At 42.1% G+C, this 281,322-nt stretch overlaps 20 protein-coding genes, 1 non-coding gene and 1 pseudogene across 36 annotated transcripts in view; 10 read left to right on the forward strand and 12 right to left on the reverse strand.

Moving 5' to 3' along the window:
* Positions 1-5,108, reverse strand: part of paip1 (poly(A) binding protein interacting protein 1) — a 5,615-nt gene extending 507 nt beyond the window's left edge. Inside the window, exons 1-11 of the mRNA XM_088290998.1 lie at positions 4,720-5,108; positions 3,474-3,625; positions 3,203-3,400; positions 2,726-2,838; positions 2,529-2,640; positions 1,536-1,661; positions 1,332-1,438; positions 1,125-1,239; positions 994-1,048; positions 741-825; positions 1-196 (exon numbers count right to left, since the gene is read on the reverse strand). The exon at positions 1-196 is cut by the window's left edge and continues 507 nt beyond it. Coding sequence (XP_088147124.1) covers positions 109-196; positions 741-825; positions 994-1,048; positions 1,125-1,239; positions 1,332-1,438; positions 1,536-1,661; positions 2,529-2,640; positions 2,726-2,838; positions 3,203-3,400; positions 3,474-3,625; positions 4,720-4,930 — 1,362 coding nt within the window. The 5' untranslated portion in view covers positions 4,931-5,108 and the 3' untranslated portion in view covers positions 1-108. The remainder of the gene's footprint in view (positions 197-740; positions 826-993; positions 1,049-1,124; positions 1,240-1,331; positions 1,439-1,535; positions 1,662-2,528; positions 2,641-2,725; positions 2,839-3,202; positions 3,401-3,473; positions 3,626-4,719) is intronic.
* A 3,417-nt stretch (positions 5,109-8,525) lies between these two features.
* LOC148343883 (fibroblast growth factor 10-like) lies at positions 8,526-17,598 on the reverse strand. The gene is made up of 3 exons (XM_088304493.1): positions 16,362-17,598; positions 10,964-11,067; positions 8,526-9,219 (listed from the first exon to the last, which is right to left on the reverse strand). The coding sequence occupies exons 1-3, from the start codon at positions 16,813-16,815 to the stop codon at positions 9,028-9,030; spliced, it is 750 nt and encodes a 249-aa protein (XP_088160619.1). The 5' UTR covers positions 16,816-17,598; the 3' UTR covers positions 8,526-9,027.
* A 7,530-nt stretch (positions 17,599-25,128) lies between these two features.
* On the reverse strand, positions 25,129-50,308 carry adamts12 (ADAM metallopeptidase with thrombospondin type 1 motif, 12). Of its 2 annotated transcripts, none has more exons than XM_088291012.1 (24): positions 50,082-50,308; positions 48,174-48,523; positions 41,204-41,381; positions 39,916-40,106; positions 39,468-39,551; positions 39,172-39,296; positions 38,934-39,083; positions 38,155-38,298; positions 37,750-37,894; positions 36,498-36,590; positions 36,279-36,424; positions 36,038-36,207; positions 34,815-34,948; positions 34,539-34,659; positions 33,432-33,676; positions 33,157-33,298; positions 32,700-32,826; positions 32,411-32,621; positions 31,343-32,338; positions 28,883-29,035; positions 28,643-28,819; positions 28,417-28,563; positions 27,094-27,247; positions 25,129-27,025 (listed from the first exon to the last, which is right to left on the reverse strand). In XM_088291012.1, exons 1-24 carry the CDS (start codon positions 50,191-50,193, stop codon positions 26,910-26,912), a joined length of 4,611 nt encoding a protein of 1,536 aa, XP_088147138.1. In that variant the 5' UTR covers positions 50,194-50,308; the 3' UTR covers positions 25,129-26,909. The 2 variants fall into 2 exon arrangements, with proteins under 2 accessions (XP_088147138.1, XP_088147148.1); XM_088291022.1 differs by having other exon boundaries at positions 48,174-48,431; positions 50,082-50,123.
* A 1,973-nt stretch (positions 50,309-52,281) lies between these two features.
* Positions 52,282-58,260, reverse strand: LOC148343885 (THAP domain-containing protein 6-like). Of its 2 annotated transcripts, none has more exons than XM_088291036.1 (6): positions 58,106-58,260; positions 57,286-57,478; positions 54,561-54,686; positions 53,112-53,322; positions 52,726-52,879; positions 52,282-52,626 (listed from the first exon to the last, which is right to left on the reverse strand). In XM_088291036.1, exons 1-6 carry the CDS (start codon positions 58,183-58,185, stop codon positions 52,419-52,421), a joined length of 972 nt encoding a protein of 323 aa, XP_088147162.1. In that variant the 5' UTR covers positions 58,186-58,260; the 3' UTR covers positions 52,282-52,418. The 2 variants fall into 2 exon arrangements, with proteins under 2 accessions (XP_088147162.1, XP_088147171.1); XM_088291045.1 differs by lacking the exon at positions 58,106-58,260 and adding an exon at positions 57,605-57,995.
* Positions 58,261-58,708: 448 nt separating this feature from the next.
* Positions 58,709-71,304, forward strand: agpat9l (1-acylglycerol-3-phosphate O-acyltransferase 9, like). 4 transcript variants are annotated; one of them, XM_088291093.1, is made up of 16 exons: positions 58,709-58,856; positions 59,598-59,676; positions 60,237-60,444; positions 60,669-60,735; positions 63,537-63,685; positions 64,658-64,803; positions 65,707-65,781; positions 65,871-65,960; positions 66,029-66,122; positions 66,477-66,592; positions 67,547-67,602; positions 67,774-67,859; positions 68,247-68,375; positions 68,489-68,568; positions 69,243-70,404; positions 70,744-71,304. In XM_088291093.1, the coding sequence occupies exons 3-15, from the start codon at positions 60,301-60,303 to the stop codon at positions 69,349-69,351; spliced, it is 1,341 nt and encodes a 446-aa protein (XP_088147219.1). In that variant the 5' UTR covers positions 58,709-58,856; positions 59,598-59,676; positions 60,237-60,300; the 3' UTR covers positions 69,352-70,404; positions 70,744-71,304. The 4 variants fall into 4 exon arrangements, with proteins under 4 accessions (XP_088147219.1, XP_088147212.1, XP_088147203.1 ...); XM_088291086.1 differs by having other exon boundaries at positions 60,279-60,444; XM_088291077.1 differs by lacking the exon at positions 59,598-59,676 and having other exon boundaries at positions 58,710-58,856; positions 60,279-60,444.
* A 679-nt stretch (positions 71,305-71,983) lies between these two features.
* myl7 (myosin, light chain 7, regulatory) lies at positions 71,984-74,551 on the reverse strand. Of its 2 annotated transcripts, XM_088291132.1 has the most exons (8): positions 74,248-74,551; positions 73,763-73,894; positions 73,597-73,698; positions 73,446-73,521; positions 72,577-72,681; positions 72,425-72,503; positions 72,302-72,350; positions 71,984-72,219 (listed from the first exon to the last, which is right to left on the reverse strand). In XM_088291132.1, exons 2-8 carry the CDS (start codon positions 73,763-73,765, stop codon positions 72,115-72,117), a joined length of 519 nt encoding a protein of 172 aa, XP_088147258.1. In that variant the 5' UTR covers positions 73,766-73,894; positions 74,248-74,551; the 3' UTR covers positions 71,984-72,114. The 2 variants fall into 2 exon arrangements, with proteins under 2 accessions (XP_088147258.1, XP_088147250.1); XM_088291124.1 differs by having other exon boundaries at positions 73,763-74,551.
* A 1,100-nt stretch (positions 74,552-75,651) lies between these two features.
* gck (glucokinase (hexokinase 4)) lies at positions 75,652-87,257 on the reverse strand. Of its 2 annotated transcripts, none has more exons than XM_088291064.1 (10): positions 86,951-87,257; positions 81,138-81,300; positions 80,893-81,047; positions 79,590-79,709; positions 79,429-79,524; positions 78,989-79,088; positions 78,717-78,900; positions 77,757-77,912; positions 76,916-77,149; positions 75,652-76,475 (listed from the first exon to the last, which is right to left on the reverse strand). In XM_088291064.1, exons 2-10 carry the CDS (start codon positions 81,244-81,246, stop codon positions 76,328-76,330), a joined length of 1,302 nt encoding a protein of 433 aa, XP_088147190.1. In that variant the 5' UTR covers positions 81,247-81,300; positions 86,951-87,257; the 3' UTR covers positions 75,652-76,327. The 2 variants fall into 2 exon arrangements, with proteins under 2 accessions (XP_088147190.1, XP_088147183.1); XM_088291057.1 differs by lacking the exon at positions 86,951-87,257 and adding an exon at positions 83,086-83,608.
* ykt6 (YKT6 v-SNARE homolog (S. cerevisiae)) lies at positions 85,365-88,698 on the forward strand. The gene is made up of 8 exons (XM_088291114.1): positions 85,365-85,581; positions 85,873-86,025; positions 86,440-86,522; positions 86,612-86,712; positions 86,778-86,882; positions 86,975-87,040; positions 87,556-87,657; positions 87,753-88,698. The coding sequence occupies exons 2-8, from the start codon at positions 85,922-85,924 to the stop codon at positions 87,786-87,788; spliced, it is 597 nt and encodes a 198-aa protein (XP_088147240.1). The 5' UTR covers positions 85,365-85,581; positions 85,873-85,921; the 3' UTR covers positions 87,789-88,698.
* Positions 88,699-89,208: 510 nt separating this feature from the next.
* On the forward strand, positions 89,209-91,893 carry LOC148343890 (uncharacterized). The gene is made up of 5 exons (XM_088291178.1): positions 89,209-89,531; positions 89,915-89,966; positions 90,624-90,695; positions 90,809-90,893; positions 90,958-91,893. The coding sequence occupies exons 1-5, from the start codon at positions 89,439-89,441 to the stop codon at positions 90,992-90,994; spliced, it is 339 nt and encodes a 112-aa protein (XP_088147304.1). The 5' UTR covers positions 89,209-89,438; the 3' UTR covers positions 90,995-91,893.
* A 2,229-nt stretch (positions 91,894-94,122) lies between these two features.
* LOC148343891 (rho guanine nucleotide exchange factor 28-like) lies at positions 94,123-128,350 on the reverse strand. 4 transcript variants are annotated; one of them, XM_088291143.1, is made up of 37 exons: positions 128,215-128,350; positions 126,818-126,927; positions 126,229-126,415; positions 123,701-123,884; positions 123,183-123,384; positions 122,539-122,614; positions 122,030-122,076; positions 120,388-120,454; positions 111,511-111,632; positions 110,980-111,353; positions 109,899-110,031; positions 109,485-109,596; positions 107,643-107,685; positions 105,971-106,060; positions 105,320-105,443; positions 104,492-104,636; positions 104,190-104,245; positions 103,744-103,801; positions 102,561-102,702; positions 102,257-102,378; positions 102,028-102,168; positions 101,658-101,908; positions 101,447-101,572; positions 101,256-101,373; positions 100,335-100,589; positions 100,171-100,247; positions 99,916-100,094; positions 99,577-99,674; positions 99,304-99,495; positions 99,092-99,223; positions 98,870-99,003; positions 98,747-98,794; positions 97,883-97,987; positions 97,634-97,798; positions 97,172-97,423; positions 96,005-96,374; positions 94,123-95,449 (listed from the first exon to the last, which is right to left on the reverse strand). In XM_088291143.1, the coding sequence occupies exons 1-37, from the start codon at positions 128,312-128,314 to the stop codon at positions 95,259-95,261; spliced, it is 5,328 nt and encodes a 1,775-aa protein (XP_088147269.1). In that variant the 5' UTR covers positions 128,315-128,350; the 3' UTR covers positions 94,123-95,258. The 4 variants fall into 4 exon arrangements, with proteins under 4 accessions (XP_088147269.1, XP_088147277.1, XP_088147283.1 ...); XM_088291151.1 differs by lacking the exon at positions 105,971-106,060; XM_088291157.1 differs by lacking the exons at positions 120,388-120,454; positions 122,030-122,076; positions 122,539-122,614; ... (3 more) ...; positions 126,818-126,927; positions 128,215-128,350 and adding exons at positions 108,584-108,661; positions 117,449-117,566.
* Positions 128,351-132,170: 3,820 nt separating this feature from the next.
* Positions 132,171-137,018, reverse strand: utp15 (UTP15 small subunit processome component). The gene is made up of 12 exons (XM_088291190.1): positions 136,845-137,018; positions 136,287-136,416; positions 136,083-136,175; positions 135,809-135,993; positions 135,424-135,602; positions 135,219-135,344; positions 134,897-135,032; positions 134,714-134,798; positions 134,453-134,596; positions 134,169-134,270; positions 133,939-134,072; positions 132,171-132,807 (listed from the first exon to the last, which is right to left on the reverse strand). The coding sequence occupies exons 2-12, from the start codon at positions 136,374-136,376 to the stop codon at positions 132,507-132,509; spliced, it is 1,575 nt and encodes a 524-aa protein (XP_088147316.1). The 5' UTR covers positions 136,377-136,416; positions 136,845-137,018; the 3' UTR covers positions 132,171-132,506.
* Positions 137,019-137,172: 154 nt separating this feature from the next.
* On the forward strand, positions 137,173-139,668 carry LOC148343893 (transcription factor BTF3-like). Of its 2 annotated transcripts, none has more exons than XM_088291205.1 (6): positions 137,173-137,269; positions 137,891-137,959; positions 138,040-138,153; positions 138,239-138,440; positions 138,522-138,578; positions 139,389-139,668. In XM_088291205.1, exons 1-6 carry the CDS (start codon positions 137,252-137,254, stop codon positions 139,433-139,435), a joined length of 507 nt encoding a protein of 168 aa, XP_088147331.1. In that variant the 5' UTR covers positions 137,173-137,251; the 3' UTR covers positions 139,436-139,668. The 2 variants fall into 2 exon arrangements, with proteins under 2 accessions (XP_088147331.1, XP_088147339.1); XM_088291213.1 differs by lacking the exon at positions 137,173-137,269 and adding an exon at positions 137,289-137,451.
* Positions 139,669-141,769: 2,101 nt separating this feature from the next.
* il12b2 (interleukin 12B 2) lies at positions 141,770-145,992 on the forward strand. Its single transcript, XM_088306644.1, has 7 exons — positions 141,770-141,844; positions 141,958-142,033; positions 143,080-143,331; positions 143,426-143,528; positions 144,620-144,810; positions 145,402-145,550; positions 145,652-145,992. The coding sequence occupies exons 1-7, from the start codon at positions 141,842-141,844 to the stop codon at positions 145,772-145,774; spliced, it is 897 nt and encodes a 298-aa protein (XP_088162770.1). The 5' UTR covers positions 141,770-141,841; the 3' UTR covers positions 145,775-145,992.
* A 1,229-nt stretch (positions 145,993-147,221) lies between these two features.
* On the reverse strand, positions 147,222-149,756 carry LOC148343895 (sphingosine 1-phosphate receptor 3-like). The gene is made up of 3 exons (XM_088303677.1): positions 149,446-149,756; positions 149,059-149,272; positions 147,222-147,563 (listed from the first exon to the last, which is right to left on the reverse strand). The coding sequence occupies exons 1-3, from the start codon at positions 149,754-149,756 to the stop codon at positions 147,222-147,224; spliced, it is 867 nt and encodes a 288-aa protein (XP_088159803.1).
* A 2,706-nt stretch (positions 149,757-152,462) lies between these two features.
* Positions 152,463-170,242, forward strand: hic2 (hypermethylated in cancer 2). Of its 2 annotated transcripts, none has more exons than XM_088291227.1 (2): positions 152,463-152,617; positions 165,624-170,242. In XM_088291227.1, exon 2 carries the CDS (start codon positions 165,686-165,688, stop codon positions 167,429-167,431), a length of 1,746 nt encoding a protein of 581 aa, XP_088147353.1. In that variant the 5' UTR covers positions 152,463-152,617; positions 165,624-165,685; the 3' UTR covers positions 167,432-170,242. The 2 variants fall into 2 exon arrangements, with proteins under 2 accessions (XP_088147353.1, XP_088147361.1); XM_088291235.1 differs by having other exon boundaries at positions 152,515-152,609.
* A 25,642-nt stretch (positions 170,243-195,884) lies between these two features.
* On the forward strand, positions 195,885-195,956 carry trnae-uuc (transfer RNA glutamic acid (anticodon UUC)). Its single transcript has one exon. It is a non-coding gene; the product is annotated as a tRNA-Glu (tRNA).
* A 9,738-nt stretch (positions 195,957-205,694) lies between these two features.
* Positions 205,695-238,527, reverse strand: pi4kab (phosphatidylinositol 4-kinase, catalytic, alpha b). Of its 2 annotated transcripts, XM_088291246.1 has the most exons (55): positions 238,152-238,527; positions 236,632-236,748; positions 236,217-236,310; positions 235,171-235,259; positions 233,675-233,747; positions 233,337-233,599; positions 233,190-233,253; positions 232,698-232,846; positions 232,543-232,608; positions 232,347-232,443; positions 232,062-232,253; positions 231,861-231,961; positions 231,451-231,580; positions 230,197-230,326; positions 230,011-230,106; positions 229,739-229,922; positions 229,391-229,494; positions 229,064-229,232; positions 228,910-228,960; positions 224,867-224,975; positions 224,330-224,466; positions 224,117-224,250; positions 223,645-223,727; positions 223,491-223,561; positions 223,294-223,418; positions 223,140-223,221; positions 222,956-223,039; positions 222,480-222,569; positions 222,227-222,346; positions 221,041-221,055; positions 220,858-220,950; positions 219,476-219,632; positions 219,269-219,396; positions 219,033-219,191; positions 218,540-218,691; positions 218,350-218,457; positions 218,155-218,282; positions 217,779-217,937; positions 217,609-217,688; positions 217,291-217,490; positions 216,348-216,438; positions 211,433-211,600; positions 211,303-211,356; positions 210,915-211,035; positions 210,710-210,839; positions 209,648-209,791; positions 209,498-209,568; positions 208,486-208,592; positions 208,294-208,398; positions 208,096-208,221; positions 207,911-208,031; positions 207,354-207,513; positions 207,197-207,286; positions 206,576-206,659; positions 205,695-206,481 (listed from the first exon to the last, which is right to left on the reverse strand). In XM_088291246.1, the coding sequence occupies exons 1-55, from the start codon at positions 238,248-238,250 to the stop codon at positions 206,430-206,432; spliced, it is 6,306 nt and encodes a 2,101-aa protein (XP_088147372.1). In that variant the 5' UTR covers positions 238,251-238,527; the 3' UTR covers positions 205,695-206,429. The 2 variants fall into 2 exon arrangements, with proteins under 2 accessions (XP_088147372.1, XP_088147380.1); XM_088291254.1 differs by lacking the exon at positions 221,041-221,055.
* Positions 212,066-214,630, forward strand: LOC148343899 (multidrug and toxin extrusion protein 1 pseudogene; annotated as a pseudogene).
* serpind1 (serpin peptidase inhibitor, clade D (heparin cofactor), member 1) lies at positions 225,232-228,609 on the forward strand. The gene is made up of 7 exons (XM_088291266.1): positions 225,232-225,312; positions 225,465-225,743; positions 225,818-226,461; positions 226,586-226,734; positions 226,810-226,934; positions 227,586-227,730; positions 227,828-228,609. Exons 2-7 carry the CDS (start codon positions 225,478-225,480, stop codon positions 228,017-228,019), a joined length of 1,521 nt encoding a protein of 506 aa, XP_088147392.1. The 5' UTR covers positions 225,232-225,312; positions 225,465-225,477; the 3' UTR covers positions 228,020-228,609.
* snap29 (synaptosome associated protein 29) lies at positions 238,036-242,081 on the forward strand. Of its 2 annotated transcripts, none has more exons than XM_088291285.1 (6): positions 238,036-238,168; positions 239,201-239,434; positions 239,520-239,716; positions 239,914-239,999; positions 240,091-240,195; positions 240,880-242,081. In XM_088291285.1, the coding sequence occupies exons 2-6, from the start codon at positions 239,201-239,203 to the stop codon at positions 241,038-241,040; spliced, it is 783 nt and encodes a 260-aa protein (XP_088147411.1). In that variant the 5' UTR covers positions 238,036-238,168; the 3' UTR covers positions 241,041-242,081. The 2 variants fall into 2 exon arrangements, with proteins under 2 accessions (XP_088147411.1, XP_088147404.1); XM_088291278.1 differs by lacking the exon at positions 238,036-238,168 and adding an exon at positions 238,451-238,601.
* A 2,155-nt stretch (positions 242,082-244,236) lies between these two features.
* Positions 244,237-260,668, reverse strand: LOC148343902 (somatomedin-B and thrombospondin type-1 domain-containing protein). 2 transcript variants are annotated; one of them, XM_088291305.1, is made up of 5 exons: positions 260,182-260,668; positions 250,749-250,931; positions 250,216-250,306; positions 247,411-247,569; positions 244,237-246,716 (listed from the first exon to the last, which is right to left on the reverse strand). In XM_088291305.1, the coding sequence occupies exons 1-5, from the start codon at positions 260,474-260,476 to the stop codon at positions 246,611-246,613; spliced, it is 834 nt and encodes a 277-aa protein (XP_088147431.1). In that variant the 5' UTR covers positions 260,477-260,668; the 3' UTR covers positions 244,237-246,610. The 2 variants fall into 2 exon arrangements, with proteins under 2 accessions (XP_088147431.1, XP_088147422.1); XM_088291296.1 differs by having other exon boundaries at positions 250,749-250,934; positions 260,182-260,667.
* A 1,390-nt stretch (positions 260,669-262,058) lies between these two features.
* Positions 262,059-280,358, reverse strand: LOC148343903 (tricarboxylate transport protein B, mitochondrial). The gene is made up of 9 exons (XM_088291316.1): positions 279,871-280,358; positions 271,794-271,901; positions 270,063-270,162; positions 266,240-266,378; positions 266,068-266,152; positions 265,853-265,957; positions 264,607-264,722; positions 264,445-264,518; positions 262,059-263,994 (listed from the first exon to the last, which is right to left on the reverse strand). Exons 1-9 carry the CDS (start codon positions 279,980-279,982, stop codon positions 263,880-263,882), a joined length of 954 nt encoding a protein of 317 aa, XP_088147442.1. The 5' UTR covers positions 279,983-280,358; the 3' UTR covers positions 262,059-263,879.
* Positions 280,359-281,322: the final 964 nt, after the last annotated feature.

Raw genomic sequence — 281,322 nt, forward strand, 5'->3', positions numbered from 1 at the left:
TTATTACAACGCTTATCGTTTACGGTCAAATAATATTTGGAGGCTATGAGACAGTAGCTTGTTTTGCTTCACAGCTTTTCAGCAATGTGTTTGGAGTTGCCGCTCATGTCATTGCTGTCGTTTCCTCTCCGACTCTAAACAGAAATTCTCAAAGGCTTCTTCGATCTCGGGATCCATCTCATCGTCAAAGTCGTATCTGTGAACAAAGCAGAAGACATTTTGTTTTCCTCTAAATCATTAGGGACACTTGCGACCTTGATATGAATAGGCTTAAGCACACGATGACAGGCACGCAGGAGTGATCTTGGACCTTTTTGTGTTTTGCACACTACTGCTAAACTGAATCGGTGATCCTTATGAGACAAGGTTGCGATTCAGCAAAAGACAGAAAAGTCATGCTGAACAAGAAATGCCCTGTGGAAGATCACTCTCAAGATGTCATCATAGTAATACAGCGGTTCGACAAGTCTGTTTACGGCAATTTTAAGATACAAGGGTTATAGTCCCGGTCAGCAAACTACAGCCTGCGGGCCACAAAGAGCCCGCACTGTTCCTGAATCAGGCCCGCCAGTGATTTACTACTACTTGCAAATGAAATGAAGAAAAAAAAAATCTCAGTAAAATAATTAAATAGTGTTGGAAAAATATTCAATTGCACTATTGGCTGTGAACGGGACTGAAGAGACGACAGTGTGAAAACAAAGCAATAAAAGAAAAACAAAGGGGATATGAGTACTTACTCATCATTTTCAGTTTCATTATCCCCACCGAAATCATGGAAGTAGTCTTGCCTTTCCATCAGCTCCTGGTATTTCTCAGCATATTCTGTCAAAGCAAAATAGTCCCACTAAGAAGGAGAAAGGCTTTCCTATAACGACTTCTCGCACGGAGCAAACCATAAGTCCAGCAAGACAAGAAACGTAACAACCAAAGCAGTGTGAATCAGGTTCATTCTTTTGGTATAGCTCCTCCACGAATACACTACATTCTTACCTGGGTCTGCTGCCGTAAAAGGAGTTCCGTCTTCTGTGTAAAAAGTGGGCTCATTCTGTTAGAAAAAGTCGAGATAATTAAAAGAAAATTAGGGGGAACAGCATGAGGAGTCCAGTACACGTCACACTCACCATGAAGTAGTTGGGATCGTTGTCGGGCGTAGCATTGCTGGTCGCAGTAGCACACACTCTTCCCCAGTCACTGGACCTCAGCTCAACTAGCTTGAGAAGCATTTGTCGGACATCCCTGAGGCAGGAGGAGCAGACTTTATCATGCTGCTTTGATATTTGGCGCCATCCCCGTTGATAGAACACGTTGAGCTGCTTACAAGCACACACCTACTGCAAGTGGCATCCAGTACAATAGTTTCGATCCTCTGGATCAGCTCTTCCATGAATGGGTTTCCCCTTTCTTTCCAAGCGTCGTCCAACGCGGAACCTGTCAGCTTTAAAAAGTTACAAAAATACATCAATAAATCATACAGTAAAGCAATTGCTAAACTCAAACGTGCAAGATGGAATACGCCATTAAAGCTTCGGAACCTTGAGCAGTTTCACAGCACAGATGATGTTTGCATCCGCAGGACTGGAGAGCAGCGTGTTCAACACGTCTTTCAATGCGAGCAGGAGGATGTGCGCTCGGGTTAAAGCTCCTTTGCTACTCTTTAACTAAACAAACACAGATTCAAACGCCTTCTTAGTTTCACACATTAGGACGCACTTTGTTGGCCGACCAGACGTCACGTCAACCACCTGGCACATATGGAAAAAATAAAACAAATGTTGACATTCACCCCTACGAGCAATTTTGAGAATTCAATGAGCCTTGTGTGCAGGATTTTTCAAATATGGTAGGAGGTCGGCGTACGTGTACACACGTCCTAGACGAGATTCAAACCGTTTGACTGTGAGGCAGATGTGCTAACCTCCTCCCCTGTCACAATGCCAACTGGTTATCAATTCTGTATCTCATATTCTGTTTAGGATCACGGGGACAAGTTTGCATATGCGAGAAAAGTGGAGTGGCAGTCGGACTCACATGCATACCTAAAAATCACTGAGCAGGCATCAACCAGATCGATCAGTTGGGTGCACCACTCTGTGCAATTTTAAATGTCAATTAGTGTGTTCACTTTATAAAACAAATAATAACATTAATAATTATATTCAAAAATAAATAAATAAATAAAATTGACATTTCAAGCAAGCATCATGCAGAAATTAAGAAAAAAAACTGTCGAAGACTAAATCTACACTGCGTCCGCGTAGTAACATTTTAAACACAGGCAGCACGGTTAGTTTCGCTAGTGGTTGGTACATCTGCCTCACAGTTCTGAGGATCTGGGTTTGTTGGCCGATATGTGCCCTGTGATTGCCTCGCACCCCAGTCACCCTGATCCACACCCCAAGCCTGAGGTCAGTTAGGACAGACTTCAACTCGCCTGCAACCGTAATGACGTCAAGCACTTTAAAAAAACGGATTGATGGATGGATTGCTGAGAATACTCTTTAACTGGAGAAATTAGGACTCCTTACCTCCAGATGAAGATAGAGCTCTCCGAGAAAGAGCGCAAATGCGTGGAACTTTTTCTGTGTGTCAGGGTCTCCTTGCACAGCTACATCTCTCTGCTCAAATTCTTTTTGACACCTGCAATACACAATGCTTTTGTTGTTGTGTGGGGGACAACAAAACTGTGAGGTAGCGGGACTAGATCAAAGAAGGGAAATTTTACTTTTGCAAGAGAAGCTGGCGAAAGTTACCACTATGTGGGCTGAGGTTGAGATGATGGGACAGATAGTTACAAAGTCGTGCTCCCGTGTAAGCGAAGTTGGGAATGGCGGTGGACTGCAATGAGAAGGACATGAAACACTTGCGTGAGATACTTTTACAGAGTGAACTTTCCGGAGACCTATTCATGTATTAACATTAATCATTTCCACAGCACAAGGGTGTGCTTCGCACATGATGCATGGAAATAGAGGATTCATATGCGGACGGAAAGGTTTTGTAAAATAATTTATTATTTTATTTATTCTACATAAATGTTTCGGTCTTATAGGTAAGGCTAAAATGAAGGTAAATGAACCATGAATTAATATGAAAGACTACAGAGAAGAAGAATGCATCGCTCATGCTTAGCAATATGCTGGAGACTCCTGTCATAAGATTAAAGACAAAGAGCAGCTAAAGCAGGCACCAACTGCCATACCTCTGTGTAGATCAGCTCCACCAGTTCTGCCAACAACCCCACTGTGGTAACGTACGAATTAAGCACGCTTGTTATGTGTTCAACGTCCGACTCAAACATTCCAGGAGAGGAGCTCAGGTGGCAAAGGAAATCCCGCACCATTTCGGCCAAGGACGGCGCACTGAAAGTGTCATCATTGTCCTCATAGAAAGTCTGATCCTTAACAAGAAAAAGGCAACAAAAGTAAGTCATCAAAAGAAATACAAAAGAATGGCCTCATTATGCTCCTTACATCATTTTGGTAGACAGCAGTCGGGACAAACTCTGGAGCGCTTGCAGAGAGTGTGGATGACTCAACCAAGGAATCCAAATTATTACACCCCATGGACACAGAAGGACTGTTGGTATTTACACTGTGCTGGCCTACGCTCTGTCTTTTACTGTCTGAAAGGAGAAGACAAGAGATTGGAAACTTTTGACCTGAGAAACATGCTTCCAAGCTGCAAATGTTTTGTCGTAGTCGCCTGCCTCCCTTGATTCCTTTCATGCTAAACTGATAGACATTTGATACGTCATTGATTAAGAACAGTGTTTATATAAATGCTTTGACAATTTGGTGATTTATTTCTTCAAGAAGCAATTGTAATAATATTTTCACATTATTATTTTTGTGGGGTGGGAAGGGATGGGTAGAGCCAAGTCGTGATTGAGTAGAGAAGTTTCTTCAGCATGACCACGTTTTTCTCGGCAAGGAACTGTCAGATACTCAGGCTGTAGGTCACGCAGAATCAGCGACACGTCACCCCGCCACAACTTGTTTCTTCTTACTGAATGAACAAAGCAAACACCACAGGATATCTATGTAGGCGTGCTGGTTGATTCCTGACCCAGAGAGAAGGGAAGAACTGTCATTTGCAGTTGGGGTTTTGAAAAATATTTTGTGTGACTCTAGTACTGGAACTTTTCTGACACGCATTTATAGGTTTCACTTTCTGAAATGACTGACAAATATCTTAAAATTTTTCAGGATTTTTAGATACTGCACATCATATGGAAAAGAATCACCGTTTTTTTGTAATGTAGCGGGTTTTGTTATATGTTGGATTGCCAGTGATTTTGCAAAAGTGGTCACCTGACCATAACGTACAATTGCCACAGAGTTCATATCTTTTTGTTTACATGTGATGTTTGCTGAGACAGAGCACCTTTAAATGTGTGTATATTTATATATTGCCAAACGAGTTTTAATTCGAACCAACGTCACCAACTACGACAGATCTTAAAAATGCTAAATGCTAAAGTAGCTCCATCCGGAGGTTATTTTCGGTTTGCGCTCACGATGACACTTCCACATTTGGACGCGGCGAAAGTCGTTTGCCTTTTAGCGAAGAGAATGCTTAAGTTGGATGCGTTGAAATAGAGACGACGCACTTTGGCCTATAGTAACCCGATAAAACAGGTCCATGTTAAGAGCGTGGATTCGAATATGAAAGCTAAAGGCTAGTTAACGTTAGCATGTCTGTCTGTATGCTCTTTACCTCCACTACCACCCGCAGCGCCATTTTCAGTGGCCGTGCTAACGTTGCAGTCCACAGCAGCTTGGTATGTTCGAGGCTGCCTCAAAGGTTCCCTTTGGTTGAAAAATGCTAAGCGACTATCACTGTCCCAACCCGTGCTCGGGAGTTCGGCGTCTACTGGAAGGTTTCGGCTTCTCCCTGCTCCGGGAGCTCTGTTAAAATTCTCGTTCATGACCCGCTTGTTTTTTTTTTCAGCTTTACAACTCAAAAGAAAACATCTACAGACAACGAAGAAAGTCCGTATTCCCGAACAAGTCCTGGTTGTTTTTTTTTTAGCCAATACTTGCTTCGTTTAGCTCATGTTGGCGTTTCGTCCATTATTAACTTTTAGGGCCACTTCCTGACAACAAACCCGCTGTTGTTTTGATATTAGAGGGAGAGATGTCGTCATCTACTGGTGTGGAGTGGAAGCGCAGCATTTGAGAGGACCGCACGGGAGGGGGAATAAAAAGTTCTCAGGCTAGGCTTCTGACCCACCTGAACCCAAAAAAAAAGACCGTGATAAAAAAAAAATTCAAGAATGTATCCATCATCAATGTGAATAATAACCCAAGTGCAATGGAGCCTATCCCAGCTTTCTTCGGGTAGTAGGCGGGCTGCTCACTGGACTGGAGGCCAGCCAATCGCAAGGCACACATAGACAAACAACCATCCACGCTCACACTCATTTTGAGTGTTCAATCAACCTACCACTCATGTTTTTGGCATGGGGCTAGAAACCGCAGTACCTGGAGGAAACCCACGCAGGCTGGGGTGAACATGCAAACTCCACACAGGAAGTGCCAAAGCCGGAACCGAATCCTGCACCTCTGAACATTGAGGCCATCGTGCTAACCAGTCGGATCTTTCAACTGCTTGTCTGCACCGTGGCTAAAGAATTTAAATAACCTGTTGAACAGAATGGCAACAAGCACAAGTCCTTACATTATACACTTTAGAAAATACATTTGTATTGTGTTGTACAATTGCCCAATGGCGACACCACTTACAAACGTTCAGCAAATTCATTTTTCTTGCCGAAAAGCCAATTGTACAAAAAGGTAAAGAAAGTATTTATTATAAAAAAAAGATGTAATATCTGTAATTTCTCAAATAAAAAATTAAACCAATCATTCCCAAATCATGTGAGTATTCATAAAGTGTGAAATTGACCTCTCGGAGACCTCACTGCTATGGTGCTTCCTTTGATTTTAAATTGGTATCTAAGGGAGAAATGAATGTCGAAATAATTATATTACAGCAAATTGAATGACAATGAAGAGTTTTCTACGTGATTTTGTTCATTGGAACGCAATCTCACAAACATGATTGTCCCGCACACTATATTTGGAAGCGCCTCTCCCAACCCAAGCTCATTCGGTAGTGGCCCACTACAAACATGTGTTGCTCCAGACTTCTCAGTGTAAGTATTCATTAGTTGTGTTCAGCCTGCGGCCATTTTCCACTTGTTTCCCAAAGCTGGATCACATTATGCCACAGTGAATTCCCGCGCCAGAATGCGAGGACCTACTTTTGATAAAAGATTAGCGTGCCTATTTTCTCTTATTGCTGTCCCCCATATGCCAGCGTCCCGGAGGAAGTTTGAACACTTTCAAGTGTCTGGGGAGTGCACCAGATGACAAACGACGCTGGTGCTAATGGTGGAGGAGGGGTCGGGCACAAGTGTGTCTGTTGATGGACCTCACTCCCTACAAGGCCACTATTCATTAGCTCCCTTTGGGTTTTTTCCCTGGTGCCTCATTATATAGTATCAAGAGCCATTAGGCACGAATTAAAGAAAATTCAAGGCTACTCTGTGGTTTAATTTCATCCAGGGGGCCAAAGACCTCCATTAGCTTGTGTTAAGCTAAATTACCTTGGATTTCGTAACACTAACTGTCTGATACAGTAAATACCATGCCACTGGAGGATTGCATGGCAGCATTTCTTATTCCATGAGTCACCACAAGAGGAAAATGGAATGTTAAATCCATCTGTCCATTATCCAAGCTACTTATCCTTGGCAATAAAAGAAAAAAGAAATCTGAAAAGTGCTATAGTCGTTCTTTGCTCCTCTAATAAAAACGACTCGGTTGGGACGGGTAATAAGAAATTACACGGGGTCCTCAATTTTTTGGGTGGAACCAACATATGATGTTTTGGGGTGAGGAGCAGTGCGCAGTGACACCGCTCACTAGCGGTGGGTCGACTTGCCTTAAATTATATTCAAGTACAGTTACCGCGCCACTTCACGGCTTCAGTGCCTTGCAGGTTTCTGCAAATGATTTATCAAAAAAAGAATTACAGCTATATCGGCAGCCATATTGTGGAAAACACATTGTTTCAAAGAGATCATTTGACTCTGTGGCTTAGTACATGGCCACGGGCACTCATACAAGGCGCATGATTGGTTCCTTGGATCGAGATCGACCAATGAGAGCATGAATGAATTTATCCCGCGAGATGATTGTCTGCGTTGACCCAGCATGTTCTCTTGTTCTAGCGCACCAGTGTCGTTAATCTACGAACGGCATTTTTGAACAACGTTCGGAAACTCATAACATTATTCAACTGTGCCGTTGAGTTAGTCAGAGTCGAGAAGCATAAGCGTATCGTAAACAGCTGTGTTCAGAAGCTGTGAGCGGACCACACTCAGCAAGCCAAGGATGACGAAACATTGGCAAATAAAATGTTCAAGTGTTTGTTTACAGTTCACCTTAAAACGGGTTACCTTAACTAGAATCAAATTAAATAGAAAGGTCATCGTTGATGTTCTTGCGCAAAGTAAAGGTTAAGCCATGATTACATCCGGTGATTGTGCTTCTTCCGGAAGAAATCATGGCTTAACTTTCGCTTTGCACACTAACATCAACAAGGACCTTTCACTAAAATGCAGCGCGAGATTCTAGTTGAGGCAAGCCAATTTTAGGATTAAAACTGGAAAGGTTAACGTAGTTATAAGTGACAAATATTTAGAAGGTTGGGAACCATGTTAGGGTGTATTAGAAGTGTAAATCCCCCTAAAATTAAAAATTAAAAATGATAATAATAAAAAGAACTCAACCACTACTTCACATTTGATCACTTTTTGGGGTTCCGGTCCCAGCAACCGCAAAAACGAGGGATTGCTTTCTGAGTACTTTTACTCTATCTATCCGGCTGGCTAGCTAGCTAGCTAGCTAGCTGTCAAAGTGGGTTCCAGAATTGTCCCCAAGTGACAACGGTTTAGAAGCACGCACCTGTGCCATGCCAGTGTCCCAAAGCTTTGCCAAAATAGATATTTGTCGAGACAAGTTACAAAGACATGAGTCCCAGAAACTTGTGGCATAAATGTTTTCCCCGCGCTCTTTTGATCTGGCATCAAGGCATCTGTCACTGATTAGTGCACTTGTGCATAATGACTGAGGCAAGTGGGTGGTCAGACGCAGGTCACGTTGCTCCTTCCTCGCATATTCGCGTCGCAGCAACCAGAGCATATTCAAGGCCAGGATGAGTCTTCAACTTTTTTGAAATACATATTTTCAGCAGGTGCTTCAGTGTCGATGTTCACCCTGGTGGTCCTCAGCTCAACGTCAATTCCGCCTGCATCTACCAACCATATCATTGCAGTGTTCTCCCTCCCTTCTGTCTTGTCTTTATGTTTCCGCTCGGTTTGGGAGATAATCAGAGCAATGGTTGCCACATGGATTAGCCAGCCTTCAGACATTAAATGGTTGCCTTGTCGGCCATGCAGATAAGGACTCGCGTAGCGTGACCTCAAATCAAGAGAGAGCGCTGAACACAACAGATGGGATGCAGAGGAGAAAATCTGTATTTTATTTCCACTTGATAGAGATCCTATATATAAAAAAAAGGGAAGAATGCCACGGAATGCTCACATCGAAAGTGTTCCCCTCCAGTTAAATTATCACAAAATAAATAAATCAGTTACAGTGCAGACCAAACACAGGCGTGAAGTAATTGAATGTTTGCTTTGCTGTGTTCTCTAGAAGAGTTTAATTATAAACTGGACATATTAGGTCACCCATTGGTTTGCATCTACACTTGCTTATTAGCTGAGAGACTTATCTTTTTATTAACCATGTAGTTCCCGTTTGGCACAGAAATAAGATAAATATTGCATCCTGTGCCACATCGAACACATACACACGCTCCTCTGTCAAATAAAGTTCATGATCTCAGTTGTTTGTCAGTGTTAGTGCCTTCTTTCGAAAATTTCCTTCAGGATAGGAATGCCTCTATTTGCCAGTGCTACATTTTGTCCTTTTTCCAACGCGTTTGACGACGGGCTCACGCCATGATTGGAAGGAAGTGGGTGGCCGTGTTTTTCCTGCGCGTTCTCTTCCCTCGCACAGGCCTCCCGTGGATGTTCAGACCCACAAACATCTGCCGCTTCTTGTTCTTCCACTCGGCTGACGCGTACGTGTTGTAGCCGTTTTCCTCGATACGCTCCTTCAAGGTGCAGTCAATGCCAAACTCTCTCTAGGAAAAAAAAACATGTGTTCGTGTTATATTCCTTGTGTACGACAGTTTTTATGCGCAGATCTGTAAGGGTTATTCGTGCAACTACTCCCTAATCTACAGGTCAACATACCTCAAGTTGACAATTGGAAACATTTCTGGAAAAAAACATACACCTCTAAAACCAAAACTTGAAACTGCCATCAATCATGTCATTAATCAATTCATTTCTGAATCAGATTTTTTCCGGCATTTATTTTAAAGGAGTAGCCTCTACTTTGTTTTTTAAGAAAAGAAACCAACTCTTTTCTTTTGTCAGAACCAAATGTTCTTCCGATTATCAAATCGATTAATCAACTAATTGCATCAAAATTGATTTCGCAGTGCTAAACAATGATGCAAAATTGATATGTGAAGTGCAAGTATTATTTTTCTCCACTTGGGGTCACCATCTTTACATTCTAAACAGACGTATGCAAAGCTGCCAACCGGTCCGGATTGTCCGGAATTTGATGCGGAAATCTTTGAACAGGACCTCAGTACGGCCATAACATGTGGTGTTTTGGAAATAAAAAAAATATATAATCATGAGTCGCATTTCCCAAAAAGTTTCAAAATAAACAAAAATACTCGTTAGATACTTTGTAATTGAGATCTAAGTTTGACAACGTGCTTCTCCTATTGGCCCCGTGACACTAGCGTCGCTATGGTCGCGACACAGATGCTAGCAGACGTAATCCAAAGTTAGCTGAAAGGTAACGACTTGAGGCTCATCCTGATTGCTGCTCGTTTTAACAGATTCAGATCAGCAGTGAGAAACGAGGGCAGCTGACCAAAGTGAAGCGTCATTAGCAGATATATTATGTCGATTAATACGCAGACATGAACTGTATGCTAACGACAATTTTGTCCATCATAGGCTGACAAACGCTAGCTAATGGTGAGTGATATTTGTAATCATTTGTTTTGATTTGGCAATGCACGTCAATCAATGTATTGTGTTTCTTTCATTTTGTTAACATTGGCTCAGTAAAGCGTCAACTGTGTCAATCTTGACTTCTTCCTGGAGCGTTACAATACATACTAATTAGTGCTGGTAGTCTATTTTATACGAGCTAACATCAATACATTACCTTGTGTTAGCAATCGCAGCGATGTGCTCTTGTGGTACACAAGTTCTTGCTTTGCATTTGACACAGAGCACTTTGAGTCCTTCTTTAAAAAGTGTGAAATGAGCCCAAACTTTGGACCTTCTCTGTCTTTTATGGAGGCTTTCCTCCTGCCTTGCCGTCATTGCGCCCACTTCATTCTATATGGAGTGGTGTGTTGGTTTGGAGTAAAATTGGAGGCCGAGATGTTGCTTAGTTTATTTTCAAAATAGCATCATTCAATTGTTGTGTTACCAAATTAAGACTGAGAATTTCTAATTAAAAGAGCTTAACTTGTTTGTACACTTTTAAGAATTGTGCTAAAATGTTACATTTGACCACATTGACACTGGTCACACGATAGGGAACGAACCCATGTGGTCTGCAAGGAAGTCGACCACTACATCATCAGTGATTCGCCATTATTGCCAGTGGGATAAGTTGTTTTAAAATCTGATTGTATTTGACCTCTGGGTTTGCTTTTTCACTCTTGAGTTTCCTGTCTGCACACTTGACAAAATGTAACTCGATCACAAATTATTAGTATTATTATTTTTTTGATACGCTGAGGATGATATGTCTAAAAGAAGACGGGACCTCTGACCACGGATACTCACCGCTCCGTACAATTCTCCCTTCCTGCTGATTGCCAGATAGTAGTTGCTGTTCAGCCCTTTGATAGCCACCACTCCCACGTCCACCGATGTAATTTCCAGAATACCTAGAAAAGAGTCACAACAACATTTTATTAATATTCCCCATTCAGAATGCTGCCAAGGAAAAATGGGAATCGCTTTTCGGTCCGCAAAGACAAAACTCAGACGGCAGGGGATGCAAATGTGTAAAATGTTTTCCTGCAGCAGATAAGAGAAGAGAACAATGCACATTGTCTGTCACCTGTGTCCTTTGGGATTCTAAATAGCCTTTTTTTTCTTCTTAGTGCACATCCACCAAAGTATGATTATATTTTAGAAATCCCTACGCAAGGGAACACATGGATGGGAGATTTCCGCTTTTACAACTGTAATCAAGATTTACAACCGTGTAACTGATTCCAGCTGCACAATTTGAAAATGAATAGGTGGACACCACTGAGAATCTCCGGCTTGTTTAATTCTGTTTGCTTGGTCAGGTTTCTAAGTCCCTACGCAAATAATTCAAGGTTCTCAACGGCTGTTAATGGGGCTAATTTATACCCCAGGTATGTGGTCTTTGTAAGAGGTCAGAGAGATACAACTTCCCAATGTGTCCTTTGACCACCACGACTACTTATCTCATTCTCTGCTGGCAGTGTGTGTGAAAAAAGCCAGCAATGAGCACGTAGGGACGACTTATTGAGGCACTCATGGGCCTTCAGGGGATAAAAAGCAAGTGTGCCGAACACCAACAATTTTTGCCTAGGTTGACACCAGCTAGTAAAATGGGACAGTTGTGCTCAAAGACCCTGCAAAGTGAATTTAGAGATTTGTTTCTCAATATACTACACATGGTTGAAAGTGATTGCTGAAGACGCGCAAAGGTTTTTTTTTCCCAGGGGGCTTGGCTAAAACTGTGCCTAGTGATGAACTTTGCAGTGCGGCATGACTGGCCCCTCCCCAATTACATAAGAACGCCTTCATTTATAGATGCGGTTTTGTGGCACAACTGTGATGTGCAGTTTTGGTTGTAACATACTGAACAGAACACACAATGTATATATCTATATATATATTTTTTTATCCGACCTCCTTTTTGCGCAGAAGGCAGCAAGGTGGGATATTGCTTTACAGCGACATCCCATAATCACGTACCGTAATTGGTGCATGATGACACCAGCGCCAGCAAATGACGTGATACTTTCAACACAACAGGGGGAGAGAAGGGAGTCAATCTTCACACCCCTGTCCAGCCTCTGTTATGACGCTAATGCTATTTCCAAAGACACAATATTCCTCTCTTCCTAATTCCATGTGAGTGACATTTATCTTTAACGCCCTGGAAAAACGCAGCCTTAACAGGCAATATAAAAAGAGCTTTTGTTTTCACGTAAACCTGTTGTCAATGCATTTTCAACTTTCCTAAAAGTCATTGATGTGTGTGTAATTTTACAAGCCAAATGACAAATAGTATTTATTTTCTGTTAAGACTGTTGTGTAAAGTAGTAATTCACAATCACTGTGGCACTGCACTGAAATGATCTAATTTCACATATTTGGTTCGAAAATTATTATTTACTGCAAATGACCGCGCTCACAAGTTAGTGAGAAATTCTAGCGATTTTTATTACCCTTAAGCAAACGTATAAACTCACAGTGGTTTTATTACACAATGCCAATGTAGGCAAGTCACGAGCCAACACATGATGTACGGTCACTGTGTTACATCAAAACCAAAACTATCACACAGCATCAACCAAAACGCATTCGAGCAAACAATGAAACAACCAAACCAACGAAATACGCTTATCACAAAAAGTGTCTCTCATGCCATTCACGGACCAAGTGCTGCAAAGCATGCTGGGAGTGCTCCAGCCTCCCAACGACGCGACAGTAACTTTGTTGATCTGATTTAAACGTGCTTGCGTGCAATGGCCCAATAATGGCAACACTGATGTGAAGGGCAATGTCAGGACAGTTGTAAAGAATTCTGGTTGGTCTGGTGGTGACTGCGGTTATGGTTGGCGCATCAGGAAACACGCGCCAATCAATGTAATGCGCTCGGGAAGCGGCTGTCAGGAGTTTCCGTGATTTGTTTGATGTCACGACTGCTTCCCTCACTTCACTAATTCCTTGAGCCGCTGCACCCTTCCATGTGGAGACACCCATCACAGGGAAGCGGACGACACCCTTTGATCAACACCACTCTTCTGTCTCATGACTGTTTGTATGGGACGCCTACACCACCTTCCGGATCTGAGGCCGGAAGCCGTGTGGCGGAGTGGACAGTGAAGCACGCAGGTGTGTCCCGAAAGAACAATCCCTCCCTTAAAAGCACGATGGCTTCTCTCCTTGTCCGCGAGGTCGTGACTGTATCAGTTTCTAGTTCAAACAGTGGCACCTCAGGGCGATGAGGTCTGAAGCGGCCAGGCGGCAGTGGGGACTGCGACACAACGGCCATTGAAGATCTGAGAGGAGCTGGTTTCTGTGTAGAGATCAGGTGTCCGGGATGAAGTGAGGATGTAAGACAATCTATGGCCCGGTCTGACTGCTCTGTAAACATGGGAGGGATGAAAAGCGAGAGAACAGAGGAAGACAGTGGAGCCATGACAGTGAGACTGGGGGGGGTGGCGTGAGGATTAGAAAAGGCTGTAATGATCACTGATCAAAGTCATCCACCGGAGGCAGGGGCGAGACAGCTTGTATATACACTGGCTCACACGCACGCGCATAAATGTGCTCATGTACGCACGCTCATGAGGACTTTTAGCAGGTGGATAGATGCTCAGCATTTGTTACCCCGCCGCAATTTGATAAACTGAGCTAAGCTGCTTATTACATCCATCTTCAATAATTTCATCTTGCATCATACACACTATATAAGGAAAGTCAGAATGTGCCAGCGTTTCATTTTCATACCTGTGACATAACCTGATTGGAAGGCCAAAACGGAACGGAAAACATACAAAAAAACTGACTTGTGACCCCCTCCCCCCCAAAAAAAATGTGCATTCCAAAGCTGAGCATTATTAAACGACAAATTTTACTCCATCTCCTGCACTAAATCCTCTTTGATTGTGCATGTGTACCTAATGAAAATGTAGCAACATAGCCCAGGTAACGTGCGGCTTTTTGGATACGCTCAACAACTGCCAATGGTGCGTTGCTTGCGGAATGGAAGTGTTTTTCCAAAGGATATCGAGAAGGCATGCACTTTGCAGCTTGTTTTGCGATCCTTCCCCAATCTTCATTCAGACCAAGAATCTTCACAGCTGGCACAAAATAACATGTCGTTCTCATGCTGAGGTGGAAGTCGCGATCTGTCCTAAGAGCACTTAAAAAGGACCACACTGGGCGTATTTACACAGAGGGGATATCCATCCTCTTGCTCATTTCAATGAAAAGATATACATCTGCCCCCCCACCGCCAAACCTCCATAAGAGCTCCATCTGTTTTTCCCATGCAAAAGGCCACGGCTCTGATTAAAGAAGACAAATGTGTATGAAGAGAGAGAGAGAAAAAAAGAACACTTCTCGCATCTCAGTGCACACATTGCACCTCCACACTCCTACGCACACTTGAGTACAATGACAATAAAGGGATTTCTAATTCGAATTCTAATGCTTGTACCATAAGGAACCAAGTCTGAGAACTTATAGTACAGCAAGTTGCATGTTGTTTGTATAAAAAAAATAGCACTTAGTCATGTAACTTCTAGTGTATATTTTAACCACACGTGCATATTGCAAATAGGTACTTAGCAAGGAAGCTTGCGCTATCCAGTGTCTCATTCGAACCTGAACACATGCTCCCAGCGGGTTGGAAAGCCATGTGGGACAGTTTTGCGCTGGCATCCCCATAAATCTGTGGGAGACTGGATACTGGCTCAGTACGAGAGACACTAAGCTGGGTCCTCGCAGGGCCACAGGCAGCACCCTAAACCAGCACTTGCACAGCCTGAGCACCTTCATAAATCAAAGAGAGGAACCGTCATATTTGAACCGTTGCGACGGGTTTACCTTGCATTTTCATGCTCAGGATGGGCAAGGCTGTTCTAGCACTCATCGAACAAAAACGGGATATTTTGTCGCTTCAAGGGACTGTGTGGAGTCTACAAAAGACATCAGAACTGGGATCATGTCTGGCCCCAGGGAGCAAAGACTGAAGCTGCTGTTGTGTGGTGTCCTTTACCGTGTGAACCTGATACAAGAGCACAAAATCCACACAGTGTCCTCAGACCCCCTCAGGACAGAGCTTTTTGATGGCAGCCCCATTGATGTGGAGGACACACGGCTTTGATGTGACCACAATGATCAGCCGTGCCATTCATGAACTTGCACCTCCAACTCGTCCCCTCGGCTCATTTTCGCCGCACTCCCTGATGCAAAAGCCACGCTAACTCCCTCGGACTTTTGAGAAAGGCGACGCACAGACTCCTGAACGTGAGACGTTCCAGGAAGGGTAAATCAGCTCCCATGTGGACATAAAGTTTCAGACGCCTTTGCACACCGCTAATGTAATAGTCAGTCAACATGCAGGTCAGTTTTACGACTTAAAAGAAACAGCTAACAAATGTGGCAGTCAGCAAATCAGTGTTTAATACGGCAGATAAATAAAGTTGCTTCTGTCGTGACCTTATCAAAACAAAAATCTCCCCTGACGTTGTTGCTTGCTTTGATTGAAAGTGTGGTTAAGAATTCCCGGGGGAGCATTAAAAGGTTCCACACACACACACTCAGAGTTAGGAGGGAGAAAACAGGAGGGGGAAAAACACGCATGTGAGGAGAAGATGTGAGCGGGTACTCGCCGAGCACATGTGTCGTTGTCGGCAGCTTTAAGATCACACACCCACTGGCGCATGTGAGTGGCCGAGCGTCTGATAGGCACGCACGTGTAACTCAGAGTTTCTCCTGAAAGCAAATGTTTCTGACTGGGGAGTGTAATTTGTGCAACATGGACACAGAGAGAGGCAGGAAGATTATAAAAGCATGATTGGAGCTGACATCCATTTCCCCTCCTTGTTGTTTGGTGGTTTTTATCAGCGTTTACTCTGGGCTGTGAAGACTGCCTGATAATGGCCGTCTTATCTGCCTTTGCTCCTTTTAAAGCCATTTGAGAGCTACCAACGCGATGCGGAGTGTTTGGACAGGCCAGATACCGTTGGATGTCTGGTTTGAAGCTAAACGATCGGGAATGCTTCGAGTCGTAGCACCGAATCGGGGTTCCTCGGAGACTGTCGGAACAACAGCGCAAGTGAAGTCCCTGAAGTTATTTTTGCTCATGCTGCAATACATACACAGTAAAAGTCTTAAAAGGATGACAGCAAACTTCACAACGTTTTTTTTTTGTTTTTTTTTGATTCCCATGTTGATTACTTACTGAGCGGGTCATCCTTGCTCTTTGTTCCATTGACCCTTCCGTTCTTGTCGATCCTCAGGAAAAACTTCTGGAAAGAGAACAGCTTCCTCCTCCGTATGTCTCCTTGGAGATGGTTGTAACTGCGCACATGCCTACCCTGTGGTCCCCCAGTCCGACCCGGGGGCCCCCCTGTGGCCCCCGGCTTGTAGACGCCCTCGCTTTCTGAAATGTTCAGCAGAGACCTGTGGCTCCGTGGTCCAGTGATCCTCAGTCTGTCTCTCCTGAGCTGATGGCAGGCTGCTCCAGGGAGAGAGATGACAAGAGCTACCAGGGTGAGCAGGAGAGGCAGAGACCACGAGGAAAACAGTGTGGTTGGCCTCAACCAGTGGCTTGTCCCGGAGGGAGAATGAGCCCCAAAGTCAGTCCTGGAGCAGGACGAGGCAGCCTTACTCCCTCCAGCAGCACATCTGATCATGGTAGTGTGCTGTGTGGAGGACTAGAGGCAGCCTCAGAGCCTGGGACATGCTGCTGGGGGCGCAGATAGGCTGGGTGGGCAGGAAGGGGAGCCCTGCACAGTCCGCGACGAGTCAGATCTTCCCCCGTGCAAAATCCTAATTATGTACCACCTGTATGAAATCCTCTGATTTCCCTCTGTCTTTGCTTTAACTTAAAAGCTGCTCAGTGAGCCTCCGGTCGGTATTCCTCTTAGCTCTCTACTTTTGGGAAATCAGCAAAAAAGGGATCGATTTAATATGTGTTCCAGTCAGAAACTCAGCTTCTTGTTTCTCATTCGGTATACTCTGCAAAACGGTTCTCTTGGTTTCCGTCCTGTGGGTCCTACTTCCAGGCTGGTGCTATAATTAAGCAAAAAGGTTCAAAGATATCCAGGTGGAAGTCTTCCTCATCCGGTGAATTAAAATAATGGGCAGCACGCAGTGTGCTTGCTACCAGCCAGACTCCACATGTGCAGTCAAGCCTTGGTAGAGTTTGTTCTGAGAAACCCCACTCAAAAATTTAAGCGGCATGTCGGCCAATCCGGGCGTGTGTCAGATAATCCATTTAACTTGTATCGTTCTCTCTCTCCTCATCACTGCCTGCTGTCTCTTTTGACCCCCACACTCCAAAAATGACTGCACACCGTCACACAACTGCGATGCACCAAGGCAGTGGTCTCGTAGGGCACATTTGAGCCTTTCTCCTCCTCTTAATTCTTGGATGTGAGAAATCCTGGTGCCATGTCCTCACCTGAAGGCTGATCACCAAAAAATGAGTGTGTTGCACATAGCTGTGCGACAGTTAGTTACTTGAGCCCTCCCTCCCTCACATATGGGAGCAAGCGTTCTGTCTGTGTGTGTGTGTGCGTGCGTGTTTGCCTCCTTGCTCACATGCATGATAGTCTAACTTTTGAGACTGTGGGAGAAGTGCTAGTTTATCTTCAGATGTTGTTTCAAGACAGAGAGAAAAGATCTGCAAGGATCGGATTGGTGTTTCTATTAGCGATTGCTTGGTTTATTACAAGAGTGGAAGTATGTTAATCGGAACAATTTTATCAAATACCGCACTTCAGCCATCATCATTGGATTTGTTGTCATATAATATCATAAATACATTTGAAAAGCACACAAAAACAAGAACAATGTACTAACTCTGACAAATATACAAGCAAGGTTGATGTTAGCTAACATTAGCATAAACTTTATCCTAATGTTAGGTTAAAAAAAAAATAATAATGTGGGAGGGGAACTTTGGGGGAAACCTTAATGGAAAAAAGGCCTACTTTTGTGTGAATTAGTCCTAATTAATTAAATAAGTACTTCAAACAAGAAAGCTTTTGTTCAGTACTGAATTGAGTTAAGTATTATACAGTATACGTAAGATGCGTGGATTTACTGTATCTAATATATACGCATATATACACATATATGCATATATATACATATATATATATGTATATATATATACACATGTATATATACACATGTATATATATGTATATATATATATACACATATATATACGTATATATATATATATATATATACACATATATATATATATATATATGTATATATATATATACACACATGTATATATATATATATATATACACATATATATATGTATATATATATATACACACATATATATATGTATATATATATATACACACATATATATATGTATATATATATATATATATATACACACACATATATATATATATATATTTTTTTTTTTTTACAGTCTGACCATTCCATACGGTACCTGCCGTAAGATGCGCACTACTACACGATGCCCCAAGAACATTTTCGAGAAAGTCCAACCAGATGAATCATGTTAAGTCAGTATGGCTGCTTGCAGTCAAGCGACTTGTTTATCACAGCCATCCGACCACTGTCTTGGCCTCAAGCCACTTTGTTTTTTTTAATGCAATGAAGCTCCCCAATTGCATTGATTCAGACATGTGACTTCCATTCATACTCATCAGCATCTTGCCTGGTCTTTTCTTCCCTCTATTAAATAATTGGAATTATAGCCTTCAAGTCTGGAGTGTTGTGCATAACTTTTGGGATGTATCTTAATGCTACGCTCACACCAAATCTGTTGGGAGCGTTTCCGGCGGCGCAATCGAATTGAAGTCAATGGAGTTTGGGCTGGCGGGCACGCTTGCGTGCGGGCGACGCGAATCATGTGTGTGGAGTGATGGGATGCGTTGTGAATACCTTTGTGATGAAACGCCAGCCAATTAAGCGAAGTGGAACGCTCAAACGGATTTGGTGTGAACGTAGCATTAGTCGTGAAGCAACATGAGTGATAAACTTGAACCGTGGAATGGTAATTGATCAGCTACCAAATTCCCATTTTCTCAAATACCACAATACTTTTAACAAAGTAAAAGCTTTCAAACAAATCAATATTACGCAAGTTCTTTATAAAGTAAAGTGGAACCACCATCCATCCACTTTCGGTAGCACTTCGCCCTCAAAAAAGTCGGCAGGATTTTGATGTTGAAAAAATAATACAATTGATGAGTACCTTAGTCAGTAACATTAATGCTTTGAATGTTTGTTTACATCTTCCGGCCATTGACCTTGCCGACAGTTAATCAAATGGCAAACTGACATTTCCAACCTGTGCTGGCACTCTTATCTAATTTGCACTGACCCTCGTGTCTTTAATGTCGATGTCTGGTCTGTTGCTCACTTTCCCGCCATTAAGTTCCACTTTTTACTGCCCACTTTAATGTCCATCAACGATCTACGGATAGAGTGGCGGCCTGGCCTCAACCGTACATGCCGAGGCTTTATCAGGGGATGCAAACAAAGCAATCTTATCAGCACTTCCTTTGCAGTGTCCCTTTCCACTGTGATAATCGCAATCTTTATGGAGGGAGCGGAGCAGGTAAAATATCAATTTTGGTTGCAGAAAAAAAAAACAAGCATCTTATTTTGTTTGGATTAAATAAACAAACGACAACCGACACACAAATACAATGTATTGATGTCATTATGCTTTCAACTCATTTTCTTTAATTTAAAGCAAATGACCAACACACAATTTATGGAAAACACTCTTGGGTTTCTTGTTCCGAGACAGTCGTGACGTCGTCCACTCGGGGTGCAGGCCTCCCTCGCAAAGACGTTAACATACTCACAAGCTTTGCCGGATTTCTCGAGAGGCCAAGGAGCAAATTCTTCTCCATGTAAGCACATGTGCGTTGTCCTCCTAAAGGCAATATAAATGAGATTTGCGGGTCTGGCGATGGTCTCAACTCAGCTTCTGCATTTAGTGGCTCTTTATAGACGGAGCTCCCCGAGTTGCTGTTCCAAAATTCCCAAAAATTGGCAATAAATGATCGACTGATCCAGGCCTTACAGGCTGCAGCGCTTATGTTATTCTCCAAAATATAATGAAATAATAAGACAATGAAAAGTCAAATACCGGATATTTAAACACCAATGTAGAGATTTGATTTCACAATGTTCCAATGACCATGAGGGTTACACCATACGTTCATGAATAAATATATTAAAAATGTAATAGTTTTACCGACAGCGAGTCTGTGATTCTTCTACACTCCATGCATGGAGTATATTCTGTAACATTTTAGACATAATACAAAATATTCCTCCAAAATCTACCAAGGCCTGCATGCATGCATACACAAGCATGAGCATCCTCCAATACCTACATTTATTTTTTTCATGATATTGCGTACCGTCGGGAGGTCAGAGCGTTTCATACATCAACCAATTGAATTAACATTAATGAAATACATTTAAGTGTAGCGGTACACTCGCTTGACTCGTTAGCGGGCAGTGTGGTATCGGTCCCCACTCAGTGACGACGTTGGTGTGTGTACTGCAATTAGCTGGCGACGAGTTCAGGGTGTAATCCGTCTTTCTGCCCCAAGTAAGCTGGGAGTGGCTCCATCGACCCTGCACAAGACAAGCGCTGTTGATGATGATCACCTGACATGAAATAAATTCACATTCATCTTATAAAATGCACTTGGCTGCAATATTAGGACTACTTCAACAATATAAAACATATAGTAAGTGGTGTATACTATAGTGTATTGTAGAGAGCAGGGGTCATCGAGGGCGTGTATACGTGCATTTGTCAGTTGTCACCATCCTCCAGCACACCTGATTCAAATGATCAGGATTGTTATCATTTGTGTGGCATTAAAAAAGAGACAAGGTGACTACCAGAGGTGGGCACTTGACCCTTTTTTGCCCGTCAGTTGGCGGCCGCTATCTTGGTACGGTTCCGTCCTCGATCCTCCGGCCTAATTCATAAAAATTATTGGCCCCCGACCCATGCATGACGGCGCTGCGGGAGAGATGCTAACGGCAGTGGTTTATTTAGACATCCTTAGCTGGCTAATTTACTATGCAAATCCGCTTCCCTTATTATGGTGTTATTGGTCGCCTTCTTCTTCTTTCTTCTTCTCCACGAACGTGCCAATGCAAGGAAGTATGCACTGTTGGTGATATGGAGATTGACAGAAGGTATGCCCCAGTAGCAGGTGGGAGACGCGTGTTATGTCAGAATATGTCTCTTCATACACAAACAGTTGGTAGTGGCAATTTTGACACGTTTGGAGGCAATTTTTGTCATTAGCCCATTTTGCAAGTTGGTTCAGCACACGCACGAGGTCCGATTCGTGGGCCGGACTAAAACCAACCTCGGGCCTTTGTTAATCAAACATTTTTTAAAAATTTGTCAACCCCCGCCCCTCCCCCCAAAAAACAGGCGTCCGGTTGTGCCGGACCGTGCCGTCCACAGGGCAGACTGCCCAGCTCTGGTGAATACCGTGATTTAAAAGAAACACCTTTATCTCCCAGTACATAACCTCCAAACAATTCCAAACCTGCACATTACAATACAGCAGTTTAAAAATCAATATTTCCCAATAACAAGACAAAAACATGAGAATTTTAACCAAGATGTATCATACTCACCAGAGATACAGACCTCCATTCGTTGCTCCAGCCATTCTTGTGAGCAAGCTGTAGCGTTCACACATGATGCTCGGAAATTGGTCTAAAGCCGTTTCCAGGTTGAGACAAGCCAGACAGCAACAGTCATTGTTGTTTGCGCTATCGTAATGTCCAGTTTTTGTTGAACAGTTTGTCTTGTGCGCGTGTGTGTGCCCAACGCCAGGCCTTGGGCAGATTTCTTTTACATGGCAACACAAAGTAGCTGAAATCTGATTGGACAAAAAAAAATAACTTTTGATAGTAAATTTCTGAACACATTGCCGGCAATGAAATGATGATGAATTGTTGGAAGCAAATTAATACAATGAATCTAAACTGTTCATGTAGAATTGTGTTTGCACCAGCAGAACGCCTTGACGACCCTGACTATCCACCACAGCCTTAATCACAATCTTGCTATTACCTTCAACACCCCTTTTTCTTTAAGGACACTAATCAAAACACTTCTGTGTTCAGCGCAGGTGTTTACCATTCCAAGTATGATTGACATCATGGATCATTTTTGTAAGAAGGGCATTTGGCAATATGGATTGCTAGTGAAAACAATCTCGCTCGCTGGGGAATATGGGATTGACTTCTGTGTGCTGAACATGGCGTACAACACCAGAGTTCAAGCGTGGAAATTCACCTTGTTTTAGTCGTGTGTCTCGACTTTTGCCGAGCCCCCTCCCCTGCATACACGATCATTAAGCAGATGTTTTGCGGGGAGCAGCCCCTTGCGCCGTGTTTCTTCGACTCCCAATCCACATGTGGTCTGCGAGAGAATCAAACGCGCGAGTCACAAACAAGCCAAGTGACCTATGGGAACCATGTGTGAGCGTACCCCGAGGCCCGCTCTGTGTGCCGGGTCACAGGAGGCTGAGGCTTTAATAAAGGAGCGGGTCTGGTACAGGGATGCCAGTCTGAGCGCCTGGGGACATGCAACCTGATGGGGTCCAGATGAGAGCCACCACACTGGACCTTTTGCTCCAAACGTGCACATGTTCCGAACAGATTTGTGTCACATTCTGCTTGGATAGGGCGGAAAGGCTCTTTACAGATCACAGTACAACGTGAAAAGTGGGGTACATACACAGCAATTTTTAATTTGTTAACTGTTTTTTTTTTTTTTTAAACGCCGGAGACCTCACATAGGACAGGAAAATAACCGCCATGTGTGTGCTGTAGTGGCACTTACCCCACACATAACGATATCTCCATCAACAATTGCAATTCCCCTCCTCTAATCCCGATGTCTATCGCACTAAAAAAACCTGACCTGTGAATCTGGACGCCGGAGGGCATCCAGATTGCCAGACAATTAAAAAAAAAGAGAAGTATAAGAAGAAGAAATAGGCTGACTAACTAGCTAGGCTAACTGTTAGCTTACTTGCTAGCTTAACTGCGGTTTTCTCATTCTTAATTTTGTCTTTTTGAATGTGATGATTAAATAGGAAGAAATGTTATACCAGGGGTGTCAAATTTATAGTAGTAAGTAGATAATAGTTATGGTTGCCCTAGGATTGGTCAATAATGAAACAATATACCGGTAAGCAATGTTATATAATTTATACTTATAATTTCAGTAGCGCGACCGAGGGCGCACAATCAGTTGTTCTAAGATAGATGGAAGTACATGTACACTCACACTCGCTGTCAAGCCGGTTGCTATGAGCAGGTGGTCAATGCTAGCTACTCCACCGTTAACAATAACGCCTCCAAAGTAGGTTAAATTTAGGCAGATGAGCATTTTTCAGTGAATAGTTGCTTGTTAGGTAGGCAAATGGTTAGTAGGGAATAGGAGAAACAATAAGATAAGCTTATACGTACTTAGGCCTTATTTATTTTCCTCCGTTGGTCAGCATATTTAAATGTTTAATGCATCCCCAGCCATTGTGTTATGTTGTGTGGGTGTCTGGTAACCGACAAGGTTGCAGTTTCCTGCTTTACAATGATCAATGGATGGTTGTCACGTTATCTGGACAGGCTTACATCACAGCGCCCTGCTGAGTGTCAGTTTCCACAGGACAAAGGAATTTACTTACAGGTCACACACTGGATCAAGTCATCATCAGTGCTTGGCCTTCCTCGGGCTTATGCAGACACTTGCTCTCTCAATGGCAGGATGACGTGGTCATTTTCAATATTATTGCAAAGTTTGCTAATAGACTTATTAAATCAAGATACGCATACACATAATCACATACATAACACATCAGATTCAATGATAACTTTTCCTGTTTCATGTGGTTCAGTTTCAGCACTTCAATTAGTAAAGGTCCATTTACACACACACACACACACACGCACACAAAGCACATTTTGTACCTCACAGTTATGTTATTGTAAAATAAGTTGTCAGCTGACAGGGGAGAGCGAAATGTAACCTATTCAGAAACAGTTCTACAGCGCTGTAAAAATAAATTGTGGTTGACATTGTTATGGCATCATTAAATGTTCCATTTACGACACTGATGTCAGTATACTATATGGCCGCATGGATGCTACAAGCGTGTGGAAATGTTTTACCCAAAATAAGCCCCGTGGCAAGTCTGTCCTCCAATAAAATAAAAGTGCTCGGATGACAGAAACATCAAACTAGAGAAAAGTTTTATTTTCTGGATGTCGCGTCTTCCAACATGCTATGCTATAGTACACAAGACAGTTTTTTTTAAACCACAATTAGCGTAATGGTGACTGGTATTTTGCAACATTTGTTTCAATTTCTTCTATGTGGGTCAACTAAATAACAGTCTTACATGTCTTAAAGTGTCTGTGGTGGAAAAAAAAAAGAGTTGGGGACACCTGTACGTGTTGAAAAAAAATATCGACTTTGACTCAACTTTCATCACATTATATAGTCAACCCTAAAAATCTTTAGTTGTTCAACCCTGATTGCGCAATCAGGGTCAGATGAAGCAACACTTGGTGACATAACACAACAAGAGCTGGTGTTAGGTAATGCCGATGGTTGCCTTTTGCTTCATCACGGTAACAAACACACGCGCACGCACAATCAGTTTGTTTGCAGGTCTCGATGCTCCACATTGACCCAGAATTGTTTTACTACTTTCATTACTGCTGACCAAATCTTGGTGTCTGGTTTAAATGACTGCAGCAGGAGTGCACGAGGTGCTGCTGTGTCATTCCGTATCCTGTAATCTGGCGCAGAGCAACCGGGGAGGCAAAATGTGGGCCAGATGAAACCGATCTGTGAACCTGAGCGCAGTGCTGCTCAGGCTGTTGTTACACACACTGCAGCATATTAGGCAACGATGGCCTCCCAAGTCAAAGACATCACAAAGCACCGGGGGGGTCTTTAATGGTCACATTTATTGCTGTGGAACCACATGCCTGACTTTGGTATGTACAAGATCATACAAATACAGTAGCCATCCTTTGAGGGACCTGAGAGGGATGACCTGCAACGCCTCTTTGTCATTGGTCACTTTCACACCAGAGGAGCACCACAGTTCAACTACATAGTTCTGCAGGTCACTTCACAGAAATACAGTTGAAACGTCTTGCCCCCCTTCCACACACAGTGCCAACGCAACACTAAAAAGCACAATAAGGAATATTATACTAAATGAGCATGTTGTTGATATTAACAGTATAAAAAAGAGGTAAAAATATCATTAAGTACATTCTGCTTGTACCACTTGAAAATAGAACATGTATTTTGCACATATGACAAAGCACTTTTGCTCGACAGTAGGTTCCTAAAAGTAGGCATACATTTATCAGCAAATCAAAGTCAACTGCAGCACACTTGAATTGCGCACTCTTGATGAGAACAGTCAACGTGACCTCATGAAGCAAATTTGAATTTTCCCTCCATTGCGATCGAAACCAGCGAAGGTCCCATTATTGGATGTCCCTAAAAGATTATCCTGAGCAAATATCCAGTGGTGTCAGGTGATTTGTCATTGCAATCGTAAATGGTAAGCCTATTCAATGTTTACACTTGCAAAACATCAAATCCTTGTGTGTTGTCGAAATTCAGTTCAGGAACTTCTGATGGAGATTTGATGAAATGTGGGATGTGTTATGTTGCTCTTCTCGAGTAAACTACACACTATGGGAGCGATACAATTTAGAAATTTGATAAGATGTTAAAAATCATTAGAGTGCACCCCAATTTGGACAATTAAATATGCAAATATTACTCTGTATTCTAAATGAAAATACAGTGGAACCCCTAAAGTCCGTGTACTGGGCAAACTATTGGGAATTTGGAAGCACCAGTCAACTGTTCTGGATTTTCTTTGGCTTTGTTGACGGCACCACATAACATTGATGTCAAATCCTGGGGGTTTGCAATTTCACCCCCAAAAACATTTTATCGTATATTTAAGAATGCCAGTATAACCTGACAGTAGTATATGATTTGTTAAAACTTTTTTAAAAATAAAACCAGCCCTCTCTGGCCCCATTTTGGACCTCTAATTAGATTTTTAAGGAACCACCATGCAAGAGGAAAAACAACCAATCAGAGATTGAGCGCATGTATGAGGATATGTCAAGCTCTGGAACATTGCTGAAACTATGGCGGAATAGCCACCAACAGAAAATAACACTAGCAAACAGAACAGCAGAGGGACCTCAGGCACCTGAGGTCAGAAGTGACAGAATTAGCAACATTTCTGCTCCGTGGGCATATTTCTAACTTCTTAAGAGTTTTCATTTATTGTGCAGTCTAAAAAAAAATCAAATAAAACATGTTTGAGAACTGTGCTCATGAACGTTAGTGGTTGTGGCTTTGTTCAGAGACCTCAGGGCTGGGATGGGGATTTTTTAAGTCAGGCTACATTTTGCTAGCAGTTTTATCACTGCAAATCTCCCACCCAACTCAACTGGTTAATATTTGCATTTCCATTATTTTTCATGGGAAAATGCATTCTAAATGCACTCAAACTTGAGGTCCACCAGAGTTCTATAACTGATTGTGTCGGACTTTAAAGGTTCCAGTGCATGTTAAACATTTCATGTTCCTTGTTGCGGCCCAGTTTCATGTGTAGTCATGACGTCCAGTAAGTAGCTGCAGGGGGGGGGAGGCACAGCAAGAGAGGGTGTACCCCGTCTATGACCTGCAGGTGCTACAGCACTGCCTTTGCACCGACCTGAGAGAGCAGCGGCCCAAAAGCTTCAGCTTGTCACAGAAGCGAGAGGACATTGTGTTCTTCTTGCATACTAGGCCTAACAAAGGAGGAATGACGATCAGGCGCAGTGTCAAGGAGTGGAAAAGCAAGAGTTGTGTAACAAACCTGGAGTGGTCCGGCATTCCTGCATATTGCACTTCCTGAGCGCTTCTGGTTTGGACATCTTCTCGCACAGGTTGTCTGGCATGACACCAGAATCGTCGGCATTCGCACAGATGACGTCACGATGTTGCTGACCTCCTCCGCAGCTCACGGAGCACTGCAAAGTCGTAACATACTTTTTCAACCTGCAGCCTTGTTTTTATGATGGAACGTTTTTATTACAGTTAGAAGTTGAGAAAGCACTCGCCACTCAGTATTGAAGTAAAAGTACAGATATGTAAGTTTTTAAAAAAGTACAGGCTGAAATGTACTTTAAGTACAAATGTAAAAATTAAATTTTTACTGCCAGTTTTAAACAACAGTCGTTGAGATGAAAAAACACAAAGAAAAAAAACTTGCCCACACAAAATGACTCCCCTCTTTTATTTACTTACTTAGTGCTTGAAGCCTACAGGGAAGAAGAAGAAAAAATAAAAAGCCTGTCATGTTGCATGTTGTTGTTTAAGAGCTAGCTCGACTTTTATGCTACCAAAAAAAAATAAAAACAGCTCTGAATGCTTAATTAACATGGTGTAACAAATAAATGATTAATTAGCTCATGATAACTAAAAAAGCTAAAATACACGCGACCTATTTTTTCTGTGTGTAACTGCAGTGGACGTGTACGCTGAATACGTGAAATTCCTCCACAAAAAAAAATTCAAAAATAAAAAAAAATACATGCTACTTCGTCTAGTATCTTTTTTTATGATGACACTTTCCACATGTTGGAACTGCTCAAAAATATCCACTCAAAGCCTCCAGTGGCTGGAATGTGAACCACTGGGGGTTAGCCACCAGTCAGGTTACAAGCTACATGGCTTTTCAGCGTTCCTCACGGCAGGCAGATCACCTCCTTGCTTTTGGAATTTTCATTGCATAACGACACCTTTGGAAATTGCGGTACCCATTTTCGGGGAAAGCACAGCTAGCAAACAAATAGCACGCTGCAGTGATAGAAATGAGCTGAGTAATAATAAGACAAGGTAACCACTGATGCCAATGAAGATACTCAAGGTCAAGGTATGCCATTTTAGCTAGCCCCCCGTTAAAAAAGAAAAAAGAAAATCTGAAAAACAAAAATAGGATGTTGCAATTGAGTCAGGCAAAGTAAAGAGAATTAAGTCCAGTCAGTACATATCACTTTTCAAATGTAGGGAGTAAAAGTAAAAAGTCATCCTCAACGTCAGGAGGGTAGATATTTTGGACAAAAAAAACACTGAAGTAAAGTAACAAAGTATTTGTACTTTACTTCCCACCATTGCTTATAGTCGATCTGTCACTGACCTGCTCCCACTCTTCTGTCCTCCAGTTGGTGCAAGGTTTCAAGCTGCAGGACTCTGTGCTGTTTGGCCTCGGTGTAGCGCCACAACCTTGAGGCACGGGACAGTACACCAACCGCTCACGCATTCCCTCACCGCAGCTCCCAGAGCACTGAGGTAGACGGACATATTCGCGATACTTTGAATTGAGCAGGCAGAATCGAGCATTGATACAACAAACAAACACATACGGGTCCCCACGGTGACACACTCCAGTCCACACAGGCCTTGTGGGGACATGTCAAAGTACTGACAGGTTTGCTGGACACCGCCTGGCAGTGGAAAGGCCTGAGAGGACGCTGATTCTGGGAATCGACACATTGGACTTCCCGGTGCCGCTTTGCCACCACTGCACAGTTCTCTGGACACTGTGGACAAGATCGCAGTTCTTATACACAGATGGGATTTGTGGAAGTCGTGGCGGACGTTACCTTGCTCCAGCTACCACTTTGCCAGGTGGCACACGGCTGAAGATGACAAGTGCGAGCAGGCTCGGGTTTCTTGGTGCTGGCACAGTCCTCGTCCTTCTGTGAACTGCAAGTGACCTTTCTCCATATTGCACCAATTCCACATGTGGTTGAGCACTGCAGTGGGAGAAGTTGTCAACATTGAAATCTTGTCTAGTACATGCTCAGGCAACAGAATTGGTGAATTTAAATTAAAGGTTTCATCCGTCATCCTTTTTTCTCGATAACTCTTATATAGGACAACTGGAGGAGTGGTTCTCAAACTGGGGGTCAGGGACCCTCTGAGGTCCACGAGCCATAACTTGAAGGACCACTATTTTTTTGTAATATTTAAAATAGTAATGCAATATTTTGAGAATAAAAATGTACATTTGAAATGTACCGTATTTTCCGGACCATAGGGCGCTCTTTAAAGTCCCTAATCTTCCCCAAAACAAACAAAGCGCCTTGTAAAGCGACGCGCCCATTATATGGACTAAGCATCACTCGCCACCATCAACCCTTTTACTCATTGGGCTGTTCGGAGTGCATGTTAGCACACCCTGCTGGGCAAAGTCTGAGTCATCTATGCTTCTAATTGACCGTGACTTATACTTTATGTGACTATGGTGTTTGGGTGATGGTGTAGGAGAAAGCTGGACAAAAGGGCAGCTGTCCACAATGTTGTAGTCTTATCATTTATGTTATTGCAAGCAAGAAACATCCCAGGTTTAGACAACAGACTGCAAAAAGCCCAAAGCACAACAGCACATCTCTCTAAACAGCCATGTGATTGTCTGAGTCTGAGTGGCTCCCAAGAAGCCATTGCTGTAATCTTTTTGTGTTATTTTTATTTCTTTTCGGTATATAGATGGCATGAGAGATACATGTTTTGTGTTAATCTTATTTCTTTGTTTCATTGTTTGCTTGTATGCTGAGTTTTTTTTGGTTTTGATTTGAAACCATGACTCTAAGGAGTGTGGTGACCAGTGAAGTCCCTCCCCTGACGTTGTCTACTAGACTATTGCCAAGACACCTTTTATTGGTTAGAGTCATTGTTATTGGCAGTAATTACTAATAGTTTCATGACATCTGTCATTGAAACGGGGTGATACCTCTGGCAACGATACCTTAGGGAATTGAGTCCTGGGGAGCTGGCATCAGCTAGCGCGAGCGCGCAGCTGAGCTAGCGCGAGCGAGCAGCTGAGCTAGCGCGAGCGCGCAGCTGAGCTAGCGCCTTGTAGTGCGGCGCGCCTAGTATATGCATTAAATATGGGAATAGCACCCTCAACTGGTGTTGCGCCCTTTGATGCAGCGCGTCTTATGGCCGTAAAAATACGGTATCTTTTTAAAAAAACAACATTGTCCCTCATTAATCTTTGATTTTAATATTGTACTATGACTTTTATTCCATTACAACTTACTTTTTTCAATCTTAATCTCACAACATTACAACTGTTTTTCTCGGCTCAAAAACAAAAAAAAAAAGCACCATACAGTAACGTGACGTGACGTTTTTATATCCTACGGCATTTAGTGGTGTACATGGTTATATTTCCTTCCGCAGACTTATGCCAATTTTCCATTGCGCGGGATCAGCGCAGCTTGGCTGTTCTCTCTGTTTTGTGGCAGTTGCTTTTCCACAAACCAGCCTCTCATAAAACTTCAGAAACCACGGCGCATTGAACGCATCAGTTAGAACAAGACATGCTAATAAACAACAACACAGGAGAATGAGTTTGTAAAAATTGTATTCAAGAGGAGATTTAGTGCAGGGAGAAAAAGGACCACATGAGCAAATGAGACTAGATTCTAAAACAGCAGCAACAGGCTAAAGTAATGTTTACTTGTGCGTTTATTTACGTTCTTTGAATTGAAACTGCTAGACCAATGGTTTGAGGCGGTACTAGAAACAGTTGAAGAATTTAGCACACACACATTCAGGCCTTTTGTACTGGAAGCGGCTGGCGACCAGCCCAAGGTGTTCCCTCAACTCTTGCTCCAAAACAGTTGGGAGGAGAAGAGCTATTGAAAATGGATGAATTGGGACTTTTGCAGTCTTGAATTAAACTAATATTTTGTTTGAATGTGGGAGGACAAATGACATATTTTAATGGATAATTCTGATTTATTGATGATCTAAAAGCTATAAGTCTACACACCCTAAGCCTTATGCAACAAAAAAAAAACTTGGATCCTTTTTCTGCATACTTTGTTTTTTTTTTTGTGTAAACTGCTGAAGACGCAAATCATATTTTACGACCCTGCAAACAACTTTAGTTTAATATGATAATAAATACTAATAAAACTAAAAATTAATGGATTGCGGTTCAATATGAGAACATGGCAGATGTGTTGTTAAGGGCATGGAACACTGACATTTTCAAATTCTGGCATCGCACTTTACATGGATAACGTACGATGGTCCTAAATTTCGGCACCCACCTCACTCCAGTTTCCTACGAGCCAGACCACGTCCATGCTGACTGCCTCTCCCTGGTCCTGAGTGCGATGGCGAGGTGGTTGATTCTGGCTCTTGGAGCGGTTGCCTTTGGACCGGGTTGAGTTTTTTTGCGCAGTGACGCTTTTCTTGGGGGTCACAGCCGGCTTCTTCGTTTTAATAACCTTTATTGTGGTCAGCGGCCACGATGAAGTGCTGCGCGGTGTGGAGGGAGCTTGTGTTGTGTGGAAGCCGGTTTTGGGTGGAACCGAACGTGACTTCAACATGGGAGTAGTTAGAGCAACGCTGTGCATCCGGGCGCCGTATGGAGTGACGCGAGGAGTGCTGTGATGACTGATCTTGGCAATAGCGTGTGGGGTGAAGGAGGAGGATGTGGATGTGGCGGCTTCTGTGGTTGCGTGCAGGCCAAGCCCACTTGTTTGTAAAGTGGGTGCGATGATTACATGTGGCACCGGTGTGGTTGATTTAAGAGGATTTTTGAACCAAGTAGTACCGACGTCCAGGTCTATGATGCCCTCCTCCTCACGTGTCCTCTCTTCTGTGATGTAATCATAACCGGGAACGCTCATCAGCACATTGGGTGTGCTGCCCTCTTCGCTGTCCATTCCTTCCTCTGCTTCTGTAGTTGCTTTACTTGGGTTTTCCCCTCCTTCGTTTGTCTTTTCCACAACATTGACATCATAATGATCAAGGGATGGGATCTTCGAGGTGAGTGATGCTGTGGTAGTTGTAACTGTGGCCGAGGTACTTGAGGGTGACCAGGTGGGGGAGAAAGGCGTAGTGGGGTATCTCTTGGGCGGGAAAATGCGCCGATATTTTGGAGGTGGCCCGGGTCGTCGCTGAAGACTCGAGCTGGGGCAGCTCTGCAGAGCGCAAAGTGATCTGGTGCGTGGTTTGGTAGCGAGGTCGCAGGTTTTTTGGGGAGCTAATGCACATGTGACATTGCGGGATCGGACACCTCCTCCACATGTCACTGGACACTGGACAGAAGGCACAAGATCGATTATGATACGACAGAATTGACAGTGGAAGGGGAGAGAAGTACGACTCACTTCTTCCCAGAGTCCAACAAGCCAATCCTGTCCGCACGGTACATCTCTATTGCACGGCACAACCGATTTGGGTTTGAGGAGCTGCTTGCACTCCACAGGATGAAGCACCCTCTCCTCACCGGAAACTGTGCGGACACAGAGCACCGTACGCTTTCGCAAACCTTCCGATCCGCAGGCGGCCGTGCACTGCTGCCAGCCTCCGACCCACCACCTAAGGATGAGCGGAAACTCCGTGGTGAAAAGATTGTTGAGGGACGTCACCCCATTAGGAGGATTTGACCATACAAACCTGGCTGGGCAATCCATGTTCTTACACTTGCGATGTCTGTCGTCCGGACGGATCTCTGGGTCACACAGAGACTCATCTACAACGCCTACGTCCATCTCAAAGCAGCGTGCAGGCTGGTGCTGCTCACCTAAGACAGACAGACAGACAGACATGAGGTTATGAGTTCTGATAACACTTGAGCCTATAAAAATAAATCACAATCCTCCTACTAACATGTAAGTAAAGCGGAACGAAAGCAAAGAAGAACATTGCATTATCTGTGGGATGCACGCCTGGATCTAAAATGACATGCACTGCCGAGATAGAACAGATATCAGATCTTGAGCAAGATCTAATATCTAACCATACGACTACTTTTACACGACCCCGTATGTACTCGCGCAATGATACCTGTGCTCTGCTACCTACACACATTACCCGAAGCTAAAACGCCTTGCGTATTAAACCCAGGACTGACCTTGTCCACAGGTGGTGCTACAGTCGGTCCATGCGCCATGTCTCCATCTGTAAATTGGTTTGATGACCTCATTTCCCGTCTCTTTGCTCTTCCTAATGGTGTACTCATACTTGAGGCCAGGGTTCTTCTCCTGAAACAACAACTGGACAATCGCATGGACTATGATGCAAAGAATGAGGAAGGACTTTTGTTACTTTACCATACCATAAAAAGTCATGTCTTGTGTCTATTCATTTCCCTACGCACACGTTTGTCTTGTCATTGGATGAGCGTACCTGGAGCACGACTGGCTCTCTGGTGGGTCCCGGCGCGGTGAGGTTCTCCATGTTCCCTCGACGTTCGTAGTAGAAGGTGGTCCCACCGGCCTGGTACTCCCCGTTCCATTGGATGATGTAGTTGCCGTTGAGAAAGTAATCCTCCGAGCCCTGTCTCCTCAGCGCCAGGAAGTTACCTGCCTCCTCGGTTTCCTTCACCAGGATGTCCCGGGCCCCCTCAGGTATCACCCCCACGTCCACATACCCTGCAAGAGACGGGAGGAGGGGAGTCGGAGTCACGGCGAGGTAATGGATGGCCCACCATGGCTGCTGGTGCACGCACATCCAGACTACCACAGTTTCTCTCTGATCTTTAATAGAGGGTGGGCTCAGTCTGTGGGGCTGGTTGGCATGTGTGTGTTCGGCGTGGGGGGCACTGCCCTGTCTCAGCTTTTTATTGTCTGTGAACGGCGGAGGAACAAGAAATTGTGAGTGGGTCTGTGGAGTTTAATGATGTTTGTGGGAAGGTGTGTGTGTCTTTCTGTTTGTGCAACCGAAGAGGGGGCGGTGGGGGTCTTGCGATGTCTAGGCCTTTTGAAGTGTTACACATCTGGCTGCTTATCTGGGAAAGACACTGTGCCCAACAAGAGAGGAGAGAACATGGACGCGAGGGACATTCTTTATGCTTTAAGGGTCATTTTATCTTCTAAGCAACCTTTGCTCGATGCGGATGGTGAGTTACACTTGTTGGTGAGTTACACAGCCCCACATAAGAGCAAGACAACTAGCTGCACCATCTAAACAGATCACAGGTGTGTTAACTCATGAATCATCTAGCTAAGCTTCAAAGTTATACAATGACTTCTCAGTTGTGTTTTCAACAAAGGTCACTCACAAAGAAATGAGGATGAGACCCGATAGCCTTGTATTTTGCTTTTTGGGGGATTTTTGTGGTGGGAAAAGGGTGCCAGTGATGGCTGTGTTCACTCCCGCAACGGCGCAAATGCCCCTCTTTAACATTCTGGGGGGAAAGTACAACTCGAGAGATTATCCCTTGACCTACATGATTAAATTGATGTGAAGACATCCAGATTCTAGTCCATATGCACAGTTATGCATTGAACTCACCGGAGCCCTCGCCCTCTTCAAATGACTTGTAGACCGTCTTGCAGCTTGTGCCGTCACCCAAACACACACCGCAACGATCCTCAACTGCGTTTGAGTCGATGCCATAGTCACAGCCGACCTCCTTAGGACAAAACACAGGTCAATACGTCACCAAAAGCTCAGTACAAAACAGAGGAAGATGAGTAACACGTCATGAATTGGTCAAAATCAATCTTTTTCACAACTTGCTATACCTCCCCCGTCCATCTCTCTGAGTCTCTTACCCAGCCACACTACCTTGCACACTCCGTTGACGCAGATGTTTCTGGAGTTGTTGTTCATGAAGCACGGCGTTCCGTCTGTCACCGTGTCGAGCATCTTCTCCGAAAAATACTCAGTATCGGGGCGGCAGTGGAGCTCGCAGGGGTTTGCTGCAAACAGAAGGGAAAGCAGGGCAGGTGTATTTACACTCGAGAAGGATGGATGGAAGTATTTTTTATGAACACAGAGGCAAAGGTTTGCAGCAGAGTGAATTAGTGACTGAGGTTCAAGGTTTGAATCTCTGTTGAGGCCTTCCCGTGAGGCATGTTCTCCCCCTTCTGCTCATGAGTGTGAGCAGTTGTTTGTCTGTATGTTGTGATTGACTTGCAACCAGTCCAGGGTGTCCCATGCTTCTCGCCCAAAGTCATCTGTGATAAGCTCCAGCTCACCCGCAACCCTACCGAGGACATTTGCTGTTGAAAATATGATGGCTGGACTGTGGCAAAAATTAACAAGAAAGAGTTAATTCTCTGAGATTATATATGTTTTTCTATATGATTATGTATGTTTTTCCTCTCATCCGAGCAGGAGTCGTTTGGATAAAATCACTTTTGCTATTATTCCACTGAGTTGTGGTCGTGGAGGCTCCTGAAGGTCAAAAGTGTGTTCTGTCCAAAAACCTCTGTAATTTGGTGCTTGATGCTGTGGAGGAAGACTTTTATGTCTATGTCTATTCCAGTGAACATGTAGAATAATGCCATTTTTCAAACACATCCGGCATGTAGTTCAGCAATGAAGGTGATCACGGCCAAAGAGCCCAAGGACAACATTTTCCGTGTCTTATAGGGGGCGTCGCAAACCGCCCTTCTCTGTTTAGAGATGGGTTCTCAACCTTGATGTGCTGGAGTTGGTCTCCCTCACTCCACTTTCAAACCATCTTTTTTCTTTGTCCGTAATATGTACATTTTTGTCTTCAAATCAGTGCTGTCAGCTATGGCAGTGCATTCTGGGACGTGGACTATCCCCAGTGTTGGAAATCAATACTTTCAAAATACATTATGATTATTGCTGTCATCAGCTGTACTTTCTGGGGGGTGCTAAAATTAAATTAAGAGTCCAAACCCAGTTGATATGCCCTTGCTTAAGTACTGGTTAAAGCTGTGGGTATTACATTGTAAATGCTGCCGCCTACTGGAGGACACACACATGGCCTCCACACCAACTTGTAAAACTTGCGTGGGGTCTGTCTGAGTACTCACAAGGATTAGCCACAGGAATCCACTTGTAGAGCTCGTTGTGGTAGGGCACAGTGTCAAACTCGCTGCACAGCATCTCTCGAAAGGTGGGCTTATCCTTCTGGCAGGGTCTTGTGTTACACGTACGATAGCGCTTCCTCTCCCCCGTACAGTACTTCCCCCCAAACTCCGGCCTGAGGGGAGGAGTCCGATTATTTCACAGAGTGCAGACTATAAACAGAGATGTAAAGATGTAAGATCTTACTTGGGGTTGTTACATTCTCTCTCCGCTGACTGAACTCCAGTCCCACAAGTCCTGGAGCAATGAGACCAAGTTGTCCATTGTCCCCAGGCTCCATTCACCGTCTCGGGCAGCTTGCCCACAATCACACACTCTCCAGAGATACACCACTGAAGCGCAAGCACATGACATGAGGGGACAAATACAAGGCAACAGCATCCTGAAGGAGTTTCACACTTTTACCTTCTCTGGTCCACACCGAGTCCCATCAATGGGTGAGTCCAGTTTGGAGCGACAAGAGCCATTCACAGAGCACCAAAGAATCTGACAAACATTCTAAATAAAGACAGAAATCAGCAGCAATCAGAGTCCGTGGTGGCTGGTCTCTACTAGCCTGAACACTATCCTAAAATGCCGGCGGCCATTAGAAACAATAGCGCTACCCTATGTGACTTCAACTATGTTAGCAATGGGACTGTTTGTTTAAGAAGATTTCAGCTGTCTGCCACACAATAATCCGTCCATCCATTATCTGATTTGCTTCTGCTCACGAGGGGCGCGGGCATGCTGAAGCCTATCCCAGCTGTTGTCGGGTAGTAGGCGGGGTACACTCTGAACTGGTAGCCAGTCAATCGAAGGGCACACAAAGACAAACAACCATCCGCCAATTACGAGTGGTACATGAAATTACCATGCATGTCTTTGGAATGTGGGAGGAAACTGGAGTATTCGGAGAAAACCCATGCAGGCACGGGCGGAATATGCAAACTCCACACAGGGAGGCCCCAGCCAGAACCGAACCTCGCACCTCTGAACTGTGAGGCAGATGTGCCAACCAGTCGGCCACCGTGCCGCCCGCACACAAGAATGTTAGCATTTTTCCATCCTCTGATTGGTTGATTGGTTTGATTAGCAAACCATGTATGGAGTGAACAGTAGTATCTTATTTAAATGTTTCATGGTTTGGTTATGTTATTTGACAAATATTGATTCTGAACTGCTCCGGATGATGTACGTGGCACAGTTGCATGCTGTTCTACTTATTTTTGTGTAGTATTGATGATTTTCATAACTGCAAAGTAATAGCAGTGGTATTGAAAGGTGGATCAAATTAGGTAAGTTGACACTGAAAGCCATGTTCAGGGTTTATATTCACTTTTGAGTTGATCTCATTGCGATTACCCAGCTGTTCATTTCGGATCCAGAAGACAAGGACTTTGATGGATTTGTGGCTAAGGACTAATCTAAAAATAACGTGAGTAGATTGTTGAATACTTCAATAAAGTAATAGCGAACTCAGTTTTGCTCCTGCTAGCATGCATGCTTACTTATGTTTTAAAGTGCATTCATGCTAAGCTCAGGTAAGGTTTTGACATGCCTGCGCCAAATAATACAGTGCACCCTTTGTATTTGTTAAATACAGAAATAGCACCAGCAACTGAGACTGAGCCCTTTAATGCAGTGCGCCCTATGGTCGTGAAAATACACTACTTACATCCACCTCGTGGCAGTAGGTGGCGTTGGGCCCGTATTGCAGCTGACACTGGTGGTGCGTTGTGTAGCGAACGCCAAGGCGTGCCAAAGGCGTGGTAAGGTCTCTTTTGGAAGGACGATCATCCAGACAGAAACCCCATCCACGACTGACAAAGAGGACAGCAGGACGGTGAATAAGCTGGAAATGTTACATGACAAAAAATAATAATGTATAATAATGGGTAATTTGAGGAGAGCAAAGGGGTTAACTGTAAACTATATCTCAAATTGACTTGAACTCAGTGGTCGGGACATAGCACAATAATCACTGAAGGACGATGCCAACTGAGTTGACTCTCGGGTTGGACACCTGTCAGCGGCTTCAGAAGAGGACAGGAGAGACGGGTGAATGTGAATGGGGGCTCACTCGAGGAAGCGTGTGATGTAGTCCTTGGAGCAGGACGACCAAGTGAGAGGCGAGCTGTCGTACATCAGCTGTCTGGACATGATGAAGGGGTGCCTCCCGCCAACCTCGCAGTCGTTCCCTTGGCCGTCGTGGTGGATTCCAAAGCTGCGCTCAAGCATATCCAACAACAAAAAAATAATAAAAAAATGTGCTTTATGGGAATTCTTTTCATTTGCTCATACCGTATGCTGTCAGAAGTAAGCTGTTCATTTCACGTTCTATGCTATTTTCTATTCTCTGTCAAATACCTTATGAGGTACAGCAATAGATATATGTGTCTATTACAACTTGGATTCTAGATTCAGACTAGTTTCATTACTAAATACATTTGCATGTACTGTTAATACATGTACAAGTATACAGTGGATATAAAAAGTCCACACACCCCTGTTCAAATGCCAGGGTTTTGCGATATGAAACAGATGAAAATGTTCCACATTGGAAACTCATGTGAAATGGGAGCCAACAAACACCAGCCACCATTCAAATGCATCTAAATTAACCCCAAATGCATTTCAGAGGTTCTAGCATTTTTGGGAAGGACAGCATCATCCAACAAAGAGGAAAAGAAGATTGTATTTGGAGGAGCCTTCAAACAGGGACAGCCATCATACAACGTTATGGTCTCAGAGTACTTCAAATGTTGTTTTTAAAGAATGTAAGCCCTGAATTGCCCCCCCCCCCCCAGACACACACACACACACACACACCCCTACACGCGCAGGCTCGCACACACGCACCTATGGCCCATCTCGTGGGCAATGGTGAAGGCCACCGGCAAGCCCGAGTCCTCGTTGATGTTGCAGCTGCGATGCGGTTGACACATCCCAGAAAGATGAGACAGGCCTAAGGTCTCACAGGGTTGGTTCATTCCAGCGCAGATGTCCTTCCTGGAAGTCCAAACATAAGCCAAGAAACATTTGGAACGTTTGCCTCTTCATTCTCAAACCACATTTTGTGAGCGTGCGTTTTCCTTGCCTGGTGACCAACACAGCCAGGTCATGATGAGCGGGATGTGTGTCACTTTGTGGATTTAAGTTCTTCTGCCAAGCACAGAAGCTGGACAGAGTGGTGTCTGCATGGTGCACGATCTTTAGGCCTTTCTGTGTGATCGGAGTGACCATTACAAAAACACCTCAAATGACTCCCATAAATATCATAAATGTTGCTTGGTATTCTATTCTGATGAGCAGTGTTCTGCTCATATCCCTAAGTGAAATTACAAGCTTAATGGAAAAACAAATACGATAAAAAGAGTCCACCAGTGTCTTTACCTCTTCTCCTTGTAGTAGAATCAGACGAACCAAGAGGACATGGATGGCGTTCCCAATGCTGGCGTCGTGGAAGATACCCGCCACCTTGCCAACATACATTTTATTTGATTGAAAACTTGAATTTTCAATTGATTGTGTATAAACAGTTGAACAGCCCAATTTGGACTGCTTCACTTCAGAGTGTCCTCGCTTTTGTTGCAAGCGGTTTAGATATTACTTGCTGTGCATTGAGTTATTTTGAGGGGACTGTAAAAATAACTTCCACATTTACAGTATATATTACTGTTACAGTATTCAAAGTACACATTGTTGCAAAGGGTCATTTCATCAGATTTTAAATTCAAGGGGTGCACGCACTCACCTTCTTTAAACATACTGTAATGAAAAAAAAATCCCTCCAAAAAACAAGAATAGGAGAAAGGATTGTTGGAAAATAGTTTAGGCTCACCATGTTCATAATGGTGAAGATGTAGGACTCCACGTTGTCGCTGCCGTGATATTCGATGAGCTTGGAATCGGCCACCACCATGGTCTCCACCCAGCGCTCCCTGCTGACCGAGCGCCGGGAGCGGCGCTGCACCGGACCGCGCTCCATCTCCCACTTCTCTCGCTCCCTCTCCAGCCGCACAGAGTCGCCATCTGAGACGTAGATTGGAAAACAGTCAATAGTATCGCAAGTTATGGATGTTTTTCCCTCAGCAGTCATTTTGACATTGAGTTAAGTTTTGGAGATTGAGCTAAAATTGTAACTACAGGTATTGGTCTGTTTGTCATTCTCCATGAACCAGGAAGTAGCCTGCGAACTAAGAGACGGACCACCGTTTTGGTAACAAGTTTAACTACTGCTGCTGCGGCCAATTAAGTGATACTCATGTAAACTGGCATTTAAACAAGGGTGTGTAGACTTTTCCTATCTTCTGTATTTACCAAAAGAATAGGGTTGCAATGGTAAGGTGGGTGGGGGGTAGAACATAATTTGGAAAGAAGCAGCGAGAATGCTCATTTCCTTTCAATTCTCATTTCATGTACTGTGAAGTACAAGTGCCACACAGCAAATAAAAAATACATACCAAGAAAATAAAGTCGCAATGTTTAGAATGGAAAGCTAAAATTGCACTAGGGGAAAAAAAGCATACTTAAGATCATAATAAAATTCTAAACGAGGACAAGAGGTACAGAAAATTGAATTATAAGAAAAATGTTTCACTCCTTAACATAATTTTATTTAAATGGTCATAGTACGGTTTTTACATGATAACTTTGATATTTTCATTTCCTGGTGTGTCAGCAATATGCTTCAGTTTGTAAGGGTTTTTTCTTCCACATAAAATTATGACGTCATTCTTAAAAAAAAAAGAAAATTGGGATAACTACTCCGAAAAACTGAAAAGTTACTTCTGAGAAACAACTTTGTGTTCTTAAAAAAAAAAGACTTGTATCACAATATTACAACATAGTAGTTATTCTTTTCTGTATCAATGCACTACATACACAGAATGTAGTGCGGTGACTCCCAACCAGTGTGCCGTAATTTTTGTATCTACCTGCATTTATGCCACATGTTTTCCATTTTAACTTTGCATACTCACGTTTGTTGCCAGCGGTTTTAACAAAAATGCTGCACACTGACTTGTGACTTTATTGTTGCTGCATATTAATTTTCCCTTTCATTTAATACAGCTCTGTCGATACTGCATAAACAAGTGAAAAGTTTCTTGAGAAATGCCAACAACTACCTGTTACGCCGCACGGGCTGCGTGTCTGTCTGCCCTCGGCGCTGCGTTTTTCCCGGTGCGTCACCATGGCAACCCTGGGGATAATGATGTGCGGCTCTGGGGAACCTGCAGGATCACTTGGAGATTTAGGGAGCGGCTCGATGAAAAAGTGTCCATCGGGCAGGGTGAAGAAGCCTCTCTGTTAGGGGGGGTGGAAAAATGAATATGTAATTAAGGGTTTTTGTTTTTTTTTTTTGGTTACTGTCTTGACACAGTTTGGTTACATGATGCTTGTTTGACAACAAGAAGTTTGACGCTGCCTCGAAGCAATAGCAGGTGAGCGGTCGTTTCATCATTATTCAGCCTATGAGCAATTAGACATCCCGCCCTTTCTCCTTTTTCCCCCCTCAGGTACATTCTGTCTGCAAAAAAGAGACATCTTGCCAAGTATGCCCTGCAAGTCCTTACTGGTGTTCGACGCGTTCCTTTTTTTTTTTTTTTTTTTTTTTTAACACGCGCACACAAAAGTTGATAGACTCGTGCCCTCCAGCACAAACAAAAGTGGTTTGGACTCACAAAAGAAGGTTGGGGATATTTTTCTTCAGGGGTGGACTTGAAACCTCGTTGGAATCTTTTTCACCTCTGGCCCAGGCTGAGGGCGTTCTTCATTAACGTGATTGTGTGTGGACGTTCAAGTGTATGTGCATGTGTGTGGAGTGGAAACAAGCCTGGACTGTTCAGGGATGAACTCCTCCCTGTTTTCAAAGCCACATGCATGGAAGACGGCCAAATAATGCTAAACGAGAGAATATAGTATGATTCAATACAAGAGTTGTAGCAACAATACAAAGAGCGTCATTCTCACTTGATTGACACTGTTAGAATATGCAGTGATGGAAAGCAAAGGAGTACAAACGCTTTGTTCTTATACTTTGGCAGATTTTTAGGAACGTGTATTTTACTTGCATAATTTGAATAATTGCCAGTATGAATAAATATTTATTTGTACATCACAGTCTACTTTTTTTACTTTGGTAAAAGAGTAACAAACTACTGTATCTGTATTATAGTGGTTTAAGTACAATGTGTCGTACAAAGAAGGGTTTGTAATATAATGCTACTTCTTGTATCTGATTGGCCGGTTGCTCCAGTGTGCCAGGAGCCGAAGGCAGCTGTGAAAAATCAGGCCATGTTCCACGTCCTGCTGTTCTGCAGTGCTCCAGTTATGCACAGTTCCAATAATTTTTCTTGACCACTTTTGTAAGAATTGGGACAGGGGGGGGGGGGGAGGGGGGGTGAATCCCCAAACATGTTCATTCAACATTGTGCACAAGATATCATTTTTCTTTTTGAGGAGTGGGGGGTGGTTAGTTCACAGAGTTCATAAGGGGAGACGTAGCCCGTTTGGCCACCTGTTAAACAGAACTTTGAAAAACAGGACAAAGAAACCCCCCCCAAAAAAACATGAGTCAGCATTTTTTGAGGAGTGGCATATGCTCTCTGAATTTTCTGAACTCCTAATTCTATGCAATTTTCATCCTGAGCAGAACAATGACGCTATGATGGACATCTTTGTGGATGTTGCTCAAGCGGCACTTCTTTACAAAGCAAACAAGAAGTACACTCCAAATTTATATGATATTCTTCAAGGCATGATTGATCAACAATTTCTTACAATGAACAGAACAGGTGCACAAGCTCCCTCTAGCGGTATGTGAAAGAATCACTGAATTAAATACAAATAGGATTGATAACATTAAAATTAAAAAGCATGAATCCAATTCAAACGTGTTCTAATGAAGTTTGTGGCTGAGGATTCCTGTTTTTTTTTTTTCACTTTTCAAGTAAAGTATCTTTAAGTACAGTTCACTTACCGCAAGTTAAATACAACTGAACTGTGCTTAAAAAAACAACAAATTGAAATGAAATACAACTAAACTACATTTTTAAAAACAAATGAACAATAAATTTGTATTTAAAACACCTGTTTTTTAAAAAATGGAAGTAGATAATGTTTATTAACCTTTTATGAACAATGCATTTGTAATTTAATTAGTGAAGTAGTTCTGAGATTGGCTAGCAAACAGTCCAGGGAGTAGCCCTGCTTCTCACTCCAAGCCAGCTAGGATGCGGATTGCTTTTCAACAACATTTTCTTATCTTGTCATCACGTTTCAAGATGGTGATCATGCAACTGTCGATTCCTCCGGGATACATGCATTTTTTATTTGATTAAATATTTGCGCGCGCGCCGACGTCACTGTGCGGCCCCGACGGAAAGCATTTTTTGCAAATGAGAACAATTTGTGTTCTATGTTGGTGGCTCCACGATACGGAGTTGCCTTTTATTTAGCGACCCCACCCAAAGTGAGAAGAAATGAAATGGGGAGGAAAATCTTTGGAGAATGGCCTTTGGCTACGAGCGTTGATGGACTCATCCACAAAGCATGTAAGCTGATACATCCCCAGTGAAGTGACGGCCGTTTCCCAGACACTCTGTGCACCACTCGCAGCTGATTTTGCTGCTCTCTCACTGTCTTTTATTTTCAGCACATTCTCACGTTAGCAGATAAAGGTTGCAAGAAAAAACACATGCAAACACCCAATATGCCGCAGGAAAAATAGTGAACGAGGTTCCCTGCGCGTTTCGCTGCTATCATACCTCCGTGTCATCTCCTATATACGTGCTGTGTTTAACTTGCGAAGAGCAAAGCAGGTGGTGGAGTGCAGATGGGCCGGGAAGGAATGCCACAGGGAGGCCCATCCAAACATGCATTGCTCTGCGTGATTCATATGATCCGCAAAGCGAATGTACGTCTGGGCTTGCGTGCGCTTGTATTTACACTACCTGTGCTCCACAAATAACCGTTCTCACACACCAATGGTGGTTGGTAATACTGTCGTACAAATATTTTGGTTTAGTACTTTAAAGACCATGACAAGTGAATTCTGTCATTTGTTTCTATACATTATACGTGTTTGAAGGTAACTGCTTGAGGGCATTCGTTCATATCCGAGTGATTACTTGTATGACTCGGCCCAAGTCTGTTAGCTCGCAAGCTAGCTGGTGGCTAGCACCTCTCGTTGTGACGTGGAAAGCCGCACGACGACCCAGTGGGATCAATTCCAGTGAATAGAGACGTTCAGCGGATATATTCTCACGGTTCAAACACGTAGGGATGTGTAGGCACAAGTGATTCTGAATGGAGTAGCATTTGCATCTCAGCTCACACTAGCTGTATTTAATTTACAGTTTTATGTTGACCAGGTATGGTTTCAGAGCAGGAAGAATGGTGTGACTTTTCCATGATTTGATTAACTCACTTGTAAATAATGTTGTTATTAACAACCTTTCAATCAGGAAGAATTAATGACAACGGCAAAACAGATTCAGGTAGGCAAGATATTCATTTAAGAGACTTGAACGTTGTCAGCTCCAAAATCATTCGGGGCGAATGCATTGTAACAATTTCTAGCATGTAATAATTCTTAATCTACGTTAATCTGATTAAAAAAAAACAAACAAACATGTAAAGTGTATTTTTTATGTGTCGTTAGCCATTTTTATTTATTACTTTGTTACTCAGTACACAATTTTAACAAAGTTAAGGGGAAATATTTTCATGGCATAAAGGTCAAGTCAACGTTCAGTAGCTCTTAGACAACCTGCAACGTGCACAGTAAGGTAATTTTTTTGTAACTTCAAGCTCTGTGTCAGGCAATAACAAGGAAACTATTTGCAGAGAGTTTTGGGGTTGTTGTTGTTGTGCCATGTTATGAAAAAAGCGATTGTATATATCCATCCATCCATATCCTGGAGCTGACTAGAGGTGGAACACCCTGAACTCGTCGGCAGCCAATCAGAGAGAACGCACAGGCAAACAAGCATTCACACTCAATTTCATAGCCATGGTCAATTTGAAGTCTTCAATTAACTTGAGAAACTTATTTTTGCAGATTGTTGGAAGGAAGCTGGAATATCGCGAGAAAATCCGCCCAAGCACGGGTAAAAACCACACAGGAAGGCAAGAGCCCGGATTCAAACCTCCAACCTCGGAATTGTTAGGCGGATGTGCAAACTACTATTTTACTATGCCTGTATTTTATACAACAGACAAAAAAAAAAATTACATTTTACTTGTTGAATAAGTACGTCTACCTTTACCAATTATCAGGACTTCTAATTCATCACAGTGTGTGAGTACTTTTGCAACCTCTCACACACGCTAGTAAATACGCTAATTGAAGGGATGCCACCTATCCATTTCCATAAATATTTGGTCAAATTTATGCGCTGGGGTCTTGATCTGAAAATCTTACGCTAGAAAAGTATGAGGACGGCCTCTGAATCCCTCTAACCTAGAGGAAGTGTGTTTTCTGTATGAGGTACCAGGACCACGGGAGGTTACCATAACATGTGTCTGTGTTGTAAATACAACGGCCATGTGGAACTGCTTTACGGCGCTTTACTGCTTCTGTGGGTTGCAGTGCAACCGGAGTCAAGTCTCAGCTGTTGGTGACCTTTGAGAACGTATTAGTGGGGAAAAGATGGAGGGGTGGGGGGTTGCTCATTACACAATGACCACCTTTCAACTTTCTCCCAAGAGGATCGTTATTATTAATAAGGTGAAGGGATCGCACCGGAGAATTCCTTTCTGCTGGGTCCAAAACTATTCTCATTTGTCTCCGTGTCAAGAGACAAAAAAAAATGGTATAATAGGTCTGAACTTGTTTGAACTTGTTTAGCGGTGTGCCTCAGGGAATGGCCAAGCTGCGATGGAGAAAGTCTTACATGAAAGGAGAATCATGAATTTCAGCGACTTGTGTCTGATTCACACACATGCTCAATAATGGAGATGAGTCTTCTGCTAATGGCAAACAGACAACGTCTGTCTTGACGAGACTTCTACATATAACCATCAAAAAGGTGTCTAGAATCCCTGATTTATTGTCTTAGTATTGATAGCTTTTTTAAAAAAAAAATGGTGTCTAAGGAAAACGACACACATATCGACAATCAGCGTTTAAGTAATTTAGGCTGCAAGTAGGTTCTTCTACTTCGTCTTCTTTTTATTTTTGGGCAGTCTGGATGCCCGTGCTTTGGTACGTCCAACGGACATCCAGTTTGGAAAAGAGGAATTATGATTGTCGGTGGAAATAAGGTTATGTATGTGATTTTGTGCTTGTCATATGTGAGGTACCTGACATTTGAAAAATCAGTCAAGATGTGAAATATCGGGGCGTGCATACCACACTTAAGTCAAAGCAGTGCTACTTTTTGTTTTCTGAGGCCGCAGCTGGAAATGTTTCCACCCCACATCTGCCTATAAAATTTACTCTCTGGGGTTTTTAACAACTGTAAACCTTCTACCACAGCAAAGATTCTGGATAATATATCAGAATGGAGTCTCGGGAGATTAGAGGAGAAAAAAAAAAAACACTGGAATCCCATCTTGAAGATATGAGGTTTGAGTGACACGTATCTGCACATTGGGCTGGACGAACAGGGAGGGTCTAAATTGGGTCAGTTGTAAATTACGCCGCAGCAGGACAGGCTGTCATTAACTTGGCTCGGTAGTCCGATGTAACAAAGGAGGCTCGGCAGGGAAAGGCGACGTATGCCCCGCTAACACACCATCAAAACGTGCCATCCTGTTCCTGTCACAGCCCAGGTAATATTTCTAATTGAGTTGGGGTTCTCAGAGCATGGGTTTTTTTTTCCCCAAAGCCATTGAGAAATACATGCTCATGTTGGTTTTCTGTACATACCCCGTACATATAATGTATCAGGAATGTGGATGTTGACCTGATGTACTGTACTAGACCCCAGCTCACCTCAACCCTCAAAAGGATAAGCCCAAAAGAAAAGTGATGGATGGATGCACGGCCCTACACCCTCCACCTCCTTGTGTCCACCTCAGCTCTCCAAACTTACAAAAATATGCTCTAACCGAAGCCATCCCTGAGGGGACTACAAAGTAAAATGGTCGCACTATGAGGCGTTTTTCAGTGACAGCCCTGAAAGACAGGAAAAACGAGAAGACAGGAAAAGGTTCCATGGTGAGCTGAGGAGGATCAGCAGCAGCCGTCAGCGTGTCTGCGGGACGGCCGCTCTGCAAACAGAGTCGGGAAGTCTTTGAAGGGCAAACGAACAGACAAGACACTGTCAGATGATATTTGGAGCTTTGACCACATTGGAGGGATCTAAGGCCTAACACAAAACATGGGAAACTACCAAGGACGACTCATTTGTATTTCTTTCTTTTCGACGATTGCAGGTGTTCTGGATCTTATCCCAGGTGACAAGTCGCAAGGCAATCGCAGAGAATTGTTGACCTTTGTCAGGAGCAGCCGAGTTAACCGTGTACTTTGAGTTGAACTGATGAGTCAACTACTCAACGCAGTGACTTTACCACCACAGGACAGTTAAAGCTTTAAGTCAATGACATGTTGAAGTCTTTCGCCAGGAACGGGGGTCTTTTGGAGGACAAAGCGGATTGAACACGGGACTGGTTGACTGTCAATCACTAGGCATTCACCGGTGGACAATTTAAAGCAAGGGTAGGGAACTCCGGTTCCTGGAGAGCCATATCCTGCCCGATTTAGAGCTCTCCCAACTCCAAAAACACCTGATTTAAACGATCAGCACATCAACAAGCCCGGTGGAAGCCTGAAACGATCCTGATTATTTGAATCAGGTGTGTTTGGAGTAGGGCGAGGTCTAAACAGGGCAGGATATGGCTCTCCAGGAACCGCAGTTCCCTATCCCTAATTTAGACTCTTCAATTAATCAATCAATTATCTTCAATTGATGGCCATCTTTTTGAGGAATGGGGAAGCAGACCAGAGAGAACATGCAAACGACACACAAGGTTTGAAAGTCAAACCCAGAATATTAGAATTGTGAGTCAGAAGTGCGAACCATTAATGAGAAAAAATAAAGCTGCAAGTCTTTCCAAAACCAGTGTTGGTATTGCAATGTGATTCCTTACCAGTCCGTTACACGTGCTGATGGCAGCAGTTCCTTTGACGCCCGATACCTCCACAGTACCGAGAAGGTGGCAAGACGACCCCGCAGGCACCTGCCGGCGTTCCGTCCGGTTGGCACCGCCGTTGCGCATCTCCAGGACGTAGTCGCTCGAAAGCAGCTGATGGTTTTCCGTTAAATTGAGCATCAAAGCGCGTCCGGTGTAGTTGAGCTTGTAGTAAACCTGCGACACCGCACTGAGGTCTCGCCTGACTCGCCCATCCTTGAAGTGGTGAGACAGAGAGTGGGAGATGAACTCTCCGTCAGCGTTGGTTCTCACCGGATGGATGACGGACCCAGTCGGAGGCGCAGAACCTGTACAGTTAGAAGCAAAGCAAGATAGTACGGTCATGTGGAAGAAAACGATTATTTGTATGGATGGGGAAAAAAAGTGGTGGGGCACCAACAGTGACAGAGAGGATGTGGTATACAAACAACATTCATTCATTAATTCTTAAAACAGTCATTCCGATTGGTTGATTTATTTATTTATTTCGTGGGTTTTCTTTTCTGAACAAAAATGATAAGCCCCCAAAATTACGTTTGCTGTTTTTCAGCTTTGAGATAAACATAACTATTTAAAGGGTGGAAAGCGATAACCAGAGCTGGGCACTTGACCCTTTCTTGCAGGTCAGTCCCCCGCCCTCCGGCCGCGACCTCTGTACCGTTCTGGTCTCGACCCTACGGCCAGATTTATCAAAATTGACGGCCCCTGACCCCGTTCCGGCCCCAGCCTGCCAAAAGAAAAAAAAAAAAAAAAAACGTCCAAGAATGGCGCCGCCGTGGGACGGATGCTCACGGCAGAGGTTTATTTAAACATCCTTCGCTGGCTAATTTACTATTCAAATCCGCTTCCCTTGTGATGGACTTATTCTGGTCTTATTTGTCTCCTTCTTATTCTTTTCCAAGAACATGCCCAATGCAATAAGTACGGCACAGTTGGTGTTATGGAGGTTGTGGTATTGCCCCCCCCCGCTCTTGTAACAGTATTCCCCAGTAGCAGGTGGGAGGCGCGGGTTACAGGATGTGAAAATAAGGATATACAGGCACGCTTGAACGCACCCTGCTGTCTCACGTCTCGTCATACACAAATGTTTGGCCGTGGCGATTTTGATGTGTTCGGAGGCCATTTTTTAGATGAACTTTCGGCTGCCTCTCGAACACATCACATGCATGAGGGACGATTCATGGGCCGGATTAAAATCAACCTCCGGCCTTTGTTAATCCAACCCTTTTTTTAAATGTGTCTCCCCTCCCCCCAGGCCGCAAAAACAGGAGTCCGGCTTTGTCCGGGATGGACTGCCCAGTTCTGGCGCTAACCTTTAATGCGCATTCCATTATTACCTATTGCAGGTGTCTCTGAAACGTAACCTCCAAGTCCCGTGAAGCACAGTGTCTGCGTCGCTTTGGCCCTACAGCTGCTCCTTGTGATTATTCTCATTTTTGCATTTTGACTGCTTGAAGTGTCCTATAAACGTCTGAAAGTGCTGCAGCAACCGTAGCTCTCCTTGCCCACATGCGAGGGCATCACAATACCTTCATCGCACCCCTTTTTTCCACTTAACTCCACTGACTGTTTATCGGCAACTCGCTCGTAAGTTTGTTTTGCAATGTATTCATTCTAACATTGTCTGCTACAATCTAAATAAACTTCCAAGGCGATTGTTGAATGGGTTTAAGACACCTCTATATGGACTCAAAATGTCAGGATTCAATCACTACTGTGTATTCATATAAAAAGATAGCTTCAAGGGAAAACATCTGGATTTGGTGGGGCAGCGTCCTTCTCTGCCCCTCAAGCAGGCAGCACTCACCGAGTGCAAACTTGCTTTGAGATATATTGAGCTGAGGTGTGAATGAGCAGCACACTGACCTTGTCCTGCAAAGAGAGAGAAGTTCAAGTCTTCGTGGCCGCCTGCCAGAAAGAAAACAAAGTGTTGCAGCAGCAGCAGCAGAGGAATCGTGCACTCCTGCAACCATGGCATTATTTCATGGAAGCAAACTCCAAGCTATGGAAAAGCAGTCCACGGGGCCGTCGGAAGTGACTATACAGAGTGTCTCATGACACGGACGGGCTCAGGAGGAGGAGTGCGTCCTGCCTCATTGGGGGAACCGAGCGAGGCTGCACGGAGAAGGAGAAAGCTGAGGCTCTCGTGAGGAGGGCGGGAGAGAGGGAGGGAGGGACGGAGGAGTGTTCTTCTGCGAAAGCCGGTGTCTGCTTTCCTTCTCAAAGGAGCAACGTGGAGAAGGAGCAACAGGCTCCATTGGTTCGTGGGCTCTAACCTTGCCTTAACTTGCAGATGGACGCTCCTCAGACTCACAGCTAGGCACCAGGAAGTCTATTGTTACCACTACCTGTATGGCTCTACACTTGTCAACTACTAATGTGTGTATAGTTGTGCGTGTGTTAGAAGAAGTAAAACGAAATAATATGTGGTTGCAAAAAAATGTGAATACCTGCTGGGAAATGACATGCAGCTGTGTTTCAATTAACCAATCACATTCAAACTCATGTTAAATGGGAGTCAGCACACACCTGCCACCATTTGAAGTGCCTCTGATGAACCTCAAATGAAGTTCAGATGTTTGAATAAGCTTTTATTGACATCATGAAATTGCCACTTAAAATTAACCAGAGACAAAAGTAGTAAAATAAAATATTTTTAAAAAGTCATTCACTTTAAGTTGCTTTTTTTCCCCATTTTATTTGTTAATGGACATCCTGCAGTGCTGAGTTGTTGTATATTTTTATATAACCCATGGATATGATTTTGGCTTTTAATATTATTCCATCCATTATCTGTTCCGCTTCTCCTCACAGGGGACGGAAGCGAGTTGGAGCCCATCCCAGCTGCCTTCAGGCAGTAGGCGGGGCACACCCTGAACGGGTTGCCAACCGGTCACAGGGCATACAAAGACGAACAACCATCCACGCTCACACTCATACCTAGGGGCAATTTAGAGTGTCCAATCACGCTCGCATGCACGTTTATGGAACGTGGGAGGAAACTGGAGTATATTTTCTGTTCTGTTTTATTTATCTGGGGGAAACTAATTAAAAGGGGATTGTTGTTTTTTTATTTAACAAAGCAGCTGCGGGTGCAAGTAAAGCATTCAGGCGAGCAACGCCGAGCCTTGATTCGACAAATATGGTCACAAACTTCTTGAGTTTATCTCTTGACCTCTTCCTTCCTGCCCAGGAACAATGACAAAAACAACACATCCAACATTTGACAAGAGCGATAAAATCCAATCAAATCTCAAGATAAATCAGATGAAAGTTGAGTTTGTGACTTAACGTCTTGGTTATTGTTTTGGTGTGTCAAACTGAGATAACCGTTACTCATTTTGTCGCTCTCGTACGGCTAAATCAAGTCAATATTCAAAGCAGCTCTTAATATGATACAGTGTATCCACTCCAGCTACGATCAACGATAATAAACAGAATATACTTCCCTGGCGGTGCTTTGAAATGTTCTTATTGAACAACTAAGGGACCCCCACAAAGCTCCCTGTTACAGTAATGTGCAGCAGACTGTGAAATGTCTGAACCTGGAAAATAATCGGGGGCTTTTGTTCGTCTTAGGTGGGACAGAGGGGCTCCCCTCCTCCCCCCTCCACAAGGAGCTAGTGGCCGCATTCCGCATGAGGACATCCCTGTGTTGTGGTGAGTAACATGTTTGGCTGGTTTGGGCAATTTCATGATCAAGGTCACCACTTCTTGAGTCAAAGTCTTCAAATGATGAAGTTTTGCCAAAGTTGGCATTATATCTATGCAACCCGTAATAAAAGTTCAGCGAAGCATCGCTAATTCTACCACTTTGTCACTGCATGGATCCTGTAGGTCTGGTTTCGTAAGCAACGAGGCGAAATGGTTGTAACAAATAACTGTAAATGAAAATATTCATTGTCATGAATGTGAGTTGTTTGTCTACTCTATTGCGTGGCAGGAAATGCTAAATTGCTGGAACATAAAATGGTAAAAGTTTTAGCGCACTTGACTATGGAGATTTTAATTTAGTCCCCCCCCCTCCCAGAATGTGTCAAAAAGCAAACGAAAAGCCAAGGCAAGAGTTCTTAAAAATTAAGTGTGCCTTTAATTCTGTAGTACAAAAGTACAACACTAAGCATTCATAATCTTCTTTTAACCGTTTATGTACATTTTCGAGGTCCGTCTTGTAAAAAAAGAACAACTAAAAATACTGCAAGTTTATAATACTCCTGTGCTGTCTTCTGATAGCACAGCTGTGTCCACATCTTTTAAACACACAACATGTATTATATTTTGAGTGAGAGGGTTGTGCTGAATGTCAGTTTCTGTGTCAGCGAGGGTCTCACATTCATCCTCAGCTTCTTCGTCGTCACTTCTTTCCAACATTGAATCAAGGCCAGGCTTGTCATCGTCGGAGGTCATCCACCTTTTTTGGGATAGGAAAGGGGATTACTTTATCTTTTTTTTAATCTCCATTATTATTAATATTATTATTAATGAGTTTCTCAAACAAGAGTTGACATACCTTTGAAGGGTGTGCGGGTGTGGTAGTTGGAGGTGGAGAGACTTTCTCAGGTAGTTATAAGCTTTTGGACCGTGTAAGTGAAGAGTGAGGGCAAACTCCTTTTGGTCTCGAGTGTAGTCATTGCCCTGTTTGGACAACAGGTGGACTGGAAGACCTGGAATTAGAACCCAGTCATATTAGATATGCGTCACTTGAAATGTACATGGAATTAAACGAAACATCCCCCAAAAAAATCAGATACAGAGGTGCCTTGATATTTGTTCATAAACAAATCAATCAATCACATCTTCAAGGCACCAACATACAAGGGTTTAATCAGAAATGGGACATGCAGAGGCCAAATCCATTCTAGGAGTCCAGACGAACAAGATGATATATCACGTCACCAGAGTATGAATCCAGCTTCTCTCTGAGCTCTTCGTTGATGAGGTTCTTGCCCCTCAGATCCTCCAAAAGACCAAACACTGTGTTCTTGGCCCGCCGTTCTCTGTCCTTTACGTTCCTCAGCTCGCGTTCCAAAGTCTCCACCCTCGCTAAGGCCCCCGTCAGTCGGGCCTTGAGACCGGCGGGAGACGCAGGTAGCGCATAGCAGTGGTCCTAGAATACGGACGTCAATTAAAATTCAGAGGAGTTCGGTTGTGAGTGATTTCTTAGGGCAGAGGCCCAGAATTCAAAATGTTTCCATTCGGGTAGCCGCAAACATGAAAATGTGCACAATTCCTATTCAGAACTTTTATTGGTGGTTTGGCAAATACCATGGTAAAAAAAAATAAAAACTACTAACATCTGTCTACATAATAAATAAGAACTATTGGAGCCCAAAGCGCATTAATGCGTTAGGTTAATAAATATATTCCCCAAAACCCATTTTTTTATTTATTTATTTATTTATTTTAAACACATCTATCCCCTTGAAATAGTTCATGTTAAAATACAAAGACTACCAACAACTTACCTAAATATCCAGTAAACTGGCCGAGCACGTCAGGCCTACATTTCAGTAAAAATTGTATTTTGATGCCTGTAACTTCCAAAAAAATAAAGGCTGACAAATGAAGTTGAACTTTCAAGTAAGTCACAACAGGTAGAAGCACATTTGAAAATGGCACAGCATCAGAAAAAAAATCAGAATGTATTGTGAATAATGAAAATGTCATTTGCTTTTTGTGTAAGCGAAGAGAGACGAGAGGCGATTTATTTAAAAATAGTTTATCATAATTTTATTTCAACGCCATATCAGCCGGCCCTACTAAACGGATTAAAAAGAACACCATGGAACAGATTAGGTTCTATCTCTGAGATTCCATCGTAATCCCACTTTCTGATGCTTGGAGCAGCATTTCCACATAGAATCGTTTCCGCACTTAAGCAGGTGAATGTGACGTGTTTCGCAAAGGGGGCAAAGCCAATGACACGGACGTTGGTGCGTGATGGTCATATGATGCTCACTAGCATTTCAGACATGTGCATTGCAGTGAACCTTCAAATAGTTTGGATTGGAGTATATGTGCGCTAGACATGTGCCAGTATGTGCCGGCATTGAGGCGTTTGGACGTGCGCGACTTGTGGTCGACATCCGCTCCTGTGTGGGTGGAGTCATTGTGCTTAACACTTTTACTAGCATTCAATAAACGGCATCAATGTGCCTTGTGACTGAGGCTCTCCTTTCCCACATACCAAGGCATAAAAAGCAGTAAGTATTCTGTTAAAACAGAAGAAACGCGATGGCTATAAACAGCAGAATTCTGCGATGCATTACACAAAAATCAGCAATGCAAGTGGGGCCAAGATTGGTGAACCACACAAATTAAAAAAAAAAGAAACATGGTACTTACAACATCAGAAGGAGGTGTCGATGGCTGTGGTGGTGACGGTTCAGTCTGTGGCACGTTCCCTGAAGCGACAGATGCCACTGACTCACGAGCTTTCTTGGAGGTTTGTGTTGTCCTGGTAAACACTTGCTGATGTGGAGAGAAAGAAAACTTGCTTGTAAAAAGATATTTTTAAAATGTGTCTGAACAATAGTTAGAAAGTAATTTATGACCACAAAATATACCAGAACATGTAAGCGATGACAATTAATTGAGAGGCTGTTGTAAATAAAGACGATTGCGAGACATCTGCACTTCTGTCGTGTCACACTGGGAACCAAACTTCAATTATCAGTTTTGTGCAATACATGCGTCGATTGGGGGTCGACTGTTTAGCAAGACGGCCTCAAAGTTCGGAGGTGCAAGGTTCTAGTCGGGCTCCAGCCTTCCAGTGTGGAGTTTGCATGTTCAGAAATCAGAAATCCCTTTATTGTCATTGTACTCAAGTGTGCAACGAGATTAGAGAGCTCCCCTCTCCAGTGCAATACAACAATAATTCGGATAAATATATAAATTAGATAAATAAGAGAATAGTTAGTGCAATGGAAAATAATACTGAATAGGGTATATAAAAACACATCACGTTGCTGTTCTGCAAGGTAAGGGTGGTCGTGTGTGTGTGTGTGAGTTTAGAATGGAGATGGCTCTTGGGAAAAAACTGTTTCTCAGTCTATTGGTCCTTGATTTGATGCACCTGTAGCGCCTGCCAGAGGGCATCAGGTCAAACAGGTGTGAGTTTGGGTGGGTATTGCCAGGATGGCCGAGTGGTCTAAGGCGCCGCGTTCAGGACCCAGTCTCCCCAGGAGGCCTGGGTTCGAATCTCAAATTTCCCCATTGTGGGACTAATAAAGGGAATATTATTATTAGTATTGTCTTTGACGATGTTGAGAGCCCTTCTGAGGCACCGGGCGGTGTAGATGTCCGACAGTGAGGGGAGAGGGCAGCCAATAATCCTTTGCGCTGTTTTGACCGTCCTCTGGAGCCTCGCTCTGTCCGCCTCAGGTGGAGACACAGTACGTTAGCAGGCTCTCGATGGACGAGTGGTAGAAGGCCAGCAGCAGCTTCCTGTCCAGGTTGAATTTCCTGAGGACTCTCAGGAAGTGCAGACGTTGGCGGACCTTCTTTACCACTGCTGTGGTGTTGTGACTCCAAGAAAGGTCATCGGAGATCTGTACTCCCAGGAACTTGAACGTGTGGACCCTCTCCACACACACGCCTTCGATGCAGAGGGGGGGCGGCGCCGTCTTGTTCCTCCTGAAGTCGATGACGATCTCCTTTGTTTTTGCAATGTTGAGTTGCAGTCTGTTGTCCTCGCACCAAGCCGTCAGTCTCTGGACCTCCTCTCTGTAGGCTGTCTCGTCACCTTCCGAGATCAGACCGACCACTGTCGTGTCGTCAGCAAACTTGACGATGGTGTTGTTACCGTGGGCCGGGCTGCAGTCGTAGGTGTAGAGGGCGTACAGGAGAGGGCTCAGCACGCATCCTTGAGGGGAACTGGTGCTCAGCATGCGGGTGGAGGACGTGTAGGGGCCGAGCAACACAGTCTGGGGTCTGTTGGTCAGAAAGTCCTTAATCCAGATGCGTGTGAGGGCAGGGAGGCCGAGAATGTCCAGTTTGGCGACGAGGATGTCTGGGATGATCGTGTTGAATACCGAGCTGTAGTCCACAAAGAGCATCCTTGCATAGCTCTGCTGTTGTTCCAGGTGGCCCAGCACAACATGCATAGCAGTGTCGATGGCGTCCTCAGTGGATCTGTTAGCCCGGTATGCAAACTGGTAGGGGTCCAGAGTGGGAGGAAGGCAGTACCAGATGTGCTGGAGAACCAGCCTCTCGAAGCACTTCATGATGACTGGCGTGAGAGCAACAGGACGGTAGTCATTCAGGAGGACGGCGGGTGACTTTTTGGGGACAGGAATAATGGTGGAAGTTTTCAAGCAGGAGGGGATGACTGCTTGAGCCAGGGAGCGGTTGAAGACCCTGCAGAAAACATGTGACAGTTGGTGGGCACATGCTCTGAGGACCTTGCCTGGTATTCCGTCGGGTCCAGTAGCTTTCCTGGGGTTAATAGCCAGGAGCGCGCGCCTCACATCGTGTTCCTCTACGGTGAGTGGGGGGGAGTTGAGGCATGAAGTGCGGGGGTGTGACGGTTGGGGCGAGTCAAAGCGAGCGAAGAAGCAGTTAAGCTCCTCTGCCAGCGATGCACTCGGGTCTACAGAGGTCGTGCTGCTGCCTCGGGAGTAGGTGATGCTCCGTAGACCCTGCCATGTTCTCCCTGTGCCTGTGCGGGTTTTCTACGGGTACTCCAGTTTCCTCCCACATTCAAAAATTCATGCATGGTAGGTGAATTGAACACGTCAAATTCTCCCTAGGTGTGATCGTGAGCGTGGATGGTTGTTTGTCTTTGTGTTCCCCTGCGATTGGCTGTCCACCAGCTCACGGTGAGGATAAGCAGCTTGGATAATGTATGGATGGATGGATGTTCCGACTCATATGTGGAAAACGTTTGGTTGGACAATCTCTACTTAATTGAAACAATGTCTTCCATGCTCGGTAACGTCAGCTCTACAGTGCATTTTCACCATTTCGCCATAAAAAGAGGACACCTGTTACAGAAATCCAAGCAACAATCAATAAGCCAGTCCCTCAATGATCATGAATTCGCATCGCATGAAGACTCTATGAGACCCACCTTTTGGACAGGAGACTGGAAGCTAAAGACAGAAGGTTTGGCTCCTTCCCGAACCCTGACAGTCTGGCCTGTGGCGTCAATGTCTTCGGGTTTGAAGTGCTCACTGCACAGGACCGATGACTTGGTGGCATAGAAACCTCTCCTCCTTGCTGCCACTTCCCACTGCCTTCTCAATAACCTCTCCTTTGGAAACCTGCAAATATGACCACATACAAGTGCTTATGAATCAGCAATGTTAGCTGCACGGCCATTTATATTTTAACATAAATGCCACGTTAGTGTGTGCTTCACGTTTAACCCAAAAAGCTCGTTCCGTTACCTGTGAAAGGTAATTCCCCGAGATTTGCTTTGAGGTGTGCGGCGGTTTGTGCATCCCCATGCTGCACACGAATCGGGCATGTTTCCTTTCAATCCAATCAAAAAGTCAAGATTGGAAAAAAAATTGTCGTTTTTTTTTTAGTGCTGTTTTGTTGCGAAATATTAAATTTGTCGGATATAACCGCGTTGCGTTAATGAAGATGTTTTGCCCGTGAAAAGATGGCACCGGAGTTGACGTGCAAGCGTTCCAAGTGTTTACTTCCGCCTGGTTTTGTTGACGCGTATCCGCAAAATGCGGTCCATTTGACAACAGCGACCGTGTTGGGTGTTGTCTGGGTGATTTTTTCATTAAAAAAAACAAATATGAGAGGAAACACGGCCCTTCTATAAACGACAACAATGCCTATACTGATGCTAGTATTAACTCATTCCTGTCTCCGTTTAAACATGACTGCGGTAAATTGACTAGTCAAGTGGCATCCTTCGAGTTTTATGCACTTACTTATGGAATGTAATTCTCTTGGCTTTTGTCTCCGCCGTTCGCTTATTCACGCATCCCAACGCAGCACAATACTGAGGCATACCGTCATATTGTTTCAATATACTGGAGTGTAGATGAACCACTCGCAAGTACCGCTCCAAAATGGCGGCTATATAGACGTACAGTCTTGTTACCCACAAGCCACTGCAGCGTGAAAGTGAGTTGTTGTCGAAGAGAGTTGCGAAAAATATTTAGCTTTGGAAAACAAATTTGCAACAAAAATATGACTCTCAAACCAAATTTACACAATCCCCGTTTATTTATTTATTTATGAATACATTTTTTATAATATTGACTTCTCCCAACATTAGATCTTGTTCATTCATAATTATTTTTATTCTTTACATGGAAATTAATAAAAGTAATAGAACAAGAACTCCATAACAGTGGAAGAAGAAACAAATGAACATTTTGTGTTCATTGGCGTTCAGGAAAACAGCGACAGACCCCAAAACGTTTAGACAAAAATAAATAAATAATAATACAAGTGTCATTTTGATGAGTTCTATTCATTCATTTGTGTTTAAAACATCGCAAATACGGGTCGAGGTTCCGGTTAATCGCAACTCGTTGAACTTTGGTACGCAAGTTGTTGAAATGGGCGTGGCCAAACGTGCTTCGCGTGCAGTCTTGTCTTGAGCGGAGCAAGAACGCCGAGCCGAGTTGCTGTTCCCGAAATAATGACGCTTTTCACCGTAGGGGACAAGCCGAGGTAGGAAACATTGCAAAAATGCTGACTCTGCAACGTGTTGACGACCCTTTTCATGCGTTTGTTGGTTTGAAAGTGATCGCGCACGGCTTTGACTTGTAACTTGTAGTTGTCTCGAGTACAGCTCTGATGAAGTGGTTACAAAGAGCAGTCTTTCACAACTTTTGTTGAACCAAAGCGCATATTGAACATTGCAAAAATGCCACAAGAAGCTTACAGTCTCTAATGCAAATTTTTTTTGTTTTTTTACACAAAGTACCCCCTTAATAATTACTTGTCTTTCCAAGTGCACCTTAGTGACACCAACATTAAAACACAGCAACAAAGTCAGCATAAGTGTACATAAAAGACGAGGCAATATTTATTCCTAAAAAAAAAAGAAAGGGGGAAAAAAAAATCACCCGTATTTATTGTTGCAAGTCACTATCATACAAAGTTTGAACATTTGCGCCACACATAAAGGAACAACATTCAATTAAAATATATTGCACGTGCAAGTTACATTAAAAACGTCACTGTTCTTAAAGATCACATGCATATATAAGTTGGTACTGCACTTAACAGTTTAATGCAATTGAACTATTACTTTGCTGGATTAAAAAATAAATAAACAGGAAGTATGTTTAGCTACAAGCTTCATTCTAATTAATTGTATTGAAAGTTTAAATGTAAATTTAATTAGAATTTAATTCAATGACTTGTTTTTGTTCTGCTCTGTACTAAATGAATGATGCTCTCTTGCAGATGGCAAAAGTACTTATGACTCAATAGTCCGGACAAGTAGAAGTACAGAAGTTGTTAAGAAAAGAAAAGAAAGATTCTAGTTAAGTATCGTTACCGATTTGGCTTGTCTTGGTGCAGTCTGAAATGGTCTTAATTATAAAAGTAAAAACATTTCATTTTTCTCAATTTCATACAATAACCAGGTTTTTTTTTTCAACCAAGACCTCATTCATGTTGGCTCAGACAATTATGTTATCAAAATGTGTTCTTGTTGCTTTGCAACTAATGACAAAAAAATGAGACTTGGCTAATGATAATTGAAAAAAAATTGGGGTTTACATGTGTTTTTTCCATTTTATATGCAACATTTCACATGGCGGTTTGTAATCTTACGAAAGACATTTGGCACGGATCAGATTTGTAACCGACAGCGTCAAACAATTCTCTGAAATAAATAAGCCCTGGGGTTGCAAATATCTCACTTCTCTGATCTATTGCAATTTTCGTTAATGCCCCTTGGGTCACATTCTTCCTTGATGCTGATGCCCCTGTTGTTGTTTTTTCAACCTAATAGAACCTTGAGATCTCAAATACATTTTAAATGACAATTTCCAGACCAATGAAGTGAAATTAAATGATTTTTTTTTTCCAACGCCACAGTGGGTGGTAATCACTGACAGTGAGTGTGACTGCTTCTGCCAGGCTATAAAAAGAAGCGGTGGAGATGGAGGACTTCTGGGCTGTGGTGGTTTGGGCTGGGAGGATCTGGCTTTGCCTGATTGTCAGCCTCATCGTGATCCCTGCCATGTTTGGCTTCTCATTGGGCATCTCAGAGACCTACATGGACATCCTGGTCAAAACATTGGAGGTGCACTACTTTGAATCTAAGTTCCAGTTTTCCCTCGGCGGAGTTTGCATGTGCTTTCTCAAAAAGCTGCATCAAGGTTAACTGAAGATTTCAAATTGTTCATAATTGTGAACAGAAGTGTGAAGAGTGCCCTGTGATTGGCTGACAAGCAATTATATAGACTATAAAAAATGAATGAATGGAGTAAAAACTTCATACTAATAACTTTTTTTTTTTAATATTAGTGGGCCACACTAAAGTTACAGAAGGCAACCACAGAAGCGCATGCACTCAAAGCCTCGGCATCCAGTGGTAAGTACGATAGATGGATATGAAAAAGTGTGCACACCTTTGTTCACATTTCAGGTTTTTGTGGTATTAAAAAAAAAAAAAAAGGAAAACGACATGTACAATTCAATTGAAAATGTATAAATGTCTTTTGGAGAGATGCCCTAATAATAAGCGAGATAATGTGCAAATGTGCCCGCTTTATAGTTGGGGGGCGTCGCCGTTTGCAGAATTAACCAATCAATTCAACTCATGTTTAGTGGGATTCAGCACAGATTTTTTTAAATGCCCTTTACTAATCAGGTTTAGCTGTTCTAGTGGGTTTCCTAACTTTTTTGTTTTTGCATTCTTGCAGAAGCTCAACTTCTGTTTGGAGTCGGCATGAGCTGATATTACTTTATTAGTTTGATGGTATGATAACCATGAGCAAAAATATTGTGGTATTTGAAATTACTTAAATTTTTTTTTAATTATTTCTTTTTTTAAAATATAGGTAAATAAATCCAGATTTTTTTTCCAAAGGACACAATCTATTTTCTTTAAAAAAATATATATATATATATTATATTATATTATATTTGGTGCATTAAAAATTGCACCTAGTTAAATTTAAATAAATAAATGCCTTTCTTCTGTTTTAATTCTTCAGTGTAAATCACAGTGTCCCATCACTGATGAGCTATTTTTAGAACAGACCCGTGAACTACGCATGTTGTCCTTGGGGCTAACTAGTGCCCACTGGCACCATTTTTCTTTTTCTAGGACAATGCATCTCTTGCTCTATTCCCTCTCCGCTTGCAGAGTAAGGGGAAAAAAAACTTCAAAGAGGCGGCTCATTTAATCAACTCTGCAAGCAGCTGGTCATATTGTGGCCCGCTTTGATGTCCCCTCACCTCATTACTGGTGACGGACACTATTCGCTGTTTTTGAAACCCTGACTTTTTACAACCATTGTTTACCGTCACACCGGTAATCGGCCAAAGCCTAATTTGGAGCTACTCATAATTCCCTCCTCCTTGACAAAGGCCCCAGTTACAGCTGAAGAAAATGTGGTTTGCAAACTTGTGTATTTTTGTCCAAATTTTATAACTGCAGTCGATGGATAAAGATGGATCTATTGTGAAATATAGAGGTGTAGAGACATACAATTCCGCAACGTGTCATTTCCTCATGTCGTTCAAGTCAGGCAAAACCTGCTGAAATGAAAGACCACAAAAAACAAGATGTGGCAATGAACACGGCTTTCTTGGCACGCCGTAAACACGGGTCACCATATGCGTTGCGTTGATTCCAAAAGCCACAGGGTCAAGTTGCTGAGGGAGCCGTCTCACAAGAAACTATTACTCAACGCCGTTATCGCGCATGCTTTGGTAGATGTGGTTGTTCTATACTTCAGAGAAAAAAAAGTTGCATATTTTCATTTGAGCAAAACATATTTTTGAGATTTAAAATGTGGTTTCGCTTTGAGAAAATAGAAAAAAAAAATGCTCCTTTGTTTCCATGTGAGCAGAAAGGGGTGAGTGACATCGGGTCAGAGTTTAGTGGAAAAATTGTAATGTGAATAATGTCACGCTTTAATCGCTCCTCAATATCGTCGTTTCATGCAACGTTTCCTTCTGTTGACGCATCACTTCCGCCATTGACAAGCACCATAAATTTCCACTTTGTGCTCTTTTAAGTAGGATGAAAATAAAATCTGACGACAGTTCACCTAGCAGATGAAAGGATGATTGTTTGTGATTGTCTTTCCAAAGCCCGGCCAAGAATGCTCGCAGCGTATATGCGGAATAACATCTAAATTTTGGTTACTATGAATGAATTGTTGATGTGTTCCTTATGTTTATGTTGAATGCAGCAAATTAAGAAAAATATGTTGACTCATTAAATCGTTTTTATGTTCTTTAAGTGGCTCAATGCAATTGCGATCTGATATCCATGAAAAAAAATCAATAAACTTTCTCGTCACATGACAGACCTAATGGGGAATAATCTCGTGACACAAAATTCGTCCTAATGAAAAAAAAAAAAACACGCAAACAAGTAGCAACGACAAAACAAGCAATTTTTTGCAGATGCTTCAAGAAATGATTTATTAGCTTCATGCGGTCTTCAAAGTTCTTTTGGGGTTGAGACCAAATCACTATTTTGGACATATTTCATCGATTGAGATGTCAAACTTAAAATCTCAGATCATGTGCTAACTTGTTATTGGAATTTACTTCCGAGTGTTCTTTCAACACTTCCTAAAAGCATTTTGTCCGAATCTTTAGCCTAAGGTACTGTACTTGATGTGCCAGAACTTTAAAAGTCCACGTCATATTTCTGGGTTTAAAAAGATATATTTTTTATCATTTTTTTTTTCCAAAAGATTTTTCTCCAATACTTGCTAACAGGCCTCCTTAAACTTTGTTCGTTTTTAGACTTGCGTGGCAGAGCTGTTTATGGCCATTGCTATAAAGAAAGAAGCTACGTCAGTCTATGTGCAAAATGTGTCACCGTCACATTTAACGTTACATAATTCACTCTTGAGTCAATATAATAAAAAAAATAAAAAAACGTGTGCCTAAGAGGTAGTAATGGAGCAGTAATTGTACACTTGGCGTATTTGAATAGTTGCTGTTATCTGCAATCCTGGCTTTTGCCCTCTGTGCTCTCAGTCGAAACAAGATCACCTTTTGTGATTAAGTCTTTCAGTTTTGCTTGCCCTACGAGGTCAAGATGACATTTAGTTTCATTAAAATGCATGCCCGATTTCTGTCTGCAAATGTCATTCATGTCTTCTGTGTGTGTGTGTGTGTGTGTGTGTGTGTGTGTGTGTGTGTCAGCTCTTATCCAGAGGCAAGACGGCTCAATGGAGAAAGAGTTAGAGGAACTAAGACGAAGTCGCCCCAAACCTCCGGTTGGCGGCGACTTCGCTCTTAGCGACTGTTTCTATTTCAGCCGCCGAGGCATTGAGAGCATTGTTGAAGATGAGGTAAGACACGTTCTATATCCTTTTTTTTTTTTTTTTTGTATCATTAGCAGCACTTCAGGCTTCTTCATACTCCCGCGTAGGCGCATGCGACAAGGGCCCCATTGCTTCGCGTGACTGATCATGCGACCATTCGTTGCTGCACGTCGGTTGCAGTGCGCGTTCGCTCTCTCGTGATTGGTCCGTTATGTCAAATGCTGCGATGATGTCATCAGGTTTCCAGGTGTGGGTACTAGATGTCAGCGGCCTGCAAGATTGTATCGGGTCCTTCGATGGCCGGACATGTTTTATTAAGAAATATTTCATCCTATATGCATCCATTTGCAGACATTGTTGCAAGTTCGACAGGAGAAACGAAAACATTCCACTGCTGTTGTTTCACAGGAGAGGCAGCGGCGGCTTTTTAGGGCACAGGTGGAAGTGATGAAGGAATTGCCTCACCAATATGGCAGTAATTTTTATTTATTTTTTTAATGTTATGTTTAGTAAATCAGAATATGCAAATAAAAAAGACAAGGGTAAAGAAAAACAGAGGCAAAGAAATATATTTAAGAAATATTTGATAATAGCGTGAAATCATCAGAAGGCGCTCAGGCCACCGAAGGACCCCGATACAATCTTGCAACCCGATCTCATCTGGTACCCACAACGACAATGTTCCACAATACCGCCATGTTTAAAAATAGAAAACATGGATCACGTCGGTCTTGTCGTCTAAGTCAATCTGTTCTAGCAGGCACTGTCCTGCGGTTTCCATAGTTGCTACTTTGTTCCTTGTTTCGCAAAGTAAAAACTGGCTAAACTCAATCCTGTGGTGTCCTTGCCAGTATCAGCCGTAGCGACTTGAAGTGAAACTGCAGCACTTTTTCAAAACAACGCATGAGTGTGAAGACAAACTTGATGCGAGATTGACGTCCGCGGGAGTATAAAGAAGTCTTCAACCTTTTTTTTTCTTAATTCAACTTTTGATTGAAGGTGACCCAGCGGTTCACTTCAGAGGAGCTGGTCTCTTGGAACCTTCTGACTCGCACTAACAACGACTTCCATTACATCAGTCTGAGGCTGACGCTGGTCTATGGACTTGGCATTTTTGTCCGATACTGCATTCTCGCACCTCTCAGGTACACACGCTTTCACACACGCACACAGACATCATATATAGTTTCCAATTTATCAAAATTTGTCCTTCACTATTTAGTGGGTCGGGGATAGGAACTGTAGCCCCGGTTTCGTAACATAATCAGTCCTCTACATTTACATGCGACAGAATTTCCTCCTGAAAATAAGTTCTTAATTAATCTTATTTGTTAACTGTGGGGAAACAATGCTCAATGAATAATCTGAGAGTTTATTATATTGGACCAATTTTCTGGCTGGCCCACCGAGTTACGACTCCTAAAAGTTAGTCAACATAACATGCTGTTATTCATTACCGGTTCTGTTATTCTGGTACAATCCTTTTCCGAGAATGTAGAAACGCGTAACTCTTTCGACTTTTGACACAGAAAGCTTTACCGAACAGTTACAGACCAGGCCACTGTGAACAAGACTGGATGGTTGGGAGATGAATATGTGAAGAAAATGTGCTCGAAACAGATAGTTGACGCACATGATTTGCCCTTTGCGGGCCACATAAAAGGAGGTAACGGGCCAGATTCTGACCCCCGGGACTTGAGTTTGACACCGGTGATGTATATCTTTAGTCCCGATCATAAAATGGCTACAAGGAGCAGCCAATGCCATGTTTAGACTAGGTATCCTGCATGGAACATATTGTATGAAACATTTTTGACTTGACTTCCCCTTTAAAGAAGCAAAATAATGGCCGATGATGTCCAAAAGTGTAATGCTAAAGTTATCCTCATGTAGTCGTGTGTTTCATCTGCTTAGACAGAAACACATACTGAAAATGTGTTTCTTTCATTAGAATAGTCGGATCCAGGAATTTAATCGGAATTGGGCACTTTGCATATTTTTCACCAAACGTTAATTGTTGCAAACCAAGCGTTGTGTTCTCTCCTCAGGATAACTCTGGCCTGCATTGGCCTCACCTGGCTGGTCATCGGGACATCTGCAGTGGGGCTGCTGCCCAACTGGAGGTAGCCGCCAAGCGCACTGTTAACCATCCAGTTGCGTTTTCGCGCTAGCCACTCTAGTTTTCAAAATCACGCTCCGTATTTGTGGTCAGGATGAAGTTCTGGCTCAGTGAGTGGGTCCACGTCATGTGCTACAGGATCTGTGCCCGAGGCCTCTCCGCTGCCATTCGCTATCACAACAGGCAAGCCAAACCAAGACAAAATGGTGTTTTTTTATTTGTCTTTACACGCTCTCCTTTCGACTCATCAGGGAAAATATCCCCCGAAAAGGAGGCATCTGTGTGGCCAATCACACCACCCCTATTGACATTGTGATACTCTGCAATGATGCCTGCTATGCCATGGTAGGAGGGGAATAACCAACTATGACATGCATTTTAGTTCTTCTGATATAGGATCATTTTAGTCCAGCTACGTTCGATGGGTTTGGTTGAGTTTTTTTTTTTGTGCCCCCCACAAACTTTATGGTCAGCATGCTTTTAACGTTACCGAAGCCAAGTGTGCTGTTCATTTTAGATGCATGGCGAACAGCAGCATGTGTAAAATGCTAAATGTGTGTAAAACACGGGGTCAAATGCAAACCACACACAGGAAGGCCACAACCTCAGAACTGCGAGACAGACATTAATCACTGTACCTCTGTGCTGGCGAAGAAGACCACGTGACTCTCTATTCTCCCGTATCAAAATGTGTGTCAGGTGGGCCAGGTGCACGGAGGTCTCATGGGGGTGATCCAGCGGGCCATGGTGCGGTCTTGTCCTCACGTGTGGTTCGAGCGAGCTGAGATGAAAGATCGTCATCTGGTGACCAAGAGGTCAGTTGCACGTGTTTTAACATCCAGCGCTTGTCAATGATATGTATAAGAAGACACTGATATGGCTGCATACAAGTAGATCTTGAGTCACTTGGGCACAACATGCAACAACAAGCGTGTCTTAGCTCTCATTTTTTTTTTTTACCCCAACTACAACCTTATAAATAAGAGTCTCTCCACATAGCACTATAAAGGCCAACAGTAAACTGGAGCATAGGCATGAATATTAATTAAAAAATTAGACATAGGCTCTATTCCTAGTCTTATTATTACGATTATGAATTTTTTTTTTTTTTGGGGGGCAAAGTAGTATTTTGGGGAAAAATAACATTGAGATTTACAGCAAAAGAATTGTAATGGTATGAGAAACAAAAAATCCACAATTTTCCAAGACGAAAGAAGGAATACTATCAGAAATATAAACAAAAATTGACGAGGGGGAAAAAATGTTAAATTAAACAATAAAGGTGCATGAAAAACGTTTACAAACCATTGTCAATATATGAGCAAAAAAAGTGTAATGTGACAGGAGTGAAGTGAAAATGTTATAAGCAAAAACATTTTGGGGGGGAAATTACTAAGGAAAACTGTACATTTGTATTGATTGAATTAAAATGCATTGCTCATAAAAACTAAAGTTGCAAAACAAACAATTGTTAAAGCTTTAATTTGAATAAATTTTAATGTAGTGAATCAAATCTGAGATGCACTTGGGAAGTACTAATTGATTCACATACCACTAGAGGGAACCCTCGTACCACTTGTGGTACTGAATCACTGCATTGAAGAATTTAGTTGCCTGAAATGACAAATGGTTACAATTATAAAATATATATTTAAATGTATACTTAAATATTTAAATGAATGGATTATATAAATGGTGTATTTTTTTACTTATTTTTTCATGAGCTCTATTCAAACCAATTGCTTTCCATGCCTTTTTTTTTGTGTCAGGTTGAAAGACCACGTGAATGACAAGACAAAGCTCCCCATATTGATATTTCCAGAAGGCAAGTTGAAACACCAGTGTGATGTTTTTCTTAGTAGTGCCAGTGAAGGTTGTTATTTCATCTCTGAGTGATGACGGGTACGGCAGTTTATAACGTGGTTTTGGACCACACGCATGCGAGAATCTCCTGTCTCATTTTTTGGGGGATGTTGTTGTTGTTTGGTGTCCATAGGAACGTGCATCAACAACACGTCAGTCATGATGTTTAAGAAGGGGAGTTTTGAAATTGGAGCCACAATTTACCCTGTTGCCATAAAGGTACTTCAGTCACTCCTTTTGTCCTTCTGTTTTCAGATTGTAAAATGAATCGCTGTATTTTATTTTAGATTTTGTTTCATAAATACTGTGTATGTATTTTTTTTTAGGAATCCATGCTTTTATTTAACTACATTAAACATGTTTAGTTCAATAAATGTGTTAATTAAATTCAAAGGAAGCAAGAAATCACCAGCAACGGCAAACTTATTTATATCCGGTGTACATCTCTTGTAAGGAACTTCGATACATATTTCAATGTGTGTGCTTCATCAAATCAAAACAGATTTTCTGATTCAAATCGTTATTTGTGTCAATCCTAGTAATTAGATTATCATTGATTTCCACATTTTTAATCACTCTTTTTTTAATTGCCTTTGCTTCTCCCAGTATGACCCCAAATTTGGAGATGCCTTCTGGAACAGTTCAAAGTACAGCATGGTGAGCTACCTGCTGAGGATGATGACCAGCTGGGCTCTCGTCTGCAATGTCTGGTATCTACCGGCCATGCATCAACAGGTTTGTGCAATGCCACTGCATGTCACATACATGCAAACACACACAGACACACACACACGCACGCACGTAAACGTGGCGTTTGACGCAGACATTGATTTTAAACTGTCATGCAGGAGGGGGAAGATGCCGTCCAGTTTGCCAACAGAGTCAAGTCGGCTATCGCTCACCAGGGAGGACTGGTGGACCTACAGTGGTAAGACATGACTTTTATTCATTTGGGAAGGATGACTTTATTCGATGGTGTCATGGTAGCCATAGACACGCTGCCGTCTTTTAATTGGAGAATTGATACTTGTGTGTTAAATTGGTCATGTACCACTTGGTGGAAACAAGGCTGTAACGAAGCAGATTACAGCCACCTAGTGGTACCATGTGGTATTTTCTTTTCAAGAGGAGATTAAAGTTTCAATTTGTTTATTTATAAAAGCATGAATAGTTTACACTTAGAGTAAATGGGAGTTCCCCCCCACCAAAAAATAAATAAATACATGAAAATAACCACCCACGTCCCTCACGAGGCCGTGAACTGGTTGCCAGCCAATCGCAGAGCACACAGACGAAAAACCACCCGCTCTCACACTCACAGCTAGAGACAATTTAGAGTATTCAATCAACCTACCATGCATGTTTTTGGAATGTGGGAGGAAACCGGAATACCCGGGGAAAACCCACGCAGGCACGGGGAGAACATGCAAAATTCTCATAGGAAGTCCGTAGCCGGAATCGAACCCTGCCATCTTGCACTGTGAGACGAATGGGCTAACCAGTTGTCCTCCGTGCCGCCGTTTTCTAAAAAAAATGTTTTGTTTTTGTCAGCGTACGAGCTGGGACAATGAGTAGAATAATGCATTGTAAAAATATTACCAGGGACGGAGGCCTGAAGCGAGCCAAGGTGAAGGAGTCGTTCAAGGAGCAGCAACAGAAGCAGTACAGCCACATGGTTGTCGGAGACGACAGCAGCAGTAACAGCGACTGAGAAGATGGCGCCAGAACCAAACGGCTTTACTTGAAACTCCTTTCCGCACCACCTGGATGGACCTGCTTTCACACACACACCCCGTCTCGCACAAGTGCAATAGTGAACTTTGAGGAGATGAATGGCGAATGTGCTGCTGCTATTTCTGTTGTATTTCTCGACCTTGATTGACATGATGTTGAATGTAACATATTGAATACAGAGAAGCTATTGGATGCGAACACCAGATGACCAATTCATGTGCTGCTTGTTTTTTTTTTATAATGCAGTTAAGAAATGTGGTCGCCATGCTGGGATTGCCTGAGATTTCTTTCTATAGCATGACATAAACGTGTCCTAATGGCACGGCTGAGGTTGTCTGTTCGAATCTCAGCTCTGGCTTTCTTGTGTGGAGTTTACATGTCGGACATGCTTGATAATAAATGCACACAGGAAAACTTTGTCATGTACGTCACAGACCAAATTTAATTTGGCACAAGGAAATGATGCCACTCCGTTTCCAACAAGCTCCATATTTTGACATAACGCATGGACTCATAAAGAGCTGAAAGAAATTGTATGGTGCATAAATAACACCTAACTTTACAATAAATGTGATGGACACAAGTTGTGAGGCGTTTAAAGTAGAACACACAAGTGTGACTTTTTGGTTGGCTGTGCAATGGGTGTTTTGTCCCATATTTTGTCCTCGATGGCTTCCGACTTGTGGTGTTCTTCACTGTCGTTACCTGAAAACCAAATGCAGACGTGTTAGTATGTTGGGTAGTAGTGGGCATGCATGTTATTGATCTGAACAGACGGACGGGCGCCTACTTGAATGATCGGCACTGCCTTCAGTGTCCTGAAAGATCAACAGATCGCTTTAGGGGAAGTACCGGATCATAGGGGGGGTAAAAAAAAAACTGCGTTTAACTTGAAGGCAGCCCTCACCTCTGTTAAGTTACTTTTGTTTTTCTTTCTCTTTTCCAGATATCTGTTTTGTGATGATAATGATAGCAATGAGACTCCAATGCCTTCAAGAAGATGATGAGCTGCTTTCAATGATAGACTGAGGTAAGATTTTTTTTTTTTAAATGCAATCATCATTCAATTAGGCTTTTACTGTAGTCGTTCGTTTATCTGCACTACTTGGTTCTCACCCTTTCATGCCAATTAGCACTACAACGCAATCTCAAAAATAGAAAACGACATATTATTTTTCATAAGAACCGTTGACAGTTCGTCTGAAGCACATGAGGAGTTGTTAAACTAGTGTGCTACAAAATAATTGAGAAATTAAATTCCTCCCACATTCCCCCCAAAAAATCGACACGTTAATCGAAGACTATCTTTTCCGGGTGAGATGCTTATTTGGCGACTGCATGAGAAACTATCATTACTCTATCTATATAGGTTGACAAGAACCTTCCCACCGTTGCAGATATGAGTCGCAGTTCCTGTGGTCAAATTTGGCCACCGTCTTCAGTCCACCCGGCGACCCTACATCCACTCGACCCGACGCTCCAGATGCAATCGGCATCTCGACCCGCACGCTGACCACACGGGAATCAGATTTGCGCTCATTTGGATGCAGCCCAGCAGTCACCTCAGTCGCCTTAGCTTTTTTTTTCTGTTTTCTCAGGGAGTGAGCAACAAATAGTGGCCTTTTTGTGTTCACGTAAGGGCTTTGTTGTCTTATCCATGGCAACGGTCAGGGGCGCTGTAAAAGGGGCTTGGCAGTGGAACTGGGGTGAACTTAAGGATGTGTAGAATGGGATGGAATGAATCCTTGTCAAAGTATAAAAATGAGGGCCAAATATTTTATATTGTCATGGTAAAATGTCCAACAGAGCTTGAAGCACTGAGTCTAAATAGATACAAATAAAAAAGTCGGTGTAGTATTTTTTTGTTATTTGTATTTATTGTTTCTACTCATGATTGGATAGAAAAAAAATAAAATGTATATAATTTGTATTCTCTGAGTGTTTGTAATGTGTGTGAGATATATATATATATATATATATAGAGAGAGAGAGAGAGAGAGAGAGAATTTCTATGAATTTGGATAACAGAAGCATATGTTGATTATTGTAACCTGCTTGCATGTCTCATATTTTGCAACAGAAAGGAATAAAATGTTGTTTTTTTTAATCTGTATATTGATATTGTGCCAAATCAACAAGAATTTAAACTTACCTTTATATGCTTTCCAAGGGTGATTAAATTCATCTTTAAGAATCCAGCCACCGTCCATTATCCAAGCCGCTTATCCTCACGAAGGTTGCGTGCATGCTGGAGCCCATCCCAGCTGTTTTGGGGCAGTAGGCGGGTAATCCCCTGAAATCATTTGCTCAACGAAATTTCAGCAACTTTTTAATCACAAATCTATTTTCAATTTCAACTGATCTGGAGGTTTATTTCCTTCTTATTTTCCATTGTACCATATATAACAGAACAAATATGTTAAAATTAGAAGCCTGATGATTTGTCGATTTTTACATCCACAATTTAAATGCGGTTCATCATGAAGTGTTGTAGTTGAGTTTCCATATTGTGGACTTATTGAGCGAAATATGGGACCTCATGCACTAAACTTCCGCATGCCTAAAGCTCATGTTCTGCTATGCCGATAAAGTTTTTTGAATCCTTCAAGAAAAAGAAAACTGTTTTACTGTGTTAAGGAAAAGATTGAACATGTTGTGAACAGGTATGGGCAGTACAGTTACCGTATTTATTCCAGCAATTACAAACATCGTTCCATGAGTTCCAAACAGTGAGCCTCGTTCAGGACTCTTCCTTCTCGTCTCCGTGTGTGATGATGTAACAGAGGGACTTGTAGTCGATGTTCCCTGTCGGGTCGATGGGAGCCAGCGCAAAGGCCTGATCTACCTTAAGAGTAAACCCAGGGGGAACATGAGTGACGGCTCACAGTGGGAAATGATATTAAAAGGTTTTAAGAATGTGTGCCAACCTCCTCCGCGGTGAATTTATCTGCCTGGTTCAGCAATAGTCGTCGAAATCTGGACCAGAGGGAGAAAGTACCGAATGAGCTTGCAATGAACATAAACATGATGAATCTGTCGGCAGGACCTACTCTTCCTTGTTGACAAAACCTGTCGCGTTGGGATCGAAGAGCTTAAAGGCAGCGAGGATGGTGTCCTCTGGATCGGTGCCTGCAGGTGAAAGACGAGCAATTAACAACGCCGCTTCGTGGAAACGATTCTATATGTCAAGATCAATACTCACCGTTGAGTTTCTCGCCAAACAGGGACAAGAAGACCGTGAAGTTAATTGGTCCTTTCCCCTCATTCAACATCTCATCCAGCTCTTCTTCCTTCACGTTGAGCTTTCCTGCCACACACAAAAATGATGTTCATTTGGCAGATGAGAACAGACCGGCGGATCTTCAAGAGGGAGGGCTGCGTCGCTGAGGGAGTGGTCTCAGTTGACTTTATTAAAGCGGCTCCTTTTATTCCCCTTTAAGACGGCACGCAAATAGTGCACTAGAGGCTCAACATGGCAGAAGCACATCTGTGCCATGAAGGGGGCACTTGGAGACTGCCCCCCCACTCCCAATGAGGCCATAAAATACATTGAAATTAAACCATAATGAGTCCAGTTATTTTCGAAACATAGCAAGAAATGTCTAATAAAAATCAACAATTTTTGAGAACATCTACAATGTCTTCTTACATAGACACAATGTATTTTTGCTACTCAATTTAAAATAAAAAGTGGATAACATTAAATTCAAAAATAGCATGATGAAATAAAACATTTAAAATGCTAACATTTGTTTTTAAACATTTACTTAGGTGAGTTTTTTTAAACTTTGTTTTTAAGTAGCAGTTTTGGATCCTATATTTAATCAAGCGCAATATTAATTTTCATACTGCGCATGAACTTACAGTGGTTTACAATCATATTTAAATATACCTTTTATGTATCTATAATGTAACCTTTGTCTTGTTTTTGATGAACACTTAGAATGACTATCTCTTGCATTTTATTGTTGTCATGGTGATGGTACCTGAAAAGCTGATTTTATTCATGATTTTTTTTTTTTTTGTGAGTGTAAAACATTTGCGAAGCACTGGTCTAGAGGAAAAGCCTACCCAGTTGTGCATAGGTCTCCTTCAGGTCTTGTTTCTTAATAACACCATCTCTGTCCTGGTCAATGCATCCAAAGGCCTACAAAAAACAACAATGAAGCCTTACTGATGTGTTCGCCTTACTGATGTGCAAAAAAATAAAATAAAGTCTTACCTCCTTGAACTCTTGAATCTGGGACTGCTCAAACATGGAGAAGACATTGGAGCAAGATTTCTGTGCTCCTCTCTGTCTCTTATTGGACGCTTTCTTGCTTGCCTATGTCAAACATAACATTCAAGTCGTTAAGTGAATCTTTTCTTTTTCCGAATTCCTAACTTACCATGTCTGTGTGATCACCGCATAGACTCCCGGACAAGGCCCGATGCCGGGGTGGGTTTTATGTGAAGCCCACGTTATCTTCTAACGCTTATAATAACCAGTGGCGGCAGTGCACACCCTTACATGGAGACAACTTCGGTCCATGTGTCACCAAGGGGAGATGATAAGAGAAGTAGGATTGGAAAGTGGAGATATGATAAGTCGGGTAGTGACCTCTGATGTTTGACAGTTCCCTGTAATTTTGTTCAGCTCTGATTGTGACTTCAAACAAAGACAAATCTATCAATATTTTTTTCCAAGTAGAATAAACTAATCCACATCAAACTTATCAAAGCATTTTAGAACTAGTTTATGCTATTTTAGTCGAAATAGTGTGAGAATTCTGGAAAACTGACAATCAATTGAAATGCTGCGGAATTAACTAAATTGGTGAAATATACAACGTAGGAGTCAATGTTGAAGTGGTTTAAATGAGTGGACCCCAACCTTTCCTCCGCCGCGGACGGGTTAATACAACACCAGCAACCGATGTTAGGAGGGCGGGGATAGCTGGCACTTTTTGCTAATGCTAACAGCTAGCTGCTAGCCAGTGTAGCCACTAACGCCGGACACTTTTATAGTGTATTACAATGACGGTGTAATTAACTTGCGGGTTGTTAGCGTCCAAAATTAGCGACTGAATATGCTTTCGGGATGGCCTTGCGTTGATGTTGGTGGCAACTATGTCAAGTCAATTAAAACTATGAAAAGCAAGCCAAAATGTCAAAAACGGAAGTTGGCCACCACGAGGGGAAACTTCAAATTAAAAGTTAACTATGGCTATTGCATTAGGAATGTTTTATTTGTTAAGCTTTAATTTGAAGTTCGCCATTGCGGAGGCGGCGTATTCGCTGATGAAACAGAAATAAACCTGTAACTTTTTAAAATATATATTTTTTCCTCAAATAATAAATACACCTGAAGTACTGCGAGGTTTTTCTTTCTTTTACCTGTGCATAGATGAAAGAAAAGAGAAAACGTGCGGCCCGGTCCAAAGTGGCCTGCGGATCGGTAACGGGACGCAGCCCGATGGTTGGGGGACCTCTGATTTAACTCATTTGTGAATTTTAGTGTCAAAATTTGAGAATTTTACAACCAATAGACAGCGAAGGTGTTCTGAAATAGCTGAACCGCTTGAAAATGAAATGTTTTGAATTTGTCAGCAGTTTGGATATTGCAGGAAAACATGTAAAAATGTCTCCTACTTTGAGAATTTTATTGTAAAAATTGGGGAAATTGGGGACTCAGATAAATAGTTCTTCTTACTTCCTGATGCGATAAACAGTTTGAATGACTTGAAATGGTCAATAAATGTGTAAGGAGGAGGTAAATGTTTAAAATATCCCAAACTGTAAATCTTGTGATGGAAAACTTGGGAAATTTAGGAACGTATAGACAATTGGAATACCAATAAAATGCTTGCCAAGATGCTAAACAATTTAAAATGGTTTAAATTTGTCAAAAAATGTGGACGGAGAAGGGAAATATTTCCTCTTCATTTGGGAATTGTATGGTTAAAGTGACTTGCCAAGATATGAAATTGGAATGTTTATTTTTTTTAATGAGTCAAGAAATGTGGAAGAATTCCACGTTTATGTAAAATACCTCCTAAATAAATTTTATTGTGAACATTTGTGAATTTTAGGAATGTGAACTGCTGAACAGTTTGAAATTAAAATGGTGTGAAATGGCAAAAAAAAAGCCCAATTTGTCAATTTTACTGTGAATATTGGGAAATTTTAGGAATATGGGAACAATTGCAAAGAGTTGCTCCGAAAGAAATGAATATTTCCAAGTTTGAGTGGTGTCAATTGGCCCAAAAATGTGGAAGGATGAGATAAAGGCGGAAAATCTCTCTCAATTTGGACATTTTATTGAGAAAATATGCAACTTTGAGGAATGGGATAAATATAGCCCCTAAACTGTCTTGAATGAGTAGAACATTTGTCAATAAACCCAATCGTCAATAAAATCTTCCAGAATTCTTGTGTTAATCACGCACACTTCAGAAACACATTTGATTCAGTCATATCGTTTTCTACAACATATGTACAATATCGAACTTGGACTTTTAAATATCAACCAGAAACTATTACATAAAACCTCATCGGTATCTATGGCAAACGTAGAAAATTTTAAATGCTACCTTGATGATGGTTGCAGAAGAAAAAAATAATTGGCCACCATTGGACAAACAGTTAATATCACAAGATGGTGGCTTTCAGATTTGCCCATTTTCCCAAAAATGTGAAATTTTTCCATTGAACTTCATAGTTATTGTATTAAGTGACTGTAATGCATACTGGCCATGCTTCGACACTTTTTTCCACATTTTTTGGCTAATGTTAGTATTTATTGAGAACATGGTGGACCCGGACTGTGCAATATGATTCAGTTATCAAACTAACTGTGTATTGTTTAACAAATTTACCGCGTTACCTCGAGCTATCTTAATTTAACTATACCAGACATCTTTTGAGAAGATGTCGCCGAGTCAAGTTCAGTGGTGCGGCCCCAGGTGCGCCTTTCAATGCGTCAGCATGCAGGCCGCCATTTTGCAGGCCACCGCTGAGATGAGAGCCGCCCCCCGACCGCTTCCCTCTTCTGACTGGATGAAGGTGATTTCACAGTGTGGCGTCAGCTCTCTGACGATTTTGTGGAACCTGTCACGAAAACTACAACGAAAACACATTGGTCGCGTTAAAAATTCATATTTGATGGTGTCAGCTGCACTGTCATTATTATCACAGATTAGCACATCAGTGCTGGTCTCTCAAACATTTCGCCACTTGCTGTCCACTGAAAATGACAGAGTGGCTAAAGGCTCCGATAATGACCAATCAGAGCAAGCTGACCCATGATTGGTCCCAACTTGAGCCCTGAGCGACTGTGATGTTTTGTGATGATTTTCAGTTGACAGAAAGTGAAAACTTTTGCCGCTTAATTCATTCATCAACAAATGCAATTTCACTTGGTTTTTGCTCATATGAGCTCACGTTTGAGCAAAAATATTGTAAAGAGGCACATGGACAAATCTTTCTCTCTCTAGCCAAGTGTGTGTAATTTACACAAGTACAGAGTACGAGAATTTCTGCCACCTTAGTTCTTTTCTCACCACGGGTGTAGTTTGTAAACGGAGCCATCCACGCCCACGGTGATATTGAGGGCCTCCAGGCCACGTCGCTCCCTGATCAGGTTGATGACACCAGCAAGGCCAGCGCCGCACATGTGGGCCGAGCGAGTAGAGACGCTCTCGCAGACCAGACCTACGATGTCGCAATCCAGCTCGGACGGCAGCACACCCATTGACGACAAAATATTGTAGATGTGCTTCCTGTCGCCCGAGTCACTGAAAAGGTGTCCAAAAATATTTGGGGGGGTAAAAATCCATATTTTTGTCAAGAACAACGCAGCAAAAATATGAAAATAGTCGTAAATGTCAAGAGTGTGCGAAAACGTTTTCAAACATTCTAAAGCAGGATGCGGTTGAGTGGAGCAAAAAGCTATGGGACACAAAAAGCGTGAAGAAAGGAACCACAAAACGAATTTATTTTCAAAAACAAAAATGACCGAAAAGGAAACAAACCAAACCCCCACAAAATGACAAAGGTTCCACGACCACTGACAGCAACATACGCAGACAATAAACCTACACACACTGGGAACTAAACACAAGCAAACTAACGAGATAACAATTTACACCTGGACAAGACACAAGTGCTCTGGCTGAAGGAGCTGATTGATAGACACAAGGAAAGAGAACAAGTGGAAACAAAAACCTCCCAAGTAAGACAGGACATGAAAAGAAACACAAGAAATCAACACATAACGTGAAACAAAACTAAATATAACATCTCCACGTGTGCAATGCATGGCCCGCCACTGACTTTAATGCTTGTCATATTCCAAGCTTTTTTTGTAAAATCATGAAAATCAGCTATGACTCTAATGCTCACCTTTCCACTTGCGAGACATATCTGGTCTCGAAGCTGCCGCGCGTCTTGAGCATCTCCGAGGCCTCGCCGTTGAACAGCAGGTTCTCGTTGACCAGCTTCATCATGATGAGCCTCACCAGCTCACCCATGTACTTGCCGCTGATCAGCTTCTCAAAGCTGCAGGGGGACACGGGGGACTTTGAAAAAAGAAAGAAAGGCCCCAAAAAAACCCAAAAAAAAAACCATTCGGGCATGCAACTGACACAGGCACACATGGGCCGCTTGAGAGGCTGAGTGACGCTGGCCTCAAACGTTGTCTGGCATCAAAGGTAAACAGCCATTAGGCCGACAGGCACTGTAGCAAGCTCATTAATCTGACGCCCTCACCCAGAGGCCGGCCAGCTGACGTATGAGGCCCCGCGGCCGTCTATAAACACCCTTAGGCAAGAGCAGCCCATATCTTAGCAACCAGCACTGGCAGCTCAGGTGAGCGTCGGGTGAGCGGTTCCACATTGCGCTGATTGATGCCAAAAAGTAGAGCAGCGGGCGAGCTCAGAATTAGAGCGGAGACTGACGCCTTTTCGTTCAACATCGGCGTGTGACGTTATCTGGAAGAATGGTCAGAAATTCTTACAAACGCACTCAACCTTGTGGACTACCTTGCCAGAATAGTTGAAGTTCTTACAGCTGCAAACGTTGGATTGATCATATTGAACCCAATGGATTAGGAACAACATGTCAACTAAATTCATTTATCAATCAAGGCCGGTTAGCGAATACATTTGGGATTGTGCACCCAAAATGTGATTGTTTTAAATGAATGTGTATTTCTCCTATTTTTATTTTTACTATGACAGCAAACTTGAACTGCTATTGGCAATAAACTTGATCCTGTAACTTCTGAGCGTCTTTGGGTCCTTTGAAAAGCACCACAAGGGCTTAAATGTGACGGTGTGCCCAATTAGTGACGATCCAACTCACAGCTGCTGTCCAGGGTTGATGGAGGTCTCGTCCACCACTCTATCATACTCCAGCCGGAATTCCTCCAGCTCGCCGTTATCGCCAAACGCCCCCCACTCCGTATTGACGCACATGCGGCCCTCCTCGCCTTCCGCCAGCTCCACCGTCCTCATCTCCTCCATGTAACAAGCGTTACAACCTGTACCTGGAAAAAGGACACGTACAGTAGATCAGATGAGTTCAATTGTGTGAGAAGGAAGGTGTCAAACACATTTATTGCCATCATTTCATACCAACAATCATTCCCACTTCACAGCTGCGGTCTTCGTAGTAGCACGAAATCATGGTGGCCACTGTGTCATTCACCATGGCAACCACGTCCATCTCAATGTCCTGAACAGCAACACGATGACAGTCAGTGCATTTCTTCCGCCCAGTCGTGTTACCACAAATTAAATGGATGGGATTTTAAAAGTCCGCATTTTAGGAAAATAAAGTTTCGATCTGTTCAACATCTCAGGGCAGAGCACCTTTTGTTTAAAGATTTTCAAGTGGGCCACAAGTATTGGAATGGACATTATTGAATTCACTTTAAGCGGCAAATATGTCATATACTGTGGCATAACTCTTACTTAATAACTGCATCACGCCTGCAACTCATTGACTTGGCCGGAGTGTTGGTTTATGAGGGTGCGTATGATTATTTGGAGTGTTCCCTTGTGTACAAACGTACCCCTCGCCTCTTGATAGCATCTCTGAGCAACCCCACGACATTGTTGCCCTCAGCCCCAGAGGCCTTGAAACCTTTGGTCCAGTTGAGTAGGATGCCCTGCGCACGCGCAAACAAGGCTGTTACTGCAATTAACATTCAGGTGGTGACGACAATGCCGCTACCTTGTCGATGTCCTCATGGCGCACCGGGAAGGAGAACGTAAAACCCAGGGGAAGTTTCTTGTGCTTGATGTTGTGCTGGTCTAAGAAGTTAGACATGCACTCTGCGATGTAGTCAAACAACTGTAGATAGACCACGTGTCAGAATTAAAATAGCGCTCCGAGAAGTCACAATAACGTGGTTAGATTAAATTATAAACACGAAGTAAGCAGTGCTGGGCAGTCCGTCCCAGGGGCGGACGCCCAATTTTGGAGCGGTGGGTGAGAAATAAAAATAAAAAAAGGGTTGAACTTACAAAGGCTGCACGTAACCCGCGCCTCCCACCTGCTGATGGGGCATAGCAAGAATGGACCCCCCCGTCAATACCAAAATCCTTATAACACCATTTGCTCATACTTTTTATGAAAAAGGCCGGCAGGTCGAGGCTGGAACAGTACAGAGATCGCGACCGGAGGGAGGGGAACTGAGCGGCAAAAAAAGGGTCAAGTGCCCAGCTCTGTAAATAAATAATTTACTTTGATGTTTAGTTTGACAGCAAACTCACACAGTAAGTGGGAGCAGCAAAAAAGAACTTTAGAAACATTTTGGTGGGGTGCGTGGGTTGGATTTGTGCGACCGTGCATCCTCAGGAGGGGGCACCCTCAGTGGTTATGCACACCTAGTGCATTGGGTTGACAATTTGATCCAACAAGAGTTGAGAACTACACGTAGCACAAGGGGTGAAAGCGACCGAGAAATGGGTTACCAGATTATCAGCATAGCTGAGGTTAAAAAGAATGCTATTTTTATCATCAATATTTGCTCGCGAAGAAGAAGCTAATTTTCATTACTGCAACTCATATACAAGTTAGCCACTAAGCCACACAGCCACAACCAACATTTCCGAACATTATATTAAAGTTACTTCAAGTTCAGTATACTGGCCCACAGCTTCAGCGCTTCAGCCAGCCCAAATCCACTCTTCAACCCATTAAAGGTAACCAACATTTGGATTAAAGTAACCCAATCTGCTGAAAATCCACTGCGACCTCATAAATGGGTAAGGACCACCGCGCCGGATCATCACGTTGTCGTCGTGCGGTGGCAGAGTACCCATACGGGGAAACCAAGAATGATCCAAAAACCCGGCGTCCGAACCGAAACTTTGTTTCGCTCCCGGGACCCACACCTTTATGAAAATGGCGCAAAATATAGTTAATGGATTGAGGACCTACAAATAGAGGTGTAGCCATACGAAACTACTAATGGGTAAGGAAAATAACTTTTCTTTATCCGATAAAGCCTTCATAGTTCCACGAGACTCACCATCTCTGCAGTTCCCGTCATCGCATCTTCAGGAATAGAATACATCTGGTTCTTTGTCTGTACCTTCCAACTCCTCTCTTCATCGGCTCCCACCTTGACCAACATCACCCGGAAGTTGGTCCCTCCCAGGTCCAGGGCCAGGAAGTCGCCCACCTCTGTCCCAACCCATACTTCATGTAAATAAACGAACAGGCGACGAGTATATTACGAGTGAGAGACGGCATCAGAAACTGACAGGAGCTTACCTGATCCTTCGGGGGTGGAGCAAACATAAGTGGGCAGCATTTTGACGCTTGCCGCCTCGTGCGTCTCTAAGCTCAAGCCTCTGTCCATCTCCCGCCGCATCCTCTTCATAATCTCTTTCAGTTCGTCCTTCTGCAGCCTGAGCTCGGACAGGATTTGATCAACCTGCAGACAAACCACAATTCACGACCATTCAATACAAGGCGACATTAGTCAGAAAATCAGCTCTCTATTACCGCAAAGTCATGTCTATCGAATACACAGATGAGACCACGAGATGTTTTGACCATGTGCTCCAGATATGAGCTGACGCATGGCATCTTCACAAGGAAACGTGTGTTTTTAAGCGTCCAGTGGGTGTGTGTGTGTGTGTGCGTGTGTGTGTATATGCAAAGCCAGTCAAGTGTGAGTGCCACGGAATGAGACGCTCATCTGTTTTTATGCTACAGGTAAAATGGGCCGCCTTAGCCTAAACTCCACATCACAGGCCCACGCCTTTGCAAAATCTCCCCATCAACTGCACACACACACACCCCAGCCCCCACGCACACACACACACACGCAGACAAACACTGTGACGTCACAAGTAACAGAACCAAAATTGTACTTACTATTAAAAAGGAATTATGACATTTAAGTCCCTCTATAGGTACTATTGTGTCACATATGCCTGTTTTAGCTCATATTTACTATGCACACACACACTCGTATATATTATATATATTATATATATTATATATATATTATATATATATATATATATATATATATATATATATATATATATATATATATATATATAATTAAATGCAACTTTTTATAACTATTTATTAATATTTTTTTTCTAAACTGCTTGAGTCAACATCCGAATTTGAGACTTCCCGATTTTGTCCAGAAAGTTGTCATTTTCCATTAAAGGGAAGTCAAACCAAAACAGTTCTTCGTAATGTGTTCTATGAGCCTTCACTAGTCTCAACATAGCATTCTGATTAAATTTGCATTTGTGGAATGTGACTGAAGCAGCAAAATCCACCTGTTTTGAGCCATATCATTGGGCGGCCATTTTGTCACTTGTTGTCGACTGACAATGGCATCACAGTTGCTCAGGGCTCAGGTAGTGACCAATCACAGCTTATCTGTTTTCTGAAGCTGAGGCATGATTGGTCGTTATCTTAGCCCTGCGAAAATGTGAAGTCATTTTCAGTTGACAGTAAGTGGCAAAATGGCAGAGCCTTGAGATGGCTAAAAACAGGTGGTGTTAGTACTGAACTCATATTCCACAAACATAGTATTAATCAAAATGCCATGTTTAGACCCATGAAGGCGCAAAGAACAAATTGCAAAAAAAATTTTTGGGGTTGACTTCCCCTTTAAACTTAATTTTCATTGTATTAAGTACATTTTAAGATGTTGAAAATGAACATTCGCCAAGCTCCCACTCTTTTTCCCAACATGCAGATAATATACACAGCAAACTGAAAAATATGTGAGCTTCCTGTTAGGGTATAGGCCAGGCGTGGGCAAACTACGGCCCGGGGGCCACATGTGGCCCGTTAAACAATTTGATCCGGCCCGCCAAACTTGAAAAAAATTAATTGAATAAACCTTGTTAATGTTTTATTTTCTAAATAGTCTGGTGTGTCAAACAATGATATTGTGTTGAAATGCTTCTGTTCATTTTCATTTAAAATTAAATGTTTTTTTTTTTTCTCCGATTAGGTGGCATTACCAAAACACTCCATCCACATGCGCCTGGTCCGGCCCGTCTGTCAAATTTTAGAACCCAATGTGGCCCACCAATCAAAATGTTTGCCCACCTCTGGTATAGGCAATGACAGGGTGGACATTTTCGTCCGGTGTTATTATTTCATAAGCTCAGAGTGGGCCTGAACTAAGCAGCATGATTCAAGTCATTCAACATAACATAAAATACTGCTTTTACTTCTTTACCTTATCCATTGTATGCAGACGACGTCCTGCCGATCATTGGTACTCTGCTGCCCTCCAAGGATTTTTGTATGCTTCTTTTTAAATTTGAACTCTCCTATCTAGAGAAAACTTTAGCTTGTGTGGGGTGGGGGGGAGGACTTACTACATTATGAACACCAGGAAATCAAAGCACAATTACTACAAAAACATCTTGTTCTTCAAAAAAAAACAACAAAAAAAACGTGAAAAGTTTTAAGCAGTATGAATGACCAAATAATTTATCCCCACTGACATCTCATTTGTAACATAAATATGGGAAAATCATCACCACCATTCTTATAAACCACGCATGATCAAACCGGTAGTCTCTTCATGTCCATTCTGCTTATTCCAATTTGAGAGTTGGTCCAATCTGGATCAGTCCCGAAAACATCTCCTATTTTAAGAATGAATTTGTCTCCCATCCATTAAATCCAGAGGCGCTTATTGGCACACAAAAAAAAGAAATAAACCAAACAAGCCGCCGCTTCAACTTTGTTTTCCAAGCTGCAGACGCAAGCCGAGCTTAGTTCTAGGAAAAGAAGGATGTTTTCCTTCCCAGCTGGCGTGTCAAACATTTGCACCCAAAACCATCATCCAAGTGTTGCCTTGGAAACGAATTATAGGCACACTTGTGCTGTCGAAAACACTCACCGCTGAGGTAAGTGGCCAGCAGGGAATTGTTAAATGGAGCAAAGCTACCAGAGAAAACATCAATTGCCACGCTTAGGGGAAAAAAAAGTTGACAGACGCACAAGTTTACGAATAATAACTAGGTTAACTCATCAAACAAACAGGAATTATAATGATTTTTTTTTCCATTCGGAAGGGGAGGGGGCAATAAATACAATAAATCCAACTTCATATTAAAACACCATCAAGAGAGCATCTAGCATTGTGCTCTTGACAACTCGTTAAGGAATCAAGAATTTCATCTCAAAGTCACCTCCTCCTTGAGCTGTCATCGTGTCGTAATAAAGTATTTTGAATGTCCTCAGTTATCCTTCAAGATAAGTTGCTGGGGGTTACCTGGATGTTACTACCATCCAGGTAGTGTCAAGAAGGATGCGGTCAAGCTGAAGAATTGGTTCTATTGGGTCTTTTAGGTCTGTGGGACTCTGGAGGCAGTGGATGGTTACTGCCAGGCCAAACGGAATGCAGCTTTGGGGGTCACTAAGGAAACAACTTGGGATGGGAGACTTTAGGTGAGGCCATGAAGAACAACTTCCAATTGGATTCGGGAAATTCTGATCTGAAGCATAAACCTTAAAGGGGTATCCAACCAGACTTTTGCTCAGCTCAAAATTGAAAAAGATGATCAAAGGGGGCATTGCCTGGAGGACCATTGGGATTGCGAGGGTTGGGCGTGGTCTGGCTGTGATTGACAGAAGCAGTGACAAACTCCAATCTAAATGATTTCAACATTTCAAATGATGTGTTATTAAAGCAATAACCTGAAAATGCATATAAAGATGTTCACAAATGCCACTCATCCAACTCCAACGCACTATGGAGATGTGTATGAGACTAAGACACATGCACGGTGGGAGAGTGACTACATCAAGATTCTGGAAATGACCTCAGGATTGCCTTCTAGTCCAATCAGAGGAATGCAAACCAAATTCACATGCAGTGCAGTGTTCAACCTGACAATGGCTGCACACAGACGCCCCACCTGCCTCTCCAAATTAAACATTGCTATAAACGTGCTCTAAAATGTGAGAACAATGAGAACGGCAAGACAGCATCAGTAGACACCGGTTTAAAGAAAAAAAAAGTTTGCTTGGAAATGAGTACCCCTTTAAAGTGTATGGTGGTTTAATATTATATTTAAATTTGTATTTAGATTTATTTTGGGTATTTTTTTAGATCAATTACTTTTTTGCACAAATGGTGATGTTCTTGGCATTATTGATAACCATTTGCACTTTTGTTGTAGTACATAAAGGAATGAGAAAAACATTTTAAAAGATCAACTTTGATAGGAGTGATGATAATGAAAACATCCAACCAACAATCAGTGTTCTTCTTCTAACTTCGATTGATAATATTACAGTTATAATATGATGTGTTGTTAATTATCTGGAACTTATACGTCATGTCTTTGTTTATTGTAGATGCTTGTTACCGCAATACTAGTGTAACATACAACCGGGGACAAATTCCATGTGTGTTTTAAATTCTTTGCCAATAAAAAATTGCTTCTGATTCTTATTATTTTTATCTAGGCGGAACGATAAGTATGACAGCCTTTTGTTTCCAATGACCGAATATGCCAAGGGACCCAAAGATGATCGTGACGTGTGATTGGTTACGAGCAAACTAGCATCTTCTAAACTTCTCCACTGGAATTAGGACGCTTCAGATTTCCGCCCTAAAAAACGGACAGCCAATGATACTGTCGTGTGAATAATAGTTTAATCGGTTTCTTGGTTTAACTAAGCCGGTTGTCTCTGTTGTTTTTTTTTTTTTTACTGGGTAAGTTAGACGAGAGGCCTTAGCAAAACAAGCTAGCATTTATAGCGAACCGCAACTCGGCCTAACTTTGTCCATACGTTCTATGACTTAAATCGCACTACTGTGTGTTAAGAATCTTGTATTCATAACATGTTGAACGAAACCAACATGTACGTTGATGACAAATTTGAACATAAGCCGGGCGGCTACTTGGACTTGTTAGCTAGTAGCTCTTAAACAACGCCGAGTTTGTGTGATACTCTTTGCGGCGGATAATGCTTGTCATCTGACCCACGTCTCGTTCCACTTCAGATTATCCGGCGTGTGGGACCGTGTATGCTGAGAGGGACCAGGCGGCACCATGAAGCTTTACAGCCTGAGCGTCCATTACAAAGGAGCCACCAAAGCCAACCTCCTGAAAGCGGCCTACGACCTCTCCTCCTTCGGCTTCTTTCAGAAATCCAGGTGGGTTGTATAGCGATATTTAATTTTCTTGTGCTTCAATAATATTATTTTATAACAATAATAATGAATAATAGTATTCTCCCATTTCTACAGTCCTCCGTGAAAGGTTTATATTCGTGTTGAATCAAACCATTGACAAACATCTACCTTTTTTTGGGGGGGGGGCAATTACACGGACCATACCATCTATTGATTATATATTTTTTGGATGTCTGCCCAAGATAAAACGAAAATGTTTGTATTTGTACTTGAATTGAACATGTTACCTATACGTTAAAATATCTTCAATAGTTTCAAAATTCTCGTGTTTAACTAAACATGGAAATTTAACCTATGCAAGATTACTCCATGCTGGTTGGTTTTATATTGTGTTCTCCCCGCCCTTATGTTGTATACTGTGTCGTTACTCTTCAGCATCCAGGAGTTCATGTCCTTCACCAGTGCCTTGATTGTTGAACGGACAACAGTTGGAAGTCGTGCCTCTGTCAAAGAACAAGGTAGTAGGGCAAAAGAATAATGTAATGTTGTACATGCACTGTGTGAAATGGATGGATTCGATTTTTACAAATGGAATCTTTTCCCACAGAGTACCTGTGTCATGTGTACGTGAGGAATGATAATCTGGGTGCGGTGGTCATAGCAGACACGGAATATCCACAGAGAGTCTGTTTCACACTGCTTGACAAGGTAAGCATGCCATATACTGTAAACTCACACACACACACGCTTACTTGTTATAAATTATGTTTTAGGTGTTAGAAGAGTTTTCCAGACAGGTGGACAGTATAGACTGGCCCTCTGGTAAACCCGACACAGTTAACTACAAGGCCCTAGACATACACCTCGCCAAATATCAGGTATGTCGACTCTCAATCAGCTCATACTATTTAAAAAAATGCAAACGGTGTGCAAAAGGAAAGTTTACCTGATTGCTTGCGTTCCGCTTCAGAACCCAAGGGAAGCAGATGCAATGTCAAAAGTGCAGGCGGAGCTGGATGACACAAAGATCATTTTGGTATTGAAGACCTCACTCTTGCGCTCTTTTTTTTTTTTTTTTTTACATGGATATTTCTTTTTTTACTGTCAAGTGTCACATGGCCAACATGCCTCAATTTCTATTAACTTTGTATTTTATCAATACTGACATTGGACACTTTTTGAGCAGTTTTTCCTATGGCACTAATGTCCAATGTGGGCAGTTGTGGTGGTGAGCCGTGTAGTGGTGCCTTGAAATATAAGTTTAATTTGTTCTGTGACCACTGTCCTCACTCGAAACACCTGCGTCTCAAATCACCTTTTCCCTATTGAAATTAATAAAATGTCGTTAGTAATTTTTCATTATTTTATTTTTTAAAATTTTGATTGGAATTAGCACTCATGCACATTACTCGTGATTACAGCAAACATTTGTTAGAAGAACACTATTAGGCCATGCATGTAAAACAATTGAAAACCGGCAAGTCTTATCTTGTATTGTTGCTTCTTTGTCTTGTGCTAATATTGTGTGCGGTCTGGTGTGTGTGTGTGTAGCACAAGACCATGGAAAGTCTGTTGGAAAGAGGAGAGAAACTGGACGACCTCGTGGCCAAGTCAGAGCACCTGGGGAGCCAATCCAAAGCCTTTTATAAAACTGTGAGTAGCAGGCATTTATTACAGACAAGGCCACTATTTAATGAATTTGGTACCTGACGCACCTCTGCATGTGTGTCCACCAACTCAACCTACAGGCGAGGAAACAGAACTCCTGCTGCGAGGTCATGTGATGTCGCCTCCTCGTCCCCATGGACACGCCTCTATCGCTCTACTCTGTTTTTGCCTTCCTGCTCGTCCCGATCCTACATCCCCCATCAAACGGCAGCCACTCGATCTCAATGCCAAGTGAATGAAGGTCAGCAGCCAGCGCGACTTTCGCTGATGGGGGCAGGAGGAGCGATTTTGGTTCGAGGAACATTTTGGAGGACGAACCTGCGTGTAGTTGTCTTTAAATGATGTGGCGTTGAAAGCATCTAATGTCATTTGCATTGCATCATGTCTTAAATGTGGATTTTTTTCAATGACATGAAACAAAATAATTTGTTATTCATCAGCTTCATGATGTTCATTGAACTTGTCGACATTCCCGCTGTGGCTGATTTTGTATTTGTGAGTGGTTAATGCAGTGTGAATGGGGATCTCCCTCCCATCACAATGCTGGTTGATAATAAGAACTCTACTTATGCCCAATTGGAATTAGTGTCCCAAATGAAACACTAAAATGGATTTACTAAATTAGCCGAAGGACACTCCAACATGCCCCTGCGCCCCCTACCCCCCCCCTTTTTTTTTAAATCTATATAATTAATTTGACTTGTCTGCTTTCATCCATTAAAGATGGAGGAGACATGCCTTTGGTTGTATTTTAAATGTTTCTATGCTTTCTGCCGCGTGTGTGTGTGTGTACATCGTGTATGGCTGAATTGTGAGGGTGTGTGTGTGTTTCTGGCTTTTTCAGTGTAAACTGTTGTGCAATACCTCCACGGACTGGTGTCTCTTAAACTGAGAGAACAAAGCGGAACTATTACTCATAAATGGTCAGCAAATTGGCCTTTGTACACATATTATGGGTATTGTTATTCCACACATGAAGCCTGTGCAGGGTTGATTCTTGATTTAATAAACACTTGTCTGGCTTAACATTGATTCGTCTGAGTTATTCATTCTAATTCTCAAGCGTTTATCATTAGGGAGACAAGTTCATACTTGTTGATGTATTAAAGATGTGTATTAAAAGCCCTGCCATTTTTGACACCCACTCAAAAAGTTTGTAGTTCCATTTTCATGCTCCAAGGTGGTTCATAACAGACAAGGCTATGTCCTGAATAAATGCTCCACTCACTTGGTGAGCACCAAGATGCCATATCAGCAATATTAGACATGGTTTAGTCCACACCTGATTAAAGATCAATACTTGAACTGAGAGGCAGGTGCGCAAACCACTGGAACAACGTGCTATCAGTATTGCTTTGATTTTTCAATAAGCGTTTCGCACAGATGATTTGTATAGACTATACAGTAATATACACAAATTCAAATTGCCACGATGCAGTATCAAATTATTAAACTACACTCATCTTTTCCGGAAGGGTGCTCCAATTGAACAAACGGTGCATCCGGTACAGATCTGCAAAAGATGGTTGCTCTTATAGACACGTAGATTATCTGAAGGTTAAGTTAATTAAAAATCAAACGATGGTGTTAGTGCGTTCTTATAGATTAGCAAAGGTTCAGGTAGCTGATTTACATCGAGCAAATCTCGAGGACAAATGACTTCGAAGACAAGAATATCTGGCAACGAGAAATCCGAGGTTTGTGGATGTACTTGAACGCCTCACACCAGCAGGCGCACAGCTGAAGCGAGACGAAAACATGCGCTGATGACTTCTGACCACCTCTTCGTTTCCAAAATGTGGACCGAGGCGCAAAACGACAGCAAATTTGCGCCCAATCGCATCGTCAACACTTCGGAGGTAAGCAAGCGAACGCCGCAGCCAAATTTTGTTTCGTCCCTCGTCAAGAACTAACTAACAAACTTTTGAGTCAAAATTCGCTTTTAGTCGCGCGGGGGCTTCAATAGACGAAGTTGCAAAGCGCTGTAATCTTACACAGAACCTCACTGATATGTTTCTGTCGAATACATGCTAACTTCACGTCCGTGTTTTGGAAACGTTGGTCAACAGTATTTTCTTATCTTACATGTTTACTTTGCGCTTTAGCCAAATTGCGCTTGTTTTCTACCCCGAACGTCCACTTCCACTACATTCACTTCACTTTTGTCTTTGAAAGCTCTAGCTTTACAATGTGTTTTTAGATTTAGTTTGTAAAAGCGTGATTATTTGGCTACTTTTTGCAGATAATTGACCCAGATCTGACCTGGCAGGCATTGCATGTTCTGCAGAGGAATGGTGAGCCTCAGCGCTTAACCTCTCGCTCTCCCTCTCTCTCTCTCTCTCTCCCTCTCTCTCTCTCTTTCTCTGTCTCTCTGTCGCTGTAATTAATTGCGATTAATTACATTTTCAACCACAATTTTTTTTTTGTGAAGCCTGGAACTGGTGTCATCTTTACAGGCATTTTCCTTAGAAACATTCTCAAAACCTAATACATTTAATTGTGCCCACAGCAACAACTTAACCCCTTAAGGAACAAGTGTCAAACTCAAGGTGCCAGATCTGGCCCGCGGCCTCATTTTATGTGGCCCACGAAGGGCAAATCATGTGCGTGAACTTCTTGTTTCTCGCACATTTTCTTTACTTTTAACTACATTGAGATATAAGATATTGCCATTTAATTGGTAAGCAATCCTCCACTTTTGAAATGAATTGTAAAATTGTTGAACAATAATTAATGGCTTCTGATTTTAAAACTGGCTTTCCATTAATTTGTTGTGTAAGGTGAGAATACATTTATATGGGTTCACAGTCATAATGCCCCTCTGAGAGAAAGCATAAGTACGACATGGCCCGTACACACAAATGAGTTTGACACCCCTGCCTTAAGGAGACAAAAGCTCTTCTACTTGTTATGACAAATGGAATTGACTTAAAATATTCACCCTCCTAAAGGTACCACTGCAGCTGCCGCTCGTCCATCAAGCACAGAAGATGCTTTAAACTCAAGCAATGGAATCATTCCTGGTGAGTGCAGCACAGCACAAACATTGGTTGTACAAATTGTTTCCGCTCCATATGGCTGTGTTGTTGCGAATGTATGACTTTTTGAACTCTGGAATAAAATGATGCTCACACAGGAGCCATCGCGGCTGCAATGTTCATTGCAATGTTACTGAGTCTCTATGCCGTGCTCTGGAAGTGTATGGTGTCGCCGCCGCAAAGGTATACACAACAATTCCCCGTTGGCGTCAAAAGCGAGCTTCATTTGTAGACGTCTCCCTTTCAGAAAGCGCCGGAAAGCGAGAGCGAGAATGACGGCGTGACGAACAGCGCTGGGATGGCATGTGGTGTATTGTAAAATACCAGTTTTTCAAGTTGTTTTCTTCAAAAGGTGTAGACGGACATGTGGGTGCACCACACAAGAGCCTCTATCTTAACCTAAATACAGTGTGCAGGTGACTCTGCTCGTTCTTCGACTGGCACCTCCTGTTGATTTGAGGCTGCGCGTTGTTCTGTTTTGAAAAGTCTTCTGCTCTTTGCTTTGGGAACTCTGCACTACTGATGGCTGAGGCCACTCGGTCCTTTCACAATCAATAAGCTGTGTGTGCGCGCGCAAAGATTTTGTTTGATGCTGCTGCCAAGCCATTGCATTCCATTTCGAAACTTAAAAATAAATCAGTTTGTCTTTCATAGTATGAAGGAATATTAAATCCACCCTGAAAACAATGCAAAGATAATAATACCAGATTAAAGTGGTAAATTCAAGTGGATACATTTTTGAGACAGTTTGATATATATATATATATATATATATATATATATATATATATATATATATATATATATATATATATATATACGGATTTCCACGACAATCTACACAGGCATGAAGAAAAAACACATTTTAGTAAGCTCATTGGTATTTTTTTATTGGTATTGAGAGAGTAAGATAAAATGACTTGGGCAAGTATGCTATTTGAATAACCATCTATACAACTTTATTTTGGTAAGATTATCACGTTTGTATTGTTATTTTCTTTCTTTTCAGTGGTGCCTTAATACTGAATTTGTACAACACAAATAACCAATTGGCTTTAATGTATTTTATTTTCTTTCCTTTGGATGCTTTACCTACTTTGGCACTGTGGACATATTATAGTAAGCTGTGACTTTTTGTCATGACTGTGAGCCTGAATAAATGTGAACTATTGTGCGTCTTCAATTTGTCTCTGTAATTAGAGTGTCAGTGATGTCAGGCCAAGATGGATGACACAAAGACTGGATATTTGAGTCAATTTTGTGACTGAGATATGTCAGAGAAGTTCCAGGACTGGTGGAACAAATGATCAAGTTCAAATCCAAACCACCGTGGAGACCACCTTGAGACACACGTCTGACATAAGTTTTTCAAAATAGCAGCATCGTTCAGCAGTTTTTTTGTTTGCTTTGATTTGCAATATGAGCTTTGCACTGTGGCGGGGAACTCAACTCACTTGACAAGCAGCGCTTTGACATGCTTCAATCTCTCAATTACCACTCACATCTTAATATAAAACCGAAGCTGTGTATTCAAAACAACCACACGCAGTTTAGCTTCATAACAAACATCACAAAACGCCATAGACAGGTTAACAAATAGCATCCATGTTGCAGTGTCATGATGCTTTAAGCAATTGATATTTGAAGACAGTGGAGCGGCATATGTTGACACGTCTAATCTCATAATATTAACTGATATGTATTCTTTATCCTCTGCAAAGAATGACTACTATTGCTGCAGAGGTTTGACTGGCTTCATGTATATACTTATTTTTACATGCCCTCCATGTTGCCAGCTGTGCTGGAGCAGCCTCAGTACTCACCCGACCTGGAGTGATTTCTGCCAATTTTCTACATTCAAAGGAATGGGTGGAGACCTGTTTCGAAGACTTGGATGACATCCAGATGGCAGTGACAACGATGGAGCTGCGGAGGCTCCTGGAAGAATCCTTCCCGGAGTGCACAAAGGCGTGGCAGAGAAGGCTGGGAAAGGGCGTTGGTTAACTTTGTAGTTTTGATGTGAAATGTATATTTTGCACAAGCAGTCCTAGAACTTCTCTGACACACCTCATAGCTTCATGATTACACATAGCAGGCTTTTACAGTGAACTTTCCTTGCGGTTGACGAAGCCACCGAAAGACAATTTACCGCCTCTTTGGACCTCAAACATTTCCACACAGTCTCAGCTGTGATCCCAATTCTGAAAGTCGCACACATCTCGACGACCGACCGTCACGCGCATGTAGTCCAAGTGACACAGCCGTTTGATTTGGTGGAGTGGCGGGTGTTGTCAGGAAGCAGATGTTGCAGCTTCGACTTGCCCGTGACCGTTCAACTGTGACTAACACACACATTCAAACACACAGACGATGAAACACGTATGAAAGTGATTAACTACTTGTTGATAAACTGATTTTCTACACTTCATAGATCAGTCTGGAGGACTTTGGAATGGAAAGTTGTAGGTTCAAGACCTCGATGAGAATATGGAAATAGAGACAGGTTGGTAGGCTCACCTTTTGAGCACTATCAAATTACTTGGATGGTTTTCCCATCTACAAAGCATGATGTAATATATTTGCATGGATGCAGTGTACCTAGCCATGCCATTGAAACTATGTCATATCTGTATTTCCCACAAAGGATTACAAAACAGATGTTTCTGTTCATTATTTTTTTTTTTTTAAGATTTGAACCTAGAACCACTTGATTATGAGTAACATCTTGTAGAATGCGATGATCAAGCGTTATTATTCAGGAAAAAAAAATCTTAATATTCAATATTTGTAATTTCCACAAGTTTTAGCAGCAACTTATATCCCATCATTCTAACTTGACATGAAGAGAACCACCACGCCGCATGCACGCAGCTTCAGGGGCTTTGGTGAAACTGTGGTGGAATATCCCCCAAAAGAAAATAAATAAATAATATATATATATATATATATAGAGTGAAGTAGTGAAGACAGCCCCAAGTGTAAATGCTTTTAAATGAGGTTAAAAAAATATGTACCTGTAATTTAAGTCTTTCAAAGCATTTTTAAAAACATGTTTTCGAAAATCTTGTTCTTGCACTGCCCGTTTTTTCAGTCAGCTAATTTTTATTTATTTACTTTTCTGAATGTCTTGAACCCTTTTGTTCAGAAATGCCTTTAAATGTTGTACTTTTAATTACATGAAGTGCAAAAAGTTACCTTGTGAATGAAAAGTGCCAAATAATAATAATTTAAAAAAAACTGCCTTGTCTTTGAAATTACCTGCATCACACATAGTAGCTTGATTTTATATTAAGCGGATGCTGACCTCCTCCAGCTGTGCCACAGCTGGAAATGTACAGGAGCTGCTGGCAAGCTCATTGGAGTTTCTGAGTTGCCCCCGCAGCACATAGAAGAATGAAAAAAACAAACAGTGTCATGTGGTTGCCTGGCCTTTGTTATCCTTGAGATTAACACAGAAATATAGCAATAAATAAATAGCCTTACATAGATTCGGAGCGATATTTACAAAATGAGACTTGCACGAAATGTATACGTTTACACGATGATGATTGCGATGGCGCCACTCTGGCTTTGTGGTCGGATCCTTGGCGCGAGTGACAGTTGTCATCGCCGAGGTCACGCAGCTGACATTTCTTGGCTTCTGGGGAGGTGTTAAGGGAACACACATACAGTAACGAACACAAGCGCGCAGGCAAATACGAAATCAGGATTATACACAAGATTCACCGGCTGCAACAATCCTAAATGATTTAAACTGTAAGTGAAAAGTTGTTCCAATGCTCTCAAAATGTTACCTTTTACACACAAGCCATGTTTGCAAAATTATTTTTATAAGCAGCCCAAACTTTTACATAGATCACACAGCAGATTACAGCCGTTAAGAGAAACCCAAAATTGTGTACAGTGCATGAAGCCGTTTACGTACAATAAATTACCAAATTTTCCAAGAGAAGAAAGTGAGGGGGATTTTTTTTAAATCCCAAGAATTTTGGCACTTCATTAAAAAAAGAATGAATCTCCTCCAACAATGTGCATAGGTAGCCCTTTCAATAAACTATACGATACAGTACATACAATCCTGACAAAAGACTCAGTTATAATTCTTTTTGAATGCTTTCAATCCCGAATAAATATTATTTAAGATCACATATAAAAGAGCAATCAATGCTGTACACAGCTTGCAAAGGCCTACACCCGCTATTCCCCATATATTTGATTTCATTTTAAGTGCTAATGGGAAAAATAATAACACTAATACTTTTGTATTGGTATTTCCTAGAGTCTTGTTCGAAGCACCTACCCCCTCCCCACAACCAAACAATAAAATAAGGATATAAACTAATTTACAGAAAAAAAATGTAATTACACCAAGTACCAAAGCAAAAGGCACGACGGTTTGATGAAGCAGGAGGACTGATGGCAGTTATAAAGGCACATATGCAACTAATCCCTCACTTGATTATCCAGTTTCCCAAATATATTTACATCCATCACGGGCAAACAAAAGCAACAAAAGTCCAGTTATGTATCAAAAAATTGCCTCGGTCATCAGAGGTAAACGATGTTCTCCTCGCTTCCGTCCTCCCTGAGATGTCCTTCGAGAGAGAGGTAGGGTTGCTGGGGGAGGAGTGGCGTGAGGGAGGGAGACGACGAGGTGTAGGTGTTTTCGTAAAGTCCTTGACCGGGTACCTCTGGCCTCCAGGCCCCCGGGGAATGTCGATCCAGCTGTGGACTGAAGTCTGACAGAGGGAGGGAGAGATGAGCGTCAGTCTTTGGAGACGTTAAATTGGACACCCACAGAAGTGGAAGACTTTTTTTTTTACATTTAAATTTTTTTTTTTTTTTTAATATTTTCCTTTTAAGCTTGTACAATACGGATTTCACCATACGTTGTAATTTAGAGCTATGACGCTTCTGAATAAAATTCCACCTGTTGCTGAACCTAACCCGGAATTAATAAAATATTAATATAATACTATATTACATTTTGGATTATTTTTAACAATAAATAAATAATAACAATAATGAAAATGAATCTAAGAAAGTCACTTGCATCTCTGATTAAAACAATATATCAACATTTTTTTGACCTGTTATTTCTTTAATAAGAAAATGCAATTAATTTTAATTACAAATGTTTGAAAAAAATAACAAATGGTATAGTATTATAAAGTGAGATTTCTCTTATTAAAAATTACCTAACTAATTTTTTTTATTGATTCATGCCATTTCCATTCATTTCAGCTGGAAGTTAAGATTGGAGATGAAAAATGAACCAATGTTGTACTACATACGTTTGTTGGTGCTCTTTGGCTGTCCTGTGTTTCTGTTACTGAAAGGATTGACAGAGTTGTTGGTAGGCTGGCTGCAGCCGTGGTTCTTCGAATAGTTGGGGAACGGAAGACCATCCTGAGATTGTTTTCTGTGTGTTTGGCTGAGCAGTGTGTTGAGACTGTTGTAAAGGCTGGCGCTGAGGCTAAGGTCGGCGCCAAAAGTGGAGGCTTGCCGCAAGCCGTCATGGTTCCTCGTCGGGGCGGACAGCAGATACTGTTGTGGGTTGTTGTTGGGGGGCTTGCCCTTTTGGAGGGAGGCGAGCAGAGCTGCATCGTTCTCGTACGTCCAGCAGGTGCCATCAAGGCTGCCTGAGCGACTGTGACTTGGCACCTTAGGAGGTTTAAAAGATGTGATGTCAGATGATATAATGTGGTGGAAGTTATTACATTTTTCTTTTGTATTGTCGTCCAACAGACAACAGATGAAACGACTGAAAACGAGGAAACTTGCAGGTTTCAATAGCCAATGAAATTGTTACAGGATCCCGTTGGATTATCTTATCGTAATGAAGTGAACCCCCATTTATCACAGGTTTTACACTCCACACAGACTCGCTAATGGTGAAAATACGCAATATAGAAAGACCATAAAAAAAGCTTTTTTTAAAAAAGACTTTTACCTCACCAGTGCATTTTAAACCCAGTTTAACTTATGAAAATACACTTAAATTTATTCAAATACCCCTTTTGTAATTGTAAAGTGTTTTAGACACATGCACGAAGAGCCTGGCGGGGTAACGTGACGTCAGTGAGTCTACGTGTGAGTGTCTGTGTGAGCTGCGGCGGACAGCAGTTTGCATTCGTGTACTCATTGTGTTTATGTGTCTTACTCTAATCCCCGGCATCCAATAAACAACTGAAAAAATGTATTAGTGACTGTGGCCCTCCAGTCTCACACGTCAGGGGCATTACTATACTGTAAAATCTCCCCCCTAAAAACGACTACTTCAAAAACATGTGCTATAGCAGGGATACAAACTCAAAACATATATACAGTATATAGCCGTGAGACCTTTCGAGTGTATTGGTCCTGATTTTGTAGCCAAATTCCCAATTTTAGCAGTACCTTAATACTAAAGCACCACCCCGCTGGTAACAAACGCATTATCTCTCCCCTCTTTTTGATACCTTGTAACCATCCAGCGGTATAGTTACTGGCAGACTGCTCTGCCGGTTGTGTCTCCAGCTTTGGAGGAGCCTCTGCTGGTCTTCAAGCTTCTCCTTCTCCCTGTCGACACTCTTCTGGCCCTCCCGCAGCCGGTCCAGACTGTTCCGATACTCCAGCAGCTGAGTTTCCAGCTCCTCTCGCTCACAACGCAGCCGTTCTGCCTCCAAGATGCAATGCTGCTCACGCTGCTCCAGTGCACTTTCCTGCTCAGTCTGCACATAACGTACAGTACATCATATAGAGCAGTGATTTCTAACCGGGATACACACAAATGTCCTGTGAGAAATTGTAGCGGGAAAGGAAAAAAGCCTTTTGGATTAAAGGTGAAATATGCTCAACAGAAAAGTCCATCTGATTCGATTCAACCTTTGCCAATGACCATGAGCTCCATCAATGGGAATCTACCCAGAAGCGAGACCAACCTGTTGTTTCTCTCTGGCCACGCACTCCTTGTCCCAGCGCTGCTGGTCTTGTTTCAGTTTCACGTGGAGTTTCTGCACCTCATCCACTTCTTCCTTCTTCCTCTCTAAACCCTTCTTCTCAACTTCCTCTTTCTTCTTGTCAATGCCCGTCTGCCTCTCCTGCTCCTGCAGCACAGCAGATCCCCTGTTAACTGTTCACAACTCAGACACAGCAAAACGTTTGTCAGGGCAATATGAAGGCACTCATACGACGCTGTTTTGGAGTGAGGCGAGTGTCTTGAGCTGAGATTTGTCTCCTTCCTGAAGGAGAATTTTCTGGATCTCGAGGCAGCTGTCCTGAAGAGTCACAGCAGCCTGCAAATGGCGAAGAAGGCGACTCACATTATTCCTGTCCAACTACTCCAAATCCACTTCCCCTAACCCCCTACCCCAGGGGTGTCAAACTCCAGTCCTCGAGGGCCGGTGTCCTTGCATGCTTTCCATCTCTCCCAGCTGCAACCCACCTGATTCAAATGAGCAGGATACTTATCAGGCTTCTTCAGAGCTTGCTGATGAGCTGATCATTTGAATCAGGTGGGTTGCAGCCGGGAGAGATTGAAAGCATGCAGGAAAGCGGCCCTCCAGGACTGGATGTTGACACCCCTGCCCTACCCCATCTCAGATCATTGCAGTATTTCCAATGCCAGGTTTTCTAACGCAGCTTCTCTTTTAACTTACCATAATCGTGTTTACGGTTCATGAATTTTTCAATGGGCTCCATGTTGAAAGGTTTTCACGGTTTTACCTTTCAAGTTCAAGACAATCCAGCTCGCCTTTGAAAATGGAAATCGAGCCACTGCACATGAGCTTGGACCAAATGAAAAATCCAGGCCTTATTTTTCTGAACACATTTTGTTACAGCCGAACAGCATTTTCTCTTCTATGTTACTTTATGATTTGTTTGCCCCCCCCCCCCCAAACTGTGGCTTATGTGGAAAAAAAACCCGTTTTTCATACTTAACGTGGCGTGCTCATTAGAACAGATTTCATGGTAATTCGATTTTGAAGAACGAAACAAGAGAAGTGGAGAAAAAAAAAGATAAATCGCACCCATACATTTGTGACCTTACTCACCTGCAGACTATAAAGAAGCTGAGTCAGACTCTGCACACTCTCTGCCACCTACAGAAGAGCACTGCATGTTAGTACGCAAGAACATTGAACAACAACTCCAACTGGCAACTATATTATCCGAACCTTATACAGTGTTTCTTTGTTGTCGCCTTTCTTTGTCTCAGAAGCAGAACTCCACAAGACTCCATCCATCCCCGTCCCCTCACTGTCCGACCCAAGAGAAGTGGAGCTCATACTGAGTGTGCTCAGGTAATCCGCTTTGAATACAAGGGGCACAACAATGACACGGACTGCACACGTTGGCCGTTTTACACTCCCAAATTGCCCACGAATGAGCTCGCTTACGTTCTGAAGGAGACTCCTGGATGCTGCTGCCATGGCTATTGCAGTTGCAGCACTCGGGCCCACGGATCGGGGAGGCGTCGCTTTGTACAGGAAGGTTATCATGAACCTGTAGAATGGTGATCAGGTTCTCCGCTACACAGAAGCAAGCAAGTCATACTCAAGTCTTGCTTGGGTGTAACACGATTAAGGCGTTTTCGAAGCAATTGTCTCACCTTCTCTGAGTGCCGCTGTGAGCAGTGTTGAGGCCTGTCTTGGGGACTCACAATCGATATCTGGTTGTACCAGCAGGCGGCGATGTGGTATGGCATCTGGAGAGCCCAGGGTTAACTCAGTGAGCTCAGCATATAACTGCAACTTCTCCTCCAAGCCGTTGCAGATGCGCTGGTCCTGACTTGACAGTGTCTCTATGAGAAATAGATATATTGTGATTAATAGTTGAATTCCTACTATTTAAATCTGTTAAGCCAGTTCTGCTCAAACGATACCTTGGAACTTTGAGATTTTCTGAACCTTTGCTTCCGCCGCTCGCTTGGCCTCCTCTGATTCGCCGCTGCGCTCCTCCTCCTCCTCTTCCTCTGGACAACTGCCATGAAGGTTAAGTGGGTTAGATAATGATTAACACACGTGTGCAACTATAGTACACAAGCACAAAGCACTGTACTGTAAAACAATATGTCACAATTAACAATTAAATGTTAGCTTCAGTTAGTTACAGATGCAGCTGTTGTGAAAGCGCTATATAAATAAAGATGCATTATATTGTAGAGGCAACAAAACATTCAGACATACGGAATAAATTGAATGCAGTTGACTTCAAAACAAACCTTTCTACAGCTTGTCTTATGTGCCTCATCCAAGCATTTCTCTCCTCTCTGGTCGTGGTGTGAACTTCATACATCTCTGGTCCAGCTGAGGAAGCCGAGATGAGGAACAGCCCCCGTTCCTCGTTGGCTACTTCTCTAACAATGAGCTTTTGCAGTGGGATCACTGGAGGCTTCTGGTCCTGAAATGAAATCAAACTGAATCCATGAGACACATTAGCAGTCAGAGTTGCACGTGTGATTTTGTTTGAAGCTTACCACGGCCGCAAATACAAAGCGTTGATCTTTCTCTTGCAGGAACACGAGAACATCTGTAAGCAGGAGGGCCAACGTATCTAGAGGGAAGGGTCGAAAAGAATACATAAAGACTAGTTTTCAACTAAACGAAAACCATCCAGCCTCAGATATGCAGCGCGACAAACCTTTTAGGCGGCCCGTGGCCGTCTTCCAGTAAAGCAATCCCTTGTGTTGTAGATCTCGGTGTTTGCTGTGCAGGTCTTGCTTGCGAATCACCTTGCCGCTCTTTAGTTTGGCAAAGCTCTTGTTCTCCAGACGGGCGAGCACTTCCTGCAGATCCTGACATCTCTCGTACTTACTTACAGTCAGGTCCACTGCTGCGATGATTTCACGAATCTGAGCCAGAGCGCTTGACAAGTCTGAGTGTTCTTGACTGCCTTCTGTCGAGGGCAAGGTAACCGAGGTCAAGGTTAATTTTCAAATAGTCATTTCAAATCAGACAAATATTCATTTATTCATTCACGTGTGGCATTCAAGGTTAAAGAATGCGTTGGACACAAAGCAAATAAACTACAATGGTGCCTTGAGATACGAGTTCAATTCGTTCCTTGACCACCCGCGCAACTAAAAAAACACTTGTACGGTACTCAAATGATCTTTTCCCATTGAAATGAATGATAATGTATTGCTATTAACCTGTTCCAGACTTTTAAAATCATGTAATGTGTTTGTGATATTAAAAATAGAACTCTATAGTATTGCACGTAAAAAAAACGTACAGTATAATAATACCAAAATTAAAATGTAAAAAAATGAAAGAGTTTGTACGTCATAATTAATTGCGACTGAGTGGCTTCTCGTAGTATGCGTGCCTTGGCCACTTGGAGGCAGTATAATAAAGATATACGGGACTCTGACAATTTAGCTCAGTAAGCTGCAGTAATATTAGTTAGTCACTCTTAGCAGAGGATAAAGAAAATGCGCCTGCGAATATTGTTACATTGATAATATGATGCGACATCGATGCGTTTTACGAGCCGATCGGACCTCACAATAAGTCTGTTGACTCATATCTTAAGGCACCACTGTACATGGAGCTGACTTGCCTTGAGTGTAATGTAATATCCTCTCCAACAAAACTGGGTACTTGGTGATGCGCTGGGTGACTAAAAGGATAAACTCTGGAATCCCTCTCCTCCTGACAAGTGAGTTATTGCTCTGTTGCTGTGAGCACAACGAGGAGTTTACAAGAGGCTGAAACCTTGAAAGCATGCAATGTTCTGGAAGTGGGCCCTACTTTGACAAAGTTCTGGAGCTTTTTATTCTGTTGCTGGAGCTCCTTGAAGACGCTGACAGCTTCCATGTGATGACTGCAGAAATCGCCATACACTTGCTTCATCGTCTCAGCATTTTCATCTGAGAACTGAAAGCGTAATCTTAAAGTCTTTTTAATGGGTGGATGGTTGCAATATCTTTGGAATTATGAACATTTATCCATCATTACCAACCTGCTGAAGCAGGATGTCTCCAATCTGATGGATGAGGTAATTTCTAAGGCTGTCGGGTTGGGCGGAAGCTTGTCTGCACTCCTGCAGTGATCCAAAGAGGTTCCTGTGGAAGATCAGCAGGGAATCCAAGCACGGGAAGATCCGGGCCACACAATCCCAATCTAGTTGCAGCTCCTCCAGCATGCCTCGTCGGAACACTTCAGACATGACTGTCAGAGTCTGGATGTGGTGCAGTTCAGTCTGCATTAGTTCTGTAAAGCGGCAGCAAAGTGGATTAAGATTAGAACACAAATGTGACTGGAGTAATCAACTCAAAAACCAAGAGACTAAATTGATGTAATGACTCTCAGCGGACAAAGCCCAGCCTCACCATAAATGACATCCTGACGTTTGACGGCACGTCTGTCGTGCTGCCTGCAGAAATCGGGACTGACTGCAAGACTCCACGACTCTGCATCGAGTCCCAGCAGGTCGGCTGACAGATCACTTAGCAGAGGAGCATCAACATCATCTGCGCAAGCCAAGTTTTTTAAAAATGTGCTTAATGTACAATCATTCTATAAAACAATTTTACACAGGTTCGATTCAGCTTCACTGACCCTGTGAGGTGATTGGCGAATCGACTGATGGAAGAATCGTAATTGGAGTGCCATCATCGGACTGTGAGCTGGACGTTGTAGGATTGGGATCAACCTCCATTGCTGCTGTGTCACTCAGCCTTCTAAATAACAGAAAAAGGATTGTAGAACCACCAGTCAGCTTAGTCTCAGGTGCAAACTGCTATTCAGAATAAGACCGCAAAAAAATGCAAATTGAAAAGGTTGAAGATTTTTGCCAGTGCTGTGGTGGGATCTATTTAATTTTTAATGATATACAGGGTTGAACTGCAACTGTTAATCCCACCTGCTCTCTAAAGCAATAGAGAGGCTTTTGGAGAGAGGGTTGTGTGTTTCACGCTTTTCTTTGGTCGCTGGTGTAAGTGAGGAAGATGAGGAAACTGATGAAGAGGCGAGGGGTGAGGGGGTAGAGAGCTCTTTTGCAGAACCTGAAGGAGACAGCAAGACAACAACAAAGAAATTGACTTGTCATTGGGTAACAATAGGTGAAGATGACAAGGCTCAATTTAAAATCCCTGCAAATGGAAATAGATGGGCAGTCATATGAATTGAGGTATCAAAATCATGAAAAATCAAGCGCTTGTATTCATTCTCCGTGGGCGTGACTGCTGAATAACCTGAAACCACGCCGCGCGCAACTGTATATCAAATACCTTCTACTACCACTTCAAGAAAAAGAATTAATTGGCAGTAATATAACCAAAGAATTTGTTTCACGCTGCAACAACGAGGCGCTCTAGAGCAGCAACGCCAGCCTAAATCCCTGGTTCACGCACTGGCTGTCAAGTCCAATTTAAAAAATAAATAAATAAATAAAATAAATAAATAATCCTCCGCACATTTTGTGTTTTTTCTCCGTGATGTGTGTGACAATCCAAAGAGATGTATTTTTGAGTTGCAGGCTGGCAAACTACATGTTACAAATGTGGCAGATAACGGCTGATGCAAACAATTTCTTCGATAGAGGTGGATGGAGCGACTCCTTGCTGAGGCCCAAATGCATCACAGAGCCCAATTTCAGCCTTGCCTCCAAAAATAAATAAATAAATTCAGGAAAATTGAAATGATAGAAAAATTTTTCGCACTACATTTCCACAAATGACAACTACATAGTTCTCGGCCTTTGAACATTTTTAAAATTTATTTACCAAGAAATATCTGAATTTGCTCCAGTGTACAAGTGTCTTTATGTGTTAAAAGTATCATCTCATTGTAAGGAGATGTCCTCTCTCAACTTCTGTGCTTATGCTCAAACACACATAAATACAATCTAGGACGGATCCCCCACAGAGGCAGATTAAAATGTAACTTTTTTTTTGTTTTGTAATTTTTAAACAGAGTCATGTGGGTGAGTCAATGATTTGCTTTTAACAAGCGAAAAACAAAAGAGGACAGGTAAAAAAAAAAAGCGAGAAAGGAAGAGGGAGGAGACGGGAGATGAGAGGGAGGACATGTAATTTCTGACTCACTCTGCGGGAGAGACAAGGTCTTGCTTTTCATCAACAATGCATTCTTCTCCTGCAGCTTCTGAGGAAACATGTCATATTAACTTAATTTGATGAACAACACAGTTGCAGTGCCTTTAAACTGAAATGAGTCCAACACATTTCACAGCCTACAGTGTGGTTGATTATTTTTCACTGTTCAGAACATCGCATCATTCCATTGTCAACAAGTGTTCTAATGTATTCTTCCATATTTTTTTAACTGCCTCCTGATTGTTATTACAAAAATAAGGGAGCAAAGTTAGAGAGACAAAACATTTAAGTGATTGTCAAAACTTTTGGCCACAACTGTACGCTCCATATGTTTGGATGCGGACCCAAATCCCAAGTGTGTTTGAAAGAACAAACTAACATGATTCATTATTTTTTGCACATTCTTTTCGGAGACCAACGATGAGTTTGATAGTTACCTTTCCGCATTGCGCAGCAGAATCTCTGCAGTTCTTGTGGACGTTCACAAAACAGTCTACAGAGAAAAACAGACAAAGCCCCGGTGAGCTCAATCACTAAAGTGATAATAAACAAAATAAGTATTGTCCAGATGGCCATCAAAACTGGCCATGAGTGTTAACTTTGCACTGTGGAAAAAAGCTGACTTCATCTCTCCTGTGGACCGGAACATGAAGGCAGCACGTGCGAGGATATTTACACAAACTCTGACAGTTGAGCCACCACAAGACATAAAAGAACAACACTGCTGCAGAATACTTACTGGAGCACTGCAGCAACTCCTTCCCAGAAACCGACTTATCGCAGGCCACACAGACAGCAGGACCAGATGGCGACGCAAGCACAAATTGATGTCCATTAGCGACGCTGCTCTTGTCCTTCCCATCCTTGGCCTCTTTCCCTTTAACCTGAAAAGAAAGCTTGTAAATAATATGCATTTAGCCGTCGAGCCGACATTTCCGACAGTTGCTAACTTGCTGCCATGGTGCAATAGAAGAACAACGAGGAGCAACGTGGCGTGACGTTCCACTTGTTGACGTGGCCTTAGGTGAGATAAAGAACTTGGAGAGTGAACTTTGTTCTGGTCGACGGGTTCTGCTGTTGTGGTGCTTTCTCCTTGGGGGAGCATTAGTGAGGGATTCCGTTGCGTGTGTGAGCGAGGAATGTTTATTTTCCTATCAAACTGTACATGGAAGACTACGAGTTCATGTTTGTTTGCTCGACTGGTCGTGTATATGTCCATGCACGACATCATACTCTGAAACACGCGACTATGCCGAGTGTACTACGGAATGTGATTTGCTTCCTTATGATGCGCGAGGAGGTTTGGTATTATGTAAGAGGATATTCTTCCAGTATCCTGTTGCTAAGACTTGAGGAGAGGGAATTTTCTCCCTCGCCAAATAAAGGCACCCTGCGCAGACAACGGCTCCCCGGCATAGGAATTCGGACCCTGGCTTGTCTGAGAGCTGGTAAACCTTTTACTGCTCCACTTTGGGTGTGAGTCGCTATAAATGGTCACGCTTAATAAACGCAGGGGTGAACCATTATTTTGGAGGAATTACAGTTTCCATAGTGGCAAAGACCTCACCTTGGTTTTGTTGCGAGTGCTCGACATTCTGCTCTTGAGGAAACTGAAGGTCCGGCTCACTTTGTACTTCTCTGACTCGACCTTGGATGGAATTATGTATTTGTCCCACTCCTCATCCTCGATCCTGTTCCAGTGTAAACATTTCATTTAGTCGTCGGTCATCACATCGGTGGCATCTTTGAAGGCCAAGTTGCCAAACTCATGATATTAGTAGTTTCAATATACTACCACAGATTTAATAACCTGGGATTCTAGCATCATGCTGAGATGAAAGAATGTCCAGACAGTCTTGAGGTGCTCGACTCTACAGACTATTACTCTTGATAACATGCTTGGCATGCTTGGGTGTCACTATGGACTCGAGTGGATGCTATTTATAGGATGACCTTGGAGAGATGCAATTAATAAACATGTCAACTATTAGCAGCAACCGACACTAGAGAGGCATTCATGTCAGAGCATAAAGAAGAACATGACATGCAACATGACATCGAAACAATCATGTGACCTGAATTTCGACGTCAAGGCAGAATCTGGAGGTTTTATGTGCAGAACGGATGGAGTTAATGAAGTAAAAGGTAGTGTGGAGCCACGTTAAAACAGGTCGAGTCGCACATGCAGGGCTGTGAGGCCGCTTTGGTGAACACATACTCTTTAAGGAACTCTGTGAGGGTGAGATGCTGGAGTGAAGCGCTGTTCTCCTCCTCCGCTGACTGGGCCCGCTTACGGAAACCCAAAATCCTGCATGATGGATACAGCACACCTCAAACCAGGCTGTAGGGCTTTTTTTATTTATTTTTTGGGGTCAAGTTGGAGATTCAGTATGTTAATGTCTATTATTAGAGTAAACGATTGAGGTTTAAAATGATGTCGGTTTTAGTCATTATTGGACTTTAATATTGTTAAGGGAAGCAATGACAATGACTTTCTTCCATCTTATGTCTTCCATCTTTAATGATAGGAGGATTTATGAAAATGCCAATGTAACATGATTATCTAAAATGTTTCCTCTGTTAGCAATGCGTGGTTATTAGTGGACAAAATGCATTAGGACATGATGGACTAATGAGCCTGTGACACAAAACACGAGCCAAGTTTACATGGAATGTCTGGTCAACTGCTTAGACGTGACCCATTCATGCGCCGCTACATTAAATCAGAACCACAGCCGTTTTAAGACGCAGAGGTTGATGTAAACATCACATGATTTATCAAGATGGAGTTCATTTGTCTATTTTGCACAGCAGTTGCGATTGTTTTAAGACTTGTGTTCAAGCAGCTTGATAAAAACAAGTTGCAAGTAGTGTAAACCAAGTTCTTCCGTCGGAGACGAGCTCTGGTCCGACTGTCATTTTCAAGTGCGTAAATGACAACGCCACTACGCGATTAGGCCAAGAGAGCACATTAGCGGACCGGATGCAGCCAGTCTATTCTGATTGAATTTTTTTACATGACGCCTGTTCGGATTGGCAAAAGGAATATCACACCTGTGAATACGAATGAAATTCTTTTCAGATTGGGCTTTTTTATTCCGACGGAGGCGTTAATATGGAGCATTCTCATTGTGTTTGGTCATTCAGTTTTCGTCTAATCGGAATACAAAGTTCCATGTAAACCCGGCGATAGTGAGAGATTAACAAAGGGAAATTGATAAGCATTGTGAGTAAACAGAGCTGGGCATTCTGTCCGAGGGCATAATTGGGGTGTGACAAATTAAAAAAAAAGGGTTCAAATAACAAGGAGGCTGATTTTAGTCCAACCCTCGAATCGACCCTCGTGCGGGTGATGGGGGACTCGGGTTCCGAGAATTTTTATTAATAAGGCTATAGGGTCGAGGCCGGCACGGAACCAAGATCGCAGCCAGAGGGCAGGGGACTGACTGGCAAAAAAGGGTCAAGTGCCCAGCTCGGTGAGTAAATTTAATAAAAGAAGATGGGCCGATACTAAAGCACATGTTAATGTAGCTTACCAGATGTGGCATGAGTCATTCATATTTTACATATGGTGTTAAAATGCCAAAGGGTCACAGCAGGGATGATGCCGTTTACTTTGAGGTTATTTTGAGGTTGCAATCAGAGCATATACTGGCCCTGGCCATGAAACAGGAAGTGTGTCACATCCTGCCCCGTCAGACCCCAAACACAGTTCGAACACTAAGGTCTCACACACTGTATACACACAGGCAGAGCCATCAGAGCTAATCTCTTACTGCAGGCCAACAGTGATGCCTAAAAAGGGCGGAAGTCTGTTTTGACATCTGAGTAAGGCCCTACACAGTCGAGTGGATCTCGTCTCAGCTCATATAGCGAGCCAATGCGGTTACCTCTTTTCTTTGGAAGTCTCTGTCAGGTTCAGCACACTCTGCTCTGTAATGTAGTACCAGAAAAAGGCAAATGAGTGAGTGAGAAATAAATATGTCATTCAAAGGAAGGAAGTTATTGCAAATCGAGCGAACCCAAAGCCATAGGTTGAGCCGTCCATCCCAATGGCAGAACAGTAAAAAAGCCGTACACCCACACAAAGACAGACCAAACATGGCACCAAGCTTTTGCCAAGGATAAACGGACGGAATTAAAAATAGAACAGCCAAACCGAGAGAAAACCCCCAAATGGAAGTCAAACAGTACCCTGGAAATTCTTTATTAGGCTTCGCCAAAGCTTCAAGGCAGTAAAAACAATTGCTTTAACTATTTTAGATTTTCTTATTTTCATTTTTAATTGAAGACCATGCATGACATCAAGCTTTGGAGAAGTCTGTTTTTGATCAGACACCAATTAAACTTAAATGTTTGTAAACATACATTCACTTGAAACTGGTAAAGGAACAGTTTTGGTTGTCAACAAAAGAAAGTTGGCTGTTTTTTTTTTTTTGTGGTGCGTGTATAGAACTGAAAGCAAGATTATCCTGGATCACATTTAGTGTAAAAATGTGTATTTCTATCCTATAAATTGTGTATGCCAGCAAGGTCGAGTGACATTTTTATTTGGTGATGTGCCATGAGATTTTTCCAACTTAAAATATCTGCCTTGTCTCAATAAAGATTTGGAAACACACACAGTGAAGATAATTCAAATTGTTGCTGCACCGTATTCCTGCATTGTATTATTGAGAAACAATTTTAAGTAATACTTTACTACTGTATGCTCTGTTTAGTCTTTTAGTGCAACTTTTGATTATAAACAGATTTCCCCCATTCTGAAAAACACCTAAATGCCCACAGGAACTCCCGACGGCATCTTCGTGCCTCTCTCTGTTGTACTTACTAACTTGGTTGAGACGAGAGAGCGATTTAGAGAGAGATAAAGCCTGAAGTAGAGAACGACCACTGCTGCTGAATGCACCTACACAGAGTTCACACAGAGCAATGATGTTGTCTTACAACAATGTGAAAAGTTATCTTGTACAGGGGATATAACAAGTCTACACACCTCAGATCAAATGACTTTTTTTTTGTTACTGTATAAAAAAAAAAATTAGACCAAGATGAATCATTTCAAACAACATATTTTTCCCATATATGCTTTTCTAAGATTTACTTTATGATCCAATAAAATCAAGGTTGAGTTTTTTGGCCATAATTCCAAAAGGTAGATTTTGCTCCTCAAGCACAACACTGGTCATAAAGAACACCGCAACGACAGCAAAGAATGTTGGCGGCAGCGGGATGTTTTTCTTCAGTTAGAATTGCGGCCTTAAAGAAGGTGGAGGGAATTATGAACAGTTCTAAATAGTCTATGTTCTCACAAAACCTACAGGCTTCTGCTAAAAAGCAAAACACTGAACTCATAGTAGGCACTTAAATGTGCTGCCTATAATTTAACCAGTGTTTCAATGTGATTGGGTAATTCTGAACACAGCCACATCCCGGCAATAAGATGGTGTGCACACGTCATATTTCAGTTTGTTTATTTTTACTTCCTTTCTCTGAAAATCAAAAATCAATTGTATCAGTTATACATGGTGGATTTTTTTTTAATGATTTATTTTGGCCTCATTCTATTAGTTTACAGAAACCTGGCATTGAAACAGTGGTGCCATTTTATTTATTTAAGTTATTTATTTATTCATAAACAGTATCAGCTTTTTATGACAGCCACTTTGTTTGTATTCGGCCAGCCACAGAACAGATAAGTCACAGAGGAAAAGGGTCCCGAGCGCACTCACCTTCCGCCAGGTCAGTGATGGTTGCATCTCTGTTTAGGAAGGGGCGCGAGGGCTTCGCCTTGGGTGACGAGTAGGAGTACGAGCGCAGCCGAACCTCGCCTTCCTCAGGGTCCTGGGTGAGAGCGGGGACAAAGCAGAGGGCAGCAAGCAAACAGCCTGAGAACACAACATTTTTGAATAACGCTGAAAAACTCAATCAATACGTCTGACCTTTTATCTCAGCATTGAGCTGTTTTTTTTTGTTTTTTTTTTAGAACCACACTCAAAAAGATTGAACAAACCCTTGTTAAAACGTTGCACTATGTGACCCGAGAGACGTTTCACTTTATTTGAGTAGAGAATGTAAAAACAAAGCCTATTCATCATATAACAGATAAGAGGTGACACAATTAGGTGGGTATTGTAGCGCAATACCTTAGTGGGCGGTTGCGTGCTGTCGGAGTCAGATCTGTTAAAGTCTGGCGAGCTGCACTGCAGCTTTGAGGCTGAGCAGGAATAGGAGTGTCTCAGTATGTCCTCTTCTCCACTGTCACACTCAAGACTGGGACTGTTGAGGCACGAAAATCAAACAATTAGCTGATTCTTCACATTATTTATTAAATAGTTTTAAATAATGAACCAGCATATTAACCGAAATTCAATTGTTATATCATTGAAAAGCACATTATTTTGTATTTATTCAGTAAGATAATATTTTAAGATGTTTAATGTTATACTTGATTAGTTTCTGCCTCATTGGCTCATATTTAGGTATGAGAATTCAACGTGAAATACTTCTGTGTGCAATACTCACTCAAATTTAAAGAATCTGAATAAACACATCTCACGTTGCTGGATGGTCACTGAGAAAAAATAGCCGGTAGTGGTCGGTCGAATTAATTTGATATGTTTGTTTGTAATCACCAAAGTTAATCAATTTGTTCCGATCCAATACATTTGCTCCTGCATTTAACTCATTCACGACCAGCCCAGTAAAAAAAAAATGGATTTTGACGTATTTATCCGTCAATGGTATTGAATGAGTTAATATGCAATCCAAATTTAGAATCTGCAGTAGTTGTAAGTCAAGTTTCAACCCTTCAAGAAATGACCAATTGATCTGCTGTAAATTGAATGTAAACTCACCAAATATGAAGTGGATTTCAAATCAAAGACTGTTCTAATAGCGTTCTGTGATCCTTGAATACGATCTAAATGGAGTCATCATTTCAGGAATTTTAGATGTACAGATAATATGGTACACTGTTTGACTTTGGCTTTGCAAGATATGCGAATTAATTTTTGAAGTAAATAAAACTGAGTTAAAATAATTAATCGCGTGAATTATAAAAAAAAATAATAATAATCTTGAGTTAACGCTTTAATTTTGACAGCCCCGTTTTTTTTTTTGTTGTTTTTTTTTTTACTTTCACATAGAATGTGTTGCATCCCAGCTGGGATATCATTTTAACTTTCAAGCAAGAATGTTAAAAAATCATCATCAGCACTTTCATACCTCAGTCCACGGCTCGCTGCTGGCAAGTTGCTTCCTCTGCCGTTCAGAGTGGGAGAGACTGGAAGGCTGTTTTGCGGTTGTCGCCTCTGACCTCCCTCAAACAAACGGAAGGCGGAAGCCAGGGGGGAGGACGGGAAAGATGGGGGGGAAGCAAAGGGAGAAGGAGGGGAGGGAGGAGAGAGGTGGAGAGGTGTCTCCTTGGCTTTCTTGGGGCCTGGGCTTCGGACAGCTTTGTCGACATTTTGTGGCGTGGGTGGGTGATGATTTTTTGGACAGGTCCTCGACTCAGGGGGTGTCATGGAGAAAGGCTCCCAGCAAAGGCTGCCAACATGCGGAGTCGGTCCAGAGCGGTATTTAATATCAACATCATCCACCTGGAATAGAAAATTTTTTTGGTGTGCAGTAGTTGAGCATTATACTATTTTTTCCCAAATAAAAAGAGCAATACAATGATGAATAACGCAGAACATACATTTGCACCCGCAATGTAAATAAACATGTTACAATATATGCATTCATCGCTCGACTCACTTGGTCCACCACCATGGCGTTGGCATATACTCTGTCTTTCCCGTGGATCATCGCTGACAGCCTGGCGGCCGCAGCCAGAGTCGGGGACGAAGCTTGGCTCTCTCCTATGGACTGGCTTTTTTCTGTCGGGAAGCGATTTTTCAATATTACACTTGGTTCCTATAGCAACGGCAAAATAACCCCTCACAAACACAGGAAGTGACATAGACATCCTGGGCAGTTCAGCGAGCCAAGACTCCATATGAGTGTGTGTGTGTGTGTGTCTCAAAGGCTCTTTGCACACACACGTGAATGGGTGTGTCGGGGCATCTGTAGGCTTGCTTCTTCCCCCACCCGGCCTTCAGCGTGGCGCTAGCGAGAAGATAACTTCCAGCGAGCACACAGTAGCATTGAGGGGAACTTTTTCGACACAGTGGAGCCACTGTGAGTAGCAGCCGGGTTTAGCGATGCAAAAACAGCCCAGCTCTTAAAACACACACACGCACTCCATACAAAACCAAACTTCTAAACGCCGTTTCTGGGAATGAGTTCATGCAGTAGTATTAGTTTGGTTTCTGAGGATGGATGAATGACATGTTTCTATGTGTGATTTTCATTTTATCTGGTTGTGTTTAAAGTGTAAATAGAGTTGAGTTCAAATTGATTTGGACAAATGAATGTGCAATCCAGGCCACAAGGCCATATGATTTCTTTTAACAGTATTCTTCACAAACTAGCAACTGAAAACCAGAAAAAAGAATTCTGAAAAATACACAAGATAGCAAAATAATCTCTTGCGGTTTTCTAGTTTAACCTCGTCTGACCAAAGTGGATGATGTAATTCCGTATTCTATTACTTTGACTTTCTCGTTATATTATTACGAAGTAGAGACCGACGCCACAATTACAACATAACATTCTGTTCATAAGCAACCCTTTCAGTGAACGTGAAGTGTAGCAAGCAGCGGTGGTTTTAATTTCAGTGATGCATTCGATGGAAAAAAATAATTCCTAAGCACATTAACGACCGGTAGTACAGCACAATGCTCATTGTGACAGCCTCCTCAACTGAATTAATGTCATGCTTGGCGTGATAGCTTCATTTTATAAAGCACCACGTTTGCGTCGTAACCGTCTTTCAAAATCATTCCTTTTAAACTCCGAATCAGCTGTCACTCAAAGAGCAAAACCCGATAGCTTGCGCTTCCAAGCTGCTGGCACCACACAGTAGGAGGAAAGAAGTCCAGCTTTATCGAGGAGAATAAATCAGACCAACGAATGGCAGCGCTTCCTGTCGGCTGCGAGTCCAATAAATCGGAGAACCCACAAGGAGTCAAGTAGACGTTGATGAGAGAACCAGATGATTCTTGGTCCATTCATGTCAAACGTGAAGGTACAGATGTAAGTCACACATCGGTATCATATAAAGAACATACATCACCTTGATCAGAACATCCAAACTACTTCAGTAACTCTCGGAGTATAACTTATGTCCTAAGTGCCAAAGACACCAGAAGATGCAGCAGAAATCAGCACAAAACACCAAGCGATATTGAATGGAAAACTCAAAACTTAAAATAACTTTTTTTTTTCTCTACCATTACAGCATGTTGTTAGCCAGCTAGCATGTCAGTGTCATGATTTGAATTAGCAAGCGAGGTCATGACGCCGCTGAAAACAGTTAGCCAGTGAACTAGCTAGCTATCTAGTGCCTCTCGTCCTCGATGACCGAGGTGGGACATATTCCGGTAAACGAGTAGACGTGTAAGCGTAAGAAAGTTGCGAGATGAAGCAGCATCCGTTTATCAGCAGGGAGATCTGAATTTATCATTCAGCGATCACAGTGTTTGGGAGTGGAGACAAAGGCTTGATTTTTTTTTTTCCAGTTTTTGAAGTCTCATTTTCGATACTGGTCAATTTTTTTTAAACATTTAAATTGGTCGTGGTTGTTAACAAATCATCGATCTTCACTTTTCAGGTACTTTAATGCCACTACATCAAATCCAGGGTGGGGCTGACACAGCAGAAATTTAAAAAATAAACTAAAACACGCTGAAAATGCTCACTGCTTAAATAGGAAGTTAACCCTGAGCAGCTGTGATGTCATTTTCAGTCGATGGCAGCCCTCTGAGTTGGCCGTTTAAATCATTTTCCATCCTACACGAGATTAATCTGAATGCAATGTTTGGACTAGTGAAGGAGCATAGAACATTTTCATGCTCAAAATTTGGAGGAGGTAACTTGCACTTTAAATATCAATTGCATTCATTTTACCAAGTAGACAAATGTAAGGAGCATGTAGCTGAAACTGAAAGCATAACAATAGATGAGCATGAGAATGACAAATAAAGATTAATTAACTCTACTTTAGTATTTCAATTAGAACAACGCATCAAATAAACCGGGGTCATGCGACCGATTATCTTCATCTTTTAAATTTCAGCTACACGGCATTGGTTGAGAGTCAAACACTCCACTTTCGCAAGTGGATCTCATTTCATATAAACCCAGTTCTGGAATACTGACCGAGCGGACTAATAATTCCGCTGCTGGACCAGCCTCGAAGCCACAGCTGGCTGCTACGGCCTGGATCATTGTGACACTTCTGACCCATTAAACACCGCCTGGTGATCATTACTGTCAGCCACTGAGATCTGTGTTTAACATTAGTTAACGTAGGAATAACAGAGAAGCCGGGAGAGATCATGTTACTCACACTGTTGAGCAATGTCTGCGTGCAGGTTGCCATTTCAAAGTAAGCTTCATGAAATGTACAACAGCGTGTCAGGCTATTTGTATAGGACTGTGTCCAGAGAAGGTATATGCGGAGAGATGTGATATTCACAACATATCCCTGAGTGAGCGCTAACCCTATACAGTAGCAGTGCCTGTAGAGCACAAAAAAAAGTGTCAGAGCTCTTCCAGAAAGTAAGACAAAGACGGCAGTCAGTGGCAGGTCTCCAGACCAGGGCAGTTAAACACAGAGAGTGACCCCTCAACCCGTGCACACCCCTGGGAGGGAGTCATCGAAAGGAGGGCAGCGTGGAAAGGGGGAGAGGCAGGTTTGTCACAAGGGCTCTTTCTCAAGGTTCACTCTGTTCTGTTTGGAGGCTGCCGGGGAACGTTCAGCATAAACAGTCGTACCTGTCATTTGGGCAAACTCTGCATGTTTTTGTCAGCACAAGTACATGAATCATCGAAGCTTTTTCGGCTTTTATGATGTCATTTTGAAGCGCTACACTAAACATCTGTCACATTCAGGAAAGACCAAAAATATTGGAAGGAGGGTAAAAAAAAATAAATGGAGTCTAAAAATGGAGACAAAAAGCAAAAGGATTTTTTTTTTTACTCCAGGGTTTATAAAGGGCTATTTATACAGTAATAACAATTGAGCACCAAAATCCACAAATCCACTGTGAGTAAGGACACCTGCAATCGGTCCAAGCATCACATTGCGTGTTACTGTTATGTTTACATTTCAGCTGACCAAGAGATCCAGGGGGAGGTAAACCGTATGCGGGCAATTATCGGCCATCAGAGTGATGAAATAAACGTAAAGGCCGGCCCGTCACACCTGAAAACACACTGCTTTTTTTTTTTAATGCAGGTGCACTGTTACCAGACAGGCCAACACTTCACAAGAGACATAGATTCATTATTTATTTTTAGATAGTGACACTCCTCAGTAATGTTGGTTGGTCATTCTTTGAGGAGGATAAAGAATGCATGCGCACTAGTATCGTTGTATTATCTATCTACAACAGTTGCTCCAACGTGTGTGCTTAAAAAATCAGTTGCTTCAAAAGGTTTTTGGCAGCGCAGCACCGATTCAATTCATTAGATTGTCTATGGCATGTTCCTTTATGTGTTAGCAATAAGCTAGCGGTATTCAAGTTTTGTGGTTGCTTTGTACCGTTTCCATCAAAGAATAGACTCAGTTATTAGGTCTATCTGTAGACTCTTTGACAACAGTGCAAGTCTCTAAACATTTTTTTTTTTTATTTCATCTGGAATCTCTTTTCGCACCTCCCCCGCTGGTATTTTATGACTTTGAACGTGTCTTGTCTGTCTCCAAAAGTTTGCACGGGTGTCTCCAGTGACGTCATACTTTTCGTCTGAGTGGTTCTGCTGCTTCATGCATTTAATGCCTCCAGAGAAAACAAACAATAGTTGTGACAAATTTCTAAGAGTCCCAATCTGAACAGTTTTGTCTTCTGAGCACTATTGCCCTACCCACTGATTGGCTCATCTGCAGTTTTTGCTTGAATGATAATGAAATGAACCTGCTAGTCCATTCAGGTAATTGAACATTGATGAGTAGATTTAAGTAAGGATTGTGTTTTAAGTAAGAGGTAACTCAAATGTGTGTGTCTGTTGTCTGAATTTTTAATCACAAATTGTGTTTCACAGCTGAACTTGTTCACTGTCCAAAAATTGGATGCCGTACGTCCACTTAAAATTCAAACATTTTGGCCAAGCCTTTATATGGTCACTTTTATAGTGGTGATCATCGTGTTTTTTTGCTCAGTAATACACGCAGGCTGGGTTTATTAAATTTGCCAGTGTCAATCTCAATTAAGAGGCAATAACTGGGATTGTGTTGTTGAGGTTTATGGTCAAAACTGAGGGAAAGATGACTGGAGTGAAGCCATGACACAGACGCGGCAGTAACTTGAGCTTCTGCTGTGTCTGTCTGCGTGGTCACCCGCGTTCTGGGAAAACGCAAAACTTTTGCACACAATCAAGCACAATTTTGACGAGTTTATGAGGTCACCGAAGCAAAAGAGCGACTATACATTGCATAATGGGCACCCGAAAGTTTTCACATAGCCTACTTTGTGAAGGAGGAGGAGGTCAGCAGTCACATGGACCAGCAGGACTCCACAACGAAACAAACAATGTGCGCCCAAGATGTCGAAAGTTTGAAATCAGTCTCGTGAGGACATCTGACATTCCGCAACACACTGTCAGGTATCAGGTTACATCACCGGCAAACAGTTATCTCGCTGTGACGGAAGGCGCTGCGCCAACTGCTTGTGAAGAAGTACGCATGATGATGGCACCAGTCCACCAGACTTTCTTGCTCCAAAATAATCTTGCCCATTTTTCAACCTGTCGATAAAGCCATTTAACGGTGAAACTTTGCGTCAACCAGTCATGAGCATTCATTTTAAATGTTACACCTGTCCAACACGTTACAATTTGAAAATGTCCGTTCTCGTAACAATGCAACGACAACAAGTATAAAGTAGAACACGACAATAGATTAGTGATAGACCGATTATCGGCCGGGCCAATTATCGGGCCCGACATTTGGCATTTTGCATTTTTTTTTCCCCCCAAGGCTGATAAATTAAAAGCTGGTTTATTTTGGCTCGCTGCAGCACACACTCTCTCCCTCTCTCTTTCTACTGAGCTTGTCGTCCTGCCTGCAGAAGCAGATTGGCCAGCTCACAGCAACATCTGATTGTTTCCTTGTGCAGTGGGTAGCAGTCAATCAGCAATAAGCTGCCTGTTTGCTTTTTCACCTTGAGTCACACGCACTACAACAGACTTTGCTGAAATTTAAATGAATGTCAGTCTACTACAACTCACAACTAATAGAAAACGATTTTCCGTAGTAAACTTTAAAGAGACGTTTGTTTTCAGGGAACTATAAGACATGCAGCTGAGCCTGGGAGCTCTGTGCACTTTTTGTTAGACTTTTAAAATTAAGTTGTCTATTTTTTAAGATCTAAAAAATGTTGTAAATCACTAAAGTTGATTAATAAACGTGCTTTAATACATTTAAACCAAGTCAAGTTTTGGAGTTTTTATTTTTCAAAATTTTGACACCATTTTACCCTTTTTTCCGACCTCCATGACTACTAATTATCAGTATCGGCATCGGCCCTGAAAAAAGCATATGGGTCTATCACTACAAGAGATTTCTACAGTCAAAAGGTACAAGCACCGTTACCTTTTTTGCCAGAGCTCTTACGCATCCTCATCCTCGGAAAAGAGGGCCATGAGTAGTTGAAAGGAGAATCTGAGTCAGAATCCATCATGTGCTCTCTTCCAACCTTAGCTCAAGATTTGGAACAGCATCAGTTTACATCCATTTTGCTCGCGGTAGAAGACACCGTGGACTCGCTGCAGCTATTGCTCCTTTTTCCAGAGCCCCACTGTAGACACTCTGACACGTTAGGAGTGAGCCAGCATGTTCCCCCTGTCTCCCCCAACTACCCCTCCCCCCTAAAGCCCTCCCCCTTCCCCCTTTAAAACACTGAACTGTCCAACTCAGTCTACCGCTGTCCTCATCCTCAACTTTTCTTGTTCGATCAGACTTTCCGAACTCTTACTCAAGTCTATGGATCGCTCAGTGTTTTCACACATCTGCCTCACAGTTTGGAAGGAAAGGAGCAGGAAGGTGAACCCTGCTGGCAGTGGCACGCCGGTGGGGGTCAGTGACGGGCCGGAAAGAGTGACTGGAGTAGGGAGGGAGACGGAGAGAAAGTCAAACATAGGAGTGACTTCAGAACCTACAGAGAAGACAAACATGAGCGCAGACAGCCGAGTGGAGGTGACTCTCAGACACCGGAGAAATCATTAACCCCGCGAGTTCATGATTGTCTCAAAGATACGCTCGGCACACACTCGCGTGGCACAAAAGACATTCCCTCTCAGTGTGCTGCACACCTGGCGATTCCTCCCCGACCACACCAATTTCTCAAAAGCAAAGCATGGCAAAAGCATGCTTCCCCTTGTGAGGATGGAGAAAGGAGCTTGCAGGCTGCCAGGTCAGCAGACTCACCATGGAGACGACAGTGAGAGCTGTGGCTATTTTCTGCTTCGCTCTTCATGTCCTTTTCCACCCCCTTTTTTTCAACAGTTGCCAACTTACAATTCCCCGGCTTACAGCAACAGGAGCGCAAGTGGGCTCAAGTCATCTTGTCATTGATCACAATAGCAATAAAAGGACCCGCTCAGGATGCCAAACATGTTGAGAATGCACTAAAATGTTGCACGACCATAGAAAAAGCGGTTTTGAGGGCAGAATACATCAAAGTATCGCAGTTTAAACATGTGAGGGTGCTTGTGCGGGGTTTGGCGCGCATTAATGCCGCCTTTGTGGGCTCCATGTGAAGTTGAATCCGTTTTTTCCGCTCTCCAATTAGATCCCACAGCTGGGGTCGGGGACTCTTGTTAGCATTTTTGGCATTGCACTCATCATCTGTAGTCGCTCTGCCAAGCTATCTGTATCATAAATTCTCTGCTCTTGCTCTCGATTCCACTGACGCGCACCATTCTCACACCACTCCGCACTCTCCTCTCCCCGGGGATCTCGACAAGCTGCTGGAAACAGCTTTCAGGAAAGCCTTGGCAACCCCCATTCAGCCACAATCAGCCCCTTTTTCGTCCCCTTATGCGCCTTGCCCCATTCAGTGCACACTAACTCTGCGTTCTCCTTTCCGAACACATAACACGCATGCACGCACAACCATGAGTTCTTTCTTCAGATATATTGAGCAGAACACTCGAGGATGAAGTGTCATTTGCAGGTTGCTCGCTAAACTCACACTAAAATGCTGACCTAGTGCGAATTGAATTGGGGGAATGGGTGAATGAGTCTGTTTGTGTGTGTAAGTATTTGGGGGGGTAGTGTGTGCGTCACGTGCATGTGTGTCTTTTGGGTTGGGTATTTGAATTTGGGGGGCATTGGAAGGGCAAAGATGGGGGTTGAAGGAGGAATGGAAAACAAGGGACTTTTTTTTTATATCTATCAATCGGTAACCAGCATATTCACATGAACAACTTTAAATTGAATTTGCGAGTTGTCCATTTCATTTAGGTCCATTTATTTGATCAAGTTTAAATTGGAGAAGAAGCTGCTCCCAAGAAGTACGAGGAGAATATGACAGCTACGCTCAAAATTCCTCATTCCTTTGCTCGCATGGCTGAAGCTCTGACGGCAGAGATTCCATCGGACTATTTGATGACACTTTAGTTCAAGTCAAGAGTCCATATAGCGTGAGATAAAAAGAAAGAACCTTGGTGAAGAAAGAGACACTTGTTAATAAAGACTTAAACGCTCTTGAGGAATTACATAAAAGTGCTTTCCCGTCTGTGCAATTCATGCGTTTTGTTCAGTGAAATGTCGCACACATCATGAACATGCTTTTTTTTTTAATCGTTATTAAAAAAAGGCATTCAAGGGATCAGTTGAGGTCACAGGCGGCTGTGTTCAAAGACTGCACAGAAAAAAATGAATATCCTCTCGCCGCACACAGATGCAGAGAGCAAAATGGCTAAAGCATAAAGCATGGAAAACAACACCAGCCACAGGAAGTTGAAATTGCAGACGTTCCAGTGCCAAGTGTTGTAAAGCCCGCAGCCTCAGCTTGTAACCGCGACATTCTTATGCTCAGGCATCATTCTGCGCACCAACAAATCAAGCCAATCATTAACCCACAGGATGTTCCCCCTCTCAAGCCTTTTCCCTCTTGTCCAACAGGAGATCCGAAGGAAGCCACCTACAACCGCGTCGTTAGAATTCATTTGTGATCCAAAACGTGCTGGCAGGAGCAGGATGACTCTGGGTTGGTTACAGGAGCGCTCTCTGCACGCTATTTTAGAAAAATCCCTTCCATGTGTCCTGACTGCGGTGAACAAAGAGTGACAAGCATCCAAAAATTCGAAAAGGAAGAGGCCGGGGGGCTGAAATGGGATTTGTCAAACGTTTCCTACTGTTGAGCTCATTTAATGATTGGAAGCTACTTGGACACCTAAAACAATAATAGTCTCATTCATATCCACACCTGAAGCACCACCATCTTAAAAAAAGGATTTCTATAAAGATTCATACTGAAATGGGACTTTAATTATTCTGACGTTTAACATTTCAAGTAGGCCACTTACCAGAGTCAGACTGCTCGTCCTCTTGGTCCTCCTGATTGAGGCAAAACATTAGCGGCTCCTCGTAGTCCTGTCCAGAGAAAAAGTGTTGACCGAGCAGCACGCACATTTCCATAGTGAGACTTTTCCATCAGGTTACAAGCATTCCACCTCAACTTAAAAAAAAAACAAGCCTGGCTAAGTACAAAAACACAAGTGTTTGGCAGCGGCTCGGGCGTTCGACAGCGAGAGAGATCAATTAGGTAACCATCTGTAGGGTATACAACAGGTCCTACAGAAACATGAAACGTGCTCACAAAGTGGGCCATTCAAGCTTACTGTGCCAGGTGGTGCCTCCAACACCTTAACAATGACACTAAAACAATGAGGAGCATTGAGGGGCAGTGAGGTGGTGGCAGTGCACCTTCCACTGGCTGATGCAGATGTTCACACAGGTTGAATAGAGAAGATGGGGCATTTCGGCAATTTTCAATTAAATATGTAGAACAGAGTTCATAAGCATTTTTTTTTTACGCAATTCATCGTTTCACATATAGCAAGATTTGGAAGGACTGGCACAGAAACAAATCAATACATATTGAAAATACAACTCAGCATTGCATTGAATGTTAGTTTGTAATTTGTGTGAGCTCTGCTTGTTTTTTCTTTTCAAAAAACAGTGTAGAATTTAACGATTAATCGCAACTCGATTTAAACGTCTTAAAATATGCATCAATGTAAAAAATAAAAGAATAGATATGGAAATGTTGATCACATAACAATTTGTAATGATAACAGTCTCATGTACATTTATTTATTGTCATGCTTACTTCTGGCACTAACAAAACTGATAAAACGAAAATGTACGGTAGTTCAACAGTCAAGATAATTACTTCATTTTGTTTTTTTGTTAGTAAATTTAGTTAGTAAGTAAGGACAAAATGCAGATGTTAAAAATAAAAAAATTGTTATAAAATTAGTTGTTTACTTTGAAAAATAAATCAATAAATTGATAAAAATCAATAAATAAAATAAAACGGACCAAATTGAAATTGGGAACTGAAGATCGAATCGAAGAGTCTACTGCGCAAACGTTAAATAATCCCACGTTGCAAAAATGGGAATTTAGAAATTACGGGCTGTAAAAGAAAAAAATTGTATAATTGGATTTGAATTGGAAAACCTGTTTTGATTTGACAAAGCGAATCGAATCGTTTCAGTTTTGGTTTGTCAAACTGTTTTAAAAATCATTGCAACCTTGAATTGTATCGCAAGATATGTTTCGAGATATGAAATGGGTACATCTGAAAATCTTTTATATGCAGCTTTTTTTTTTTTTGCAAGTTGTTATTTTATTTTTCTAAACATTTTTAACATATCTTTTAGGCTTATTTTTTTTAACTACCATAAGTAAACTGAGACAGTTAATTTGACTTGTGTACAGAGGAACATGCAGATGCCACCTGACTTTCAAAAGGAAACTTCTTTTACAATCTGATTAATCAATTAAAAATGTTTGGGTTCGGTCACTCTGTGTGACTCGCTACCAAATAGCTGGTGGTTGCTGAAGGCTGATGTTTTTACTGTTGAATGGGACTTTCAAAAGCTTTGATGGAAAACAGTTTCCGTTTCGTGTGCAGTTTAATGCGGCAATAATTGTACTCACATTATCGTCTGCAGCTGAATTCTCTTCACTCTTATCAGCAAAGGGTCCTACAACAACCAAATTCCTGTATTATACTCAACAATAGTACATCTGTTTCTAATAATGCATATCCAATATTATATACGCTGGTCCATATTGCAATAAGCGCTTGAGTGCAGATATATCATTGGGGTTATTTTGCTGTACAGTACATTTCTATCTTGCAACGAGCGCAAGTGCTAATTATGGTGCTATGTGATCACAGTGACCTTTAAAGTGCTCAAAGGCAAACACGTAGTGATTACCAATGAATTAGGTCACGTGGAACCCTTCGATTATTCACATTTTCCACTTAAAACAGTCTCCTTTTTCACTTTGCAGTACCTCACATTTCCACATGAGGTCAGTCAATTCGCAACAACACCAGAGAAAAAAAGGGGCTCAAGGTAGCCACTTGAAGAACAGTTAAGTCTGGAAAAATTAAACTCAGAAATCCCAGTAATCTTATGGTTATGGATTGGGTAGAATACCGTTTTCTGCAGGATCATCCACCAATTGTTCTTTGCCGAAAACGGTCTCCGTCCGGTCTCTTCTTAAAGCTTTAATCTGAAAAAAAGAAAGGCACACCTTTAATATAAAAATCATGAGAATATTACAATTTACAATTGGTGATTGAGAAAGCTTCTCCCTGAATATTAAGATGTACAATGATACACTAAAGACGACTTGTTTTATACAAATGACACAGCTGAACAGCTTGATTTGAGAAATATTTCATACTATCTAAAGCAGAGGTGGGCAACGTTTTTGATTGGTGGGCCACAATGGGTTCTAAAATTTGACAGAGGGGCCAGACCAGGAGCAGATGGGTGGAGTGTTTTGGTAACCTCACCTCATTCGAGAAAAATATACATCGTTTATAGAGAAAACTTATGCTTTCATTTTAAATGAAAATGAACAAGAGCATTACAAGAAAATGTCTGTCTTTGACACACCAGAGTATTTAGAAAATAAAACATTAACAAGTCTTATTTATTTAATTTTTTCAAGTTCGGCGGGTCAGATTAAAAGATTTATCGGGCCGCATAGTCACTCCGGGCCGTAGTTTGCTTCAGTTTCCAATGCATCTTTCAAGACATTACTCGGGGGGGGGGACAAAAAACATCACACTAACCTCTCTGAGAAAGCCCTCATCTCTAAGTCTGTTTCTGAGCAGCTGAATATCAGCATGCCGGCTCTCCTCTGAGCTCCACTTGAGATTTTGTCGGACGGTCAGTGTCAGATTGCCCGTGTCGTGACAGTATCTTAGCAACCGGGAGCGGTCTGCCCACACCTGAGATAGTCCAGCAGGAGGTGTGGCCAGAGGGTTGGGTGGGCTGCCACAAAATGAAAGCATGGAAAAATGTCATACAAAACACACTTTGACATTTTAATAGGAATTTGGTTGAAGGCATAATTAGAGTAATTGTGCTACCTAGTGGGGATGTTTTTAAATGACATTCTGTTAAGCCTTAAACTCTTCACCAGCAAACTCTCATTTTTCATACAAATTAATCTGTAGTTGTTTTTTTTAAATGAAGTAGCCACTGAGAGTGCGGTCGCATCGCCCATCCCTGTACTAGAAGTTGCCACGCGTCTCACTCGTGGTACGGTTAACTCAGCTCCTTGTTTGAATGTAGCTAACAATCATACTTTGTGAGGAGCTCCAGCAGTTCTCTGTTGCCCGATGAGCGTGCCAGCTGCAGCGGCGTGACCCCCTCCTTGTTTGTAAGATTGATAGCCATCAGACCTCCGGGCTGACAAAGCAGCAGCTCGGCCAGTCGACACAGACCCCATCGCACGGCCAGGTGGAGCAGAGACTCTTTGGGACTGCGATCTGTGATAAGAAGACATTAATATTCAGATGTGGCAAGCAACCAGGTGTGATAAAGAGATTAAACTGTAAATGAGATATCAGTGGGGAGACTTCAATCACCTTTGTGGCACGTAATGCTAATCTCCTCTTTATGAACCGCTTTCTTAATTAGCCTACATGTCACAGATTGATTTGTTCTATGGCCCAGCACTGAATCTCTCTGGCCCACTGACCCACTTTAAAGCAGCGAAAGATGTTTAAAAAAAAAAAAAAAAAAAAAAGCAGAAACTCATGTGTTCTTGTCAGCTATCGGCAGTCCAACAAGATCTAGAACACAGGCTCTTTTCAGGACAAGACAATATTATTAGCTGACTGATGCATGTTTTTGGTGATCTTGAACTAGACAACTCTATATTGTGACATGTCACCATATTATGATACATCTAAGACAAGAGTATTAAAAACACTTTGTAATATAAAGTACAGGTGCTTCTCTGTAAATTTGAATATTGCAGAAGAGTTCATTTGATGCCATAGTTCAATTAAAAAGTGAAACTGATAAACTGAAGGGCCATTCCTAACAACTCTATTTTGTGTATTAATTAGCCAGCAATTTTCTTTGACATAATATTCTAACTTCTTGTGATGGAGTACAATATTTGGATTTCCATTAGTTGTAGCCAACAATCATCAAAATGATGACGAATAAAAATCACTGAATATTTCGCACTGTGCGGAGTTGATATACGTTAAATGTGTTTCACGATTTGAATCGAACTACAGCCAGAGATGGGAAGTCAAACCCTTCAAGGCCTTCTCTGCTGGCCCCGAACATAATCCACAAAGCATGAGAAAAGTGTATTTAATATATGCCTTGCAAAATTCATAGTGCTATGTGCTTCGATGGGATTTTTGAGTTGATAGACAGTTGCGATCAGATCAGATCACGAGTTGCTTACGGGGCGCCTTCTCGCAGGCCTTACGTTGAAGGAACAAACGTGTTCTTTTATTCGATACTCACTTGTGACTTGTGAGTTTTGTCTGTATATCATTTCTCCAGCCTGTCATAAATGATGGCGTCATGAGAGGGATTTTTTTCAAGTCGGACTAAGTAGAACTTCACTGAAGCCCTATGTGTGAAACGCACGGTCCGCCACTGACTTCGGCAATATATTTTAATGAGCTGCACCTGCAGTCCACTGCACCAAAGCCAACTACAACCTTGGTTATGAGTAAAAACATAAAAAATGACCACCTTTTGATGGTGTTAAAAAGGCTGAGCAGTTGTACTTTAATAATAGATAATACAGGCGCACCCAATAAAGAGTCCAATAAGCATAAATTTAGCGAATAAAACAGCGTAAAAGTGCGACTGGTTTAGCAGCCAGCAATGAAATATTGGCCAATACATAAACTGTGTGAATGCATAAATGAATAAGCCCTTTAATATTTTTCCCACTTCATTCAACCATTAGGGCCGACGAGTATGTGTAAATTTCCCAAGGTGAATGGACTGGACAGATGTGTTCTTAGGGTGTGCAAGTCAATATTAGCATTGCTCTTTCAGCTGCATTTAAAGGTTGACAAGTACAAGCCCTTTCGCGTCTGATTGACTGCAGACATTCGTAGGGAGACGCTGCAATGAAACAGGCCGCCGTAATAACATTAGCCGGAAATCTAGTTTGTCGTTTATGTACCGTAGGTGGGTGCAAACCACAATTGAGTTCATATGAACAGACGGTGGCATCTAGCGAACATGGTGGTCAGTGCACAAGCCACACGCAAATAGATGGAGCTCCGCCTCAGGCCATGTCCAGATGGAACGGCTCTATTAACCACATTAGAGGCTGCCTAATTAGCGATGATGAATTCAACAGAAGCACACATGTGAACATGATCATTTCCGATTTCAGACCGGCAAGCTAGCGTTGGAAAATGCTAATGATGGTGGAGAAGGCGTATGGGAGTGGTGGAGGGGAACAGAGTTGAAGAGTTCACCTTGGCGAGCACATTCTTGTAAAGGAAGTGTCTCGATTGAGTTTGTAGCACATACATTGCATACTTGTAAAAAAAAAAAAAAAAAAAAGGGAAAGTCATAGCACCGCAAGTTTGCTCTCTCTCTCTCGCCTCCATTAATGTCAACTTAAAAAGTGCGTGACTTTTTATCTCCAACATGATATACCGAACACACGCCAGTAACCTCACTGGACACCTTAGCAATTACATTTGTAACTTTGAATCTGACAAATCAACACAACATCCCAAACATATGCACATGTTTTTAAGGCTATGTTTGAAAATGAAATACCAATTTTATTTGACCCTTTGATGTAAAAGAAGATACTGTATAAAGTCCAGCTCTCACCGTCTGTACTGGGATTCCCCAGAACATTCCAATTTGGAGGAATATCCAGGTTAGCCATGGCGAGGGCAACACGTCGATCCATAGCCCAGCGCGAGCTCTGCTGGCCCAGGTTGAAGAGGTCACTCAGCTCTTTGTGATCCAGACAGCTTCGACTATGTCCGTGGGTGACCAGGTGCTCTGCCAGGTCCTGGGAATGATTTTTATTATTACCAATATTTTTCTATCCAACTACCTGATATAAATCACACCTTTTATATACATTAAATTTTAGGATGTTTCCTTAAAAAGATGAAATAATAACATCACACAAATAATTTGAATCCATCTAAATTTCTATATACACCGTACAATGCAAACCTTTTATAACGATATTGGATTTGTTTGTATGAGCAATGTCATGTTCATGTACAGTACCAAAATGCCACAAAGTAGAATGCTGACCTCCATTAAGGCTCAACTGTAAAAAAAAAAAAAAAGTAACATTCTTTACGGGTTTAGAGTGTCCAAATAAATTCTTCGGAAAATGTTTACTCTAAAAACAACATTAGTGGAGGTCTAAGACTTTGACACAATCCAGTAGGTTTCATACCTGTGCATCGTCTTGGACATATTCCAGCATTGCACCCCCCACCCATGTGAGAGGTGTAGTTTCGGAGCTCAAGTAGGCCTGAACCGAGACCACCTCAGCGAGGTTATGTCCTAAAAAAAAAAAATTATAATCAAGACATTATTTCCGCTACGTGTCTCTGTATATCACTCATGTGCTCATTCTGTCCTACATCCGTAGTCCCTTGGGAGGTAACAAGTGACACCAAAGATTTGCTAAACAAACATTCACATCAATCACGGTGCTACTAAGCTTCCTTAAACATTTCATCAATGCATCTTTACTGACTGATAATGGCTACTGCGCTTGCATATTTCCTTCTGGTATATCGCGATAACGATGATTTACTTTCCCCACAAAGGCAGGAACCGTTGCTCTTTAGCCACTTTCGTGCACACACCGAGCGGCTTTTTGTAGCAGGAACACTGGCCTGTGCGACAGCTTGCCGTCTCTGTCAAACTGCACTGGGGCACAGTAATGTTGACATATTGTTTGTGGAGCTGCTTCCCTCCTGAGAGGAAGCTGATAAGATTCTGTGCATTTCCAGACGTCAAGTAACAGATTTTGTGTGCGCGTGTGTGTGTGTCCAGATATACAGTGTATGATTGGAATGGTGATATACAGTTCATGGCTATATCACAGACAGGATAGAAAACACCAATTTTCCGGAGCAGGAGTTCCATATTTAAAGATGTGGTTGAGGGGTGTTCTTCGAGTAAGTAAGATACACATACAATCATACAGTGGAACCTCCAAAGTCCATTCCCCAAAAGGTATATAAATTGGAGAAAAATATGGCAAGTCAAGGAAAATTTGGGAGTTCTTTTTCAATGTGACACCATGCAAGTCATTAGCAATTTTTGTGTGACTGATGAGCGTGTCGATGATTAACTAATTTTGAAAGTTTTGCCAGCTAATGACGAGCATGGGAAGGACCCAAGCTTGCAAACTGTTCTCGGGCCACTCCACTAAGGTCTGGGTGAGTAATTAATTTGAAATATTTTTTTTCAAGGTCAATTACTCTTCCCTGACCCCATCTTCTGTAATTCAAAACTCATCCTGATGTGCACTGCTTACACTAACAACACGGCTGCAAACGGGGGGAGCCAGCCTACAACAGCAGTCACTGTTGCTAAATTAGCACGCTATAATTAGTGACGTGACTGATGTTAATACTGGAACAACATGAGTGAATCAGTCCGTTTTGTGTATGACGAGAAAGGAGCTGGATCAAAGGCAACGATGGAGTCGCACCAGTGTGTGCTGAGCAGTGAAAAAGTCACAATTGCAAAATGCAAATTACAACAACCTGGAAGTCAGTCGGTGTCACAAAACGAACCGTTTTGGAGGTGCCACGGCACAATCGCACTAACACATACCAGGCACTATGAAGCACAGCATGACGTCGCTCTGTGCTCTGGTGACATGAACCAGTGTGGATCCTTCCAGGACAATGAAGACTTCGGCATCTTCCAGCATGGAATCCAGTCCCTCCAATAATGCAAACACCTTGGCCTGGCCCTGAGGCAAAAAGAGATGAACAACAACGTTAACTACAGTCAAAGGATTTATCTGCGCAAAATACATTCATTTAAAACAAGGATTTTTTTTTTTCATTCTCGTTTAGATTTGCAAATATTAGAGTGGTACACTAAATCTGTCAGCAGATTTTTTTTCTTGAGGGTACAATAAAAGTTCCCCTCAATAAAAACAGGAATGCCTTTTTAGAGTCTGCCGCAAAGACCTGCACTGATCCCAACAGACCAGAACACTTTGGACGCCTGATCTGAGAAAGCACAATGTGAATTAGAGTAGAACCATAGCGCAGACACATAGACTGATCGGAACCTAAAACACTCAATTGAGCATGTAACAACATATCTATGTCACTCTCAAAAAAAAAAAAAAAAAGCCTTTTCTCCCCACTCTCAAATAATGTTGTATGATTTGTTTGGTGGAGTTTTTGCACCGAATGCCCTTCCTGACACAACCCACCCATGTTTTGGCTTGTTGTGACCGGCTAGAGCAGCAGCAGCATGTACTGCAAGAATACCAGTTCACTAATCAACCAGTCATGAATAATTCATTTTTAAAGAGGCATTTTCCATCAGACAATTTTCTCAAAAATTCTGTCCACATAAAATTACAATCAAACAATAAAAAGAAAAGGCACGAAAGACACTGCAGGGATGTTTACAAGCAGAGAATGAGATAATGGACACTAATGGGGAAATGTTTCTGAGGAATCTAACATCATCCTGAGCGTTTTGTGCTGGACTGCTGCTCGCCAGTTGTGCTGGGCAAGGGAAATCTATTACAAAAGACATCAAGATGTGGCATCAGTAGAGTGTGAATTATTCTGGGAAAAATATCAAGTGAATGAGGTAGAAGACACGGTAATAGCGCCAGCTATAAGGATGACCTTGAAAGACTGTACATGGAATGTTAGCATTGTGTGGCAAGAGAGCGTGGCATTCACAAAGTGTTTCCAGTTGTCTCCTATTCTCCTTCTCTCATTCATATTATTTCATACTTTGGGTTAGGGTTAAGAAAAAAGAGATGAGATGAGAGATGAGGCAAATTCTTCTGCAGACAAATAAGGATATCTTCTCATGTGGAAACACACAATCCCCAGTTTCCCTTACTCATGTAATATAGATCCAACATGATTCATTTGCTCATTTAATTCATGATATGATTATCAAACACACTTTATAACCTTTGCGCAAATGGAATGGTTACCAGTTGGGGTTTCCCGATACAACATTTTCCACTTCCGATACCGATACAGATATTGCGGCCGAGAGTAATGTCTAATTTTGATATAGGAGCAGGAATGATACATGCTGTAATTTATTTTTTTTTAGTATGAATTGTTAAAAGAGACTTGAGGTTATACTATTAAACAAATAATATTGAAATAAATAAATAAATGACCCATTTATTCCAAACATGGGGTGCATCTAACTATTGGATACATTGCATACTGTTACTAGTTACCTATTAAAAAAATGCAGTTAGTAATCAAAGTGCCATAATGATGCTCATCTTATCAATAAAAAATGTGATATACTGAAACAGCAAATATTTTGTCTATTCCAATTCCAAAAGACTACTCAAACTAGTGCAAAGCCTTTCCACTTTAATGATGACATATTATTTGATCCGACAAACAGGAAAACAAGGAGCATATCCTTTAGTGTTACAAATAGGATGTGGCATTTATTTGTGTAGCCTTGCAATGACGTCAACGTGACAAAGAAAGCAACATGAACAAACATTAAAAAGGATTCAATGGACCGAAAACGTTACAGCAGGTCGAAAACTCCAGTCCTTGAGGTTTCCTTTATGTCTTCCATCTCACGCCACTCCAACAAACTTGAGTGAAATAATAAAGCTCTGAAGAAGCCTGATAACGATCCTGATCATTTTGGAAAACATGCAGGATAGCAGCCCTCGAGGACTGGAGTTTAACACCTGTGCAGTACATCAAGAACCATACCAACCCTTTGATCCTCACATTAATATTTGCCAACACTTTTGGTATGAAGCAAACTGAAAGGCGAAAAATATTTACCCTGAACACATCCGCTGAATGATTTAACAGGATACGGACATATAAATTGAATGGCAAGTAAATGTTCCTTTCTAACTGAGCACTTAAAGAAAAAAAGAAAAAAAACAAGACTGAATGAATCATACGGTTACTGATTTGCCAGTTAGATAAACATGATGCCAAGCTTCTATTGATAGTGGCACTGACTGATGGGTATTTTTTCAAAGAAAATACGATTGAAAAGACATACGTGACTCACTGAAACACAGATGAAGGTCTGTACACGATCACCGCATGAAAAAATACTTCAACCTCAGCAACCTTTGTGAAGAACAACACAACCCCTAACTTCTTCATATACTAAAAAGCAAAGTTTTATTTCATGAAGCTTTACTTTTGTTCTCTTGTTTTAATATTTCAATTCCATATTCTTGACATCACGACTTCAAACTGGAGCACATACTCACATAAAGGGGCACTTTCCTCCTGCTAAGCTCCATCTTTGCTGCACCCCCTGGAAGAAAGTGGCACTTAAATTGGCATTTGAGAACAAAGGATACTTGACAATCGCAACCTTCTTATTTTGTTATGTCTGCCTCCTCAGCTCTTGAACGCATTGCCAAACATTATCTGTTAGATTTACTGTGAGACCGGATTATCTTTAAATGAAATTAAGTGGATCATTTTAATTATTATTAGACTTTTTAATCCAAGTGTACATGTTGCTGCACGTACAGGAACTAATTTGATAAGAAGGCACAATAGCCAACTGCATATTGTGTGTGCGTGTCTTCAAATTGAGGGGGAATTGAATTTCAGTGCTGCAAGGTTAAGATCTGTTTTTAGTCAGACTGAGAAGCTTTGTTATCACTGCACAACTGAATTATATTTCACTTTTACACGGCAAATAATACAATATAAAGACCAAAACGACATTTTTTTTTTGCGGTAGCAACTATTGCTAGTGGGCTCACTACTAGCATATTTGCACTTTTATTCTTATATTAGACCTCGAGTAATTATAAATAACCTTTGAAGAAAGGGTATTTCACTTTGGTTTACCCAAGCAAACTAATCCCAACTAATCTATAGAGCAAGCTTTAAAACAAAATAAAATAAAAATGATATCTATATATAATTAATGTACTTACCTTCTTAGAGCGCGAGACCAGACCAGAAAACCGCGAACAAGGAAAGCGACAGTCCTTTTCACAGAAACAAGTAAGCCTGCCTTGTCTCCATTCCTTTTCGAACTGTTAATAATTCACGTGGCGATGTAAATAACTTCATGTTTACTCGGCGTGGCTGCTATTTAAAGGGGGAGTGACTGGTAACGGAGACCCATTTCTACGAGCAACCGTGACGATTGACGCATCCTCACTTGGAAAAGTTAAAGAGATTGTTAAGGTAGCAGTGGCCTCTAAAGGAAGATTACGGTACTACAAGCAGTGTATTGTGCTGTGGTTTACGTTTTGATTGTTCTTGAACCAATTACGTTTACATCTCTGTGAAATGTGATGATCAGGATGTAATGTTATACGATAATCAATTACATTAGATATTTAAAAACAAAAACTGGGAAAAAAAACACCAGGTTATTGTGAAGACAAGAATCATTTTGACCTATATAATCGTACAACTCATGGAGTGCGTTATTGGAATTTTAGAAGTTCGCTCTTTTATTGCGCAGGTGACTAAAGTTGTGGTTGCTGTCTTTGTTCAATGCCATTTTTAAAATAATTACATCATTGTGGGCACATCAGACTGATGCTGAGCGAGTTTCAATTTTGCAAAAGTTTATTCATGTTTTAATAAATGTTTGACAGTGTACACAATATACAAACATAATTGATCCACTGGCAAATGCACACTCATACATTAACAATTTAAGTATAATTAAAAGACTTGTAACTACATATAAAAAAAAATTCTTTCTGAGAATCCTTATTCACAAACACACATCTTATTAAATGTGAGTGTTTGAAGGGTTTCACCGACACATGGACCAAAATGACATTATCTGATGGATCCATGTGTCGTTTGTCACATAAGGCAAGTTGAGGCTGATAGGATTTTTAACAACTAGTTAAGGGTTACGTTCCATCCTCGAGTACATTAAGTGGCCTGGAGCTGAGGCTGTGAGGGACTTGTCGCTTCCCCAGCCAGTTCGTTAGATCTGTCCACACCTGGGCATGGCACCGCCTTCCTCGGAAGGCGGGAGGCAAACACAGTGTCCAGCATACCCAGCACTTCCATAAGGTCTTGCTCATAGTCGATTTCTCTGTCCAGCAGATCCTGAAGACGCAAAAGCTGGCGGTCCATGATGGATGATTGGCCGATGACTGACTGATAAATGTCCAGGATCATCTCGGCCGCTACGACGAGGACAGGGGCGAACCTGGGGTCAACCATATTCCTGAAAAACATGAAGGAAAGAGAATATTCCTGATTAACCATAGGGACTTCTTTGACCTTCTTCCTCTGTTTACGACATTTTAACAGGCACTCCCTAACTTATGAAAATAGGACGTTCGACTGTATTATCTGTGACTGAGTGTGCATGTCTTCAAAAGGCAGGGCCTGGCCTCGTGAGTTACGTGGGCGTCAGTGAGCGCAGAGGCAGCTGGCCGTTAACTGCATCCATTCTGACGACCTTTAATAAATTAGCTCCATCAACTCAACCCTGTTGGCGATTGTAGATGTATTTTTTTGCTACATGGTTCACGTTCTCTCCCTTGTTAAGTGTGAAATGCTCCAACGCTTGCAAGAATGAATGAATGAATAATTCTCTCTTGTCTTACATAGGTTTTATAGTTAACAACTGGGAGTGAGAAATTATCGTGAGTGAACTCAAGCGCATACTCAAGGAATTTGTAGCTATAATAGAAAAATGTTAAAATAACGACTTTTGAACAATTCAAGATATGCAGTCTTCTGCAACATAATTTGATTCCAAGTTACTGAGCGTTTGTATGCGATTTTGAAGAGTGACGCGGGATGAACTACGTTTCAGCATCAGTTTGACTACACGTTGACTGAGATATTATGCTCGGTCATCACCTTTACTGATTGGTTTTCATTTGACTGTTCTTGATGTATGGCCTGGAGGTGTTTTTCCATACAAAAATTTACTTTTCTAAAGGTCCACGTTACACCACGGCACTTTTAGACTTTAAATAAACACAATCCTGTTATACTCACAGGAATGTATGACTTATTCTGTTGTATGAATGGCTGAAAACGTTTTGTGCCTTCTGCCATCAACAGTATAACGCCTCTGGCATAGATGAACTAATACATATGTAATAAATAATGTTCGCACATATTAAGTGATATTGGATAATTTCCTGTGGAAGCCCTTATTATCTCTAACAACATATTAGTGTGCCACAGAATCACTAGTAGAAGTATTTGCATAAATTCAAGACATTATTTCGACTTATATTTTCTTCAGTTTTGTTCTTCCTGTGCACCATTCGGAACAGCCACAATACAAGTGTAATAACTGCATGTAGTAAAGTGAACACACAGCGAGATAGATTCTCACCCAATTAAAAAGTTGAGTAAATGAGAGACTTCCTGTTCATTCCGTCCTGCTAAAGTGTTTTTCAAAGTTCCTCTTCGATCCAACTCCTTCATAAGAGCGACTGTGATTTCCGGCTTCCTTAGTCTCGTCCATGTCTGCCAACCAAGCAAACAGTGTATTCATTTATCGTAACTTTTTTTTTTTTTTAAATCAAATACATATCGATGGTGAGCTAAAATATTTGAAAATACCTCCAGAGCTGTATCCAAAGCCTTGGAAACACTGAATTTTTTCAGCTCTTTGTCATATTTTGCCAGATGCTGTTTCACAGGCTTACTAACAAGATAATCATCCTGGGGGGGAAATAAAGACCAACCTACTGGTTAATAGCACATGACAGAAGCAATTAAAACATTTTTTCAAACTAATCATGTTGTCCCCATATGACCCATGTTTTTAAACCATTTAACTTACTGCTTCTGTAATTAACTCGCAAATAGGGAGACAGGGACAACAGCATGCCAATAACGCTTACTTGTTGAGGGATGTAGTTCTTCCCTTTTACAAACACACGATATACTGGTCGTTGCCTCTGTTCATTTGACTCCTCAGTGGGCTTCCTATGTTTGATGCTCAGGATACCGTTGGTCATACCCACAGCAATGGTCTCATCGTCTGGCTGTAAGAGGGAAAAAGGGAAGAAAAAAAAAAAGAAACCAAGCCATAAAGAGTTTACCGGTATGAAGTAGTTTGAGAGTTGTGACTTAAAGAGAAAGTGTTGTTTTCATTTCCTTACAGCCAAAGCCAAACTGAGAATGGAGGTAGGGTAGTCAAAGTTATGCACCACTTTGTAGTTGGTTGTGCTGTACACCTTCACATGCCTAAATACACAAAAACATATTATACCAGAGCAAACCAAAAAAAAAAAAAAAAATCACGAAGGCATTAGTGTGTCAAGCGCCAATGGTCGTTTATGTACCTGTCTAGGGAGGCTGACAGCAATCTTTGGCCGCTGCTGCTCAGACAAACACAGGTAACAGTTTTGTGATGGTTCTTCAGTGACACCAGTGGCTGACCACCTTTTAGCAGATCCCACACTTTGACATAGCGCCCTCCTGGAAAGGCCAGACACAAGCGTGGTTAGGGAGGTGAAAAGCAAGTCACAGTACAACCCCTGGCTTGCAAGAGTAACACCACATCATTCTCCATCAGGTGAGGCAAGGCGACCTTGGCAAAATATTTGCAGCTTGGAAGCCCATACTACGGGTTCTACTGCTTTTGACACAGCAACCATTACATACCTGCTGAGACGAGAAGTCCTTCAGAAGGGTACAGCAGCACACTTTCCACTGGCTGGCCATGATCCATATTCATTACAGACTTGTCAACTCTGGCATCAAACAGTTTAAGTGTGTGGTCATATGATCCTGAGGAGAATTAAAAAATAAAAGTCACATTTGGCAATCGTCATCATCCTGTACTAGCCATTGATTGCCATTTAATCACCCGTAATGAAGAGATCTCTGTTGAGTTTGCTGGTGACGCCACAACGAATGTAATCTGTGTGTTCTTGGTATGTGGTGAGCTCTGTCGCATTGGGGATGTCCCAAAGTCGGCAGGTGTAGTCGTCCGACCCTGAGACGATCTGGTACCGATCTGAGGTGAAGTCTGTCACGTGTACAGCCCTGGATTCAAATGACAAGAGGATAACACGAGCATCAGTACAAGGTCATGTCCAAGATATGCCAAGCGAGTACGTTTGTTAATGTTGTCATGGACTTGCAATCAATATTTAATTCAGTCAATAGATAACTGCAGAATTCATGAATACACTTTTCAAGCTCAGGCAATTTAAAATTATGAGAATATTACAAACAAGTCCTTTTCCTACTTTGTGTGTCCTCTGAATTTCCGGAGTGCCACCCTGCCGCTGACATCAAACAGCTGCACAACCGAATCCTCACATCCAGCCACGAGGAGCTGCCCATCTGAACGGAACCTTCCGCAGTATGCCGTGTCCTTAAATCGTGTGAACGTCTTCACTGGCGCCTGGGAGAATGAGCCATAAATGTGGATCTAAAAGGGAGAGGGGAAACATGCGAATAAACACAACATATTATAAAATTCTAAGTTAAGTCCATTTTGGAAAACACAAGGCGTCATACTCGCGTAAATGCTGTCACAGCAAAGTTATGCGGGGCCACAGGAGAAAAGTCAATATTTGTGACTGATCCAAATTCTTTTATCTGGACTGGAGCCTGTTGGAGGAAAACAGATTTACAGTGTCACGTGTGAAAATGACATAGGCATAAATATGTAGAATACTCATTGTATTACTATGTCTATTCAACAGACCTGGAAACACTCACCTTGTAGTTTTTCCAATACAGAGTATCCTGTGTGACTTTCTCTCCAAGTTTAGGATAAGATGGAATTTTTGTAGGTTTAAACGAAGCCATTTCTTCTTGTGCAGTTCTTTGTGGCCACAATATACTCCGCCTGGTAAAGTACATTTGACAAGTTTTAGGGGTAACCACATGTAAAACAGCATGATAAGAAAACCTGGCCCAGTCATTGAGTGTGGGGCTTTGTGTGGTATATGGTATAAAAAGTGTGGCAGTTATACGAAAATGGGAGCAAAACATTCTAACAACTTGGCTAAGAAAGGTCTGTTTATATCTTGTTTGCAAAATTATATATTTGACAACTTTGACAAGACATAACAGGGCTGTACAGCGCCACCGATTTTATGGATTAGGTATGTCCCACAAAATGTGTTAAAATAAGGAATACATATCTTTAAACTAGCATTACAATTAAAATATGATAAAACTACGAGACGTGAGCCAACGTGGTCAACGAAGCAGTCAAGTTAGCAGACTAGCACGTTTACATTCGCAACTAAATGACTACCAGGGTAGGCTTACCTTTTAAAATACAAATCCAGCGGGTGGAAATAGTCCTTAAATATAGATCTTTAAAACGAAAGGATATTGAAGTTGTTTATATAGATGAAACGAAAGCTATGCGTCACAACAATTTATCACGTTGCTGCAAGCTGCTTTGGAGGTGGCCATGATAGTTACAGGATCCAGTTCCGCTTCTTTTGGCACACAACTTTATTGGTCACGGAATATTACAAATTAAATATTTTAACAACTGAATGTTTCATGTGATTTAGAAATAGTTAAGAAAAATACAATTATTTAATTGTATGAAAAAAAATTACGTTTCAATTGATTTATTTTTTAATCCTCATTCACGAAGGTTTCCTGCATGCGTCACTTCCGGTTTCAGCCCCTTTCTCCTCGCTTCTATCCGCTGCGCAAGTCGTATGATTACACACTCCCAGGTCAGTTCACAAATTCCAGACTTTAGCAACCAATTCAACAACTTTTAATTTTTATTCCGTGGCATGCGTAGACTTATTCACACGATAGGATTCTTAAAAGAGTAGTACAACCACCAGACATTTGCTAATGTCGACTTGCAGAGGCCTCAACGTGTCTATTAGCTTGTGTGGCTATCTATTAGGTGGGTTACAAACAAGGCTGATAAGTAGCACTCCGTTTGGCATAACCCGACTTATTAATGACTAAATATCATTGCACATCGACAGCCAAGGGTATAAAGGTCTATAGAAATGCATGTGAGACTAGTCAATGATAGTGATGGACTTGGTCAAAACTTTAGTCTGCGGCTATTTTCAAGGCGTGCTGCTGCTGAGCCCTCCAATTTGGATTTGAGAGATTTTCATGGTTGACAGTTCACAGCCTATTTTACCATAACGCCTCTCTTTGGGATGTGACAATTTTAGCCTTGTCTTTGTAGTCTCAAAATTACTACAGTTATTAATGATTCCCATAAAAAATAATTTACATAGAACAGGTGATGTAAAAAGCCATCTTGTGTGTAGCCTCATCTTTGTTCCTTAAGTCTTTGCTAATTTGTGCATCTTTTTTTCTGATCTCAGATGAAGGAGTCCATAATGAACCAGGAAAAGCTTGCCAAAATGCAGGCGCAGGTCCGCATAGGTGGCAAGGTCAGTTGGTCTACGGGCCGGACCTGTTTTTATTCCTGTAAACCTATTCTGTCAACTGACATGCTTGATGTTTTTTGCAGGGAACAGCTCGCAGAAAGAAGAAGGTGTTGCACAGAACTGCAACAGCAGATGACAAGAAGCTGCAGTTCTCCCTCAAAAAGCTGGGAGTCAACAATATCTCTGGCATTGAAGAGGTACTAATGACTGGGTCAGGCTTGGAAACACTTGTATGTCCTCTTCTTGTTGGATCACATAAAAATAAATCTACTGTCTCCCAAGGTGAATATGTTCACAAACCAGGGCACAGTCATCCATTTCAACAACCCAAAGGTGCAGGCATCCTTGGCAGCCAACACCTTCACCATCACGGGCCACGCCGAAAACAAACAGCTCACGGAGATGCTCCCGGGAATCCTAAACCAGCTGGGAGCAGACAGTCTTACCAGCCTCAGGAGACTTGCAGAGACGCTGCCCAAGCCAAGTATTACAAACACTTTCCACCCTTTGCTTCTGGCTGGCGCAGCCCACATTCAACAATGTCTGTGTTATTTTTTTTTTTTAGCCGGGGAGAGCAGAGCACCCATGGTGGCTGCCGAGGAAGAGGATGATGAAGTTCCCGGTGAGCAATGCCACGTCCAGTACTCACATTACTGATTAATTGGGCTGACTAGTGTAATAAAGATAAATCGGCGTTGGTCAACATGTAATTGCCATATTGACATTTTATGCAACGCTGGTAATCTGGCGTGATGTTCTTGTAACCCAGCAATATGTAGCACCGCCTTCACCACTCACACTCGCCTGGTTGTGAGAAATGCATTTATTTACTCTTTGGTATGCTGTGACTTTGTAGAACAATACAACACAACATTTTAGTAGGACACATCAAGGAGAACTTTTTTTATTTATTTATTTTACACAAGTTTCTGATAGCATATTGCAGCATTTGTTAGTTACTTTGTGAAATAAAAATATACACCACTATTAATTCCAATACACACTATTGTCTTACATAAGACTAATACAGCATTTTTAATGTTGTGTATATAATCTTTACAAAGTAAACATTAACTGGGTCCATGTGTATGTAATACAGTGTACAGTAATATCCTTATTTTAAATGTCTAGTGTTCTGCTTCTTAACCTTGATTCATATTTTGGGTATTTTAAGAATGGTTGTTCATGTTTGTGTATCTATGTTTTTATTTCATCCCTCCCTAGAGAATGAGAAAATAGCGTAAAAAATACAGAAACAAACAGTTGGACATTCGAATGTTTTGAGGACAAATTAAGCCCCCTTTGTACCTGTATAGTTCATTTTAGGTTGATCCTGAAACTTCACCCGGAAGCCGAATAGCCCGAGCTTTTTGTGCGTTGTGTACAACTACCATCACAGACAGACCCTCTTAACCACTCTCTTATATTTCAGATCTTGTGGAGAACTTCGATGAGGCTTCAAAGAATGAGGCCACCTAACATACCCCAACAAACACAAACTCTTAACTCACCCCGGCAAGTTGATTTGTGATCAAATAAGTAAAAGTGACCCTTCCTGTCCTGGACTACACACCTCTGTGTCATTCTGCCAGCAAAGTATTTAATTCAGCAGTTCTTTGTCTTCCTTAACGCTGCCACTTCTGCTTTGTGATGCCAACACACTCAAGTTTTAGTGGAACTAATCACGTAATAAAGATGACATTTAAACAAAATTTTGGGGATTTGATCATTTTACGCATGCAGCGTTATGTTATCAAACTGAGCAGGGGGCATTTTAGACGGTAGGTCGCGACAGTGACGAATAAGAACATCCATTTTTTGACACTCAGTTAATCAGATACAAAGTAGAAGATGAGTAGCGCAGAAGGAAAAAAAAAAATTGACCTTCACTATCTGAAGTTGACGATCACAAAACCACAAAAAGGAAAATGTGAACTAAACCGAAACCTAAATATTTAAAGAACACTACTATCACAAACTGTAATATCTATTACTGAATAAGTAGTAACAACAACCTAACAATTTCCCTCCCAAAAAAATGAGAGGATTGGCTCCAGATGAAAGTTGCCTTCACTATAGAAAATAGCTGGATGGAAAGTATTGAACACATCATTAGTTTCAAATCAGAATTAAAATATTATATCTGTAACATTACGCCCACCATTGCGTTAAAAATACTGATACCAGAGATCTATATTTTTGTCAAAAAGGCTTGGAGACTAACGGAATACCGGTTACATAATCGGAATACAAAAACATTTCACTATTTTTTTAGTTACTGAAAAAATAGTGAGGCCTCGGCCGCTTTCAAGCCAATAAGGTCGAGCAAGTATTAGCAGAGCAAACGCCAACAAGTGGATACATTGTCACTATACATCAAGCTAATTCTCAAAGTGTCATTGGTGGAATAAAATAACCAGGTTTCCCATGATTCCTTAAAAAGTCTTAAAAGCCACTGAATCCATACATTTAAAAACAAGGCCTTAATTGAATATTCATATGGATTATATTTAAATATATTTAGTCTTGAGCATTAAAATGATAAATGGGATTTTGAATGTAAATCAAATCTCAAAATAAATTAGTTCTTTAAAAAAGAAAATAACAGGTGGCAACATCACACAATCGCCGTAACGCTCTAACAAAACAGAGATGGCACAGGTGCATGTCATCCATGTACTGGAGCAACTTCCGACAACATGGGACAATGAGGCTATTGCAAAGTTGATCTTGAAAATATTCAAAAATGGTATTAAAATGGTTGAATTTTAATTTGATTGAGCTTTAGGTACCTTGAAAAACATCCACAAAGAAAAAAAAAATTGTCAAAGTCATCTGGACTGCTGGTGACATCTGCGGGAAAACGGCGAGCTAGCCTGCACGCTCGCTGCTTCTGAAGGGTTTCATCTCCCGTCACATATATCCCCCAAAGTTTAACAACACATGGAGGGCCTGGAGGAAACAAGTTGCTGTCTACGACATGAAACTGCTTCTTGTACACGAAGGGCCGGAAGTTATTGCGTGCTTGAGGGAGTCTCAAGATACCATTTGCCAACAAATTGCGCTTGCCCATTGAAATGCGTAATAACTCTGGAAATTCCTGTATGGGACATCTTCCTGCCATCTTTTCCCAGATCCCATGTCAAATTTCGTTCAACCCAATCAGCTGGGTCAAAATAATCACCCAATCTTGGGTAAAAGGGACCCAATCTGCTCTAAACCCACAGCTACTTAGTTACGAGAACAATTGTATTTTTTTTTTCTCTCTTGTGTACATTGAGGCAGGATGCCGGTGGAAGTGGCTGAATTAAAGAGTGTGACAGTTTGGGTTTAAAACACTAAAAGTTTATTTTTTCCAAAAAGTATTTCATCCATGAGAATATATTTGATCATTCTATTATTATATATATTATATTAGTAGTATTTTGTCTGATTTTATTTATGTTCACTATGTTTGCACTTGTGTTTTATGGAAATAATATACACCTAACTAGATAATGGTGACAAAGACCTAACCTTTTTGATATATATCTTTGAGTAAATCAGAAGCTGTCCATTAATCAAGGGCAACCCCCCGCCCTACTGAATACTCACACGAGCATGTTGCTATCGTGCGTGTTCTTATCTGATTCGAAAGCACCCCGCTTCTTTTTCTTTCGTCATACTTGATTGTAGAAGTGCTCGGTCAAACAACTGCTGCTTTGGTCTACTATGTCTCACAGTTTCTATGTCACGCTCACTCCCACACAGGGCTGCCAAAATGGTGCTGATGCTTGTTTTTGAGCAAGAGTATAAAAATGAGTGTTTGCGACCACTCACTGCATACGATCATCAGCAGCAACTGGACTTTTGCTCTTCATCTATTTTACAAAATATTTCACCACAATGGTAAATTAATGCTTTTTTAAAATGACTGTTTTGGATTGTGTACTCAGTGATAATCGCTTGAGTGAATGGACATCCCGGTTTGTTTGGCTAAAATTTCTTCTCTCATCCCGCAGAGGTCAATGTGGATATTCAGGTTCCTGCTCATCAGCCTCACGGGAGTAAATGGGCTTAACTTCTTCCCGAGACGATGTAAGTTTTCACGCTATGCATTGTTGTTGTCTGGACGGCACGGTGGACGACTGGTTAGCACGATGGCGGCACACTGCAGAGGTCATTGGTTCGAGTCCGGCTCCGACCATCCTGTGTGGAGTTTGCATGTTCTCCCCTTGCCTGCGTGGGTTTCCTCCCACATTCCAAAAACATGTATGGCAGGCCGATTGAACACTCTAAATTGCCCCTAGGTATGAGTGTGAGTGCGGATGGTTGTTCGTCTCTGTGTGCCCTGCAATTGGCTGGCAACCAGTTCAGGGTGTCCCCCGCCTACTGCCCGAAGATAGCTGGGATAGGCTCCAGCACCCCCGCGACCCTAGTGAGGAGAAGCGGTACTGAAAATGGATGGATGGATGCATCGTTGTCCTTGTCTTTGTCTCCGTATTGTGCAGAGCTGGGCACTTGACCCTTTTTTGCCGGTCAGTCCCCCGCCCTTCGGCCGCTGTCTCTGTACCCGTCCGACCTCCACCTTCCGGCCTTATTCTTTGGTTGTGGCGCTTTTGACGCGTTCTGAGGCAATTTTTGTCATTTGCCCATTTCACGAGTAGGTTCATCACAACACTCGGGCCGATTTGTGGGCCGGCCTAAAATCCACCTCCGGCCTTTGTTAGTCAAACGTTTTTTTTTAAATTTGTCACCCTCCAACCCCCGCCCCAAAAATGGGCGTCTGGCCGGGCCGGAGTGTTGGACCATTCTGCCGTTCTTCAAATAGTACATTACTGTACTTAGGTAGCTTTTTCAGGGCTCTGCACAGTATTGATTATTTATTTTTCCTTTTTGCGAGGAATTAGGAACCCATTGACACCTATTGAAATACATTGGAGAAAATTCAAATCTTCCAAAAAACACCACCCAAATAATCAGACAAATATATTTTAAAAGTATGCAATCCCCAGCAGTTTTGTCTGTATCAGGAAGTATTTATTTTTAATCCAAGTCTATGATTCCGTGCGGTGTGAGTACTTAAGCCACCTATGGTGAGAGGCTGACCATCTTCCCTGACTTCATTTTCTTCCGTCCATCAGACGAGGTGGCAAAAAAGAATGCCTTAGTCAAATTGCCATGCGGTGTAACATCAAAGGGAGATGAAGTCACGTGGAAATTTCGAGGTAAGGACATAGATGAAGACTACCAGGACGAGGTGCAGACGGATGGTTCCGATCTACTGGTCAAGGATGTAGGCAGGCCCAATCTGGGAGAGTACACTTGCATGAATGCGCGAGGAGAGAGCGCGTCCACTTATCTCCTGCTGCAAGCCAACGAGATGGAGGAACTCGGTGAGATGACCTTTGTTTTACGCAGTCCCAAAATTCACTGCTTTTCTCTAATTGGTTTTATCGACTATTTTTTTTTAAATTGTGTGTCTTTTAGATTCTTTCCTCGCCTGTCGTGCCAAGTCTTACAACTGCACTTTTAGCTGTACATGGATCAACAATAAGTACAAACTTGTGCGCCTTGGACTGGGCCCACATTGGTAAACAAACCTAATTTTGACTCTTTGATAAAGTGGGGTACACACTTTCTGATTCCTAATCTATGTCATGAAAAGAAATCAGCAACTTTGTGCTTCCTGCTCTTATAGTTTGTCGCGTGCTTGAGATGATCAACACAGCACACTAAACTGCCGACAATCATGGTCTGCTTCCCCAAACCAGATGTCTGTCGTAGTACCAAGAGTAACCTGTGAGAGGCAGCATGGTGCCACAGGGCATCATCGCTGTAGAACAGGGGAAGCAGAAACTTCTGGTGGCTTCGTAATTGTAGTACACAGTCTTTGGCTCGGACAAAGTTGCTGTTTACTTGTCTCCACTCAAGGATTTGTGACCCAAAAAACTGAACAGGTTTAACATTGATTATTGACTCTCAACATTTTCCGAGCAGATATTGGAGGGAAAAAAATCTGACATCCAAAAGTCAAGCCTTTACTGATATTCATCAGAAGGGAGAGAATTTGCTCAAATAGGACCAGATTCCCAGTATGTGTCACTTTGGCTTAACCTGATTGAAATCTTCCTTGGTAAACTCAAAAAGGACATTTTACAAGATTATAAAACCTGGAATACAGAGCTGGGCGCTTAACCCTTGTTTGCCGCCCTCTGAGCGCGATTTCGGTACGGTTCCGGCCTTGACACTCTGGCCTTATTCATAAAAATTGTCGGCTCCCAAACCATTCCGCCCCCGAGACGGACTTCTTAGCTCTGGTTGACTACCACCAGGCCGTTATTCACATGCAATAGGGGCCGTCATCTTACTTTCCTGTTTAAACAGGGATTTGGTGCCATCTTGCGTCATTTCAGTAAGAGCACAAACACCATGATGAGTTACACACAAATTTACCCACGACCCCCGACACGTATTTTCAATCAGACAAGTGACAAGAGGATGAAAGAAAATGTGCGCTCCGGGTAAATCTCTGCGGCTGTCTGCTCAGTCATTTGAACCTATCAAAAATCACATCATCGAATGCATGTCCATAATAACTTGTCTGACTAAAACACAGGTCTAAGCAGGAGGTGCGTTTCACACAATATGTTCTTCTTGTTTCTCCGCACATTGCCTCCACAGCCGCGAAGGAGGCGACTTGTGCAACTGGGTCGACGGCACTATTGACAAACAAGATGGGAGACTCCACTTTGAGCTGCACCATTCGCTCTCACCCTACTCCGAGGAGAGTTCCATGCTGCAACTCACGGCCGAAGCCATCGAAAACAACTCCATCCTCAAGAGGACCAAGGAATTTTATCTTCGAGATATCAGTGAGTCATTGCAATTGAGGAAGGGGTACAATTGCTCTTTTTTTTCACTTTTTTTCCAGAACAAAATCTGGCTTATTATTAGCAATGTGTTTTACACATTATGACACGTAGTGTAGTATCAATATGATCAGTATTCGAATTCATATTGTAAATTATTGCTGCACTTTATTACAATAGTCAAGGCAAAAAAATGCCTAATGATGTCCATATCTTGAAAAACTCACAAGTTGGGTCACTCGTTTCACAATCGTCAAAATCACAATCATCTCTCAGTCGCTTTTGTCCATTTTTCAAATCAGAATTGAAATTTGCAAAACAGTATGTGCATTTACCCAAACAATTTGTACGAATAGCAAACCATCATGGTTCCCCTGCAAAAGCCATATCCTTTTCAAAATCCTTAGTATATTGCTCAAAAGTAAATATCTATGTCGCTAAACATGTTTGCGCTAGCTAGCTAGCTAGCTAGGTAGGTAGGTAGGTAGATAGATAGATAGATGGATAAAATTAAGTTCCAGTACAATTATGAGTGCATTATAAACAAAATCAAAATAATGTTGAATGTGAACTTGTTACTTATTTTGTGCCCAGTTCAACCAGACAGTCCTCAAATTGTGAAATGTCGGAAATTGGATCAGTACTTAAGCGTGACCGTCCAACCTCCATGCAGCTGGTCCACCCCCGACAGCTTCTTCGCCCTGGAACACGAGGTGGAATATGAGCTCAAAGATGACGGAAAGGTGTAATGCTTGTAACGACTTCTCACACAAAGCAATTTTTAATTTTTTTTGCTCGGGAATGTTTCTCTAACCTGTTGTTACGTTCTCCTCCCTAACATCAGATCGGATACTCCGCACTGACCCTGGTACCCAAGAGGATCAGCAAGCTGAGGATTCACTCCCGGGACTCCCTAGTCCAGTCGGCCTGGAGCCAGTGGACTGAGTGGACAAATGTAACCTGCTGATAACACTGTCTGCTGCCTGCTTCTCTCACAGCGTTTGTCAGAAACTCCGCGAAATGTTCATTGTGTTCTGCAACATCATGATTGAACAATGACATTCTGACACTAACACTATTTATTTATCTATTTTTTACTACGCACCAATTACTGATAAGCCAGTGCTGCTATCCTTGCAGCTGCTCCATCAGCTCCTCAAATAAATATTTTGCTGTCTTTCCCCATTTTCTTTTTCTGCATTCATTGAGTTCAATATACACATTCACTTACTAGTTTTCTGTCTTTGTTCATTTAAAATTTTGGTTTGTATTTACAGTGGCACCTAGACTTAGGAGTGCCCATGCCCAAAGTTAAGAGTTTTTCAAGTTACGAGCAGTCGCTTGGTTTATTTCTTTATTTATTGCTTTGAGTTGCAAGCCAAAATTTGTGCTTCGGATACTTGTCGCTGGAGTGATTAATAAACCGTCTCGCATGTGGTCAAGGAGAGCCATGTACACATGCACTTTCAGTCATTTATTGAACAAGTCAAATACACAAATCCAAAATGACAACACTCACCAGGAGCTGCTGTGTGCAACAACTTATGCCAAGACACTCACACACGGCTCCTGATGTCATATTTGTTTTGTCAAAATATCAATGTTTTATTTTGTGACTTCATCAACTCTTTGCAGGTCCAAGGAGAGAAAAGGACGCCTTGTAAACCTAAGGAGACAGCGATATATTGCTATCCAAAGATGCATTCTTGATAAGTGGGCCTTTGCTATTGAAGAATGAGAGCCCAGCGGTGTTGGAAAACAAAAAATACATTTGAACATTGCCAAAACACCTCTTCCTGTGAAATCATTTGAAAATATTTTATTAACTATTCATCACTTTAGAGTGTACACCATCGATATACATCAACATACAGTCATTAAATTAATTGATGCATATATATTGTAAAATTCTTGACTAACTTAAACGGGCGCAGATGCTCATGTACAAGACTATCTTCAATTCCATGCCAATATTTTGGATGAGGCCCATTCAAACCTCATCTCATCACGGGCAAACACAGTGCAGGAGTGGTTAGCACATCTGAGTTGGCACCCTCATAAAAATAATGAAGCAATAAAATAAAGATTGAAGAAAAATAATTGACACATTTTAAATGCTATTTACATTCATTAGCGTTGCAAAGCATGCTAGGAGCGCATGAGCCTCCCAGCGACGCTACAATATTATAAACACCCGAGGACGCTTCATCTGTGGTGGGTGTCAAACCGTGAAATACGGTAATAAACCCCATTCATTCATCAAATAATTAGTAAAACATAACATGGCGGATTTGATTATGGCTGGATCCTCGTGCGTCGAATCACACCTTTGAAGTTAAATCGATTCTAAAAGAGGAAGAAAGACGTGACAATAAAGGTGAAATGAAAGTGTAAGCATAGTAAATGTTTGCGCGTTACCTGGCCCTCCGTCTGGGGCACACCCGCCTCCACACGAGCCTCCACACGGCCCCTCTCAGGGCCGGGCTCCCCCAGATGTACAGAGCCGGCGTGACCAGCGCGTTGAGGCGCGCCATGATGGCGAACAGGTTGGTGGCCTCGTTGCGGGAACGCAACCCGGCCCGGGTGAGCTGCCTGACGATGATGTTGACGAACGAGGGGCACCACAGGGCCAGGAAGCAGATGACGACAAACACGATGATGCGCAGTGACTCCCTCTTGTTGTCCCTCTCGGCGCTGGGCGGCTCCCGGGCCAGGTGGTTGCGGGCGATCACGTACAGCTTGACGGTCATCAGAACCTTCATCAGTGGTCAGAGTCAGAATTAGCTTTTGTATTTGTTAGTCACTTCACCGTCTTTTTTGATAGCCTTCTGTGGAATAGGCCATACCATTAGGTACACCTGCGATCCAATCCAACTGCTGTGGGGTGAACATCACTATAAAGTGCCTTGATGTCGTCTTCCAGCTCTCCCAGTCTCCAACAAAATGAAACTCTAAGGCAGGGGCGCTGCCAGCGATTTTGGGCCCCTTGAAAAGCAATCTTACTGGGCCCAACTCCACAAAATGTTGATACCGTTTTACATAAAACTATGCTTTCGATTGATATTTTCGACTATTCCCTTATTTGTGAAAGCAATATGACAGTCACTCGGTAGCATAATAATGAAATTCATGTAGATTCAATAATTTGCAGCAACACTGAAACCCGAAATGCCAAGACCATACTTTTCATGATATAACTGAATTTAAAATCCTCAAGATTAATTACCAGAAAATTCAAAACTTAAATACTAAATAACCTTTTCCACTAAAAAGTGTTGCAATTATAATCGGTGGAGAAACAAATACTCTGCAACCACCACCAAAAATAAAATATCTAATTATGATTTATTGTAATTTGAACATTATCATCTATAGAACACGGATAAACCAGCTGATTTTATTTCATGCAACCAAATGACATAAATTGAGTAAATCCAACACATTTTTTCAATGTAGTAAATGAAAACAAAGAAATAACTAAAATTAAAATTGAAAAATCATTTTCAAAATAAAAGATTCACATGAGTGTGTTTCAAAAACTGTTATTGTTTATAAAAGTAATTTAAAACAATAATTATATTTAAATTGTTTTCATTTTGGTTGATTAATTTCATACATTTGTAGTTTATTTTTAATGTATTTATGTAGGTATTACTTTACAGCCATGAAGGAAGGCTGAACTGCTATTTGGGAATTGTAGTTTGCTAGCTTTGTTACTCAGGAAAAAACATGTGTATTGAATTTACTCAGTTTAATTTTGTCAAGTGAATATACAAAATAAAATCATTTGGATCCCGATACATTTTTAAGTAGATGTAGAGTCTACTTTAAAAGATGTATCAGGATCCAGATGATTGTATTTCTTGCAACCACTTTGACAAAATAAAATTGAGTAAATTCAACAAAAACTTTTTTTTTGTATACACAATCGTTATTGTGACCCGTTTCCCCCCTGCATTCAAACACTCTTCATTTAATAAAAACAAACTGAGAAAAATCCCTCCGAAAAAAATGATAAAATCTAAGACCCCAGCTCTAAAAACTGAATAAAACTAACTTAATTTAATTCAAAAACAAAAAAAAAGTCAAAATTAGTTCAAAACTAACTATAATGTAAAAGCCCCAAACTATTACAAGCCTGATCGATACCCCCTTTTACCTTTTCCTTGAGCATCCTAAAGGAATCGAATCACTACTTTTAACAGTCTGTTTTTTACATGCACAAGTACTTCTACTTTTCCCAAATCTAACCTTGACCAGCACGATGATCTGCAGGGTCATGACCCCGAATGCGTTGATCTGGGCCGCCTTGGAGGTGGGCACCATGCTCTGTATGGTGAGGATGGAGTAGGTGTAGATCCAGCAGAAGACGCACACGCCGATCACCAGCGAGCGGCTGATGTAGCGGTCGTAGAAGAACGGGTGGCACACAGCCAGGTAGCGGTCAAACTGGGCGAATAGAAAGTCAAGTCAAGTCAAGTCAATTTTATTTGTATAGCCCTTAATCACAGACAGTCTCAAAGGGCTTTACATAGCCACAATCGACATCCCCGATCTTAACCCCCAGGAGGGCAAGGAAAAACTCACAAAACCTCATTAGGGGAAAAGTGAGAAACCTTGAGAAGGGACCACAGAAAGGTCAGCACGTTGACGCCGAGGAAGGACGGCAAGATGTAGAAGGTTCCGTTCCGGGACGGGTAACCTTCCTGGACGTCAAACAGGCCCAAATAGTAGACAGAGAAGCCGGTCAGCGTGTCGCTCACGCTGGTGTTGAGCATGAAGATGAAGCGGTTCTGGATGCGCAGTGAGCGGCTCGATGCGATGCCCAAAGCTACTGAGCCTGCCACCAGGACCGCGCTGGTGGCGAACAGGATGTGGAAGATGAACACCAAGAAGTCTCCCGCCGAGTCAAAATCAACTGACAGGGGGACGGTGCCGTTCAGGAGCATCCTCACGCACCCATCACCGAATATCAATGACAAGCGCCTCTGTTCCCTTTTAAAGGTAATATTCTGACCTCCAGGGGAGATTTGGAACAAAGACGCCTTTTTGTTTTTTTGTTGGGGAGGTGAAATGAAGTGCAAGTAATCACATGTGATGAGGCCTTACGACCGAGTCTCGACGGGATCTACGATTGTGTCTCCAGTGTCACTGGTGCTTGTTGACTCCTCTCAATTTCATTTTGTTTACGATGCAAAACAGGGATGTCAAACTTATTTACCTCATTTCCCTCAAAGGAGTGTGGTTCTCTAACTTTTTACACTAAGCACACCTTTATAATGACATTCTTCAAGTACCACCATCATGGCCAGGATTGAAATACAGTTGCGGAGTAGGCCTATGGGTGTTCATCAACGAGGCAGAGGCTTTGTTCCTAAAAAAAAATATATATATATTTAGAATCATATGCACACTCGGCTCCAAAAGTGTTGGAATGGCAAGGTCAATTCTTTTGTTATTTTTGTATACTGAAGACATTTGGGTTTCAGGTGAAAAGATGCATATGAGGCAAATGTTGAGAAGTCCAGCTTTTATTTCACAGTGTTTATTAAACAACTTAGAGCGAGCACCTTTTGTTTGAAATATTGGAACGGACAATATCAATTTAAATTTATGTGCAAAACATTGAATATTTTGTTCTTACAATAACTGCATCAGACTGTTGCAGTCTTCATTTGATGTTCTTTTTTCCAGGTCTTTATCACAGCCACTTTCATTTCTTGCTTGCTTCTGGAGGTTTCTCCCTTCAATCTCCTCGTCCGGTGTTGAAATGCATGCTCTATTGGCTTCAGGTCCGGTGATTGACTTGGCCAGTCTACTTTCCACTTTTCCCCCCCGATGAAGTCCTTTGTTGTGTTGGCAAGTGTGTCTTGGGTCGGTTGTTGCACGATTAAGCTTCTCCCGATTAATTTGGAGGCATTTTTCTTCTGTAAATTGTCAAACAAAATGGTGTTGCAGATTTGAGAATTCATTTTTCAGCTCCCATCATGAGTTATATCAACAATAAAGTTCCCTGTTATAGAATCAGCCACGCCAGCCCAAGTCAGGACATTACTTCACAGATGAGCATGCATGTTTTGGATCACAAGCAGATCCTTTCGTTCTCCATACTTTGGCCTTTCCATCACTTTGGGAGGGTTCATCTCGGTCTCATGTGTGCAGCAGAAAAAGCACAATGTAAACCACAAGATGGCAGCAGGAGCTTAATAGGAATGAATAAGGAGTGTTTTTTATCAAGTGAAACGCACCGGCATTTTGTTTTTCAGAGGCTTGCAGGGAGAGGAAAATTAGATAGGAAGACGGACAAAAAGGCATGTGGAAAATTCCTTTCAACTGATGTGGAGGTGTTTCAACGTACTTCACCAAAACCATTGCAAAAAATACACATTTACTTTCCTAATTTCCAGAGCTGGGCACTTGACCCTTTTTTTTGCCGGTCAGTCCCCCGACCTTCCGGCCTCGACCCACCGGCATTATTCATAAAAAGTGTCAGCCCCAACCTCGTTCTGTATGTATAAAAACGCTGAAACACCGACGAACCAAATCTTGTCCAAGCCATTGCTTTGGCCTGAAATGGTTGGAAACATGGCGGCTACGATTATAGAGGACTTTCATGAGCTGCCTTGATTGAGCGATCGAGGCTTTTATTCATTTATTTATTTGGAGTATTCAAACCAATGTAGATATAATTTAATTCCACATTCACAGAATGAGTGAATGGATTAATCAATTTATTAATTAATTACAATTTTAATCAAACATTTCATGACGTATTTATTTATTTAATTAATTCGACTTCAGCTGCATTTTGTTTGGAATCAGCAGTTGCCGTTTCCACAGCAGCCACCAGGTGTCAGTAAAGTGCTTCGGCACATCCCCATCCATTCTCGATGAAGGCGCCTGCACCGAGTAACTTCTTTCGATTTGTTATGATTGAATTGGAAAACCCTCACATGTTTGATCCAGAAGCGTGACCATTTTAACCAGTTATCCCCATTAAAGACCAGCCACGATACACTTGAAATTCGTGTTCTTCACCAGTTTCTTTGAGGCAAAACCGGTCGTTTAATGCGCTAAGAGGAGGAGCCAAATAAATAACCCTGCTTCCGCACATCTGGTGCCCACTTTCTGACCCCCATCCCAACAAGTCTGCTTGATGTAGCTCTCACTCATCTGACCTAGGAGGTCGCAGGCAGAATATCAACCAGAAAGTGAAAAAAAAACCATAGAAACTACTTAACGTTTCGTCTCATTTTATTTTTGAACACCGGGTAATGGATGATAACATCGCACGAATGACTGTGAAAAGAGAGTGTGGCTATTAAAGGATCAAATCATTGATGAATCATAAGGTTGGATAGGAATTCTTAAAAGTAGTATTTCCGCGCTCGTTCTTCGTATAAAGCCATTGCAGTTTGGGTCAGTTATACAAGACGAGGAAGAAAGTACTTCAATCGTAGCTTCATTTTCCAATTGACATTTTGGGTCATATTTGGGCCCACTGGCGAACGAAATTCGACTTGCAAAAGACGTTTTTTGGGTGGAGCGGGCATCCACCTCCCATCTTCGCAGGTACAGCTGGGAGAGAGCGAGCGGGGAGGGGCGGCCTGGTGTTTCGAACTCGGAACCCTCCCACAGTGGGCTGAGCCGTTCCTCTGTGCTGCTGCACTCCGGGTTGGTTCCTATTCAAATGTGGGTCAGGGGTGAGGAAGCGTAACGTCATAAGCTTGCAACATGGCGTCCCGAAGGCAGTGAGATGAGCAAGAGGATGGTAACGAACGCTTGAGAACCACCCTACCGATGTAAGAAGGTAATTTGAAACGACTCCTTTTTTTGTCTCCATGTGTGTCGACGTGCTTGCGAAACGGCTGCTTTTGTAAGGGGTGTGCTTGCCTTTGGTGGCTTTATAATGTTTCGCTGGCGTTTTTTCCACGGCGTGCCAACAAAAAATAAGGGGGGGGGTACGCTGGTACCGATTCTGGCTTCTTGCTGCATGTTTTCTTAACGCCGAAACCTACATGTTATCATTTATGAGCTACCTAACAATAATTAAAAATAAGCCAACAAAAACGTAACAAGAAAGGCTTTGCAAATGCTGCGCTTTACGTTGGCACGGTGGGCTTGCAAGCGATGCCCCCCTCCGGGCCAATATAGACCCAATCTTCACCAGGCGGACAAAACGACGCATTTTGATTTTCTTGGTTTCAAAACACAATCCGATCACAAGATTATCCGTATTCAACATTTACAATCTGCTCATCGGCTTCTGTTATTCTCCCCCCTTGATGATGACGAAATGGGAGCAATTGTGCGGATTCTACGCAACTGACGCAATTAGCATAATGGTCAGTAAGCTGAAGCAGTCGATACTGAATGTATGGCGCAACGTGCGTCGTTTATGTTCAGGTTAATCCACCTTTTGTGCCGCGTAGGACCAATTAAAGCAATTTAACAGCAGCGACTGGCAATTAGACTCATGCAGCAGTGTGAGTGTGCACAGCAGCGGATGCAAGCTCTCATCGCCCATTTTTGTTTTGCTCCACAAAAAGCGGTCTTAGTAGACCTCTATCTTATTCAAACTCCAAACAATTTATTCGTTGAACCATTTTCTTCTCAGGTGAGAAGGCAGCTTGGATTTTCAGGTGATTAGTGTTGCTAAAAGTACCAAGGGGCATGGCCATAATAAGGCATAGGAATGTCAGTAATGTAGGTTTCCTTTACTGGCTCTTGTTTTTGTGTAACCGACTTGTTTTGCGGTGGTTTGTAATTTCTCCCTTAGCGGCAGTTTCAGATGGCAAACATTACGCCACATGCTTATGCATATACAGCTTGATCACACCGGGAGGCCCAAGCTCACGCTGACTTGAAACCGAATTGGTCAATGCACCATGTTTGTGTGGAATTTTTAGTTAAGTAGGAGCGAACCATCGTCGGATTTCAAGCCGTCTATTTGGTGTTTTATGCCTTAAATGAATGTACTAACCAATCTCATAGAATAATTACCCAAATCATTGTAACGGTTTGAGAAAAGACAAAACAAGTGGCCTTTTAAGTCGATTTAGATTACCATGACCTTGATAATTGAGAATATAAAAGACATAAAGAGACAACGGTTATTTGTAACTCACTCAACATGCAGACCGCCTAAAGGTTGTCATGTTAATAGCCTTGCCAGGCTTGAGCTTTTAAAGCCACACACAGTCAAAGTCAGAGGTCCAGTCTGGAAAGTGAGGATGACAACCCAAAGAGGACACTAATAATATCTGCACCTTGCATGTAAACATTTTTTTTATCCCATTAATCGATGAGATGATCCATAGAAAGATTTCTTCTAAGAGCATTTCTTTGTTGCAGCGCGAGACTATTCATTGTTACTTCACCCGCACCATAGGCCAGGCTAAAACAGGGAGCGCAACTTGTTCAGCTGTGGAAGGCGTGACGAGGTGAAAGAATGGAATACATTTTGCGTATATGGTCTTAATTAGAAAAGGCTTGTCAAGCTGCTTGGTATACTTCTCACTTTGCCTCTAGCATTTACTTATGCCGCAACATTAACAGCGGGCACACATGTTTTGTTTATTCTGTCACTTTATTTGCGAATATGGCACCTCATTAAAACTAATCAGCATACATGCAGGTGCTGGTTAGATGCAGACACCTGTGTTGCATTTTAATCGAACTCTTCCTCCTCAGAGATGATGAAATCCATTTGGCACCAAAAGGGTGACCATCAAAAAATATATGAAATAATAAAACAAAAGTTGCAGCTATGGTTTTTATGGCTTTTTTTTTTTCTTCTCTCTTTTGGCAAGCTGTCATTTTACAACCGTGGCCAAACATCTGTGGGGTGCAGCTGTTAAATGGCCAGCCGGCGTACTTTCAGTGTCGATTTAGGCTATTGCATCTGCCCAAGACGAGTCAACTGATCAGTGTGACAAGCTTAAATGATCGCTACGGACTACAAAGTGGGGCCTGGAGGTTAATTTGCGGACTGTGTGTGCCTCATGATCTGCTATCCTCTTAACACACACACATGTAGTCCCCTATGTACATTGTGATCATGGCTTACAGTGGCGTGTATAGGCGGCACAATGCATTAAGAAGGTTACTTAGGCTGTATGTTCTGCTGACATGCGTTCAAGGACTTAAAGGCTGGTGGGCCCTTGCGTCCATACAAGACATGCGTGTCCTGCACCGCCTGTTGGGGGACAATTTGATTCGGTCCGTCTCCAAAGTAACCTGAGGCAATCTTGTTGTTGTTGTTGTTGTTATTGTTCTTTAAGAAAAAGAAGAATCGGCCTTTGGAATGTATTTCGAAATAGCCACCAGGTTGTGCTGCGTTGAAAAGGTGGAATTGGAGGTGGTAGATGTGTTTTGGTTTTAAAAAATGGCAAAGCAGTTAGCTTCTGGTCATGTGGGTGTGCTACTTTTTTTTGGGGTGTTTGCGCAGGGGTGGGGGGGCATTCTGACCAATCTTACCTCACCAACAAAGTTCATTCTTCTAAGAACAGTCACGTTATCCTACCAATCATATGTTCACTAACTAGTTGATTGCTTTACTTCCTCACAAACAGCGTTACTGCAAAGATGTGCAGCTGCTGGGCATGATTTACTTCTGATTGTTCATTTTGGTATAACCAAATGAGACTTGATCTTTCTTTCTTTTATTTTTTTAATGAATACTGTAGATAAGGATATTGTTACCATGAGTCCTTTGTGCTAGAGTTCACAGATCTGATTGGCAGATGTTTGTGGTTCATGCAAAATCGGTGATTGGTTGTAATATAATTTTTGTCGTTCGATCAACGGCATCGTTTATTGGGGCTGCAAAATCGGACATTAGAGCAAATCTCTTTCACTGCAGGGATGTTTTGTGCTGCAGTCGTTAATAATTCAAGGTTTCTCAGCATATGCATTTTATATTTTTATTTTCCACTTCCTTCCCCCCATTATTTGTAGTATTTTTATTTTTTGTGGCTGGGTGAATTTCGTAGGTTTATTTATTATCGTAACAATGTCCCGCGAATAGCAGGGGTCGACTGTATAGTGACTGTCAAGTTGTTGAAATAAATTGGATGCATTGGTCCATCTTCTGATCGCATCGGGCATGTTGTTTCTTTTTTTGGGGGGGGGTTATAAGCGGTTGCTTCATAGATTGACTTATTTGTTGTGTTCAGCTACACCACCATTCGAAGGACGGAAACTGGGCGGGGGTTGGAAAGCTGCACCTTGTGATGTTGGGTGTTCATATGGCAAGAGTGTATATTAAAATAGTGGCAATTGTCTTACTTTTTGCGTTTGAGTAAACATGATACTTGTTTCTCTGGTTATATAAGCAGAAGGGGGGCGGGGGGGCGGTCGCATAAGTGGTATGCATGAGTAGTACTAAAAACTGAACATCGGGCTCCAGTTGAATGAAGTCTGTCACCACGCAGTACAGTCGTGTAGTAGTATATTACAGCTCAGTGGGTCAGCTTGACAGCAATCGTGCAGTCCCAAAATAAATAAAACAGTGTGCATATTCTTTGCATGTATTTTCAAAATATGCTAACATTTTAAGCAAGACCGCTATTAGTCATTCGCCATTAGGATCCCAAATCATTACCAGGAAACCTCCACTGTGCGGGAAATAAGATTGTTGCTAACGTGAGCACCACAGTTGACGGTGGCGCTATTTAAATGTTTTAAATAATTGCTGAAATGACCCTGAATGTCACTGAATACAGTGTCAATACCTTTTGAAATTGGTAAAACTGTTTTGTTTGCCTGCTTGCACTGTTGGCATGCGCATACGCCAAAAATAAAACTATGCATACTCAATGTTTTATTTTGAATTCATAAAGGTTGTAGATAGTCTGGACGTGCTGGATGTCACCCTGGATGTAGGCTGTAAGTCTAGTCTACAAGCCATTTTTAGCAGTGCTGAAGCACCAAATAACAACAGCGAAAACTTCCTTCAAAATATCCTGTCTTTAACTTAAAAAAGAAAGCGGATCACAAATTCTACTCAGTGGAGTAGCAATTTCACATGTGGAACATTGTGGGTGAATAATTTGAGCGCTAAACTGCCTGGTTTCATGTTCAATCACAAATACAAATATAAAATCCCATTTTAGGGAAGTGTGGAATAGAACAATTAATTTTGTGTTTAACTGAATCTCCCTAAAAAAAAAAAATCTATTTAATTTCCAAACATCCGTCGCTGCTCCACTGTGGTTGCTTTCCGAATTTAAAAACTGCAGACCCGTTGCCTGTTCCAGAGATCACAGCTTCAAATTTTTGCTTCCCACTAGTTTCAACAGGTTATTGTGACAGTCATTTGGGTAATTTTGCTCTCTTTACGTGTGTGGCCTAAAAGTGACGTCATTGGGCATCGCCTCCATTTTGGTCCTCCTTTCTTTGGTAAACCAACATGCGCCATAATGCCGGTGGGTACTTGTAGTTTACTTTTTTTTGTTAATGTATGAACAAATATGTGCTCTACAACCAGGCTTAATAAGTTGCAGCTTGAATAAACGGCAAGCATTTTTGTGGAATCCCAACAGTCCGTGCATGTGCTTTTCATTTTCACTCCACTTTTTCAACTGTACTTAAAACAATCTGTACATTTAACTTGTTTTTATTTATGAATGGTGCTCCGATCAATCGGCCACTGATCCGATTCCTGTTGAAAAGTGCCTGATTGGCATATATCCATAAACGTCGATGTCAAAATCCAATCACGCGCCGATCGTACGTCGCAGCTTGCAGCCAACTCGAGACCAGCCAGCGTGCGGTGTAGCCTCCCCTCCCCCTTCCCTTCACACTCCACCTTACTGACCAAACCCGTAACTGAATCGTAATGTTTGGGCATTTTCTGCACTGTCTATTTGAATTGATATTTGTTTAAGTAAAGGGTTGAAAATTTGGAATAGAGTTTGAGTGTTGTTTTTTTTTCTCTTTAATTTAAAAACAATCAGATTAATCAAATAATTAAGAGTAATTGACGGATTGATTTTATTAAATTAATTGTTAGTGCGCAGCTCTGAAATTGGAAAACGGGCAGCAAATCACTGTGACCGGTATGGCCGATCGCATTCATGGATGGTCGTTTTTGGAATCAGTAGCGTGAAACACTGATGTGCATACGTATATACTGTGTGTTTGTATCCCTTTCTGAGTCGCCAGTGCCGACAGAGTGACATGACTCCCTCCTCTCTTTCTATGTCTCGCTAGTTCTCTGTATGTTAATGTTTGGCCTCTGCCCTAAAAAAAAAAAAAATCCACTGAATGCTAAACTAATACATATCTTATAACCATGGCTCTCAAAACTTAGAAGTATTTTCAGTTCATGAATTAAGTCCTGTGTCCTCCAGCGTTGCACTGTATTTGGAATTGATTGCACATTCCTGTTGTACATCCCTATGACCAGCAAAAATAATCGCATCTCTGTAAAGTTTTTTTTTTAATTAATTTATTTTTTTTAGCATTATATGAATTGTGGTCATGGCTCGCCAAATTAGATTGACTTTACTCTTTATCGACTATTTGTGAACAACCCCGTTTTTGAATCATGTGTACATAATCTGTCGGTTTGAATAGACTTGTAGATGAGCCATGTGTGAGATGGAGCCTTCTCTTTTCTTCCCTGGCTACACAACACTGGCACATATGGGGTACGCAGCGGCCATTGGCCCCCCTCCTGTGATGAAATGGACGCGGCTCTTTTCATTCCGTTGCACCCTGGGCAGGACTTGTTTGTCTGCAACACGGATGAACTGCCTGACACACAAAATGAGTCTTAATTGGAAGGTTTTGACCCTACCCGCAGTGGAGCTACTGTAATGCATGCATTTCCCTCTTCAGGCATGCACCGCAGGGGGTCGTGTCTCCTCACTCCACACTGGCGTTTATATACAACAGTCAGATTACATAATTTCCCCGGCAGATTACTCTCGGAATCTAATCAGTGTTAAATTTTCCCGTAGATGCTGGGAGTCAAGTGTAGATGGCTTATTTATTTATTTTCCAATGGATTGTGTTCTCTTTGGAACCACAATTCCTCTTCAAATCAAGAAGTCTCAAGTTGCCGCATTAAATCAGTCTCTCTGGGTTTCAATCCATATACTGTAGTATGTGGGTACCTGGCACGGCCTTCTGTTTTCTGCTTGCCAATTTATCGTATCAAACGGGTCTAAATAAAACATTTTCATCAGTGGTTTTTCATTTATTTTATTTTTATTTTTTGTCGTCAGCGTGCTACCTCCTGATTTACCGCCTCGTAAGCGTTTGTGGCATAGGAGTTAAGCAGCTAAATCGACCACTTTTTAGTCGTTTCTGTCGACTGAAAATTACATTACGGTTGCTCAAGGCTCAGGCAACAAACAATCAGGGCTCATCTGTTTTCTGAAATTGTGCCATTATTGGTCTTAATCTGTGCCTTGAGAAACTGTGTCATTTTCAGTCGACAGAAGTAACAAAATGGCCGCCCCCTGAGATGTACAAAAACGGGTGTCTTTTACTGCTTAACTCATATTCCACAAACACAATATTAATCAGAAGGCCATGTTCCGACTAGTGGGCCTGCGTAGAACAAATTCTTGTCAAGAAAATTTTGGGGTTGACCTCCCCTTTAAAGAGTCTTCCTAAGCCAATCATTAAACGGGTGTGTAGATTTCTGCCTGACGTAGCACATATTACTCGGGTGTAAGGAAACCCAAGCTTGAGGATGTTCAAAAATGGGCATAGCTCGGCTGCTGTCTTTAATCTCCTTATTGTGAGCTTGCCTTTCACTCATGAGGGAGCGGGCCAGAGATTTGAAGCGCTGCTAATTGCTGCAGTACCATGCGTAGTCCGTCTTGGCTCAGCCTTGCCGTGCAGACCGCTGCCTGCCGTGTTGAAATGGCTCGGAGGTGGTTGCTCACTGTTTGTATTTCAAACTGGCTTTGTACCATCCCCCTAACCCTTCCCCCCTACTCACTCTGCCCACCAGCAATACTCTCAGGGTGTTGTAAGTGCACTGTCTTCATGATTGGCCGTGTGTGTGTGTGTGCGCGCAAGCCCGAGCTGTGGGTCTCTACATTTGTCTGTCTTTCCCCTTTTGTCTTCCTCTGTACATCTGCCTCTCTTACCTATCACCTGCGCAATATACCATTGCGCGCTGACTTTCCAGTCCCTGATTGTTGCTAAATGTAGTGACTGCTCAGGCCACTGTAAATATGAGCGTGTTTCTTCAGTTGAGGCTTGTCGTCTTTTCTATTGGATGTAAGCAGATGACCTTTCGCAGTAGTAGGGTGTGTTTTGTTATTGCGCCACAGGACTTTGCCTCACCTCTGCCCTTTCACCAGGCTCCCGGGCCTCTGTTCTGGAGATTAGTACCACGGCCCACTGCGCCCTCCGTCACCTTGGCTGTATAAAGTTTGCTGCAGTGCTCTTCTTTTAATCCTTGAACACCTTGCAGGGGATGCCACATCGGGAAGCGCTGAAGGGTCTTTTAGATAATACTGTTTCTGAAAATGTATTAGACTTGAGATGTTTTTAGGACATTTTTGAAGTTTGACATATTTTCAGATGAAATGTGGGAGTCATTTTTTTTTTTTTGTGGATACTGTTTTCATGTTAATTTGTACTGCACCATTCATAGACGAGACAAATCCATTGTGCTTCACAGAAAGATGTAACAAAAATCCCAATGATCATTTTGGCTTCATGTGCACCCTTTCAAAAAATGTAAATATTTTGATCCATGTCATGTATACGGACTAAATGAAGTAAAAACAACGAACACCCAGAGCTGTGATGTTGCCCGTTATAATTGAGAGGTAATTTACTTGCATTTGCTGTTGTGTGTGCGTGTGTCCCCACCCCCCTCCCTCTGATATCTGATCACATTTTTTTCTGATCATCTCTGTCACGTCTGAGCACACACCCCTATCAACCTAACAGTAGATGGCCGAACGAAGTCAAGGTTGACGTTAAACAGCGGGGTCCTTAAGAGTTTTCAGAGTGACGCTGCCCCTCTATCATTAAGTCACGGCCTGTTTTGGAAAAGGTCAAAACTGCAGGCAAGGTAAACCGATCCGCTGGCTGCGGCTTGAAGGGCAACGTCTACCACTTAAAGCACCCCCCCCTTCCCCCTTTGCGCTGCCTTCACTTGGTATGTGGGACTGTGTTTGGTCAGAGCACGTCTTGTTTCTTAAGGGTCAATAATTCCTTTAGGCCCTCCAGCCCAGCTATCTTGACATCTCTCAGCTTCTCTGCCAGGACCCACCATGCCTTTTAGGAAAGGGATTAGAAAATGCAGGAATTAACCCTGCTGGAAATCCAGCACCAATTATGCAACCGTACCCAGTTGTGGATATTAATCAAAGTACAACATTTCAGTCAATGCTTGATGCATCCTGGAGTTTATGCTTGGCCAAGATAAAAAAATAATAATAATAAAAAGCTACCCGACTCACAGATGGAGCCATAATGATGGTGCAGGTCTATTGGCAACCCCCACCTCCTGTGCTATTAAGCCTGTTGGGCATCACCAAAGGAAGAGGAGCTAGGCCTACACGTGTCCCACCCTTGCTGCATATAGATCAGCCGTAATCCATTAGCAGCTCCCTGGAATCCAGCCGGCAGAGCACAGCACAGCACCGGAGGGGCCAGGGGGAGCTGGTAGCCATGTGGGTGATGGTGTTGGAGGGGGATGAGAAAATGAGGGGGGTGGGGGAGTTTTTTTTTTTTCTCTCTCTCTCTCTCTCTCTCCCCCTCCTGTGCTTCCTTCTGTATGCTGGTCCTAGCCCACTTTTATGTCTGTTTGGTCGGAAAGCCTCAGAATGCCCTTACATATAGAGACCGCCTAGGAGTAAGGAAGATGCTTGAGTGTTAACAGTGTTTGGCGTTTTGGTTATCATCATGGGAACAGGTCTTTCTTTCCCCCGTTGTCACCCGTAGAGGTCATTGCCACACTCCCAGGTAGCACATTAGACGATTTAACTGCAAATTTGGCTGATACTGCATTTTCATCATTGGCTCGTTATGATGCGGTACATGCCGAGGAGTTTGAACTCTTCCTGTGCCGTCTGCATGCCTGCTGGGAGATCTGGGAATGTTGGGAGGCTAGATGAGAGATAGAGATGGGGGAGGGGATGAAGACCACGAGTCGAAGTGTCAAAGCAGAGGAGGCAAGCCCAGGCCTGGACCTGGCGCTTAATGATCACTTCAGCTGATTTCTATCAGCCAGACCAACAATTCTAACGGCGCCAGACACCTCCAGTTATCAATTCCTGCTACATTGAAGTTTTATTCCAATCCTGGGCTAACAGAGCAATTATTTGCACGGGATTGGAACATGTCGAGTTACCGACGGGCCGAGAGCTCCTTATGTAGCCATCATAGTTTTTTCTATAAACCGTCATTTTCCAGACTACAAAGTGCGACTGAATAAACCCATTTAGGCCAGAAGCGCCTGGCGAAACATTCCTCTAAAAACTGAAGGTTTCCCGGAAATTCAATGCCAACGTGGCTTTACTTATTATTTTTAAAAATCAACAAACCTCCCACAACTAAAAGCTAATAAAACAAACTACCAATGTCTAAATAATACAGATCTCTCTGTGAACGGTTCACAGGATGTTGACAAAGTTACAATTCCCAAATGCTCCTCTTACTTCAATCCAAAATTGTAAAGAAATAAATAATAAAATAATAATAAATCTGCGTCAGTGCAAGAAAATCACTATTTTCAATATACAAAGTGTCATTTGATGCCTGTAAAAATTTGTGTTCTGTTAATGATTCAATCAAAAATGTAAAAATAAAGTGGCAATGCAGGCAAGGCCCCATTTTCATTAAAAAAGTGTCAGTACAATCACAACATGTGATGACTGTAACAATTTGTTGGGTCCCTTTACTCATTCAATGAAAAAACAAAAAAGTCAGTGCAAGAAAAGCACTTTCATTGCCCGCGCTGGGGTGCGTTGGGTCTGTTCACGAGAGTGGTTCCAATTACACAGTGCGCCCGAGTTCTCCAGTACAAAATGTGACAAAATACCTGCAACAGTGTAGCATCTGTGGGAATATTTACATTCAACCCTGGGGTGCGGTTGAAATAACGTCTGTGATTGTGGTAATTATCCACCCTCCATTCTGTTCCAAAGCCTTTGAAATCTTGGCCGACATCGTCATTGTCTACAAACTTGTCGGAACCATATATCACGAGCGACTGGTTCCACTGGTTCAAAGTCCACAAGCGCGTCTACCATCACTTATTTTAGAACTCCCGTGAACGTCTGTCTGCCATGACTGCTCGAAAAACATTGGCCGCTTCATATTAATAGCCAAATACGGATATTTGCAAAGAAAGGGGTCACATTTTTTTTCTTTTTTTTAGAACAATATCCCAAAATCCTGTCATCTTTAGCTAGCCACACCCGTCGTCAGTTGCTAGCAATGGTGCGGGAGGGTTGCCAAACAAACTGCAGAGATGGCTGTATTTATGGCACTCGTTCACTATGCTCGTTAAACTCAACTCTATATACTTACCATATTTTTACTCTTCCATATCCTCTACATTAGCTTGTGTTACCTTTTCCACACTTTTTCCTCCTGGCTTGCGCAAAATTGATCACTGCGAAAATCCTGCTTTTGCAAATGTGATGTTTGAAAGATCCACAAGACAGTGAGACCGTGGAAAGTGATGACTATAGGGTGATAGCTGTAAAAGTGTTTTTTTGTAGACAAAAAGTTGTCCTTTTCTGTATTCATGAGTTTCTGTGAATGTGTCCGAATAAATTCCCACACTATACAACAGACCCAAACAAGGAAGCATTCAAGTTGTAGTGCTGTACTTTTTCCACAGTGAACTGTGGCTTACTTATTGCATTTTCTCTGCAGTTTAGAAACATTCAATCACTCTGTTGCCATCGCGCTGACATGGCTCATATCCTCATGTACAGTTTACGCCGCTTGAGGTAAGCAGCACTGTATAATCTCTTGTAATGCAGTACACAGTGTTCTGAGGGGCATTAATGATGTGCATCCAGAATGCCCGGGGCTTAAGGAAACATGTCAATGGTGAGTCCGGGCCAGAAACCATTGATTCACCTAAAGCTGATTTGCCCACTGCATGGCACTGACTTTAATTATACTCATGGCCAACTACTTGAATTTTTTTTCTTGTTAAAGTATTCACTGATGCAATGTTTTTTTTTTTCACACAAACTTAGCTTTTGAGTACTCACTGAGACCAAGCATTGACACAATGTAATTATGTATTGCAATTGTGATTGAAAAAATTTCAAAAACACTTCCTGTTCTTGAACATGGCATAAGTGTCACTTAAATATAACTTTTTAGAGCAACAACTGGGGCTGGACAAATATGATTTTTTTTTAATGAATATTTGGCTGAATAAAATTCAGATGGCAGAGTAATTAGAAAATATAGAATGAACAAAGGAACCTTTTTTTTTGTTCCTTCATGCGTACAAAAGTAAAAATATGAATTACAGGATGAGCATTTCACTGTTGTACAATATTTTATTCTTTTAGTGATTAACTTTACAACTGAGAGAAAAATCGGCAAAAATCTGCCGTTTTTATTTTTTTTATTTTTGTCCGTTAATTTTGAGTGGGAGTTAAATGTTTGTCATATCTATCTTGTAATGTTTAAAAAAAAAAAAAGGCCAACTTCAAACTAGCTAATATCGTCCAGTTAAATAGGCCAGACGATTAATCGGGAACATCACAAATAATTTGAAAAACAGCATAAATATCTGACATTGCTACAGTGATACAAGCTCCAACAAAACAATTCCATTTTTATTACTATTCCAACTTTGTCTTTTCCCATCTAAAAAGAAATGGCACAATGTTTCCTGTTTGTCTTTTATTGTATTCCATACATTTAAGTGTGTTCGGCACCATGCACTATCATGGCTGTTTTGTAGGTTAAAAATGAATGGTGTCCTAATTGTAGAAATGAGGAAAGGCCTCTCTGGAGGATCGGGTGGTGCTGTGCTTGTCTTTGCGCCACACCCTCAACCCTCTTCATTGCCCCGGCTCCTGTGTAGTTTTACCTGCTCAAGTGTCACCTAATCCCCACGCCCCCGGCGCTGCCGTGCCACCGACCCCCACCCCCAGACAATAGGGCAGAGCTGACATTACCATGACCTAATAGAGAGTAGGACGAGACGAGTGTCCAAGGAGGGCATCCCACAGAAACCAGAGTCATCTCAACGTTGGGAGTGACGAGAAACCTAGAGGAGACATCTTTTTAGGAAAGTAGTTACTTTATCCTTTCTTTTTCTCCACCCGTTTGGCTTTTGTGCCAGAACAGTGGCAAAATGTGCAATCCGAATTGGATCTATGCCGGTTTGCAATTTGGTTTAAATGCAAGATGGGAGGGTGGGCGGGGGTTTCGTGTTTCTAAGCTGACGTGATTATGTGGCACATTTGGCCAACGTCCCTGCGAGAGCTAAAGCTTATGTGGATGTACTCACAATGACGGCAATCACACATTGCAGTTTATTGACGGTTCACAGGCACTCGCTTTGTTTTCATCTCAAAGGGGTTTGATTGCCGTTTCTCTGTTTGTCGGATTGCACAAAAGGTCTTTTAATGGAGGGGTGGGGCTTGAGCCAAGAAAAAAAAAAGTATGAATCCAGAGTTTCACTTTGATAAACATTGTGAGATTGATTTGAATGTTAACCCGAACAGAAAAATTGAACGTTGTACACGATTGGTCTGCCATTCTTCGAGAAACCTTCTTGTACTTTTTCTATTGTCTACAATAGAGTGGCGACCCGAAACCCCAAACTCATCACCTTTTGTTCTCGGTCTTTACAGCTTCAGGCGCCGTTGGTGTAGGAAGAGAGCGAGCAAGACGGAAGGAAAGAAGGAAGGTGGAAATGGAACTGCCAAATCATGCCAAACAACTGCTGCTGCAACTCAACCAACAGAGAGCCAAGGGTTTCCTGTGTGATGTCATCATCGTGGTGGAGAATGCGCTCTTCCGCGCCCACAAGAACATCCTGGCGGCGAGCAGCATCTACTTCAAGTCTTTGGTCCTCCATGATAACCTCATTAACCTTGACACGGAGATGGTCAACCCCTCTGTGTTCAGGCAAGTTCTGGACTTCATCTACACCGGTAAGCTGCTCTCGTCGTCGGACCAGGGCAGTGAGCAGAATTTCAGTGCCCTCTTAACTGCAGCCAGCTACCTCCAGCTCCATGACCTCGCTGCCCTGTGCAGAAAGAAGCTCAAGCGCAGTGGTGGGAAACCTGTGCCCGGTAAACCTTCCACTCCTGGTCCGCTTAGCCGCTTACGCCTCAATAACCAGCGCCTTTCCTCTTCCACGCCTGCTGGGCCCAACAACCACTATCGTCCCACCCCTTCAGACGCCGACCAGCCACAGCCCGATGAAGGCCTTCGGGACAAGCTCTCTGACGACGAAATGTATATCGGCAGCTCCGGGAGGAACGGCAGCGGTGGGAACGCAAGCAGTAACGGTAACCTCAGCAGCGGGGGAAGCGCAGGTGAACCCGATCTCGGCCTAGACCTGACCAAAAAGAGCCCTCCCTCGGCCGGCACAGTCACAGACGCACTGAGCCCCCATAGCAACTCCCAAGAATCCCCTCAATCTGCCTCAGTATCCACAACCAACAGTGCCTCACTGGACGACTCATCGACCACCCTCCCCAGTGCAGACATTTGCAACTCGGACCCCGCTGAGCTGAACTGCATTTCTAAAGCCGAGAACACCCAGAACGACGGACCCCCGCCCCAGAAGAAGTATCGGCAGGGTGGGCGTAAGAATGAATGGCCCAAGAAGGAGGCGTCAGGGTTGAAGTCTGAAGATCATGACAGGCCTCTAGTCAACGGGGTGATTGTGGGGCCGAAGGATGGCCGACCGGGCGGGGGCAGCGCGAGCGGCTTCAACTCCGATCAGACCCTACAGTGTAAAGACGAGGAAGAGGGAGGAGAAAACGGCCAGGACCACAGCGAAGAGAGCGGTCAGAGCGACGGAGAGAACGCAGGGGGTGGAGGTGGAGCAGGTGGGGGCCACCAGAACGCCAACTACGTGTACCGGCAGGAAGGTTTTGAGCCAGCGTTCGGAGACAACCTCTACGTGTGCATCCCCTGCGGGAAAGGCTTCCCTAGCTCGGAGCAGCTCAACGCTCACGTGGAGACGCACACAGAGGACGAGCTGTACATCAAAGAGGAAGTGGGGACCTACGTGAAAGAGGAAGACGAGGAAGAGGCCGAGGACCTTTCCACCCCCGTCGGGCCCTCCAACTTCAGCTCCGAAGCCCGCCCCTTCAAGTGCACTGTTTGCAATAAGAGCTACAAGGACCCGGCGACGTTGCGACAACACGAGAAGAGCCACTGGCTCACCCGCCCCTTCCCTTGCAACATCTGCGGCAAAATGTTCACCCAGAGGGGCACCATGACGCGCCACATGCGCAGCCACCTGGGCCTCAAGCCCTTCGCCTGCGAGGAGTGCGGCATGCGCTTCACCCGCCAGTATCGCCTGACGGAGCACATGCGTGTGCACTCCGGGGAGAAGCCGTACGAATGCCAGCTGTGCGGCGGCAAGTTCACTCAACAGCGCAACCTCATCAGCCACCTGAGAATGCACACCTCACCCACCTAGAAACGTATCAAGCCAAAGAACTCTGGGAATAGAAAACAAAACTAAACACTCGCTCGACAAAGAAATGCACATGTACACGTTCAACACAGTTCTATTCCGCTTGGTTTACGACGCCCTGGCCGAGTGAGCGTTGTTGCCATACCGGGCGATGGTAATGATGTTGTCAGTTTGAGGATTTTGTCACCATCAGTTTTAAGTGACATACGCTCACCTCTCAGGAGTTCTAGAGGGACAGTTTACTCTTTTCCCGCTTTTTCTCTCTCTGTCTCTCTCTCTCTCTCTCTCTCTCTCTGTCTCTGTCTTTCTCTAAGTCACAAAGCCGTGGCGTCACAGCTCTGTGTCTTGTGCTCTTTCAAAAGCCGATAAATGTGAATGTGGGTACCAATGTAATGTCCAGCCCTTGTCAGCCCCATCCCCTCCCCAAAAGGCTTCCTCTTCTCTACCTTTTGAAAGCTTTTTGCTGGTTGTCCACTAAACGATAGCTCAAGAGTCCCTTCTGCTCTCCAGCGCTATTCTGACCAAATAGATTCCAAGAACTCAATGAAACCAGTACTGGCAATAATTTAGCAAAGAGAGTATTTTGAACTCTGACAGCTTTACAGCCTTTTTATTTGAAGCGACGGGGCATCTTGATCCAAGTCGAGGAGGGGGGGGGTGACTGGGTTCAGGACCATCTCCATGCTTTAAACTGATAGAAGGATCCAGATGGGATCCTGTAGGGTCAAGGTTTAGTTTCAAGAGTTCTCTTCATGGCTGTTGACGGTAAAGGACGTTCACTCTTTTCCCCTCTTGCCCGATCGCGCACCCGGCCACCAGATCCAGTTAGGAAAGAGGACCCCCTTTGCGGTACTTGTTTTACTTAAAGAACTTATAATGTTTCAGTGAATGTTTAAACTGGATGGTCTTGGGTTTTTCTTGTGGATGGGAGGGATTAGGTTGGGTGGGTTTGTTTTTAAAGGGGCTAATACGAGGGTGTTTTGAACTGAACAATGTGTTCAGCGGGTACGTTTATTTTCTCTGTATAGCTTTCCTCCCCTTGAGAAAAAAAAGTCTATTTATATGGGCTTGTGACCTCGCTACCTCTGATTACTCTTACGAACTCTATATGTTGATTAGTTGAAAGTTCCTATGTAATTAATTGTAAAAAAAAAAGTGTGTAGATTATCTTCACCTGATGCTTTAACCTGCCCATCTCTCAACACAGGTTTTTAATGCCCATAGATTTTCTCTTTTATATTCTCGTTAGCAGTTGTCTACTCCAAATATAATAGCTTTCCAGGCGCCCCGCTCAGGGTGGCGCCGCCTCAAAATGTACTGTAGCGTCTTTGCGAAGGCAAGTAATGATGGTTAGTTGGTCTAGGTGTAGTGTGTTCCAAAGATCTTGTGAATGTGGAGGACAGAGCTAACTAACAAACATTGCTAGACAAGTTCAAACCAAAGCTTTTTGAAAAAAAAAATTAAGATATACTTAAGATATATAGCATACTAAATTATTTCACTTTTGATTTCGTTTATTTTTGTTCCTGTATAATACAAATTTATTAATTATATTGCAAGTCCATATAAAGAAATTCACTCTTTAGATGGAGTTTTGGCCAATGACTCTGAGACGGAGAAAGGTTGTGGTGGTTTGCAAAGGAAAGCTTGTGCTGATTGGTGGGCCGGTGAATTTTACCACCTATTTTTTTTAATTTTTAATGTCTTTAAGTCCAGAGTCCTTATCACTTTATATTCCCTAACTTTAAAAACAGGACTTGATGACATGTTCTGTTCAGACCAAAAAAAAGAAGGAAAAAAGCAAAAAAACAAAAAAAAAAATCTAGGACATATAATCAGAAATTTAATGTGAAGTTCAAGTTGCTTGTTAGTTTCTTTTGAGCCAGACTTGTGAAAACTTGTAACAAGAAGGGAGAAGCAGAGATGCACTGGACAGCTACTCATCGGTCTCTTGCTAAGATCCTTTTTGCTTGTTGTGTTCAACTGTGTCCCGTAATGGTTTTAAGTTATTCGAACCTCCCGATGCTTTACCTCATCAGTGAGCATATGCTTGAAATCGGGCCGTCGTTTGTTGTAGTCGGCGCCACTCATCGTCACGAAAGCCTGTCCAGTGTATCCACTCTTAAGACTTACACTGTGGACCTTCACTACAAGTTTTTGGTATAGGCATTCCATTTTTTGTTGGTTGGTTTAAGTGTCTTCTTGTTTATTTTTTTTTTATTTTTTTGGGGGGGGGTGGTTTCTTTGTTGCCCTCGTGGTCTGTGAATTTATCATGTAGCGACGCAGCCACAGTTACAACTTGCATCCTGGATTCCTGCGTTAGTTACGACTTGGTCATGTTGGCTGTTGCGCGATTACTAGTTGGCTAGTAATTGCACGGTTGGTCCATGTTGCTTGCTGTAAACCACAAACGTGCATCCATCCTCTGGTGGAAGATGGAGTCCAAGGTGCATTGCCTTTTTGTACCTGTCAGCAATTGATAGAGTGCAGCTCGACGTCTGTCATTCAAAAGATGCTTTTTTTTTCGTACAAGATATCCAGCCATTGCTGCAAAAAAAAAAAAGAAAATACTTTGTAGCTGCGTTTGAATGCTTGCTTGTGGGACATTACGAAGAAAAACTCCAAACTGTGACCATACTACTACTAATACTACTATTACTACTAGAACTACTACTATACAAATACTTCAGGGATAGTTCTGCATCTGTGAATGCAGGCTCTCAGCTACATTTGTAAGACATAGTATTGTATCAATTTCTCTGTATTTTAATTATGGGGGGGGGGTGTTAAAGCAAAACACTAGTTTCATACATAAAAACAAATAAAGGGTGTGGGGGTGGGTGGGCGATTTCAACTAACACAAAGAGCCTTGACAAAAGGTGAGGCAGCTCAAACAAGTCTACATTTTAGTTGAGAACATGCCATGTTCGTGAATAGTTGCAAACTTGTACAAAAGAACTAAGAAAAAAAAAAAGAAGCTCATACCCAAAATCCACAAACTATTTTTTAAACCAAAGCACATTTGAATGACTATGGAACCGTGTGTGGCTCGGAAAAGAAAAAAAACGTATGTATTTATCTCATTGTTTACAAACATTTACAGTTTTTACAGACCTCAAGTCGAGGCCCGGCCAGTCAGAGTTGTATTTTTTTAAACCCCCCCCCACCCCACCTCACTGCTGCTCCACAGAGGTTGCTGCCAAAACAAAAGCATGGGGAAGACTGCTGCATATTCAATTAGGGGGAGGGGTGTGTTTGGTTTTAGGTGCACTAACCCCACCCTGTGCCAGCTGGCTTTTGGGGTGACCCCGTGCCCCAACAACCTCCTCCCCCTCATGCCCTCTGGCCTGTCTGGGGGGTGGGCAGTGCATCCTTGATGTGTTTATCAAAAGGCATTGTTTAGTGGGGCTCTTTAGCTGCGTGTGGTGCATATCCGTGTTTGCCCACATGCACTTGACGACTGCCTCCTGGCGCTCTTCAGTTGTGGGAGGGGCCGTGGGTGAGGTCGCAAGCTTTTTTTTCCTCTTCTTTTTTTAATCACATCAGGTTGTTGGTAGCTTTTGATTTTGTCCACTGCATGTACACAAGAATGATCTTCTAGTCTTAACTGTGAATGTTTTTTTTTTTATTAAAGCTGCCTGTGTTCGGTGGGTCAAAGCAGCACAAACCTCTGGCTGGCTGAGCCTCCTTACAAAGTTGGTGCAAACACTTATTGACAGTGTTTTTTTTTTTCTTTTATCAAATGTCTATTGTCAGTGATGAATGTATTTATTTACGGTCTTGCCCTCACCTCTGCAAAATTTAGCTCAAAGTGTGAGACTGGGGTGGAGGCAGGACCCCCCCATTTCTTTTTTCTTTTTTTTTTTTTTAAATATTTTTGAGGATTTCAAGCTGAGAATCAAAATTGCGACACAAAACAGCCATTTACTGCATTCTGTGATGTTTTCTTGGATTCATTTTTTTTTTTTTTTACTTTTAAGAAAATGGTCAATTTCTCACTTTTACCTGAACGTCTATCGAGTTTTATTTCATGTAAATCTCTGCGGATGTTTTTTATTTTATCTCTTTTTAACCATCACATGTTGTCACACAACGCCTCATGAGGTGCGTATTTAATTTTTTTTAACTCGCTCTCCCTGGGTGTTGCCTTGCTTCTGCCATTTGTTTAACCTCCCAAAATATAAGCAACGACCTGCACGTCATTCACTCGCCTCTTCATTTACTGGATACTTTTTTTCTATCTCAAACGACTCTCCGCGTCTGCATCTTTAGCACGTTAGTTCCATGTTCGAGTCCCCCCCCCTCTTATAGAACCAGAGGGCGAGATAGCTTTACTAAATGCACTTTGTATGTTATTCAAAAGCTTGAGGTCGGCCCGGGGTGCTCGCATATCAGTTCCCGCTGAAGCGACGGTTCAACCGGTCTCCCTCATCTCCTACCTGTGTTTAATGGAAAGATAATTTCTTTATGCAGTGTTACAAAAGCTTTAAAAAGAATACGTTTATACAAAGTCAAGGAACTGGAAGTGGAGTTTGGCTCTTAGGCCCCGTTACTTAGTTGCTTTACACAGCCATTATTGTTCGAAGTACCTGGTCAGCTGATGAGTCACCTGCTTCACCTTTTTTATTTTCTCTTAAATTCTTAGCTAAAATGTGTCCCCTTTGTAAAATAGAGACCACTATCCATCTGTTATCTCGTCAGTTTGTTAGCATCTCATTCCGTCGGCTGCGTCAAATGTGGCGCGCTTTCAATTTCTCTCGGTTCTGAGGTGAGCCGGTACCGTGCAGTGGAAAAGCCGCCAAAGCTTTTCACGTTTCCAGCTCCCCTTTTGTTGGCGTCGATCACATGTCCGTCCTCTTTCCGCATTTTTACCTCTGGGGGACTAAACCAAAGCCATTCTTAAATATTGACAAGGGCCTCCGATGCCATTAAACCTCATCTTAAGCTTTATTGTCCCTCGCTTTATTGCTCGTACACCCGAACCACAGCTTTTCAACTCCTAACTCAACTAACGCACAGGTGCATTTTACATTTCAGTATTTACTACTCATATTGACTCAACACCAAAATACCTCAGTGCTTACAGAAATGTGCGCCCGTACTCCATTACTCCTTATGTTATTTTTCCGTCCATCTATAACCAAACTGGCGAGGTACCGCTGCAAGGTATATCCACATCACTTTGTGGCCGTTGCCAGAAACACGCTAAAAACTGTTAGCAAAGTTACCCGTTGAGTAGCTTCTCGAGCTCCCGCTTCGGTTTGTTTACTTTGGGGAAAAAGTGCTCAATAATGTATCAGGATCTGCGAGCAGAGAAGCTCTGTATCGTACGTGTCGGGCCTTTACTGCTGAATAATTAAGCATCAGAAGCTCTCCTGTTTGCAAAACAAGCTGTCCATGTAAAGATACGCACAACTCTTTCTACCCGTGCAAACAAACCATCTAGACTTCCCGATGCTAGCTCACACGCACACATCAGTATTGAAGGTGATTTCCTGTGACCCTTTCGTGGTTTTGTTGGCAGCACCCAGGCTGGGCTCTCTCTCTCTCTCTCTCTCCATGTCCACTCACTCGTCAGAGAGCTCTCGTATTCAGGTCAGAGCCGCCGCCGTGTATTGCCAAGGGGCTCGCAAATACTCTCAAGTGTCATAAAGAAAGTGTACTACAGCTGACCTCAGCATTCATAACCTTGCAGTCTTAATGTACAGCGTTGAGGAAAATAAACTGTTATTTTACAATCTTTTCATTAAAAGCCTGATTGAAAACCAAACTTGATTGTGGTTGAGTTTATTTTTTGTCCTACAATATTTGATAGACACTTGGAATTTACCAAACGCGTGGGGAAAATGAGCTGGTCCCAACTAAAAACTGTTTGGTGCAAACACAACACTGCTAACTACCAAAACATCGCCATCCCAAACTTGGTGGTGGCAGTAACATAGTTTTTAAGCAGTTTTCTTTGACTGAAACGAGAGAATTATGAACAGTTCCGAATAGCAGTGAGTTTTGGCACAAATCTTTATTAGCCTTCTGCTAGAAATTAGTTTAAAAAAAAAAAGTCAGTAATAACCCATTAGTACAGCGGAACTATTTGTTAATCTGCGCACTTAAAATTGATGGCAGGTGTGCGCTTACTCCAATTGAACATGGATCGGAATGGGATTAATTCTCAACACGTTTACTGCTATTAGTATGGTGTGGGCTTTTTTTTTGTTTTATTTATTTTTAAATGTCTGCTCAATAGAGAGAGAAGGTGAAAAATCCTAGAGTTTTGAAATTATGAATATATTCTTATTAATTGGTCTCTTAAGGCATCTACGCACCAATCCGCCGTCGTGGCCAACTGTCGCATCGGCATAGAAGTCGGATCGAGAAATGACCGAAGAACATGCCGCAGAAGCCGACAGAGACGGCAACTACTCTGGACCTTCTTCGACTTTATGACAGCGCTTGCTACAGCGACGGCATGTACGGGTTTTCCGTATTGGGGTGTTGAGACCTTAACATGACAAAACCCTCAAATTTTAATAGGGGTGTGTAGACTTCTTGCGCCCTCTTTATCATAATTTTGACTGACAGGCCTCGTCTATTCAAGCTATTCCCTTCATGAGACCTTTTTGAGTTATATCCCACCAGCATCGCAGCCAAATTTTGTTTGGAACATTATTGAGAATCACAACATGGCTCACAAAATGAGCAATGAGCAGTTTCCAGTCTTATTCCAAACTCTTGTCTTTCTTTTGATTAAGGTTGACCTTATCACCGCATTTTTTTTTTAATTTAAATAAAGTGACCCAACAGCTTTTTTTTTTAAATACCAGAGAGAAAGGTCTATCTTCTTATCCTCGCACCCAAACAGAAGATTATATGTGGTTACAGAATACATCGTACAAATGCTGCAGGCCATCCCTGTTGACTGAGAAAAATGTGAGGTACCCCCTGGTCTGTTGACTAAAACAGTACATTGATGCTAACGACAGAACAGACCCAAAAGAAAGAAAATTGAGATTTATTTCGCGCATTTTGTGAACTAAAAAGCGCCCCTACTGGTAAAAGAAAAACCCACAGAAAAGCCGCACCATTGTCTTGGCCGCATGGTTCAAAATTTAGGAAAAAAGCAGCGGTTTATAGTACGGAAAATACGATAAACATCAGTTAATGTTAATTTTGAGCAAACTGAAGCTCTAAAAGCTAAAGGGCCGCCATTTCCTTTTAATGACCCCGGCTTCATTATCTCCCCCAACATTCTTGATTGAGGGCAGAGCCAGCTGAGGTCAACAAAAGCGCCTTTTCCAGGCCTCCTCAAAGTCTTCCCCTCCTCCACCACTCCCAGTGTCCTCGTTTCATGCCCGCTGAGCAATGCCCGAGCATCTTTGATGGCAAACACACGTCTGCAAAAACATGTGTGCGTACACCCTGCTCAGGTATGTAGATGAACCCTTTTTTTTTTTTCCATCTCACAGGACACCACATTGGCTACACCTGCTTAGTGTCATGTCACAGATGTTTTTTTAAAGATAGTTTTAGCTGCCAGGTGGGACCCTTTTATGTAAAAAAAGTATGGCCAAATTGGCATTTTGCCCTCTAATTTATACTATTGACCTGTCACTACTTTGTTGTTATTATTGAATTAAACATGTTGAAAAATACCTTGAGAGATAATCTATGAACCATTGTGGACACTGGAGGTGTTATAAAACACCATCTTTTCGCAACTGTGGTAGCCTTGCAGCATTATGTCCCCTCAAGATTTAAAGTCTGTATTTGTTTTTTGTTTTTTAGATGAATGAAAAGTTGGCTACAATCGAAAAATTGCTGATGATGAATTTACAGATGTTTTTTTAATGCTTAAAAAAATCATTTTATGTAAATACATCTTGGGGGAAAAAAATCCAAATGCAGATGATTGAAATCTTCTTTCTGCTCCATTTCATTCTAGATCGGAAAACATTTGTACTCATATTTTTGTATACGTAAATACCAGTGGCGGGCTGTGCATTTCACACCTGGGCCTTCAGTGAAGTCCTACTTAGTCCTACTTGAATCAATCCCCCTCATAGTACCATCATTTATGACACCACAGCTGGAAAAAATAATATGCAGAAACATACTTACACAGTACTGAGCGAGTGTTAGACGACCGAACTTCTCTTGAAAGGTCCGTCTTGAAAATGGCCTCGCAAGTGTATCTGCAATTAAATCCACACTCTTCCCCCCCTTCGGCCATTGTGGTTTAAAAAGCAAGAATCCATTTTAGGTTTTCAAACGGTTGCCAGTTACGACTTTCGGGTTTGTTAATTCCGCCTAGCTTGGTCCCCTCACGAGTGAGTATCCAATCACAAAAGGAGTTCATCACCTTCAGCGTAAGACCAGCGAGAAGGCTCGCTGTAACCAACTTGTAATCTGATTGGCTATCGCAGGTGTCTATCAACTCTGAAAGCCCATTGACTTTGACAGAACAGATGCCCGCACGATTGTATCTGAAGGCCACGGACGAATAGTGTGTGCTACTGGTATTGTGAAACCTGCCTGGCAACACTAGCTAGCTGAATTCAGATGTAAAAATGTTCACCTAAAAATACAACATTATAATATATGACATCAATGTGAAGAATATGATCATTTTTTCTTATGTTAGGCGAGCAGAGAAGACCTTGAAGGCCTTGGTAAATACTAAAGTCAACCTTTCACTTATTTCAGCGAAGGAATTACCTTAGTAACCTACAAGAATGTATGTGACATCCTCAGAATGCTATTGATTGAACTATTTTGATTTGCTATTGTGATTTAATTGATTTATTTATTTTTTTTAATCGTGGTCAGCGTTTCGTGGATTTGGTTGTTTTTGAGCAGGTTCATGATATCATCCTTCACCACTAAAGTCATTTTTTGGGGGGTGGGAGGTGGCACAGCTATTTAGTAATGGTCTTTGCCCATAGAGGTGTCACATGCTAAATGACCCTGAACGGGGGTTGCCGAGACACAATTGTCCCGGTGCCGATTGCCCTACCCAGCCCTGCCCCCACCCAAGCCCTTTCTTCCCCTAATGTCAACGTCAAGCCAATATCGTGGTCGGATTGGTAGTTTTTGTGTTGGCTACACAGTGGACCACGCTGGGTCCTCACGAGTTGGAGATGAAATGTTGTTAAAAGTAACCCCCTCTTGCTTTTCTTATCCTTGCGAGCATGAGTGGAATTCACCAGGCTCTCTATCCAGGTGGGTCCAGACTTGCCTCTGCTTGTCTCGGATGGCTCGCTATCATCTGAGGAATGTGGATGAGGGATGCCTGGCCTGCCCGTCCGTGATGGGCCGCAGAGATGGACGACGTCTGCTCGGAAAGGGTATGCACACACACACACACACACACACAGCCATTTGGAGGGGGCCCACACCCATCTTTATCTCGTGTGCCAGATGACCTCCTCCTATGTGCTGATATTGGGCAGACGGGCTCTGGCCTTGTCTTCTTTACTGGCTTTTGTGTTACTCTTTGACATGCTGAATTTGTTTCATCTGCTTGAGAATTGGATCAGAATAGTGGCAACACTCGGATGTCTGGTACAATGAATATGACCACTATATATATATCTACACACACGTGTAAATATATATATATATATATATATATATATATATATATATATATATATATATATATATATATATTAGTTGGCCTTGGTGTGATAAGTACATCGATTTTAAGTAAAGTTAGACAATGTGGTTTCTTGACATTCCCTATGACGGGGCTATTGCAAATTTGTTAACTCTTCATTGGGATATATCACAAACCAATAAATTCTTCTCTTTCCCTTCACTCTCCTTTTTCATTTCGGGAAATAATCCTGAGCCAAACTACCCCCAGGTATTTTCTATTAGTCCAAAGTTGCTGTTAAAACAAAAATACTCCAAACTAGATGCCATCCATCTGAGACCCCCCCACACACCTTTTGAACTCCAAACATGTGTGCATATACCCTTTATGATTTGATGCGAATCAATAATTTACAATAAGTTGATTGAATGCTAGTCACTGACGGTGTAGTGCAGGGGCCTTCCTCCAATCCTGCTCCTCGAGGCTGCTGTCCTGTCTGTTTTCTATCTCGTTCTGCTGCACCACATTTGATTCAAATGATCAGATAATCAGCAAGGTCTGCACATGTTGGATAACAATCCTGATCATTAGAATCAAGTGTTGCAGCAGGACAAAATGGAAAACGGGTAGGACAGCGTCCCTTGAGGAACAGGATCAAAGAGCCCTGCTATGGTTTATTCGCATGACTCAAGAGCGGGCAACATGTGTTCAGTTCCCGCTCGGTGACGGTGTGAATGCAAAAGCGAATGCTTGTGTTTCTCAATAATGTAAACCTTTTGACTGACTTGCGAAGAGTCCAGGATGCCCCCCGTCCCAGCCCCAAAGTCAGCTAGGCCCACCTCCAGCTCCCCGGATAAGCCGTGAAGAAAATGGATGGATGGATGACTTAATGCCTGCAAACACTTTGAAAGTCATCCGCAGGTGAAGAGGAGCGAGATCCTTGATGCTCATCTCTCGGCCCCTCGCCTTGTGGGGGGTCGCTCCCTCCATCCACTTAGGTAAGCATCTTCTTCGTCTTCTCTTCGTAGAGGAGTGCAGAATGCCGTCCCACTGGGTCGACACGTGTCTCGGCACTAAAGTGCAGTGCTGCAGGCGATGTGTATATATATCTCCATTTGTGTTACGTTGCATTGATTTTTCTTCGGCTGTGCGAGTGTGCGCACACGTACAGATGACAACACTTTTGCTTCGGCCCCCCTGACCTCATCTCATTATTTCAACATACACGCAGATGCCTCCCCTGAATGCGCCGGCCTCATGCTGACGACGGCGGTACAAGGATTCGCTCGCTCCTTCATCAATAAGCCATCAGTATTGATGGACAGCTGAGTACACTCGGAGCATCAATAGCTGATCTAATATTCGGGAGGGGGTGTCCAAGGCCTGTGTGGCAGGTAAAGACATGAAGACGAGACCAAAACAGGGCAAGGCTGAGTGAACTGCTGAAGATCTACTGCACAAACATGATCTCGAGAGGATTTAGTAGGAACTGGTGCAAAAAGTTCAACAAATAGGGCCACTGCACTGTACTATACAGTGCATGCACTACATGCCTTGATGTCAAAGCGGGTAAAGATTATCAAACTTTTTTACATCAAGCACTAACTAAAAAAAAATCAAATAAAATGAATACAGTGGTGTAGTAGGCACACGTGTTCCAAATGAAATGCATACAGTAGAACCCTGCATAATCGTGCTCCGACACCAGTGTATTCACCTATTCAGATTTTTTTTTTTCTATATTTATTTCAAGATTTGAAATGTTTTTTTTAGGTCGAGCCAACCCAAATTTTTCTTGGAAAGCACATATTGCATTTTTTCAATTTTTGGGGTTTAAAAAAAATGTGTTCAATGTTTTTGTCAAGTCACTGATGGTCTAGTGCAGGGGTCCTCAATCCTGTTCCTCGAGGGCCGGTATCCTGCAGGTTTTCCAATTCTCCCAGCTGCAACACAGCTGATTCAAATGATCAGATAATCAGCAAGGTCTACAAAAGTTAGATAACGATCGTTCAGGAGTGTTGCAGCAGGGGAAGATGGAAAACGGGCAGGACACCGGCCCTCGAGGAACAGGATTGAAGACCCCTGGTCTAGTGGGTCATCTGCCTGAGTTATGTGCGGGCAGCGTGGGTTCAGTTCCCACTCATTGACGTTGTCTATGTCTGCCCTGTGACTGGCTGGCGACCAGTTCAGGGTGTTGCGTGCCTTTTGCCCGTAGTCAGCTGGGATAGGCTCCAGCACAGCTGTGGTTTTGGTGGACATTGTTAAATGTTATCGCTGTAATCCGGCTTTTGAAGCATACAGAAAAGTTTATTTTATTTATTTATTTTTTGCTGAGGAAAGGCTGGAACAGATTAATGGTGTTTCCATTCATTTCAATGGGCACAGATGATTTGACATGTTCCTTCACCAGGTGGTTGGTTTTAGCGCTGGGATTGTAACACTAAGTACAGTCGACATTTATCTGCGCGCTCTTTCCCAACTATCCCGCTCAAGAAATGATTCCCCCCCCCCCCCCCCCCAGTCTCTTTTATGTCCCCCCCCCTCCCTCCCCTCCCTTCTTCAGCCTGAATTGAACCTGGATTGCTGAGTCACTGAGTGCTTGACAGAGAGAATAGCCCAGAAAGCGAGCCCGAGCGAGATGAAGGAGAAAGGGGCTCGGCAGGTGGTGGGCACCGGCGCTGCTTCAGCCCGCCGACTCTTTTCAGCTGGCACACAACCGCTCGGCTGCCACTGAGGCCCTGCTTTCCATCAGAATATTCCCCCGTCTCTTCCCCCTCTTGAAAGCATCAACGAGGAGAACAGGCTTGGGCCGGAATAATAGGATCTTTTCTTTCCGCCTCTGCCATGAGGACGCCAACAATGGGCCGGAGCGGGAGGGGAAATGATTCAAAGTGAGATTTTCACCTGCTCCCTTTCATAGCATGCTAATGCCAGTTCATCTTCCAAACAGCACTACTGTAAGCTAACACATACACACTTGGATCCTTTTTCCCTCTCTTTTGTGATGGACAGTTCGGATGATTGTACCGCCAGACCATCATTTTGGTAATCGCACTCATTATCATCATTAAGCCATTTTCAGAGCTAAGAATAAGTGTCTGAATGGCTTTGTGCTACAGTCTGCATTTCATGTTTTGTTTTTTTCTTTTTTTTTTTCTTCACACTCAATCAAAGTTGCTTTTTTTTTTATTTTTTTTTTCAGAGCGCTAAATGCAATCCAGTTTTTTTAGATAATCTCCCCCCTCCCCCGTCATCTGTAAACACCAATTTACATGCGCATGATTTATTTTGCTCTTAAGACATAGTCGGTACATACCTAACGCAAAGGCCGTAGAGTCACGTGATCTAGCAGTGAAGGAAGGGAATGATAATAGTGAAAAAGTTATTTTAAACCATAGTAATTTTGAAGTAAGTGTTTTCTAATAGTAATAGCAAGTCTCTCTCTCTCTTTCTCGCTCCCTTTGTGTGTACGTTGCAATTTATATAAAGAGTCAAAACACATTCAAACTCTTGGTCAATGGTACCTTCCATCACGATTAATTAAGGCTCCACTTTCAGTTATAGGAAAACTAGATTGAACTCTTGTGATCATTATACCCAAAGGTCCGTTTGCACAAACACAACACCACTCTCAACACTCACACTTAAAGAACAACACAGAGGGGTGTGTAGACTTTTTATCCACTCTATTTCTCCTGCCCACCTAGTTTTATTTTATTTGGTTTTCAATTTTGTTGAGGTGAACTTCTTTTTACACTTGCATTAATTAAAAAAATATTTTATGGTGACTACAATTTGAAGGGGAAGCAGATTCCATTATATTTCTATTCCAGTGTATTTTGTAAGGGCAAAAACTAATTACAAATTGGCTCAAGTCAGCGTTTGTGTTTGGTTCCAGTGCCGTTTGAAAACAAGAGTCAGTCATTGGGCGTGATTCTTGCCCCCGTTAATTGCATCTCTTAAAGCAATTCAATTAACAGGAGTGTTGCATAAAAAGCAAATTTACGACACGTGTCAAATCGGAGCGCGGGTCAAGGTGTCCTCTGTCGATCCCATCTCCTCTGGGTTGTAGTTTGTCATTCACCTGAGCTCTGCGCACACACATGAAGACAACAACAACGATGTTTGTCTCTTCGCGAGCAATCAAGCCTGTTGGGCTTGTGGCCTAAACTCATTGCTCTAATCTCCTCCCCTTTCACCCATTTGTGTGTGCATGTGTGCGTGTGTCCTTACATTTTCAATTCTCCTCGGCGCTGAGTGAATTAAAAGGTGCCCTCTAATTTATCATTCACAGCTTCACTTTAATTGTTAATCAGAGTCTGTATATAATCCCAATGAAACACTCGCCTGGCCGGCCCAGGACAGACAGCAATTTCGTTGATTAAATTACCGCTCTTATAATAGCTCATTTAATAACGCCAGTTATTAAACGGTGAGGGGCTTTAAACAAAGCAGCGAGAAATGCGGACGTGGGCATTTGTGATAAGACTTGTACACATGAATAAAAGCTTTCTTTGGAGGTCCGAATGCTTTGGAATCCATTCATCACGTTCATCACTTTCAATGTGGCACTTTTAAAGCCCTCTTTGGTTTTATTTGTGTATTCTTCTCAATAGCTACATTCAACAGCTGCGACATTCCAAGATGTAGACAATTGAATAAAATCCAAAACAAAGATAAATAGAAATGCATTGGTTTAGCCGACCATCTTGCCTTCTCCGTTTTTATAATGCTGTATACACATGCAACATAAAAGTCATTGATAATTATCTATGCACATGCATCCTTTATTTGATTGAATTATTTTCAAATGATTCACTTTTTACTCCCCCCCTTATTCTTTTTAGTTAGGAAAACACTTATTTCCAAATTTAATTGCATTTTGATATTCTTCTGTAAAGAGATCAATAATCAGTGAAGTTACACTGCAACGCCCAAGCAAAATGGCCTCACTCAACTTCTCCGCTCATTTTGAACCTTCTTGTTCATGATCTCATCTTTTAGTCCCTCTCTCTGGCTCATCAAATGTCACTTTGTCAAACTTTCCACATGTCCTCAAGTCTTCAATTTTCAAAGACAAAAGAGGAATGAGGTAGCGGTGTCAGAGGGCACGGCGGTGGGAGGGGGAATTTCCCTCGCGACACAGCCAACACCCTAATTTGCCTTGAAGCAATCGGAGTGCATTGTGGGAAATAGGTCATTGGCAGCCTCACCCTTGGGAGGATTGCTTGCACAGTCCTTCATAAGCATATATAAAATATATCAATGTCCAGACCAAAATCCAATCAACCTGGCATGCATGTTTTTGGAATGTGGGAGAAAACCAAAGTAGCCGAAGGAAACCCTCGCAGGCACGGGGAGAACATGCAAACTCTACACATGAAGGCTGTTGCCCAGAATCCAACCTTGCACCTCTGAACTGTGAGGCAAACGTGCCTTAAAAAATAGCATTTATAACAAATAAGAAATAAATAAGAGGCGAAGAAGAACGCCCCCTTCTGTTTACAGTTGTCAGCATCCTTAAACACAGTTTGCATGTGGGCAAAAGTATATAATGTCATGTTCACACACATCGCGTGCTCCATTTCCATGAATATCAGTGGGCGCCTTCCGCATATAAAATGTTGCTTTGAGCCCCCCCTTAGCCAGTCATCCAGAATAGGATCATTTTTAGATTTAAGGCACCTGGTGTGGTTCTAATAACATAAGAGCTGTTCCTGACCCTGTGCTCAAGACACCATTACTATGCTAATGCTTACACAGCAGTTGTGCCAGCTTTGTGCAGGCAAAGCTTCCTTCAGCGTGCCTCGATACTTTCATTTGGAAGGGGTGGGGAGTGCCTGTGGATAATGAGTGTACATGCACGTGCGTGTATTCGCGTGTACAGTGTGTAGAATCAGATAGCTTCCAGGAGATAATGGAAGACTCGGTGCGTGAGTGACAGGTGCTTCTCGTAAGGCTTCTCCAGCCTGGCTCCCAAGTTTCTCGGTGCCCTCCCCCAAGCTGCTACCTAGCGCTCCTTCTCTGTCTCGTGCGATTGGCTGCCAGCGAGGGGAGGATGTTCTAGCGTATGAATAATTGAGGAGAGAGCTGGCAAATGAGAGGCAGAAATGTGTAAGCTGACCCTTTGACTGCCTTCACCGCACCTTCGTGTCGAACAGAAACGCAGCTCACGTGATGCATTCAAGACTCCTGGAAAGTGGGAAAAAAGACCACCTGAAGCATCTCTCTGTCCAGCACAATATGGTTACAACGAAAGCCTCAATGCCACTTTTCCATGAGCAAAACTTACGTATGATGAAATTCTATTTCTACTTTAGGTCATTGTTTTTTTTCTTACTGTTCATTTTGATTATGTAGATGCTATTTTTTATGATCGTGTAGAACATTTTGTTGTCCAAGGAGTAACTGCTCCTTTCAGAAACCTTCTGTTTTCAGTGACGTTACAACTAGCATTTTTCCTGTGAGATGTTGCCAAATAAATATTTCCATTTATGCTTCATAATTTTCATCGTATTATGTGTACACTTGGATATTGGCAATCTTAACATGTCCACTCTGTCATAGTGAAATATGAATTGAGAGAAAAAAGAGCGATATATTTGTTAAACCGTACACCACAAACCACGTCCGCCCTTGCTTGGTTTGTCATTAAAAATAAATAATAGTAATAAATAAATAAATAATAATAAAATAAATGATCATCCTGCGGCCTCCGCCCACAAAATGAGCATCCGGACTGACTGTCCCTGCGACGGAATACCCATCACTGCTCGACACTATTTTTAAAAATATATGCTTTTTCAGGTACCTGAGCATCTGATTGCAAGGTTGCACCAAACACAACAAGCTATATGATAAGACAAATAAAATCTAATAAAAAGTGTACCGTCGACAAATACAATTTTATGAGTTTTTTCTTGACCAATACACTGGACATACAGAAGTCGGCTATTCTCAGTAAACGCATCCAGATGGCGTGAAGTTGTATTTCATCGATTATCGAGTTCCAATGCCGTTCCTGCACTTTTCCGAATCGGAATTTTCCAACAAGTTTCTTGGAATGCTGCAATATTCTTTGGCTTCCCCACTTTGTGTGTACATAGTACGAGCATGCACTTTAATTCAAGCAAGGGTCAGTTTGAGGTTGCTTTGCACTTACCCTTGCATTCCCACAAGACCTTCACATTCTACAGCTGTGTGCGCGTGTATGCGTGTGTCTGTACATGTGTGTGTGTCAGAAAGGGAATAGAGAACGTGCGTGTGCACAAGTGAGTGGGTGAGCGAGTGAATGAGTTTTATGCTCCCCTGGTTTCTTTTTAAGAATGCCCGAACAGCACAAAGGAAGAGGAGATTGTTGCCATGCAGGCTTGACCCTATTCAGCTCGTGAAGGATGTGGAGTGGCTCCAGCGCCACCACCGCCCTCAGTCTCGCTGTACTCCTCTGATGGGCACTGCGGCGCCTTCAAAGGCGAGCTGGCGCATCACATATGCTCTAGCAAGGTTGCCATGGTTTCCTGTGGGAATGCGGACGGGCAAGTTGAAGCACATCTCTGGTAATTCCACCCTGCCTGGCAGCCATAGTGCGTGTGTGTGTGGCAGGGAGGGTGGAGGCTAATTAGGGTGTGTGTGTGGAGAGGCTAGGTGGACACACACACACACACACACCCACACACACCCCCACACATACATGGGGCCTGAGCTCATGTTTCAGTTCCAATCTCAGTTCTCCCCAGATGTGCGCACAAATGAAGTGTGCATGATGAACATTTATCAAAGAATGAACGCTGGGGGGGTTGGAGGGTCATGGGTGGGTTGGGGTGCTGCTTTATTGGGGTCTCTCAGGGCAATCGATTCGGGCAAACATTTGAGCTTTCCCTACGTGTGGTGCTTTGCAAATGTGTACGTGATTAGCATTACATAGTAGGTTTGTTAATGATTATTGATCTGGCGTGGCGTTGGAAGTGGCGTGCTGCTCAGAAAAAGTTTTTCGCAATAGCCTATTTTTATTGAAAAATTCCTTTTACAGAATCTTTATCAAGGAGTCGCTTTGATTCAGGTCAAACTATAAATCGCTGTGATTTTTTTTAGACGCATACATATATATATATATATATGAACCTGCGTTCATCAATTTTTTTTAGGTTTTACTCATCCCACGCACTCACATCTAAATGTACTCCAACACACTTAAACTTTATGAAAACACGAGTTAAATTCTTGTTTCTTGCTGTTTTTATGTCGCTTCCGGTTGACGTTTACTTTAAAACTGAGACACAAAAGAAAATTGAAGCCAAATAGACACGGCATATTGCAATTGCAACAGTTTCAATCAAACTAGATTAGCGCTCTCTATACTCACCATGCACACCACTACTCCAACGAACCATACCAGTGGCGTTTTTAATCAATTTGTTTTCAGAGTCCAGACTCATTTTTGTCCCTATTTTTTTTCACTTTTCTCCTCCAAATGACTGGAACACACCGCAACTCCCTCATTCATCCCAATATCATCATTTATTAAATGAACGCAAGATACTATACATGTCCGCTGTCTTCACGTTAAACATGATTGTGACACAAAAGTTTTACTATGCTGTAAAACCATCAACGATGCCCTCGATGAATCGAGTTTGACGCCACTTTTTTTTCCATTTTCTCATTGACTACAAAAGAACCTTGAGCACAACTTTCCATTGAGTGCAGTCTACTGGCATTTAAGTTTCACACTTGCTGTGTGTTGCTCTACAAGCACAGGCTTGAAGATGGGAAGCGGCCTCTTTGCTTTGCCTGCGAAAGCAATAAACGGCAACTTCATCATGGCCTGGCCGAGCATGTGCACTGTAACATGGAGGCAATAAGTGGGCAGGCTATAAAACCATCAACTACCTCCAGGGCACACACGGACAAGCACAGAGCGCGCCAACATACACAAATGGATTTTAGAATTGTCACAGCGGGTTTGTGTACACACACGTGCGCACTTGCACAGTGGATTAAAAGTCAAATCAGCAATTTTCACTTGGTGAGTGCACGACCCTGCATCTACTAATAGGAAATGGCTCCAGGCTTCCTCTAATGACCTTTAACCTGCACTCATTGAAAGGCGGTTAAGAGCTTCCTCGATGACTATTTTTTTTTTTTACTGTGATGCCAAATGTGTGACTCTTCCCCAGTCCCGTCATGGAATTTTCCCCAATGACAAAATAAGATAATAGCCCACACTTTGTCCTCGGTGGGCTCTGAATTGCCCTGTGCAATTTTCTTTAAGCCAATCTGCACAATAACGTCGACGCGGCCCACCTTGAGCTTCAATGTTTTTAGCCTAGTCAGCAGTAAAGTGGTAATCAGTAATCAGCCTACGGGTGTAAGCCTCTCCCCTCACCGAGTCTGGATGGATGCGGGTTAATCGTTGCTTCGCCACTTTCGTGCTCGCACAGGCCCCGCTGTTGTGCAGACAAGTGCCTTCAGGTTCGACGGGTTCGACACAGTCTATGACTCGGATACTTATTTGCACGTGCTGTTGGAAACGTCTATGTTAGTTCACTGCTGCATCGTTGGCATGTTCCCTTTCGAGCTTAGGGACATCACTTTAGCTTTTGGCAATGGAGTTGTATGTGAAATGTTGCAATATGTACGATGATGCATTTTTATCGCCACGTGCTGGGAATTTTAATCCAGTGATTGCCATGGCACACTAGTGGGAGCTCCTTAATGGTGCTGCAGGAAAATATCCAATTTCACTCAGTTTGTCTGCTGAGCCGTCTATGCAAGCGTCAGGTGGAACGATGAAATACTCTTCCAGTAGATAGCAATAATAAATATAATCCATCTGCTATCTGAACGGCTTGTCCTCACGAGGTTCGCGGAGGTGCTGGAGCCTATCCCAGCTGTCTTCGGGCAGTGGGCGGGGGACACCCTGAACTGGTTGCCAGCCAATGGCGGCGCACACAAAGACAACAACCATCCGCGCTCACACTCACACCTAGGGACAATTTAGAGCAGGTGTGGGCAAACTACAGCCCGGGGGCCGCAAGCGGCCCAGTAAACGTTTTGATCCGGCCCGCCAAATTAAAAAAAAAAAAAAAAAAATGAAATGAGTAAACCTTGTTAATGTTTTATTTTGTAAATACTCTGGTGTGTCAAAGACATATATTTTGTTGTAATGCTTTTGTTCATTTTCATTTAAAATTAAATGTATTTTTTTTCTCCGATGAGGTGAGGTTACCAAAACGCTCCATCCTGGTCTGGCCCTTCTGTCAAATTTTAGAACCCATTGTGGACCACCAATCAAAAAGTTTGCCCACCGTTGATTTTGAGTGTTTTGAATTTAGGACTATAAAATGTGACGCTATTAACTGGTGAGCGACTGAAATTATTATCAATTTCATACTAAACTCAGTCTCCATACATTTAGTTGATTATTCCAAGAATTTCGGATTGATTTGATCATTGATCACCTGTTGATCTACTGTTCACACAACGGTTGTCTTGTTAAATCAACTAAGCGATATGACATTAGACAGAGAAACAAACATGGCCCAGCCAGCAGCCGTGCGGCAGTTTGAATTCGAGATGCATTGCGACAATAACCAGAGCACCTGCAGCAATTACATCTGCGATCTCAAGTAAAAGCACTGAGTGAGGGCTCGGGTGTCATTAGTGTTTCCGCAGCAACCTCCATCACCTCCCGCCAACTCCCTTCTTCCTTCCCTCATGTTATGGAGCCCCGCTCAACTACAAGGCACCGCCTCCTTCTCATCTAATACAGCCCGGATCCAGGGAAGTGGCGCTAAATGATTTAGTAACAAGCTGATGGAATTATTTCCCGATCATCATTCATGGCCATTAATCCTCCGATTGCTCTGATGTGACACTGTACGCGGATTAATTTCCACCACAAATAGCTGTTCGCTGGGTGGACATTTACCAGGGTCATTATTATCATCTCACCTTGGTTCTCGTTCATTTAACACGCCGCACGGGAGCGCGGCATCTCGCCGCCTGCCCGTATTTAATCAAAGCATCGTCTCCGCAACCCAAGGCCGACAGCAAGGCGCCGCTCTTCTGCTGTTTGACTTACAAGGTTGACCGCAGGGGGGAGTTTCCATGCTTTCAAATCAGAATCTCCTACTTTGTCGTCTGTGTCGCGAGCAGGACGAGTTAGTGGGGGGAAATGGAGATTGGAGGGTGTTTTTCAAAAGCCTGCGCTAGCCCATTAGCCTCAAGATTTGGACGAGGCTTTGTTGTGACACATAATGTGATTTTAAATCCATTCATCTATCAAATTTCTTTTGCTCTTTTCCCCATTTGAGTTGAGGTTAAACTGGAGTAGGAAGAATGCCCTGAAGTATGTCATTCTGCATCAACAAGGAAATAGACTCACATATGGACACACAAACCATGGTTCAAAATAAGCGGTTTGCGAAACAAAACAATTTGCATTTTGCGCCTCATCAAAAATTGCTTCAAAGCCCCCAAGCTTAAAAAAAAAATCTAGCCTCTGAAATTAATTCACTGATCCTCTCAAAATTGCTCCGCAAAGAAACATTTATTTTCTTCATATCTTTTAATTAGCCTGATTTAGGGTGTACAAGTCTGAATAGACTCCAGCTCATTTGTGAGCCTTGTTAGCGAAATCCCAAACCAGGAAGCAGCCAGTTCAACCTTTGCAAAAATGCGTGTTCTACCAAGTGCCTGGAGAGCCAGGTCATTTGTAGCGGAGGGAACAAAAATAGTTCAATAAAAGTAAAATAAATATCCTTGTGCTGTCAAGCGATTCAAATTAATTGCAGACATTTACATAATTGATCGTGATTAATCGTGTTTTTCAATTACAATTTTTTTTTACAAAGCTTGGAAACGATATTTACTTGAGTAAAATCTTGGAATTAATGTGGAAAAAATATAAAAGTATATTTTGACTCAGATTGTTCTAATAGCCTTCTTTGATCTTCAATGTAATTCTTTTCCTGTAAAATACAAGAAAAACAGTTAAACGATTCGCCGAAGACGTACAACTAATATGGTATTTGAATTTGTGTGCAAATTATTTTGGATTTCTCCAATGAGCCGTCGAGCTAATTTTTAAATTCAAACTATCTAAAAGTCCGTCTATGCGAGAGTAAAGTTTGACTGCAGGTCATCTCTTATCGGAAGTAATTAGAACTGAGTTAACCGAGTTCATTCTTTTTAGTGCGTTATAAAATTTTAATTCATCTCCATAATTAAAGCTTTAACTTTGACGAATCAGTTATTTATTATAAAAATAAAACCATTCTGAATTTTATTTTTTATTATTTCCTATTCACATAACCTTTTGGACAACGTCGTCATCGTAAAACAATACAATGGATGATTTTGGTCATTTTACAGCGTAACCATTGTTAAATAAATACTTTCAAAAAAAGCGTTTGCAAACCGACCGGTAGAAATCGAGCTCAAAACAATCAAGCCATATGTTGCTTGTCAGCTCCAACCTTAAAATATATCATCATCATCATCACTGTCGCTCTAAATTGTCCTCTTTGATTGCTGGCCTCTATTATCACGAGCAGAGCCTTTCCTTTCCCTTGACAATCACCATCTCGTCCTTTTCGCTTTCATAAGCGGCCTCTCTGCTCTCGAGTGTCTCCGAGAGTCCGACAAGAGTCTTGTAGTGAAGCCAAGCAGGGGAGTCCCCTATCGGCCCGCAAAGTGGGCCGCCATCTTAGCCTCGAGAAAGAGCGTCAGAGCAATCATTCTGACGATTGTTACAGACTTCCACATGACCCAGTCGCTCGCTAAAAGAAGACCACGTGAATACTCTCCCCGAAGCATCGCACAACATGTCACAACCCGCAAGATTGTTATCTCGTTTCAAAAGGATCTTTGTGAGTAAGTGTCCGTCGGATACTCGATTTGTAGGCTACTTACTCTCCACGCAACAACAGCCTACATCTTGTAGATTAAATTATATCGAGGAAGGGACAACTACAAAGAGTTTTCAATGTTTTTTATATTCAATAGTTTGTTAATCTGTGACACAAGATGATGCAAAAAAAAAATATATATAAAACTTTGTAAAGCAGTAGCACATGTGCCAATATCTGGATGAAGTTGCGCATGCAGAAATATGTTTTGCCTGATCTGGGATTTCTCTAGGCAGCACACTTCAGCCTTGGACTTTGCATGTTCGACCTGCGCTTGCTTGTTTTTGTTTTTTTTTCTAGATATTCCCGCCTCCACCGTCATATCAAGCGTGATTGAGCACCGAACATGCACCAACGCGCTGCAACCCATGAACTGACCCTGTATTAGGTCCACATGCAATATCCTTTAATATATAGTATGTATGGAATAAAGAAAGTCAACAAATAATTCTTCAAATCCATTACTGTAGGTGAAATTGCTCATTTCCCACAGCACAGTGATTGAAAATCAACACACTATGGAGTATATTTGAATAGAAATTGCAGTGATGTCATAGCTATTATAGAAAGGGAAAATCAGACGTGCTCGAGAAAAATGGCTGATTGAAAACGAGATGCTAAAAACATGTGCTCAGCGATTAACGGAGATAAACGCAGATTCGGAAAAGTAAAGTCGGCTGGTGAATTAATCACCCAACTGGTTGAAGCCCTCCAAAATATTCTCGCACTCATAACAGCCCTCTAAGTGAAACCAGAGCTACATGGCTCGACATGGCTGCTATTACCTTATGCATTTGCAATACTCTTCACTCCTTCTTCCCACTCCTCCCCCTCGTCCTCCTCCTCACTTTACTCGTTTGCTACAGTAGGTTTTCCTTTCCTTTTTATGCAGACTACTCCCTTTGCGCTGATGCTCCCTGGACCTCCGCTTGCTCAAAGCGGGTGGTCTAGCTCCATTCGTCTTTGTCAGGCTGCATTACTGCCATGAGAGGCAAGTGTATACACACGTGCACACACACATGCATGCATACGACACACCGGTGCCTGGTCTCCCATGGGGTGGGGGTGGGGGTGGGGAGGCCGTGACAGCGGCTTCGCCAGTGCAGGCCAATGAATACAGATCACCTAGCTTCTCTCAACCACGAAGAGCCAGAGATCCTCGGTGGCCCGGTGGGACGCCCAACCAGGCTGGCGGCGTGCAGCCTTCACGGGCTCCATTTCCATGTACACGCCTGCCTTGTATAAACATTGTGCTGTCAATAGATGGGGCAAACTGGGCCATCGGTACCGCACTGCTATCATCTATCTATCTATCGACTAATGAAATGCTAAATCAAATGTGAATCCATTGTGTACCTTAATATGGTCACATATGGGCGGCACGGTGACCTCAAAGTTCAGAAGCGCAGAGTTTGATTTCAGCTCCGGCCTTCTTGTGTGGCGTTTGCATGTTCTCCCCCGTGCCTGCATGGGTTTTCTCCGGGTAATCCGTTTTTCTCCCACATTCCAAAGACATGCATGGAAGGTTAATGGAACCGTCTAAATTGACCCTAGGTGTGATTGTGAGCGTGAGTGGTTGTTTATCTTTGTGTGCCCTGCCATTGGCTGGCAACAAGTCCAGGGTGTACAACGCATACTACCCGAAGACACACCCCCTGCGACCTTTGCGAGGATAAGCGGAACTGATAATGGATGGAGAAAGAAAATCCGGTCAAATTTTTTCAGCCTTGGATAATAAGTACAGTACTTTTTTTTTTTTCGGTCCAGACCGTACTGGTTGGGGACCATTTATGTATTTATGTAATGTGTGACCTCCCAGTTGCACGTTAGTAAACACTGCGACCTTCCCGGGCTTGTGTGTGTGTGTGCTCTGTGTGCAGTGGAACAGCATCGAGGTAATCTGGCCTGATGTATTGTCGTGCGCTACACTTGTGTGCGCCCAATCCTCTTCAAGCATGCAGCAAGCATCTTAATCAGCTTGGAGAAGTACTCAAGCAGCGCTAAGCTCAATGCTGCTGTTTTTTTTTCCTTCAACGACACACGGAGAAAATAACGTTTTGTTCAAGTTCATCAAGTGCTTTGTATTTGATCTGCTGTTTTGTCATGTAAACATTTGAACTTCATTTGTCTCACCACATTTCCATCTTGTACTGTCATCACATACCCGCCTTTATCAGGTGTTAGACTAACACCTGGCGATGCCAGAACACGTGTGGTGTGTGAGTATCAACACAAAGTGCCATTTAAGTGACGTCAGGCCTTACATGAGCTCATTAAGTGTAAATGACCCAAGTTGCTAATGAGCGGCGGCTCTCCAAAAGTGATGAATGACACCATTCAGTCATATGAGTTGGTATTAAATGACAGGGTGCATTCCGGAATGAAGTCATTAGTCACTTTAAGTTTCATCAAATAATTACACCTCATTTAAGAATGTTTATTGCGGGAAATATTAGCTGCTGTTTTTACAACGCATCAAAGCAAATGTCATGACTCAGAGTTGACAATGCTGGAAGCAGAATTATCATCTGGGGCAGACAAACTGCCAAAAAAAAAACTGAAGTGTGTATTGGTGTATTGATGGCAGATAGAGCTTTAACTTAACTTCAACTTATCTTAACTTTATAGGGCCTCCGCAATTTACTTTTATCTTTTGTAAGGTTGGCCCTAGTTCCACCTCGAGTACTCGCATTCGGCCCATTATTATTTGGGGGGAGTTTAATTTAATTCTTGACCTTTGGGGTTAGTATTTTGATGAAGACATTTCAAAGAAATATTCTGAACGGACTAGCTGTTCTAAATTGTGATAAAACAGGAAAATTTGTCTCCTTTAATTAAGGGCTAGCATGTTTAATTTAGCATCAGCCATATTGGAAAAGCAATTAGCTACATTTGCTAGTAGCTAATCCATGTCAATGGTTGACACTCAAAACTTCATAGAATTCCAGCTTGTGTATTTTTTACCTGACAGATGAATCCAAAATGAATCAACAAAACATTGCTGAAGACTGTAAGTCGAAATGAGCTAGCTTCAATTCTATGCTAAAAGGAATGATTGATTTACAGTTGCTATCAATTCCAGTGTCCGTGGTAGTTAATCTTTTAAATTAAATGTATTAAATTTATAATCACATCAATAGTGGACATATTGCTTAGTAAAACATTTATTTGATAGTAAATTTGATGGTGTGTTTTTGCATTTCATCACTACAGACGCCCGGATTGGTGGAATTGCTGTTGTCTTTCTGTGGTTGTAGTTTGCAGTGATGTACTGTATTTTGTACATGTATATTGAGTCAAACTGATCAGTACTTAACTTCTAATTACCTGCTAATTTATATGACGGCATATGGTTAGCACTTTGTTACAGCTCCAGTTGTTGTGAAACGCGCTATTTAAATAAAATTGTATTTTATTTTATTGTATTAATTGGTCATTTATTTTTTTAGTTTCTTGGGTTTTTTTATTGCTTTTTTTTATATGTATATTTTTCAATTTGCATTGTCTTGATGGTTGCACATGAAGCAAGTTACATGAAATAAATCAGAAAAAAAAACTATCAGACAATAATCGGTTTTCCACTACTGCAAGCTAGACCCACAATAAGAAACCTATTTTTAAATGAATACCACTCAGTCAATGTCAATCACATTATTATATTTGTGAAGACCGAATTTTTGATGCATTTAATTGTGGACTTGTACCTAAAGTTGTGCCTATACTTTTACGCCGCTATCTCGTCCTCTTGATCTGTGAGTCCAACTCGCATTCCTTAATGGAAGTACTTTTCTCGGCTCTCGGGGCACATTGGCTCACACGCACATACGCGGAATACCCATCACGTTCATTAGTGGCAGGAACCGGTTGAGGAGGCACCGTCAACCCTGCAAGTGTCAATAAAAACCCTCACCAAGAGTCAGTTAGCAGGAGCCTGAATATTAACTCTGTGACGGGCTCGATGGTAACGCTGTTTGGACAGCCCCAAAGCTAGTCAGGGGCACACTTGAAGGTCTTTCATCATTTCCTCTCCCACATAGAACTGCCTGCTACCGATGACTCGCGCATCCCTGGGCTATTTGGGATTCAAACAGACAGTTGAACTGCTCACACACACACCGAGCCCAAGCATGCAAATATAGAGCAAATGGCCCACAGGCCCTCGGGGAGGAGTGCAGAGGGTAGCTATTAGAGGGAGAGGGGAGAAAAAAAAAAAGAATAACAGATTACAGAGCGAAAACAGAGGGGATGAGAGAGAGAACAAACCACATTCCTCCATGCCAGGGGAATCATTGCCTGCACCCTAATTACTTCTTCCAAACCTGTGGTACTGGTTGCCCTCCTCATGGCTCAAACCACCTGCCACTACCTGCAATAAATCACAAAACTTTGCATCCAGCAATTGCTTTTAGGTTTCCATAGATTTGCATGTTAAGTCTTTGACGATTCATATATATATATATATGTATTTAATAATAATTATATTATTAGATATATTTATTTATTTGCTTCTTACTGATGTCTTGCATGTATTTTGAGTATGTTTTGCATTTTATTTTATGAAACCATGACTGTGATTGGTGTCGCAAACAATAAGTTGTCAGCTATTCAGAACGGTTGGAATCTTTGTTAATACATATGAAACTGTTCCAAGATTTCAAGCCGACTATTCGCCTATGGTGAAGGTTGAATCTTGTCGGAGCTGACCCAAATTGAGAGGAGCGTTTTTCATTTCCTTCTGCTTGTGTTAGATTGAAGTTCCTGAAATCTGTAACGCGTTACCAGACTGAGTAACTGTAAAAATTTTACAGAACAATTTAGACTAACTCGTTGTGTCACTGCCAAAATGTAATATATTACTCTATTGCATTGTAATATATTACTGTGCCATTGTTACTTTTGCAACGCGATTGGTCACCAGTGTAGCATGCCGGTGGGAGTAGCTTTAAAGAGAAATTGCAGAAAATGGACTGATTCGTGTTTTTTTAGGGCTGTCATTGTGTAATATTTTCAGAATTGATTATTCTAGCGATCATTCGATCAATTGATCAAATTAATTAAAAAAAAATTATTTTGCATTATCACGATACCATTTTTCCTCGATTTTTGTTTAGGAACCAATTTTTGTTATTTATTTTCGTGATGTTTAATGATTAAAAAAGCAATCAATAAATTTCTCAATTTGACGCAAATGTCTGTGTGGTTTTGTGTTTTTTGGGTTGTATGGACAAAACAAAACATTTTTCGATTTTGTACTTCTGACTGGCATTTTATCCGATAAGTATGATTCCATAAATTTCCTAATTATTGTTTGCAGCAATGGTATGTGTGTGTGCGTGCGTGTGTGCGTGTGTGTGTCAAAGCCAGAGAGAGTTGTTGCCTGCTCCATGACCCCTCTCGTGTAAACACGGACACACTCCGACGAGGTGCTGAATGGCAACGATTATGAGAAAGCGGCCCCCTTCACTGCACAGACATACACACGCATGCACACACAAATATGCACACGCTCACTCACCCCCGCACACGGACAAACTGGGCATTCTGCCAAGAAGGGAAGACCGTCGGAGGAAGGCCTTACCGCCATGGCTCATTGCCAACCCCCCCAAAGAGAATCACAGGGAGGGGAGGGAGGAAACGCTCACTAGTGCAGAAAAGAGGATGCAAAGATGAAATGAAAGAAAAAGTTCCACTGTAGCGAAACTATGTCACACGAGGTACGAATGATGATGATGAGCGGAACTTGCGAACACCTTCGTCCGATCCCCATCTCAAACAATTATTAACCCCAAACTGGGTGGCAATGGGGTTTTTTCTTGGGAAGTTTTGTCAAGAACCTGACAGGCAAGAACCAGGATTGAATGACAAAATCTGAAACTAATACTAAGATGGCAGCTCGGCGGCCATTCAATATTTCTTAATGTGCTATGACAGGCAGGAAGTCTTCCCGGCAGTTCCCATATGGTCTAGCGGTTAGGATTCCTGGTTTTCACCCAGGTGGCCCGGGTTCAACTCCCGGTATGGGAAAGGCTATTTTCTGCTAATTCTGTGCTTTGGAGAAAAAGTGAATTTGAAAAAAATGATGTCCCAAAAATGGTGTGGTGAGTTGCTATGTCACTACTCCCACCTTAACAAAACATAGCCGCTAGAGCTGCAATGGCTCAGGATATATTTTGACTCTTTATTTTTTTTTTTCCATTTTAAGACTTTTCAGAGCAGGTTTGTTAGGATTTATTAGTTTTCACTATTTTGAAAATGCTTTGTTTTAGATGAATAATTGGTTGTGGGTTGATTTCAGTTTTTCTCTTTTAACGTGTGGATCATTTGTCGAATGCAGGAAAAGAAAAAAAGGTCACAAAGTTTGCAACACATTAAAGTGCCACCAACAATGCAAGGGAAGTTTTAGTGAGAATTTCACAAATGGGGGTGGATGGAAATGTTTTCGGGGTTTTTTTGGGCCCGTGTTGTTGTGGACCCATAGTTTCTAGAGCTGCTACAGATGACGTCCCGGGTGAGTGCTGTCCTTCTGCTCTTCTGCCATGACGCAGTGACTCAATTAAGTCCAGCGTGCAGACAACGCTGTTTTTGTGCTGCGTTGATGTTGCTTGGAGCACCTATTTTTATATGCTCTACAGCACAGGTGTCAAACCCAAGGCCCGGGGGCCAGATCTGGCCCGTGACCTCATTTTATGTGGCCCGCGAAGGGCAAATCATGTGCGTCAACTTCCCGTTTCTAGCACATTTTCTTCACTTTTAACGAGATCGAGATAGGAGATATTGCCATTTATTTGTCACCAATCCTCGCTTTTTAACTCATTCACTCCCATTGACGGATTTATACGTCAAAAGGTACATTCATGGCAGAGACTGAGTTAAAATAAATGGCTTTCCATCAATTTGTTGTGTGTATGTGAGAACGTAAGGTGATCGTACATTTATATGGGTTCACAGTCGTAACGGCACTCTGAGGCAAACCAGAACTATGTCGTGGCCCATCCACAAAAATGAGTTTGACACCCCTGCTCTACAGCCTATCAAACAAGTACTGTATGATGAAAAAGAAATTAAAAAAAGAAAAAAGAATGACAAGAAACGCTCTCATTCACGTCCAAAAGCGGACAACTAGAGATCACATGTTGTTTGCCGGGTCATGCCTTTGCTGTCCTTTGCTCGTCTGGCTTCTTATCAACAGGCAGAGGGCTCAGCCTCTCAGCTGACTGCTGATGACCATGTGTTGACCCCCCGTGACCTCGGCGTACATCATGTGTTTGTCAGCTGCACATGCTCGTCTATCTTCTGGACTAAACAGGAGATGTGCATGGAACAAGTGTGATCAAGTGGAGCCATTTTAGGTCACACTCTTATCAACTGATGGTTAATCATCCACAGGAAATGCGGACGCCCTCGCCTTTTATCAACTGAGATCAACAGTCGCCATGGAAGAGATTCATCAATTCTAACAGCTTTCATATGTTCAGATGATGACAAAAGGACCAGCATCGCATTTTCCATGGTCCGAGAGCTACTTTCGTGGTTAGCAAAGCTTTTTTATTTTTTTTTAGAACAGTATTATAAAACAGATTACGAGGGGAATTAACTTTTGTATTTGATTGTTGCAGCCCTAAATAAAAATATCAAAACCTTTCTGCATTAGTAAGAATCGGTACTCGGGTTCAGCCAGTATTTTTATGTAAAAAAATCTAGCAATGGTGCATTCCTATCAGTATTATACGTTTTGGGGATTTTTTTATTATAGGTAGTTTTTATTTAGTTTTGAATATTTTTTATGCTTCAGTAAATTTTAATTATTTAAAAATAATTATTAAATCACTTTTTTGTTTTTAATTTAAGGAAAATGCTTTGTCTTAGTTTTTTTCTATTAGTTTTACTATTCGTTTATATATATATATATATATATATATATATATATATATATATATATATATATATATATATATATATATATATATGTTGTATATGTTGGTATTAGTTGCAACATAATACAATCCTTCAATATATAAAATAAAAAAGTGACTACCTATTGTGTAAAGTAAACAACAATTCCCAAACAAATTTGCGACCTTTTGACCTACTACTCCAGAGCGATACAGTAATACTGAAATAAATAGCATTTCGCAATAACAATAGTTTAAGTTGGCTTTATACACGTAAAATGTAGTTTCAGTTAGTTATTTATTTATTTGTCTATTTATTTATTTATTTATTTATTTATATCGTGAACGCAAATATTTTTCTCAATATGATTTGCAGTCATTTTGTTAGTTTTCCTAAACTGTAATAACCTTTAGCCTTGGTTGCTTTCATTTTGATGTGATAAAGAGGTTTTAAGAGGCGGATCGAGTCAGGTAATTCCTCACCGAAGGTTGCCATGGCGACCACTTGATCATGTTGTTGTCCTTAAGCCAAACTTTTGAAAAGCAGTGTTTACTAGGCTGTTGTCATGTGCACGTACGCTTCATGTCCGCTGAAGTACTTTCAAGCGACTTTTCTGCTTGTGTGTGAATGGACTCAATGTTATTTAATGTCCTGAATGCAACATGCAATTTGACCTGCGTGACGTCCTTTCAAATGGGAGGTAAACGGTTGAGGAAGACCTTCATCGCAGTCGCGTTCCATTCAGCTGAACGCAACAATCCACAGAGTTGAAGCCACGTGGCCTTGAATTCAACGAGTAGGCTGTACTCATTTTTATGTTTTTCACCGAGGGGAGCAAAGTTATTTTCTTTCAGGCTCCAAGTGAATCCTTTCACTTTATACAAGTCCCTGTAATCGTCTTTCCCGTGTACACTTGTGAGGGCCTTACAGCCTCAACTTTGTGCGACTGGATGGTTCAATTAATATACAGTAACTGCCCCCGCCCCCGTGTTGCTTCGTCCCCTGCTGGGGGGGGAAAATGCGTCTCATACCAATTTAATGCATGGACAATTCCCACCTCCACAGAGCAGTAATTAAAATCCACACGCAAAGCCCCATTCATCAGCACACATGACAGATAGGAAAAAAAGCATGTGGGGTGGTGGTGGTTTCACGGGTTAGTTAAAAGAGTTCAGGCTGATTTCTATAGATTTGATACACACACACACACACGCCCACACACCCCCACACACCCACACACATATATATATATATATATATATATATATATACATATGGATAGATAGATAGATAGATAGAGAGAGAAGAGAGAGAGAGAGAGAGAGAGAGAGAGATGTTGATACCTGGAACACCTCATTAGCATATGCCCCGCCCCCTCTTCACCCCACCCCTTAAGTCAGCTTTGCCTCATGACAGACCCTCACCATTTGAACTCTATGGCACTTTTTGTTTTGACAACAGTCCTGCTAGTCCAGGCACACACACACACACACACACACACACACCCACGCACACACACGCACACACCCCCACACACCCCCCCCCACACACACACCCGCACACACAAGCCTAAATGTCCACACAATATAAAATCGCACACACACACAGAAAGGCATGACCCTTTAAGGGACACTTCTGCGTAACTTCTTTTTCCAAAGAGGTGCAGGGGACCCAAAAGGTATTTCTGAGAATTTGAGGGGTGTGCTTGTCATAGTTTGCGAACTGTGATGACGCGTGTTGCCACTCGCCAGCTGTTTGTAGATTGTAGAAAATGCGTTGGTGAAATAGAGCCAGGATTTATTAATTTCAGGGCTGTATTAATATTTTTTTTGGATCAGTTGATCTAACTTATAATGAGCCAAAGTACATTTTACGTTAGGTCATTTTCAACACACCACCAAACTAACGAAAAAAATAGTAGTTCCACAAGTTAATGGTCTGCCTTCTAGTGGAAGAACATAGATTTTTTTTTCTCCCTGTCAATCTACGTCACTGGCATAGATAGATGAACAAATAGAGATTATTTGTTGAACAATTAATACTGACCCATTCAGTAACATTGGAGAATTAAAAAAAATAATAATAAAAGAACATTTTTCATTGCAGTGGTTTGGATTCCCTTTTCTAGATCCCAAGTGTCAAAACCAAGGCTTTGGGGCCAAATCTGACCCTGTACTTGACCCCCAAAACCTTGCAACAACTTTTTCTTCACTTCACTTACAAAAAAAAAAAAAGTTGAATTAATGCACGGGCAATTATGAAAATGGTGGGACATAATGTACATGGCAAAAGAAAAAAAAATGTAAATCCAAGGCGAAATAGGTCTGCCAAGATATTTGCATCAAGCATTTTTCTCCAAATCTAAAAAAGGCATAAATTGCTATTGAGATTTAATTCATTGTTTTGAGTTTAGCATACTGTTCTTTGCAGAGGATCTCAAATATATGACTGCGAGCACTGTAATCTAGTCAAGCTGTGTTGCTGCACTTTTTGTGTTCAGTCCATCGCTTAAATGTTTATAGCATTACATCATAGATGCTAATTAGCATTAGCACGAAGCTAGCGGACTGAAAGCTGTTACATTTACACGGTCACAATGGTGGTGGCATATGTCCAAGACCCCCGCACCCTCTCCCTCCCGTCTTCGCCTCCAACCACTGCACTTGAGCTTGAATGCTCCAAGCAGCTGCCTAGACTCTGGGCTCGAGACCCAGGGAAGAACGCAAAGGGGGGGGGGGGTCAGGGTTGGGGTGGAGGGCGCTGAGGTAAGCGGGGGAGCACAGAGCCTAATGAGATGCAAAGTGTGAATGGCCACTCTCTCTGAAGAGGACAAGAAGAAAAAAAGGCTGTTCCTCTCCCTCACGCGCTCTCTCTCTCTCTCTGTGTTTTTGATGCCCCCCGTCCTGCCCTCCTCCCCAGCTGGCGAGGGGGCTTTGTGAGACGCCAGATGATAGCCCAGATGCCCCGGCCTTTCAGCCACATTCACCAGCCTCCTCTCGGGTCACTGGGTCACCACCGGGCATCTCAATGGGTCTCCGTGGCAACTGCGATGGTGGCGGGCGGCTCCGGGGAGAGTGGCAGAGACTTTTTGTTACAGCCTGGTTGCCAATAGGCGATCGGCGCTCAATGGATCGCCAATGTCATTCGGAAACACTTGCTACCTTTTTGCTGATGGCAAATCATCTTAGATCGAACTGGTTGAACTATAACAAGAGAGAGGAGGAAAATGTGTCTTGTAAAGATTAAACTAATGCAGTTCATGTTTCATTCCAATCCTCGCCAGCAGTAGTCATGCCTTACCGTAATAAGTTTTGCCCATAAAGTCGTATTTCCATAGAATAAAGTTTTGTTGTTTTTTTAGTACTATTGTGTTAAAAATGTCAGATTTTTCTTAATAACTATTAAGTAAACATATAAAAACATTTAAAAATTATTTTAAAAAAAAAATCATATATAAGTGCTGTCATGCGATTAGATTTTTTAACTAATTAATCATAAAAAAAAAATGTCCAGGCGATGATGATTATGTGCTAAAAATGTACACCTAACATGGTACAATATTTGCAAAGTAGGCAAATTATTTTTTTCAATAAATCAAACTGCGTTACCTGATTTAAATATTTAACTTAAAATTTTAGATAAATCGCCAGTGTTAACGCTTTAATTTTGACAGCCCTAATTTATATGAGCGAGTTGCGCCTCCGCCTCCTTAGGTGCGCACCTGCAAGCTATTGTAATCAGATGGCAGTCTTCGGCTCTGCAGCCACACCAGATTGTTTCGCTGAGTTCCATCTGCTTTGTGGTCCGACCAGTTCCATATCATGACTCGCTCTCTGCGTTGGGAGAAAGTACATCAACAAAGCAATGAAATGCTTTCGGACCTTTTATAGGAACTTAAGCGACAACTTTTATGGTACAGTCGCAAAAATAAATGAAGCAAACCCGCTGGTATACATTGTGGTCACCTACAGCGAACAAAATGGATTCCGCCTGTCAGATGTTGCTTTTAGGCGCAGTGTGTCATACAGGAGGAGACGAGGAGACTGCGCTGCATTGTTTCTATTTTGGACATATCTGTCCGTCGCAGCGTCTGTTGGTCACGCTGTCCAAACAGATCAAAGGTCACATGATAAGCAGAGGGCGAACACAGGGGGCCCATTCAACAGCCAGCACCAATTGTTGGACTACACGTGGGCACCGACACAAACAACACACACACGCGCGCACACGCACACGCACACACGCAGACCACAAGACAGAAAGCGAGGCGCTTTTTTTTTTTTTTTTTTGTGGTCGTTGACAAGCCCTCACATGGGTGGTTAATGGTTTGATACACTTAAGTGGGTTAAGGGTGGCCCCTCACTGTGAGGCAGTCCGACCATCTCGTGTGCTGTCGTCTCAAAACGAGGCATCTGCGCTACACGCATAATATTTACGTGCGTGTTGATATGCACTATGTGTGTCCTCCTGCAAACGGACGAGGTCACAGACAAAAAAAAAAAAAAACTTTTCAACTCGTCTTTTAATTACGGGCAACCCAGGGCACACCTGTGCAATAAACGTGTTGAACTGTGTGAGAAAAATGTGTCTGACCACACCACACCAAATACTAACAGATTTTCTGACCACTCCTCGGATCCCAAAAACAGTAAATCGAAGGCACACCTGTGCAATAAACACGCTAGTGAATTAGCATCTTGACCTGTGAGGTGGAGAAATGATCTCGGCTATGAAGTGTGCACTAAAATCCAGATAAATCTGTGAGCGACATTTCATGGGAGTCTTGAGTGTAATGTCTTTTTAAGATCAGCTCAAGAAAAATGGGAGCCAAAAACTAAATTGTTGCGTTGATATTTTTGTCAAGTATAATTTTCATAAAGCGCTTAATTATTGAACTACTGCCCATCTGCAAACATGCCACGTCGGTTAGTACTTGGGACTTTTTCTCCCAGACCGACACCAGTACGAGTATTCTCTCTTTGAGAACAGATACCTCAGGTGCTTTTGATTTACAGTGTAAAATTTCACGTCAACTGAATGTGCGGATGTGTCATACTAACGTCAGCGACTTTTTTTTTTTTTTTTGCCTTAAATCTTGGTGACAGGGATGCGCAGCCTCTGGGATACACATCCATCATCTGTTATCTGTATAAAGGCGAACAACCACCTGTTTTCACACTCACACCTGAAAACAATGTAGAGTATTCAATCAATCTGCCATGCATGTTTTTGGAATGTGGGAGGAATACCCGGAGAAAACCCACATAGGCACGGGGAAAACATGAAAACTCCAACAAGGAAGGCCGAACCCATGACCTCTGCCATCGTGCCAACCAGCCTGTGGTACACGATCCGTTAAAATAAGGCTGGTATCGCCCATTCCTAGTTGGTACCATTATTATTTAACGCAATGAGACAAATAATAATGTCACTATTGGCTTGCTCATTTCTATAGGCTAATATTTATTTTTGTGTTGGAAAAAGAATGTGTGCAATGCAAGTCATATTGGAGGAGAATGACCCCACACATACATAAATGCTGCTATTGAGGCCACGATTGGCGATTCGCTGCAGTGTGTCATCAATGGGCCTGACTGTCTGTACGCGGCCTTTGGACAAATGGCCTTTTCTCCAGCGACACTTTGATGGCTGTGCAGGCTCATTGCACAGTTCATTATTGGCCTGGCACATGGCCGCCATTCTGCGTGTTGGGCCAACAGGCATGAATGCGTCACAAGATGGTCACTCTGTTTTTGCGCAAATCCAAATTTATGGCCTTCAACTTGTTTTCTTACAATTTGGTGGAGGTGTTGCGTGCGTTGGACCCTTCTGGTGTCACCACACAAGGTCATTAAAGAGCTCCAAACATCTTGATTGCAGCTTTCCTTTTCAATTTTGTGTTTAGCGGTAACAGCGATCATCAACATGGTGCTCATAGGCACCATCTTGTGCCCAAGAAGCACATGAACAGCCCAGGGGCCAGTTCTGAAAATAGCTCAGCAGCGACAGGACATGCTGAGGTACAAAAATGTTATAGTTATAGAAAATTAAGATTGAACTGTTTCCTACCTCGTTGATTTATTGTTATTGTGAGAAATGATGAACACGATCATAGTTGATGAATATGATTATTAATAACATAATTAAAGGTAATTTGAGCATTTCTTTCTCTCTGAAGTGTGAATCAAACTGGTAGCCTTCAAATTAATCAATCCAAGAAGTAACTCTCATTTTCAGAAAGGTTGGTCACCCACGTCGTACTCACTTTTAATGATGAAATATCGACCGTTTGGTTCTGGTATTTTGACAAACTTTTATTACAATCAATTATTGTTTTTTGTGTGAGACTTCAGACTGTGAAGCCACTTTGGCTTTGCAACAGAAATGAATGCTTGTGAATTATTATCATTACCGTTCAAATTATAAGGAAAAAGCGACAATTTGCAATGTGGCATTAGTGAACTTTAATTTAGTTTCGTTTTGTATAAACAAGCAGAATATGAGACAGTTGAATATTTTGAAAGATGGCAAAAAAAATTAAAGAAATAAAAAAATTAAATCCAGTTTTGCACTTTGAATAGGGAGTACGTAGCCTGAACACTACACGCGCACGCGCACACGCTTAAGTAAGTGAGACGGCAGGGATCACATGAACATCAAGCAGCACCGACACTCACTGATGTGCTGCCATGAAAAATATATCAAGGTGAGCATCTCCAGTGTATACATAATATGAAATATTAATCCGATGCGAAACGTTCAAACAGGCATCAGCACTTTTCCCCCCCTTTCTAATTTCGTCTTTGGTCTTTGTCACGTGACCGCTCATCTTCCTATCACGCCGCTGACATTAACTCTAAGTTTTTCTTGTTTTGTTTTTTAATTGAAATTAATTATACCAGCATAAAGCACTAGGCAACAAGAGTGGGAGTGTTTTTGAAACAAAGATACAGCTGCAAAATATTACTTAGGCCAAGCTTTGATGGTACGTAACTTTTATCAGTTTAAAAAAAACCATAATGCAGTTTCAGCAATTGCTGGTCAAGCAGAGCCAGCGTATTCTTTGTTCAATTGAAAATAAAAATATTTTAAAATATCTACATTATGATAAATATTTTGCTAAAATGTGGTCCAATTTCATGTAAAACAAGTGAAACATATTCTTTAAGTTAGGACTAGTAGTTTAAGTAAGCATTATTTAGATTTTTTTTTTTTTTCGAGGAAACATTTTTCATCCTTAATTTGTTTTACATACCAAACACCATGCTGTCAGGGTTTGGATGGAACGATTGTTGTGATGTGCCGCCCTCTAGTGGACATTATGGAAAAAAAGGGGTGATAGGACGAAGTTTATTGCTTAAATTAGGCAATAGAATGCTAATAATAATAATATCAACGATAATTATCCTAATACGAACTTTGGCACAGCAATGGTTCCGTTCTTTAGTTTCCTACCCACATTTATCAGAATGAATTTGAAAAATATATTTTCATTTACATTTGCCAATAAAATAAATTCAGTCCAAAATCAGCCCCAATGAACAAAATATTTGTGATCACATATTTCTGGACAATATAGTCTTCAAAGTACCCAACAGGCATTCTGAGGGGGAATGTGGGAAGAAGCCAGATAACCCAACAAAAAACCTATGCAAGCATAGGACACAGCCATGATTTGACCTCCTGAACTTCAGACGTTTGAGACAGATGTACGAACCACTATCCTACCCTATCCATTGGATTTTAAGAAATGATGGGAACGTGGACAGCTGTCAGTCACAGATCTTCATACAGTGCGAACCTGCTAATTTAATGACTTTCATGATTTTTATATCATTACGTGCAAAAAAATAAATCAATCCTGTAGGGTTTCTTTAAATCAATATAATCTTTATTTGATTTAACATCTTGTGCATTCTGATTCAAAAGGCATAAATATATAGAAAAAGAGAATGAGTCACGGCTATAAATGTACAAAGAGAGGCAGAATCTTTACAATCAGTGACGTTACAACTAACATTGGGCACATGACGGGTTTGCTTCATCTGAAAAATATTCAACCAAAAAGTTTCACGGCAAGTGGACCCGCACAAAAGTTCTTCATGCAACAACATTCAAACTATCACCTTCATTCAAACAAAAGCAACCCTTCCCTTTGGATGATTACACCGCACAATTACGAGCAGCATCACCATGGCAACCACGACCAACATCGACAGTGCTTTAAACAAAACGGGTATCAATCCTCTGATTGGTCCGTAAAAAAGATGAGCGCAGCGGTAACCGCTGCCTTGTTGCTCTGCTACTGAACCGTCACATTTTCTTCACCAATTGGCACAACATTTTGAGCGAACGTGCAAATTAACATCAGATTTAAGTGCACACGAGTCAAGATGCAACAAGTGCAACAGCATATCAATTTATCAATAACGACACTTAGCGCAGAAGGGGAATAAATTACTTAATGATTGGAAATAAAAAGACAAGACGACATCAAACGACGCGGCCACGGTAATCAATGGAGGACATTCTTAAAGGCACGCACGCACGCACGAACATAGACACGCATCCCATCTATTGGTGCACATGCTCAGGCACAATCATTTAGTAGGGGATCTGGTTTTGGTAAAACTGGATCATGTCGTACGTTCGACTCCTGCGGGGGAAAAGGACAAAAGAGAATTGGCGTGTCAATTGTTTTTGACTTGATGGAAGCGGAAGGTGAGGATCTTGTTGTTTGTGGTACCGACCTGTTGCTGAGGAAGCAGTTCTGGATGACTTTAATGATGAAGGCGGCTGCTTCTTTCTCACTCAAGCCAGGGTTGAAGCGCTGCCTACAACAACGAATCAACGTTTCAGTGCAGTAATCCAACACTATTCACGAGGACAGTGACTGAGCGAGTAATTGAGGTTCCACAAATAAATGTTTACAAATGCCTAAATTAAACATTTTAACCGTAACTATCCCACATATTATGATCCCAAAATAGTTTATTTCAAACTCATTATAAATGAAACACAGAAGACCGTAGCAACTAAGTTGTGGTAATGTTCCTCGATCTTCACAGAGGATAAATACTATATGCCCGAGAAAATTGTTACAGTCTATCTGCATGAATTGCAATTGTTTGTGTTCAATTGGATCTTTAAAGGTTTCCAACGACAGCAATATTGATGCTAGTTTCATAGCCTGTCAAAGGTGTTTCCCATTATGGGTTAGCATTAAGATAGAAGCCAAAGTTATGTATGTCGGTTGAATACGTAATGTCTTTGTTTTGAGAGAGAGACAGTAAACTTGAACTGGAAGCGGCATAAAGAAAAATCACAATCTTGAATAAATAAACTGAACTTTGTTACATCTGTGGACTCACTTGAGCAACTTGATGGTTTGCCCTCTGAAGCAGGGGAGCCCGGTGTCCAACATGAGGTTCACCAACGAGACCACTCCATCCATGTAGGGTCTATAGCCAATCCGTGTCAGTGTCATCACGTCGCACCTGGGACTCGTTTTGGTACGGTACTCCTCACCTGACTGCGAGGTAACCCCTCACGCACATCTCCATGAACCACTTAAAGGGTGTGGCCTCTATCTTGCCGCCCATGATCATCACCATCTCGTCCGTCAGTTTGATGTCAGGCTCCCAGCCCAGGTTGCCGCCGGGGGAGCTTTCGAACATGAAGCCGAAATCTGGCGATCAAACGCGCACAGTTCGGCATTTAACTGGCATATTGTCCCAACAGATTCAATGTAACATCCTATTCTCTTCATTTCCTGAGTGTGGCAACAATATCCTGGTTCAAGTTGCCAAGGGAAACTCACAATGAGTTTGGGCGGGCAAAAGTGAAGGAGAGGGTTCACTGCGCAGGTGGTATAGTTTTAAGGGTTATTTTACAGGATAGAAATGGTTTAAAAGTGTTTTGGATCATAGTTTGTGGTGAAATTACTCAATTGGGAACAGTTATGTGCCTCGCAACAAAGTTATAAAAAAGAAGCAAAAAAAAACAAACAAACACTACAGGCAGTATGAGAAGTTACTGTCGTTTTTTTTGTCTGGACACCACTGGAGACACAACAACAAACTCACCAATGTGGATGAGATGCCCCTGGCTGTCCAGCATGATGTTGCCGTTGTGTCGGTCTTTGATCTGCAGCAGGAAGAGCAGCAGGCTGTACGCCGCCATGCTGCGAATGAAATTGTACCGCGCCTGCAAGGAGAAACGGGAAGCGGCGGGACTCGGTACCGGAATTCTCATTGGCTACCAATGTTACCTTCTGGAATGCCAGCGTGGATTCATCGCCGTACTGGTTGCAGAAATAGTCGTACATGCCAAAGTCCGTCTGGCGGCCGAGCTGATCCCGGGACTTGCAGTCTGGAATGCACTCGATCACGCCGCACTGGGAAAAAAAAAAGCCAGTTTACATGTGGACGAGAGAGTGGATTGGTCATCATTTTTGAGTTTGTCTTACTCCTGGAGCCGTGGCCACCACCCTGTAAGGGAACACATAGAGGTCCAAGCCCACCAGCTGGAAGATGTTCTTAAAAAGGCTGATGATTTGAAGCGCAAGCATGTCCTGAACACAAAGAGCAAGACTTGAAAACAAATAAAATAAGACAGAAAATGACGGGACATTCGAGTCGGGTTAGTAGAAGGTCAGTACTTGTCGGCAGTCGTCGCCCACTTTAAAGATGGCCGCCTGCCAGCAGATTCTCTTGGCCTCCTCTTTGCTTTTCTCCTCATCCGCAGAGTCGGTGCGACACCGCAGACCTGAAGGGAAGAAGGACGGCGGTCATGCGCAGTCAAGGTCATATTCGAGCTTGGTGCTTTCCAACCAGCGGGAAGTGAGCACATAGAAGGTGCTTCCATAACATATTGAATTGATTTCCAAGCTCAGAAACGTGTCACACCGATATCACAACAGCTACGTGTCAGCTCAAGTGTCTCATTAAAGCTCGGATTACTGATGAAATGATCATCTGCTAAACTAGATATTATTCTGGTGTTTTCTTCCTGATATATTTTCTTTAAAAGCTGTGTTTTTCTTTTTTTATGGTAAATATTATAAGAGTTTCATATAACAAATGTACTTTTTTTCTTTTTATTATATTCTTGTTTTAGTTTTTTTACTTATTTTCAAGGCAAAAGATTTGTTTCATTTTGAGTAAAAAAAAAAAATCCCCCCCAAAAAATTTTAAAATCAGTTGTGTTAAGTTCTACGTTTGGAGAATCATCAACACATGAGAGTGAGCGGTTACTTTGACAAAATGTTTCGACGGTACACGAGTGAAAAAGGTTGGCAACCATTGTTCTAGCTAAACCTTGATGCAGGGAGATCTGAATTCTGATGAAAATGTGACTTCCCAAATCGTCGCAAATGCAGTAGTCAAGTCAGAATGACAGTATAGAGGAAGTGTGACGCGACTTGAGTGTATCCTCAATGTCGGGAGAACGGTATAAAACGCAAAGGTCGAGGCTCATCCACAGCTCACCCCCCAAACACTCACAAGCAGACCCGTCAAGATCCCATCCCAAGTGGCCCCGCCTCTTAAAGTCACATATTAACACGACAACACTGCAATATTTTTATAAATTTTAAGATTTCCGATTTTTTTTTTTTGTGCAACCAACCAAATCAAAATGTCCCAAGGCATTGGAAGCATGAGTGACGATACCTTCTTTTTCCAGCTCGCTGACACCACACTTCTTCACTTTGAATTTGGCCAGGTATGGCGCTTTGGCAGCACTGGGCACATTTTTTAACAAAGTTCAGCATTACGTGCGGTAAATGAATGGTGAATGTTTAGTGCAAACGTGGAGCCCACCTTTGCATTGGGGTCCCTGATTTGTAGTCGATATCCAACACAATGGCCTCCGGGTTACTGGGTAGATAGCAGCCTGGCTGGACTTTGATTTGGGATAGTTCTTCCAGGCAGGCCTTTTTCCGCTCCTCCCCTTTGGGAAAAGGTCTAATTGAGAGAACGAGAGAGAGAGAGACAAACAAAGTGATGTCAGCGTGCATGCATGGGTATCTCACAAAAGGATTTGACACCACGGGTGACAGCTCGGCTCTGTTGTTGCTCACAAGAGAGGGACATTCACCTCTGGATATTTGCCATTGTTTTCCTAATGAGAACCGAGGGGAGTTTTGTCATTCCGGAATGGGACATGTCAGAGGACAAATAATTAGCTTCAGTGAGCAGCTTGCAGACCAGTGTGTAATCAGAGTGACGTGAAAGCAAACAACACTTCGGAAATGATTGGCCGAGGGGTTTCGGGAAGGGAGCGCGGGTAGCGGGCACGAGCAAAACATCGGAACACACGGGAAAACGCTACATAGTAAACAAAGAAATTACCAAGAGGGCACCGTTTGTTAGAGATGCGAGTTTCTGTACAATAGTTTATTGAAGTCCTAAATGAATATCTTGACTTTTGACTACATTCAATTTTCTTGGTGCAAACAGTAAAATAATGTGTGTATCTTTGCATGTTCTCCCCATGCCTGCATGGGTTTCCTCCGGGTACTCCGGTTTCCTCCCACGTTCCAAAACATGCATGGCAGGTTGATTGAACACTCGAAATTGTCCCTAGTTATGAGTGTGAGCTGACTAAATAACATGACGCTATTTAAAAAAAATAATAATAATGCTTTCGTCAGCAGTGCATTTATTGCAGGTGGTGCGCAGGTGCGTATGAAAATAATAAACACGCACCAGAATAAGTATTTGCTGATTGTGTGGTTCCAATTCTTTACTCTATCATTTTTACCTATCTAATAAATGTTTAAAATAAGCACAGAAAAATATTCTTTGACCATCTTTCATTTTTTTTTTTTTTATGATGCAAAGCTCCCTCCTTAATCGGCTTCTTTAAACATGAGTTCGTACTTGATAGTGGCTGACACGTTGGTGATCTTGTTGAAAAAGTCAAACTCCCGCTGGTAGAAGTCCTTAGCTGGTCCAGACAAGCTGCCGGTGATCTCCTCCACCATTTGCTCCAACAGCTCGCCAATGTCGGCTGCAGGCGGGCAGAGACATTTGTTTTTTTCTTTTTGTGTGCATACATTTTGTCATGAGACGAGAGTTATCTTACGGTCTTTCTGGTGAGCCTCTTCATCCAGGTAGATGTTGGTCTTCATGTTCCAGATGAATTGATGGGCAAGGAGCTGCGACTTCTGAGCCGCCCACAGGATGTATTCCCTTACGTAACCCATCTAGAACATGAGACAGCCGGAGATACCAAGTCTGGGTTGCAGTGATATGCGACCAAAAGCAGGAACGAGGCAAGTGAGGTCCATTCAAATTTTGCTAGCAGGTTGAAAACTATTAAATAAAATGTGTTTGTTTGCCAGAATCTAGCACATGTTTTCACAGTCTACGGATTTATTATTATTTTTTATTTGGGGATTGTTGTAAAAAGGTAAAAAAAAAAACAAGACGAGTGCCTGTCCACATTTGGATATAAAAACTCACAAATTCACCTTGTCGTAGCGAAGTGCTTGGACAATTTGAGGAATGTAAAACAAGATGGCGTCCTAGAAAAAAGCAATTGAAATATTTTAGAAGGTCAACCTGGCATCTCAAAAGACAACAAGTGATGCGTGAGCCTACTGGAGGAAAAGAGCGGAGCACTTTGACCCCGTATTGCGCCGTGAGCGGATGAGGGGGGTACATGGAGGAGAAGTAAGACAGTCCTGTTGGGGGATCTGCGGGCGCCCAGCACAGAATGTGACTCAGCTCAGGAGAGTCGGCGTCGATTGTGTGCCACGTCACAAGGAACTGTGGAGAAGTAAACGTGCGTATTAATCGTTTTGCATTAAAAATAAAAAAACATGAATGAAATGACTGTGTAACCAATGTTTTGGCTCAGCCTTTTTGATTCCTATTCTTATTTTCTGTTAATGTGATTTTTTTCTGAGCGCTGTTACTATTTCCGACGGACCTAGAACGCACCGCAGCGTTGAGATGACGTCTCATCTCGTACGAGAGACGTAGAGAACTTTCTAGCATTTTGTTTCATGCGAGTTGAAGGAGAAAGGCTTTGAAGAGACCAAACTGGTCCGTTGAACTTTTTTTGGTGTGAACTGTGAGCGAATGGAGTTCAAATCCTGTGGTGTTTTCTTGCCAAGGAAATTTGATTTTTTTTGAGGCCATCGATCCTGGTGAGTGTTTTTGTCGAATGTGCCTAATTAACATTCTTGTGTCAATGTATGTCGTGATGTGTAACTGAAAAAAACAGTCAGGATGAAGGTTGTGAACGTTGAGGTTGTTATTAGCTAATGGTGAGATAAAACTGAAAAAATTAAAGCATTGTAAACTATTTTACTCGCACATGCCTTCCTAGCAAGTGTACTACCTAGTGAGAAAAGCTAACAGGCTCACGAAGGACTCCATGTGTGTTAGATACACGTATTTTCTTTTCTTCTATTTAATTTTTTTCACTGGTCGATTGTTGCACTGTTGTTTTTGGGGCCACATTGAATGAATGCTCGGCACGTTTCGTGCAGGCTGTTTTTTTCTGGGACTAATAGAATCGTCTAAAGCTTGAACTGCACCGGCAGTGGATTGGATACTTCGCAGGACGCCGGCGAGTGACGTTGGATTCCCGTGGCCACCTATTTCCCTGGAGGGTGGTAGGACCGTCAAGAGGATTTCTTTTTGGACAAATTTATTTTTTTCCTTTTTTATTGTTTTTTTCTGAGATCTCAGACATTTTTTTTTTGTGGGTCAGATCTGACACCAATTTTGACACAAACTGATACTAACACGAATATATGTTTAAAGAAAAATTGAATGTTCTAGATATTAAGGAGTTTAAGATATATAAACACAACTGTTCACATATTCCTACTAATTGCTCTTAGTGTGTCTTATTTCTGTGGGAGGTTTCTTATTGCTCTAAGTAGAGTTGCTGCCGCCAATCTCCCTGCAACCTAAGATAGATGAGTCTTGAATTGAATACATATGAATAATTGGTACACTGAAAAATTCAGATTTATTTTCTGACAACTTAGCTTACGTGTGACGCTGCGTAGTTTCAATTGTGGTGGTTACACAAATTGTGGTAGCAGAGGATGGTTCTGATTCTTCTGCTGGCTTGTTTCCCCTGCTGGGCTGTTCTCGTAAACACCGAACCTTTTTTACTTGCTGTTAAACAGAGCCCAGAGGTTGCCAGTCTGGCACAAACCTATGCGTATTCCTTCATACCCGTTCTACCGGCGGCATTCATGTACCAGCTGCTGGGAAGATATCTTCAGAACCAGGGAATTGTTTGGCTTCAGGTCATAATCGGTGCAATTGGAAACGTCTTAAATGCAGTCATGAATTACGTCTTCCTCCATCTTCTGCATTTGGGAGTTCCTGGGTCTGCTGCAGCAAACGCAACCTCACAGTTTGTTTTTTTCATCGTCTTACTGGTCTACATTTACTGGAAGGGCTTACACAAAGCCACGTGGGGAGGCTGGTCACGCGATTGTCTCCTTGAGTGGGGACCCTTCGTCAAGCTGGCCTTGCCGAGCATGCTCATGTTTTGTCTCGAGTGGTGGGCTTTTGAAATCGGAGGGTGCCTTGCCGGCATCATTAGTGAAGATGAGCTGGGAGCCCAATCTGTGATGTATCAGCTGACTGTTGTGGCTTTCATGTTTCCCAACGGAATGGCTAATTCTAAAAAACTAATTCAAGTGGGTAAGTCGTGTGAATGTTTTCCAGCGGGGCGGCTCTTTGGGAAAGACCCTTCCTCATGACACATCGAGGGCATTTCCTCCACTTATCTTCAATGGACTTCGCCATTCTTGGCCAATAGAACCTAGCTCGAGCAAGATGTAAGGCACGGTCAAATCCAAGGTGACCAATCTCATCATGTACACCATTCAAAGCTCTTTCACGATACTGATGAGGTAGTACTAACTGGTAGACTAGAGAATCTTTGTCTTGACACTTCCTGTATAACACTCCATTTCTGAGTTCAAGTTTGTTTCATTGGTTTAGCATAGCCTTAACATCAGCGGATTCATACTTTGTTTCATTGAGTCCCGGGTTTCGGCACCATTCTCCCCCTCTAAACGGCATGAGTCTCTTCATGCAACGTTTTACAGCTTGGGCATTGTGGAGGTTGTAGCACAGCTCTCGAGAACGCAACGCTTAAAGCTTGAAAAAAAGAACTAATAGCCAAATTCAGTGGCTCTCCCAGTTCATCATAGGTAAACTTTTTAGGTTGACGTCTTTCTCTTTCGGAGGGTCGCAAGCCTATTGACTTAACCGCCGCATCATCTGTATTGACAGTGTCAGTTGTCAGTGGTGGCCATCGTGGTCGGAGTGGGAGATCTCTGGTCCGGAGGAGAGCGCTCGTTGGCCTCCGAATCCTGCCTCAGCTCTTCGGAAGGTTCGGCAATGTCAGTGGTGGAGATGCAAGACCGCGAGCCAGGGTCTGAGAGTGCTGCAGACAACCAACAGAATCCTGACCAGCACGAACCTGCAATCGCCATCGTCGATAATGTTCCAACACTAAAAGTGCTGCTTTTACGACGTGGCTTGGTTTTGCTCTGCATGGTTGGCATCTTAGCCGCCGGAATCATTGCCAGACAGGTCCTGTTCCGACTCGTGAAGCGAGTCTTGGCTTGCTTTGTAACTGACCGTTTTTAGGTGAACACTGGATGACTGGAGCGCGGTGCAAAAGCCAAGTTCCAAATGGTATAGTACTCCTAATTATCACAATCAGACTCAATTTCATAAATCCCGATATCAAAGTAGTTCTAATATGTAGATTGTAATAACTGTGAATTATATTGTGTTCATTTCGTATTGATAATCTCGCACCTTTGTTCTTTATCTCATGATTAATGATTCATTTTGAAGGGACCAATGATTGCATGAAGAGTGACTGAAAACGGGGAGACAGTCGAAATGACACTTGATTTGTTTTCTTTTTTTTGTTGTTGTTTTAAATCTATTGAACATATTCATTGTTTTAAATCTATTGAACATATTCATATCAAACACTGTATTTTGAGTTATTTTGAAAAAAAAGATATCTTGTCGTAAATGTAGTTTTGTTGAGTAACAGTAGCTAATGTAAATTGATTGAAGATTGAAAAAAATGTATAAAACAGCACAAGCTGATGTATGAATCAAAGCAAATAAAAACGTATTTATAAAAAAAAATTAAATAAAATGATTTGTCCAAAAAGAAATCCTCTTGACGGTCCTACCACCCTCCAGGGGTCCAACGTCACTCGCCGGCGTCCTACGAAGTATCCAATCCACTGCCGGTGCAGTTCAAGCTTGAGACGATTCTATTAGTCCCAGAAAAAAACAGCCTGCACGAAACGTGCCGAGCATTCATTCAATGTGGCCCCAAAAACAACAATGCAACAATCGACCAGTGAAAAAAATTAAATAGAATAAAAGAAAATACGTGTATCTAACACACATGGAGTCCTTCGTGAGCCTGTTAGCTTTTCTCACTAGGTAGTACACTTGCTAGGAAGGCATATGCGAGTAAAATAGTTTACAATGCTTTAATTTTTTCAGTTTTATCTCACCATTAGCTAATAACAACCTCAACGTTCACAACCTTCATCCTGACTGTTTTTTTTCAGTTACACATCACGAGATACATTGACACAGGAATGTTAATTAGGCACATTCGACAAAAACACTCACCAGGATCGATAGCCTAAAAAAAAAATCTAATTTCCTTCGCAAGAAAACACCACAAGATTTGAACTCCATTCGCTCACAGTTCACACCAAAAAAAGTTCAACGGACCAGTTTGGTCTCTTCAAAGCCTTCTCCTTCAACTCGCATGAAACAAAATGCTAGAAAGTTTTCTACGTCACTCGTACGAGATGAGACGTCATCTCAACGCTGCGGTGCGTTCTAGGTCCGTAGGAAATAGTAGCAGCGCTCAGAAAAAAAATCACATTAACAGAAAATAAGAATAGGAATCAAAAAGGCTGAGCCAAAACATTGGTTACAACTGGAATGAACCACAAGATGAGAAGAAGGAGCAATTTCTGAATGGCCGAGAGGGACATGATGTCCTTCTTGCCTCACTTCTTCGTTCTACATATGAGAGGCTCATTAAGACATACACAAAGCGCTCTGGACGGAATCTGGAGGGAGCGAAGCATTGCCTCATTAAGAGAATCTTTTCCCCAGTGAAATACTGGATCACGCCAGAGCATTGGCACTCAACATTTTATATTGCTTAGCACTTAAAAATGCAAATGCAGGTTAAAGGCCTACAGTCGAACACAATTTACCACAAGTTGTAATAAATAAACACTCAATTGTTCCTTGAGCAAGAGAAGTCGAAAGGACAATAAATGAAATAGGCCACTATTGAAAGAATTGAGATTCATGAATTAGGTGTTGAACAATTCAATGCAATTCAGCTTTGTGGGATTTCCTTTTCGGCAAAGGCCTTCTCCGCTGTTTGTCTGTCCCTGCATGATTGTGCCGCAGTGCACCAAGCGAGCTCTATAAAGACATGCTTGGTTGGCGATGCTTGGCAACAAGAGCTCACCTTGACCGCTTCAGGGACGTCGCACACAGCAGCTGGATCCAGACGCACCAGACGAGTCACCTCCGACACAATCGCTTCAGTGTGTTTGAACCTGAGGAAGGAGGAGGAAGGAAAAAAGAAAAACGTTGCCTCCTCACACAAAATGTTTATCATTCTGTATCAATAGTTTCAAGGTAAACATCATCCAAGCTTATTTTACATTCGACTATTAGAAAAGGGGTTTTGGTGGCATATGGTTGTTTCCAAAGAGAATCAAAATAAGTGAATAGCTAAAGATTGGTTCCACAGGAAAAAAACAAAAAAGAAAACAGCAACTAGGTGAATTCATTAATAGCAAAGTGAAACTACTGGAGGTGGCGGAGCACAGTGTAACATCAAACCATTCAGGCATTTCGATAGGTAAGCGTTCTTCTATGAATTATTTAAGTTGTCAAACAGTGTTCATTTTGGCAGGTATTTTAGATTTAGTTTGAGCCTTTTGGACAAAAATGCTTATGAGTTATCGGCACATTTAATCATTTATTCGTGATCGTTTAAGGCTAGTTTTAGTTGACGAAACCTATTAAAAAAAAAGTTTCGTCTAGTTTTCATACAGCTTACAGCTTGCTGTTACCAGAATGAAGTAACCCACTGAGCTTGATTCACTTTAAGAAAAGAGCTTCTCTTCAAAATGACTTTTGTGCTATTACGGAGGGCGGAGCTTGGCTGGCGAATCCCTCTGCCTTGCCGTCTCTCACTCGCCACGTTTAGCTCGTCATCATCTCGTTATCGTCATGCAAAAAAACGGGGCGTTAACGAAATATTTTGGTCATCGCCACCGTTGACAGAAACTACACAAAATGATCAAAATGATCTCCGTTTACGTAAAACAACGTAAAATGCTTTCGCTGTCTGTTTCTTAACGTCCTCTGAAACATTCTCGGGAGCTGAGACCTCGGCATACCTGGCAGGCAGCTGCAGCGCCAGGTAAGGTGCAATGCTCCACGCCAGATTTACGTTGTCCTTCCACTGTTTCTCCGTCAAGCTGATGTATTTGGACCTCCAGTTGGCGATGCTGGTCTCCACAGACTGCTCGGTGGCGATGGCGAGCTCTTGAGTTGACAAAGGGTTGTACCATGTTGTCAGTCGCTCGATCTCGCTGGCCTACAATACAGGAAAGCCACACCAACCCAAAAAAAAAATTTAAAAAAAAAAGCTAAGCAGCAAGATCACGACTTGATGCTTATTTGCGAATATGGCCAGTGTGATTAAATCTAAATACCAGTAACGCCAGTAGGAGCGTACGACGTTTCATGTAGTACTTGTGCAGTTGAGAGCCTCTGTTGCTTTTTTTGGAGAGGCCTTAAATAATTCCAGGAGAAACTTATCAGCAATCCATCACATTTTATTTGAAATCTTTTCACACGTAGAGGCAGTGGGCGTGATTTTCACCTGATTTCTTGGATATGGTGGACATTCCAGAGGACAGAGGGTAGGTGTTAATCCATCCCTGAGCCACCTGCTGCCTCTGACCCATGGCCGCATCCAGGTTACTGCGGTTGTCCGTCACCGCCATCACTGTCAAGCTGTTCACCGACATGTCTTGTGGATCTAAACGAGGCCAAATGATTCCCTTTAGCATCTTGGTGCGCCAAAGACCACGGAGGAAAGAACACCAGCTTGCCACAATATCAGATAAACCTGCAGAATCTAGTGCTGTTTTGAAAATAGTAAAATAGTTTCCGAAATAATATTAATCATGGCAATACTGCTCGATATTTTGGCAAGTCAGTGTACAGTAGCCATTATTTTTTTTAAAGTGCCAAACCTGGGGGAACTAGCTGGTTGGCAGCGAGATACTTTTTGTCTGACTGCAGGTAAGCGTAGAACTTGATCATGATGCTGATGTCTTCTCTCAACTTCTGATCAGCTTGAGTGGGAAATTTGGGATTGACGCTACACACAAAAAATATATTACAATCACGAGCTTTCTTTCCTCACCTGCAACTCTCATTTTTTCTACCTGAAGTAGTCAAAAGCTGTTGAATAGATTTTCTCTCGCAGTACATTTTTGATGGTGGCGTTCGTCACCACGTCAGCGTGCAGGAGAGTTAAACCCAGAGTAAGCAGTCTACATAACAGAGCAGAGACAGGACAATGTACTCATTGTGTTTCAAAGGGAATAAAAGTATTTCGGGACTCAAACAGCAAACCTAAATCTTGGGCCGATGGCGCCGACATGGGTGTTCAAATTGCTTTTGGCTCCTCCCACGCTCAGAGACAGGGACCTCTGCAGGATGGTGGTGAAAATCTCCACCTGGTCCGAGCTGCTGTATTTGGCTATTTCGAACCTCTGCACCAGAAACTGCAAGAAGATAAAGACTGCTGAAAGGAAACCATCACCACATCATGATTATTATTATTATTATTAATCACGCATTTGTTTTTTTAGCGCACTCGGTGGTGGCTGAGCTAGAGCCTATCTCAGCGAGGATGTTAAGATTTAGATTTCATGGACGTTCATTTCTGCTGAGGTTCTGTTAAAAATAAATTAATTAATTAATAATAAAAAATATAAATAAATAAATAAAAGTTTGACGCTAACCTCAAATTGCGTGATTCCATGATAATTACGTGTCACAACAAGCTTGATGACGACAGCGTCGAGTGCGTGTGCTTTAAGTGGGGTGAAGCAGTGTCGCTGACCTCTATCCACAGGTAGTGGGGTATAACGTCAGGTGCGCAGGGTGCAGGCTGACTCTCTTCTGACACGGCCAGAGGGCCCGCCTCCACTTTGGCCACGGAGAACAGACCCATCTTCAGTTCCACCGTCATCTGCCAAGCGCCTGCCATCTCACGCATGAACTGGACACGGAGGAGACACAATTGTATTCACTCTGTACGAACGAACGTGGTCGGCGCTCAAAGCGCGTGAGACTCACTGGCACTTCGACCCCGTTGTGTGCAGCCAGCAGCCACTCCCAGCACGCGATGGCCGTCTCCATGCCATGTTCAGTGAACATCTTCAGGGGCGACCAGCACAGATGGTGCAGCAGCTGCGGGTTGCAGTCTGACAACAAAAGACGGTTCCATTTAGCCTAAAACCACTTCATTTTACAGTTCCTCCTTGTTAGTGAAGAACGACGCACTTCTGGTGATTATTAGCAAGGCTGCCATCTTGAACATGGCCCGGGTGAAAGCCTCGGGATCTTGGCTGTCGAGCGCACTCGTCATCTGCTCGATCATCAACTTGTTCAGGTCTGATTGACTGTGCGTCGCCTCGGAAAACTGGATCATACCGGCCACCTTGTAACAAACACATTCATGATCTTTTATAGATTCTTGAGTGAAATAAAATGTACAAGGGTTAATATGGAATTATACATGTATGTAAGTGATAATGTTGAAAAATATTCTTGAAATAATATTTTAACAAATAATTGACACTGCAATACTGAACAAGTAATTTGAAATGAACTCAATGGCAACTAGGTAAGGAACACTTGCATAATAAAATAAAGTCCAACATGAGATTTTTTTTTTAATGAATTTTGAAATATAATAATGTGTAATAAGGTTTTCATTGATGCTGTCACAGAGGTATTAAAGGAACGATATATTTAATGTCATGGTCGGCGTTTGCCCTCATTTTGCTCCTTTCACAGTTGTACATCCCTGAAATCTACAAAACCTTTCAACCTTTTTCACAATAACGATTGAAATGACAACAGCAAGAGCCAGACGGTATTATATATAGCACTGAGTTCAGTGCTCACCAAGGTGGATGCAAAGAGATGAAGCGGAGAAGAGGTTGAGAGTGACATGAGTGGCACTTCTCATCATGAAGATGGCAGTAAATTGTATAAAAGCGCTCGAAATGGGGCACTGCACAGTTTATTAATTTTTGTCTTCATGTCAATTACAGGAAAAGTGTTGAGATGATTCAATTGTTACAATAATAATACCCAGGAAGGAATTTAAAGTAGAGAGGTAATGATTAACTCAAGCCTCGATTCAATTTGATTGTCAGTTTGCAATTTCAATTAGATTTTTTTTTCAGAAATTAATAACTAATTTTACAAACAAAATGTGTTTTTATTTTAACGTCTGCATTTTGTCCTTGTTACAAAAAGTAACCTTATGTAACTTTCCAAAAAAAAAATAAACTTTGATGAACAGAATTAAGAAATAATAAAAATGTGACTTAACCACATTGTTGTCTTATCAGCGTTTGGTTATTGCCAGAACTAAACATGAAAATAAATAAATCAACAATATTTGATTGTTACCATTACAAATCCTTTTGTGGTCAAAATTTCCATATCGATTCTTTTGTCTTTGACATCGATGCAGATTTTCAGCAGTTTAAATCAATTTTAAATTGATTTTCGATGAATTGTTACATTCCTAATCTTTAGTGCTAAATATTTTCCATAGGACGGTGGAAGGTGTACAAATCGTTTTGTAACTAAGAACCTAAGATGTGAACTGGATCAAAGAGGTTACAAAAAAAAAAAAAAGTACCCTATACCTCTCCAGTGTATCGATTGCGCAGGTTGAGAGACGCCATGAAGTTGGAGTAATCTTTTTTCACACATGCAGGTCTTTCTGTCAGCTGGGTGGTCTGGGGAGGCAAACGCAATGTCACTTTGTGGCTCAGCAGTCGACAACCGCGTAAAGCCCTCGTCTCATTGTATTCATAGTTGAAACCAACCTGAGGGAACGCAGCCTATGGTGCGGGTCAGAGGTGGGCACCAGCATCACCGTTAGCCAAATGGGCAACCATCCAGCCACAACAACCCACCATTCCATTGCAGCCAAGTGACCGGGTAACCAGCCAAATCCGTAAAGCAGCCAACCAACCAGTCAGGCAGGTAGTTTGATAAAGACAAATAAAACTAATGAAGCAAATGAAAGACGCAAATAGCATAAAGCAAGCCGACAAACACGTATGCCGCACGCACAACAAATGGACACGCAAAACGGGTGTACGCATGCGCTGGTAAGTAATTAAGGGTGTGAATCACATTGAAAGCCAAAATCAAGAAATTTGACAGTGTAATTCTTCAAAAACGCTTCTTGTAAAACAACAAATAAACACTCGTGTGTACTTGGTGGCGCTTATGGAGAGCCTTAAAGCGATCAAATGTGAGGATGTTGAGAATGCGTTTCATCAGCCGGTGACAATTGTAATCAGATATGTTTTGAATGCGAGTGATGACAATAGATCATCAACATTATTATAAGTAGATCAGCAAGTTAAAAGACGATACAGTAAACAATAAAACACATCAACATGCACATATAACAAGCATGGTGTCGTCAAAACTCACAAATGTTCTGAGCAAGCAGCTAAAAGGTTAAAAAGCTATTTAGAGGGGCTTCAGTTTGAGTAAGAGTAAAGTTTTATAGTCAACCCCAATTTTTTCTTTCCGATAATGTTGTATGCGGCCCCACTTGTCAAAACACGGCGTTCTGATAACAATTGCTTTTGTGGAATATGAGTCAAGCAACATATCCGTCGTTTTTTTATCCATCTCAGCGGGCGGCCATTTTGTCACTTGCTGTCGACTGAAAATGATATAACAGTTGCTCAGGGCCGCCCCCTGCTGAATTCATATTCCACAAACGCAATATTAATCAGCATATCAAGCTCAGACAAGTGCTGCAGCATTGAACATATTGTAAAGAAAACATTGGGGTTGAATTCCCCTTTAACTCCGATGCAATATTTATTGCCACAGAATATCTGTAACATGAAAGCTCGCGTTTTCGGCTGTCTGCCTCAATGTAGTACTCCCCTTTAACCTCCAGTTTCACTGTAACCCTGAACAGGATCAGCGGTATGGAAAAAGGACAAAAGGGCTCTGTGTATGTTTCTGTCTGTGTTTGAGACTCACGCCCAGAGTGGTACTCTGCCTGTTGTAGCCTGCAAAGTGCAGGATGCTCTCTGTGGCCATGGCCAGGCCCGTATGCTGGGACAGACCCGACACCCAGTTCTGATGCTTGTTCAAGTACTCCTGAGGAGGAGATAAGAAGATGAACAACTTGGAACAAGCAAATGTCAGAACAATAAACAGATTTAGTGTATCCGCAGTTTGTGTCCTCGGAGAATTGCAGATTTATTTATTTGAGTGGCCGTAAAATACAGACCTGAAGGTGAGACTTTGTGACGGAAGGGGCCCATTTCATTGCTTCTTTCAAGATCTCCCCACACCGAGCAGCAAAGTCCTTCACGATGCTCTGAGGAGGGTCCAAATAATTAACGAGTGAGGCAAAATAAATTATGTGCATTTAAATAAACAGTAGAAAAAACCTGGCAAGAGATTCACAAAGCGGTGTAGTAGTAGTAGTAGAAGTAGTCGTCCAGAATATTTTTCAAGCACAGCAGATTTTTTTGAACAGACTATTAAATACATTACATTATCATGAAATATTTAAGAACAGGTTGTTTTTAAACATTCAATTGAGTACAATATTTAACTGTGATGTGCAATATATTATAACTGATGATACAACATACTTGGACAGCTGACTATTTTTGATGCAGTAGTTTGGGTAAATATTACAGACCCGCTGAACCATGTAATTTGCTTCTGTGCCTCCCTCTAGTGGACACAAAAACGTACCTCTCTGGCCTCATATGTATCAGGCACAGTGATGCTGTAAGGGGTGTCTGGAATGTCATAGTAAGGTTGGTCCTTGTGGATGTCCTGAACAAGCCCAAAACATTCGAGGCATTACTTTTGACTGGATTGTTACGCAAGCGTCTGTCGGTTTTGCAGAGCAACATTTGCCTTTCTTAATACGTACCGCGCTTAGAGAGAGCGAGAGGGTCTGCAAAATATCTAACATGGTCTTGAGCACACGGCCGTTCCAAAGCAGATGTGGAAATCTGTTAAAAGCGGGAGACAGAGCTTACCAAAACACGAAGGACTAAAATGATCGGTCGATGCAGACCACTCACGTCTCGGCCAAACCAGAAAGATATTTATCCGCCACCCTGCGGATCCTCTTGTGGGTGTGGTTGAAATTAATTAACAAGAATTGGGCATGACGCTCCAATTCCTCCTCGTGCTCTTTGGTCTTTGGCTGTAACAAAAAGTCGAAATGTCGGGATATAAATTCCAATAAAATGTTCTGCTCCACGAAAGACACACTCACCTTGTCCGCCATCATTTGAAGGAAGACATCGAATACCTTGTCGCCGACACAAATGATACACTGCATCATTCCTGATGACAATGCAAATTTAGGCAAGGTGAGACTGTGAAAAGACGACGATGTCGGAACAGATGAGGAAAAAAAAAACCCTCACCGGATTTGTCTTTCTGAATGGCTTTGTCTTCAAAATAACGAAACATGACTTGGAAACGGTCAGGATCGTTGGAGTGTAGCATCCTATGAGACGGCAAATAAAGGAAGGAGAAAACCTTTGATGAACACGCTCAAATAATAGATGAAACTTGAAAACTAACTGGGCACAACCAGGATTGCGGCTGCCAAACGGGTTACATTGTCACACGGTTTATTTTTGTGGGATGTGAGACATCCATCTTCTGTACCGCTTCTCCTCACTAGAGTCGCGGGGGGTGCTGGAGCCTATCCCCGCTATCTTCGGGCAGTAGGCGGGGGACACCCTGAACTGGTTGCCAGCCAATCGCAGGGCACACAGAGACGAACAACCATCCGCACTCACACTCATACCCAGGGGCAATTTAGAGTGTTCAATCAAACTCTCGTGCCTCTTCGCAAACCAGGCATTAATTGAAAAACAGAGCTTGGCACACCTCATATACTCTAATCGGTAGACCGAAAGCAGGTACGTGGACATGGCGAAGTCAAGCTTGTTAATCAGCGCAGATGCTTCCGGGGAGGGGTCCAGGAGATTGTTGATGGTCGCTCGCAGCTCATTCAACTCCGCCTGGAGAAGGAAAGACCTTTAAAATATCACATGTCGCACAAACAACGTGCGGCAATGACTGTTGCTTCCTCAGCGCTACCGGTGTGACGGTGTCATTTTTCAAGGCGGAGTTGTACTGCAGTTCTGAGCGAAGGGGCTCTCCACTGGGGAAGGTCAGGAGAGGCGACTTGGTAGCAATTTCACAAACGCCCTCATACCACTCTTTGGGCCAGAGACCTGCAAAGACACAAAGTAGGTCCAGAAACACTGTGAGACCCCACCACATGAAATATTTTAACCAACAGTCAACCATGTATCGGGTACTATTCGTCCGAGACCTTCAGATACAATAGTCCGGGCGTCTGTTCTGTGCGATTAATCGCGATCAAAAGACTTCATCCGATTGATCGCGATTAAAAAAATTTATTATTTTTTAATTTTTGCACAACTCTAGTATCTATTTATTTAAAAGATGATTATCATTGTGGTTTAATCGGTCGCGGTACGCACGTGCTCGGCAACATACTGAAATGCGTTTCTAAACGACAGTCACCCTTTTCAGCGACTTGAACGCAAATGTTTTTTTTTTTTTAAATGGATCTAATGAGCAAAATTGCAATGTAGCCGTTCATCCAACCTGATCCTTCCACAGCAAAACCCATGACCACTGAGTACAACCAGAAGTCTCGAAACAACTTCTGGAGGCGGGGCTTAGCCTCTTTGATTGGCGGCAGTCGTCTGGTCAACTGTGAATGAGAGAAATGTTCAGAGTTCAGCTGGGAAAAAAAACAACAAAAAAATGTGTGTAAGAAATTTGCATAACAAGGTCTCGTAAAGGAAATCAATAAAAGAATCAATCCATAAAGTCGCTAATTTGTTTCATATATATTTTGTGGTGAAGCCAAGGAGTATGCAATCTTGTTAAGAGAAAAGCTGGCCTGAGTTAAGAGAAATGTTATTCAGTCACAGGACTTTGGGGTCTGTTTAATCTGGTCTATTTGTTCAGGAGGAGACCACGTCAAAGTTCAGTTTTGTATTCAATTCACTGCTCGTGTCCCGCAAACGCAAAGCAGCACAGCGAAGGTAAGGGACTGGAGAAACATGGAGATGCCGTCAAGTTGGGATTTTTAAACTTGGCTTTTGTCGGACCAATTTGAAATCAATGTTGTATATTGCGCTAGCGTGTCCTTGTGAGCATTTAACTCGTTTTTCTACATTGTCCTTTTGCCCCCTAGCGAAGCGGTCAAGATGCAGTTGATGGTGACGGTCGTGTCGATGGCCTGCATACTGGTCAATCCAGCACTGGCCGCCATCAAAGATCTCAGTTCACATTTTAGTCCCTCAAACCCGGAGCCCAGAGGCTTTCAAGCGACGGGAGCAGATCATATGGAAGATAACCCCTTGGAGTTCCACAAAGAAAACACCATCACCAATGAGCTGCTGTTTGATGGCTTTGAGGACCAAGATTACATCGATTTTGATAAAATCCTGGCTGCAGGAAGTGACGACTACATGTGAGTAGTATTTGGCCCAAGATAGAAAATTCTATCAGCATGCGTGCATGAGTTGAATGGGTTTTTTTTCCCAGTGAAGGGGATGAGATTGATGAGATTGCCACTCCCGCCCCGGACATTGACATATTCGCAGAACCGTCCGATCCAAAGATCCGTCGCGCAAGACTCCTGCGGCTCTTCCACGGTCGTTCCCGCCTCCAACGCCTCAACATTGCCAACGCCCTCTTCGGCTTTAACCTCTATCGAAGCCTCCGTAATGACGTCAACCAGAGTGACAACATTCTACTGGCGCCAGCTGGGATCTCCATCGCCATGGGGATGATGTCTTTAGGAGGTGGACCCGGAGTCCAGGAACAGATCTACAAAGTTCTGGGATTCGCTGAATTTGTCAATGCGAGCAGTCACTATGACAACAGCACGGTGCATAAGCTCTTCAGGAAGTTGACCCACAGGCTCTTCCGGAGAAACTACGGCTACACGCTACGCTCCGTGAACGACGTCTACGTAAAGAAGAACGTCTCGGTTAAAGATGCTTTCCGTGCGGAAACCAAGGCGTATTATTTCGCTGAGCCGCAGTCGGTGGACTTTAGCGACGCTGCTTTTTTGAACAAGGCTAACAGTCGAATTCTAAAGCTCACTAAGGGACTCATCAAGGAGCCGCTCAAGAGCGTCGACCCAAATATGGTGCTTATGCTACTCAATTACCTATACTTTAAAGGTGGGTATACGTAGAAAGCGACCTTTCAAACAAGCTTCAATCACATCAAAACCGCACAACTACACATTTTCACCTCCTCATGGTATGACCAGATGTATCCGCATTCAATCTCTTGTACTACCAGGCACATGGGAACAGAAATTTCCCAAAGAGATGACCCACTACCGCAACTTTCGAGTCAACGACAAGACAAGCGTACGAGTGCCGATGATGACCAACAAGGGGAACTACCTGGCCGCTGCAGACCACGAACTTGATTGCGACGTCCTACAGGTGATTTGGAGGATTCCGCTATTTTGAGAGACAAGCAACAGCCTACATGAATAAGCGTCATGTTGCTCTTTTCAGCTCCCCTACTCGGGACACATCAGCATGCTCATCGCCTTGCCGAGGAAGATCACCGGTATGAGGACCTTGGAGCAGGAGATCTCACCTACTGTTGTCAACAAGTGGCTCCAAAACATGACAAACAGGTCAGCGGCATCCTTCCCACAAATGAGATTTTCTACGACATTGTGTGTAGCAGTGGCTCAGTCTTGGACTTGGGAACAGGCCAAAACACCGCACACGAGGATTTCCCCACGGGGACTGATAGAGTACACTAGATTTGACCCTCTGAATTCTCAATTTGACTTAAAATTCTATGGCAAATATGGTCCAAAAACTAAATCCATAACCTTAGCAAAAAGGAGCTAAGATTGACGAGGAAATATAGAATCAGCAGATTTCATTTACGTCACCTGGTCTAAATGTTAGCAAATATTTGCCGTAGATACAAATCAATCTATTTATAGCAATCTATCTGAACCAATAAGAACAATGATAAGACAGCCCGTCCCCCTAAAAAAGAAATAAAAAAAAAAACTTTGCATCCTCTAAGATGTGAAGTTCAGTTTTATTGTTTCCGTTAACAGCCCCAAAATTGTCAAGCAAATTTAGACTGGGAACTCGCGCCAAAGTCCGGTTCGTCTTTAGACCTCTGAGATGTGTAAACATGATACTATGTAGTGGTAACACTACTTGATGGAACTAGAAAAAACTGATCCTTGCAGGCCATGATTTTGTCCATCTTGGAGACATTTTTATGCACGTCTCGGAGATGCTAATTTACGGACCCTCTGCAGGACCCGCGAGGTGGTGCTACCTCGCTTTAAACTGGAGCAGAACTACGACTTGATTGTGAATCTGAAGGAGATGGGTCTCACAGACATATTCCAGGATGGCGCAGACTTCTCTGGAATGACCTCGGACAAGGTTGCCATGAACTGGGTGAGTCGTCACAACTCATCAAAAAGTCAGCAGAGGAGAGAAGCGGCTATGTCTGATGCGTGCTTTTTTTTCTTTTTTTAAATCAATTCCCATAAAGCTTAAGCACCAGGGAACCATCACCGTGAACGAGGAAGGAACAGAGGCAGCTGCTCTGACCCAGGTGGGCTTTATGCCTCTCTCCTCCCAGATCCGCTTCGTAGTAGACCACCCTTTCCTCTTCCTCATCTACGAGCACCGTACGGACTGCGTTGTCTTCATGGGCCGAGTGGCCAACCCGGCACAGCACTAAATTTGAAAAATGCAGTTCAAATTTTTCCATCCTATATCAATGTTGAGAGTGTGGGGGGATTATATGAATGAACACACTTTCTTTGGTGCAAAATGAGAATGCAACAGAGATCTAAGAATGTGTTTGTTGTGTTCGTGAAAATTCATGTGTTGTTCTGTATCCGCTTTTTTTTTTTTGTTATTTTGGGATGATTATTCCTCCAAAATTCCAAATTCAATACAAAGGCATATATCATAAAATAGTCCACAAATGTCCACTACATTGAAATATTATATCGTATTTCATTGGCAAAATGTATCCTTTAAGAACTTTGAGGTTCTCAAATTTTGGCACAGCTGTAACGTCTATTGAGAGACAATTAAAAAAGAAAAAAAAAAAAAAAAGAAGAGTTTGCACAGTTGACTGACACTGTGAGAAAGTTATTGTGGTTCTTCAATTTTGTTCCATTATTAACAGCTTTTTTCTCTTCATATAATGAATGAATAAAAAAAAAAAAAACGTCCGTGCATGACGCCGCCGTGGGAGAGATGCTAACGGCAGAGGTTTATTTCAAGATCATTGTTTGAAATAGAGGCACGCTTGTACGCACACTGCTGGCTCACGTCTCTTCATACACAAACAGTTGGGAGCGGGGCATGGATGGGTTCGGAGTAAACTTTTATCATTTGCCCGTTTCGCGAGCAGGTTCATCACACGCACGAGGGCCGATTCGTAGGCCGGACTAAAATCAACCTCTGGCCTTTGTTACTCCAACCCTTTTTTTAAATTTGTCGCGTCCGCCCGGGCCGGAGGGCCGGACTGTTCTGCCCAGCTCTGCTACAACGCTAACAAACCGCTTGAATTCCCCAGACAACTCAGAAATGTTATAATTTCAAAAGGGACCAACTCACCACTGCAATCACTGGGATGAGAACGCCCAGATTCCCAGCGCTACTCGAAGCCTGAAAGAAGACGACAAGGACATCATTTATCTCTTTTTTTTTTTTTTTGCATTCCAATCCCAACGCTTATGAGGTGCATGCACGTCGCGGTATCCAAACACACTTTGAGCGCTGGCCCCTTATCTGATGCCCGCTCACTGGCTCGCTTCCCTTCCAGGCCCAGCTGGACAAAAAGTTCTAAAAGGTTCACCATGAGTTCATCCACCAGCTGCTCCCCCTGCAGGTTGGCAGCAATGTTGGCCAAAGCGTTTATCACGGCCAAAGAGCAATGCCTTGGGAGGAAATAGAAACAAGCCGAGCATGACCGACACATTTTCTGGATGACGAGCAGCCGAATAGCATTCTATCTCGGGTTAATTGACTAGAAGCCTGTTATGGTACAACTGGCCCACTTGTGTTTCCACTGAAGAACAGTAGCACTGACACTCACCGGTAGCCATGATCTCTGGAGTCTTTAGTAGCCGAGTAGACGACTGAGCTGGCTTTCACGCTGATTTGCTGGAAAAGATTCCAAACTTCCTGGTAGATGTATTGCTGTAGCACAGAAAAATTGAAGCGATATTTAACACAACATATTGCTTAGTAGGTTCATAAAAAGTCATTAAAAGTTTACATCTAAAATGTTGGGGTTTTTTTTTCATATTGGTACACAAAAAAAGAACTACAGTAAAGAGTTCTATTTGTGCAAAACATTCCTTTCCAATCTGACTAAGAGCCAAGACGGGTGTTTTAAGAAGAACATAGCGGTAGTGGAAGCCAGATGGTCATTCAGACTCACATTCCCGGTAATGACCATGCAGCCCAGCTGGTCGATGATGAGTACGTCCAGCTGGGACGGAGGTTGACAGAACTTCTGTTGTAAGATCTGCAGGATGTGCTCCATCACTTTCGGCGTGTCTCTCAGCGCAACGGCGATGTGGCCCAGCGTCCGAATGGTGTGATCTGGGATGAGGTGAGCATCCCTGGCAGGGGGACAGGATCTTTTAAAAGAGCTCAAGCTTTGTTGATGTGCCACACGAACATCGCATTTGGCGCAGATCTGTTACTCACTTGTCGTTCTCCTGTGAAATGTACAAACGGTTTGACAGACTAGCGAGAAAGGCCTCCACGATTACGTTGTCCATGGTCAGACCAGCTTTCAGACATCTGGGCAGACAAACGACAACAGCTAATGTTTTTAAATACGACTAGATCATTTTCTCTTGACAAAGCCGAATCAGCTTTTTGGCGACGAACCTGCAGATGTTGTCGATTGAAATATCTCGGAGCTGCTCGTACATGGATTGCTGGTCTTTCCTGCTGGACAGAATGTTGACTGTGGACTGAGAGTGCTCATTGGTTACGTTGATCCGGATTTCTCCAGTGCCTTGATTTAAAAAAAATTGAATAAATAAATAAATACAAATGACAATATACAGGAAGTTAGCAGCCTTATGTATTTTTTTTCCCCGTTGCGAGTGTTGCCGGCGGCGCGACTGAATTGAAGTCGAGTTTGCCCGAGCGGGCGCGGTTACGTGCAGTTCGACGCTAATGACGCATTTGGAGCGATGGGACGCGGAACGAAGCACCAAAAAGTCGCCCATTCGGCACTGTTAAAAAAAAAAGAATAAAAAAATTGAACTTTCTTCGCGCGACGCATCGCGGCAGCCAATCGGCTCCGGGACGTACTACGTCACACTCAGCGTCATGCACACTCAGCGGGTTGTTTGAAAAGAGAAGAAATGGAGGAGAAATGATCATTTTCCTTTTTTTTTTTTTTTTTTAAACAGCTTTTGAATTTTACCAAGACGGCAATATTGTTCACATTAGCTTAAGCACCAAGTCGGCCACTTGAATGCGATGTCAAAAAACTTTTCTTTATTTGCTCCTGGAAACGCTGAAAAGCGAAGCCCCTCCCCTTGAGCACGAATGAGTGGCTGTGTTGTGAACACCTCGACGCTGAAACGGATTTGGTGTGAACGTAGCATTAGGCAAGACAAAATGCAAGCAAATTTGCGAGAAAAGTAATGAATGCCATCATGAATGACATTGCACGACTTCAGCATATTGTGTGAGACTTCCGCTCTAACGGATAAACTCCAAAAGTGTGTTTTGATTTTTAGGGTATCAGAGATAGCAAAGAGATAAAGACCACAGAATCCTAAATGTAACTTGATGAAACGTAGGAAATTGATGTCCTGGCTGCTCATTGCCTGTAGGATAAATAATAGTTTTATTTTTCATCATGAGAATCAGAGGTGCACTAGTGACGTTTGTTTTACAAAGTTAAGAGTTGATTGATTGTGTAGCACAACACAGCGGGTGACACATCTTTTGCCACCGGCCAATGAACACTGTGTACTAATCAATACTGGATGAGGCCCAGATCAGGAAATGACAGTGTTATCTAATCCCTGTGTGTTGCTGTGCTCTACTTGTGGGTCCAAATTTACCGAAAGGCCTACTCTGAATAACGCTCCACATTAAGCGTGCACGCGAGAGCTCTGGTACCTGAGCTGTACTGGCTGTGGTACTTGTAGAGTTTTATGATTACAGGTGAAGGAACCACCAGGAAGTCCCGAAGAGATGTTGTAGCAGAGTGAGCCACCACAGGAAACCTCTCACAAAGACGCCCCAGGCCCTAACAGACACAGGAACAACACGGATTCAAATGTAAAATTCTTATCGGAAATATGCAGTGCTCATGCACGGCGCTGAAGCCTTCGAGAACACTCAAAGAACAAAAATGTATGCAACCATAATTGCGTACCTCTCTGGCAGTGTCTATCCAAACTGAGCATTATTATTATCTTTGTAATCGCAGAAAATGTATATTCCTTCAAAAAAATAATGGCGTGTTTCCCAACGTCACGTGACATTTTCTTCAATAATTTTTTTTTTTAGCTCAACAATGTTTTTACCTGCAGGCAACAGATGAGTAAGGGCATGTGAGCGATGATGACTTTACTGGAGGTTTTTGACTGCAGCTTCTCGGTCAATTTGCTGCACAGGTTCTCAGCTCCTGTGAAAACAACATGGTTGCGGGGGAGAAAAAAAAAAAGAGCTCACATAGCCACCTCAACATGGCGCTCCGGCCACCCTCCAGCCAAGAAATCGATCACCTTGCTCATCTTTAACGGCCCACACCATGAGGTCCACGCAGGCAGCGTTGGCTTGGCAACGAAGCTTGAGGGGGCTCTGTTCCCCCGGCAACACCCCCGCGTCATGAAGTACCCGCTGCAGCTCCGATTGGCTGCTGCTAAACTGTTCCAGGACAAAGTCGTGGACTTCCCGCACAAAACCCGGTTGTAAGGCTGAAATCCAAAAAGTGTCACAATGTCAACGCGCTTCAAATGTTTCCCTGGCTGAAGGGATGAAGACGGATTTCAGAAGCGCGATCGATTTACCGTTCATGTTGTATAAGGTGTCCCTCAGCATTTTGAACACGCACACATAAAGAGGGTCACTGAAGGTTTTGTAATAGAGGTGCATTCCGGGGTTGGACTTTATGACAAACGTGGGAGACAAAGACACATGAGATGAATAAAATGAGACTTTTTTTTTTTTTTTTTTTTTTTTAAACGCAATGCACATCCTATTTACCCCTGTCACTTCAGCCATGGTTGCGTCCAGGGTTTTCAAAAAAGATTCTGAAACAAATATCTTCACCTGAACAAGAACAAAGGACAGTGAGAGGAAAAGACTTGTGGGTGTGATAAGTGTGTTAGGCCAGCATCGGCATTACAGTGGACACAAACCATGCTGAGCAGCTGCCGGAGCAGATCGACTGGCACCTCAATCTCATTTTCTCCTCCTCCCAGGAAGAGAGGAGACACGGAGAAACTGGAGCTGACTGTGGAAAAATAGTAGTCAGGATCCACGGTGCTGCTGTCTGGGAGGTAGGAACCTGGAATGATGGAGAACAGGGACATACACATAGGTGCAGGAAAAATATCAATGATGTCATCGATTAATTAATCAAGCCTAACCTTCAGAAGTCCTTCAACTCCCTGCGTAAATTACTCGCTATTAATAACAAGGCTCGTTTACGATCCCCTGCACAACATACTGAGAGCTGTTTTCTATTTTTTTTTTTTTTTTTTTTTTACATGGCAGATGAATATATTAGAAAGAGCTCTCAGTATAACGGCGTGCACGTCTACATCACAGCAAACTACAACCACAATTCAAAAATACATTGTTAAAGTCATACTGCACTGTCAATTGCGGGATGTTTGCAACTGTTTTACCTTCAAAGTAATGTGGGCCAGGTGTGGTGGGAGAGCAGGGTGAGTGGCCTCCGTCAGCACAAACCTATGCAAAAGAACAAACAAAGTGAACCAAAGTACAACAACAACAACAAGAAATAAATGCATTTTTCAGAAAACTTATGCGACCTGTTCAGAGGAGTCAGGATTGGTTGCAGTGCGACGGCGCAACGTGTCACTCTGGTACACTGTCAGCAAGGAGTTGGGAATGATGGAGCGGAAGTCATTGAAGGATCGGCGCCGCACGCCCTCCGTTTCCTCGGCGACGCAATGAGTCTGAGGCGAGTGTTTGGGGAACAACTTGGACAACAGGGCTTCGTCTGTGACGCTGTAGCGGCCAAATGCTCGCGTCATGCCGAACAAGCTGGGCACGATGTACCTGCACAGGTAGACTGAGAGAGAGAGAGCGAGAGACTTTGATGAGATTCGGAAAGGACCGTGACTTGCCACAGTGTGTGTGTTACTACCTTTGTCATGATTATCGGGTGTTTGGCACATCTCCTGCAATGACTGCATGACTTCCATGATAGTGTTCAATATCTGCAAAACATCAGGCATCATGCATACATTTGACCTGAGAGAGACCAACTATACTTTTTATCGTATGGTAACAAGTAGGGTTGGCAAAAAAATATATTTGTGCGATGTATTGCAATCATTTTTGTGCTGATACCAATTGTCCATACGTTGAGGGAATATCAATACTTTCAATCCCTTCTTTACATAGCAGCCAGTCATATGTTAATACAATACAACACAATTTCTAATGCTGGAGGTGTAACAAAGCACTTTCCATATGGTGTCATATAAATTAGCGGGAAATGAGAACACAAATTAAACAATAGACACCAGAAGAACAGCGGAACAGTGACAGTCTTGTGTTGTTGTCGAAAGCTAAAGAATAAAAATGTGTCTTCAAACAAGTTTTAAAAGTGGACAGAGAGGGGGCTTGCCTAACATTCAATGGGAGGTCATTCAAGAGAGAAGGACCGACAACAGAAAACGCGCAATCCCCCCTGAGGCTGCGCTTAGTCCTTGGCACCTGCCGCAGTGGGCAGGTGCGTAAAAGACAAGCAGCAGCATTTTGGACCAGTTAGAGGCGCTTGAGGGAGGACTGGCTGAATCCAAAATAAAGTGCATTACAGTAATCTATCCTAGATGTAACGAATGCATGGATTACGGTTTCTTAGTGCTGCTGGGAAAGAAAGGGCTTCGCCTTAGCCCGCTGCCTAAGAAGAAGCTGGGTCGAACAACAGCACTCATTTGCCAATTTAATTTAAAATCACTGTCCAGTTTAAAACCCAAGTTTGAGACATAGTTTATTCTATTTAACCTGCCAGATCGATCGAGGGCAGCACTGCAGCGCGCCACTGCAGCCTAGAGACAGCTCAAAAAAAGAGACAAACAACACTATAGCCACAACGGCGGAAGTCAGAGTATGTAGATCAAGCTTTAATTTTTGAACAAGAACCACTCTGTCCTAAACCAAGATAGACTTCTAAGAATCGGTAACTACTAGTCTAAGAAGCTGCTGTTATTGCACATTTAAGAGTTATGTTTACACACTAGAATATCCTTTTGGAATATTTTAGGTCCTTAAAGTTGAGCTCTGTGATTGGAGTTTTTTTTTTTTTTTTAATTTTTCCTCCCATCTTGGACTCTTGTGTGTCAGGATCAGTTACTGGAAAGGTTTACGCATTCAATCGTGACGCTTGAATAAATGTCAAATAGCACTTAAACTTAGGGAACACGCGCTTCTGTTCTGTTTCTATACATATTTTAAGTTTAATGCAATACATTTTGGATCACCACGCAAGTAACGGAATCTGTATGGGATCGAGACAAAAGTGTATCGTCGTCAAAGAGCCAGAGTATAGCTTGTCACCGTCATGAAAAAAAAAAGGGGGCCTTAACGAAATATTTTCGTCATCGTCAACGAACACAACACAAGTGGCAGACTCACCTCTTGTCGGTAGTCGAGGTCCCTCTGAGCCACATCTGCTAAAAGCGTCACCAAGCAGAAGCTGAAGTTTTCGGCAACCGGGAGAAACTCTGGCGAACAGAAGGCAACGCACCAAAAAGTCACAATTGATTCATGACAATACGGAATGCTATCAGAAAGGCTGCAGCAATATACACAAACTGGGGATGAGTGCTTGTCAAAAAAAAAATGCCTTGTAATGAATTATCAAATGAATAATGAGAGAATCTCGGGGGTCATGATATCTCATCCAACACCATGCAAGAGAATATTGCTATAGCCAAAGTCTGCGCGGGCGTATCTGAGCTTCCATAGCAGACGTCATGTTGTATTTCTTCAGACAGCTGAGTTGAGACTGAATCAGACCAAGAAAAAGAAAGAAAAGCCTCGCCATGTGCTATCATCGGTGGCCACCTAAAAATGTCAATATTTCAACCTACAAGAACTCCACTTCAAGCACACTGGTTTTTTTTTTAGTTTTTTTTTTTTTATGTTAATCCCTGCGTGGTGAGCTGCTCGTGAGTGAGTGTAAAAAAGAAAAAAAAGTAAATTAAGACCATTTCGTATTGCTGAATTTGCCATAATTTGTGGTTTTGTTTTGATACAGATTGAATTCCTTATATCTAAATTGGGAACGTTCCTATTTTAGAATTGTATAGATTTGACGTTCATGGTCTGAAAAAAATATGAATCATTTAGTACTTGAGTTTCATTAATAATTTGGAGGACTCGTTTTTTTTTGTTTTTTTTACTTGAACCTGAGTCATGTCATTCTAAAGTTTAGTAAAATTTTGGGCTACTCAACCAATTTGTGGCTTTAACGTAACAAAATGTGAAAGGAGTGGATGCACTCTAACTGATAGTATTGCAGATAAACATTGCTGTAAAGCTAGACAATGTCATCAGAATCAATGCGACTGCTGCCTCTATATGACAGTGATGATGACTGATATCGTAAAGCAAGCGAAACGCTTACAAAAAAAAGGAATGTTCCAAGCATGTTGCCCTGTAAGAGGATTTGTCCTTACCCTTTCCTTTCTTTCCCAAGCCTTCTTCGATCCACTGGACACGTGGGAGGCCTCTCAGTAGGCTCAGCAAATAGGAAACAAGTGTGTCTTTGTGCTGCTGGTGCAAGGCAAATAGTTACACACAAATGCAAACAACTGCGCTTTGTTTCAAAAACATTTAGTCAGAATACATTGAAAAGCAGAAACAAAGATTTAAAGTAAATATATTTCTAGGTTCCGAGATGGAAGATTCCTGAGTTTTAGTGCATTGATGGATTAGAAGCTTACAAGGTCTGATGCATGTCTAATCACAGTCCAAATAGGATTAAAAGTATAATCTTATCATGGTGATATAAAGTTGGAGGAGGCCAGTGCGAATGTGGTTACAAATACAGCAACGATGTAAAGGCAGAGCAGTCCAAAAGCCAGCGCCCACCTGTAAACCAGACTCCACTAAAAAGACAGCCAGCGCAACCACGGCGTCGATGCGGCGCACGTCGAGTGAGAACACGCCTCGCGACTCCAATGGACACATACATTGTAGCTTCTGGACCTAAAACAGCACAAAACAATGATTGAGAACACATCAAATCCAGAATGAGTCCACTGAGTATGCAGAGTTGCGGATATTATAAGTCCTCACTGAATGTACGCATAGCAAATCAGATTTTACAGTGACTTGGTCTTTTTTTTTGTCATCCATAAAATGAGCTTTACTTTTTATGACATAACCAATGTATTTACCCAGGTAGTATTTTCTTGTCATGTAAAGCATCATACCAATGGAACGCAATAGTGCAGGCTCCTCAGTAGCCTGCACTAAATTTGTATTTCTATTATTTTCTATTGATATCTGACTTTGACCAATCAGATTCAACCTTAAGTGTCATCGCCATCCAATAGGAGAACAGTATCTAGGGGCGTCACTAACACTAAATAACTTAAAAAATATATGTAGAAATACAAACCAAGAATACATTGAGTCTGCTTATTTCGCTCCAAAAAAAAAGGTAAATCCTTAATGAGATAATATAAAGGTGGCACGGTGTTCGACTGATTAGCATGTCCACCTCACAGTTCAGAGGTGCCAGGTTCCATCCCGGCAACCTCCTGTGTGGAGTTTGCGTATTCTCCCCGGGCCTGTGTGGATTTTACTTTGGTTCCAAAAACATGCATGGTAGGTTAATTGAAAACTTTTAATTATCCCTAAGTGTGGTTGTTTGGGAGTGTAAATGGTTGTCTGTCTTTGTGTGCCCTGCGATTGGCTGGGAACCAGTTTAGGATGGATGTTCACCGCCTGATGGATGGATGGATGGATGGATGGATACAATACAATAAAATAAATGTCAATTCTTTAGGGACATGTTAAATATCACAATAATATCAACATTACAATATTCAACACCCATATAGCATATTGCATCTTTAACCAATATGCAGTCCAAGCACTGAGGCATGTAATTTGCAGGAGTTGTATTTCTTTACATGGGTTGTTTTCTTTCTTTCTTTCTTAATTTATTTTTGTCAAAACGTGAGTCGAATCAGAATAGTCATTCAGCCGAAGCATACTGTAAAAACCAGCAACCTCAAATTCACTTTGCACTTTTTTTTCTGAACACTGTAGTAAAATAAATTTACGCATTAAATAAGGTTGCAACAGTAACACAGTTACCTCAAACCTGTTTGACTGCAGTGCTTCCCAACGCAGTCTATTTATTTTGTCGCTACGGTGTAACGCCAAACTATAGTCTGAGTATCACTACTTCGACACCGCGAAAAGGAGCAAAAAAAATCATCGAAAGGAGAATTTCAGACAACAAACACCTGTGAAAGATCAAAGGTCAGTCAGCCATCAAAAGAAGCCGTCGCTGCCAGTGCGGAAGCGGACCCTTTTTTGCTGCCCAGTTGCTCATTTTCGCACAGCCAATTATACCGAAGCATTTTGTTGTGGCTCACCTTTTCCGCTAGTGCAGGTTGGTGGGCGGCCAAGGACCGTGCCAGTGACAGGACTGTGTTGAAATAAAAGCCTCGGTGGCTACCTCCTGTCACTGACATGTTTACCTCCACATTGGGCGACTCTGCGCTGCCGCTGCGCCGAGTGGAAACAAGTCAGCTAGAAACCGCCGCTCGCGCTTCAGGAAGCCGCAGTACGGACAGTCAGGGGGGACAAATGTGATAAAATAAAGCCCTCGTAATTGCTATTGGTTTAAATCGATCAAATATGATTCATTGCCTGTATAATATACAGTCATGTTATGTATTGTTAAATAACGCATTTCTGTTAATGTTCGAAGTATTTTAATGCGTATTTGTCGCGCAACATTAACATCCGGGTCTGCTAGGTAGGTGACGTAAACAGGAAGTGTAAATGTCAGTCAGTCAGCTGACTGAGCACATCGGGAAGAGGTTTGTTCTTTTTATATCTGTTATTCATCTTTTAAAAAATTCTGTTAGGCATAATGTGTTCTAGGTAGATATACGTCATTTTTATGATATCGCCTGTGGCTGTGGTTATTCTCTGGCAGTTTTTGTTGAGCAAGGTTACATTAGTAGTAGTTTCCTCATACATAGCATTATGAGTCTGTCAGCAGTTTGCGCAGGATGTTACATTTCGTATAAACTGTCGTGATCTACCGAATATAACGTCTTGTTTTTATCTATTTTCAATTCGACACGTATCCGTTAATATGTCAGTAATTCCACCATTGTTTTTTTTTTTTGCACGAGGGGCTGGAACGGATTAAAGATATTTGTCATTTCAATGACGACAAATGATTTGAAGTTTTGTTTTGAGTTACGAGCATGCTCGCAGAACGAATTAAATTCAATAGTCAAGACACAACTCTGTTGTTCCTATAAGAGAGGGACGGAATTACATGCCAGCGAAAGAACAACAGAATCACAAAGCTTTGTGTCATGATATGTTAAAACTGTGATCCAATGTGTCATGGAAGCTCAAAATTAGATTTCTTGAGTTGTGAAAGGTGTGCTTGTGTGCCCTTCAGATGGCTTATCCCAAGTCCCACAACCCATTTGCAGACGACGATGACGATGAAGAGAGCTTCCGGCCTACAAACAGGGGCTACGACGACGACGACAGTGGACTGAGCGACGCGGAAAAGAGACAGCGTTACCTCCAGCGGGAAGTGATGCGCACAGCTCAGTCCGCAGTGGACAGCAGCTACCGTTCGATTGGCCTCATCAATGAAAGTGAGAAGATGGGTGTGGAAACAGCGGAGGTACTATCTCACGCTAATCGAATTTGTCCGGCACGTGGAAGGTTGCATAGTCATCGTCCTCAAGTCCCCATTGTCGTTTGTGTAGGAGCTGATGCGTCAGGGGGAAGTTCTAAAAAGGACGGACAAAATGTTAGACAACATGGATGAGGATCTCAAGACCAGCCAGAAGCACATCAACAGCATCAAGAGTGTTTGGGGCGGCCTGGTCAGTTACTTCAAGGGTAAACCTGACCAAGCCAAACCTCCCCCGGAGGAGCCCAAGCCCTACGAGGCCAATGACAGGTGAACACCGGAGGGCAAACATAATAAAAAAAAAAAATAACTTAGCATTACGGAATTATATAAATATATAATTATGAATAAAACCTGAAGAAGAGAAAAAAATTGTGTTGGTGAAGAAAAAAAATCGGTCCAGTGTCTTGACTGTGATTTAAGTCATTTGTATTTTTCATGAATACAGTGCTGTGGTCTTTCTTCAGGTTACAGAATGCCTTGGCCACCAGCAGAGGGCAAGAAGACAAATACCAAGCTAGTCACCCCAACCTAAGAAAGCTGCAGACAGGAGGTACACTCATGTGACGGCTATAAGCACCTGACAATACACTTGAGTTACAACCTGAAGTTGGCTCTGACGTCTGCATTTTTTTTTTTTTAAGGCTTTGAGGCCGCGGCAGCAGTTGATGGCGGCTCGCCCGCACAAAATGGATATCCTCAGAACAGACACCTTCGACAAGCTCACGAGACCTTGGACAACAATTTAGGTACAGTATACGCTCCAAATATCGAAAGAGATCACTGGAGTTACGTACAAGTCAAAAATGTATAGAACTCATGAGAAGAAAAATTTGATAAAGCCTTCAAATACCTCTCCCATATGTTGTAATCACATATAAACTCATTTAGATTCTAAATGCATTGGAAATGTGTTTCAACTCGCTACAACCAATTCTGAAAAATAATGCAATTTCACCTTAATATTTTGATTGGGAATAACTGTATGATTTTTTTTTTTAAGGTCATCGTCCCATGTATTTTTTTTAAACAAACTAAAGTGATACATTAGAATTAGAATTAATAAAACTATAAACAGTATTCAATTTATTATACATATATGTATTGCTCTTAAAGTTTAGGCTTCTGCTAAAATAAAAAACTAATGAATGATGAGTTAATATGTAAAAACTGTTTTTCTGCTTCACGTGTCCCTAAAGTATCAATCAGATATCAACAATAGTGCAGACAAGTCCGTGGCTTTGTTAAAGCCAAATTGAAAACTTTTCAATTTGCACTGTACTAAATCGCGATGTCGATTTTAATTCAATTAATTGTTCGGCCCTAGTTTCAACACGAAAATAACATGCATGTTTAAGTGAAAAATACTCTATCGATTGGGACTTCATTTGTCCGGTGAGTTTATTGTCGCATGTTGTTTTGACCTTGTCCAGATGAAATGGCCGATGGTTTAAGCCGTCTCAAGAACCTCGGTTTGGGTCTGCAGTCTGAGATTGACAGCCAGGATGACTCCATCGATTCTCTGTTCAACAAAATGGACAAGATGGACACAAAGATCAATAACACAAACCAGCAGATTAAAAGGCTCAAATAAAACAAACACTTTGGACTTAAGACCTCACTGACATCTTAAAAGTCGGCACCTGTTTTTTCATCCTGTTCCAATCAAGAATAAAAAAATGTTTTTGGGGGGGGGGCTTGTTTATTTTTTTTTCATAATGTAAAAGTATGTCCCCCATCCATCATGCTATATTTGATTTGTATGCATTAAAGGGAAGACACCATCTTCATATTTGAAAGTTGTCTTCTCAATCAGTTTATATACATGCATCTCAATAAATTAGAATATTGTGTAAAATCTACTGTAATATATTTCAGTTGTTCAATTCAGAAAGGGAAACTCAAGTATCGAATTCCTACAGATGCTGAAATATTTCATCATGAGAGTTAAAGGATTTTTATATTGAAATTTTGTGGGAATGGGTTTTTGCTTTTTGATTTGATTTTTTTTACTGTTGTTAAAGAGATTAATAAAAATTTAGCTTTGCTTTTTGAATCAAACAACTGAAATATATGGACTCTTCTATGCTATTCTGATTTATAGAGATGCACCTGTGCTTCAAAAACATGCTGCCTTAAAATTTTATACATAGAGCTGTTAACATTTTTTTGTTAATTCTCATGTGAAACATCCTGACATCAGTTTGACTCCAGTTTGTCTTTTATTTCTTACTGAGCCTTTTATGCACTGATTGTTTCTATCCATTTGAATGTTCTAGAATGTTACAGTGTAAAAGATGAGTGGCAAATGTGAGTGAACTGGAATCATTTGAAAATAACATTAAAGCTGAAGGAATATCCCCTGTATCTTTGATTTTCTTCTCCGTAAATGGTAATGAAATAGAGCAAGCGATTAACCACCACAAGATGGCGCCAAATTGTTTCAAACAATTAGTGACGCTTATCACCAAAATTGCTATGAAGCACAAAACCACTGGGGGGGGGGAGGAAATACTTTTACATAAATGTCTTCTTCTGATCTTATAAGCTACAAGGTTTCTTTTGTTTCACTGACACTTTCCGTTGCGGGTGAAAATATTGAGAAATAAGAAATAAAAAGGCAAAGGTCTGAGTACGTAATTCGCATGGTGATGTAATTTCTACTGAGTCATTCAGCTCATTTTCTCCTCCTCTGGATGGCTGAACAGACAGACAGACAGAAACTGCTCTCCAATTTTTGAATGACCCATCTATTTGAAAACACGACCAATGAACGTGAAGACAATTATTTACGAGCAGGCCAGTAAAAGTTGAGTTCTAAAGATCATCACGTGTCGCGTACCAGCTGTGTAGTCTCGTGTTCAGACCTTACGCCAACATCTATTCATTATCATTCTTGTGTGTAAGGAGCAGCTGGCAACGGGTAGCTGCAAGCCTTTATTAGTATGACTGTTTAATTACGGTAAAGGCTATATTCACAGCGAACCTAACGGGGGGATCGGCTAAAATGAGGGGCCCTAAGCTGAAAGGCCCCTCTAACATGTCCGCAAGGCAGGCACAATTTAAAAGTATTTAGATTGCGATAATCCTCTCCCTCCATCGCGGGGGATACATTCTAGACACCCCTGCAAAAAATAAATAAATCAAGTCTGCGATATAGAAATATTTGATTTAAATACACCATAGTCATGGTTTTATAGCTTTAAAGGCACTTGATTTTCTTTAAACTCACTTTTAAAATTATACGAACACATTTATTCAAACTTAGATAACAACTGTGGGCAATTGATTTTGCAAAGGGCCCACGTCAGTAATTGGAACGATTGCTGATTGCCAACATGGTATCTCCAACTTTGATCTAAATTATTTGTAATTTTTAAAAAGCATATTGTCTTGTTTCAATAAAGCGCTACATGTGTCGCAAACTAAGTAATCATTTGACAATGTACATTAATAATAATGCTCAAAGATGTCAAATATACCTAAATTTGCAGTCAGACTAAATAGTGTGTCGCCACCAGGTGGTCAGTAGTGGAACCCAAAATAAGAAGGAGGCAAAATATCGATACCGCTAGATTAGATTTCGCTATTTAAACAGGACAATAACATTTGAACTGAGCACAATCCAAAGAAAGGCTCTGTATTGTGCTACAGTAATATTAAAAATATTACAAAGCACACACAAGGTTGGATGAATGAACAGTTGGATGGGTAGTTCGATAAATGGAAGTCTTGACGATGGATAGAAAGAGGTGGTGCAAACACAGGTGGTGACTGCAGGTACAGAAGTTGTCATAGCACATCCACCACCAACAAAAGCAATAAACGGAAGTCACCCCGTGAATGCGTTCCCTTCACGCCGTGCACGGACGGGGTCGAGGGGGCTTTGAACAGCTGGCTTGTCAAAAGCAAACAGTGGGTCGCCTGTCACAAAGGCCGCTGGTGCTGGAATGCCCCCCCCTTTCACGGGGCCTAATCCCAGAACACACTCCTGTCGGAGCCCATCAGGCACCGGGGCAAAGACGGACGGGCCTTCCTGCCCTTTGGAGGGCGGGTTAGCGGTATTGGGGTGGGGGTGGGGGGCTTCGTAGGGGGTGGACAGAGGGGATGACAGCCAGAAGAGTTGTGCTGACTGAGGGCAGTTGTGTAGTTGTCAGGTAAAAATTGCTAAAGGAGGTGAAGTTGAAGTGGATGAAACAAGCCAACACAAGCATGAGTGGCGACAAGATCCCGTGAAAAAAACTTAACTTTACACGTCTCCAGGTATGATAAATAGCACGAACTTCTTTCTAAGCATTTCAAATACATTGGAGTAATTCCGATTGAATCGCTCCTTTTTAGGATGGACTGGAAAATAATCCGAGTTGGGCACTTGACCGGTCAGTTCCCCGTATTGAACCTAACTTAGCGGTTTGCGATAGATTTGACATTTTCAGTCACCAAAATATACAAGTGTAAAAAGATGGCTTCCCTGCAGCGTCTCCGACAGTTACGTCATAACACACATCTTCCCCAAACTGGAGAAAAAAAAATTATTTTCACAAGTTAGTCATTTGACCTGTCGTCATCCAGGTTTACGCCGCGAGCCAGAATGTAGAGAATGCAGTAAAATTCTCTTGATGTTACTCGTCTTCTTCTCTGAACTGCGGCATGTAAACACCAGTCAAAGCGGGAGGGATATAATTATCATGTGGCGTAGTTGCAGGGAGGCCAAAACAACAAGCTAATAATTATTGTGGCACGCGACAAATAAAGACGAGCATCCATTAAAAAACACATTAGGGCCCACATTTGAATAGATGACAGGTATAGTTGTTTATTTTCACTAATGGGACAGTGTACAAAGATGCTGCGCTAACAAAGTCATTGTTTTAGAATAAATAAACAAACAAAACACAGATATGTGGCGAGAGAACAACAAATCACAGCTTTCCACTTTAAGGAACGTTCTGGCATGTGTGCGAGTGAATGTGTGTGTGTGTGCGCGCGCGTGTGGTATTTGGAATTCATGCGCTTGAATGACCTGTGTTGTTCAAGTCAGGAATGTTATGTTAATCTGCTATTTCTTCCGAGGAAACGAAAACACACACGCACACAAAAGTCAACGAGCAAAGTGCTGTGTCTGACCTTTATGTCTCGTTAATGAATAAAAAGTAGACGAAGAAGGAGGCCTGGATAGTAAGGCTACATTCACATTTTGTTTCAGACAGCAACTGCGACCACATATCAGAACGTCGAGATGAGGGACAAACATGCAGCACGTGATTGCCCGGCGAATGAAGAATGCAGTCGGTAAAAGGGGGAGCAATCAACTAAACCTGACCTCACGCAATTTCTAAGACGTGTGTCTAACGTTAGCATCTTGCCACAACTCTTCTAAAGTTTCATTTGGCTTTTCTGAGGCCCCAAACGTGCTTCAAAGCTGCCTGACAGGCTACATTTGAGGTAAATGGGGGGGTGGGTCTGCCTGGAACATAATGTAAACGGAGCCTTACTTTATTGATAGAACTCCCACCAAGCTAATTGAAGGAGAGAGAGAGAGTGAAAACCAGCAATTCCTTGAGGATGCTGAAATTCTCTCAAATGGCTTTGCTGCCACAATAATATTCAGCTAAAAGAGCTACTGGATTGATTGGAACTATTTAAGACCATAATGGCGGATCATTTAGATGAGACCAAATGGAGACAAAACCCGAGCACCTGAGAAATCTGCTCAAACCTGATTTTTTTTTTCTCTTTTAGGTGAACAAAAATACAGTGGAACCTCCGTGGTCAAATAAAATGCCTTTTGATTTCTGTTGATATTGAAAAAAATAAAATAATTTCCATTGGAAATAATGGAACTCAAGTTCAAATGAGTGTTTGGGTTCTAAACCATCACCAATGCAAAGTTTTTAAGTTACATTTTAACATTCTTCACTGTCATAAAAGTGGAAAATGTTCATTGCTTTTTGAAAATAAGTCATGATGGTCCAAGAAACGTTCTACAAGTATAAAGTTGTTTTTGAGAGAAAAAAATGCATTACTGTATATATATATATGTATATATATAATATTTCTCAAGTGGTGCCTTGAGATACCATCTTTTTTTTTATTACACATTCTCGTAACTCGAAATGAATGGAAATGCCATTAATCCACCCCAGTCTCTAAAATAAAACAAAAAAAATTGTATGGTGTTTTTCAAAATTATTTTTAAAAAAAATTACCAGTTTATAATATTGTACTTAAAAGGTTTTGCCACACTTTTTGTTTCAACAGACAGAGATTGTGCTGCTCCTTTTGGTGTGTGAGCCTTAGCCACCGGGGGGCAGTATAATGCACACATACAAACTTACATTACACTTTTTGACATTCTAATAAAATGTTTACTCACCCTTGATGACCAATGATAAGGCATGGTGGAGACTGTGCACAATATACAGCTTGCGTCTGGGAGGTGTGTCTTTTCACACCAGGACAAACACAGTTGATTTGACGCTGTTCTATACTGTTATTGTTTTCTTTTAATCATTCGGGTGACCAGAAAACAGTCGCTGTTCTATGATCATGATCACGTCGTCTTTACCACTTGGGATTCTTATTTCTACTACGCTGATTCAGAGTTGCACATTTTTAGAGGTTCCACTGTAGTGACACGGAGAGCAAAACGGCCGGCAAAGAAGCTGAGTATTAACTGGAGCGTGGTCATTGCTGTTTGGTGTAAAAACATCCAGATACAAAAAAAAAAAAAAAAAAAATGCTTCGTTACATGACACATGGCAATCAAGCGTAGAAAATGTATAAAGCTAAATATTGCATATTTATACGTGACGCATTATCAAAACGCATTAGCATGTATGGAGGTAGATAGCAGAGAGGTAAAAATATACAGTATACAGAGGTTGCTGTGCTTTGGAGGAGAAAAAGTAGAACAAGGTGGCAGTAAAATTTGAAAGTTATTTGCAAGTAAGCTGTGTGTGTAGTAAGCAATACAGTACAGAGTATGAGGTGGAAGATTAAAAAAAAAAAATAGTGGCAGGATGCAGTTGATTTCCTTGAGTAAACCCATCCAGGAATTCTGGATGCGAGGGCTTGACTGGCAGGGCTCTGCAAGGTTTTTGCAGAAGTTGTTGAGGACAACGCTGTCCTTCGACGTTGGACGTGTGCTGGTCACATGGCTGCTCACACAAAGAGGACAGAGTAAGGGGGGCATCGGCAGCCTTGGGACGACGACTCGCGCACCCACGACCCGTGGCAGCCTACGGAGGAAGCTGCTGACCAAAAGGATCTGGAAAAGGCAGCAGAAGAGAAAACACCGGTGCATCTTTGGACACATTTGATTGTCATGGCACATTCAATAAATATTAGTGTACGCTGGAGGCGTAGCAAGGTGCGGACCAGCTAATTTCATAGTCTCTCTGTGGAGAGTTAGAATGTTCTCAAGGGATGGGTTGAATGTACATTATACCTTAAGGGGAAGCCAACACCCAAATTTCTTTACAAGAATATATTGGATGTAGTCCCACTAGTCTAAAAACGTGATTCGGATTAATAATGCGTTTATTAAACATGAGATAATCAGCAAAATCCAGCTATTTTTAGCCAGCTCAAAGTTGGCCATTTTGCCACTTGCTGTCAACTGAAAATGACATCACAGTTGTTCAGGCTTCAGCTAATCGACCAATCATGGCTCAGCTTCAGAGGACAGGTGAGCCTTGATTGGTCGTTACCCGAGCCCTGAGCAACTGTTTTCAGGGGACAGAAAGTGATAAAATGGCCGTCCCGTGAGATGGCTAAAAACGGGTGGAATTTGCTGCTTAATTTGGATTCCACAAACGCAATATTCATACGAATGCCGCTTTTCAACCAGTGACGGTGCATGGAACATATTGCGAAGAAAAAAAAAAAATCGGACTTGACTTCCCCTTTAAAGCCTATCTTTAGCCAAATATCCATCAAAATGCATTAATAGTTTTGTTTACCTGGCCCCTTCCAGGCCGTCTCCCCCACATCGCTCTGACTTGGACATGGCATCACTCTGGCACTCTGCACACACCAGCCTCTCTCTCACCAGCTGGGCACTCCACAATTTCAGTTTGCACGCCGCACTTGCTTGTTTCACCCTCAAATACACACAATAGCTGCAAAAAGAAAAATGCAAATAATTAATTGACTTTTTAATGCATGCGCCCAAACAGACAAGCTCAAGTTAACCCAATCACTGCCAGACGTTTCCAAAGTGCTGTTGCCGTGGTTTCCGCTCTCGTCGTTTTATTTTTTTTTTTTGTGTGTGTTTTTTTTTCCATGAACACCAACGATAAAAGCAGTCATTCGTGGTTAAACCTGGCTCGGCAGATAGAGGAAGTCCACGGCAGCAAGCTGTGTTTTAATGGGTGCCTCGAGGCTGACAAAAGAGCAATCGAAGCTCAGATAACAGAGCAGCGTCATTTGAAGGTGATCCAGCAGTGTCATGTCACCTGCAGCATATCCTAATATCAACACAGCTCCGCCTGCGCTCCGGAGACAATAATAATGTGTTCTCTGGCAGACGCTTTGTACTCTCACTCTATTTGTTTTGTCTCTCATTCAGTCATCTGTGACAAAACATCATCCCCATTGAGGGTTTGCGCTGAGAAAACACTTTAATTTCTTTCTTTTTTTTTTCTTCTTTGCAGAAGTGAGGAACATTGATTTTGACCTTTTTTTTGCCTCTTTTTACGCAGACTAAAAATCAGACTCAACGCTTAGGTTTCATGTAACTTTGAGCAGAATTGCTTGCCTTTTAACTGGAAGACGCAAGAGGGAGCACATAGCCCCTATTGTGCCCTCCTTTCCACTAGATGCCTAGGCCTTTGAGATTTCATTAGAAGATTGTTCCAATTGGTTTTAAACTTCCAAATGGGAAAAACCGAGTTGCGTAGAGGAAGAATATATAATATATACCTTTAACAAATACACTCACTGATTCTTCACAACATAATAGCAATAAGTGAACAGAATTTTTTTTTTTTTTTAAATCTGCAGCAAGAGGCTCTCTTGCATCTAAATAATTTACCCGAATATATACAAGAGCTCTTTAGTTAAATTAAAGCTACATTTAAAATGAAAAATTGTAAATTTACAAGAAGAGTCATATTTTTTTCAAGAGAGAAAAAAAAACTACAAAAATACAGTCATGAGTGGCATGGACTTTCCTTCTCGGACATAAATGACTCCAGTAGTGTAGCTATCAGTTACACGTTACATTGCTAAAATGATTTGGGTAATATTATTTTCAAACATGTTTAAAAAATAGTTTTCGGCAGCTGTGTGACTGTGTTTAACGAAAAAAAAAAATCACTTGTCCTTAATCGTATGCGCGATTACGCATCTGTTTCTAGAAGCCTTACTGACCTTGGAATATTCTCTCTCTCTTTTCTTTGTTTTTAAACTACAAATAGAGTTGCCAACAATTTGCCAAATTGGGGAAGAATCTTTGATAGCTAAGTTGACTGAGAGGCTAATTCCCATCTTCCTGAAAGCTTTAGTTATTTAGATTCTGTTACTGACTTTCCAAGCTATTATCTATGTCAGTTCCCTGACAACATCAGGGACCCTTTAATGCACCAGAGCACACTTTTAATCCGCTTCCTCATCCATGAATGTCTTCTTTTCTTGAGTAATGTGCGTCCAGGGCCCTGATACTCATTGAAAACACGGGAGTCCAATGTCACTTTTAATCAGCGAGAAAGGCTGTAAGGCCTTGTTGGAAAAAAGCCATGACTTTATATCCTGGCCTCTGAGAACATTTGCAATCACAGCAAAGACCACATCCAAGAAGGACGGCTGTACTTTTGACTTTTTTTTTTTTTTTTTTTTAAACCTGGATTACAGCGGCTTTATCAGCACAGGCCAGATCACGGTGCACACGGACACTGTTCATTTTACAGCCAAAGCAATTTCAAGGCTTTGGTTGCTATGACAACTTTGGCCTTGGCACTTCTCTTTTTGGGGCACAAAGTTTAATTAGTCTGATCTTTGAAACTTTTACGGATGGGAAGAAGCTTTCAAGCGAATATCAGCGAATACCAAGTAAAATAATAAAAGGGTTCTAATCAAGCCTGAGTAAATGATGGGAAATGTCTCTGTAACATGAACACAATTGGACTTTGTTGTTTGCAACAAAACACTTCAGCTGTAATTAAACACTCACTGAATGCATGAATGAGTAGACAGTGGAAACTTCAGGGAAAATTTGTCTCTAAATTTGCAAAAAAAAAAGAAAAAAACAAAAGGAAAAAAAAAAAAAAGAAAAGCTTTTTTTGGGGACTGTGGTGTCGCGCAAAACAACGTGCCTTCCAGTTATCCCCCAGGGGGGCCTGCCCTACTATTTGACAAGCACTGCACTAGAGGGAGTACTTCAGCACCTACAGATTGGCAAATTCACGGATAATTTGTTTTTCAATTTGTTTTTAATATTTCTACCTTTTTTATTTTTTTTGGGGGGGGCGGCCGTCTTCTCTTATTTGTCAATGTTTTCTGTGACAAATGTACATTGATTATATTCTTTTTTCCCCTCCAATGCATTTCAATTATAAGCACATTTTCACCTTGAGTGGGCTTGGAGAATCACTGTATTTTTTAACCTTACACACCTATTAAGACTATCAGAGAGTTACTTAAAACCTCTTGGGCCCAGGTTCGGATTTCTATTTACTATTATCTCCTAATGGATGATTTTTTTTTTGTGGCATTTACACCATATACTGTGAAGTAGGAAGCTGGTGTTGCGCGTTTGCCGACCTTACCTGGCCTTCTCCTCTTTCATCAGCATGTGAGGCCTCCTCCAAGGGTCCTTAAAGTTCCTCTTGAAGGAATCCGGAAGGATCTTCGCCACTTCTGTAGCCCAGCATGGTGGTGGAGCGACAATGGAAATGCAAATAATATACAAACAAGTGCGCTTGAGCCTCAGTGAAGACAACTTTTTACTTTTCCCTGCTTCATCTGAAAGGCATTAGCGATCATGCTTGACTGATGACAAATAACAGCGAATTAGTGCAATTGTCATGATACCCATGCCGTTCAACTTGATTTAATTGAAGGAGTTAAATCAGTACTTCTGCTTGTCCATTACTTTATGCTATTATTTATACTCCTAGTTAAGTACAAAAGGTAATACTTCTGCCACTCTTCTATTGTTTGTTGTGTGTTTCCGTTCATTTTCGAGTAAAGGCTGCAAACAACGTTTCATGGACCATATGTTGCCTCAACATTCAATGTGTAACGGATGACAAAGTGCCCCAGAGGAGGACATTAATACTTAACAGAGTGGCACGCTCACCCTTCGCCGAACTGCATATTTCGTTGTTTCCGAAGCACCCGCGGCGCTGTTTGAGGTCCGGGCACGGCGTCCCCCCATTTCTCGGCGGGATAGACACTTGGCGACTCCTTTCGGTGCTGCCCACCCCACATGGAGACGTGCATGACGACCAGGGGCCCCATGAGCCCACCACACAGTCGATGGCTGCTGGGGAAGCACACGTAAAACAGAGATCAGCAAAAATGTACACTTGAAAGTTTTCTTACACGTTTGTGCTAATTAGGGTCGCGTGTATTCTGGAATGGACTGGCGGCGCGGCAATTGTAGGGCACATACAGACAAACAACAATTTACACTTTACCCGCTATGGACAAATTTAAAAAAAAGGGGTCGATTCACAAAGGCTGGAGGGTGAATCGGGCTCGTGCGTGTGAAGAACCTACCAGCACAACAGATACATGACAAAACTGCCTCCGAACGCGTCAAAACTACCAACTGTTTGTGTATGAAGAGACGCGAGACTGCAGTGTGCGAGCAAGCGTACCTATATTTCTTTATTCTGACGTCACGAAACCCGCGCCTCCCGCCTCCTACTGGGCCATACCATTACAAAAAAGGGGGGCAATACCTCAATCCCTATAACTCCAACAGTGCGTACTTACTTGCATTGGGCACATTCATGGAGAAAAAGAAAGAAGGAGAAGGATAAGAAGGAGACCATCATAAGATCGTCATAAGGTAAACTGATTAGAATTAAAAGTAATTAGCCAGCTAATGATGTTTAAATAAACCACTGCTGTTAGCAACTCTCCCACGGCAGTCTTTTTTTTTTCTTTTTTGGGGGGCGGGAAGGGGGGGGGCGTTTAACGGTGTTGGGGTCCGACAATTTTAATGAATAAGGCCGCAGGGTCGAAGCTGGAACGGTGCAAAGTTCCCAGCCAGAGGGGCGGGGGACTGACTGGCAAAAAAGGGTCAGGTGCCCAGCTCTGATACAGAGCAACAAAAGGAACCTAATTGTGGAAAGAAGTAACATATCGAGAAAAAAAATGGAACCACCGCTACACAAACTGGAAGTGGAATTCAAAACCTAAATCTCGGAACTGCCAGGCAGATTGCTCCCCACAATTTTACCGTACTGCCCTGATAGTTTAGCATCGCTTCAACAACATTTTTCTGTTCTTTTTTTAAGGCTGATACAGACACTAGTTTATAAAGCTTGTGAAAACACACACAATTGCACACACACAGAAACAGCAGCAATTAGGCTGAATTAACCCAGTTACATCAATTTAAAGAGGAAGTGGTATTGATCAAAGCTAAGCAACTCCAGCACGGCTCCCCCGCTTGTAATCAGTAACATTTAATAGCAGCTGACCTCTAACAAGCTTCTTTTAGGCAGGAAGTACACACTTCATAAACACAAAGAAGGTGAGAGGAGGCACACGCTGATTAGTTTTTGTGCTCCCGGTGCACTAAAGGTTATTCAAGCATGCTGGATTGTTTACAAAAAAAAAAAACAGAAAAGAAAAAAATATATATATTGGATTAAATGCAAATGTTTTGAACTGAAAAGTTTTGAAACTGAGAGCAACTTCTTTTGTACTGATTAACACACGGGGCAAGCAGTTTGTCACACACTTCTGAAAAAAATGCTCAAAATAATAATTTGATAACATTATTATAGTATGTTATAATTTATCATTAAATATATCTGAGAATTAACAGTCCACATTGGGACAGACCAACAGCGTGATATTTCGTTCATCTATTTTTAACTTCGAAAATTTGATGCCAATTAAATCAGAAAACACCCCCCCCCTCCATGGAAAAAAGTCAAAGCGGAAAAGTGACAGATTTTGATGAGAAGCAAGGACACTGAGGAGAGCAGGTGCATCCGGAGGAAGGAGTGGATGCGGGACCATGAACTAAAGAGTGACTCCCCGCATGGCCACTCCATCTTCATTGTGCGTGCGCGTGAGTGTGCGTGCACTGAGAGCTTTCAAGGTGCCGCTGCGCTCTGTTCATTCCCATGGTGGAGTCGGGGGGGGCCGGCTGTCTCAGTGACACAGCCGGTCCACAAAGCCACTGTGGAATCTCTGCATTCCTGCACATTAGTGCTGCCCACCTGACACCCGCCTTTTCCCAGATCACCACACACATACACGCATACTCATTTCATCCGTCCGACTACTTGGGCTCATTCCATTCGCAGTCATCACTGGAAACGCACTTGTACCTTGATTTGGATTCATCCGGAGCCAACTTCCTGCTCATTCTTCTTCTTATCCACCCCTCACACACACGCACACTTTGTTTCTCTTTGTTGTGGGCCACACGGCCAATTAGGGTCTTTGGTGAAAAGGGCGCACAATGAAATGGATAGGGTCGGCGAGTTCCCGCACCCAAAGGGGAGGTAGGTAGGTGGTGAATAACCCCCCTGCAGCAGCATGGGGTCCTGTGAGCCAAGCCCACCAGAGGTCAGGAGGTAATTGCCTAGCCGCGGTTGGTCCTGCTCTGTTTCTGGTACGGGTAGTGCGACAAGAGACAAGAGTCGCCACCCACGTGATAAGCCCTGCCGACAGTCTGACCTGCCGCTCGGCTCGCAGCCACCACCTCTGACCTCTCACCCCGCGTGAAGGAAACAAGTGGTTTTTGTCAGTGTGTTGAGCACCGCACCACCCAAATTAGCCCTCATTTGAAACATTCAGGCAGCACACTCTAAAACAAATACACACTATTTTTTTTTCTTCGTTATTACCTCCAAACATTTATCAGGCACATTCTACAATTGGAGTGCATTAAAAACAAATCCCCAACGTTGTTGTCCTGACCCAAACTATAATTGATGCTGTAGTAAAAATGGCCATTTCCTAGGAAATCACAATGTCCAACTCCAAAGCATTGGTTTTGCAGTGCGATAACCCCCAACGCAACGGATATTTTAACACAAATGGTGCAGCAACACATGCAGACAGACACACACACATCTGTCTTATCCTCTGCAAAAGATGACTAATATTATCGAGGCTTAATGAGTCAGTTGCATAGGCGGCTGGGGGAGTTTTCGCTCGGAGAGGAACTGTAAAAAAAAACAAAAAAAAAACGATATACTTATAGTTTGAAGTATTTTTATTGTGATATTTCATTTTTATGATGTCATTTTGTCCCTTTCACCGTGACTCAGCTGGACCGTAGGGCGACGCCCTAGCACTCGCTATTGACGAACCGCCACTAGTCGGTTGTGCGTGTCTCTCGAGTGTCGTGTACGGAACATTTGAAGGAAACTATGACGTTTCACCACGTGTTGCTCTTATGTGCCTTTAAAATAAAAGCCATTAATTGCCATCTATTGCCTCATTCTGATTAGCGCACACACTGCTGACTGGCGAAATGTGCCACGTTGTGGTCAGACAAACAAAAATACGACAAATACGGTTATTTATTTATTTTTTTACTTTACTAATTCAACCTTCGCAAACGTCTGCACTCTACTGAATGTTATTCGGGTTTTATTTGACATGACTCAAAACACACGGCTGAGAAACACAAACTTACACAAATTCTACAAAAGCAACAACGTTTTTGGTCCACACAGAGAGAAATACTAATAAAGGGTAAATGGCCTTGCTTGGAGGCACTTGCAGTAATTCTCCCTGGCACAACTTCACACAAACATCTCGAAATGGAGCAAAGCACTGAATGTGTACCCCAAATCAGCACTTTTGTCCCCGGGCTTGTCGCAACATCTCCAGTCACACTCTGCGATAATTGAGCACTATCCACCTTCTCCACTTTGTTTTTCAACCCGGCCTCCATGCTGCTTCCATTTTAGGGTTTCGTGACAAAGGACTTATCAGAGCGGCTTGGACAATTTGCTTTATCTCCGTCTCCCTTAATCACCTTCTTCTTTCCCTCCATCTGTCTCTTTCTGAACACACTCCCACCCCCTTCTCTTCAGGCCTGCACCTCCTCCTGGCTGATGGGACCCAGATGTCCAGCTGTTCTCGAGGGGACAACAGACCCCCTAAAAAAAAAAAAAAACTTCCTCAGACACCCTCCCGGCCAGAGAAACCGGGGTGGACTGCAAGGCTGCTAACAGGATAAATAATAACACGTTCGGACATAAATGTTTCCTGACAGACAAAACCACTTCTTATCAAAACTCACCATAATCACAGTGGTCCAAATTGGAGTAAATGTGTGGTGCGTTCAAGAACATTTTGAAGGGTTCGAATTTGGTCCAAACTCTGGTGCATGTGAGATGTGTTCAAGAACAGTCACCAAGGGTAAGTTCAAACTGATGTGGGTATCCGATGCGTTCAAGAACTCCCGTCACCGTTTTTTTTTTTCACTTGCTCCAAGGTGTGCCACATGTGAGGTGCGTTCAAGAACTGGCATCAAGTGTACGTCTGAGGTGCGTTTAAGGATTATCACCAATTGATCCAAACTGAACCATCATCCAAAATGTCGGAAATGTGAGTCGCACTCAAGAACGGGGGTTCGAAACTGGTCCAGATCGTAGCGCATGTGAGATGCGTTCAAGCGCCATGAACAGGCTTGACCACATCGTCCAAATTTCAACATGTGTGAGTTGCATTCAGGGTTTGTTTGTTTTAGTTAGAAAAGTGTGCCATTAAAACTGCCAAATGATCATTATTTTTAAATTATAAACACGACCGTTACTACTTTTACCACAGCTCCGAGCTACTCCTGTGTGTGTGCCCTTTCAAATGCTCCCATTTAAAAAGTTGAGAAATGTGATGCAAGAGCGACACTGATAAAAAGCAAGCTGGAACGAAAAATAAATACATTTTGCAAGCAGAAAGATGCGTGCATGGCAGTTGGCGCGTACAGCTGTTGGTCCAGCTGGCCCGTTTCAAGCCTGCTAGGTAAAAACATCGACTGCACGCGGGTCAAAGACAGGAACATGTGGGATGGAAGGCAGGAAGAGCGAGGAGTGAGCGTCTGGGTAAGGATGTGACAACATACAGTTCCCCAGTGGGGAGAAGAGAAGCAGACGTGCCAGATGAATGATGAGCGAACGGCAGGAGCAAACTGAGGCCAACAACTACCAGGCGCCACCATTTTGTCTTGCATCACCGGGCTGAGGCTTACAAACTGTGAAACACGACAGTGCTCGCGATTGATTCTGACACAGGATCTAAACAGTTTGAACATTCACTTCATGCTTTGTGAAAATTCAAATGCATGATGAAAGCAAAGAGTTGAAAATCAGACCACTCCCTAAAAAGCAGTTTTTTGTTGTTGTTGTTTTTTTTTTAACATTCAACATTTGAAAACAGATGTGTACTTCTTGGGTTCTGATTCATGAGAATGGCTATCAGTTCGATACACAATTTGTTCAAATAGAAAAATCACAATGTTGTATCACTGGTGAGCTATTTTTAGAACACGCCTGTGGGCTACTCGGGTGCTCTTAGGGGTCCACCTGGTCGACCTTGTTGGTTTATCAATTTTGTCACAAACACCAGTGGTCCCCAACCTTTTTACCACCACGGACCTGTTCATACAAGTCCAAAACTTTTGCAGGCCGGCAACCGGTGTCGGGAGGGGGAGGGGAGCTGGCACTTGTTGCTAATGCTAACAGCTAGCTGCTAGCCAGTACGAGCCACTAACGCCGGAGTCTTCTGTGTGAGTCTTCTACGGAGTGTTGCAAGGTGGGCACCGCTGACATACACTACCTAATTTGGACAAAAGCTAACGCTAGCTACTAGCGCGAGCCGCTCACTAACGATGGACATCAACTGGCGAGCTGCGATTTTCACATATTAACTGCCACCCAAGTTATGAGACGATCATAAGACTTTTAAACTATACTGATACTACAGATGTCAATGTGGTTTTCCATTTATCTTTCCAAATGCGACTGACCGTGGGCAAATGCCCATACAAGCAAGTGCCAAGTACAACTGAGAAGCCGTTAACGTGCTGCGGCGGCGTGATGGCAGCCAACTGAAAAACTAATGCTGGTCTGCAGCTGTTGCAGGGTTGCAGACAGATGTTGATGCAGAGCAGACCTGCAGCATCGGAATCTGATAAGTCCAGGTGGAGTTTTGTGTGGAACAGAGCCAAAGACATGAGTTGGATGTTGCACACACAGGAAGTCACGGGGTGTGTGTTTTTTTTTTTTTTAAACTTCGAGATACGGCAGACCGTCTTATCAAACTGGCATCCTTAAGGAATCCTAATGAATCCTTCACGGAGCAGACAACATGGACATTTTTTCCATCGTCTTTGGAGTCATGGTCGTGAGTGTGCCAGGGTGTTGTTATGGCTATACGTCTGCTACCTTGGCATTTTTGGAAAGACCAAAACAGAGCAAGAGTGGTTACCACGTCTCAAGGTTCGGAGGTTTGTGGTTTGAATCTCTTCCTGTGCGCAGTTTGCGTGTTCTACGTGTGCTTGCGTGGGTTTTGATACAAATCATTCTGTAGAAATGTCACTTTTTTTAAGATGGTGATTTTGTTTGTTATATGAGATAATCATCAAAATGATGAAGCAAAATTATGATGTTTTAAACTATTAAACTACTGGGCGAAAATAAGAATACTAATAAAAAAAAAATATGTCTTGTTTTCCATCTCTCCCTGGTGCAACACACCTGATTCAAAGGATCAGGACCGTTATCTAACTTCCGCAGTGTGTTGCCGCAGGATAAGATGGAAAACAGGCAGGACACCGGCCCTGGAGGAACAGGATTGAGGACCTCTGTGCTATAGGCATTGTCAAATGAGTACTATTTGAACAACAGACATTGGATTATTACAATTTTGTAATTGTTGAGTGTAATAATCGTAGTTGAATTTGGAATAATTGCACAGCCAGCTTGCCAATGTTTTGAGAGCTCTTGGAATCCACCATGGTTCCCTGCAGGTGTTTGTTAGTGAGCGCTGAAGACGCAATGTCCAGCAGCACACAATCCCTCCAATGTCCCCTTAAGATTTTTCAACACATTCCAAGAGAGCTGACCTCGCTTGCTGTTTTTTTTTTTTACTTCTCTACTGTAATCCTAACCATCTTTGGTCGTGGGTTTCCATGGCACCCGTGCTCTCCTTTGTCCTTATATAGCATCAGTCAGCAGCATGACTTCAGCCTTACGACCTCAAACTCGCTTTTTGACCATTTTCTGACTTCCCACGATGACTTCAATAGTGATGCTGAATTTTGGACAGGTGGGGCAGTGCCCCATCATATTGCGCTGTTGTTCAGAACAAATATTATATAATTAGTGCTACCAAATGATTTTAATGTCAACAGAGACAAGGGCAATATAATTCTTGAAATTACGACTTGATTATTCGGTTGATTTTTACCACCAATGAATATGACAGCCACATTTAAAAGAAAAAGTTGGAATGTTTGAAATTTATGTGATAACAGCGAAGCCATAATTTTTTTTTTTATTAACATACAATTCTACCTTTGTATTAAACTGTAAATTTTTACTTGTCCCATCACAAATATCTTGTCTTTTCTCTCAAATGCAACTCACCTCATATTACCATTATTATTTATTATCTCACAAAATTTTTAAAAGATGCCACTTTTTTTTTAAGAAAGCCTTCATTTTATGATGTCTTCATTCTCATAAAAGTCTGACTTTCCTCTCAAATGTTTCATTGTAAAATCAACGTTTTCATGTGATGTAATATTCAAGTTCTCAAGTTTGTTCAGAGTGAGACAGCAGCGAACTGAAGTGTCTTGTGTTTTTGAACAGTTTCTGAACAGTATTTCATTCAAATAAAATCAATTTCATCACAATTGCTTGGAGTAATACTCAATATGCATGATAAAGTAGCGGTAACGTGGTATTGGTACAGCCCTAAAAAAGGCAATTGACTGGACTGTTGTTAAGGATTTTGTTTTCGACCAGTTCTCGTGCCGTCTATTCTGTGCATTTTAAAGCTTTCAGGTGAAGGTAAAAGGCGAAGAAAGTTGACCAATACACTAATGACCCTCAAAGCTACTTTTCACCGGGTCACTTTGAAGCAAACACCATTAATGGGCCCACTTTGTGCACTCCATTGTCATGGCTATCCCAAAGGCAGCAACAGTTACATTACAACCAGCTGTCCAGTAAAAAAAGTATTAATTCTTTCAACAATTGCAAAAAAAAAAAAAAAAAAGATTTTGGTCAAAGTAGAGGTACTGATTTCTTTTATTTTTTTTTTTTTTAACATTTTGACATCATTTGAGGAGGTTAAAAAACTAGTAAGCCTAATTTAACAAAGTACAAGAAGTCAAAAGTACAGTATTGCTATCTGTTTTCTAGTGTTAGGAAGAAACAAAGTACAGACTTTTATCTTTACTTATGTCAAGGAGTTGATAAAATACCTGTCTTTTTTAAACATTACTTGTCGCCTAGTTTAGCGGATCAAACTTTTTACAAAAGCATAAGTTGAATAAAGAGTAACACCATCACGACTAACAACAAAATATAATATCATAGTAAGCCCTAAGAGTTCCTCAAAAATAAGAAAGGGGTTATATTCCCATATTTCATGTTATTGTATATTCGTGTAACATTAGGCACAGATTGAACATTAACTCTGCGCTTAGAAATCAGGAAAAAAATGGATAGATAATGATTCAATTATAATGTTTTGCATGCAAACTACAATAAGGAAAAAAAAAAGAAAAGAACAAAGTCGTGGATATATTGTACTACACAACTGAGCCGCATTTACACAATGATTCTTTCTATATCAAAACCAAACAATTAACGTGCACAAATAATTGTTTGGTTGTTTTGAATGCAGTTGAAAAAGTTGTCTTAATGCATTAATGCAAACATTTAATGGAAAACGCCATTGACACGCTAACGGTTAGCATCGATGTCGGCGTTTTTTATGAACATTTAAGAAACACGTATATAGACATAAACGTCAGCGCATCATACCTAGATAGAAAATATAACAATTCTGACAGATATACATAGTCCTCTAACAAAATGATGACTTTTAAAGCATTTTACAGTCATACTAATAGTAGAAGAAAAATCTTCGTTTGTTTGCATGGCGTAATTATACTGCCTCCCAGTGGCCAAGTTGGGCAAGGAAATTAAGTTCCTCATCATACTGTAGTCATCATTGTTATTTCAAAACACACTTAATACTTAATTATATAAAATAATTATTAGTCTGTTATCACAAAGTACAATATTATAATGCTATTTTTCTAGGGAGAAAATGTCGAAAAGAATGAAAGTTTATTGTATATGGCTTCAGTGTTTCAATTCAAATATATGAAACTGCATTTTAATTTTAGTTGTTAATATATTTATTTCTTTTACGATTTAACAACGAACTGAACATTGGACACACACACCGTTTTTCCCCCCCTGTGGTTGAGACAATTCCGTGTTGAAATGCAAATTCTAATCCAATGCACAGCTTTACATGAGTTCCGAAGTAAAAGTTCTTTGGCAACTCACCAGATATTTGGCACACACTCTGATAGTCGTCGCAGCAGTCTCCGGTCTTGTGACAGTACGTGTCGCAGTAGCAGACCGTCTTCCTCCGCGTGTACTCGAAGCAGTCGTTGTTCCGGCCGGTGCAGCAATTGGGGCTGTCACGCTCCCGGCAGCCGGCCTCCACTCGGTGCACTATCATCCCGCACAGGAAGGCCAAACATCCGCACAGTGACAGGACAAATCCGAAGCGCGCGGAGCTCCGATGGTGCGCGCCCATGACCAAAGTGCTCCACGCGGCGGCACAAGATGACACCATTTTCTTCTCCAATCCGGGCTGGTGTGGTGGAGTGGTACCTGTTTTCAAAGAGTGTCCTCGAGTGTCTTGCTACATGGAAGCGACACACAGCATGGTGGTGCTCCGGGATGGATGACAATGAGAAGTTAGTGATGCGTTCAAAAGCGGCCCAAGAGCGCGCAGCAGCTCTCGCCTAAGCGCTCCTGGGACACGCCCCTTGGCGCTATTGTTGCATGTTCCCAAACGCTTACTGTAACAGTCTCTCTCTCTCTCTCTCTCTCTCTCTCTCGCACTAGTCAGTAGTATAAAATGTTATTTTCTGTTTAATTTTCATATATTCTCAGTCCATCAACACGATAATTATTTAAATGAATGGAAATACCATTATAATCCTTTAGAGTTAATAAGGAAAAATAGAACTCAATAATGTGCTGTTCACTGATAACGTCTCCACTCCTCTCAGCTCATCAGTGCGGCACAAATATAAATCATTCTACGTAGATGATAAACTATATGACTGTGAGTAACACACACATCGAAGCCGAAGCAGCCATGCGAGTGAGACACAAAATTTGAGTTAATCCAGCGCAGGAATTTAGACTGTGCATAAAAATATAGTCGCAAATTCTGGCTGAGAATAGACCCAATACTTTAAAAGATGTTTAGGAAAAATATGGATATTGTGCCTTTCCCTATAGAATGAGCTTCCATTAAATGTTAGGCAAGCCCCTTTGCTGTCCATTTTTAAAACCCGTTAGAAGACAAATTTTTATTCTTTAGCTTTCGACTCAAAATGAGACTATCACTGTTCTGCTGTTCTTCTGGTATCTTTGTAAATGTGTTCGTGTTTATTTTACACCATATGGAAAGTGATTTGTCACAGCTCCATCTGTTGTAAAATACGCTATAAAAATAAAATTGTATTGTATTGTAAATCACAGAAAGACTCGCTTTGCGTAGCCTGTTTTATCGTTGATTTGATGATGCCGACACTCAAAGACCCATGAGAGATTTTGACCATTTGATTGGATCAAACATCTCTGCACCACCAGAGAAAAAAATGACAAAGAGGAGGTAGTGATGATGATGGGATGAATGGAGGCTCCTCATAAAACCTCATTGTGCACGGAGAGGAGCGCTCTCTCATCACTGGGTGAGTGCCAGAGGGAGATAATCGCTCCAGTGTTTGATGCCACATAAGATGAAGCTTTTGCTACATTTGTTACTGGTTCTGGCACAAGCCTGTTTTTTTTTTTTAATAATCAGAAATCTCCTCTTTTCTTTATAAGAGATGACAAAAACTAGTCAGAAAAAAACTGAAAAATCAGCCAAATGCAAAAGAAATAGTTTAGCTGTTCAAATCCAAGCTACCTGCCTTCTGTGGATTATTCCAGCATCACCCATAAAATGGCGTTAAATGCAAGTCAGAACAACTTGAAAGTGGAAAAGTCAAAATGTTTCATCTGTAAACACAGCATTTTTATTCAAATTGCACCAGTTAAATAAAAATGAGAAGATTTCATTGCAAAAACATTTTTTGACTTTCCTTCCACTTTACATGTTTTAAGAGGCTTTTTTTTAATGAATCCTCGTTGAACCAAGATAAGAAGGACAGTGTTTATTGCACAAAGCTTCATAAAGACACAAACACAAGAACCTCTGTTACTGGGGGAATACTGTACGCACATTTTCTTTGGCCAGATGAGAAAAAAAAAAAAAAAGTATATTCAGTCATGCAACACAGTGTTGGGAAAAAACACACCAAAAAAATCTTAAATAACATGACTGTTCATCAGGAATGTTACATGAGTAATACTATTCAGATCAGTAATATTAGATACAGTGCATAAAAGAGTCAATATCACCATGAGGCGCCTTTGAGGCTCATCTAGTTTCCACTTAACTTCATATTGATCGTATTTACATTTTATGGCGCAAATTCATCATGGTCCAAATAAAACACCCCCCCCCCAAAAAAATACAGCACATTATTTATTTATTTTTTTAAATAGACACACAAACGGCAAATATGGATGGACATTTTTGTCTAATATTTGCATTTAAAGAGCACATGGTGGACCTTCTCTTAGCAAGGTGGCTGTATGCGGTGTAATGAACATATTTCCAATTTCTGAAAGGTTTTTGCATTAATTGATACTTCACAATGACAGGTTGGACGTGATAAGCTTGATAACACCAAGCTACAAACCTAATATGATTACAGTGCATGTGAAGTGGAAATATTTATTCTGCAAATTTTTAACCACTGCTTTAGCCCAATTGAGGAAAGGCAAAACGCTGGACGTTATGTCACTGAAAACATCAGTCAGTGAGGACACGTCATGGTGATATTGAGCCAAAAGGCACATAAGTAAACCATCATTTCAAGCAACCTCCCAGTGAGGCATGGCACATTAAGAGTCTGTTCTGGTGAGAATTTAGTAGGAAACTGTACAAAAACAAAATGCACCACAGCTTTGTTTGTTTTTGGACTGTATTTATGCTCCAAATAGGCTCTTAAGTCCACTTGTAAAGTTGTTCTTGTTTTGTACAATTTGTCACTACAATTTCACGAGAACCACAATACTGGAAAAACAACTTTTAGATGAACAACATTAAAAAAAGAAAGAAAGAAGAGTGGAAATAAAAAAGTAAACCAAAGACACAATCATCCAACAGTCAGCTGAGATGAAAAGCACTTGGAGGTCTTCATGTTGGGTCTCGGTTAAAATTCAAATACAGCAATTGGATATATTGATATATTCTTTTTAAATCTTAAAACACCATTAGATCCAGAATGGAATTTTTTGTTGGGGCAAAGACAATGACACAATAGCAATGACATTTTTTTTAACATACAGATATGAAACATTCAGCTCAATAAATACACCATAATATTCTAAGTCGACCGTATCTTTATAAATGACATTTTTACGTTTGGCATCTGACACAGGAATAAAATATATCTAAACTTCAGAATGAAGCTATCATGATCTGGATCAAATTCATGTATAAAAATAAACAGTGACTAAATAGTAAAATCATTCTATTAAAGGCTTTGTTTAATGGATGCGACTGTCATTTATCTGAATGAATGTCCAAACCATGCAGCTGCAAAATGCCAGCAACTGCAATAGTCAAGTATTATTTTAACAAGTGGGAATATGATGTGAAAGTATTAAGATTCTCGTGAATTCCAAAACATACACCTACAGACATCGAGTCATGTTATGAAATAGACTCAAACTTTTGAGCTGCACATACCCAAGTGACCAGTGGAGGGCGACAAAGGACATATATGTCTGCTTTCATTTCATGTACTCACGTGAACGTTCTGAACCTCAGCACTTCAATTCATCTACCCAACTGAGGCGTGTGTGTGTCAGAAGCAGCACAAGGAGCAGGGAAGCGGCCATCTCGCGGCTCACTCCGTCTTCCACACTCTGTTCAGAACCTTGACCACCTCCTCGTAGATGATGAACACGATGGCCACATCCAGACATACGCGACCCAGACGAGGAATGGTCCCCTTATAGAAACTATCGATGAGGATAGAAGGTAGTAGATTAAAAACAGAAGGTAGAATGGTTTAATGAGCACAACTGTGGTAGGAATTTGCAGAGGTGGAGAACTACCGGGAGGTGTTTTGATTACCTTGGAGTGGGGCAAGTGACAGAGTGTGACACCACCTAAGAAAACTCACATAATTTGCATCTTCTGCCATCTAGTGGAAAAGCATTTAATTGTTCTGTCTGTGACTAACTTGCCATAGATGGATGAATAAAGATAAATTTGGCCATTGGACTAATACTTTGGGGATCAACTTTTCAATGCAACAACAATGAAAAAGCTGCAATGTAAAGTGGACATAAAAAAATGTCTATACAATGCTGACACACTGCTCTCATTTTTTTTAACATCGCAAAAACCTGGCACTTGAACAAAGGTGCGTAGACAACCAACAAGACTAAAAGCAAGAGTTGACTCACGCCGCCACGCCCTCATGTCTTAGAATCTTCACCGCACAGTCCAGCGTGCTCTTGTACTTATGTGCTTCCAGGCCCTTTGGAAGGAAACAACTCAAATATTCAAAATGCCTGAGCCAAACACAAGCAACATCAATGTGGAAGAGGAAGTCCGAAATTTCGTACCTGCATCCTTGTCTTGATGACATCTAGCGGAGTGTTTCCAAACACGCTAGCTGCTCCAGCTATAGCTCCAAAGACTCCAGTCACCACAGGGTTGATCGATTTATTGGGATCATCCCCTAGTGAGAAGACACGATAGATCAATAAGCCCTTAACAGTCACATAAGGCAAAACCCTAGAACAGATAAACAGGGAGAAATACTCAACTTGGAGGCTATTGCAGTATTTGTTCCAAAATTGTAATCGTTAATTATAGGTGATATTATAAAATGATTTGTAATACTGAAAAGTCCAAGGCAGGTAGTTAATTACAGTGTATTAGGGATGCCTTTTATTTTCCCACATAAGGCCAAACATAGGAAAGCGGAAAGAAGAGAAGGACATCGTATTTTGTAATTTTATTTAGAAAACTGCCGGACAGAATTATGCTTGGCAGTTAAAATGTATTAAAAGGAGAAAAAGCCAAAATGAGCAAGCAAAACGTTATAAGTATTCAAGTGCGATATGAATTAACATTTAACTTTTGCATACATTTTTAAAGTAAAAATGGCAAATATATTTTAAAAATGCGTAAATTAAAAAAGCAGTGTGACATCTGGTGAAATGTTAATTTTCTTGCAATTTTTAACAATTGTACAAAGATTTTTCACTCAACTTTTTTTGGGGTAAATTTAAAATAAAAACGGATCATATTCAAGTTTCAAAAATGTCATTTTTATTTCTTTAAACCTTCTGATGTGGGCCATGTGTTTAATTCATGGCTAGAGCCAATAGAAAACGGGCAGTGGGCTCCAAATGGACCCCAGGCCAGGGTTTGGGCACCTCTGTGTCACATACATGAAATTAGGTTCATATGGTTGGCGTGGGGCGGACTGCTTGAACCCCCAAACACCTCCACCCCAGCCTACAAGGGAACGTTTACTCAACCAATAATATTGCATCTCCAAAGAGAGGAAGACATTTCTAACACTTATGATTGGTCAAAAATGTGTTTAGAAAAAATAAGAAAACATGTGGAATTACCAACAGTATATACTTGTAAAAAATATTACAAAAATGTGAGCCAGTAGGTTGCGACCTGATGCCAGCAATGTTTGTGTTGCTAGCTGCCCTGTGTTGGTTAGCAGTGCTGTTAGCAAAGTTCAAGGAGGCAAAAAATAATAATAAAACAATGCAAAATGCCGTCGACATGCCAATCTCACCACTTTCCTCAATCCCTTTCCAAGCATGCGCACTCAAGTATTCTGACCTTTGTACCAATTCTTGAGCGAGGTCATCACATAGAAGCGAATGGCCTGGTTGGAGCCTTGTTTGAGCACAGTGGCAGTAAGACCCTGGTAGGTCCCTCTTAAACCTGTTGAAGCATAACAGAGGATTTCAAAAATCATCATGTTGAGCTGCACTTCTGTGTTCGGCCAGTAGAGGGCATGTTAACCATCTTGATGGCAGCAGGAGATTTTGTACCTTGAGCTCTGACGATCTCTCTGACTCCATGGTAGAAGCCTCTGTACTTTGGGTTTGCTGAAGTCTGGTCATGGATGAATTTAACCTTGACGGAATAAAAATAAACACATTTAGTCACGTCCTTTGAGGTTTTGCCATTGAATGCATCATACATTGTCAGTTTGTCACACACTTTGATAGTTTCCATGGGACAAACCACCAACACGGCCTCCATCACACCAGCTCCGAGCCCGCACAGCAGACCTCGACTGCTGTCCAGCCGACCCGACTCATCCTTTGCTTGGTTACTGAGGAACTCAAATATGCCAAACCTGACCACAAAGAAATGTAGAGCACAACGGAGTTCACAGAATAGACCAGTAACACATTAATTATACAAGCATAGCAAGCACTCAAGGGACACTTAATTAGCTTCAAGTAACAATTTAACGACATCCTAAAATACGGAAGAAAAAAACCCCAACACTGTTAAGGGATTATATTTTATAGATGATGGCGTATTAGAGCAACCCCGAAAAGAAAGAAAAAATAAACTCCAAGGTTATAGACGTAGTCAGACGAGAATAAAGTTGTATATTTTGAGATTCAAGTCACAACTTTTTGAGAATGATGTTCAATATTTACAAGAATAAATGATTCATCTGATTGAGTTTATGAAATTAAGAATGTGGACATTGTCATTTGCAAAATGTCTTCATAAATCATGTGATTGTGATGGAAAAATATCGGGAAGGACAAAACTGATGAGTCAGTAGAATGAAACATCAAGAATATTTTTTTTCATGTATTGCAACTTGATGCAATTGCGGCAAAACACAGTGCACCACTTGTTTCACACCAGCAGAGGCGCTGTTGCTTCTGGCCCAACCAGTATTCTTATTATTAAACCACACAGACTGCTATACAAATCAGGATGAGTTGAGTTTTATTAACCATTAGACAGCTCCAGGAGGATGCTGCCCGGTAAAGCTCTCTGGAGAAAAAAAAAAAAAAATGGGCGAGAGACGACCAACTGATGTTGTTTTCATGTTTTGCTTCTCCCATACTGCTTAGTTTGCTTGCCATCCTAATAAGTGTCTCTCAAGTCCCCCATAGCCACCTTTTCTTTTTTTAACTCCATCTGCCTGTTTATTGCTGGATTTTCCTCTGCTCATTAACTCTCCACATCTGCTCTTCTGTCGCACTCGTCGTCACACGATCCTTCCCAGAAGTTGCGGTAACAACTTTCATACCTCATCCCCACATCTGGCGAAAAAAAACAAACAAAATGGCAGTGCACTTGACTGCCAACCATGTGACATGACACCTTTTATTAAATTGGATAGCCAAGCTGTTCGCCGGCTTCCAATTTGGCCTCCAAACGGCCACAGCCAAATGTAAGATGCCCGGGCTTCCTTTGCATAGAACATGCCGTTGTATCCTGGCTGACAGTCCAAGATGAGTCAGAGCGCTGAACAATCTTCATTAGGTCTTTGTACAAGGTCAGCTTCAGTGAAGGGATGAAGTAAAGGAGCGGAAATGAGAATTTCACTCAAGACCTGAGAAACAATTGAGTCAGTCCAAATACAAGAAACGATCTGCCTTCACCAAGATAGCAAAGGTCACGTTTTGACGCTGTAATCCATCCTAAATTAATCTGATATATTTTTTTTTAGGAGGGGGGTGAGAACTCATCCCAAAACACAGTGGATATAAAAAGTGTGTGAAAACAAGACCAAGACATAAATTGCAATCAATGTATTTTTTTACTTTTTGAGAATGAAAATAAAAATGAAGAAATGAAATAATGTGGTTGCATAAATGTGCATACTCGCTTATAACTGCAGATGTGGCCGGGTTCAGAATTAACCAATTACATCCAAACTTGTGCTAATGGGAGCTGGCGACAATTGAAAGTGTCGGATTGTTTTTTTGTTTACTTACTTTAACTTTGCGAGGAGCCACAATCGCTACAACATTCAGCGACTCTACAGTATGCAACTAGGCAACAACATGCCCTTATGTGCTCATCATAAGTGAAGCGAACGGCGGGCTAATGTGGCTAACTGACGCACTACGAGCCCAGAACTTTTCATCAATAAACCAGTAATGAGAAAAACATAACTGAGGTCAGGAGTAAGGAGTTCTAAGATTATTATTGAGCAGCGCTGCTGCAGCTGCACCGGAAACAGGAAATTAAAAATCCGCAGCAACGCCGGACAACTTATGATATTAATATGCATTTCCTCCATCCATCTAGTATCGGAGCAGCTTTTTTTCACAAGGGTCGCGGGCGTGCTGGAGCCTATCCTAGCTGTCTACGGGCAGTAGGCGGGGTACACCCTGAACTGGTTGCCAGCCAATAGCAGGACACACAAAGATAAACAACCATGCGGCAAGTTAGAGCATCCACTTAATACCATGCATGTCTTTGCAATGTGGGAGGAAATCAGAGTACCCAGAGAAAACCCACGCAGGCACGGGCAGAACATGCAAACGTCTCACAGGATGGCCAGAACCGGAATAAAACTGTCCACCTCTAAACTGTGAGGTCATCGTGCTAACCAGTCATCCACCGTGCCGCCCTAAACATTTGATTAATTGTAGCATTAGACATAAAATATGTTGAATGTCTTTTTTATAGCCTCCAGGTGCGAGTAAAATATTTAGAAAATGTGAAAATTGTTCCGAATTTTTATCGACCGTTGTATAATACAGGGAGCAATTTGTGATTTTTTTAGGCCCAAAAAAATTGCATATGTCATGAGAAATTGCAGTAAATACATTTAGGATTAGAAATGTAAAGTTATGTGAGCGCTCTAAGATGTACTCCGCCCTTTGCCCAAGCATTATAGAGAACACATGGATAACTGAATGTCCAATGACACAATTTGGTCCTAGAGTGTATGACATTTGTTGAGTGTTAAAGGTGTGGGAACGCCGATGAAATACTGGGATAAATTAAATATTGAAGAGAAGAAGAGGTCAGCTGCTCTCTCGTCCAACCTTGGCTTGCCTTTCGGTTGAGCCAGGAATCGACTTTGCGGAACATGATGGTGAGCAGGCAATCACTTAATGGGATAGGGGGGAGAATAAAGAATAAAGGGGGTGGGTGCGAGACGGGGGGAGTCGCACTTTGAAGTAATGGGGGCGGATGAGATGGAAGATGGGAGTTTAAAAAAAAAAAAAATTCAATGAAAATAGCCAACATTAAATTAACCAAATGACAAACATTGAGATAATTGATCAGATGAGCTGAACAACAGATGCAGGCCACAACAGCAAACTGTTCTGATGTCCACACTCTGACAAAACGTTCCCACAGTGGCGTCAAACGCAACATGGTTCCCATGAACAAATATAAACAAACTGACAAAGCGTCCCAGTCTGTGGCCCACCGAGACCATGCCTGGCTTTGAGTGGCATCTTTGCTCTGCTTGACTGGACCTGTCTACCCATCACGCAGACAAGCGCTGCCCTCCAGTAGAACACACACACACACACACACACACACACACACACACAAGTGGAGCTACGCAAACAATACAAAATAAGAAGTCAGTAAACCCCCTGCCATGGCTTTATTCAGCGTATGCATGTTTGTGTTTTTGCATTTGACAGGAGGTAAATGGCACCGCCATGAGAGAACAACACCATCACTCTCGAGAGTGGCGTGGCATTTCGGTATTGCGTGGCGGGTAATGGGCTAGAATAATTGGGAGTGTGTGAGCTAACGTTTCCAGGTAGACGACGGCGGCAGCAGCGCGGTGTTCATTTTTTACTTGTGCCTTCCAGCAGCAAACAGTCCGAAATGTATGTTGAACCTTCTACCACTACATGCGGCTGCAAACCGGATGCCGGAAGTTGTTCCTTGTGTTAATAAGTGTCAGTTTTATGACGACTGCTATAAGCCGCGTTGACTTAGTGGTAATCATATCGGCTCATTTCGATCAGTTCATTAAATCCTGTTTCCAAAGGCCGCTCCCTTTGACGTGCGCTTGTGTTTTATTGCGTACCTGACTGCAGATTTGGGAATGGATCCATACAGCAGCGAGCTGAGCCCTCTGTAAAGTCCTTTGACACCGTGACCCTGCACCGTCTGCCTCACGCAGTCACCTAAACAAAGAAAATGAGATTAGGTGAGACACGGGAAACGATTCAGCTTCACTTTGCTGCAAATATTTTGCTTCATTTATTTTAGAAAACACTTTTGCTCATTAAATCATTTTAAGAAAACAATCAGCTCAAAATGTCCACACAGTACCATGTATAAAATAAGAACATATCCTGCCATATACCGCGTTGACTTGCATTCTTAAATCCTAAACGGCCATACTAGACATTAGGAGTTTATTTTAATCATCATTTCTTTCATGGGTAAAAGCGTTTTGTTAGATAAATGAAGACAAGCTTTTTTTGTTTATCTGAAAAAGGATCCAATATGCCACTCAAAATCCGTGATCCGATCTGAACCGTGATTTATGTGTTCTGTTGCACCACTCCGACATCTATTAAGATATTATACAATATGGTTAGGATATTATTATTATTAATTATTATTATTATTATTATAATAAAGATACATTGACTTGTATCTCAGATTTTTTTTAAATTTGACCATTTTTATGAATAAGGCCCGAGGGTCGAGGCCTGAAGGGAACTGGTACAGTATCGGGGGTCTGACCGGCAGAAAAGCCCAGCTCCGAGTAGTTGATAATACAATACAATTTTAATTTTGGTTTTGAAAACACTACAACCCCACCAAACTATTGTATTATAGAAAGAAAAACAAATGCCCAATTGAATCTGACATTCTTTGAAATATCAAGATCAGAGTAACGGCGACGTTCCAGGCAAACAAAATTAATTGGGCGAAGTATTAAGAAACAAAAATTAATTCATAAAAAAATTTGCTACATGGTCAAACAGATGATTTCACAAACCTTCAGAACGGTTCAGACTTTTAATTTTTACATTATACATTTAATTCTGGTTCCGAATTTTTGTCCACATTTGCTTTACAGTTGTTGCATTTTGATCGTTTGACTGCGTTCAAGCAAATTCTAAAACGCACACAATGCCTAGCTTTGTTAGCAAACCGTAGCCTATTTACACGTGAGACATTTTCGGAGTCGACCAGGAAAAACTCTGGCACCAAAGGAATGCACCAGTGAGCAGAAAAAGGAAGCAGCTGTCAGGACTCAGGAGCGCTCATTAGCATGTTCCCCAAGATGCAGCACACCTCAACAGATCCTGCGCGTTTGTGTGAAGTGAAGCGCGTGTGGTCATATTAAAAGGTGTTTTTGTGTCTTAAGTGAAATAAACCTTCACAGAGAGTCACGGAGAATCCTGATGCACCAGGGTGTAATTAGATAATGAGCTCCTGAGGTGCTCACATTGTACTTTTCCATGTCTCGTGATTCGATACTCAATTGTGAGAGGTCAGCGCTATGCTGAATCAACAAATCCACACCAGACAGTCTTACCCAACAAACGTCAGAAAATTGAAAAATATATAGCCTCGCTTTTTTCACCCACAATGGCCGAAGGAGAGAAACGTGTGGATTTGATGGCAGCCATTTTCAACACAGACCTTTCAAGAGAACCTAATTCATGTGAGCCGAGGTTTTCCAACACCAAATCGTGCGTCAAAGTCTCTGTATATTATTTCTCCAGCCGTGGTATCATGAGGGATATTTATTCAATTCGGACTCACTTGCAATTTACATTCAACTGGCCAAACTCACCGATTCCTCTGTATTTGGGAGGGTTGGCCTTCTCGTCCAGCTGCAATTGGGTCTTCACATACTCGGTGGGGAAGGTGATACAAATCTCAATGCCGCCAGCAATGCCACCTGCAAAATGAGCATACCTTGTCAAATCCAAGAGAAAATGGCAAAGAAGAATACTGCTCTTAGCTTAGGATGCTAGCTTAGCTTCATCAGCTTGTTGCAGTGGCCTGTGCCTGCATGACAACAAGTTGCCATGACATCACAGATCGTTGGAAAATGACTTTCCCCCCACCATAAACATTGAAAGCCGGGCTGGCGAGAGGGAGTAATGAACTGGTAGAAGATGAATCAAAGCCACACTCAAACCAGCCAGAGGAGTCACAAGGAGGACATGCGAGGTTTATTATGTTTGAGTAAGACTGGAAAGAGTGGTAGCAAGTTAAAAAGAAATAAATGAAGCCATTTCACACAGACAGGGGGAGGCTGTCCTAAAGGCTGCTGTCGAACGCACAATACAGATGAGTCACACGGGAAGGAGGGAGGACACAGAGAAGGATGACATTAATTAAATCATACAGCCTGCTGGGAGGGGCTCCATTACACAGGCCAAGACCCTCCATTAACTCAATGGCAAACACACACACACTTACACAAGATCTGCAAACACACATAAGCAGCAAGAACACAAAATGAAAATGAAACCAAACTGCCAGTGAAAAGCAAATTAAAATGCTTTAGGGCCCTTCTTTCATAGGACACAAGTGGATTCCAGACATTACCCACATCCGAACATGGCTAAATCACGTTTACTGACCATATCGTTACCGTTTTCAATTTAATCATCCCATCTGTAGGAGCAACACATTTAATTTAAGGGGAAATCAATAAAGGATGATATCTTTGACTTCAATCCAATCAACTTGTGAGGTGAAAATATATGCCAGCGCATATAAAAACATCACACAAATTGCAAACAAAGCGTAGGAACTGATCACAGCCCGGCCGTGCAAAAGTGGGCTGTATGAACGAGGACATGATCAGAAATTAGCAATATCCATCCATTAATCCATTATCTGGACCGCTTCTCCTCACAAGGGTCGCGGTCGGTGCTGGAGCCTATAAAAGCTATCTTCGGGCAGGAGGCGGGGTACACCCCGGACTGGATTCGAGCCAATCGCAGGGCACTCAAAGTCGAAAAACCATCCACACTCATCATGCTAACAAGCCGGCCAGCGTGCCGCCAAATTAGCAATACAGTGAACCCTCGCTACTTCGCGGTTCACCTTTCACGGGTTCAGTGCATCGCGGGTCTAAAAAATATTCGGGGGCATTGTAGTTTCGCCGAGCGGCACGACGGGGCGCTGGAGCGGTTAGACGGCTGGCGTGCGCCGAAGAAGAGAGTGGACGAAGAAGAGCACGTTCCCCCGGACACGATTGGTGGCGACGTTTCGCGCGGTTCGTACCGTACCAGAGCTCCGGCCGGCGTGCGTGGCAGTTAAGCCGTAGAGGAGCACCTTCCCCGGGCACGGGCGGTGCCAAGCGGCCCCTAAGTGTAACCGAATGGAAGCTCCGGAGGAGGAGGGCGGGCGTGTGTCACAGTTAAGCCGAATTGGAGCACCTCTTCCGCCCGGGCACGAGCGGAGCGCGAAGCTGTCAGTTATGAATGAATAAATGAATAAATAAATAAATAAATAAATAAAGAATGCCACCTTTCATTTCACAGGGCACACCGGACGGCGTACCAGCAGGTAAAAGTCGAAGTAATTAAATAAATACAAAAAGAAGTAATAGAATAAATACAAAAATAATGGCTGGGGAATAAAAAAAATAAGTTTTAATAATAATTTTTTTTTTTTGTTACAACATGAATTTCACTCTCTCTCTCTCTACCCGTATATATATATATATATATATATATATATATTTTTTTTTTTTATTTATTTTATTTTTTTTTATTCTTTTTTTTTTTTTTTAAGCATTTTTGAAGGTGCGCCGCTACTTCGCACTTTTGTTTTTTTTAAGCATTTTTGAAGGTGCGCCGCTACTTCGCGGATTTTCAGTTTTCGCGGGTGGTCTCGGTCCCCATTAACCGCGATAACCGAGGGTTCACTGTATTACCTTTCAAATGTATGTATTAATTTTTTTCATAGCGGACCAAGTTAAGATTGTGCAGGTGAACTTTGGTGGCCATTAAATATTCTCATTTATCACCTCCGGCAAAATCTATTTTGAATATATTCCAGGACCGGTGATTCACTTCTCAAAATAAACATTGCAGATCATATCACAATTTTGGTTTGGTTTGTTGGATGTTGACTGGGGAAATCAATTATTTGGGAGAGCTTTTTTGAAGGGGCAAATTTGTCATTTGAGTTGAACTTTTCTGACACACCTCAAATAATAGATAATTCACTCCCATTCTTTGAATCAACACGTTCATTTTGCCGCAAAATACAATGGTGACCCTCGTGATTACCTGTAATCCCAGAAATCCTTGGAACACACGAACCCTACTAAGGACAAGTCACATGATCTTCCACACGATTCATGACAGCCCTGTGGCCTAATCAGGTCGCTGCGTCTCAGGCAAGAGGGGCACAATCAACCTCATTCATTAGCACAGAAGAAAACAAACGGCAAGCGGCAGCACGGCACACGTGATGAATCTTCAGAGTCGAAGAGTCTGTGAGGCCAATCCATCTTGCCTCGTCTGGTCCCCGTTTGCAGTCCGGCGCGCATTCGCACAAACAAACACACTTTAAATGAGTGCCGCAACCATGGCCAGACGTGGGTTACATGTGCCAAACAGTCATTAATCTTTATCTTCAACCTCTGTCGCAAGCACCTTCCCATCCTCCATCCTCATCTCATCCAGTGACACGTCTGGCGCGGTCATAAAATCAATGCATGCACATAGATCCTTGACACTTGCTATTACGCCGGAGAGAAATGGAAACGGCACTGGAGTGATATTCGGCGCAAAGAGGCAGAGATTTAAAAAAACAAAAACAAATGCCTTGCCAGATGCATGGAAACAGGCTGTTTGGATGAAAGATGGAAAAACACTCCTGTCCTATCTGTCAGCACAAAATAGCAGGGCTGCCACCGATGATTATTAGAATATTTGATTAATCTGTCAATTAGTTTGTCGATTAAACAATGAAAAACTACGGCTGTCAAAATTAAAGAGTTAACTCTGGAGATTCATTTGAAAGTTTTTAACACAGTCAAATATTTTCACGGCGTTTACTTAAAAAATAATTTGCATACTGTGCAAAGCAATATTCAAATACGGTACCATATTAGCTGTGCATACTGTTTTGAGAATTGTTTCCAAGAAAAATGTCTGCAAAGATGACTCGGTTTAGATTGGAATCAAGGATCAAAGAAGAGTCTTTGAATTGAAATATACTTTATATTTGGTGATTTTACATTAATTCCAAGGTATTATCCAAATAAATATGTTATAAGCTTCACAAAAATAGTAGTTGAAAAATGTGATTAATCGCAATCAATAACGTTTTTTTTGTGATTAATTAATTAAAAGAATTTTAATTCATTAATTTTCGAGCAGTAATACCTCGCTGGCCTCCCTGCTTTGACGTAAACCGCTAAGACCAAAAAAAAAAAAAAAAAAAAAGAAAAAATAACAAGCCGAGCTCCTCTTTCTCCCTCTCAGCCCAACTGTTTGAGACACGTGCATCGAATCTTGATCTCGTCCAGAATTTCTAAATACAATTCCATCAAATTGAAATGAAACAGATCTGCAAATTAACCTGATTAAGATTGCCCCAAGAGACGCCCGATGAGCAGACCAATAAGCGGCTGATGGGGAGGAACATTTCCTCAAGATCCTCTGCTGCCTGCTTGGGTGATCCTAACGATCGTCCAGACATCTGCTGTGCTCTCACAAACTTCCTTTTGGAAACATATAAATGATGCTAACGCTAAGTCTGGTTGAAGTATAACAATCTCAAAAACTGATTAGATCCATTACATCACGGCCAAAAGGCAACACAATTAACATCAAAGCAATCAATAATGCATCGCCATCATCTTGCATGCTTGCGTGTGCACGTGCCAGACGATTAATAAGTAGACAAATCGATTCATTATTATGACTTCAACTTCAAATATGGAAGTGATAAAAACAGCAAGAAATCACAACAATGGTACAAACGAGAGAGTGGAGTATTATTAGGAGGAAAAATTAATGAAGTGACCTTTTTCCCCCCCAGAAAAAAAATAAAAATCAAAGAAGAAAAATTAGAGACTAAAATGAAAAGACAACCTTCATATAGATTAAAGAGAAGTCATTATCGAAAAACCACGATAGTGATCCAAATTCAACTCTAGAAACAAATGACTGTAGGTCGACTTTGAAAAGAGTGATTTATATAAGACCGTTGTCAGTGCTGTCAAGGCTTGAACATAAAAAGGTCAACAACAAAAAAAAAAAGTCATTGAGCTGTGTCAGTTCCAGTGAAAACCAGTGACAAGCTGGTTGACCGGCAAGTGTGGAGGAGAGTGACGGCAAGAAATGGGGAATAAGCACACGCTTTGACGAGCCCTCTGAGCCGAGAGGAGACAAGCACTCAGGAAGGCTCGCTGGCTGCCTGAGGGTGAAGAAAGCAAAGAACGGAGCAAATGTGGCATTTCCACAAAACCGATATAAATCTGCAGGGGAAAAAATAGCTCCAATATAAACTTGTATTCTTTCCATCAGTCACAGAAAGACCTTTAAGGAAACAACAATATCGGAGGTCCATTTTGGTCTTTCGCCTCTCGGCCCCATGGCCTAAAAGTCAGCCTTGTCCCATGTCCCAACTTCAACTATCAGCAGCGTGAGAGGAGACGAAGGAACCAATGGCAGCAGAGCAAGCTTTGGCAATTGTGCGCCACTCGTGTCTGTGTATGTGGGCTGTAGTGCATTAAGCTTTGACCTTCTACTTCTTGCTTTGTCTACTCGGGAGCCCTCAGGCATGCACTCGAGAGGCTTCTCCTTCCACTCAGACACAGCTAACCGGCGTGAATTAGCACTCGCGCGTCAGCGTCACTGGAGAGGAGATGCACCGTCATTCTCACCCTGAACTGGGTGTCATCTTGAAATCTCGGACAGGGAGGCCCGCAGGAGTTGCGACAGCCACAGTGCAACGCTGCTGTCGTTGCAAAACTGGATGGACAGGCTGGAAACCAGCTACAGCGAGAGGGGGAGGGGACAGATTCCCGACAGGGCCAATGAAAGGATGGCAGCAAGCAACGTATAGAAAGTCACAACTGTGTCAAGTGTGGAATCTAGTTTATGTTGAGAACGCACTCCCCAGATCGATTATTTGGTACACCTGAGCCTTAACATGATATCCAATAAAGAATCGGTATAGGTATTAGTCAATAATAATAAGTCAAGACAAATCATAATCACCACTGTATTAGAGCTCACAAACATGAAGTGCCACCAATTAGATGGATCACATTGGTGTCCTGCTTTCAACTGTATAAAGACGAGACATTTTTTTGAATCTTCAAATATTTACAGAGTCATATTGTAAATGCTGTTGGCGCACACACGTACACACACACACGCACGGCTGAAATCAACTGACAGACTGTTGCTGCAACATGGGAACCCGACTGAAGTTGACACTCCAATCACTTTCAAGTGCTGCTGCACACTGATCAACAGCACAGCGGGCGGTTGCAACAACAAGGACTGATGTGACGCAGCGTATTATTTGTTCATTTGCTTTTCAAAACAAAACGGGCAGTATTTTGTTCACAAATGGAAAATGGGGGGGGGGGTTGTGCACTAAATGAGAAAATGTGCAGTTTGTGCACTTTGTTTTTTGGAACAACTATTATAATAGAATACAACTTTATTTGTACAGCGCATTTTTGAGCTGCGACAAAGCACTTCCATCAGGTGTAATATAAATTTCAAGGAAATTAGAACACAAATTAAAGCACAAAAACAGGTATACAATTGATACCAGAAAAACAGCAACGTGATCTCATCACAGTGTTGTGTGTAAATATTGACATGCTTACCGTATTTGTTGTGTGTCCTGCCGTTCATTATAATGTGAGCATTCTACAGAATTTCAGTACAGGGCAAAACTGGACGAGAGAGAACATTTCTTTTACGAACTGCCTCTTTGTCCAACGGGCTGCCCTCCAACAAGCATCACTCCTCTCTAACTGCATTAAGAGGCAGAGTGCCATGGCTGAGGCTGATACTGTATGTCATGAAATCACATTTGCTCGGCAGGTAAATTCTGATAAGGCCGTCTGAGAAGAGAAAATGACGGCTCATCCTTCTGCAGGGATGAGCTATGTGGGCCTTTTAAAAGAAAAGGCTCACAAGGTTATGGATAAGTGGAGTAAACTAATACCTGATTAATACGATATCTCTATCTTTGAACTAGATAAATACTTTATAATAATAATCTTTATAGGGAGTTATTGTAGACCTCAATAAAAGTCCAAATAATGCTAATTAGGATCATCAACAAATTGTACTACTTGTACAAAATATTTAAAGGTCCTAAAAATGTATTAAGATTTAGCAACTTTATGGGGGATTAACATTAAGTCATTCATTGCCATGGACGTTTATATGGGTTAACTGGAATCCAACCATTGACTGCCACCGACGAATATATTTGTCAAGTATGTTTTTCAGCAGGTGGACATGGTAGACATTCTTATGAAGATTGTGAAATTCCGGTTCATAGTCGACTGTAATGACAAACAGATCCCTGTAAAAGGTGACGTTGCATCAATTTGGATGTAATATTAGTACAGCTTTTGAGTAGAAGACAAAGACTAGACGGTGAGTCTTGGCTTGTCATGTCAATTATAAAGGTGAAAAATGGCAAAACATTGACAGTGGGACAAATGTAGTCATCTCACACACAAACAGAATATGGATATGTATGGTATGGACACAGTATGTGCAGCACTTGACAGTAGAAAGTGTCTGTCATGATCGGGAGAAAAGATTCAAAAGTTTCATGTTGGGATGGGACGGACATAAAAAAGCCACAGATGTTGAACTCCAACTATAAGGTGAGTCAGCAGTGGTCTTTGTACATTTCTTTTGTTCCATATGTGTAAATTAATTATTTTGCCATAAAAAGCACTTTCGTTTTCTGGTTGCTTTATAGTTGGAGAGGTCACAAAATAGCAAATATTAGTGGCAATATCGCTGTACATTTGACATGTTTCTTTTCACAAAAAGCTAAATTCCTTTGCTTTTTTGTCAGAAACCAGTGTTTTAGGTAAACTCAAACCATGTTCTACAGTGGATAATTAAAAACAAATGAATCTCGAATCATTTCTGCTGATTTTTTTTTTTTTTAATCAGGGTTAGTTCAATGATGCAAAGGTTGGCAAACGTTTGCCTAACATTTCCAAACAGTTGTAATGGTTGCAAACACTTTTTCTTGTTGGCATCACATTTTGAACATATGCAAAATTTCTTTGCGACAAGAAAATAACGTAATAAAATTGTTGGCATTAGCTCTTTCTTTGTGACCTTGAATAAAGCCAGTCAGAAAAAACATTTGCTAGGTGTGCAAATATTTGCAAACCTTCGCAGCTCAGTGAGATATGGCATTTACTGGTTGTTTTTATACATTTGATGTTTCGTTGCAACATTTAATTTCAAAGCACGTTGGAAACAAATTTTGTGTGTTGTTTTTTTTTTTTTTATTGGGGGGGATGCGAGGGAAGGATTAAGCACATTTGCATTCATTTCCAATTGAGAAAGATGATTTGAGATAAAAGCGTGATCATGAAACGAAATACACTTGGCTCTCAATGCACCACTGTATTCACTTAGTGATATCGCCAGGAAATACTGTCAAGTAGATCAAAGTAGTTTGGTCGTCATAATGCTAAATGTCGCGCTACGACACAACAAAAAACCCACTAAATCAAAGACCACCAGGAAGAAAGAAAGAATAAAGAGCAACAGTTGAACATACTTGTACGGACTGCCTTCAAGGCGCTAACTACGACGGTGAAAGTAGTCATACATGACGACATTTTATGACACTTTCCGTGAAATAGTTTGAAAATGAACCGCACGTACCTGCCAGAATCGCCTTCCCCGGGTGGGTTAATTTGGACTTCCCCGCGGGTGCCGCCGCCGCCAGACATCTCGGCGTGTGGGAAGGGCTTCGAAATGTCCCTTTTGTGTCCATTTGGATTTAAACAACACAGCAAGATGAAAAATCAATGTTCGTAGTGATTTAATGTTTGTGGAGGTTGAGCGCTAAACAAGACTCGGTCACACACGGCACACGCGGATGTACGTCGGCTGTCTCGCGCGCCCTCTCGGACCTGCGTGGACGCGCGCGACTGCTCCGTGCGCGTGATCACAGTTGGACACGCGTGGACTACCGTGGGAACTTACAGCCAGTGGCTGTTACGTGTCATCATGGCGACGAGAGACAGAAAAAGTAGATGGGCAAGAAACCCGGAAATGGGAAACGGCAGACGAAAGAGGCGCGGTCGCGGGAAAAGTGCCTTCTTAATTCTGGTGCGTGTAACTTTTACGTTCTCGCGAAAAGCGCGTGGTCGAGACGAGAGAGGCTAGTGTGAGGGAGTGGTTGCGAGAAGAGAGGGCTCCAGCTGGAGGGCGTGGCGCAGGTTTTGGTTTTCGCTCTTGTCAGGATTTTCAGCGACAGCGAAACAAACAAAAATATATCTTACTTTTTAATTTGTTTTGGGAATCTGACATCCAAACGTATCACTAGAGAGCAAACAAACAAACAAAAAAACGCGTGCCTACGTCACAATGACGCCCTTAAAAGCTACACTTCTCACTGGGAAGAAACCACGATTCAGTTTTTAATTAAACAAACTACTAAAACCAAATACATGCAAAGTCACACAGGATACTGTCCTCTTTTGCTGCCATTCCAGGGCGAAATGTTGATTGACTCCCTTCACATTTATGTCAATGCAAATAAAACAAATACATTATCTTAAAAGAGTCCATTGATGGAAGAAACATGTCACCAATCACTGATGAATGAAACAATTTCACTCAACAAATTCTTAATTCCATTTTTTAATCTGAGATGCAGGTAAATTGATTCTGAATCTGCCATAGTTTTCTCTTTCGCACATTAGGTTTTCATTATAATAAATGTAATTTTGTGATTTATTTATTAACCTTTACAACTTTAGGGTTAGGGTCAACAACTGAGTTTTTTCTAAACGTCGTAGCTATAAATTGCAACGCATGGCAAGCTTTTCTCGGTCAAACTTAAAAACAATCAAGGAAAATACCTCACAAACCAGATGTGCTATAGAAAAAAAATAGTGGCCAAAATTTATTTAAGAACACAAAGCAACCTCTGAATAAAATTTGCCGTTGACCAGCGGTAACTACATATTTATCCTGCTAATATAAAAACTGACGTGTATATTAAAACGTTTTTATTTTATTATATTGTTCATTTTTTCCCCCCACGCCTTATTCTTGGTAATCCGAGTAGTGGCTATATTTGTCAGCAGCTGCTGATTTGCCGCCGGA

Source organism: Idiotropiscis lumnitzeri, chromosome 1 (genome assembly GCF_059441095.1).
Source record: "Idiotropiscis lumnitzeri isolate Australia: NSW breed Sydney's pygmy pipehorse chromosome 1, RoL_Ilum_1.0, whole genome shotgun sequence".
In the NCBI taxonomy this organism is placed as follows: domain Eukaryota; kingdom Metazoa; phylum Chordata; class Actinopteri; order Syngnathiformes; family Syngnathidae; genus Idiotropiscis; species Idiotropiscis lumnitzeri.

Coding starts and splice junctions, on each gene's coding strand:
- LOC148343895 (XM_088303677.1), bottom strand. CDS start 149,756: ATGCTCCTGAACGGCACCGTCCCCCTGTCAGTTGATTTTGACTCGGCG. Junction 149,273..149,445: donor CTCGGCGTCAACGTGCTGAC/CTTTCTGTGGTC, acceptor GACTTGACTTGA/CTTTCTATTCGCCCAGTTTG. Junction 147,564..149,058: donor AGATCATCGTGCTGGTCAAG/GTTAGATTTGGG, acceptor CCACTGATGAAG/GTTCTGATGACCGTCAAGCT.
- adamts12 (XM_088291012.1), bottom strand. CDS start 50,193: ATGCCATGGTTGCAGGAGTGCACGATTCCTCTGCTGCTGCTGCTGCAA. Junction 28,820..28,882: donor AAAGTGGTAGCTGGAGCAAG/GTAACGTCCGCC, acceptor TCTTGTCCACAG/TGTCCAGAGAACTGTGCAGT. Junction 27,248..28,416: donor GGACAGAAGAGTGGGAGCAG/GTCAGTGACAGA, acceptor ACGACTTTGCAG/TGCTCCGTGAGCTGCGGAGG.
- LOC148343903 (XM_088291316.1), bottom strand. CDS start 279,982: ATGGACACAAAAGGGACATTTCGAAGCCCTTCCCACACGCCGAGATGT. Junction 271,902..279,870: donor GGGGAAGGCGATTCTGGCAG/GTACGTGCGGTT, acceptor CTCATTTTGCAG/GTGGCATTGCTGGCGGCATT. Junction 264,723..265,852: donor GCTCAAGAATTGGTACAAAG/GTCAGAATACTT, acceptor TCTTCTCACTAG/GGGATGATCCCAATAAATCG.
- snap29 (XM_088291285.1), top strand. CDS start 239,201: ATGGCTTATCCCAAGTCCCACAACCCATTTGCAGACGACGATGACGAT. Junction 239,717..239,913: donor CCCTACGAGGCCAATGACAG/GTGAACACCGGA, acceptor GTCTTTCTTCAG/GTTACAGAATGCCTTGGCCA. Junction 240,000..240,090: donor AAGAAAGCTGCAGACAGGAG/GTACACTCATGT, acceptor TTTTTTTTTAAG/GCTTTGAGGCCGCGGCAGCA.
- LOC148343890 (XM_088291178.1), top strand. CDS start 89,439: ATGACTTCTGACCACCTCTTCGTTTCCAAAATGTGGACCGAGGCGCAA. Junction 89,532..89,914: donor GCATCGTCAACACTTCGGAG/GTAAGCAAGCGA, acceptor TACTTTTTGCAG/ATAATTGACCCAGATCTGAC. Junction 90,696..90,808: donor AAGCAATGGAATCATTCCTG/GTGAGTGCAGCA, acceptor ATGCTCACACAG/GAGCCATCGCGGCTGCAATG.
- hic2 (XM_088291227.1), top strand. CDS start 165,686: ATGGAACTGCCAAATCATGCCAAACAACTGCTGCTGCAACTCAACCAA.
- il12b2 (XM_088306644.1), top strand. Junction 143,529..144,619: donor CTTGGACTGGGCCCACATTG/GTAAACAAACCT, acceptor TTGCCTCCACAG/CCGCGAAGGAGGCGACTTGT. Junction 144,811..145,401: donor ATTTTATCTTCGAGATATCA/GTGAGTCATTGC, acceptor TTTTGTGCCCAG/TTCAACCAGACAGTCCTCAA.
- pi4kab (XM_088291246.1), bottom strand. CDS start 238,250: ATGTCAGTGACAGGAGGTAGCCACCGAGGCTTTTATTTCAACACAGTC. Junction 233,254..233,336: donor ATCCTGACTCCTCTGAACAG/GTCGCATAAGTT, acceptor TCTTTTGCATAG/GTTTGTGCTGACGGAGGCCA. Junction 223,562..223,644: donor CATTCAGAAAGACAAATCCG/GTGAGGGTTTTT, acceptor CATTGTCATCAG/GAATGATGCAGTGTATCATT.
- LOC148343891 (XM_088291143.1), bottom strand. CDS start 128,314: ATGCTGGAAGATGCCGAAGTCTTCATTGTCCTGGAAGGATCCACACTG. Junction 104,246..104,491: donor GGAGTTGCTGCAGTGCTCCA/GTAAGTATTCTG, acceptor TTTTCTCTGTAG/ACTGTTTTGTGAACGTCCAC. Junction 100,590..101,255: donor GATATTACATTACACTCAAG/GCAAGTCAGCTC, acceptor TGCCCTCGACAG/AAGGCAGTCAAGAACACTCA.
- serpind1 (XM_088291266.1), top strand. CDS start 225,478: ATGCAGTTGATGGTGACGGTCGTGTCGATGGCCTGCATACTGGTCAAT. Junction 226,935..227,585: donor CTCCAAAACATGACAAACAG/GTCAGCGGCATC, acceptor GACCCTCTGCAG/GACCCGCGAGGTGGTGCTAC. Junction 227,731..227,827: donor ACAAGGTTGCCATGAACTGG/GTGAGTCGTCAC, acceptor ATTCCCATAAAG/CTTAAGCACCAGGGAACCAT.
- LOC148343902 (XM_088291296.1), bottom strand. CDS start 260,476: ATGGTGTCATCTTGTGCCGCCGCGTGGAGCACTTTGGTCATGGGCGCG. Junction 250,935..260,181: donor GAGTGTGTGCCAAATATCTG/GTGAGTTGCCAA, acceptor GTGCTTCCCCAG/CAGCCATCGACTGTGTGGTG. Junction 247,570..250,215: donor ATGAAAGAGGAGAAGGCCAG/GTAAGGTCGGCA, acceptor TTCTTTTTGCAG/CTATTGTGTGTATTTGAGGG.
- utp15 (XM_088291190.1), bottom strand. CDS start 136,376: ATGGCTTCGTTTAAACCTACAAAAATTCCATCTTATCCTAAACTTGGA. Junction 136,176..136,286: donor TGTATTGGAAAAACTACAAG/GTGAGTGTTTCC, acceptor TTCCTCCAACAG/GCTCCAGTCCAGATAAAAGA. Junction 134,271..134,452: donor AGAACTACATCCCTCAACAA/GTAAGCGTTATT, acceptor TTTCCCCCCCAG/GATGATTATCTTGTTAGTAA.
- LOC148343883 (XM_088304493.1), bottom strand. CDS start 16,815: ATGATCAGATGTGCTGCTGGAGGGAGTAAGGCTGCCTCGTCCTGCTCC. Junction 11,068..16,361: donor GAGCAAGGATGACCCGCTCA/GTAAGTAATCAA, acceptor ACTCTTTTCTAG/GTATTCTGGAAATTACATCG. Junction 9,220..10,963: donor AGGGAGAATTGTACGGAGCG/GTGAGTATCCGT, acceptor TTTTTTTCCTAG/AGAGAGTTTGGCATTGACTG.
- gck (XM_088291057.1), bottom strand. Junction 81,048..81,137: donor CTCCACCCCCGAAGGATCAG/GTAAGCTCCTGT, acceptor GGGTTGGGACAG/AGGTGGGCGACTTCCTGGCC. Junction 76,476..76,915: donor GTTTACAAACTACACCCGTG/GTGAGAAAAGAA, acceptor TTTTCGTTGTAG/TTTTCGTGACAGGTTCCACA.
- LOC148343885 (XM_088291036.1), bottom strand. CDS start 58,185: ATGCCTCAGTATTGTGCTGCGTTGGGATGCGTGAATAAGCGAACGGCG. Junction 54,687..57,285: donor TCCAGTCTCCTGTCCAAAAG/GTGGGTCTCATA, acceptor TCTCCACATCAG/CAAGTGTTTACCAGGACAAC. Junction 53,323..54,560: donor CGACACCTCCTTCTGATGTT/GTAAGTACCATG, acceptor TCCGTATTCTAG/GACCACTGCTATGCGCTACC.
- myl7 (XM_088291132.1), bottom strand. Junction 73,522..73,596: donor AGATTCAAGAGTTCAAGGAG/GTAAGACTTTAT, acceptor TGTTTTTTGTAG/GCCTTTGGATGCATTGACCA. Junction 72,220..72,301: donor ATAAATTCACCGCGGAGGAG/GTTGGCACACAT, acceptor TTTACTCTTAAG/GTAGATCAGGCCTTTGCGCT.
- LOC148343893 (XM_088291205.1), top strand. Junction 138,154..138,238: donor ATATCTCTGGCATTGAAGAG/GTACTAATGACT, acceptor CTGTCTCCCAAG/GTGAATATGTTCACAAACCA. Junction 138,441..138,521: donor AGAGACGCTGCCCAAGCCAA/GTATTACAAACA, acceptor TTTTTTTTTTAG/CCGGGGAGAGCAGAGCACCC.
- agpat9l (XM_088291093.1), top strand. CDS start 60,301: ATGGAGGACTTCTGGGCTGTGGTGGTTTGGGCTGGGAGGATCTGGCTT. Junction 64,804..65,706: donor TGCATTCTCGCACCTCTCAG/GTACACACGCTT, acceptor TTCTCTCCTCAG/GATAACTCTGGCCTGCATTG. Junction 66,593..67,546: donor CGTCATCTGGTGACCAAGAG/GTCAGTTGCACG, acceptor TTTTTGTGTCAG/GTTGAAAGACCACGTGAATG.
- ykt6 (XM_088291114.1), top strand. CDS start 85,922: ATGAAGCTTTACAGCCTGAGCGTCCATTACAAAGGAGCCACCAAAGCC. Junction 86,713..86,777: donor GTTTCACACTGCTTGACAAG/GTAAGCATGCCA, acceptor ATTATGTTTTAG/GTGTTAGAAGAGTTTTCCAG. Junction 86,883..86,974: donor TACACCTCGCCAAATATCAG/GTATGTCGACTC, acceptor GTTCCGCTTCAG/AACCCAAGGGAAGCAGATGC.